The sequence below is a fragment of the Phyllobates terribilis genome, unplaced genomic scaffold (genome assembly GCF_046119375.1).
Source record: "Phyllobates terribilis strain yellow unplaced genomic scaffold, ASM4611937v1 Scaffold_11__3_contigs__length_659146591, whole genome shotgun sequence".
Lineage (NCBI taxonomy): Eukaryota > Metazoa > Chordata > Amphibia > Anura > Dendrobatidae > Phyllobates > Phyllobates terribilis.
Window position 1 is genome coordinate 397,628,455 of NW_027362771.1, and position 288,358 is coordinate 397,916,812.

The 288,358-nt window shown below is 46.2% G+C and overlaps 1 protein-coding gene across 2 annotated transcripts; it reads right to left on the minus strand.

The window, feature by feature from the left end:
* Positions 1–47,496: 47,496 nt before the first annotated feature.
* TNFAIP8L3 (TNF alpha induced protein 8 like 3) lies at positions 47,497–210,401 on the minus strand. 2 transcript variants are annotated; one of them, XM_073653047.1, is made up of 3 exons: positions 210,340–210,401; positions 209,495–209,746; positions 47,497–58,783 (listed from the first exon to the last, which is right to left on the minus strand). In XM_073653047.1, exons 2-3 carry the CDS (start codon positions 209,538–209,540, stop codon positions 58,221–58,223), a joined length of 609 nt encoding a protein of 202 aa, XP_073509148.1. In that variant the 5' UTR covers positions 209,541–209,746; positions 210,340–210,401; the 3' UTR covers positions 47,497–58,220. The 2 variants fall into 2 exon arrangements, with proteins under 2 accessions (XP_073509148.1, XP_073509147.1); XM_073653046.1 differs by lacking the exon at positions 47,497–58,783 and adding an exon at positions 170,325–174,970.
* Positions 210,402–288,358: the final 77,957 nt, after the last annotated feature.

Here is a 288,358-nt window from a genome sequence, read left to right on the forward strand (position 1 = left end):
GGTATACGCTTCCTCGTTTCGGCTGTTTTATCTACTTCTCCTTATCCTCAGCCTCCACCACCATTATACCACAGGGGGCCAGCATTGCAAGTTCCTCCATCCTTATTTTTGGCAGCTTTTGCTTGCAAGGCATAAGCAAATACTATGGGACACCCACTCCCCAATAATGGGACTTATGTTTGTAATATGCTGTACTGCATGGCTCTTGTAAGGGGCATTGCAAGTTACTCCGTCCTAATTTTTGGCAGCTTTTGCTTGGAAAGCATAAGCAAATACCATGGGACACCCACTCCCCAATAATGGGACTTATGTTTGTAATATGCTGTGCTGCATGGCTCTTGTAAGGGGCATTGCAAGTTGCTCCGTCCTAATTTTTGGCAGCTTTTGCTTGGAAAGCATAAGCAAATACTATGGGAGACCCACTCCCCAATAATGGGACTTATGTTTGTAATATGCTGTACTGCATGGCTCTTGTAAGGGGCATTGCAAGTTGCTCCGTCCTAATTTTTGGCAGCTTTTGCTTGCAAGGCATAAGCAAATACTATGGGACACCCACTCCCCAATAATGGGACTTATGTTTGTAATATGCTGTACTGCATGTGACGCGCCCCCTGGGCCATGTGTACACGTGTGTGGAATACCCGGTGCCGGGTCTCTGGGGTCTGTAGTCTCCGTGGCGGTGACCCGGTCCCGTGGCTCAGGCTGGTCAAACCAGTGGCAGTCTTTCTTAGGTTTTGAGGTTAATTGTCCGACTGCGCCACCCGTGGATTGCAGTCAGGGAGTACCACCGCTGCAAGGCAGACCGCTGAGGCTGGTGTTGTGTGCGCAGCAGAGAATGGGATAACTCCCCACGGGAGGAGTATAGCCTCAGGGCAGTGAGTGTGGATGATGGGGGTGATGGTGCACAAGCGCAGCAGGAACGACTCAGAGTCTTTGCAGTGCAGTTCAGGGTCTTTACTGATGAATATAAGGTAGACCCTCTCGGGAGTACTGGCTAGCATAAGAGGCCTGGTCAGTCTGTGAGCAAGCAGGAGTTCCCCTGGCCAGGTGGAGTTGTAGGCCTCCCCGTCTGTCTGCACTCTTCCTGGCTACCTTGCTGTAAGCGGGTAGAAGTAGCCCACGTCCCTGAGTGTACCGTGTAGTGCTCACCCGTATGGCTGGTGACTTGGGGCCTTCTGTTAGCCTCCGCTCCACGACGGCGGTGCTGGTCCCTTGCTTGTGACTGAGCCTCCGGGCTTCTGTGGCCAGAGGACCTGAAATCCCCTGCCGGCTGGTTTCTGCTGCTGGATATATAAGTCCTCACAGCCTCGGACTCCTGTGTCCGGTTCCTATTGTCTTCTGCCAGGGCGAGCTCTGCTCAGCTTCCAGCCCCTGGTCTTTAGCTCCTAGCTCCTACAGAGCTCCTTGCTGTTACTTTCCCTTGCTCTCACTCTGACTCTGACTGTTCTCTGTTCTCTGACTCACTCAACCCCGCCCAAGATCCAGTTTATAAGGGCAGAATTCTCCCCTCCCAGGACTGGGGCAGGAGGATGTTGCATGTTTAAGGGATCCTGACCAGGAAACCTCCCACTTGCTCTCCGACGTAATATCTCTATTACTGTGGTGACCAGACCCCTGGGGTGCCACACATGGCTCTTGTAAGGGGCATTGCAGTTCCTCATAATTTTTGGAAAGCCTTCCATTCACTGCTTAGGCCAACAGTGCACAGGAGACCAAGTTGCTATAAATGGAAAAAAAGGTTTAGTTAACGCCCTCTGACCTCCATGTCATTTCCAAGGGGCATTGGAGTGCCTCGAAATTTTTGGTAGGCATTGCACTCACTGTATGCCCTATAACTGTGTAGCCGAACCGCTCCTTTTGTTACAGAAACATATCCTACAAGACATATCTGGTTGACTGGCCTGATATTGATGTGAATGGTCCCTGTTCCTCCTGCTCTTTCTCCTTTGCCACTACCTCATCCATCATTTATCACCTGAAGCTTTGTTTTAACGGGAGTCATAGAACTTGGATAGTAGCAGGAAAACATCCAGCAATCATCGGAGGAGGTAGGATATGCGCCAAAACGCTGACCACCTCAGGCCTAGCCGCTACTACATACATGCGCTTGCATTACAACAAAACAAAGCAGATGCTAACTTCTATCATCCTCATCATGCTCCTCACCTTGGCACTCTCAACTCCCCTGATGGAGAAGCCAGGGCCCACCGGAGGTGTCTGATAGTCCGGTGGGCTCGGCCAATGCTGCCCTAAAGCAGGCCAGGCTAAGAAAAGTGTGGGAAAGGTTACCGGGACAAATAGGGGTGGCTGGGGACCGAGTATGGACACCCGGCCACCCCCTGGAGGCTGGGGAGCAAGCGGGGACACCCGGCCACCAGGCGGCTGGGGACTGAGTATGGATACCAGGCCGCCGACACAGCAATGGCGTGGTGGCCAGATTCCGCCTCCACATGCCTAAAAGGCCCAATTTAAAGTGCAAGCAAGCAAGCAGTATGGTATTGCAGCCTGGGGGTGGGTGGGTGGCAGGCTGCATACTTGCGCTTGCATTGCAAGGAATGGGAGAGGTACAATTGAACACTGCCCTGGGACAAGGACTTGAATGGGGATAGTTGCAAGTCTGCAACGACAGGTGCAAGGTGGGAGGCATCTTCGCATGTACCATGAACAGGTGTTTGGCATGCACACACTACAGCGGAATAGGCTCTCCTTCCCACTAAATACACTGGGGAGGGCACATGTAATGTTTTGGTATACGCGCTTAATCTTACGTATAAGGCACACCAGGACAAATAGGGGCGGCTGGGGACTGAGTATGGATACCTCGCTGCTGAAGCAGCCATGAGGTAGTGGCCAGCTTCTGCCTCCTCCAAACTAAAAGGCCCCATTTCAAGTGCAAGCTAGCAGCATGGAATTGCAGTCTGGGGTAGGTGGGTGGCAGGCTGCACACTTACACTTGCATTAAAAGAAAACATAGCAGATGCTAACTTCTGTCATCATAATCATGCTCCTCACCTTGGCACTCTCAACTCCACCGATGGAGAAGTCAGGCCCACCGGAGGAGTCTGGTTCTCTGGTGGGCTCGTCCAATGCTGCCTAAAGCAGGCCGGGCTAAGAAAAGTGTGTGGGGGGATGTTCCAAGGAGAAATAGGGGCGGCTGGGGACCGTTTATGGACACCCGGCTGCCCCCAGGCGGCTGGGGACCGTGTGTGGACACCCGGCCGCGGGGCGGCTGGGGACCGAGTATGGACACCCGGCCGCCGGGCAGCTGGGGACTGAGTATGGATTCCAGGCTGCCAACACAGCCATGACGTGGTGGCCAGATTCCGCCTCCACATGCCTAAAAGGCCCAATTTCAAGTTCAAGCAAGCAAGCAGTATGGTATTGCAGCCTGGGGGTGGGTGGGTGGCAGGCTGCATACTTGCGCTTGACCTCCACCGGAGTCCACCAGGCCTCTTGTGTGGCACTCCGAGGCTTACTGGCATCCCCCACACACTCACACAGGGGTCTAGGCTTCACCTCCACCGGAGTCCACCAGGCCACTCCAGGCCTCACACGAGCGGTGTTCCCACCACACACAGGGAACAGCCTCGTGCCTCTCACATGGTGCCCACACAGGAGCTCCCAACACACAGGAACGCCTACACACCGGAACACACCCACACAGGAACACACAGGGTTTATATATACTGCAGCACACACACACACCCACAGATAGGACCTTAACTGTGTGCATAAGGACCTGTGTGATGTCACGGTCATGTGACCAGTCAGTTAAAGGGGAAGGTACATGGTCATTCAAACTACACTGAACCATTAAAGGGATGTCTGCTACATCACATATTCCCGCCCTCTGTTCAAACTTGTGGGGTTGAACACATAATATACACAAACAGTCTATATCCCACAGTTCACACTGAGACCATGCACTTGACCCTTGCGTTGTCCAGCCCCTGGAACATTAGTCATTGACATTAGCCCACTCCTTAGGGACCTACCTTCTGTCAATGTCATTGACTCCGTCAAGTTACATTTCCGTTTCATAAACTTGTCAGATTTCCCCCGCTCCCAGCAGTCAGTCGTAACCTTGTCAGGTCTCCCCCGCTCCCAGCGGTCAGTCGAAACCCTGTCAGGTCTCCCCCGCTCCCAGCGATCAATACAACAGTGTGAATCCACATGGTTCCGTCCTCTATTGGGTCGATTGTATGGGCCACTCAACCCTGAGTCACTGGAGGTCTCACTACCTCCAAACCCACTCCCAGGACATCTTGAAAGGTCCCTAACCTCAGCTGTTCTGATATTTAGGGAGCCCTTTCTCTGTCTGGTCTCACACTTTCTAGACGGCTGCCATCTTCTGCTGCTCAGATGATGCTGTCTATCCACTTGTAGTCTAGCGAGATTCAACTTTTCCACCTCTCGCAGGTAGGTCACTCGGTACTCCACCAGCATGCTCATATCTGCAAGACTTTCTTCCGTTCCTACAGCGTAGAACGACACCATGTCGTCTTCATCCGGCATCCAGTCCCGACGATCACGTGGACTGCTTACTTTTACCACACCAGACTTTTTCACCATCATCTGCATGGCTCGGCCATTTCTCCCAATGAGCTCTCTCACCAGAACACGAGGCACCCGGATGACCTCTTCTCGCCGACTGTGAGCCTTTCTCATCAGCTCCAGTTGTCTAGCGGCTTGCTCCGTCTTCAACCGGAGAAGCCGCTTCGTGCGAATACATCGCCATTGTATGTCACTTAGGATAGCCACCCTCTTCACTGTGACTTCGGTTGTGGACAGGACCACCAGCTGTTTAGCTTCTGAGGTCGAGTACACCTTACAGGCTCCCACGGCCTTCTTAAACTCCTCATGCACGAACTCACGGGTGCATTCTTCCCTCAAGTCCTCGGGTACATCTACGAGGCACTTGTACCGAGACATTTCGGTCTCACCAGTGGTTCCCAGACGATCAACCAGCTCAGGTTTCAGGGACAACTGACTTCCAGTTTCTTCACCCTGGATGCTTCCCCTGAGCTGACTCACAGCTACAACTTCACAACTTTTCGTCTTGATCACCTCCACTTCACCTTTATCTTCCAACACCATACTCTTAGCTCTCCTCAGGTCCACCTTCTCATGGTCTAAGGGAGTAAATGCAACTTGTTTGCCTTTTCCCTTCTCCAAGGAGACCTCGTTCACCACGTGACACTTTGCTAGGCGACCTTTGAGCTCTAAAACTTCTCCTTCCAGCTCAGTTACTCGCCTCTCAGCAGTCCATCTCTGAAGCTCTTCCTGCTTCAACTGCTCTTCCAGCAGCAGAGCTCTCTCAGACCTCTCCATCTCCAATGCGCCCACTCGGCTCTCAATAGCCAGTCTCTCACGCTTCTTTTGTGTCCACTGGGCTTGTAGCAACTCCTTGAGCTGCTTGATCTCGGCTCCGACATCCACCGAACCCTCCGAGCCCACATCACTCGAGGAGGTATCTGCTTCATACCTCCCATCACCAGCGGTCAACTTCTGGCCCTGGTCTGTGGCTTTTCCGATGGACTCCTCCATCTTCTCTCGCTCAGCTTCCATCTTGCTGACTGTTTCCTTAAGGTACGTCTCCGCCTTCTGGAGAGTATCACAGGACATCTGTAGCTCCTTCACCTCAGCTTCCAGATCTAGGGTCTTTCCCCAGAGATCATCATTCTCCTCACGGATGTCTTGCAGAGTGGTCTCAACCACTTGGCGCTCTTGCTCTGCATCCGCCTTATCCTCCTCTAGTTTTTCCTTCACCTTGAGGAGATCCTCATAATCTCTCTTACTCTGTTGCAGTTCCTCACTGAACTTTCCATACCTCTTTTCTGCCTCATGGTCATGAGCAGACACTTCAACTTTTATTGCCTCTTTCAGGGTGGATAGCTCCTGGTCTCGCTGGTACAGAGAGTCCTCCAGCCGCTCCTTCTCCTGCATTAGAGGCTTTACTTGGTCCTGGAACTGCTACAGCTCCCTCATGAGTTCATCATACTCCTTTTTAGATTTACACAGCTCCTGGTTGAACTGTTCGCGCAGTCGTTCTAGTTCCTGATCACGTCCAGAAACTCCATCCTGCCACGTCTCCTTCTCAAGTTTCAACTGCAAAACCTCTTCCTTGATTTTGCGGCGGTCCTCCTTAATTGCATGAAACATCTCCTTCCACTGGACAACTTCCTCGTTGCTTTCCTTCAGATCTCGCTGTAAGTTCTTCACAACCTGGTATACCCTTTGCCGTTCAGACTCCAGGCTCCGCTGGTCTGAGGACACGTTCACCAGGTACGTCACCTCCTCTTCTGCCTCTGAAGGAGGATCCACACTTGAAACAATGGCACACACCATTACATTTTCTTTACTTTCACTTTCAGCAAAGAGTACAGGAGCAACCTTTTTGTGGCCCCTGCGCCGTCTACGATGAGAGGTGGACTCTCTCCCCTCGTCTAGCCCCTCCTGACTGACCTCTCCTTCTACTTCTGTAGTGTCACCGTCAGCTATGGGGTCTGTGTCACTCCCCATGATGTTGTGGACTACCAGGTCACCACCCCCTTTGACTTCACCCCCTTCCACTGGAGCTACCCCGTTATCAACGGTCACCTTGTCATTTTTAGGAGGTACCCACCCACAACCATCAACAATTTCCAGTTTTTTACACTCCACACTCTTGTGAAAATCCGCCCCCTTTTTAGACTCCGCCCCCTTTTAAACAACCACACCTGTAAGGGAATTTTTACAAAAAACATCAGCGACAGTCTTAGGACTCTGTTCACAAGATCTCTTACCACCTCCCCGGGCACTCTGGGACAACACGGGCGCCCCCGGAGAATTCATAGAATGGTCCACTGCCGCCATTCTATACGGTGCTCACAGCTCCTGCGGTTCCCGCACCATGTCCTGTAAGAGTTTCTAAAATACCTGCTCCGGTCCCAACCGGCCCTTCAAACGCTCAATAGCTCCAGACACCTCTGCTGCTTTGCTCACAGCCATCACGGTACACTGTTCACACTTGAACTTCACCGCTCTCCCCGAAAAAATTTTTGTGGCCCCGCCGAGCCACCGCAAAACAGGATTTGAGTGCGACGTCAATCTTCGCAACCCCGCCGAGTTGCAGCAAGATGCTTTGAACTTCGTGAGCCCCGCCGAGCCACAGCAAACCAGGTTTGAGTTCGACGACAACCTTCGCAACCCCGCCGAGTTGCAGCAAGATGCTTTGACTTTCGTGAGCCCCGCCGAGCCACAGCAAACCAGGTTTGAGTGCGACGACGACCTTCACAACCCCGCCGAGTTGCAGCCAGATGCTCCACCACACTCGTCGACCTGTACAGTTGCTCCCAGCAACCAGACTGCAATTGCCCGTAGCAACCAGACTGCAATTGCTCCCAGCAACCAGACTGCAGAGTGCCCCTAGCAACCAGACTGCAGTTGCCCCTAGCAACCAGACTGCAGCTGCCCGCATTCTCCACCACATGTAAGGCAGCGCTACTTATTATCCTGGAGGATACTCGCTTCGCTGCGTCAATCAATGCACACCAGCCATATTTTCCGGTATTTCTCAACTCAGCAGTTTATTAACTCCATAAACTGCTGATCACTCAGTCCATCTTAGTGGCTCACCGACACACTGATAAAGTCCACGAGCCGAAGTGGCAGACCGGCCCACTTGGCTCTAATTACAGCCTTCCGCAAGGTAATACTAAACAATGTCCATGTAAATGTCCATAACACAAAAGTATTACCTTTTGCCGGCTTCAGCTGTAATCGTCCATTTCATACGCCACCACTGTGACTTCACGGCTTACCACACGTGGTCTCCAGCCGTTACTCCCGTCCAAGGCTTACTGGCATATTGCACATTTCATATCCAGGCTTCACCCTCCAGGACGCTTGTGTGGCACTGCGAGGCTTACTGGCATCCCCCACACTTTCACACAGGGATCCAGGCTTCACCTCCATCGGAGTCCACCAGGCCTCTTGTGTGGCACTCCGAGGCTTACTGGCATCCCTCACACACTCACACAGGGGTCCAGGTTTCACCTCCACCGGAGTCCACCAGGCCACTCCAGGCCTCACACGAGCGGCGTTCCCACCACACACAGGGAACAGCCTCGTGCCTCTCACACGGTGCCCACACAGGAGCTTCCAACACACAGGAACCCCTACACACCGGAACACACCCACACAGGAACACACAGGGTTTATATATACTGCAGCACACACACACACAGATAGGACCTTAACTGTGAGCATAAGGACCTGTCTGATGTCACGGTCATGTGACTAGTCAGTTAAAGGGGAAGGTACATGGTCATTCAAGCTACACTGAACCATTAAAGGGATGTCTGCTATATCACAGCCCTTAAAAGTGGCTTAATACCTCTGACCACATTGTTGACAGCAGTGACCTGGGGGTCAGAAATGCTTCCTGGGGCGATCCCCATGCTGTCTCCATGTAATTTGAGCACTGTCACTATCGTTTTGGGCACTTGTTAGGCTTTTAAAAGACTGCCGGGGGTGCCACCGCAAAAATGCTCGAGTCTCCCATAGACTAACATTGGGCTCGTTGCTGGTGTCGAGCAACCGAGTATCACGGTGAGCTCGGCCCGAGCTTCGAGCACCCGAGCATTTTAGTGCTCGCTCAACACTAGTCCTTACCAATGCATTGAACAGGGATAGACATCTTGACAGAATAGATCTTTCATAGCCTAAACCCAAGAAGGAGGATACCCCCATTCGACTAGTCACCAACTACAGCAATCAGTGGAGGGATCTTCAGGCTATACTTCATAAGAATTAGTCCATCTTGCTGTCTGAACCAAAATTAAAGCATATAACATCTGCAAGACCATTACTTACAGCAACAAGAGCAAGAAATCTTAAAGACAATCTGGTTAGGAGCCACTTTGTGGAACCTACAATTAAATTGAACAGTGGAACTCCATTAAAAGGATCACATGCCTGTGGAAATTGCTCTGTTTGTCCATTTATGCCCTCAAACTATACTTTTGTGAATCCAACCGACCAACGGGAATATACAGTACAGACCAAAAGTTTGGACACACCTTCTCATTTAAAGATTTTTCTGTATTTTCATGACTATGAAAATTGTACATTCACACTGAAGGCATCAAAACTATGAATTAAAACATGTGGAATTATATGCTTAACAAAAAAGTGTGAAACAACTGAAAATATGTCTCATATTCTAGGTTCTTCAAAGTAGCCACCTTTTGCTTTGATGACTGCTTTGCACACTCTTGGCATTCTCTTGATGAGCTTCAAAAGGTAGTCACCGGAAATGGTCTTCCAACAATCTTGAAGGAGTTCCCAAAGATGCTTAGCACTTGTTGGCCCTTTTGCCTTCACTCTGCGGTCCAGCTCACCCCAAACCATCTCGATTAGGTTCAGGTCTGGTGACTGTGGAGGCCAGGTCATCTGGCGTAGCAACCCCATCACTCTTCTTCTTGGTCAAATAGCCCTTACACAGCCTGGAGGTGTGTTTGGGGTCATTGTCCTGTTGAAAAATAAATGATGGTCCAACTAAACGCAAACCGGATGGAATAGCATGCCGCTGCAAGATGCTGTGGTAGCCATGCTGGTTCAGTATGCCTTCAATTTTGAATAAATCACCAACAGTGTCACCAGCAAAGCACCCCCACACCATCACACCTCCTCCTCCATGCTTCACGGTGGGAACCAGGCATGTAGAGTCCATCCGTTCACCTTTTCTGCGTCGCACAAAGACATGGTGGTTGGAACCAAAAATCTCAAATTTGGACTCATCAGACCAAAGCACAGATTTCCACTGGTCTAATGTCCATTCCTTGTGTTCTTTAGCCCAAACAAGTCTCTTCTGCTTGTTGCCTGTCATAAGCAGTGGTTTCCTGGCAGCTATTTTACCATGAAGGCCTGCTGCACAAAGTCTCCTCTTAACAGTTGTTGAAGAGATGTGTTTGCTGCTAGAACTCTGTGTGGCATTGACCTGGTTTCTAATCTGAGCTGATGTTAACCTGTGATTTCTGAGGCTGGTGACTCTTGGTCTTACTTTCCTGCGGCAGTCCTCATGTGAGCCAGTTTCTTTGTAGCGCTTGATGGTTTTTGTAACTGCACTTGGGGACACTTTCAAAGTTTTCCCAATTTTTCGGACTGACTGACCTTCATTTCTTAAAGTAATGATGGCCACTTGTTTTTCTTTACTTAGCTGCTTTTTTCTTGCCGTAATACAAATTCTAACAGTCTATTCAGTAGGACTATCAGCTGTGTATCCACCAGACTTCTGCACAACACAACTGATGGTCCCAACCCCATTTATAAGGCAAGAAATCCCACTTATTAAACCTGAGAGGGCACACTTGTGAAGTGAAAACCATTTCTGGTGACTACCTCTTGAAGCTCATCAAGAGAATGCCAAGAGTGTGCAAAGCAGTCATCAAAACAAAAGGTGGCTACTTTGATGAACCTAGAATATAAGACATATTTTCAGTTGTTTCACACTTTTTTGTTAAGTATATAATTCCACATGTGTTAATTCATAGTTTTGATGCCTTCAGTCTGAATGTACAATTTTCATAGTCATGAAAATACAGAAAAATATTTAAATGAGAAGGTGTGTCCAAACTTTTGGTCTGTACTGTCTATATATATATATATATATATATATATATTGTGACAGAGTCACTGGTATGATTTATGAGGGGAGGTATGTGTCACACAAGTTGCTAACCTGTGTGATCTGAAACCCATAAACTTTCTGCTAGTATGTTATATGCTGGAGGGTTAACTCGCTTAAAGGGTGTGGTTTTATGGGAATGACATAGAGGTGGGAGGGACGTCATTTATGCTGTTATGCAAAGAAAACCCGGGTTCCTGAGTCTACTTCCGGAAGTGGCCGAGCGAGTCGTCCTACCACAATATATCAATATATGTAAAATATAAATAGATATTTTCTTTGCAGGCTTTATTAACAGCATAAAGCTCTGCACTCCAGCAAAATAAAAACAACCATACTTGGCAAAACAACAAAACAAAAGATAAACTGTAACACAGTCCATATATGTGTCTCTATGTCATTCCCCTAAAACCACACCCTTTAAGTGAGTTAACTCTCCAGCTTATAACATGCTGGCAGAAAGTTTATTGGTTTCAGATCACACAGGCTAGCAACCTGTGTGACACATACCTCCCCTCATAAATCATACCAGTGACTCTGTCACAATATATATATAAATATATATATATATATATATATATATATATATATATATATATATATATATATATATACAGTCATGGCCAAAAGTATTGAGAATGAAACAAATAGTAATTTTTCCAAAGTTTACTGCTTCATTTTTTGTAATGGCAATTTGCATATACTCCTGAATGTCAAAGAGTGATCAGCTTAACAGCAATTACTTTACATGCAAAGTCAATATTTGCCCAGAAAATGAACTTTAACCCCCAAAACACATTTCATCATCATTGCAGTCCTGCCTTAAAAGGAGCAGCTAACATCGTTTTAGTGATTGATCCATTAACACAGGTGTGGGTGTTGATGAGGACAGGGCGGGCGATCAATCAGTCATGATTAAGTAAGAATGACATCACTGGACACTTTAAAAGGAGGCTGGTTCTTGGTATCATTGTTTCTCTTCAGTTAACCATGGTTATCTCTAAAGAAACACGTGCAGCCATCATTGCACTGCACAAAAATGGCCTAACAGGGAAGAGTATCGCAGCTACAAAGATTGCACCTCAGTCAACAATCTATCGCATCATCAAGAACTTCAAGGAGAGAGCTTCCATTGTTGTCAAAAAGGCTCCAGGGCACCCAAGAAAGACCAGCAAGCGCCAGGACCGTATCTTAAAACTGTTTCAGCTGCGGGATCGGACTACCAGCAGTGCCGAGCTTGCTCAGGAATGGCAGCAGGCTGGCGTGAGTGCTTCTGCACGCACTGTGAGGCGGAGACTCTTTGAGCAAGGGCTGGTTTCAAGGAGGGCAGCAAAGAAGCCACTTCTCTCCAGAAAAAACATCAGGGACCGACTGATATTCTGCAAAAGGTACAGGGAGTGGACTGCTGAGGACTGGGGCAAAGTCATTTTCTCTGATGAATTCCCTTTTCGATTGTTTGGGACATCTGGAAAACAGCTTATTCGGAGAAGAAGAGGTGAGCGCTACCACCAGTCTTGTCTCATGCCAACTGTAAAGCATCCTGAAACCATTCATGTGTGGGGTTGCTTCTCAGCCAAGGGAATCGGCTCACTCACAGTCTTGCCTAAAAACACAGCCATGAATAAAGAATGGTACCAGAATGTCCTCCAAGAGCAACTTCTCCCAACTGTCCAAGAGCAGTTTGGCGCCCAACAATGCCTTTTCCAGCATGATGGAGCACCTTGCCATAAAGCAAAGGTGATAACTAAATGGCTCATGGAACAAAACATAGAGATTTTGGGTCCATGGCCTGGAAACTCCCCAGATCTTAATCCCATTGAGAACTTGTGGTCAATCATCAAGAGACGGGTGGACAAACAAAAACCAACAAATTCTGGCAAAATGCAAGCATTGATTATGCAAGAATGGACTGCTATCAGTCAGGATTTGGTCCAAAAGTTGATTGAGAGCATGCCAGGGAGAATTACAGAGGTCTTGAAGAAGAAGGGGCAACATTGCAAATATTGACTTGCTGCATTAACTCAATCTAACTGTCAATATAACCTATTGGTACTCATAATATGATTGCAATTATATTTCTGTATGTGATATAAACATCAGACAAACACTAATAAAAACCAGAGGCCAGCAGATCATGTGAAAATATAATTTTGGTGTCATTCTCAAAACTTTTGGCCATGACTGTATATACAGTGCCTACAAGTAGTATTCAACCCCCTGCAGATTTAGCTGGTTGACACATGCGGAATTAACTTGGCATTGTGACATTTGTACTGTAGATCAGCCTGGAAGTGGGAAATGCACTGCAGCAAATATTGTTTTTTTTTTTTGTTTTTTTAAAACGTTAAAAGTTAATTCAGAGTGTCATTTATTATTCAACCCCTCAAACCACAAGAATTCTGTTTGGTCCCCCTAAAGTATTAAGAAGTAGTTCAGGCACCAAGAATAATGAGCTTCACATGTGTGGATTAAAGATCTCTTTTGCCAGCCTTTTCTGACTATTTAAGACCCTCCCCAAACTTGTGAACAGCACTCAGACATGGTCAACATGGGAAGACAAAGGAGCATTCCAAGGCCATCAGAGACAAGATCGTGGAGGGTCACAAGGCTGGCAAGGGGTACAAAACCCTTTCCAAGGAGTTGGGCCTACCTGTCTCCACTGTTGGGAGCATCATCCGTAAGTGGAAGGCTTATGGAACTACTGTTAGCCTTCCACGGCCTGGACAGCCTTTGAAAGTGTCCTCCCGTGCCGAGGCCAGGCTTGTCCGAAGAGTCAAGGCTAACCCAAGGACAACAAGGAAGGAGCTCCAGGAAGATCTCATGGCAGTGGGGACATTGGTTTCAGTCAATACCATAACTAACGTACTCCACCGCAATGGTCTCCGTTCCAGACGAGCCCGTAAGGTACCTTTTCAAAGCGTCATGTCAAGGCTCGTCTACAGTTTGCTCATGATCACTTGGAGGACTCTGAGACAGACTGGTTCAAGGTTCTATGGTCTGATGAGTGCCAACCACACACGTGACGTTTGGAGACTGGATGGCACTGCATACGACCCCAAGAATACCATCCCTACAGTCAAGCATGGTGGTGGCAGCATCATGCTGTGGGGCTGTTTCTCAGCCAAGGGGCCTGGCCATCTGGTCCGCATCCATGGGAAGATGGATAGCACGGCCTACCTGGAGATTTTGGCCAAGAACCTCCGCTCCTCCATCAAGGATCTTAAGATGGGTCGTAATTTCATCTTCCAACAAGACAACGACCCAAAGCACACAGCCAAGAAAACCAAGGCCTGGTTCACGAGGGAAAAAGTCAAGGTGTTGGAGTGGCCTAGTCAGTCTCCTGACCTTAACCTAATTGAAAACTTGTGGAAGGAGCTCAAGAATAAAGTCCACATGAGACACCCAAAGAACCTAGATAACTTGGAGAAGATCTGCATGGAGGAGTGGGCCAAGATAACTCCACAGACCTGTGCCGGCCTGATCAGGTCTTATAAAAGACGATTATTAGCTGTAATTGCAAACAAGGGTTATTCTACAAAATATTAAACATAGGGGTTGTATAATAATTGACCCACACTTTTATGTTTAAAATGTAATAAAATTCAACTGAGCAACATAACTATTTGGTTTGTAAGATTTATGCTTCTGTTCATAAATCCTACTCTCGTTTGCAGTTTGAAGGCTCTAACTTATTTGCATCTTATCAAACCAGCTAAATCTGCAGGGGGTTGAATACTACTTGTAGGCACTGTATATATATATATATATATATATATATATATATATATATATATATATATATATACTGCTCAAAAAAATAAAAGGAACACTTAAACAACAGAATATAATTCCAAGTAAATCAAACTTTTGTGAAATCAAACTGTACATTTAGGAAGCAACACTGATTGACAATTAATTTCACATGCTGTTGTGTAAATGGAATAGACAATAGATGGAAATTATTGGCAATTATCAAGACACCCTCAATAAAGGAGTGGTTCTGCAGGTGGTGACCACAGACCACATCTCAGTACCAATGCTTTCTGGCTGATGTTTTGGCCACTTTTGAATGTTGGTTGTGCTTTCACACTCGTGGTGGCATGAGACAAACTCTAAAACCCACAGAAGTTGCTCAGGTAGTGCAGCTCATCCAGGATGGCACATCAATGCGAGCTGTGGCAAGAAGGTTTGCTGTGTCTGTCAGCGTAGTGTCCAGAGGCTGGAGGTGCTACCAGGAGACAGGCCAGTACACCAGGAGACGTGGAGGGGGCCGTAGGAGGGCAACAACCCAGCAGCAGGGCCCTTACCTCCGCCTTTGTGCAAGGAGGAACAAGAGGAGCACTGCCAGAGCCCTGCAAAATGACCTCCAGCAGGCCACAAAAGTGCATGTGTCTGCACAAACGGTTAGAAACCGACCCCATGAGGGTGGTATGAGGGCCTGACGTCCACAGATGAGGGTTATGCTCACAGCACAACATCGTGCAGGATGCTTGGCATTTGCCACAGAACATCAGGATTGGCAAAGTCGCCACTGGCGCCCTGTGCTCTTCACAGATGGAAGCAGGTTCACACTGAGCACATGTGACAGACGTGACAGAGTCTGGAGACGCCGTGGAGAGCGATCTGCTGCCTGCAACATCCTTCAGCATGACCGGTTTGGCAGTGGGTCAGTAATGGTGTGGGGTGGCATTTCTTTGGAGGGTCGCACAGCCCTCCATGTGCTCGCCAGATGTAGCCTGACTGCCATTAGGTACCGAGATGAGATCCTCAGACCCCTTGTGAGACCACATGCTGATGCGGTTGGCCCTGGGTTCCTCCTAACGCAGGACAATGCCAGACTTCATGTGGCTGGAGCGTGTCAGCAGTTCCTGCAAGATGAAGGCATTGAAGCTATGGACAGGCCCGCCCGTTCCCCAGACCTGAGTCCGATTGAGCACATCTGGGACATCCTGTCTCGCTCCATCCACCAACGTCACGTTACACCACAGACTGTCCAGGAGTTGGCGGATACTTTAGTCCAGGTCTAGGAGGAGATCCCACAGGAGACCATCCGCAACCTCATCAGGAGCATGCCCAGGCATTGTAGGGAGGTCATACAGGCATGTGGAGGCCACACACAATACTGAGCCTCATTTTGACTTGTTTTAAGGACATTACATCAAAGTTGGATCAGCCTGTAGTGTGTTTTTCCACTTTAATTTTGGGGGTGACTCCAAATCCAGGCCTCCATTGGTTAATAAATTTGATTTCCATTGATGATTTTTGTGTGATTTTGTTGTCAGCACATTCAACTTTGTACAGAACAAAGTATTCAATGAGAATATTTCATTCATTCAGATCTAGGATGTGTTATTTGAGTGTTCCCTTTATTTTTTTGAGCAGTGTATATCTGTTCTGGTTGTGGGTTGGTGCTTGACTGTGCAACACTGTATATATATTGTGTTTCGCATGTATGTTTGTCAGATTAAATCTATGGCATTTATCCTCCAATTTTGTGGTCCTTCTATATAATTCATGGTGGTATGCATTACGTGCCCTCCTTTCACCTTCTAGGTTATTCCTGCATTTACTCTGCCTTTATTAATTAAACATAGGGATGGATCCTTTGTTTCCACACTTGTTGGTGGAGTGTCTAGCAAGTGCGACGGCTATGAGGGTTCTTACCTGATTCTCAGCATACTGGTGCTATAATCCCAATGGTTGAGGCTCAGGTCATGTGACTCGCTTGGTGATGTCACGCCGGCTGCACGTGTGATCTGCCTATTGTCTTCTCTTCCGGCTGTGCGTTTCAGCGTGACACGCACGCCCATAACATAACCACATCTATACACTTTATCTTCGGCTGTCCGGTCCAGTTGGGACTCGCACACTGACTTTATAGTGTAACCATGGAACCCCCTGGGTGATGGTATGTCTGGTGTTGCGGTCTATTAGGACACACATGTTATTGAGACATTAATAGAGGTATGGAACCCCACAATAGAGGATTGGGATTGGTCTTTTAGATATTCATTAAGTTCTTTTTTAATCCTTATTCCTGGTCTGGTGCTGTTTTTCCACATTTCTGGTAGCTGATTAATCGACAGGTGTGATATGTGTGTTTGTATAAAAAATCTCTTTTGACTGATATCTTTTCAGGATTTCCTTCCCATTGATTTTATATCTGGATGTTACTGATATTATCTCACTCAATATTCTATTGCGAAGGAATTTATATTTCTCTCTAGGGATTCAACGTATTATTACCATTCGTTTTGTTATATACTTACATATATATATTTATATACAGTACAGACCAAAAGTTTGGACACACCTTCTCATTTAAAGATTTTTCTGTATTTTCCTGACTATGAAAATTGTACATTCACACTGCAGGCATCAAAACTATGAATTAACACATGTGGAATTATATACTTAACAAAAAAGTGTGAAACAACTGAAAATATGTCTTATATTCTAGGTTCTTCAAAGTAGCCACCTTTTGCTTTGATGGCTGCTTTGCACACTCCTGGCATTCTCTTGATGAGCTTCAAGAGGTAGTCACCGGAAATGGTTTTCACTTCACTGGTGTGCCTTGTCAGGTTTAATAAGTGGGATTTCTTGCCTTATAAATGGGGTTGGGACCATCAGTTGTGTTGTGCAGAAGTCAGGTGGATACACAGCTGATAGTCCTACTGAATAGACTGTTAGAATTTGTATTATGGCAAGAAAAAAGCAGCTAAGTAAAGAAAAACGAGTGGCCATCATTACTTTAAGAACACAAGGAATGGACATTAGACCAGTGGAAATCTGTGCTTTGGTCTGATGAGTCCAAATTTGAGATCTTTGGTTCCAAACACTTTGCCTTTGTGCGACGCAGAAAAGGTGAACGGATGGACTTTACATGCATGGTTCCCACCGTGAAGCATGGGTGGAGGAGGTGTGATGGTGTGGGGGTGCTTTGCTGGTGACACTGTTGGGGATTTATTCAAAATTGAAGGCATACTGAACCAGCATGGCTACCACAGCATCTTGCAGCGGCCTGCTATTCCATCCAGTTTGCGTTTAGTTGGACCATCATTTATTTTTCAACAGGACAATGACCCCAAACACACCTCCAGGCAGTGTAAGGGCTATTTGACCAAGAAGGAGAGTGATGGGGTGCTACGCCAGATGACCTGGCCTCCACAGTCACCAGACCTGAACCCAATTGAGATGGTTTGGGGTGAGCTGGACCGCAGAGTGAAGGCAAAAGGGCCAACAAGTGCTAAGCATCTCTGGGAACTCCTTCAAGATTGTTGGAAGACCATTTCCGGTGACTACCACTTGAAGCTCATCAAGAGAATGCCAAGAGTGTGCAAAGCAGTCATATATATATACAGTACAGACCAAAAGTTTGGACACACCTTCTCATTTAAAGATTTTTCTGTATTTTCATGACTATAAAATTGTACATTCACACTGAAGGCATCAAAACTATGAATTAACACATGTGGAATTATATACTTAACAAAAAAGCTGTGAAACAACTGAAAATATGTCTTATATTCTAGGTTCTTCAAAGTAGCCACCTTTTGCTTTGATGACTGCTTTGCACACTCTTGGCATTCTCTTGATGAGCTTCAAGAGGTAGTCACCGGAAATGGTCTTCCAACAATCTTGAAGGAGTTCCCAGAGATGCTTAGCACTTGTTGGCCCTTTTGCCTTCACTCTGCGGTCCAGCTCACCCCAAATCATCTCGATTGGGTTCAGGTCTGGTGACTGTGGAGGCCAGGACATCTGGCGTAGCACCCCATCACTCTCCTTCTTGGCCAAATAGCCCTTACACAGCCTGGAGGTGTGTTTGGGGTCATTGCCCTGTTGAAAAATAAATGATGGTCCAACTAAACGCAAACCGGATGGAATAGCATGCCGCTGCAAGATGCTGTGGTAGCCATGCTGGTTCAGTATGCCTTCAATTTTGAATAAATCCCCAACAATGTCACCAGCAAAGCACCCCCACACCATCACACCTCCTCCTCCATGCTTCACGGTGGGAACCAGGCATGTAGAGTCCATCCGTTCACCTTTTCTGCGTCGCACAAAGACACGGGGGTTTGAACCAAAGATCTCAAATTTGGACTCATCAGACCAAAGCACAGATTTCCACTGGTCTAATGTCCATTCCTTGTGTTCTTTAGCCCAAACACGTCTCTTCTGCTTGTTGCCTGTCCTTAGCAGTGGTTTCCTAGCAGCTAGTTTACGATGAAAGCCTGCTGCTCAAAGTCTCCTCTTAACAGTTGTTGTAGAGATGGGTCTGCTGCTAGAACTCTGTGTGGCATTGACCTGGTCTCTAATCTGAGCTGCTGCTAACCTGCGATTTCTGAGGCTGGTGACTCGGATAAACTTATCCTCAGAAGCAGAGGTGACTCTTGGTCTTCCTTTCCTTGGACGGTCCTCATGTGAGCCAGTTTCTTTGTAGCGCTTGATGGTTTTTGCAACTGCACTTGGGGACACTTTCAAAGTTTGCCCAATTTTTCGGAATGACTGACCTTCATTTCTTAAAGTAATGATGGCCACTCGTTTTTCTTTACTTAGCTGCTTTTTTCTTGCCATAATACAAATTCTAACAGTCTATTCAGTAGGACTATCAGCTGTGTATCCACCAGACTTCTGCACAACACAACTGATGGTCCCAACCCCATTTATAAGGCAAGAAATTCCACTTATTAAACCTGACAGGGCACACCTGTGAAGTGAAAACCATTTCCGGTGACTACCTCTTGAAGCTCATCAAGAAAATGCCAAGAGTGTGCAAAGCAGTCATCAAAGTAAAAGGTGGCTACTTTGAAGAACCTAGAATATAAGACATATTTTCAGTTGTTTCACACTTTTTTGTTAAGTATATAATTCCACATGTGTTAATTTATAGTTTTGATGCCTTCAGTGTGAATGTACAATTTTCAAAGTCATGAAAATACAGAAAAATCTTTAAATGAGAAGGTGTGTCCAAACTTTTGGTCTGTACTGTATATATATATATGCCTTATTATAAGGGGATTATATCTAATGCATTTTCTTGTTCTTAAAGGGTTTTTCTCATGAATGAAAGTTGATTTTAATCAATAGATCTTGGAATAATAATAACTTCCACCAGGGGCGGACACAGACTGTAGTGGGCCCCTGTGCAAGAAATTTTGGGGGGCCCCCCCTGCCCTTCATAAGGCAACAAAGTTATGTAAACATAACCCCCCATGTGCAGCTCTCATCCCACCCATGTGCAGCTCTCACCCCCCGTGCATCTCTTATCCCCCCCATGTGCATCTCTCATCCCCCCCATGTGCATCTCTCATCCCCCCCATGTGCATCTCTCATCCCCCTCCGTGCATCTCTCATCCCCCCCATGTGCATCTCTCATCCCCCCCATGTGCATCTCTCATCCCCCCCATGTGCATCTCTCATCCCCCCCATGTGCATCTCTCATCCCCCCCCATGTGCATCTCTCATCCCCCCCCCATGTGCATCTCTCACCCCCCCCCATGTGCATCTCTCATCCCCCCCCATGTGCATCTCTGATTCCCCCCACTCCTAGTTAATTAATTGTATTTAAAAAAAATAAAACTTGTTATACTTACCCCCATGCAATCCCTGCAGAATCCTGGCGCTCGTCCACGTCGCTGCCACCAGGTTCTCCTGACGTTCGGCCATGTGACGGCGCCACATACATAGCCATCAGCTTTTGTTTTGGCCAAAAGATTTTTAAAGCCGCCACCACGATAAGGTAGACTCTTCTGGGCGGGCCCTACTCTAACCTATTAAAATTTTCTTAAAATATCCAATACTCTTTTTAGATATATTTTTATTTAGTTTTCTTTAAGGGAATGTGTCATATACATTTTTTTTTTAAATGACCAATAATACCACATACAGGGAATACCGCCACACCATGACCAGACCACATATTACCACAACATAGTGACCGAATAATACCACACAGAAGGGAGAAAAACTGCCACACCATGACCAGACCACATATTACCACTACATTACTAATATTACCACCACATTACTAATATTACCATAAGTGTCATTATACACGGGAGCTCTATACATGGTATGTATAACGTAAGTGTCCAGGTAATCTAGTGATCACCAGTGAAATTATACACAGGAGCTCTGTATATAGTGTCAGTGTACAGGTAATACAGTGACATTATACACAGGAGCTCTGTATATAGTGTACAGGTAATACAGTGATCATCAGTGACATTATACACAGGAGCTCTGTATATAGTGTCAGTGTACAGGTAATACAGGGATCACCAGTGACATTATACACAGGAGCTCTGTATATAGTGTCAGTGTACAGGTAATACAGTGATCACCAGTGAAATTATACACAGGAGCTCTGTATATAGTGTCAGTGTACAGGTAATACAGTGATCACCAGTGACATTATACACAGGAGCTCTGTATATAGTGTCAGTGTACAGGTAATACAGTGATCACCAGTGACATTATACACAGTGTACATGTAATAGACTGACTCACCGGTGACGTCTCTAGGTGAAGTCCTTCATCTTCGCTTTTCTCCTTCATCCAGCACAGACCGCCATCACTCGTCTCTGCATAAAATAACACAGTTATCTAGAGCACATTCCCCAACTTCTACATTACGCAGCTGAATACAGACGTGCATCCACCATCAATATATGGTTAGTTATTAGGCAACCTACCATTCCAAATATAAATTGTAATCCACCACTGTGCCCCCATTAACTGTAAATAGGCACTTAATATATAATTTAATTAGAACCTCTACTCTTTCCGCCAATTTGTTACCAGTCACACTCCTGCATCCGCAACGCCCCCTACTCTATACTTCCTGCTCCCCGCATTCAATATTTACATGCACCCCCTGCCCCAATTCATTATATCATGTCCGTGCTCTCCCCACCCCATCATCATTTATCATTTACTCTCCCCCACCCCACATTCGTTATGTGCCCCTCTCTCATCCCCCTCCCCCACATGTGCCCCTCTCTCATCCCCCTCCCCCACATGTGCCCCTCTCTCATCCCCCTCCCCCACATGTGCCCCTCTCTCATCCCCCTCCCCCACATGTGCCCCTCTCTCATCCCCCTCCCCCACATGTGCCCCTCTCTCATCCCCCTCCCCCACATGTGCCCCTCTCTCATCCCCCTCCCCCACATGTGCCCCTCTCTCATCCCCCTCCCCCACATGTGCCCCTCTCTCATCCCCCTCCACCACATGTGCATCTCCCATCTCATCCCCCTCCACCACATGTGCATCTCCCATCTCCCCCCCCCACACACATGTGCATCTCCCATCTCCCCCCCACCACACACATGTGCATCTCCCATCTCCCCCCCACCACACACATGTGCATCTCCCATCTCCCCCCCACACACACATGTGCATCTCCCATCTCCCCCCCCCCCACACACACACATGTGCATCTCCCATCTCCCCCCCCACACACACACATGTGCATCTCCCATCTCCCCCCCACACACACACACACATGTGCATCTCCCATCTCCCCCCCCCCACACACACACACACACATGTGCATCTCCCATCTCCCCCCCCACACACATGTAGCACCCTGAGGATTCGGCTGCTACAGGAGTATTGCACCTCAACCCAGAGGTGTGATATTCCACTCCCGGGTAAGGAAGGAGTGTGGAACTGAGCTCAGATAGACTGCATGCACTACATACATCCCATTCCAGAGGAGCAGGCCGACGGCACTCCCACTTAGAAATGTGCAGGTGCGACCGAGCCTGTTCCTGGCTGGAGTGGGAGGGGGGAGGAACATCCCATGTAGTGTAGGGGCAGATAGGGGGAGCAGTCTGGGTAGTGGTAGGAGCTCATTGGGTGCTGGTCACCTGAGCTCACACATAGAGGGATATATAAGGTGGGCACCAACTAGGATCAGGGTCAGACGCAGAGAGGAAGTCAGATGCAGAGGACAAGCCTGCAGCAAGAGAGAGAGAAAGAAACAACAGCCCTGGAGAGAGAGTGGAGTGCAGAAAGACCCAGAGGGGGACAAAGAAGGGACCCAAGAACCCAAATAAGAACACCGGGTGAGGAGTCAGCAGAAGGGTACCGGAACCCAAGCTGGTGGGGGCAAAGACATTCCCCAGCCAGAGACCGGAGACCGTGGGCAGTGTCTGTCACGGTCACCCACTACATTCACCCTGAAGGCACACCACATGGAGGGTCAGGGAACCTGAGGCCAAAGGTTGCCCAACAGAAGGCCCGAGGGAGCTGGATTTAGGTGAATCACTGGTGGGGACGGCTGAAGGAAGGACAGAGGGAGAGCTCAGGGCCACGCTCCGGACTTGTTTGGGGGTTGGCCGGATCCAGGACCTGGTGGACGCAGCACGGCTCGGGAGGTCACTTGGAGCTAGAGTGACCAGGAACATCTGCAGTAAGTAAAGACCCTTAACTGCACAACCCGAGTCTGTCATCATTACCGGCTGCACCGCACCACCACAACCCCCATCCTCTGCGCCTGTCCCCTCTGAGGCTATACCCCTCCCGTTGGGGGTTATCCCACCAAGCTGCGCATCCACCATCAGCCTCAGCGGACCCTGCTGCAGCGGCGGCCACAGTGACCGCATCACAACGGGTGGCGTAGTCGACACAACGAACTTTAATAACATCAGTAAAGACTGCCACATAACCCTGAGCTTGACGCCCTGGGCACGGGACCGGGTCACAGCCGCTCGGAGACTACAACCCCCCCCATCTGATCCGGTGCCGGGTATTCCCCTCAAAAAGGAATATGTCCCAGGGGGCGCGTCAACTTTGGCGTAGTCGGCAGGATTACGTGCCCGCAACACCCGGGTACTGCGTGCCTGAAGAAAAGTGCAAGTTTACCTTAGAAAGAAGACTCCTGCCGGTTCCGGAGGGTCCACGCCATCGGACTCCATCACCAGTCGTTTCCCGCCGATTGTCCGCCATTTCCAGCTTGTTCCCGCCATCTGCAGAGTTTCCCGCCACTGGGCGACGCTTCCCGCCAAAACCGCAGATTTCCCGCCTTGGAAGAGCAGCGGACGCCATTATGGGCGTGCCAAAGGAGGGCGAGAGGCCACCTCCCATCGTGGGCCAGGACAGAAAATGGCGCCAAAAGTGGAAACCGCCCCCACCAACAGAGACTGTGATGCTGGAGGTGTCTGTCAGCGTGAAAGAACTCCCCCTGGAGCTGACAGTCACCGAGTTGCCCCGGGACCGCCCTCGAAGTGGGAGGAGACGAAAGAAAAGAGCAAAGATGGGTGTCGCTTGGAGCGGTGTAGAACGAGCGCACCCGGAGGCAAGAGGTCTAATGAGGAGTAGCGGAGAAGCTCACCCGGAGTCGAGGAGAGAAAGAGTAGACCCGGGAATGGAGCGGCAGCAGAGCAGCACCGGCCCGCTGGCCAGGAGCCTGCTGGAGGAAGAAGGAGGAGAGCAGAGCAGCACCGGCCCGCTGGCCAGGAGCCTGCCGGAAGCAGAGCAGAGCAGCACCGACCCGATGGTCAGGAGCCTGCTGGAGTCAACAACCCCGCTAGGCTTAGCGGAGATCCTGGCGCAGCTTCCCCGAGATCGGGAGTGCGCGCGGAGTGCCCTGGAGGGCCTCGCGGGAAGGATGGCCCGAGTGCAGAGGGAGATCCTGGCGGAGTGGGGCCGGGAGATGGCCCAGCAAGCTGGAACCCGTCCACTTAACCCGCTCCCTTGGAAGAAGACATCGACTGCCTCTGCGGATGACGCGGGAGGACCCAAGGCCGGAGACGGCGCAGAAGAGGGAGCGAGACGCATGGCAGCAGGTAAGGGGGATGCCTATACCCCATACCGGAAGACCGCCTACCTGCCCCAGCTCCCCGTCGCAGAGCCCGAAGGTCCCCCGGCCGCACCCGAGACCGCCATGACATCGCCACCGACTAGGCCCCGACCGGAAGCTGCCGTCGCGACCCCGATGACGTCACGCATCGTGACCCGGAGCGTGGCGCCGGAAGAGGAGCCTCCGGCCTGGTCACAGGGCCTAGCATTTCTGGGCGCCGCATCCAAAGCAGAGCCATCTACCTCCGCGGAGCCTCCGGCCTGGTCGCAAGGCCAGGTAACCCAGGGCGCCGCCGTCCTAACGGTGCCCTTCACCTTCCAGGTGCCCCAGGCCTGGCCGCAAGGCCTGGGCAACCCGGGCGCCATCACCACCGCGCCCGCGCCCGCAATACCAAGGGTGCCACACCTGGGGGAGGACCTCTTCGGCCAGCTCACATGGCCGGACGGGCGGCCCTTCATCTGGCCCGAAGGGTACCCTGAGCTAGAGCGGCAGCAAAGACTAGGGCCCTTGTGTGAGCCCCTGATCCCGGCTCCAAAGCCCGTGACTCGGGTCTCGCCTCCCCTAGAAGAGGCTCAATTTGCGTGGGACCCCAAGGGAGAAGATCTGATGGGGTTCACCGGAGAGACTCGGGCAGCTGCAGCAGCGCGTACAGAGTGTTGCCGTCAACAGCTGGCAGAGTTCAAGAGAGAGCGGGAGGAGAGGCAGGCCAAAGAGCAATGGGCCCAGACCCGCAGCGCGGAGCAAAAGAGTCGGACCAGAAGGGACCCCCGTGCAGCAGATCGTCCCCGTACCATCGGGACGGTAATAAAGTTTAATGCGCAGCATGGGTGGGGCTTCATAAGGGACCGGAACACCATGGGTGACGTCTTCGTTACCCGACGGGATGTCGAGTCCCACCTGCCAGAGGGTCACAAAGGCCGTGACCTCTACGTCGGTGATGAGGTAACGTTCACCCGGCACAAGTGTGCCAAGGGACCTTACGCCCTCCACGTGCATCGCTTGACGGAGGAGGAGTTGCGGTGCGAGGAGGAGGAGCAAGAGGACCCGGACGGGTCTGAAGAAACCACCAGCCATAAGATAAGAGCAGGAGGCAGACGCCGTTGAGTGCGGCAGAGCAGGAGACTGTATATAGTTGCCTGTCGGGGCACAGTGAATCGGAACTGAAACTGAAACTGGAACTGTTGTTGCTGCTAAAATAGTCCCCGTTGGGACCAGCGAACTGTTACCTGTAACCCTTTCCATACCAGGCTGAGGACTGTGAGCAGCCATCCCTTTCCCTTTACCTGGCCAGGGACTGAGAACGGCCAAAATTTCCCTGTACATAGTTGCGCTTGCTAAAGCGCCCCCTACCGGTTTTTATAGGAAAAACCATTTTTCCAAAAGACTGTCGCACTCTACCTGGTCACGAGTTGCACGGTGACCAGAGGAACAGAAGAGAGAAAGAGACGACGAGAATGTTGTTTACCTGAAAAAGTTTATATATATATTTATATAGTATTTCGTATAATATTTAATATGTTTTACATGTTTATAAAATGTTGTATGTTTTGGTGTTTTTTGTCTTTGCAGCCCGAGGACGTGCTGTGATTTACCAGGGGGGAATGTAGCACCCTGAGGATTCGGCTGCTACAGGAGTATTGCACCTCAACCCAGAGGTGTGATATTCCACTCCCGGGTAAGGAAGGAGTGTGGAACTGAGCTCAGATAGACTGCATGCACTACATACATCCCATTCCAGAGGAGCAGGCCGACGGCACTCCCACTTAGAAATGTGCAGGTGCGACCGAGCCTGTTCCTGGCTGGAGTGGGAGGGGGGAGGAACATCCCATGTAGTGTAGGGGCAGATAGGGGGAGCAGTCTGGGTAGTGGTAGGAGCTCATTGGGTGCTGGTCACCTGAGCTCACACATAGAGGGATATATAAGGTGGGCACCAACTAGGATCAGGGTCAGACGCAGAGAGGAAGTCAGATGCAGAGGACAAGCCTGCAGCAAGAGAGAGAGAAAGAAACAACAGCCCTGGAGAGAGAGTGGAGTGCAGAAAGACCCAGAGGGGGACAAAGAAGGGACCCAAGAACCCAAATAAGAACACCGGGTGAGGAGTCAGCAGAAGGGTACCGGAACCCAAGCTGGTGGGGGCAAAGACATTCCCCAGCCAGAGACCGGAGACCGTGGGCAGTGTCTGTCACGGTCACCCACTACATTCACCCTGAAGGCACACCACATGGAGGGTCAGGGAACCTGAGGCCAAAGGTTGCCCAACAGAAGGCCCGAGGGAGCTGGATTTAGGTGAATCACTGGTGGGGACGGCTGAAGGAAGGACAGAGGGAGAGCTCAGGGCCACGCTCCGGACTTGTTTGGGGGTTGGCCGGATCCAGGACCTGGTGGACGCAGCACGGCTCGGGAGGTCACTTGGAGCTAGAGTGACCAGGAACATCTGCAGTAAGTAAAGACCCTTAACTGCACAACCCGAGTCTGTCATCATTACCGGCTGCACCGCACCACCACAACCCCCATCCTCTGCGCCTGTCCCCTCTGAGGCTATACCCCTCCCGTTGGGGGTTATCCCACCAAGCTGCGCATCCACCATCAGCCTCAGCGGACCCTGCTGCAGCGGCGGCCACAGTGACCGCATCACAACGGGTGGCGTAGTCGACACAACGAACTTTAATAACATCAGTAAAGACTGCCACATAACCCTGAGCTTGACGCCCTGGGCACGGGACCGGGTCACAGCCGCTCGGAGACTACAACCCCCCCCATCTGATCCGGTGCCGGGTATTCCCCTCAAAAAGGAATATGTCCCAGGGGGCGCGTCACACACATACACACACACATGTGCTTCTCCCATCTCTCCACTCCTAGTTAATTGTATTTTAAAAAAAATAAAACTTGTTATACTTACCCCCATGCGATCCCTGCAGAATCCTGGCGCTCGTCCAAATCGCTGACAGCAGGTTCTCCTGACTTCCGGCCATGTGACGGCACCGTCACATGACCGGAAGTCAGGGGAATCATCAAGGCGCTGCTGCAACAGCGCAGCTCAGCGCTGAAATGTCCCGGACCCGGCGCATAGCATGGGGCCCCGGAGAGAGACGCACAAGAGGGGGGCCCCTACCGGCCGGGCCCCATACTGGAGTCAGGGCAGTCATGCCCTGATGGCGGCCCTGCTGGAGGCTGGAGGGGCCCCCTCTCCCTCGGGGCCCCCGTTCAATGAACCGGCTGCACGGGCGGTAGTTCCGCCCCTGACTTCCACAATTGGATGTGTTTAAATAAAATGTCCCTGTGCTGAGATAATCTTATAAATGTGCCCCTGCTGTGTACTGTGTAATGGCTGTGTCTGTCTGTGCAGGAACATGGTCTGATCATACCACATCTCCTGGACAGGGGTGGAAACAAAAGAGTATACAGACATTACAGCACAGGATCACAGCTGATTCTTTGTTAGGTAAAACATTTCCCTGCCTGTTTTTAAACAATGTTTTACTTCAAAGAATCATCTGTGATCCCCTGCTGTAATATCTCTATACTCTTTTGCTTCCTCCCCTGCCCAGGAGCTGTGGTATGATCAAACCATGTTCCTGCACAGCCAGACACAGCCATTGCACAGTACACAGCAGGGGCACATTTATAACATTATCTCAGCACAGGAACATTTTATTTAAACACATTCAATTGTAGAACTTATTATTATTCGAAGATCTATTGATTAAAATATACTTTTGTTCATGGGAAAACCCTTTAAGTATGTTTTAACAATTCATGTTTGTCTGTGGTATCAATAAAGTTTATTTTTTTAACAAAGAATTGTTTTTGATTGGTACTTACCTGGTTATTTAGAATGCCTGGTGCCTATTTCCACACCCCCTCCTTCCTTCTTTTTTTCCAATTTATTTCTCTGGGTGTTCTGGCACAGTGCTCTATTATAAATGTGTGGTGCCAGGTTCTCTTTTCTTTAATATAAGCCTAAACGGCAACATTTCCACGGCAAGCAGCCTGGAAATGTGCCCGTTTATCGTTTGGGACTGTGGGTGGGTGGCTGGGAAGTTTCTTTTTCATTCCAAGGCTTGGGGTAGGAACAGCTCAACGCTGTGCTGGGACAAGTTTTTGGAAATGCTTGATGATGGTGCCTCAGAATGTGCAAGGACAGGTGCAGGGTGGAAGTGTCATGGACAGGGGATTAGGAAGCACCTAGCACAGGAGAAAAGGCCGTGGTCACCCGCTGGCACCAATCGTGGACCCAGGTGTTTGGCCCACCGAGTCGGGTGCTTAAATCACATGTGCCTGAGCATGCTGGTGGTAGTTAGGCTCTTCGTGGTCAGGCCCCTGCTGATCTTGGCATGGCACAAGTTGCAAATGACTATTTTTTTTTTGTCTCAGAACTCTCTTTAAAAAAGTCCCAGACTGGGGAACACCTAACTTTGATGGAGAAATTCATTAGCGTCAGTGCTCTGTGGAATAGTTGCCTTCCTTCTCCCTCAGGTCACCTCACTGCCTCTTCCTGACAGTTTCAGTTCTGCTGATCCCTCCTCCTCAGTGCTACTGGCCTTGTTCTGCATGCCAGCTTTCCAGGTTGGATCGGTGACTTCATCATCCACCACCTCGTCTTCCACTGCTGCACCTTGGGCCTCCTGACTTGGTGACTTAGGAACAATCTGACTTATCGGCAACTATGTCTCATCATCATCTACCTCCTCAGACAAAATTTGCTGTTCCCCACTATTTTCTTCTTGTGACCGTGGCTGCTCTAAGTTTTGTGCATCATTAAACAGCATTTCCTCTTGTCCCTCTTGGAACATGCAGGGGGAGAGGCCACAATCAAGAAATTATGTTGTAAAGAGCTCCTCGAAGTGTCCTAATGTGGGATCACTGATCTCCTGGGACACAACATGATGGGAGGAAGGAGGATCACGGCGAGGATTAAGGGACCCAGACTCTTTGCTGGTGAGACTGGAACGTGTGGAAGACTGGGTGGTGCTGGCAAGCATTCTGGAGCATTATCTGCTATCCAACCGACTACCTCTTCGCACTGGTGTGGCTTCAGAAGTGGTGTCCCGTGCCCCCCTGCAAAGTGGGACAGGAAGCTATGTGTTGTGAATGGGAGTGTTTTTTGTGCTCCAGCAACAGTCGTAGTCACACTTGCCATATGTCCTCGGCATTTGCTTACACCATCCTCAGCACTTCCACTTCCTCATCTCTTACAGCACTACTTACATATTTTCTAATTGCTAGGTCTCTGGAAACAAAGTTTATTTCTAATAATAAAAAAATTGGTTACCTGCAGCAGGCAAAGTGTTTTTATTGGAGTTTAATACCACCCTAATGTAACACAAAGCACAATAAACTCAATGGATCACAAACTCAATCCAGAAAAAAAATGTGAACTTTTTTTGGAGTTTTATATACCACCTGTAATGCAGGGGCTTGCTTGACATTACGGTAATGGTCCAGGATGTGTTTTGCCTGACCATGTACCTCCCCCTCAGGTGACTGGTCACATGACTGTGACATCAGCACAGGTCCTGTGTGTGTGTATATTACAGGATATATAAACCCTGGTAGTCTTTAGATGGGGTGTGTGTAAGGCGTGAGGCCTGTTCCTGTGAGGGACACCACTAGAGTGTGAGGCCTAGTGAGGCCTATTGAAGCCTGAAAGGCGGAGGCTGGATCCTTAGCTGTGTAAGCGATCCCAGTAGCCTTGGAAGGCAAGAGGCTTGAAAGACAAGAGCCTGAAAGGCAGAGGCTGGATGTTGGCTGTGTAAGCATACCAGTAGCCTTGGATGGTACGTGGGCTGGAGAGCCCCATCTGGGAAGCCATAAAGCCACAGTGGTTGCAGAATAAACCTGAAGCAGCTAAAACCCGCCAAAGGTAAAAACACTGCATTATATGGACATTTATGTTGTTGCCTAGCTGAGGGCTGTAACTGGAGCAAAGTGGACGTGACTGTCGCTGGAAAGGCTCCCGAATGTTATGTGTGTAATATGCCGGTGAGCCACTAAGATGGACTGTGTGATAAGCAGTTATGAAGTGCAATAAACTGCTGAAGTGGGAAAACTTAAAAACGTGGCTGGTGTGCTTTAATTGACCCGGTGCAGCGAGTATCCCCCAGTATGATGACTAGCGCTGCCTTACACACCGTAATGTAACACTAACCATGTTAAACTCTGTGGATGACTATATAGTCAATCCCCCCACTCTCCCCCAAAAAAAGAATGTGGTCTCATGCAGCAGCTATATATTTAGCAACAGATTGCAAAGCCCTAAGCCCTACCTAGAGGCTATTTTCAGCCACTCTTCCTGCTCCTGCAGCTGTCCCTAGGCTAAATGCAGAATGTATCTAATACAAACAACAAAGCACAGGATTAGCCCTTAGTAGGACTGTTATCATGATGGTTCAGCATCAGCACCAGAATCACCACTAGAGAACTCTAATTCGTGAAACTGTGCACACACAGGCCTGGACAACTACTCTCTCCCTCCAATTACAACTGTCCCTGAGCTGTGCAATGGCGTTAATGTACTGAGTGTGGCGGCGCCGGTCCTTTTATAACCTCTGATGAGGTAATGCGGCCAGCCAGGCACTGTAATGCCACTACCAAGATGGCTACGGCATTACAGTGACTGGCAGGCAATCCCCGCATGTTTATTGGCTGTGTAGCAGGCACCAAACATGTGGGGCAGGAATTCGAGCTTCAAATCCGAGCACCAGCCAATTCTCATCTAGCACCGAGCACCCAGACACTCGACTGATATCTTAGTATCACCGAGCACATTTGTTCATCCCTAATTATTATGATCGGACTTTGATTAGTGTTGGGTCCAATCATATGTGGAGGAAAAAAAGTTTCTCCACCTTCTCTTTTCTGACAGTTCGTGCGTTTTTTTTACGGACCCATTAACTCTCAGATCAAAATCAGAAATGTCTTGAAAAAAACATGGATAGCACTCATATGTGAAAATCGGACATCTGAATGAGGCCTAATTCTGATTTTATATAGCCACAAAGTGCTAACTACACTAATAAACTGGGCAGGTATTTTACATGCAACTTGCAAATGCGATGGACCACAAGTCCCAGTTCTATTTTTTGTATTGTTATGTAAGTCCCAACATCATTGTATGTTATAATAAACCATAATATATAATCACAATAGGATGCTTGGTGTGGAAACCTTTACAGCTTGAAAACCCAGCACTGTCGTAAAAAATGTCTAATGTACACTATATGGACAAAAGTATTAGGCCACACGTCTTAATAGTTTATAAAATCCAGCCCCGTACCATGCAGTTTGTCTTTATAGACATTTGTGAATGTTTGGGTTGTTTTGAAAAGCTCACTGAATTCAAGCTTAGTCCTCTAATAGTATGCCATCATTGTAGCAAGACAGTTCATTACATTTCTTTCCTCCTAAATATTCCACAATCATCTGTAAGAGGTATTATTGAAAAGTGAAAGCGTTTAGGAGCCACAGCAATTCATGGCAGACTTTGTAAAGTTACAAAGCGGTGTCACTGAGTGCTGAAACGCATGGTGCATATGTGACACCCCAGGGGTCTGGTTGTCACAGTGATAGAGATATTACGTCTGAGAGCAGGTGGGAGGTCCTTTGGTCAGGGATCCTGTGCATGCCACACCTCCTGCCCAGTCTTGGGAGGGGAAGGACTTCCCCTATATAAACCTGGGGCTGAGGCAGAGTAGAGAGTTCTGAGAGGAGAAGACAGGGAGCAGAGCTGCTCTATGGGCTCTGCTCCACAGGCAGGCCCTGTCCAGGGGCCTGAGCCTGGAGTCCAGGAAGAGTAGAGACAAGAGCAGCATAGGAAGCAGCAGAGTCACAAGGAGTCAGGGGCTGGCAGCTAAAGAGCTCGCCCTGACTAAGAAGATTCTTTACCGGACCCGGAGTCCGAGGCTGTGGGGACTAACTTCTACCCAGCAGCAGAATCCGTCAGGCAGGGGATTTCAGGTCCCCTGGCCCAGAAGCCCGAAGGCCCGGTCACACGCGTGGGACCAGCACCGCCATCGTGGAGCGGAAGCCATTAGAAGGCCCCGAGTCACCGGCCATACGGGTGAGCACCACACGGTACACTCAGGGACGTGGGCTACTTACATCAGCTTCTAGCAAGGTAGCCAGAAGAGTACAGTCAGCTTGGGAGGCCTACAACTACGCCTGGCCAGGGGAGATCCCATCTGCTCAAGGACTGACCAGGCCCCGTTCGCTAGCAAGTACTCCGGGAGGGTCTATCGTTGTTACCAGTAAAGACCCTGAACGCTACCATACCGTCTCTGAGTGGTTCCTGCTACCCCCATCATCCACGTCGGCTGCCCTGAGGCCATACCCCTCCCGTTGGGGGTTATACTATCACGCTGCACCATCCTTCCACCGGCCTCAGCGGTCTGCCCTGCAGCAGCAGCCCCCTGGCTGCATTCAACGGGTGGCGTAGTCATCAACCATTTTCTACCGCTAACAGACTGCCGTCCAGTTTGACTCCCTGGGCACGGACCGGGTCACCGCCACGAGACTACAACCCTAAACAGATCCGGCTCCGGGTAAGCTCCCGCGTGCGCAACGCAGCGCGACACAGGCCCAGGGGCGCGTCAACTTTGGCGTAGTCGGCAGGATCACGTGCCCGCAACCACCGGGTACTGCGTGCCTGAAAAGCAAAGACTGTTCAAACTTACCAGCGGTGAAGATTCCCGCCATCCGGCGCCATCTTCAGCCTTCTTCCCGCCATCGGTGAAGTTTCCCGCCATCCGGCGCCATCTTCAGCCTTCTTCCCGCCATCCGTGGAGTTTTCCCGCCATTGGACGCCATCTTGAGGACGCCGCGCGGGAAGAAGAGGGGCGTGGACTCCGAAAGCGCGCGAGAACGGAAGCCCCGCCTCACGTCCGGACGTTGCGTAAGGTCCTGGAAGGAGCCCAGCAGACGCCGACGTCACAGGAGCGCGACGCCAGGTCCTCTACCCCGACGATTGACTGCGGAGCCGCGGCCTACGGAAGAGGATCTCCGGAAGGTAGGCCACGGTCCACTAGGGGGGAGGAGGACACCAGGAACGGACAGCAAGATGGCGGACCGGCAGCAGACTAAGCTGCCCAGCATCGGCAGTGCCCCAGTCGTCGCCGGCCCCGACCAGCGCCGGGAGAAGACGCGTGACGCAGGAGCGGTCGCGGGAGCAGGTAAGAGGAGTCTCCCTGTCCCGGACGCTGCCAGCGTCAGCCTGCTCCCGGGCCCCCTGGTGGAGCCGCCGATTCCGGGCGCTGCAGACACCGACCTGCTCCAGCCCCCGCAACAAGCCCTGCGGCCAAGCCCTCCAGCCCTGGGCACTACCACCACCAGCCCGCGCCCAGGCCCAAAGTTGCACCCTCTGACCCCGGGCGTCATCAACGGCGACCGTCTCCACGCCTGGTCGCAAGGCCTGAACTCCCCAGGTGCAAAAGGACTGTACGCCCTCCACGTTAACCAAGGAGGAGCTGCAGTACTACCAATACGAGGAAATCCAAGAGGACCCGGACGGGTCTGAAGCCTACACACAAGAAGGAGCAGGAGGATGCCGTTACTGAAGTACGGTAAAGTGGAACTGTACATAGTTACCCATAGGGGTACTTGTGTTGCTAATTAAAATATGGTCCCCGTTGGGACAAGTGTGAACTGTTCCCGTGTGTCCCCTATCCTTAACCAGGCTGAGGACTGTGAGCAGCCATCCCATCTCCCCACAGGCTGAGGACTGTGAGCAGCCAATCCTTATCCCCACTGGCCGAGGACTGAGAGCGGCCATATCTTGTAAATATTATGTGTTTCCAGTTATTTATAGGAGTCCTTGGTGGATTTACCGGGAATCCTTTGTACAGTTAGTGGAGCGTAACCCAGGATGGACTAAAAGACTGTTAAGGACTCGGGGTAGGACAGACCCCTACCTGGTTACGTCTCCCTGTTTTGGTGAAATGGACACCTTGCTCTTCAAAGACTGCACCCGGTTGCGGACATCCGTGACCATCTTATTGTGTTTCCTTATTGTATTTTATTGTTCTTTGATATACCTTGTTATATTTTTCTAAAAAGTGTTTAGTCCCGGAGTACTAAATTTCACTAGGGGGGAGTGTGACACCCCAGGGGTCTGGTTGTCACAGTGATAGAGATATTACGTCTGAGAGCAGGTGGGAGGTCCTTTGGTCAGGGATCCTGTGCATGCCACACCTCCTGCCCAGTCTTGGGAGGGGAAGGACTTCCCCTATATAAACCTGGGGCTGAGGCAGAGTAGAGAGTTCTGAGAGGAGAAGACAGGGAGCAGAGCTGCTCTATGGGCTCTGCTCCACAGGCAGGCCCTGTCCAGGGGCCTGAGCCTGGAGTCCAGGAAGAGTAGAGACAAGAGCAGCATAGGAAGCAGCAGAGTCACAAGGAGTCAGGGGCTGGCAGCTAAAGAGCTCGCCCTGACTAAGAAGATTCTTTACCGGACCCGGAGTCCGAGGCTGTGGGGACTAACTTCTACCCAGCAGCAGAATCCGTCAGGCAGGGGATTTCAGGTCCCCTGGCCCAGAAGCCCGAAGGCCCGGTCACACGCGTGGGACCAGCACCGCCATCGTGGAGCGGAAGCCATTAGAAGGCCCCGAGTCACCGGCCATACGGGTGAGCACCACACGGTACACTCAGGGACGTGGGCTACTTACATCAGCTTCTAGCAAGGTAGCCAGAAGAGTACAGTCAGCTTGGGAGGCCTACAACTACGCCTGGCCAGGGGAGATCCCATCTGCTCAAGGACTGACCAGGCCCCGTTCGCTAGCAAGTACTCCGGGAGGGTCTATCGTTGTTACCAGTAAAGACCCTGAACGCTACCATACCGTCTCTGAGTGGTTCCTGCTACCCCCATCATCCACGTCGGCTGCCCTGAGGCCATACCCCTCCCGTTGGGGGTTATACTATCACGCTGCACCATCCTTCCACCGGCCTCAGCGGTCTGCCCTGCAGCAGCAGCCCCCTGGCTGCATTCAACGGGTGGCGTAGTCATCAACCATTTTCTACCGCTAACAGACTGCCGTCCAGTTTGACTCCCTGGGCACGGACCGGGTCACCGCCACGAGACTACAACCCTAAACAGATCCGGCTCCGGGTAAGCTCCCGCGTGCGCAACGCAGCGCGACACAGGCCCAGGGGCGCGTCACATATTGTCACCAACACTCTGCTGACTCCATAAGTATAGAGTCCAAAACTCTTTTGTCATTAACATCAGTACAAATCTGTGCACCAAGCGTTTCATGCATGGGTTTCCATATACTAGCAGCTGCATGCAAGCCTTACACCATCAAATACAATGCAAAGTGTTGGATGAAGTGGTGTGAAGCTATCAGCCAAGGGACTCTGGAGCAATGAAAACAGGTTCAGTGGAGTGGCGAGTCATGCTTCTCTATTTGGCAATCTCAAGGATGAGCCTGGATTTAGGGAAGCCCAGAGAACATTATCTACCTGCCTGCATTGAGCCAACTATAAAGTTTCGTGGAGGAGGAATAATGGTGTAAGGTTATTTTTCAGAGGTTGGTCTACGCCCCTTGATTGATCACACAGAGCCCTCACCACAACCCCATTAAACACCTTCAGCATAAACTAGAACGGAAATTGTGAGCCAGGCCCTGTCATCCAACATCAGTGTCTTCTGGATGAATGGGTAAAATTCCCATAGAGCATTTGTGAGATCGCTGAAAAATCTTATATAAAGTATTCCCAGAACAGCGGGAGGTGTTGTAGCTGCAAAGGTAGGCCCAACTCCATAGTAATGCCTACAAATTTCAAATGAGATGTCATAAATGTAGGTGTCATATTGGAGGCATCCTAATGCTTTTATGCATACAGTGTACTTTGTGCTTCAGGTCTTCACCATCTTCAAAAACTCTTCATGAATATCCTGCTCTAGTCTTGGGACCGGTCACTGGTTTTACCCATCATGAGATGTTTCTTGTGTGGCTCCTTGGTAATGAGACACCTTTTTTATAGGCCATTAGTTAAACCAGCTGATATTATTTTTCACTAATTGGCAGATTTCAGCTGGCACCCGCTGTAGAAGACACCAACACATTTGCAGTATTGGACGAGCGGGTATAGCAATTTCTCACGCTAGTTCTTCCCCTCCAAAATTGGCATAGCTGCTTCAAACAGGTGTGAAGCACCAGAAGTCTAACAATATTACATAACTCCATGTTGCTGACTCGCCCAGGGGGAATATAGGGGACTCGGTACCCAGGCCTTTACCTTCTTTGTAGGATGTTACGGCAGTCTGCTCCCGGGCCCGTCCTCTGGGTCACTCTTTAAAAGGGGTTTTAGTGTTTTTGTTAACAGTTTGTCTCGTGACGCCACCTGTGGTTTCTGGTAATAGTTACCAGCGCTGCTGCAGACCTCCGGGGGTGATGGGATGGCAGCTGGGATGTTTCTTCTCCCCACAGGCGGAGCGGGCCCCCGGGGCAGAGTTGATAGATACGATGCAGGTGAGAGATAGCCCGGTCGGGTCAGGGGGAATGACGGACACGCACACAGGGGATTCGCTTCAGTACCTTTACTGGTGTAACGGCAGGTATGGTCCAGGGTACTTGCTAGGAAGGGTGCACTTCAGGACTCTCCCCAGTGAGCGGGTATAAGGCCTCCTGATCCATTTCTTCCCCTGTCTAAGCTTCTGGCCCGCCTGGAACTTGGCCTAGATTCTATCTTGTGTTGCTTTCTCACCTGACCGCTTGGTAGTAGGACTTTCCTTGGCAACCACTATCCCTGGACACCGGGTCCTTCGTGGTTCCTAGTCCTGTTACTGATGGTAGCTTCAGGATAACCAGGGGTCTGGAAGCCTCCTGGTATGCTGGTTGTCCCTACTGGGTGTAGAGAACCCTGTAGGCGCGGACCCGGTGTCCAGATTGTGTCTTGGGGTGAGCCTGTGATGCTCCTCTGCCCCCTCAACTCCTCTCTCCTCTCCTCTTGCCTCGGCCACACTCGGGGCACTCAACACACACAGCAGCTCACGTGCTGCTCTCAGACTGCTCTCTGACTAAAGACTCACTGCCTAACTCCACCCTCCATATATATATATCCCTAACAGGGCTCCCTCTGGTGGTCTGAGGTGGAAGGGTGGAGGTGTCTGTTTGTAGTGAGGGCCTACTGTGGAGAAGTCTGTCCATGCACCCTTTTGGGTCCTGTGGTACCTGTGGTAGCAGGGTGCCACATTCAGTACTCCTGGACTGAAGCATTTTAAACAGGTAACAAAAAGTAACAATAGTAATAACAATAACAATAACAATGTTACAGTAAGTCCCGTCACCAGGTGTCCATTTCACGGATGAAGGTGTAACAAGAGTAGCATGAGGGACCCGCCTGAAAACCCTCAACGTAGGCCCTGGGCGTGGCTACAGGGCATAAGTGATCCAGGTGTTGGACCACGTCTTCGGCCACGCCAAACGGGTTTTTGTTCTGTGGTCTTTTTATGAAACAAATAAGGGGGCACTTTGATAAGTGCAACTATTTACAACGGAAAGTTTTTTGGGTATTCACCGTCCATAACCTACAGTCTTTATACCCTTACGGGTAACTAAATGAACACATTATAACAGTAGGCAATACCCAACTGGGTAACTATTTACAATATAGGCATTTTGTATTTATTCCCTATACCTGGCAGGGATTTGGCCTTGTGTGCTGCGTGTGGACCTTCGTAGGGTGATACTGGTGTCTGTGCATGCACTCTCTGTTAACCTAACAGTTCTACGTGCGGGTAGATTATAAAACTGCCTTAATCTCTCTATGGGACTGGCAAGTACGCTGTTTACTGGGAACTCTTCCTGTTCCTGAGCAGGTTCTGCTAGGGTGCTCACAGGTTCTTCTTGTGGTGGAGGCTCTTCTGGTGGTTGACAGAAGTGTTTCACTGGTATGATAACTTGTCCATCGAGTTGAGGCCAGTCCACGGGGAAGTCTCCTAGGACGGTCTGAACTACATCTTCCTTGGGTTTTTCCGGTATTACAAGAGGTGTTTCTTTCTCCTGTGTCTTCAGTAGACCTGGGCACAATTGTAAGTGGTTCCGTGAGACTGTTGCGGTTGTTTTACCTCCATCCTTGCTGATAAGGCAAGTTTTGGTGTTGTCGAATTTGGAATTTAACACTGTGTAGGGCTCTGTTTCCCACTGGTCATCGAGCTTGTGACCTCTTCTTTTCCGCTTTAGCACTATCTCTCCGGGTGCCAAGGGTTTTGCTGGTGCGTTCTTGTTATACTGATCTTCTTGTCTTTCCCTCACCTTGTTTAGACTGTCTTCGACACAGGCCTGTACTTTCCTGTACTGCTCTTGCCGACTTGTGTCCCAATCTTCAGTGGATGTATCTGCAGCAGGTTCTACCACTCCGAGCTCCATGTCCATGGACAATTTTCCAGGTCTCATGAGGTACGCTGGGGTACAATTAGTAGAACTCACAGGTATGTGGTTATACAGGTCCACTACGTCAGGTAGTTTTTCTGGCCACTGGTTCCTCTCTTCCAAAGGTAGGGTTTTTAGCAGATCTATAACGATGTTATTCATTTTCTTGCACATACCGTTGGTTTGCGGATGATATGGCGTAGTCCGGAGCTTCTTGCATCCATACAGGTGACAGAATTCCTTGAATAGCTCAGCTTCAAAAGCAGGGCCTTGATCTGTTAGCACCTTGTCCGGATATCTATGGGGTCTGCAGAAGTAGGCTTGAAACGTTCTTGCTGCAGTTCCTGCTGTCAGATCCTTGACGGGGGCTACCACCAGGAACTGGGAATAGTGATCCACCATGGTCAGGGCATAGGAATAGCCTGATCTGCTGGGCGACAGTTTGACGTGATCCAGAGCGACAATCTCCAGGGGTTGGGTTGTCTTGATGGACTGCAAAGGTGCTTTCTGGCTGCCGTAGTCTTTCCTTCTGATGCTACAGGGCCCACAATTCCGGCACCACCTTTCTATGGAACTCCGCATTCCAACCCAATAGAATCGGTCCTTCAGCAGGGTTTCCAGCTTCTTCCAGCCAAAGTGACCTGCTTGGTCGTGGTAGGCCTCTAACACCATCTGGATATCCGTCCTGGGTGCAACAATCTGCCACACCATTTCATGGGTTCTGGGGTTGACATACCTTCTGCACAGCTTTTCTCTGTAGATGAACAGCCGGCTTCTCTCATTCCACAGGTATTTGGCTTGTGGAGGAGCATCCTTCTCCAGGTGAGAACCTTCTTGGGTTATCAGTCCTTTGATGAGGCTGACAACCGGGTCACTGTCCTGGGTCTCCTTCCAACTGTGATGAGGTAAAGGATTTAGCATCTTACGATGATGTCTTCTGGAGGCGTGTTGCTCGTGGACCATTCCGCTTCTGTCGAAAGCAGGTAATTCAATTTCTTCTAGGTCATCCACTTCATCCTCGGTGTCCGACTGGTGGGGCATTCTTGACAGGGCATCAGCATTGGTGTTCTTGTGACCTGCCCGGTACTTGATTGTGAACTGGTAATTCGACAATCTGGCCACCCAACGCTGTTCCATGGCTTCCAACCTGGCTGTCTCCAGGTGTGTCAAGGGGTTATTGTCGGTAAAGGCTGTGAATTTAGTTGAGGCTAGGTAATGCTTGAATCTTTCAGTGATAGCCCAGACCAAGGCCAGGAACTCCAGCTTGAAGGAACTGTAATTCTCCGGGTTCCTCTCAGTAGGGCGAAGCTTCCTACTGGCATAGGCAATTACCTTTTCTCTTCCGTTTTGCTTCTGGGACAACACAGCTCTCAGTCCCTCGTTGCTGGCATTGGTGTACAACAGGAAAGGTTGGCTGTAGTCGGGGTAAGCCAGGATTTCCTCACCAGTTAGGACTTCCTTCATTAATGCAAAGGACTTAGTCTGCTCCTTGCCCCACTGGAATGGGGGATTTTTACCTCTTTTGGACTCTCCTACCAGGAGGTCTTGTAAAGGTGCTGCCTTTTTGGTATAGTCCTTAATGAACCTCCTGTAGTACCTGACCAGTCCCAGAAATTGAAGTACTTCTTTGATGTTCCTTGGTTCAGGCCACTTCTGGATGGCAGTGACCTTTTCCGGGTCTGGTGCTACTCCCTCTGAGCTGACCACGTGTCCCATGTACTGAACCTTCTGTTTGAGCAGGTGGCATTTGGAATGTTTTAGTCTCATCCCATACTGGGACAATGCCTCAAATACCTCCATCAGGTGCTTTAGATGGTCTTCATTCATCCTCGAGTACACGATAATGTCATCCAGGTATAGCAGCACTGTCTCAAAGTTCCGGTGTCCCAAGCAACACTCTATCAACCTCTGGAACATTCCGGGTGCGTTGCAGAGTCCAAATGGCATGCTGTTGAATTCGCATAATCCCATCGGGGTGGTGAAGGCTGTCTTCTCCTGGTCTTCTTCAGCAACAGAGACTTGCCAGTACCCGCTAGTGAGATCCAATGTAGAGAAATAATTGGCAGATTTTAGTGCAGCCAGGGATTCGTCTATACGGAGCAAAGGGTATGCATCTTTATGTGTTATCCGATTAATTTGTCTGTAATCTACACACATCCTCATGCTACCGTCCTTCTTTCTGACCAGGACCAGGGGGGCTGCCCAGGGGCTACAGCTATCCCTTACTACCCCTGCCTTTTTCATGTCATGCAACATTTCTTTGGCTTTTTGGTAATGTGCTGGTGGTATGGGTCTGTAACGCTCCTTAATGGGTGTGTGGCGCCCCTGAGGGTTCGACCGCCACAGGGATGCTGCACTTCTCTAATGGAGTGTAGTGTTCCTCCTCTGAGGTAAGAACAGTGCGATGGTCAGGACCCTTCCTTCACATCCAACACCACACTTCTCCCACCAGAGGGGGCTAAAATTCACTAGGTGCTGCCCTCCTGGTTACCGCGAGACTGGGGAACCAAGAGCTAGGGGAACCATTTAGTGGGTGAGGGTGGAGGACTCACATTTTAGTGACACTTTAAATTTCATATTTAATAATAAAGCCATTTTGTTTTGGTTCTCGGTTTTTTGTATTGTGATCTCCCTCCCTGAGCGTGGATCCTGTGTGGGCCTGCAGAGGATGGAGACACAGCCCTCGTACCTTAGCCTTGGGTCGAGGGGCAGGTTGCAGACAATGAATGTCTCAACCCGGTCAAGGACCATGACCAAGAAGGCCCGGAGCTCAGGAGTGTAGCTCCACAGCAAATGGATCCCAGGGAGGATACAGACGGAGCGGTGTAACCACCTGTCCTCGCCACCTGATATACTCAGAGGGAGTCCGGCTGCAAAAGGGGTACCGGCCCCCGACACCCGACCTTGCTACTCTACGTCCTGGTCGGGAAAGCCCGGTAGGCCTTGAGGATCCCACCGGGTAACGGAAGGAGCGGAGCTGCCACCCGTACCTTTTTTCTGAGTGGAGTTCAGAGGGAGACCCGGCCTATCTACACACACACAGACAGGAAAGTACCCAGTCTGCAGTCTAGGAACACTCTGGTGCGGGGTCCTGATTGAACGCTGGACTTACTCGGACATTGTCGGACCCTCGTCTCTGGTGACCGCAGAACTCCGCGTGGAGCAGGGAGAAGCCTTGCAGCTGTACTCTACAATGTGAGTAAAAACCCTGGAAGTTAACCCCTATGGCCTCCGGACTCTTTATTCTGCATTACACCGCACTACACAGCACCAGACCTCCTAGACTACTACCCCCGTCATCCTGTCCTTCTGCCCCGAGGCCCTGCTCTGCCTGTGGGGAGTAGTAACAACTTGGGCTGCCATAACACCATGCCTCGGCAGACTGCAGCAGCGCTGGTGGTCCTCACCAGGTGCCACAGGTGGCGTAGTCGAGATCAGCCACTCAACCCGCATAAGCCCGCACCATCTCTTTTTTTAGTGTGACGACCCTGGGCACGGAGCGGGTCTGGGCCACGGCTGCACCCCACCTCTACATCAAAGGACCCGACTCCGAGTCCCCCATCTCCCAGGGTAGGGCTTTCGAGGCGTCACAGGTGGAAGGTTACCGGTGGGTATGTGGTGTTGTACCCCTTTAAACCTTCCAAAATCAAGTGGGTGTTTACTAAACACCTGCTCAAATTCCTGAGCCACTCTGTAAACACCGTGTTTCTGATGGACAGGAGTGGCGTCAGTCCCAACATGGAGCTGTTGACACCATTTCTCCAGCTGAGCTTCGGAGTCATTGTCCTCCACTGTATCCGGTAGGGTCAAGGATTCCACTGTGTGTATGGCATCATTATTCACAGTATACAGTCTGGCAACAGTGGCGTATCGTGGCAATTTAACTTCCTCCTCCCCACAATTTAGGAGGCGTACGGGTACCCGTCCATTGCGTACATCAACTACCCCTCTAGCAGTTAGGAGTGTAGGTCTGTGCTCTGAGTTGATGGGCTCTACTATCACCTGGTAGTTCTGTCCCTTGAGACCTATTGCTACCCTACACCAAATCAGCATTTCACTCATTGGGGGAATCACAATGGGTATCGGGTCTGTCACCCGTACATTACCAATCTCACCACCTTCCTCTGCCCTGGTTTGGCAGTGTCAGCAATCTGTTGGAGTAAAAACAACACTTCTCCCAAACAGTTACCAACAACATTTGTACCAAGTATCATATATGGATTTGTATCACCAGGGTTAGATTCTATGACAATCAGTCCTTGGTCCTTTAGTTCCACTCTCCCCACCTTCACTGTCACGTCTTTAGCCCCTACCAGGTTAAGAGCAAGGCCATTGGAGGCATACACAGAGAGATTTGGGGCTGGCGGGTGGAGTTCATCTATGGACCAGTACCTTTTGTAGAGGACATCAGGTATGATGGACAGGAAAGGCCTTCCTCCTACAAACCGGTCGTACCAGCTTGATGGGCCTGGCTGATCTACTCCTGGGTGTCGGCCCTTGGCCCCAGGGTTTGCCCGTTTAAGGGCCTTCAGCCCCTGGAAACATCAGATACTGCTATCCAGCGTTACCAGGGTGGGGCCACCCCAATGGCCACAACACTCACTGCCCCTTCATTAGCGGCTGAGACAAAAGTGCAAACAGCGCCCCCTAGCAAGCTGGACAGCGGATGAATTGTTCTGTCAGCATTTTGTTCTCATCAAGTATGCTGGCCGGACTAACCTGTTTCAGGGCCCACAGTGCCTCTTGTAAACGCCAGGCATAATCCCGGATACTGTCCTCAGGTTTCTGGGCACAGTGGTAGAACCTCATCCAAAGATCTGTCTCAGTGCAGTTTTCAAAGACAGTTTGCAGTCTCTTAAATATAATGGATACTGATTCCTGGTCTGCGGCACCAGTCAATTGTCCCAGCACAACAGTGGCTCTCTGTTTACCAGTCATTGAGTACATGTCCAGTACACCGCATATTTTTCTTTTGAATCCAGACAAGGTGTCTGGTTTGCCGTCATACTGGGGAAGCCATTTCGCTCCAGGGACATACGGCAGGGCCATGGGATATCACTGGAGTCACGACCCCTGCTGGTGGGGCGGCCGCTCTGGCCTGAGCAGCGCCGGGCGCGAGTTGAGCATCGGGAACGTTAACTGGTGCTCCGGCGTTTTGCTGGTCGTCGGCCATGGTTGCGCCCCCCTAGTAAACCGTAGCCTACCTCTCTTTCTTTTTCGAGTAGGCCGCAGCTTCGCAGACGACGGTCTCCTTCCAGGACCTGATGCTTCCTGGTGCTGCGTAAGAGCGCGAGGTGGGGCTTGACCTTCGCGTGCTACCAACGGTCACGCCTCTCTGGTTCTCACGGTTACGCCCCTCTTCTTCCCGCGCAGCGACGTGGTAATGGCGGCGATGTTAACCACAATTAAAACACAGTTCAAATACGGCACACAGTACCCGGTGGCAACGGGCACAAAATCCTGTTCGTGACGCCAGGAAGAGTGTGACTCGCCAGGGGGAATATAGGGGACTCGGTACCCGGGCCTTTACCTTCTTTGTAGGATGTCGCGGCAGTCGGCACCCGGGCCCGTTCTCTGGGTCACTCTTTAAAAGGGGTTTTAGTGTTTTTGTAAACAGTTTGTCTCGTGACGCCACCTGTGGTTTCTGGTAATAGTTACCAGCGCTGCTGCAGACCTCCGGGGGTGATGGGATGGCAGCTGGGATGTTTCTGCTCCCCATAGGCGGAGCGGGCCCCTGGGGAAGAGTTGATAGATGCGATGCAGGTGAGAGATGGCCCGGTCGGGTCAGGGGGAATGACGGACATGCACAAAGGGGATTCGCTTCAGTACCTTTACTGGTGTAACGGCAGGTATGGTCCAGGGTACTTGCTAGGAAGGGTGCACTTCAGGACTCTCCCCAGTGAGCGGGTATAAGGCCTCCTGATCCGTTTCTTCCCCTGTCTAAGCTTCTGGCACGCTTGGAACTTGGCCTAGCTTCTATGTTGTGTTGCTCTCTCACCTGACCGCTTGGTAGTAGGACTTTTCCTTGGCAACCACTATCCCTGGACGCTGGAGCCTTCGTGGTTCCTAGTCCTGTTACTGATGGTAGCTTCAGGATGACCAGGGGTCTGGAAGCCTCCTGGTATGCCGGTTGTCCCTACTGGGTGTAGAGAACCCTGTAGGCGCGGACCCGGTGTCCGGATTGTGTCTTGGGGTGAGCCTGTGATGCTCCTCTGCCCCCTCAACTCCTCTCACCTCTCCTGTTGCCTCGGCCACACTCGGGGCCCTCAACACACACAGCAGCTCACGTGCTGCTCTCAGACTGCTCTCTGACTAAAAACTCACTGTCTAACCCACCCTCCATATATATATATCCCTAACAGGGCTCCCTCTGGTGGTCTAAGGTGGAAGGGTGGAGGTGTCTGTTTGTAGTGAGGGCCTCCTGTGGAGAAGTCCGTCCATGCACCCTTTTGTGTCCTGTGGTACCTGTGGTAGCAGGGTGCCACATTGCAACTTTTCAAAGAGTTTTAAACCAGTTTTCTGGCTTAAAAACTTGGATGAATTCCTCCCTAAGTGTATAAGAGCCTCCTCTGTAAATGAACCAGTCCTGCCGTATAATGAAGATATGGGAGCATAATTAATTTTTACTTCCATTGCCTTATAAAGTGTAGAATTATTAAAAACAAGTGCTCATTTTTTAAAATTTATATTTTATTTACACAGTGATCACATATTAGAATAATCAATGCAACATGCTTCCAAGTGAATAATGCACACAAGAGCGCATTATTTAATGGTTCTTCATGTGTCCTTTGTTTAATGTAACAATTTTTTTAATGCTGAAATCATTAAAACAGGTGTCCACTTTTATTTTTTAACCCATCAGAGTCTTAAAAAAAAGTCAAAGAAGCAAAACTCATCTCCCCGATCTCACTGCTGCTCCCATTCTGACAGTGTGGTCTCTTCCTTATCTCTGCTTACTATGATGCGCTCCCAATTTAGGGGCATGAGACCACTTCAACCAGTCATCATTTGAGGCATTTAACCACTGTGACACTTGTTTGGTAGAACAGTCATTTAATGTGTGGTAAGAGGGAGCGGGAAACCATTGGAACAGGAGCGATAGAACCATATATCGCTAATTTTCTTATGCCGTTGGTGAAGTGGATAACTCCTTAAGTATGATGAGCAAATAATATATAATGCCATCTGAAGAGGGCATAAATGACCTCTTATTCCTTGGATTAAAACGTTATCAATTTCATAAAAAAATTTAAATGACCTCACAGAAAAAATGTTGATAAGGGCCTCATAGCTAATTAAGATGTATCTTCAAGATCAGTGATTCCAGCTAAGCAATCTGGAAAGGAAAGAGTTAAAACAACACACAAATGAAGTGATAGAGCCCAAATAGAGATATACATGTCAGAGGAGTGTGATATTTCTTAAATCTATCATTTCCAAAGCACAAAGCTTAGATGGAACAATGTTGATGATGGATAGCTCCCAACTTAGACATTTACATCATAAATGTCTGATGGATGCTGGTCCTACCTCTGGAACCCACATTTTTGCCTAGAAGAAGGTCCCTGACTCCATACTGACAGTACCTGTGAATATGGAGGTGACCACAAATGGGTGGGGTTAGGGACCCCCATTCTAGAGGGGGTAACAAGCCAAGTGCGATTCAGGTAGGACAACTGGTTCTAGGGATCAAATAGCCAAACTCAACATCTAGCATCGGCCTTGATTAAATCAGCCATCAAGTTCGGAGAAAGAGGTGGGCTCAGCACCGGAGCCCCATCAAAGGCAAAGACACGGCCAATGATGTAAATATACGTCATCCGTCGTGAAAGGTTTAAAATCAGACGTTGAAAAGTTGGGGTAATCTATACACATTAGATGGTTGGCTGGGTTTGGTTGACATACAGCTCTCGCAAAAATTAAGAGACCACTGCAAAATTTTTATTTTCTCTAATTTTTCTCTTTTATAGGTATATTTTTGATTAAAATGTACTTTGTTGTTTTACTCTATAAATTACTGACATGTCTCCGAAATTCAAAGCTAAAAATGTTGTATTTATTTGCAACAAATGAGAAATCGTCAAAATACTAAAAAAGAAACAGTGCTTTCAGACCTCAAATAATGCAAAGAAAACAAGTTCTTATTCATTTAGAAATAACAAAACTCATGTTTTAACTCAGGAACAGTTCAGAAATCAATATTTGGTGGAATAAACTTGATTTTTAATCACAGCTTTCATGTGTCTCATCATGCTTTCCACCAGTCTTTCACACTGCTTTTGGGTGACCTTACGGCACTCCTGGCACAAAAAAGCAGTTCTTCTGTGTTTGATGGCTTGTGACTATCCATCTTCCTCTTGATTACATTCCAGAGGTTTTCAATGGGGTTCAAGTGTGGAGATTGGGCTGACCATGACAAGATTTATGTGCTGCTCCTTCATCCACACATTGATTGACCTAGCTGTATGGCATGGGGCATTGTCCTGCTGGAAAAAAAAGTCCTCAGAGATGGGGAACATTGCCTGAGCAGAAGGAAGCAAGTGTTTTTCAAGGATAACCTTGTATGCGGCTTGATTCATATGTCCTTCGCAAAGATTAACCTGCCCAATTGCAGCCTTGCTGAAGCATCCCCAGATCATTACCGATCCTCAATCAAATTTCACAGTGGGTACAAGACACTGTGGCTTGTATGCATCTCCAGGTCTCCGTCTAACCATTAGACGACCAGGTGTTGGGCAAAGCTGAAAATTAGACTCATCAGAGAAGATTACCTTACTCCAGTCCTCTATGGTCCAATCCTTATGGTCTTTGGCAAATTTCAGCCTGGCTCTCCTTTGCTTCTCACTAATGAAAGGCTTTTTTCTAGCTTTACATGACTTGAGGCCTGCCTTTAGGAGCCTGTTATGAATTGTTCTTGCCGTGCACTTCACCACAGCTGCCATTTGCCATTCCTTTTGTAGGTCACTTGATGTTATCCTTCGGTTGCTGAGTAACATTCGAATAAGATGATGGTCATCCCGGTCAGTGGAGAGTCGCTTTCGCCCTCTGCCGGTCTGTAGCTTTGTTGTCCCCAATGTCTGCTGCTTGACCTTGTTGTAATGGACTGCCGTCTTTGAAATTTTAAGGATGAAGGCAACATGACGCTAACTGTATCCCTCTGCTAGTAAAGCCAGAATTGAGCCTTTCTTTTCCTCACTCAAGACTTTTCTTTTCAACTCCTTTGGCATGGCTAAAAGTTATTTTTTCATTCAAATTACTTTTGGGCTATTCCTAGCACTTGTTTTGCCATCCAGCTTGTCCTATTGCAAGAGGATTGTGAAGGCCACAGCAGTGTTTTTTATACTTTCCCTCGTTACAAAAGATTTGGTTCAGGTGATCACCTAATTAGAAGCACATTAAGTAGAATGAGATGTACTTTGGCTGGAATTCAACTGACACTGGAATGCAATGTCTGTCAGACATGTAGAGATGGTGATTTTTAGAAAACTGTGCAGTGGTCTCTTAATTTTTGCCAGAGCTGTATATGTGTATGGCCACCTTAAAGGGACTCTTTCAGCACAGTATGACTGCTGAAACCAAGTACAGACGCTCGTTGCATCATGGGGGTGCCAAACATTTAACTGCTTGTTTTACCCCTATCTCCATCCCCACCCTCATCCTTGATTGACAGCTCTGGCTTCATAGATCCAGAGAAGGGTGGAGATATATACACCTTCCCACCTGCTTGGTTTCCATATAAGTGATTGGCCACACCGTGGAGCACCAAGCACCTGTACTTGGTTTGAACAGTCATTCATTGCTGTGAGGACTGGGGTTTGGGGAACAATGGACTAATCTAACTGAATCTAAATGAATAAGTTCCCATTTAAATGGCAAGGAGAATCGCTAAAATACTTGGGGGTCCTTATCCCATCAGATCCCGATAAACTATTTGAGCTTAACTACCAAACTTTATTACAAAGAACGTGCAGAGACCTAATAACATATAGGAAGTTAAAGCTATCCTGGTTTGGAAGAATTAATGCCATCAAAATGAACATTCTACCACACTTCTTATACATTTTTCAAACAGTCCTGATTTCTCCTCCTCGTAGCTTCTTTCGTAAGTTACAAGCGGCCCTAATTAGATTCATATGGGGTAAATTAAAGCCTCGTATTAGCACTCAGATTCTCTCCTGACCTAAATCTTTAGGCGGCGCCGGTCTCTCTCATTATAAAATGTATTTCCAAGCTACCTCCTTGGTGAGGATCCTAGACTCACATTTTCATTTTAGCAATAAACAATGGGTATTCATAGAGCTAGAGGACTCAGATATACCCTTGAGAGATTTACTGTGGTGTTCAGGAGACTTGACAGCCCTGGTCAGGTGTAACTTTACTAAAGACACACTTAGAACATGGCTCGCCTTGAGGAGAAATTTGTTTCCTGAAAGATTAATTAGTCCACTTACATCACTTTTCTTCAATCTATCCTTTCTACCTGGATTCATGAGCAGATCTTTTCTCGGTCAGGGGGCAGTGGAGGACATGGATTATTTCAGATACTAGAGAATGATAAGTTGCCCTCTTTTGTTTATTTGCAGGATCGGTCACCAAACAAGAAACTCCATTGGTTTAAATATTTGCAATTGCAATCTTTTTTAGTAGCGCACAAATTTCAGATTTCACCCTTTATGAAAAATTGTACCTACAGGAAGTTGGACCTGAATGCACTATATCAGTGATTTATGGGGGTTTGAGCAAAGAGGGAGGAGAGGGCAAATTAAAATTTCAACAGGTGTGGGAAAGGTATCTGGGGGCGGAAGTGTCTCTTGTAGATTGGGAAAGAAGTTTGGGAGTGTTCCAAGATTAAACCATTTTGGGAAAAAGTGTTTGATAACTATCAACAAATTACAGGAAATAGAGTAGAGAGATCCCCTCAAATAGCTCTTCTATTAATATTACCTTCTCCAATAGGAACTCAAAAAAAAGATATTCTTAGGTTCTGTCTAACTGTTGCAACGATGGTGATTCTGCACTTTTGGAAGCTAATTGATCCCCCCAATATAATTGACTGGTATAAAGAAATGCTTAAAATATGTAGAACGGAGGAACTATCAGCAGACTACAATGGCACAAATGACAAATTCAGAAAAATTTGGAGTGGATGGATTTTATTTCAAGACTCATCTGACTTCCAAAGTTTGTTCTGTTAATCTATATAGGGACATAGGACAATGTGTAACGATACACATAAGGTTTTAGGGACCCCTTTTCCCATAACCCCTCCCTACTACCCCTCTTTTCTTTCCATTCTCTTATTTTGGTTTTTCTTTTTTTATCTTCTCTCTCTTCTTTTTGCTCCTATTAAGTTTAGAAGCCTTCGATTGAAGCCCTCACTACTTAAGCGTTCATTCTATTTTTAGAAGGCCTCATGGTTATTTCATATATTTCATTGAAGCTGTTGATTAACTCATATATATTAATATCAAATGTCAAAACAAGATGCGATGTTGTTTGTTTGTAAAATGCTTTAATAAAATCAGATTACCCATAAACAGGAATTCCTCTGTAATAGTGGCTCTAAGCTCTGACTGACCTGCCCCATCCATACATTTGCCTGGAAACCATTATGGTCTCCTTGCAATGCATACAGAATGCTGTTTATCTCAGGTTCATCTTCTCTTTGAACATGGTGACCTGTCCCATACATACATTAGTTGGGAAGCCATTATGGCCTCCTTGCAACGAAAACAGGATGTTGTTCATCTCAGGTCCAACTTCTCTTTGAAGATGTTTTTCAGCTGAAGGGGGAAAATGTGCAGAACTGATTAGAGAAGCAGGCCATTTGCTAATCACTATGGGCAGCACGGTGGCTCAGTGGTTTGCACTGTTGCTTTACACCACCGGGGTCCTGGGTTCAAATCCCATAAAGGATATCTGCAAGGAGTTTGTATGTTCTCCCTGTGTTTGCGTAGGTTTCCTCCATGTTCTCTGGTTTCCTCCCATACTCTAAAGACATACGGATAGGAAATTTAGATTGTGAGCCCCAATGGGGACAGTGATGATGATGTCTGTAAAGCGCTATGAAATATGATGGCGCTATATAAGCAAAGCATAATAAATAATATAAATCACCTGATTACCATTCTGCCTTCAATTTAAGAATGATACTTGTGTTGAAGGAATAAATCATTGTGTCATAAAATATTATATATCTGTATTAGTATTTTTAAAGACACGTAAAGTGGATTCTATAAACTTGAGTTAATAATGGTAAAATTACAGAGCACATGTGGTCTAATTTTGTAATATATGGTAGATAGTTCAATATGCTGTCTTAAAATCACACATATTCTTATACATTTCCAACGTGTTATATTAGGCTTTGCTTTGTTACGAAGCTGAAGTAACTTCTTGGGGCTACGTCGTCAAAGCTCTGCTGAGGGTTGTTATGTTACTTTGAACAATAGATCACTGAGGCCTACCCATTACATAGACCTGACATTAGTGGTGGTGTAGAACTGGAGCTGAATTTTGAAAGTACGCCTATTTCAAGCATTTTTATTGGATTAGGTTTTCCCGATGAGGCCTACTATGGGTGAGGCCTTGAAATCCCTGGAACTGTGACTAGAGGAGGATGGAGTAGCTTACAGTAAACTTACATGTACACAGAGATCCTAGATTGTACAGTATATCATTGCGTTCACAGTGCCTCTTTGAAGTCTATGTCCACCTTTGAATGCTGCCTCACTCCACTTAGACCACCTTCATCAGCAAGTTCAGAAGAAAATATAGAGATAATACACATGAGGATGTCACAGTAACGTGATAAATGACTCAAAGTTTACTGTGCACATGATGCCTGTAATGTCACATACAGGCATAACACCCATAATTGTGCCATAGCACTGTAATGACAGGTTGCACCAGGTGAAATCAAAGCATAGATGAAAACCATAATGATGGCACAAAATATTAAGCATGCCAAGATGTTAGACCATTTGTATATTATTGCATTTTGGTCCTCCTGACTGTTCCCATCCACTAGTAAAGCTAGGCAAACCTTAATTCTAATAAGGAGTTTTGTATAATTTTTTAGCTCTGCAATGTTTGAGGAATGTAGTTTTATCATGCAGATGCAAATGCAAATGTGAAAAGCCTTGTGCCGGATCCTCGGACCTCTTCATGTTAAGCCAGGACTTCCGGCTCTGATGAGGCCCGGGACAGTTCTGCGCATGCACACGCAAGTTCATCATGATGTTGTGACCTTACATTTACTTGCGCAGAACCCCTTCTTAACCTCATCAGAATTGGAAGTCCCGGCCTACCCTGGGGAGTCCTAGGAATTCAGTGTTCGTGGTAGTGATAGAAAAAAAAAGATGCTGCGAGGACCAGATGGGCGACAGTGAGAGGTGGAGGGGGATACAGAGGTTAAGCGGTGAGGTGAGAATTTTTCTTTATTCTTTATATATTACATTTATTATATTCTAGGGTCTGAGGAAATCCCAGACCATAATAAAGAACATTAAATTCATGGAAAATAACTTCTCTGCAAATCGAATTTTCCTAAAAGAACAGGCGAATTTGAACTTTGCCTGGTCTACTCATTAGCATATATGACATCTGCAGATAAAACTTAATTCTGCAAACATTGCAGAGCTAATACATTACATAAAACACCTTGTTGGAACAAAGAAATCTGCATCTATACCCCAATTGTAGCATTGGGGACAGTTCTTGATGTACATGTTAAACAGAAGCTCTGACTGACAGGTAAAGATGATATCTGTCAACCATAAACTAAAATGGGATCAATTTAACAAATACCTTGTTCTTTCTTGACATATCCATAGAAGTCAAGATGTCAATGAAGTCTACGGATATGTATCATCCATATTAAAAAATAAATGTACATTTAATGTAGTCTTGAATGCTATTCCATCAGAAATATCACTAACTGAATTGAAGCTCTTTGTGGAGATGCCAAGATGTTCCCCCTTTAGCTACTGGATCCCATAACAGATAGTGTGCCTCTTACCCTAAGACAAATAATGCAATACATTTATAAAGTTATTATATTGTATTATCTAAATTATGTATAGATTAATTCTATACATAACTTGTAAAATGTTGCACAAAAGGTGAACTCTTCAGTCTACTTATGTGCCTTTTACAGTTCAAGATGTCTCTGTGAACTATAACAGACACACCTAACTTTGAAAGTCATCCGACACTGGGGAATTCTAGATAATTAAAATCGGCAAAAGCATGGGCACCAGTGTCTACAATGGGTAACAGTGTAAAGACCTTTTAAGTATAATACTATTAATTAATTGTATTAAAAAAATCCTGAATGTCCAAAAGGTAAAAAGGCACAAAAAAGGTATTCCACAAAAATCTGTCATTGGCTATATCATCAGCAAATATACAAGATAGCAGCTCCATAACAAGGGAAATTACATTTTCACTCTCTAATTTTACAGCATAACAAATGGTTGGTATCTGGAAACCATCAGCATGTTGTCATTCAGAGATTTGTAGCTGTAATTATGTTATTCCATGTAGTCAAAGAAAATCATTGAAGTGAAGTATTAATAAATACATAAATAACAACATTGGTAATTATATGGTAATCAGACTATCATTGTTCATCAGTATCAGGTATATGAATGAGCCTTGTGGTTTGGATATTCTCACAAACCATAATAAACATACAAAAATCTATAATATGATGTTTTGATGATTTAGTTTTCAGATACTAATACACTTTTATTTACACTGTATAGAGTAAGAATAAGCTAAAAGAACGCAAAATTAACAAATTGCCGGATTTTTATCTGCCGAACTCCCATCCAGTGTTAATTAATAGCAGAGCTTCACTTTAAGGCGTTCTTGACCCAATTAGATCCACAAGACATTCAGAGTTGTAAACCTTTATGTACTTAAAGTATTAAATCGAGAGAAGAGTGACAATAAGATCAATAGCCTTTTTATTGATGGTTTCCAGGTAGCAATGGGAGGTAAAGTAACAATGTTCCAAATCTGCTCAATTGCACATCCCTTATAACCGTGGCTCAGACAAAGTGGAGCTTCTTGTTAAAGGGAAACAGAATACAAAATCCTATAGGTAAAATACAATTCCAATGACTGTGGTTTTAAATAAATAAAAATTGGAACAGGGATCAAAGTGCACTCCCTACATCTTAATAAGAGAAGAAAACAGTTCTTCTGCTTGGACAAAAATATGAAAGCTGCAGAGATCAGCAGCCACTGATTGTCTGCAGGGGTTTCTGACATTGTTTATGGCAAGAGACTGGCGGGAAACTCAAGGTTGTGAATGGAGCAGCATCTTCCATCCAGAAGGTAAGCATATTTTTTTTTTACTTTACGTATCATCTGGGGGCCAGTGATAAGGGGCTGTACAGAAGTGGACAAGATTTTTAAGCTACAACTACATATAAAACTAAAAAAACACTTCTAATTGAGAAATCATTCCACTTATTTTTTTAGCTTTAACCATTTTCAAGATCTGTTTACGGTAAATGAAAAGGGACATTTTTCTTTACATCCTTCTAGATAGTCCTCTATAAGATATATAGACTACAGACTGGTATACTTCATTGCAGGAAACTATTAAAGGGGTTTTCCCACAAACAGTTAATTGTAATAAACATTTTAATCAATAGATCTTTGAATAAATTGAATGTGTTTAAACAAAATGTCCCTGTGCTGAGATAATCTTATAAATGTGCCCCTGCTGTGTACTGTGTAATGGCTGTGTCTGACCCTGCAGGAACATGGTCTGATCATACCACATCTCCTGGGCAGGAGAGGAAGTAAAAGTATACAGACATTACAGCATGGGACCGCTGCTGATTTTTTCTTTATGGTAAAGCATTGATTAAAAACAGGTAGTGAAATGTTTTGCAGCTAAAAAAGAATCAGCTGTGATCCTGTGCTGTCCTGCCTGTATACTCTCTTTTGCTTCCTCCCCTGCCAAAGAGCTGTGGTATGATCAGACCATGTTCCTGTGAAAAAGCTAACGTGAAACACGCGTTGGGGCTGTCCCCTGGGATTCTGCACTTGCACCTTACTATGGGTGAGTTTCATCTATTGTGACTGATGTATGCACATTTTTTGTTAACTAACACTAATAGGAGAGTTAGAGAATTAGTGAACTATGATCTCAGCACAAGCACTTTATTGTTCTTTCCTTTACTAATACGCACAATCATATGAGTGATGTGTTAAAAAAAAATTGTAAATGAAGGTTCTTCCCCCCTCTATGTATTATCCCAATTTTTGGTCTGTGCATTATTACCAATGACTCTTTTTGCCCATTTCTTTTGTTCCCAGGGTGACTTTGCATCCTCTTTTTGTTCACCTTGTTTTTGACTAGTCTTTATTTTATTATTTATATAAAAAAAATTCATTACACACATATTGTTCATTGATGAATTCAGCACTTCATTTTTCTATATTGTCATGTTACTGCACGTTGAGACACAACCATTACACAGTACATAGCAGGGACACATTTATAAGATTATCTCAGCACAGGAACATTTTTTTTGCACATGCAATTGTGGAATTTATATTATTCCAAGATCTATTAATTAAAATGTACTTTGTTTGTGGGAAAACCCCTTTAGGGCAGTGGAGAGAGATTTGTTGGGAATATTTAAAGGAGTTGTCCACCCTTTTTTTTAAATTTAAAAATAGGTCTAAGGGTTTGCAGTAGCGGTCAGGTTCTTTCACTGCTGGAAGAAACAGAGAGTATACTGGAGGAGACCCTGGCAGCGGTTCAGAGGAACACTAGATCGGTAGGTGAGTATATATTTATTACATTTTTAGACCCTGCTGGTGCCATTTTTCAATTAATTTAAAAAAGCACATCTGTCACAAGACTATGCTGTTCTATGTAAGTGCTGAATAGTATGGGGAAAGAATATTTGTGTTGTTGAGGATTTGAGAATGCATTGGATACGGGATAGTAATAAATCTGATGAATTCATGAAGGGAATGCTCCCCTTGCCACTAAAACCAATAATCTATGGCTGCCTGCAATGGACAGTATCTGCCCAACAATCACTATGAGCAGGGTGTGGGGGAATATTCTTTTCATGAATGCTCTGGACTCACAACTATGTGTCCGGTGTATTCTCATCACTCCCATTATCCTAACATGACATTATTTTTGGCTAATACTAGAGCGAACCTGACCCCATACTAGGTTACCCTTACATAGGACAATATAGACTTATGACAAATCTTTTTTATGTGAAACTTTTACCATACTCTGTGTTCTTTCTTCGACTGGCAAAGCATTAATGTAACTCACAGAGGATTCCTTAGACTGGCTACAGTTGTAGGCTACTGACAGCTATGTTGGCTAGTATTTGTTTCTTTTTTTTAGCTTCTGTCAGTAACAAGATTCAATTCACTCACAGTAAACAAATTGTGAAATTGGTAAAAACAAAAAATGTTTTACTCTTTAAAAGGTGGTCTTTGATTTTCTGTAACTAAAGTTAAATAGGTTGTCCGATCTTCTGAGAAAGTCGGTAGTCACTATATGATCCCAGACGTCTGAATCTTGATAGTGTGCATTGCGCATGCTGTCAAGATTCATCTGTATTGTTTGTGGTGAGAGCAGGTGGTCAAGTGACTCCGTATTGGATACAATTGGTCACATGCCGACTAGACGTGCTCGGCTTCTCTCAATTCACTTGTATTGTGACAAGCCAGGCACGTCTAGTAGGGAAGTGACCGGAAGTATGCAAGTCGCATACTTGAGGTCACATGACAACCCACTATCTCTGGCAATACCGGGAAATCCTGACAGTGTGCGGTGCGCACAGATTCAGAAGTCGTATTTTATGTGTATGACAACAAGGAAAGTCAAATAAATAAATATGGTACCAAGTGGAAGATCAGTGGTACATTTTGCACTTCCATAGGTAATTCAGTATTTGTCGTGCTCTCGTGTACATTAAACCTACCCTTAGTATTCTTCCTCTTAAATGGCAGACTCCTCTTATAATTCCTATACATCTGTGTAATCAGAATAAATTTCATGTGTTATACAAACAGGTTCCATCTGCAATTCACAAGGCCATATAATTCTTTTTAAACACGTTAAAAGGAATAATCAACTATTAATGCACGATAGATAAATACTGTATTCAAAATATATATTGGCACTGGGAATATTATATGTACATCATCTTATGAAAAAGGACAACACGTCATTTCACTTCTTTTTGTATTATTTTGAATTGGAAATGGAACATATTATAACATGTGACTGGTCAATTACCCCAGGACCTTTATGGTGACTTCAGGCTATAGATTTTTGTTTGAAACATCACATCTACTGTTAATACAGCCAAATAGCTCTTTTCAATATGTCCCTAGAGCAATCGCCTGTGATACCAATGGCAACTTGAGTGCAGCCTCTATTTTTCTGTCAGTTTATTGACTTAGATCAGCTCTGTAGCACTTTGTGATTTCAGCAATGGAGTTTCTTCTAGCTCCTTACAGTTTGATCATTGATAATATGTCACTAATGGCAATCTGGGAATAGGCAGCATTGGTGGTTTATCACTATACCTTTGAGACCTTGGCCCTCTTACGCGAAACTTATAATTGATCTTAATAGGGGGTCTAAAAAAAAAGAAAGATTTCAATTTTGGCTCCTTTCAATACTGGAGGCCTTGTGTGAACGCTGGTTGAATACCTTGTGACTCTGCCTAATGGCCATAATGATGGGCTTATTTGGTTACTAAAAAAGTATGACTAGTTCTCTGGGGTCTAGTTTGTCTAGCTAGTCCTCTGAAGCAATACCTGCCAAAGGAATTATTTCACACTTTGCCATTCATGACATAAGCTGAAGTCCGGCTTCACAAAAAAGTGTTAAGTATCTCTGATCTTTAGGACTCGTAGATATTTTCATTTTGAGTTAAGGCCATTTATGCTGTTGACATAGTCCCGAATGTATAGTTACATATAAACTAGTCTGTTTTCTATTACCCAATGGTCAACCAATATATAAGAGCATATAGGCAACAAATGAGGAGGGCATAGTATGAAGCACAAGTGGATCTCTGAGAAAACAAAGGCCTGGTAACCCCTGACACATATTAAAGAAAAATTGAAAGTTCACATTCTAGCTCATCTTCTTCCATCTTTCAGAGTTCATGTAAGGATACACAGTTTGATGGTTGTGGATGAAGGCCTCATTGAGTGTATGCGGTACACAACGTGTCCCAAGACCAAAATAAATATTCCTGACACAGCCATCTGTGCTCTAATCTGGCCATTGGCAATTTGCATTTCAGAAAAAGCCATTTCTCAGCACATTATCAGAACCATAGAAGAAACAAAACAGAAGAAGGTTTTAAATAACTCTTTCATCAAGCAATTTATTGACGCCTTCACAAATCCTTTTGAGGTACGGCCTGCAGCTTCCGTCAAGGCTATATAGGGCAGTAAGGAATTCAACATCTGAAAAATGATTGAAGACCCTGTTGATACGACCGTGAGATTTAGGCGTCAAGTGGCGCTGTACCAATTCATGAAGTAGGGCTTGGCATTCATGTAGAAGTCCAGAAAGAACACTTTTATCAAACGTGTATTCCACTTCGTAGAAGCTGACTGCTGTCATAGCAGTCTGGTTAAGCTTTTTCCTGAATTTCTCCACAATCTCTAGTTCTTGAGGGCTGAACTGGTTATTCCTATATAGAATGCCAACTTTTACTGCAACCTTGATAAGGTCCTTCAGGATTTTGTGAGCCTCTTTCTTATTCCTCACGTGCTCCTTAGTTGCTTTGAAAAGCTCATCAAAGATTTCACTGCTTATGTCGTCGATAAGCATATTTGCCATAGTCTTTGTAGCCATCTTGCTCAGAATTTTCTTCTGCGCTTGTACAGCAAAGCTCTTGGAGCTGAAATTTTCCGGACCTGTGTATGGAAAAGAAGACATTGTCATTTATTGTATTTTGTGTTGAATGTGCTTAATACACAGACAATAATTCATCCGGTATTGGGACAAGGAGACTGTTAAGTCACAGGGGACATCATTTACCATTTGCAGAGAAATGTCAGCAAATGGATTTTTTTTATACCAAGTATGAAAGTGTATCCTCAGCTAAAATTACACAATCACAAACCTAAGACGAAACATTTATAAAATGTACTTATTATGATGTATACTGACTTCCAAATTTTACAAAAGCTTACAGATTTTAACAGTTCTTGGCAAGGATAGACAGGATCAAGTGAGGGCTCCCTCAATGAGTGGGACTGCAGAGCACATTTACTTAAAAGGGAATCTATCACGTTGTACATGTAGTCCGAACTGTGGACAACTTAGACGCGGAGCAGAATAATATATCTGTTTGTTGGAAAAGATTTAGTATAAATTGTATTTTATTAATTGAAATCCCTGGTGTTTGTCTGCATGAGTCCAATGGGCAGTCCTACTAATGATTGACAGCTATCTACACATGCATAGTCATACTGGGAAGACTGAATAGGACCGCCCATTGGACTTATAGGTATACCAACACGAGGGATTTCAATGAATAAAATGCAAGGTTTACTAAAAATCTTTTCCTATAAAAATGTACTGGGTACATTTTTTCACTCTAATGGAAGGTTTTGCTGACATTATATGTGGTATACTTAGCATGGGTGGGTGTTAACGCTATACAGTAAGTTAAGAATTCTATAACTGGACACACAAGCTCCTATTTCTGCAACATCTTGGGCCATGATATTGACACGGACAGACGCAAACTTCCGTCCAGGAAAAGATGGGTGAACAAACTTCAACTAAGCTAATGAACGATTACTTTGTAACTAATTCACATATTCTGTATTTTGCTACAATAATTCTTTTGGTGGACAATCCAGTAAACCACTTTTTAGTAATAATTATTGTGACATTTTCTTTGAAGTATCGCTTCTGGTAAGAAGTCCTGAATAAATATACATGGAAAATGTATATTTAACAAAGGCAGTGAAGGGGTTAATGGTAACATCCCTTTTGTTATGGGGCATTTAAGGGATTAGCAGCAGTGAAGAGGTTCTTAACATTTTTGTGGTCTATAGTGGTGAAAGGATCCATGGTAACATCCCTGGTGGGCTATGGCATGGTAAATGGTTAATATCATGCAGTATATGTGTAATCTATTATAGACATATGGCATGAAGGGAAGGCATGGGAGAAACAGCATACTTGTTTACAAATACTTGTAGTCATAGTAGACCTCTTGCCCCCTTCCAGCTCCTGTACAGATGGAAAGTCTACATAGGCCATGTCCCACTCATGGCTCTGGCTCCTCTACCGTTGATATTTGCCAGTGTGTTCTACCTGACTTAACAGAACTATCTATTAGGTGCAGTGATAAAGCATCATTATCTGAAAACTAACATGGAAGTCGACAGGGACCTTATACACTATTACAGGCAAAGTTTTGGGATACACGTCTTAATCACTGAATTCAGGTTTTATATTCAATCCCATTGCAATAAATGCATTAAATCCAGCCGCCCACTGGATCTTAGTTTAGTAACCACCAGCAGACTGTTCCCAGCCCAACTACATTGTGCCAACTGTAAAATCTTGTATAAAGTCTTCCCAGAAGAGTGGAAGATGTTGTAGCTGCATAGTGGGGGAACAACTCTATATGAATGCCTATAGCCTTAAAATGGAATGTCATGCAGGTGTAATGTGTAGATGTCCCAATACTTTTGTCCATATAGCATTTCTAGAAGATAAACACAGGAATTACCATAAAAGTACATCACACAGAAGAGGAATAAACAAGGCCATCAAGTGGGATGGGGCATGATCTAAATATTTACAGTCATGGGCGAAAATGTTGGCACTAGTGATGAGCAAGCACTAAAATGCTCAGGTACTCGTTGCTCAGGTCGAGCATAGTGATGAGCGAGCACTAAAATGCTCGGGTCGAGCACATTGGAATACTCGGGTGCTCGACCCGAGCAACGAGCCCAATGTAAGTCTATGGGAAACTCGAGCATTTTTCAGGCGGCTCCCCCCCGGCGGTCTGCAGAGGGCCTAAAAATAGCCCAGATCGAAGGGAACAGTGCTCAAATGACATGGGGACAGCATGGGGAAGACCCCTGGAAGCATTTCTGACTCCCAGGTTACTTCTGTCAACAATGTTGTCAGAGGTATTACGCCACTTTTACAGACTCACAATAAAACATACCAAAATGAAATCAAAATTGATTTTCCTGGGAAATATGTTAAGGAACATCCTTTCCATGACATGTACAATGTATATAAAGCAAAATAAATAACCAAAAACAAAAATACTCCTCCACACCTTGGGCTATGTTCACACGTAGCGTTTTTGATGCGTTTTTGCACTTTTGCATTGCTTTCAACCAAGAAAAATGCATTCACCAGGAAATTTCATTTTAACATTTTACAACCTTATCTGGCCATGTGGTGTGTGACACATCATCAGATACATGCATACAGTGCTGAAAAGTCATGGGAACAGCATGGGGAAGACCTCTGGAAGCATCTTTGACTCCCAGGTCACGGCCTAAAAGTGTGCCCATCATAAGTGATCCTTGGCGCATGCAAAGAAGCCTCCCGCCATGAACCTCTCATTGCAGGCTTGCAACAATCACCGTCCACGTCCTTGTGCCACTGCAGCGTTCAGCTGTCCCTACCCCATTCCTTGGAATGCAAGCGCAAGTATGCAGGCAGCCAACCACCCACCCACCCACAGGCTGCAATACTATACTGCCAAATTTTTGACAGCTGCTTGCACTTGAAATGTAGCCTTTTAGGCTCGTGGAGGCGGAAGCTTTTCATAACCTCATGCCGGCGGCAGCAGGGTGTCCATACTCGGTCCCCAGCCGCCACTATATTTCCCAGTATCGCCTCCGCCTTCCACAAGCACTGGTCCCACAACATTACCCGTGCCCTCCCCAGTGCACTTACTGGGAAGGACCGCCTAACCACAAACACGTGGACAGGTGAATGTGGCCAGGGACGGTACGGAGCCAGTCCACAACTTTTTTTGCTGACAGTTGTATTTAGCTCGGAAGTCCTGTAATGCAGCTTGTTGCAGAAGCAATGGCAGCCCGTCCAACATCAACTCGCCCTTGTCGGTGGTGCTTTGACACACACACACACATCTTTCTTTGCGCATTTAATTTCTTGAATACAGAGTTGAACAATGGCCTGATCTGTAATGCGGTTTGAGAAATAACATGCATAAGCATGGCCGATCCACATTAAAAAAGCAGCCATAGAGTATCCGGGAATCTTTCCCCACACTTTTCTTAGCCAGGGCTGCTTTTCAGCAGGGTTGGACGGGCCCACCAGAGAACCGGAGACGCATCCGGCGGGCCCTGGCTTCTCCTTCAGCAGAGTTCATAGTGCCGAGGTGAGGCCATGATGATGATAGAGGCCACCATCTGCTTAGTTTTCTGTTACTTGGAATGCAAGTGCAAGTATGCAGCCAGCCACCCACCCACCCACCCACAGGCCGCAACACTAAACTGCCAAATTTATGGGCAGCTTTTTGCACTTGAAATATGGCCTTTTAAGCTCGTGGAGGCGGAAGCTTTTCACAACTTCATGCCGGCGGCGGCCGGGTGTCCATACTCGGTCCCCAGCCGCCACTATATTTCCCGGTATCGCCTCCGCCTTCCACAAGCACGGGTCCCACAACATTACCCGTGCCCTCCCCAGTGCACTTACTGGGAAGGACCATCTAACCACAAACACGTGGACAGGTGAATGTGGCCAGGGACGGTACGGAGCCAGTCCACAACTTTTTTTTGCTGACAGTTGTATTTAGCTTGGTGAAAGGACTAGCATAGAGGGAAACCCTATCTACCCTGTCATTTCTCACAGGAAGTCCTGTAAAGCTGCTTTCACTTGAAATGTGGCCTTTTAGGCTCGTGGAGGCGGAAGCTTTTCACAACCACATGCCTCGTGTCCATACTCTGTCCCCAGCAGTCACGATTTCTCCCGGTGTTGTTCAGGGAGCTGCGTTTGTAGAAGACAGACATTACTGCTCGTACTTTTCTGTGGGAATTTGCTTGCCTCCTAACAGCCTGGAACATTTCTAGCAAACTATGGTACGATGCCATGGTATTAGCACTGCCCCCAGTACCAGTAGCGAAGCCATCCCCAATTTCCTTCTCAGGAATTTTATTTGGTAGACTGAGTGGCTGCCCAAATACATTTTCTCACAAAGGAGCTGAAGATAGAGTGGCAGTAGGTGCACGTTTCTCCAGCCTGTTAGATATTAGAGGGTGAATGGCAGCACATTGGATCAGTGGTTAGCACTGAAGCCTTGCAGTGCTGGGATCCTGGGTTCAAATCCCAGCAAAGACAACATCTGCAAGGATTTTGTATGTTCTCCCTGTGTTTGCATGTGTTTCCTCCTCAGTAAAAAAAGCAGCCATAGAGAGTCCGGGAAAATTTCCACACACTTTTCTTAGCCAGGACTGCTTCTTGGCAGGGTTGGACGGTCCCACCAGAGAATCCTCTGGTGTTCCTTGGCTTCTACCTCAGGAGAGTTCATGATAGTGCTAACTTTGCAGCTGCTATGGGGCTCGGGGGAGAAAGGTTAGCCCTCAGAATCAAATCCTCTGGTGGGCCCAATGTTTTTCAATCTGAAACAGCTTCTCAGTGGGAGTTGTATTTCACCACAGCCATATTCTTTAGCTCGGTGAAAGGACTGGCATAGAGGGAAACCGTAACTACCCCGGCTGTCATTTCTCCGTCACCAGATTCCGCCCATTGTCACACATGACCATGCCTGGCTGTATGTTCAGCAGTGAGAGCCACAGATCAGGCTGCTGTGTTACAGCTTTCAACAACTCTGCAGCGCTGGGCGGTTTGTCAATTAAGCATGTTATCTTCAGCACAGCCTGCTGCCGCTTGGCCAAGGCAGTGCTGCAGTGCTGTCAGCTTGTGACTGATGTGGTCATTCCGGAGATGGAGGAGGAGGTGCATGAGCTGAACAATGTGATTACATTGTTGTTAAATTGGTGACGCTGTTTTTTTATACTAAAGAAACATCCTATTGTTTAGCTTTTTTTATGTTATTTTTTATGACAAATGCATTCACCGGGAAATGTCATTTTAACATTTTACAACCTTATCTGGCAATGTGGTGTGTGACACATCATCAGACACATCCTGTTATATTTATGATAGAGGGACTCTTAAAGTCATAAAGCCTATTTTTATAGGGACATCAGACGGCCCTTACTATTCTTAAAAGGCCAGCAGTCGGCCCTAGCTATTGTTAGAGAGTCATCAGCCGGCTATGCTTTGTTGTTCCCATTATTAACAAGTGGGTCTCCTATACTGTTATTGCGTATCCAGTGACTGCAAGGGCTGCCAAACATTTAGACGCTACCCAATACCCCTTTGAAGAGACAGAGGAGGGTCTCAGTAAAAAAAAAAGTACCCATTATAAAAGGAGCGGGTCGCCTATAGTGGTAATGCCCATGCTGTGACTGCAAGGGCTGCCAAAAATTTGGGAAAAACCCCACTAATAATTTAAAGACACATAGAGCAGGGCCACAACAACAAGGTATGACATGTTCCCATTAGAAAGGAGAGAGTCTGCTATACAGTTATAAGGTATGCAGTGAGTCCAACGGCTGACCAATTTTAGGAAAAATCCCACTAAGAATTTAAAGACACAGAGCAGGGCCACAGTAACGACAAATTCCCATTAGAAAGGAGAGCGTCTCCCATAGTGTTGGCCTATGCAGTGAATGCAAGGGCTGCCAAAAATTTGGAGGCACTTCAATGCCCCTTGGAAGAGACGTGGAGGAGGGCCTCATAAAAAATGTTCCCATTAGAAAGGAGCGGGCCTCCTATACTTGTAATGCCCATGCACTAAGTGTATGGGCTGACAAACATTTACCCCTGGGGGGTATACATGAACATGCTGTATAAAAAATTTTTTTTTTACAGGCATCATAAACACCCTTTACAAAAATTAGGTGGGTGTTGCATCACAGACCACGGTCATCCTGGTGATATGGTGGTGGAGGATGAGGAGAAGGAGGAGGACAAGAGCAAATAGCCAAAATCAGGAAGCATATACCCATGTGTGGGTGTGAAAAGGTGCATGGGAATACACCTCCCAAGAAAAGAAACTGGATTGGAGTTTGTTACGCTGCTATCATTCGGTGGTGTTGAGAAGTCTGGCCCAATCCAGCCCTTGTCCATTTTTATAAGAGTCAGCCTGCCAGCATTTTCAGTTTACAGGCGGATGCGCTTATCAGTTATAATTCCACCAGCAGCACAAAAAACCCCCTCTGATAAAACGCTGGCGGCAGGGTAGGCCAGGACCTCCAAGGCATAGAGAGCCTTGTTCATTCCACGTATCCAGCTTGGATACCCAATAATTATAAGGCACAGCGGAATCACAGAGGACGTTGGTACGGTCGGCAAGGTACTCCCTCAGCATCTTCCCAAACTTTGCACTCCTTGTGAGAGTACCCCGCGCCTCAGGGCCTGTGCGATGGGATGGTCTGAGAAAACTCTCCCAAAACTTTGGCAGTGTTCCCCTGCCTCTGCTGGATTGAAGTTGTGTCTCTCTCGCCTGTACTCCTTGGTTGTCCAACGAAGTGTGCCCTCTGCCGCCAGCGTTTTCAGATGGGAATATTTTTAATAGTTCCACAACAAGGGCCTTCTGGTACAGCCCCATTTTTGTAGACCTCAGGAGTAAGAGATATAAAGTTCTCCTTGTAGTGTGAGTCTAGAAGTGTCACCAACCAGTAATGACTGTCACCCAAAATTTTGAGAACGCGAGGGTCATGTGAAAGGCAGCGTAACAAACTCGGCCATGCGTGTCAGACTACTAACATCCAAGATTTCCGTGTCCTCACCAAGAGGATGACTGACCATGCTCTCCTTCTCCTCTTCTCTGTCCTCTGGCCATCCACGCTGAACAGACGGTATGACAGCGGTGCAGGAAGTACTGTCTATAGTGCATGAAACTAGCTCCTGTCCTTCCTCCGCCTCCTCCTCTTCCTCATTGTCACCCAACCCACGATGGGATGAGATGAGGCTTGGCTGTGAGTAATCACCCTGTATGGTTCCTTGCTCCATCTCATTGTGCTCTGCCTGCAATGCACCCTCTTTGATTGTGAGCAGAGAGTGTTTCATAAGACAGAGAAGTGGGATGGTGACGCTAATTATGGCGTCATTGCCGCTCACCATCTTAGTGGAGTCCTCAAAGTTTTGGAGGATGGTACATATGTCTGACATCCATGTCCACTCCTGAGGTCTTGTGTGGAGTCTGAACTGAATACTGATGGCCTTATTGATGCTGGTACTCAACAACAGCCCTCTTCTGCTCACAAATCCTTCCCAACATCTGCAGTGTAGAGTTCCAACGCGTGGGGGACATCACACACCAGTCTGTGAGCCGGAAGCTGCAAACGCTGCTAAAATACTGCAAGGGCTTCGGAAGCTGTAGCTGACCTTCTAAAATGGGCACACAGGCGGTGTACTTTAACAAGCAGATCTGGCAGCTCCGGGTAGGATTTGAGAAACCGCTGAACCACGAGGTTAAGCACATGGGCCAGGCATGGTACGTGTGTGAGCTCGTATCGCCTCAGAGCCGCCACCAGGTTCCGGCCATTGTCACACACGACCATGCCTGGCTGTAGGTTCAGTGGTGTGAGCCACAGATCTGCCTGCTCTTTCAGAGCTGTCCACAACTCTTCAGCATTGTGCGGTTTTTCACCTAAGCATAATAGCTTCAGGACAGCCTGTTGCCCCTTGGCCGAGGCAGTGCTGCAGTGCTTCCAGCTTGTGAGTGATGTGGTCATTTCGGAGATGGAGGCTGAAGAGGCTGAGGAGGATGAGGTGCAGGAGCTGTAGACCATGGGGGCAACCCTGATTGACCTAGGGCCTGCAATTCTTGGTGTCGGGAGGACATGTTCCGTCCCAAGGTCCGACTGGGTCCCGGCTTCCACTATGTTAACCCAGTGTGCCCTCAGCGAGATGTACCGTCCCTGCCCACAAGCACTTGTCCACATGTCCGTGGTTAGGTGGACTTTACCGGTAACTGCGTTGTTGAGAGCATGGCTAATGTTTTGGGACACGTGCTTGTGTAATGCGGGGACGGCACACCGGGAGAAATAGTGGCGGCTGGGGACCGAATACCGAGGGACGGCCGTCGCCATCAGGTTGCGGAATGCTTCAGTCTCCACGAGCCTAAAAGGCAACATTTCGAGTGCAAGCAGTCGTGAAATGTGAGAATTTAGTAGTGTGGCCTGTGGGGCATTGGCTGCATATTTGCGCTCGTGTTCCAAGGACTGGGGTATGGACAACTGAACGCTGCGCTGGGACAAGGACATGGACGTGCTTCCTGATGCTGCTACTTGAGAGTGTGCAACGAAAGGTGCAGGGCAGGAGGCATCTTCGCATGCACCATGGACAGGGGATTGGCTTGCATGCAGAACAGCGGAAGAAGCAATGGTGCCGTCTTCCTGGACCCTGGGGTTCGGCCCACAAAGTCGGGTGCTTTGCTGCCATGTGCCTGATCATGCTGATGGTGGTCAGGCTGGTCGTTTTGCCACCCCTGCTGATGCTGGCTTGGCAGGTATTGCAAATGGCCTGTTTGGGGTTATTGGCAGAGTCTTTAAAAAACAACCAGACTCGGGAAGACCTAACAGTTGTACTGGCAACTTCCTTCGTGTTGGCGTTACGTGGAACGGTTGCCTGCCTTCTGTCTGCGGCCACCACACTGCTTCTTCCTGCCTGTTGGGGAGCTTTGCCTTCCTCCCCCTGTGTGCTGCTGTCCTCGCTCTGCATGTCCTCCTGCCAGGTTGGGTCAGTTACTATATCATCCACCACCTAGTCTTCCTCTTCCGCACCCTGGTCCTCCTCCGGACTTTCTTGTGATTGTGTCTCATCATCGTCCACCTCTTGTGACACTTTCCCACCATCGCCTTCATGTGACCATGGCTGCTCAAATATTTGGGCATCGCTACACGCGATCTCCTCTTGCCCCGCTTCAGGTGGACCGGGCGAGAGGCCCGAATCTATAAATGGAAAAGTGAACAGCTCTTCAGAGTGTCCAAGTGTGGGATCAGTTGTCTCTGGGTACTCGGCATGGTGGGAGGAAGGAGGATCAGGGTGAGGAATATGCGGTCCAGACTCACTGCTACTGAGACTTACAGTGTGGAAGACAGGGTGGTGGTGGCGGCTAAGTGACTGGAAGCATTATCTGCTATCCAACCAACAACCTTTAGACACTGCTCTGGGTTCAATAGTGGTGTGCTGCGGTCCCCTAGAAATTGGGACAGGAAGGTCAGGCGAGAAGATATGGGTGTTTGTTGTGGCACAATTTCAGCTTGTCCTCAGCCTCTGCATGCACCATTACCATCACGTCCAGTTCCGTGTCCCTTGCCACGTGCCTTGCCCATTTTAAATGGAGGACAGTATCTTCCATGCTCACTACAAATGACTGAGTTTGGAGCGAATTTATATGTGATCCGTGTGACGGAGAAAGCAGAGTTTTAAATACTTGGCCTGTAGGTAAGTAGTTTGATCAGCAAACTGCTGTGAATTGCTTCACTGACACACAGAATTTTTTTTTTAATGGAGGCCAGGAATGGTAGTAGTTTTTGACAACGTATATGTGATCCGCGTGACGGAGAAAAAACAGTTTTAAATAGATGGATTTTTAGCGCTGTAATATGGAAAGGACCTGGCTGTATTCTGCAGTGCCAACAAGCAAATGGTGCAGAAAAACAGTGTTCTCTGGATTGCTTTTTAAGCAAATAATGAGGATTAAGATGCAAAAAAAATTATTCATGGCCCCTGAGGCCTGGGCCTATTTCCAGAAATATCTAACAGCAGCAACCGACAGAACTGGACTGGAGTGCTATGTGCACTGCTGTCTGCTATATACACTGCCTGCCTGATATCTCTGCAGATGGATTAGTCCTCAGAAGGACTGTTTGTTAAGATGGATATGTGTAATGTACGTTTTTTCTCCCTACACTACCTAATACACAAGCAAATCTCTCCCTGACACAGCAGCATCTCTCCCTACACTGTCTGATCCGAAGTGACTGTGACGAGCATGGCTGCGCCAGGTCTGATATACACCTGATGACGCTGTGCGGCCAGCCAATCACTGTAATGCCCACAACCAACATGGCTACGGCATTACAGTGAATGGCAGGCAATCCCTGCATGTTCATTGGCTCTCTAAAGAGCGCCAAACAAGCAGGGAGGGGACCAGAGTTCCCGCCCGAGCAACCTGGAAATACTCGCCGAGCACCATGATGCTCGGGCAAGTACAGAGTAGTGGCGAGCACGTTAGCTCATCACTAGTTGGCACTAGTGATGAGCGAGTATGTTTTGTTTACCCTTTCACCGAGTATACTCGGCCGAGCACCGAGTATTGATAGCGTGCTCGGGCTTTAAGTTTTCGTCGCTCCGTGAACATGATTTGCAACTGTTTGACAGCTTTAATACATGTGAGGAATGCCTGTTTTTCCAGCATTCCTCACATGTATTAAATCTGTCAAACAGTTGCAAATCATGTTCACAGAGCGACGAAAACTTAAAGCCCGAGCACGCTATAAATACTCGGTGCTCAGCCGAGTATACTCGGCGAAAGGGTTAACAAAACATACTCGCTCATCACTAGTTGGCACCCTTGAAATTGTTCCAGAAAATGACGTATTTCTCCCAGAAAATTAGGAAATGTTTTGAATGTTCTAAGTAGAGCTTTATGTCAAGTCACAAATTCCTGGCCTTAGGCTTCATCACAGTATTTGTGCTATTACAAGTACATTTGTCTGCCAGTATAAATAATAAATGATCACTCTGAATGGCCGGTGTAACGTATTTATCTCTATGTACACTGCTCAAAAAAATAAAGGGAACACTTAAACAACAGAATATATCTCCAAGTAAATCAAACTTCTGTGAAATCAAACTGTCCACTTAGGAAGCAACACTGACAATCAATTTCACATGCTGTTGTGCAAATGGAAGAGACAATAGATGGAAATTATTGGCAATTATCAAGACACACTCAATAAAGGAGTAGTTCTGCAGGTGGGGACCACAGACCACATCTCAGTACCAATGCATTCTGGATGATGTTTTGGTCACTTTTGAATGTTGGTTGTGCTTTCACACTCGTGGTAGCATGAGACGGACTCTACAACCCACAGAAGTTGCTCAGGTAGTGCAGCTCATCCAGGATGGCACATCAATGCGAGCTGTGACAAGAAGGTTTGCCGTGTCTGTCAGTGTAGTGTCCAGAGCCTAGAGCGCTACCAGGAGACGTGGAGGGGGCTGTAGGAGGGCAACAACCCAGCAGCAGGACCGCTATCTCCACCTTTGTGCAACGAGGAACAGGAGGAGCACTGCCAGAGCCCTGCAAAATGACCTCCAGCAGGCCACAAATGTGCATGTGTCTGCACAAACAGTTAGAAACCGACTCCATGAGAGTGGTATGAGGGCCCGACGTCCACACATGGGGGTTGTGCTCACAGCCCCACACCATGCAGGATGCTTTGCATTTGCCACAGAACACCAGGATTGGCAAAATTGCCACTGGCGCCCTGTGCTCTTCACAGATGAAAGCAGGTTCACACTAAGCACATGTGACAGACGTGACAGAGTCTGGAGATGCCGTGGAGAGTGATCTGCTGCCTGCAACATCCTTCAGCATGACCGGTTTGGCAGTTGGGCAGTAATGGTGTGGGGTGGCATTTCTTTGGAGGGCCGCACAACCCTCCATGTGCTCGCCAGAGGTAGCCTGACTGCCATTAGGTACTGAGATGAGATTCTCAGACCCCTTGTGAGACCATATGCTGGTGCCGTTGGCCCTGGGTTCCTCCTAATGCAGGACAATGCCAGACCTCATGTGGTTGGAGTGTGTCAGCAGTTCCTGCAAGATGAAGGCATTGAAGCTATGGACTGGCCCGCCCGTTCCCCAGACCAGAATCCGATTGAGCACATCTGGGACATCATGTCTCGCTCCATCCACCACGTCACGTTGCACCACAGACTGTCCAGGAGTTGGCGGATGCTTTAGTCCAGGTCTGAGAGGAGATCCCACAGGAGACCATCTGCAACCTCATCAGGAGCATGCCCAGGCGTTGTAGGGAGGTCATACAGACACGTGGAGGCCACACACAATACGGAGCCTCATTTTGACTTGTTTTAAAGGACATTACATCAAAGTTGGATCAACCCGTAGTGTGTTTTTCCACTTTAATTTTGGGGGTGACTCCAAATCCAGGCCTCCATTGGTTCATAAATTTGATTTCCATTGATGATTTTTGTGTGATTTTGTTGTCAGCACATTCAACTTTGTACAGAACAAAGTATTCGATGAGAATATTTAATTCATTCAGATCTAGGATGTGCTATTTGAGTGTTCCCTTTATTTTTTTGAGCAGTGTATGTACGTATGGATTATGCTGTAGAAGACCTAGGTTGCATCTTGTGAGTACAGAGATAACACAGTCAGTTCATTAACAATTCTTGACCTGTGCAAATATAGTTTGAACACTTGTGGCGCACTAACATTGCAATCTTACCTACCACTGCTGTTGATTGAAAGTACCTTCGAGCATGTCCTCTGTAAGTGAAGTCGCCGGAGAGCTTCTTATAATTTTCATTAAATGCTATGATATTCTTTAGTCTCAGTCTCATACAGAGACGTTACCTTGAGCAATATAATCTACAGCAGAATTTTAACACCATCTATCATTACTTTCTAACCTATTATTATAGGGTGCTATTCAGTTAAGTTCAAGGTTCAATATTTTTCTATTTAGGAAATACTTTGTACTGAAGCCTCTTTAGGTACAATTATACAGGTCATGATTTTTAGAGGTAGTATATATGACAATGTAATGAAAACCACCACATTAACTCTTTACAGAGTAAGTATGACCCATGTGAAAGCCCCAGTGTGAATATTGCAAGATTGTTATTTTTTTTAAATACAGATTGTAAATTGGAAAAAGGGCAAAAATACTATATTTTTTTTAAAAAAATTACATTTAACACAAAAACTAAATTTAAACAATGGGTCATTTTCTGAGGATATTTTTTCTTTATTTTTGTTGAATATGTGCAACGTGGCGCGGGGCGGCAGCCATGGATGAGGTATTTGTCTTACGCCCCGGCACATTACATGGAGGTGGAGGTCCTGGCTGGGTGTGTGGACTTGTGCTGTGAGGGTGCTACGCCCGTGCAGACCGCATGTAACCGATGACACTGGTTTGCCAGTACCTAATACTTTATAGTTCAATAAAGGAGACCACCGTTTAAAATTAAACTTTACTGAACGGGAACTTGGTAGGGAATACTGTATATACAGGAGATAGTGGGTACACGACCTTATGAACGTTTCCTTCACAACTCAGAGAGTTTTCCACACAGTGTCAATTCTTTCCCCTTTGCTGTCTTTACTTGGCCTCTGAATTCACTGTTCCTCACGATTTCACCACAACCCAGCTCAACACTACAGTTCTGTGTAGCAAGAGACCCTTACTCGACCAGCGGTTTTGTGTCTTCATTCCCCTTGGGGAACTATGGTGCCGGTATGGCCGATACTTATCTTCTCTAATGCTGATGTGTCACCCTGGCCTGGATGCCACAAGTGTAATTAAAGCTGTGTCTGAGAGCAAGGGGGAGGTTCTCTAGTCAGGGGAACATTAGCATGCAATGCCTCCTGTCTCAGGCCAGTAGGGGGAGCAGACTGCCCCTATAAAAGCTGGTGCTGGGGGCAGGGTTAGGGAGAACTTGATGGCCTGTCTCAGCACTGAGACTTGTTCCAGAGCAGAGCAGGGACAGACAGTTGCACTGCACCTAAGAGGAAGTGTGGCAGGAGGAGAGCCACAAGCCAGAGACAAGAGGCGAATAGAGCCTTGGCAGATAAGAGACTGACTTTACCAGACTTTGGTGTCTGAGGCTGGGAGGATTCCACATCCCCCAGCAGATAACCAGTTCGCAGGGGACTGTATATTCCTTGGCCTAAGAAGCCTGGAGGCTCTGCCACAACAGAAGGGACCAGCAAAGCCGTACAAGGCTGGGAGCAGAAAGGAACCCACGTCGCAGGCCATACAGGCGAGAATACACGGAAAGCTCGGAAACGTGGGCTGTTACCCTATAATAAGGAGACAGCCAGAAGGAGCACAGAAAGCACGGTAGGCCTACACCCTCACCCTGACCAGGGCCAATTTCCCCGTTGCTCTCAGACATCCAGGTCCCCTCCGAGCTGGGACTGTTTATGGGTCAGTTTACCTGTTTCAGTAAAGACCCTGGACTGCAACCTATTGTCTGTGTGCTCCTTCGCGCCTCCAGCACTACCGGTACTGGGACTCTCACCACCATCACTCCCACCATCCATTATACTGCCCTGGGGCCGCAGTCTTCCCGTGGGGAGTCACAATACCCTAGTTGCACACCTCATCAGCCCCAGCGGTCTGCATGCAGCGGCGGTTCCTAATAACCGCAATCCACGGGTGGCGTAGTCGGACATTATCAATAGAGCATAGCAGACTACCATTGGTCTGACCACCCTGAGCCACGGAACCGGGTTGCCACTACTACCCCCATCGTTCCCTATTGCCCGGATCTGAGTGCCCCACGGCCCAGGGGGCGAGTCACTGACGCTCTGGAATTCCCGCGCAGTACACTCTATTCGTCTCATGTACCCAGTTCTGTCTAGGCCCGTTACCTCTTGGAGTTATAAAATCTGGACCTTACTGCTAGGCGTCCTCGCCCAGGATCCGTCACTGGAAAATCACTCTGTCTCAGTCAGTTCTGCTCTGGATCTCACTACCTCTACCTTTGTCTCCTCTCACTTAGGCACACCCAAGAATGTGGCACTGCTCACATTGGACCTTAGGTCCTTTCTCTATGCTCTCTAGGCCCTTTCTCTATCACTACCAGGAAACTCACTTTCCTTTCAACTTTTCCCCTCCCATGCTGGGCTTGTCCCAACCATTAACTCTTGCTTTCCCTACCCGTGAAACATCTCACATCATTAACTCTCTTAACGCATAGCACAATTCACAGTATACATAATATATATATACATACATACACACACGTACACAAATATGTTTACTGTATAGATTAAAAAAACCATAGGGTATGACATACAGGAAACAATTTCAATATGAGAAAATGTAGCCACATCTCATCAAATCCATCACAAACTCTCAAATGTCATTCTTACACCAAAATCCACCAGCAAGGAGATAGGAAAGCTGGGTAGATAGTGATGTGTGAGAAAAGCTAGGTGGAAAGTGATGTGTATGGTAAAAGCTCCATAAACATCACCATCCACTCAGCTTTTCCCATATACATCAGTTTCTACCTAGCTGTTCTCAGAGAGTGCATTATACTATATGAAGGACTATGGCGTGTGCATTATAATGTATGGAGGACTATGGGGGGGTGAATTATACTGTATAAAGGACTATGGGGGTCAATTGTACTGTATGGAGGTTGATGGTGGTGCATTATACTATATAAAGAACTATGAGGGGTGCATTATTCTATATGAAGGATCATGGGGGGTGCATTATACCAAATGAAGGACTATGGGGGTGAATTATAATATATGGAGAACTATGGAGGACTATGAGCGTGTATTTACTACATGGAGGACTATGGAGGGTGCATTATACTATAGGGATGACGATGGGCTGTACATTATAATATATGGAGGACTATGTGGAGTGCATTATACTTCTGCTATGGGGCCGTATGACCTCTGTGTATGCCCCTGGTGAGTATAATAGTTTATTTTTTTTCTATGCATTAAAGAATTGAGGCAGAACGGGTGACATATACCAGGGTGGGGATATATGGACATATACGAGTGTGGAGGATATTGGGGCTGATCAGACTCTAGTTATGCCACTGAATACTTTGCAGGACCACGCTTCACTGCAAGTCTTTTTTTTTTTTTGGGGGGGGGGGGGTCTCTACCAGCTTTGCACATCTAGAGGCTGAAATTTTTTCCCATTTTTCTTTGCAAACTAGCTGTAGCTCAGTGAGATTGGATGGAGAGCATCTGTGAACAGCAATTTTCAAGTCTTGTCACGGATTCTCAATTGGCATTAGGTCTGGACTGTGACTGGGTCATTCAAACGCATCAAATTGTAGTTTTAGCAGTATATTTAGGGTCGTTGTCCTGCTGGAAGGTGAACCTATGCCCCAGTCTTAATTCTTTTGCTGCCTCTAACAGGTTTTCCTCCAGGATTGCCCCGTACTTAGCTCCTTCTATCCTCCCATCAATTCTAACCAGCCTCCCTGTCCCTGCTGAAGAAAAGCATCTCCACAGAATGATGCTGCTGCCACCATGTTTGATGGTGTGGATGGTGTGCATTGTTAGTTTTCCACCACCCATAGAGTGTTGCATTTAGCACAAAATTTTTTACTTTGGTTTCATCTGACCACCTTCTTCCACTTATAAACTGTGTCCCCTACATGGCTTTTTGTAAACTGCAAATGGGACTTAAGGTTTGCTTTCAAAAATGGCTTTCTTCTTGCCATTCTTCCATAAAGGCCAGATTTGTGGAGTATATAATGAATAGTTGTCCTGTAGACAGATTCTCCCACCTGAGCTTGTGGGTCTTTGCAGCTCCTTCAGAGTGATCATGGGCCTCTGGGCTACTTCTCTAATTAGTTGTCTTCATGCTTGAGATGTCAGTTTAGGTGGATGGCCATGTTTTGTTATGTACGCAGTTGTGCTGTACTGCCTCCATGGATTAAACAGTGCTCCATGAGATGGTCAGAGCTTGGGGGTTGTTTTTTTTTTTTTTTTTAAATAACCTAACCCTGCATTACTCTTCTCCACAGATTCATACTTTTCTAATTATTTAAAAAATTATATAGAATTTCCTTTACACATCACAAATACGTGATGCTTTGTGTTGGTATATCACATAAAATCCCAGTAAAATACATTTAAAGGTAACCTGTCACCAGGTTTTCCCCATATAAGGCAAGGTCAGTACCTGTAAGCCCTAATACATAAACAACATTCTGATATACTGTATATATACCCCCAATCCGGCTTGCAAGACAAGAAAATTACCTTTTAATATAATCTCCTACGGGACAGTCGGGTCTGATGGGCGTCTATGGTCTTGGTCCGGCGGCTCCTCTCTTCTTGTGATCGCCGTCCTCCTTCCTGGCTTCATGTGGATGAGGCGTCCTGTGTCATCCACACAGTGTCCAGCATCTCGCTCCTGCGCAGGCGTACTTCTCTCTGTACTGTCGAGTACAGAGTAAAGTACAGTACTGCAATGCGCACACGTGCCGGCGCTCTTTGATCTTTTCCTGCGCATGCGCACTGCAGTACTTTGCTCTGCCCTCAACAGGGCAGAGAAGCACACCTACGCAAGAGCGTGATGCTGGAAACTGCGGATGACGTAGGAAGAGTCATCCACACAAAGCGGGGCAGGAGGACATAGATTGCAAAAATAGAGGAGACGCCGGATCAAGACCAGAAATGCCCATCTGGATAAAGCCAGAGCAGACAGCCAGAAACGGAGTTGTACCATATTTATGCCATGCAACAATCTGAGACATTTTGGACAGTATACACTTTTTTTTTTACCTTTCACCATCTTTGCTGATATACAATATTTAGTGTAATAAAAGTGTACACATATGTAATAAATCAGATGCAGATCAGATTTAGCTTCCATTTTCATCATCATTTGCAGATCATTTACATGTCTATCCTTTGATTTCCATCATTCCCTGGCTTTTCCTTCTTGCTGTTGCAATTTCAATGTTGAGGAGTATATATACCAGTAAACAACAAGCTTTGAAACTTGATTTTGTTACATTTTGCCTCAAGGGAAATATGGTAATGGACACATTTTTGGTAATTTTCAACTACAGCTGAATCGACTACGATCTGTTCTCCACTGGGACGGTATGGGACACTCATTAGAGAAACAGATGTCTCTAGTTAATTTGCTGTCAGAAGAATAAAATGTAAGATTAATTTAGGTCCTAACTGACATGAAAGTCCACACATCTTGGCATGTAATAAATAACCCCGATTGCACAGTACTAAGCCTTGAGACACGTTAACTGCTATTTTATCCTCCGCTTGTAGCAGCCAAATAAGTCGGCTGACCAAACTCTGTCCTGATAACTTTGTAATTACAGTCAATTTCCAGAGAGTTACATCTCTCGCTGTCGAGAGCTCTCCATCATTGTACAACACGTGTTCCAGAAAAGGGCTCCACTGGCAAACATGTAATTATTTCTATTTTCAAAACAGACTCTTCGAATATGTTACATTCATTCCCAGGAAGTCATCAGGCTTGTGCAGCTGTCTTATTGAGCTGGAGCTTTTATCTGGGTAACAACAGGAAAACTTGTCTGTGATTTGCAGTGATTGCTTCTCCTTTTTGACAATAAAAGAGATTATTGAGGAGGACTGGCACTTCTGACCATTGAGTATGTACTTGTATTAAAGGAGAACTGATAGCATTTCATTGCAGACAACATATCTAGGCAATCTACATATTAAATCTGGTTTTGATCGTAATGATCCCATGTATCGACCAAGACAGTCAGTCAATCATTCTATTAAATCCGATTCCCTTTACATATTGGAGGCAGAGAGCTCACCAATGCTAAAATGTTTACACTGATATGTAATGGAAAAGTCAAACCTGTCCAAGAAGCATAATTCTCTCATGGACACATTTTTTTTCTTCTAGAGGGGCAGAATATTAAATGCTTGGTCCATTAGCTCCAAACAATTTAGAATTGTAAAAAAATATATTTCATAGCCATTTAGACTATTATAAGAGCAAAAAGAACAGGTCATACATATAATTCGATCAGAAACTCATGAAGTATGGATCCATATTATGACAACCCCCCCAAAAAAAATCTTTGGGCATATACTGTACCTCTGATTCTGATTTTGGCCCAGAAATGGGAACTATATCAAAAAAGCTTCCAGCAGCAGTTTTGTAGGTGAGTAAGGGCTGGATAAATCACAAGAGCCAGTAGATGAAAGCTGAAACTAATAAAATGTCCTTGTGTCTAATATTTTATAACAAGGGGATTATCAGCTAAAAATACACTGCTCAAAAAAATAAAGGGAACACTCAAATAACACTTCCTAGATCTGAATGAACGAAATATTCTCATTGAAAACTTTGTTCTGTACAAAGTTGAATGTGCTGACAACAAAATCACACACAAATCATCAATGGAAATCAAATTTATTAACCAATGGAGGCCTGGATTTGGAGTCACCCCCAAAATTAAAAAGTGGAAAAACACACTACAAGCTGATCCAACTTTGAGGTAATGTCCTTAAAAAAAAGTCAAAATGAGGCTCAGTATTATGTGTGGCCTCCACGTGCCTGTATGACCTCCCTACAACACCTGGGCATGCTCCTGATGAGGTTGCGGATGGTCTCCTGTGGGATCTCCTCCCAGACCTGAACTAAAGCATCCAACAACTCCTGGACAGTCTGTGGTGCAACGTGACGTTGGTGGATGGAGCGAGACATAATGTCCCAGATGTGCTCAATCGGATTCAGGTCTGGGGAAAGGGCGGGCCAGGCCATAGCTTCAATGCCTTCATCTTGCAGGAACTGCTGACACACTCCAGCCACATGAGGTCTGGCATTGTCCTGAATTAGGAGGAACCCAGGGCCAACCGCACCAGCATATGGTCTCACAAGCGGTCTGAGGATCTCATCTCAGTACCTAATGGCAGTCAGGCTACTTCTGGCGAGCACATGGAGGGCTATGCGGCTCTCCAAAAAAATGGCACCCCACACCATTACTGACCCACTGCCAAATCGGTCATGCTGAAGGATGTTGCAGGCAGCAGATCGCTCTCCACAGTGTCTCCAGACTCTGTCACGTCTGTCACAAGTGCTCAGTGTGAACCTGCTTTCATCTGTGAAGAGCACAGGGCGCCAGTGGCGACTTTGCCAATCCTGGTGTTCTGTGGCAAATGCCAAGCTTCCTGCACGGTGTTGGGCTGTGAGCACAACCCCCATGTGTGGACGTCGGGCCCTCATATCACCCTCATGGAGTCGGTTTCTAACCGTTTGTGCAGACACATGCACATTTGTGGCCTGCTGGAGGTCATTTTGCAGGGCTCTGGCAGTGTTCCTCCTGTTCCTCCTTGCACAAAGGCGGAGGTAGCGGTCCTGCTGCTGGGTTGTTACCCTCCTACGGCCCCATCCACGTCTCCTGGTGTACTGACCGGGCTCTTGGTAGCACCTCCAGCCTCTGGACACTACACTGACAGACACAGCAAACCTTCTTGCCACAGCTCGCATTGATGTGCCATCCTGGATGAGCTGCACTACCTGAGCAACTTCTGTGGGTTGTAGAGTTCGTCTCATGCTACCACGAGTGTGAAAGCACAACCAACATTCAAAAGTGGCCAAAACATCAGCCAGAAAGCATTGGTACTGAGATGTGGTCTGTGGTCTCCACCTGCAGAACCACTCCTTTATTGAAGGTATCTTGATAATTGCCAATCATTTCCATCTATTGTCTATTCCATTTGCACAACAGCATGTGAAATTGATTGTCAATCAGTGTTGCTTCCTAAGTGGACAGTTAGATTTCACAGAAGTTTGATTTACTTGGAGTTATATTCTGTTGTTTAAGTGTTCCCTTTATTTTTTTGAGCAGTGTAGTTCTACTTGGATGAGAATATAAGCAATCCTGCTAATCAGGACAATCATCATCTTGTTTTGTAATTAAAGGGAATGTGTAATCAGAAAATTACCTCCTACTGTTTAAATCAGTTTTATGTTAAATTTATTTTTAAAAAATGTTGGCAGTGGATTTTTTCCGACATCACAATCACAATTTAGGGATAGGGCATAAATCTATTTAGTTCATCAATATGCTCTCTTTTAAATGTAATCAGAAAATAACCTATTTTTACTTTTTTCATGTGTTAAATGTTTTTAAAAAATGCCTTTTTGTTTTGTTACATATGAAAATGTCAGTTAAAACCTCCCCCCTCTCCCTCCCTAGAAATCTTTCAATTTTCATACTTGCCTCTAAGGCTTTCAAGACTCATACTTCCTATTCTTTCAGGAAGTCTATGTGTACATTAGCAGCAATAGACTGATTCTAACATGGCCTGCCAAAAGGTTAGTGGCGGCCCCCAGAGAACCGGAAGATGCCAGCTCCCTTCTTACTATATTCACATGTATTCGCAGCTTTCATGTACCGACAGTGGTTCTGGCACTGCATTCATGCCCAACGGTGGTTCTGATCTTGTAGAAATCCATAACGTGCTTTATGGCTATTGTACAGTATCTTAAAACTTAATTTCAAAACTAAGTTTTGAGGACTTTATGTGGAGGATTTGGCGAGTTTCTGCTCAGTTTCGGCTCCAAAATCTCAGTTTGAATTAGCGTGCGTTCTCACTGATTTTGTTTAGCAGGAACTGAGTAAAAACTCTGCAAATCCTCAAAACTTGTTTCTGGTGATGTATTAATGTACTGATGGTGGTTCTGGTGATGTATTCATGCAAGTACCCCTTTTTATTTTTTGTGACTCTTGGGATTGGTTCAGTATGGTAATTGGTCCAAAAAATGTTGCGCTCCCCTGCTCTAGCCCTATCTTTTGTATTGAAGCACCTTATGAGCATGGGCTAAGTTCATTGTGAAGGGACTGTGAACCGTGATATCCTATGTTAACCTTGTATAGAGGTGACAAAAAGTCGTCGGTAAAAAACAAGAAGAATGAATCTAAAATAAAGACATTTTAGACAGAAAACGGACATCTAAATGTTATTTACATAAGAACGTGTTCTTTCCAGGTTACTAAAAATTACTAACCTGGAAAACAATGTATGTTTCCCAACCTCTGGCCAGATATGGTTATGCGATGTACTATGAGATATGTTTATGTCAGTCAAAAGGTTACATAATAAAATATTTAAGACAAAACAGAATTAAACTATTCCCAGGGCAAAAGATATCCAGTGCACTTACAAATGACTGCTGTCACCTATCATGTAGCTTATATTGATCTCAGTGGAAACACATCACCTCCGGCTACTCAATGTCCTTCTGGTTTCTACACTTAACTAATGGGCTCTCCAGATTGATATTAGTTTGTCCGCTACGTCACATGTTGTTTTTATTAGTTTTAAATATTTAAAAAGGTAGTACAGCTCCAGTGACGAAGGACACACAATGGGGGTCCGGATACAAATTAAGAGGGGTATTATTGGAAAATAACTAAATGTCTTTATGGTGATAGCACAATAGGACAGATTTTCCAATCCTTCCTAATATTAAAGGGAGTCTGTCAGGAGGTTTTGCTGCCTCATCTGATTGCAGCATAATGTTGGAAAAGACCCTAATTTCAGTGATGTGTCACTTAGTTTACTGGGTGCAGCAGTTCTGACACAAGTTTTTAGATGTAGCATGTAGCAGAGCTCAGAAAGCTTCCCCCACTCACACCAGGCTCTCTGTGTACAATGTAAATTGACAGTGAGCTGCTAGTCAGTGCTGGGGGCAGAGTTGAACCAGTATGCATGTGAGCTGTAGTCCTGTAGTGTATCGCCTGCTGATAAAATACTCATTGTATTGAAACAACAGCACACAACCTAATAAGTGACACATTGCTGAAATCAGTGTTTTAACCCTACCTCACGCTGTCCTCAGATTACCTAGAAAGAAACTTGCTGATAGATTCCATTTAAAGAAGTAAAAGATAAAGCGCTCCTTGTGCAGGTCAAACGGGGTTAAACAGGTCACAGTGGATGATGGTGCTCACCGGGATGAGTTGTGCGGCTCCAGGCACAACTCTGGGAATAGCAGAAATGACTCCCCAAAGGCCGCTGCTCCGCCGGCAGAATCCAATCCGTGGACCCAGATGAATGAGAACAAAGGAATAGAAAAACTGGGGCTCTAGATAGTGCTGCCAAGGATATGAAAATAGATATAGTTACCACACAAAAATACTTCTTTATTCCATGCATTTCAGAGCTGCTCTAGCTCCTTCCTCAGGCTTACCTTATATAGCATAATAAAGTAGGATTTTTGCATGGTACCTACATCTATTTTCAAATCCTTGGCAATGCTATCTAGAGCCCCAAGATTCCATTTAAAGGGAATCTGTTACAAGGTTTTTAATATCCTGAGAGCCGCATGATGTAGGGACAAAGACTTTACTGGTTGCTGCAGTGTTGATTAAAAACGGTTTTATCTACTGCAAATATAAAAGTTCTGATTGCTGAACTCTGCATACCACACCTACCACTGGTAGCTTTCTGCCCACTGTGCAGCCCAGTAAATGACAATTCACTGGAATCAGGTTCTCTGTCTCTACATCATGCTATCAGATTAGAAAGCAAAAACCTGGTGACCGATTACCTTTAACCCCTTCATGACATGGTGATTTTCCATTTTTTTCGTTTTCATTTTTTCCTCCCCTACTTCCAAGAGCCATAACGTTTTTATTTTTCAGTCAATATAGCTGTACAAGAGCTTGTTTTTTGTGGGACGAGTTGTAACTTTAAAAAAGACACCATTCATTCTACTACATAGTGTACTAGAAAATGGAAAAAAAATTCCAAGCGTGTTGAAGTTGAAGAAAGAGGCAATTCCACAATTGTTTTTTGCATTTTTTTTTATTTACCATATTAGCTATATGGTAAAACTGACCTGCCAGTATGATTCTCTAGGTCAGTACGAGTATGCAGATATTAAACATGTATAGTTTTTTTTTTTTTGTTTTTTTTTTATTTAAAAAGGAATATTCCCATCTCCAAGATCCTATCCCAATATGTAGTAGGTGCAATAATAATATTAGCAAATACCTCCAATTAGATATGTTGCATAGTTTTTTTGATTCGCTATGTCTCTTTCCTCATGTGCAGGCATTTAGGTATCCATAGTTACGTCCACTGATAGTGACAGTTAGCTAGCTGCTAGTGGTCGTAACCATGGATACCTAAGGTCCTTCAATGGCTGCTCATGAGGCTACTACTACTACTACTACTACTACTCTTCAAGTAGTAGGGGAAAAAAAAAATCAGGAAATTTGTATAAAAAAAAAAAAAAAAAAAAAAAGTAGCTTTTGTTGCCATTTTCTGAGACCGGTAACATTTTCATTTTTCATGATATGGGACTGTATGAGGGCTTATTATTTGTGCCCTGAGCTGACGTTTTTTTACTGATACTATCTTGGGGTAGATATGATGTTTTGATTCCCTCTTATTATATTGTAATGCTAAAAACATAATTTTGGCATTTTGATTTGCTTTCTCATTACGCCGTTTACTGTTCGCATTAATTTACTTTATATTTTGATAGATCTGACTTTTATGAACGCAGTGATACCAGATGTGTATTTTTTTTAACAGTCGGCAATGAACCGCAGAATGTGTCTCTAGCCTCGAAGCTGATGTGGGAGGAGCGCAGCGTCTGCATTCAGGCGGCTGTGTGACGTTAACAGCGGTTCGCGAAACCGGAAGAGGGAGGAGTTTCATGCGTTCCACAGATTCAGGAAGTAGTGTAGCGTGCGGTTCATATACCGGACGCGGTGCAGAAACAACTACATTCATAGGGGGATGTCTATAGGTATCCCATATGACACTATCAATTAAGTATACACTCAGAGGTATTTATACGGACCCTGCTCTGCATTCCACTCTCTGCAGATTAGGACAGATAGTGGAGGGACCCATGTTGATCTTATGCACCTAGCACTTTAGCTCCCCGGATACAACATAGTCCCTTGATGATTCTGCTTGGATGAAACGCGTAGGGACATGAAAAATAAGGGAAAGTGCAGGGTCTCTATACAGGGCTAGCTGTGGACTGCCCTTGTAAGGACAGGAGTTGTGGGGTCAGTAATATTGTGAGCTGACAGGGAATAATAGGGTCAGCCGTCCCCACTTTGTGTTCAAAAGGTAACTCTGGACATTAACCTCCTCCCTTGTTATCAAGAAAGAATGGGTGAGATAATTCCATTTTTTTTCTCTTATATAATTGAACTGTGATAAAAAAGTTGTGGTCTGCACTCAGACTATACTATGTATAATCACTTTTTTATGTCACTTTTATCTTCATGGACTCGTAGTTACTAGGTAAATGTGTGGACCTTGAGTACATGTTTCAGTGACTATTTTGGTTACACAGACCGAAAAAAATCTATATCATAAGGGGATCGGTTTGACACAGGGTTTTCTCCACTGATCCCTTTTATTCTATGGTCCTTCTGTTCTAGAATCTATCCTATTAAGTTTTTTGGTCTCCTTATTGCAGAGGTGATCAATAAACCATATTTTTTATATACACAGGGGTGGTCTCTGGGCTATATTTCTGTTAATTGTCAGGTTGGCCCAGCGACTCGCTCCATTTTACATTGACTGGCACATTTTATACATGGTATTAAAAGTTACGTTTTAAATTTCACAATTTCGTTATCTAATTGTTTTATTTTTAACTAGCTGTACCCAGACATGCGTTGCTGTGGCTCAGTCTGGTTACATGGAAAAGAAAGAAAAGAGAAAGCACACATTTCTAAAATATTTAATTTCACAATGCTTGTGGGCATACAATATTTTTTGTTGTTCCATTGTCTGTGTAGTGTAAATGAAAATAAATCAAAATCTATGAACATTCAATTTAACAATGCAATCGGAAACACTGTAATGGAATCGCGGTCTCGTCATTCCCCTTCCCTCCAACCCCCACAGGGGACACGAAAGAAACAGAGCACAGGCAGCGGCTGGCACGAATGAAGGAGAGGGAGGAGGGTTTATGAATGAGATGTCACTAAGTGGGGGAGAATTCCAGGCGGACGGGGAGAGTCAGCCTGGGACTGAGCTCGTAACACCCCCCTTGCTGGTGCTTTTAGGTCCAACAGCTGGTATATAAATACATAGTAGGTATATAAAAACCATGCGTGTATTCGAATGCAATGTTGTATCAAAATTTCAAAGCAATCGGTGGAGATTTAAGATTTTGTACAAACGAACATTTACATTTTTATTTCTATATAGATGCGGCAAAAGAGGGGTGATTGTTTTTTTTAAACATGAAAAAAAAAAATCAAAACACTTTTTTTCACTTTTTACTGTCTCCGATAGGAGCGTGGAATGAAGAACCCCCCTGCCGGCACTTGTTAAGCGCTGGTGTCAGAGATTGACAGAAGGATTTAACAGGTTAACAGCCACGGGCAGAGCTCCACTCCACCAGCAGCTGTAGGGGGCACATGATGGCTGATTAAAATCAGCCATCATGTGGGGGGAAAGATGCGGGGGCGGATTGCAAGCCTGCATCAAAAGCAGGGACACGACATATGACGTATATATACAGTATATCATATGTCATGAAAGGGTTAAATTGGAGTAAACCTAGACCATGCAGTATGAAGATGCAAAATAATCATTACAATGGTGCACGCTATGTGGTGAAGTTAATGCATCTTGCTAAACATTTTAGATATTTTTTCCAACATCAATTTGTTGAATTACTTATTTTGGATCAAAATATTGGCAATAATGGTGTATTTATAAAATACTTTGTGAGAGCACAAAGCATGACTGAAAAAAACAACTTTAAACAATTAAATGTTGTTGAGCAGGAATAAGCTGCACCAAATTCATTAATCTTCATGTAAGGAGATGGACATATTACCCCACATCCCCCCTTGAAGAAACAAGTGTTATGTTGCATAATGTAAACTGATGTGCGATAATGAGGTTGATAATGTGAATTCTTGACATTAGGGATAGCAAGAGTTAAAGTTTGGGACTAGCCCAGAGTGTGAGGGGTGTGCTGAAGAGAAAAAGACAGTTTCCTGTTGAAACATCAGATAGGTCTCTTCTGTATGCATTCTAGGCTCTAAGGTCTGGTGTGAGCAGTGCTGCATTTCTTGGGTTTCCCTAGAAGAACCAAAATCTCAATTTGCAGACACTGTTTAGGGGTACTGCCCCTCATCAGTGCAAAGTGTGAGATCTGGTTTGGCAAGGTGAGAGGCATCTGACCGGAATCCAAGGGGTAACATTTCTCCTTACGGAGAATGACATGTCAAGTCTGACATGTCAATGTGAGGAGACTTATGCCACAATGTTCGTCTGGGAAATATCAAATTGTCTCTTCAGGGAAGAAGAGAGCCTTAACTCTAGTGCCACCTATATGAAGTAGCAATCCTAAAAGTCAATATCGACTCTTTAATGAGCCTTATTACATGACTTAGGAGTGAGGACACTGGGAGAGAGATAGCATGATCCGGAGCAGAAACGAGGAAGATTGACCGTGAGACAAAGTGATTTATTGGAGTTCTGGGAGCGGGCGCCTAGCAGTAAGGCCCAGAGTTTATAACGCCTAGAGGTAATGGGCCCAGACATGACGAAGTACGCAAGGTGAAGAGAGTGCCCCAGCGGGAGTTCCAGAGGGTCAGGGATACAGAGGATAAGTACCAGCTATTCTGGCACCATAATTCCCTAGACGGGAAAGACGACGCGGAACCGCGGGTTGAGTAAAGGACTTTTGCTAGCTGAACTATAGTGTTGAGCTGGGTTGTGGTGAAGTAGTGAGGAATAGTGAAGACAGAAGACCAGTAAAAAAAAGAAAGAAACTGAATTTGGGGGAGAAAGGTTGAACTTGATGGATCTAGGTCTTTATTCAACCTACGTTACTATGTTAAAATGATACTCATACCGAAGGAAACATTTGAGAAGATATGTACCCGATATCTACTGTATATAACCCTCCCCAAGTTGATGTTCAGTAAAAAGTTTATTTTGAACTGAAGACCTCCTTCATTGAAGTGTCAAATATCTGGTCCTGATCAACCAGCAACATCAGTTACATGCGGCCTACACCAGCAACATCAGTTACATGTGGCCTGTATGGGCGTAGTGCCCTCACAGCACAAGTCTACACAATCCAGCCAGGACCCTTACCTTCATGTAACATGTCAAGGTGCAAGAGATGAGTACCTCCCCACGATTACAATGTTACAGGCACACGACACTAAATGAATTTGGCACATCTTATCAGTGCTATGTGCCTTGCCAGAAATGTTATTCCAGAGACTCCAGCAATAATTTCTGGAATAAGAAACATTGCCACTTTCAATAAATTTGGCACTCCCTGTCTGTCATGACACCACCCATTTGGGCAGAGCTGCCCTGGAATTTTGTTTTGCAACGTTTCAAAGTGTTTTGCACCAGAAACATTTTGATGATTCAAAGCAAATTGTGTCTTATAGTCACTTTTAGGTCACTTTCACATGGCATTCTGAACAGTATTTAAAGAGGTTGTCCATTATGCACATCCTTTAGTTCAGTGTTTCCCGAACTCCAGTCCTCATGGCCCCTCAACAGATCAGGATCCTAGTATTGCACAGGTGATACAATTATCAAGCAGCAGAAATTACCACAACTTCTCTCACCTTCTTCTATGGGTTACTAAGGAAATCCTGAAAACATGATTTGTTGGAGACCATAAAGACAGGAGTTGAATGAGGATTAATAAAAAAAAAGTAAATATTCATTTAATATAAATATTTTATTCTGCAATAAAAAACTCATAGGAGTACCAACACAATTATAAGTACCAACACAATTATAATGACTCCTTTAATAACGATAACTTATGATTTTTTTGCTGTTTACAGTGGAGAATAATTAATGTCAGTACATTTTATGTTGCCCAAATGTTTCTATTTATGCTTTTAAAAATCTAAAACATTTTTGAAAAAAGTTTGAAAAAAAATATAGTATAGTGCACCTCACCTCCCATTTTTTAAGCCATCCAAGATAGAGTAACAGCCAAGTAGTGATATTATCAAAATGGTAAGGTCTATAAATGTCCTTATCCTTAACTATTTCATGACATCCGCCATGTAAGCATGGAGACATTGGATGCACATGTACGGCGCTGGCATAGGTTGCTTCCACACTGCGTCTTGTCACACGTTCCTTGGTCTCGTCGGGGCTTATGCCCGATCCCCTCGCAAAACGGGATTAGGGTGTATGCGCCGACTGGGCCATAGACTATAATGGTGCTGACAGAGCAAAAGAGTGCTTTGTCGTGCATCATTTTCGGGCGTGTACACCTACTGGAGATGGACACCCAAACTCAGTCTACTACTGAATCCAGTATTGCGGTGGTTCGGACGCAAGCCCAGATGGGACCAAGGAAAATGCTGTGTGAAAGGAGCTTTGTAGGTATATAGGAGGCTACCTAATTTGTGTCAGGACTCCTGCGGCCAGTCAGTGTATTGCTGTCCATATACAAATGTGAGAAGCTAGAAGTATCTAGAATCATCTACAGTGCTGTGCAAATTAATTGGGACAAAGCCAAAAACAAACATTTTTGAATATTTAATAATAAAATGTTATAATGCACTGTTACATACTAATTTTAGTAAGAAATATGTCCTCGTTTAGCAGACATGAGATTTTCAATGCGTTTTGGCATTGATTCTACCAAGTTTTTGCATAAATTCTTCAATTCTTCATCATGGAACCACACTTGTATGGCACTGTTTATCATGCGTTCTTTGGTTGTACAGTCCATTTTGCCAAGACGTCTCTTCACAATGCTCCACAAATTTTCTATAGGATTTAAGTCTGGTGAATTGCCAGGCCAGTCCAGCACTTTTACTTTATTTTCTTCCAGGAATTTCTTCACACACTTGGAATTGTGGCATGGAGAAAAAGTACACTAAACCACTCCTCACAGAAACAAGCTCTCAACTGAAGCTGAGGGGGCAGCTAGTTGTTATTTTCTGACTAAAACCAGTCAAACCACATTTTGTTACTCAAGGTTGTACACTCACACCTGTTCAAAAAAGTTAAAACTGGTTTGAATCACTGATTGGTAACCAGCTTATGATTTTACTTAAAAAATGCTTTGTCCCAATTAATTTGCACAGCACTGTATATGGATGCAAACACAAAGAATACCAAGGTTAGCATAACCTTTAATTCAGCCCTTAGGGTGCGGAACAAAATTAAAAAAACACATCTACACTTATCTCCCCTACTCGCACTGTGTTCCCCGATGACCCCCTAACAATGTTATGCGATCACTGCCACTTTCATAGTTTGGTCTGAGTGAGAGAACATGGTTTGTGTCAGGTAACCGGCAAGGGACTGAGGGACACAGCACTGCGATTACAGTAACAGCACTGGTTCGGAAGGTAAAAATAGAGATTTTTATTTTATGTGGCACCCTAGGGTTATTAATAAAGGGTTGTCCAGGAGAAAACACCTTTAGCATCAATATTTGAAAGCCAAATCAGGAGAAAGTCCAAAACTCCTTTTACATATTCTGTTACTGTGATTGGACCCTGATGCACCTTTCTTTGTGGGCAATGTAGACTGAGCAGTGGGATTTTTGTCTTTTTGATATCAATTTTAAGAACTTAATACAGGTCACGTTTTATTGGTCTATGGTTCTGTGTTAGATTTGTAATATATTCCTGTAATATGGCATCTAGAGGAGCATGCCAGGGTTTTTTCATTCCATATCCAAAATAAAAACCCTTTATATTTTTATCAAGCCTAATACATATATAGTATAGCCCCATATAGTTACCTACACAAAAACACCTTACTAACCTAATGATTAAAACACCACTCCAGCATTTTTTTTTATTGCAGCGCTGGAGTGGTGACACTAATGAAATTTTCCAGCCACCATCTTCTTCTGTTATCAGCGCCGCTCCGGTCGATCAGTTTAAGACTTGCCGGATCGCTCTAGTGTTTGGTGGGCGAGTGGGAAGTCACAACCCAATGTAAGTCTATGAGCGTCAGAATGAGACGAGAACGAGGGTCTCAGACTTACACTGAGAGATTGTGACAGTTACCTTTAACTTTTGGTTAGTCAGAAGTTGTGGTCACAAGATGATGGCAGTGGACCGTAGCAGTGTTGTAAGAGCGAAAGACAGCGGCTGGTAAGTATAATACTAGGGTCAGGGAACTTAGTCTAGCACCACTCCAGCACTGAAATAAAAAAAATAAAAAAAAGATAGAGTGGTGCTTTAAATGGCAGAAAACATTCAATGCCTGAAGATAAGTATAACAGATAATAAATCCTTCCTGGCACCAATGTGCCAGACTATGCCAATACTACACTTTTGGAGAAAATATAAAGAAAAGTGTGATATATTTTATATGACCATAATTAGTTATAAATGTAAGAATAGGACATTGTATTAACACATGTGACAGCTATTTCAGGAGGTGATAATCTGGACGTATATGAGGAGGGCACGTTTCTATCTGGTATCTTCTAATTATATCTTGGTAACTGTTTGAACACGTAAAGCAGATTTCAGTCCTCTAATACCACACAAAGCTTTATGTTAAAACTCACATTAAATGAATCTAGACCACACGCAGGGAAATGATCAGAGAAGGTCACTCCATGATCATCATGAAGGTGCCAGTATTAATAGGTAATATATGACATGGTCAGGATGCATTGGTTTTATACATATGTACCGCAACTATTCTACAGATAGGTTTTATATATTATTTCTGTGGCTCTAGAAGGCAGCTGAGTGAGCGCCATCACTTTTGTAAATCCTCTATAATCGCACAAGAAGGAATCCTTCAAGCCTAAGCTGTAATCTCTGATTCCTTATTCATGTCTCTAAGAATGACTGCACAAGTTCTCTCCTCCTTTCAATATGTAATAGCATTTCTTAACTACCAGGAGTCAGTGCAGTAATGGCGATCGCTATCACACTGGAGCTGCTGCAAAAAACAATGAATATGTTATACAGAAAACCATGTACATGAATACCCAAAGGTGGATTCCCATCTTACATTTTCTCCATATATTTTCTCCATAACTCTGGCATCTTCCCCTATTTCAGGAATGGAGTCCACAGAACCCCTTTATGGTTAATGGCGTGGCCCCTTCATCCAGGCAGAGAAAGATGACCCTGCCCTTGTGCATCTTTCTCTATTCTATTATATGGGATTTGTAGAAATCTGATAGAGAAATAGCCAAACTCCCAGAGAAATGAATGGAGAAAGTGTGGGCCGTGTTTTTATGCCTTCCTCATCCGGATGATTGCAGACGCCAGATGACCTCTGTTCTCAGTATAGATGCAGGTACCAAATATGCGACCCACACATATCAGACATTTGTGATGTAGCCTGTAGATATATAGGATGTGAGTGAAATGATTCAATGTTAAATGAATGTGTCAAATATTTTGGAATTCACTGGACCTGGCAGATTTGAACAATTTGCAATATGATTTAGCAAATTGCCTAAAATGGCAGATGCAATTTTGCAAATTGCATAAAACTCCATTAGGCAGAGAAGGCTCACATGATCTTGGGTGCAGCCAGGGAGGCTTCCCCATAATGCGTTGCAGCTATCGCATCACATGTTATAGCACAGTCAATTACAGACTGTATGAAAGCTGAGGCAGGAAATGCAACAGCCATTTTGTGATTAATATGGATAGTGAGAGGACATCACCGCTTAGCTATAGAGATAGTGTGTGACAGGAGAGCAGTGAGGAACGTTTACCCATCTGTTTACCCATTTCCATATATATTAAAGTCACTTTGACATTACTAAGGCTGTGTCTATGTTAAAGATGTTGAAATGAGTTGGATACAGTCCTAGGAGACCTCAGAGAGTCATACATATCTTTTTGGGGCCATTGAAGTACTGTACTGTATACAATTTTGGGTTCCAGTGTATACGAAGGACATAGCTGAACTAGACCGGTAGCAGAGAAGAGTGACCAAGGTTATTAAGGGAATGGGTGGACTGCAATATGAAGACAGGTTATCAGACTTGGGGTTATTCAGTTTGGCTTAGGGGTGATCTTATGTACACATATATGAGGGGACAGTACAGAGAACTTTCTAATGATCTTTTTACACACAGGCCTGCAACGGTGACAAGGGGGCATCTTCTACATTTAGAGAAAAGCAGGTTTTTCCATGATCACAGGCACTCAGACGATGATTCTTTACTGTACAAGCAGTGAGACTATGGAACTTTTTAATACATGTTGTAATGGTTGTGTTATGATAGTGTAGCAACTCACTCAGGAAAATAGGAAACACACTGAATACTACAAATGACCCTGCTGGTTCCTGTACAGACTAGAGATCCTGACCCCGCAGTCCCTCGTGGTTCCTGCATGAGATGAGATAGCCCTAACCACAGACTAGATAAAGGCATCTTGGACCTATACTGCCTGAAAGGCCGTCCAGCACTTCACATTCCTCCTAAAGAATCATAGGACAGAGCAGAGTGCAAATTACCTACAGAAGGGAAGTGTGCTGAAATAGAAAGATCCTAGAGTGAGTAAAGCAAAGCACGAAAAACAAAATAAAGAATTAAGTAGGTACTATTAGAGAATATGCCACCTACTTCCTAAAAAGAAACAGAAGATAGGTGCAGGGTACAGACAAAAAAACAGTAGAGAGATAAACCTTAGCTGTTTTTTCACTAACTGGTTTGAAGTACAGCAGTATGGCTGGACATCCAAATGAGACTATCACCAGCAGGAAATACCAGCAGGGGGAAAGTATATAAAGTCACACTCGAAAGGTGATCAGGCAGAAAAATTAGTAAATGAAAACACCTGTTACCCTAAAAAGACTAAAGGAAGGGTAACAGAAACTAAACATCTGGAGAAAAAGGTGCATCTGCTGTGGCTCGGCGGACAGAGAAGCCAAGCACAGGCTCAAGGGTTCAAACCTAGACGCATGACAGGTTGATTGACTAGAAAAGTACAAGGAGGGCCTGGATGCCTTTCTTGTAAAAGATAATATTACAGTTTCTGGGTACTAGATTCTGTGATGGGACATTGATCCAAGCAAATAGTCTGCTTTGCTTTAAATAGGGTGAAGGACTTATTCCCTTAATATGGGGATATTAATATTGGCCTTATGGGTTTTTTGCCTTCCTCAGGATTAACATACAGTATTAGGATATAGGTTGAACTTGATTGTCTGATGTCTACTTTCAATCTTAAAACTATAAGACTATAAATCTATTTTACCCAAATTGAATTTTTTCAGGAAATATTTGGTGAAGCTTGCAAATTTGAATTTCAAAAGATTCTGTCATCTTTAGTAGATATGCCATAAATGTCTGACATAGGAATACTGGTTTAAACTGTACAAACAGATATTTGTTAGGCTGCGTGCCCACTATGCGTTTTTCAAGCATTTTTGCCGCGGAATTTCCGCAGCGGATCATCGTTGCGGAAAAATACGCAGCATGTCCATTAATTTTGCGGACACGCAGTGTAATTGCCGCCATTGACTTGCATTGAATCGCTTAATATCCCCATGACTACATGTGCACATGCGGATATTAAGCGATTCAGTGTGCGGATGGTACCCGGGTCTGGAGAAGAGGAGACTCTCCTCCAGACTCTGGTACTATAGTACCTGTTAAAAAAAGAATTTAAAATACGATGTGTTCGGTCTCTTGTACGGCTCACGATGGTCTAAAAGGACCTTTCATGACATCATTTAGTCATGCGACAGGTCACGCGACCGCCGACGTCAGCGGTCGCATGACCTGACACATGACTAAAAGATGTCATGAAAGGTCCTTTTAGACCATCACGAGAGACCGGATGCATCGTACAGGAGACCGGGGGTCATTGGAAGGTAAGTGTAATGTTTATTTTTTATTTACCATTTTTATTCTTTTTTTTAACTATTAACTTGGTCACACTATATAAATCCATGCCGGTTGCATGGACTTATATAGTGTGACCAAGTTGTCAAGCACTTTTCCAAGTGATGCTAAAATCGCTTGGAAAAGCGCTTGATAACCCGCATGCAGAAATGCATGCAAAAACGCTTGACAAACGCTTCTACATGGCAGGGAAAACACATGTAAAATCCGCATACGTTTTTCCTGCCAGGGAGATGCGAAAAAAATATGCAGCATTTCTGCATCGTGGGCACATAGCCTTACTCCTGAAAATGTGTAATCTTTTCAGGACTGAACATTTTAGACTGGTGATGGCTAGTTTCCTCTCAATAATCCCGTCGCTGCACTGGGGTCATCATGGTGGAAACATATTTTAGCTGGCATTACAGTAAATGAATAATGGTCATAAAGGCATTCCAGAGACATCAGTGCAGAGATAGGAAGATGGACTGCAGCTTTGTCCTCTGTGGTAAGCAAACGTCACTGATAATAACTGTCACAGGCACCATGTATGCTCCTAGATGTCACTTACGGAAAGATATTTCTATATGTGTCACCCTGGCCTGGATGCCACAAGTGTAATTAAAGCTGTGTCTGAGAGCAAGGGGGAGGTTCTCTAGTCAGGGGAACATTAGCATGCAATGCCTCCTGTCTCAGGCCAGTAGGGGGAGCTGGCTGCCCCTATAAAAGCTGGTACTGGGGGCAGGGTTAGGGAGAACAGGACGACCTGTCTCAGCACTGAGACTTGTCCCAGAGCAGAGCAGGGACAGATAGTTGTATTGCACCTAAGAGGGAGTGTGGCAGGAGGAGAGCCACAAGCCAGAGACAAGAGGCGAAGCAAGCCTGTCTTGGCAGAGAAAGGACTTCATTTACCAGACTTTGGTGTCTGAGGCTGGAAGGATTCCCCATTCTCCAGCAGATAACCAGTTCGCAGGGGACTGTATATTCCTTGGCCTAAGAAGCCTGAAGGCCCTGCCACAACAGAAGGGACCAGTAAAGCCATACAAGGCTGGGAGCAGAAAGGAACCCACGTCGCAGGCCATACAGGCGAGAATACACGGAAAGCTCGGAAACGTGGGCTGTTAGCCAGAAGGAGCACAGAAAGCACGGTAGGCCTACACCCTCACCCTGACCAGGGCCAATTTCCCCGTTCCTCTCAGACATCCAGGTCCCCTCCTAGTTGGGACTGTTTGTGGGTCAGTTTACCTGTTTCAGTAGAGACCCTGGACTGCAACCTATTGTCTGTGTGCTCCTTCGCGCCTCCAGCACTACCGGTACTGGGACTCTCACCACCATCACTCCCACCATCCACTACACTGCCCTGGGGCTGCACTCTTCCCGAGGGGAGTCACACCATCTCAGCTGCACACCTCATCAGCCCCAGCGGTCTGCCTTGCAGCGGCGGTACCTAATGACCGCAAATCCACGGGTGGCGTAGTCGGACATTATCAATAGCACATAACGCACTACCACTGGCCTGACCACCCTGAGCCACAGAACCGGGTTGCCACTACTACTCCCACCGTTTCCCTAATTGCCCGGATCCGAGTGCCCCATGGCCCAGGGGGCGAGTCAGCTTTGGCGTAGTCGGCAGGATTGCAACCAACCCGCCACAAACTGGTATTGCGTGCCTAGAAAAGACTTTGCACTTACCTGAAAAGAGATTTCCCGCCATCCGGAGCAGTTTCCCGCCATTTCCAGCCGTCTCCCGCAATTTTCAGCTGTTTTCCCGCCATCCGAAGTAGTTTTCCCGCAGTCGGACGCCATCTTCAGGACGCCGCGAGGGAAGAAGAGGGGCGTGGACGTCAACACCGCGCGAGATCCGAAGCTCCGCCCGACGCACCGACGCTGCGCAAGGTCCTGGAAGGGAGAGAGAGCGACGCTGACGTCATCAGGACGCGACGCCAGGTCCTCGTCCATAGCAGCAGCAGCGGAGCCGCGGCCTACAGAAGAGGATCGTCGGAAGGTAGGCCACGCTTAACTAGGGGGGAGGAAGATGTCGGACACAGAGGCACCCAGTACCACCAACGCAGCTGCAGCAGCGGTGATGCCCTTTTCCCTGCCCTACATCCCTGGAGCGGCCTGGCTGCCCAAGTACTCAGGGGAGCCCCATGCCCTAACTGACTTTAAGGAAAAGCTGTACAGTTTGTTCCAAGTTTACTCCCTGACAGAGGGACAGAAGGTCAGCATACTAACAGGGCAGTTAACTGGCGCAGCCCAAAGGGAGGTAAAGTCATGGCCCACTGAGGAGAAAAGGACTGTGAAGGGTATTCTGGCCCGGCTGCGGGGTACCTTTGACACACGTACCTCCGCTGAAATTAAAATGAGGTTCTATGGATGTAAGCAGCGGGCACAGGACAGCATCAGAGACTATGCCCTAAATTTGCAGGAAGCCCTAAGGGCCATCCAACAAACTGACCCTGGCAGCGTGCAGGAAACGGATAAGTTACTAACAGAACAATTCATAGAAGGACTGCTGTCTAGCGCCCACAGGGCCCAACTGCGCCTCATGTTCTTTCAGAACCCTGATCTGACCTTTGCCCAATTTAAGGACAGGGCCATAAGGGTGCTCCGTGAACCTGCAACCAGTGGCGCTATAAACCCCCGGCGCTCTGCTCTCACATACCACCAGGAGGCAGCGCCCTCCTCTATGGACTCCGTGGAGGCTGACGCACAGGCCCTGAACCAAGCCCCGTCGAAAGACCTGCACCACCAAGTCCAGGAGCTGACCAGGAGCGTCGCGGCGTTGACCAGGACCGTCCAGGCGTTACAAGTGGACCCGTCAAGACCCATCGAGCTGGCTTCAAGTCCGGAGGATGTCCCGTGGCGTCAACAGAGGAGGATCCCGTCGTTCCGAGGGAGGCCCACAGACCGCTACGCAGAGGATGGACAGCCCATTTGCCGTCGATGCAACCAGCCCGGACACATTTCCAGGTACTGTAATTTAAACGGGTCCAACCTGGGGCAGAGGGCCAACCCCCAGGCATAAGATCACCAGGCCCTTATAATTGGCGTGATAAGTACGTTGGGGGGGCGCCCGGTTTTACCCGTGGTGCTGGACGGTATCCCCATGAGCGCCTTGCTGGATACTGGGTCACAAGTAACCACTATCCCTTATGTACTTTTTAAGCAGTATTGGACTGATGCTGATATCACACGGTATCCAGACAGTAACTTGAGCATCATCACCAGTAATGGCTTACCCGTGCCGCAGATGGGGTTCAAGGAGATGACCATTAAGATTGGTAAAGTTGAACTGCCGGCACAGGGAGTAATTATTGTGGACATTGACCGTCGTGAAAGTCACCATAAAATAACTGTGGGTACTAATGTAATTGAAAATTGTCTTTCAGAGGTAATTGTAATTCTACAACAGGTGGCGGTGAATGCTAGTTCCAGCCAACAGAGAGTCCTCAACAAGGAGATAAAAGCCCTGATGAGACGGCAGCAGGTAGAACTGTCTGGTGGTGAGATCGGTAGCGTAAGACTGAGTGACCCATTCCCCATTTCCATGCCTCCCAAAAGTGAAATGATGATCTGGTGTCGGACTGCAATCGGGTTGAGAGGTAGAGACTACCAAGCCATGGTAGAACCCGTGTACTCAGACAGCAGGCCCACCATTTTGACAGCCCGGGGGGTGGTTGATGTCCGTCATGGGAGGGTGCCCGTTCGCATTCTCAACATTGGGGAGAGAGAGGTACACTTACCCAGGTACGCTACACTCGCCAAACTGTTTGTCGTCGAACACAAAGCTATCAGGGCCGTGGAACCCTTGCCTCCATCTCCACAGGCGCAGGGTAATGGCTCCCAGAAACAAAAGGAGGACTGGTGCCAGAAACTCCACGTGGGCGCTGACTCCACTCCCCTGCACCAAAAACAAGGAGTCTACCGGGTGGTACAGGAGTATGAGATAGTCTTTAGTAAGCACCCGCTAGACTTCGGCAGAGTAAAAGGGATAGAACACCACATCCCCACAGGGAGCCACCCACCGATAAAAGAAAGACACCGACCTGTACCCCCTGCACAGTATCAGAACGCAAAGGGCATGCTAAGAGAAATGAAGGAAGCTGGGGTCATTAGAGACAGCTGTAGCCCCTGGGCAGCCCCCTTGGTTCTGGTGAAAAAGAAAGACGGCACCATGAGAATGTGCGTCGACTATAGACAAATCAACCGTATCACCCACAAAGACGCATATCCGCTGCCTAGAATAGAGGAGTCTTTAGCCGCACTAAAATCAGCTAACTTCTTTTCTACTTTGGACCTTACTAGCGGGTACTGGCAGGTTCCTGTGGCAGAGGCTGACAAGGAGAAGACCGCCTTCACCACCCCGATGGGACTGAGTGAGTTCAACTGTATGCCCTTCGGGCTCTGCAACGCACCAGGGACCTTCCAGAGGCTGATGGAATGCTGTCTAGGGCACCGAAACTTCGAGACGGTCCTCCTTTACCTGGACGACGTGATCGTCTATTCGAAGACCTACGAGGACCATCTCAAACACCTGGCTGAGGTGTTCGAAGCCCTGGCAGGCTATGGCCTGAAGGTGAAACCATCGAAGTGTCACCTGCTGAAACCAAAGGTCCAGTACCTAGGGCACGTGGTAAGCGCGGAAGGAGTAGCCCCCGACCCTGACAAGGTCACGGCAATCAAGAGCTGGCTAAGCCCCTCGAACATCAAAGAGGTGAGACAGTTTCTCGGGTTGGTAGGCTACTACCGAAGGTTCATCCCCGGGTTCACTAAGATGGCTGCTCCTATGCAGGACCTCCTGATCGGACAGTCTAAGTCCAGGAGTCAAAAGCCACCCTTCAAGTGGGATAAACCGGAAGAGGAGTCCTTCCGCCAGCTAAAGATGGCCCTCACAGGGGACGAGATCCTGGCCTACCCTGATTACGGCCAGCCTTTCATTCTCCACACAGACGCCAGTAATGTGAGACTGGGAGCCGTACTGTCCCAAAACCAACAGGGCAGAGAACGGGTGATCGCATACGCCAGTCGGAAGCTGAGGCCCACCGAGAGGAACCCGGAAAATTACAGCTCCTTCAAGCTAGAATTCTTGGCGGTGGTGTGGGCCGTGACAGAACGCTTCAAGCATTACCTGGCCTCCGCAAAGTTCACCGTGTACACGGACAACAACCCGTTGACACACCTGGACAATGCAAGACTGGATGCCCTGGAACAGCGGTGGATGGCCCGTCTCTCCAACTATGACTTCGTGATCAAGTACCGGGCAGGCAAAACTAATGCCAACGTGGACGCCCTATCAAGAATGCCTCACTTACCTGAAGGTGACGAAGACCCAGAAGAGCTTGAGGAGGTAGAACTCCCCGCGTTTCACCGGTATGGAGCCGCTCAATACTCTCACCGCGTGAAGGAGGAGGATCTAACAACTGTGATGATCAATCCCCTACCTCACCACAGCTGGGCCGAGACCCAAGATAGTGACCCTGCAATCCGCCTGGTGAAAGATCTGCTGACCCGGGAAGATGCCCGCTTAGATCCAGATGCCCCAGAGGAAGCCAAGCAGCTATGGAAAGAGAAGAGCAAGCTGTTCCTCTACGAAGGCAAGTTGTGCAGAAGGATTGTCAACCACCGGACGCACGAGCTGACCTGGCAAGTCGTGGTTCCAAGGCGGGATGCAGCTATGGTCCTGGGAGCTTACCATGACAGAGCGGGACACTTCGGTTGGAAGAAACTGGAGTTCCTGCTAAGAGGAAGGTTCTTTTGGGTCGGCATGAGAGGAGCTGTAGAAAAATGGTGCAGAGACTGTGGCCCTTGTCACCTAAGGAGGAAGGACCGCGCCAGCCAGAAGACACCCTTGAGGCCCATTGTCACCACGCAGCCTCTTGAGCTGGTAGCTCTGGACCATGTCAAATTGGCTCCCAGCCGGTCAGGATACATCTATGCCCTGACAATCGTGGACCACCATTACCGTTTTCTAGGGGTGGTCCCGGTAAAGGACTGGACAGCCCAAACAGCGGCCAGAGCCTTCCAGCAATATTTCTGCCGTCCACACGGGTATCCGGAACAGGTCCTGACAGACCAGGGTCCAGCGTTCGAGGCTGAAATCTTCCAGGAGTTCTGCAACCTCTATGGCTGTAAGAAGATTCGTACAACGCCTTACCACCCCCAAACTAACGGGATGTGTGAGAAGATGAACAATATAGTCATTGATCTCCTGAAGACGTTGCCCCTGGAGGAACGCAGCCTGTGGCCAGAAAAACTGCCGGACCTGATAGACCTATACAACAATATCCCGGTGAATGCTACAAACTGCACCCCGGCTTACCTGATGCGAGCTAGACCAGGTAAGCTGCCCGTTGACCTGGAGATGGGAGTCCTAATACCTGAGGACACCTCCCCGGATGCGGACTGGGATACGGAAAGGCAACTGCAGTACAAGAAGGTACAGGAGAGTGTGGAGAAGAGCCTGGCCCAGGTGAGAGAGAGGCAAGAAAAACTCTTCAATCAACACGCCCCTGCTGGTCCCCTAGAACCTGGTGAGCAAGTCCTAAAGCGAAAAAGAAGGCTACATAAGTTGGACGACCAGTGGGAAAGGGAACCCTACACCATACTGCAGTCTGACCACGACAACCCAAAGGTGTGCGTAATCACCAAGGACGGAGGAGAAACCACTAGCGTCGTCTCCAGGGACCACCTCAAAAGGTGCCCCGAGCAGCTCCGTAGTGCAGAAGAGGATCAGAGTGACCTTGAACCCGCAGAGGACAAGGAAGAAATGATCAGCACCGTTCTCGGAGAGTTCCCTCAGTCCTGGACTCGCATAAATGATGCCATAGTGGTACCCGTCCTGCATTTCCTGCAACCGGCACAGCAACAACCAACACCAGAGCCGGAAGGTGAAGAGGAGCAAGCGGTTCCAGAAGCAGAAGAGCCTGTACCAGCAGCCCAGGAGAGTCAACCCTCTGCTGACAGTGAGCCTGCCATGCCTGCGGTAAGCCAAAGGACCCGCAGACAGCTGCCTGCCCTACCTGTACACCCAGCTGGTAGCTGCACCCCTAAGGCTAGTGGGGTAAGCCAGGTCGGTCCACCACCAGACAGTGGGCTACGTAGATCAACCAGGAGCACAAAGGGGCAGATACCCGCTCGCTGGAAAATATAGAGCGCGCTAAGGTTGTAAATAACCCTGTTGCCAAATGTTGAATTGTTTGCAAAGTTACATGCATGTTTGGTAATTCTGTGTTTCAGTTTCTTGCAGCTACCGTAAGGACTCAAAGGTTATGGACTTTGTATAACCGGGACCTTGTATGGACTGCGTTCGGAGCCTAACCAAGGAATGAACTAAGACTGTAAAGGACTTGGGGTAGGACAGACCCCCACCTGGTTAAGGCTCCCCGTTGTGCTGGTGATATGGACACCCGGTCACAGACCACACTGTGACCTTAAGAACTCAAGCTGTGCGTCGTCTGTCTGTTAATGTTTTATGGTATGCATAATGTCTTTGTTTATTGTTTAGTCCCGGAGTACTAAATTTCACTAGGAGGGAATGTGTCACCCTGGCCTGGATGCCACAAGTGTAATTAAAGCTGTGTCTGAGAGCAAGGGGGAGGTTCTCTAGTCAGGGGAACATTAGCATGCAATGCCTCCTGTCTCAGGCCAGTAGGGGGAGCTGGCTGCCCCTATAAAAGCTGGTACTGGGGGCAGGGTTAGGGAGAACTTGATGGCCTGTCTCAGCACTGAGACTTGTCCCAGAGCAGAGCAGGGACAGACAGTTGCACTGCACCTAAGAGGAAGTGTGGCAGGAGGAGAGCCACAAGCCAGAGACAAGAGGCGAAGCAAGCCTGTCTTGGCAGAGAAAGGACTTCATTTACCAGACTTTGGTGTCTGAGGCTGGAAGGATTCCCCATTCTCCAGCAGATAACCAGTTCGCAGGGGACTGTATATTCCTTGGCCTAAGAAGCCTGAAGGCCCTGCCACAACAGAAGGGACCAGTAAAGCCGTACAAGGCTGGGAGCAGAAAGGAACCCACGTCGCAGGCCATACAGGCGAGAATACACGGAAAGCTCGGAAACGTGGGCTGTTACCCTATAACGAGGAGATAGCCAGAAGGAGCACAGAAAGCACGGTAGGCCTACACCCTCACCCTGACCAGGGCCAATTTCCCCGTTGCTCTCAGACATCCAGGTCCCCTCCTAGCTGGGACTGTTTGTGGGTCAGTTTACCTGTTTCAGTAAAGACCCTGGACTGCAACCTATTGTCTGTGTGCTCCTTCGCGCCTCCAGCACTACCGGTACTGGGACTCTCACCACCATCACTCCCACCATCCACTACACTGCCCTGGGGCTGCACTCTTCCCGTGGGGAGTCACACCATCTCAGCTGCACACCTCATCAGCCCCAGCGGTCTGCCTTGCAGCGGCGGTACCTAATGACCGCAAATCCACGGGTGGCGTAGTCGGACATTATCAATAGCACATAACGGACAACCACTGGCCTGACCACCCTGAGCCACGGAACCGGGTTGCCACTAGTACTCCCACCGTTTCCCTAATTGCCCGGATCCGAGCGCCCCACGGCCCAGGGGGAGAGTCATATACAGTTAGCACTCTGTTACATTTTAATTGCCAGCTTGAATTTGGATAGAAACATATGCTGTGTCCACTGGCTGTTAATCTGCATACTGCAAGACAGACTGCACAGGGAATACAAAAAGTTAGAGATACTGTTGAAAGAAAAATCACATTAATTATCTAATCGAGTTGCACACTTTAACATTTAAAAAAATAAGTTCCAATAATCTGTTACATTAAAACCTAAGACCATACTTGGCCACAGTTAGAAAGGAAATGATCGGCCAGTCTAGTCTGCTTTATCTATCAGAATCTATATTCTCATCATCATTCTAAAACCATGTCGGGGGCAAAATACAGATAATAGAGATGTGGATGACATCCTAAACCACTGCACAGTGCTCTTCCTCAGTCTACAGGGACCTATGATTCGACAACCGTTAGTTAACCATTAGATGGTGCACAGGACCTTAGTGGGGTGCCTAGGTTTTTAACACAGATATAGTGTTCAGATATCTAATTATGACCATGTAGCATATATTCTATGTGTTGCTAAACATCTCATTAATATGGAAGCTCCACTATTATGTGAAAGCGTTAACAAGACATTTTGTACAATAATTGTAATGATTTAACACAAATCGTTACACTTCACAGCAATCATCTTCCCGAACTGCTAGTTCTTTACAATATGTGGAGTACCGCTTATACAATTGTAAAACTGGTTACATAACTCCTTCCATTTAATAAAGATGAAAATAAGTACAGTGTTAGTACTCTTGAAAACTTGGAAAAAAATAAAAATTATAATATGCATGATTTGGCTTCTCAGATCCTAAAATATCCTCATTCCAATATTAATGTTACTCCTTTATCAAGCCTTGCAGTTGACACTGTGTACATTGTACTATACACAGTATCTATTCGGCAGGGGCGTACATAGAAATCATGGCCCCCCATAGCAGAATTGGGCCCCACCCAACAAAAAAAAAATATTTGGTGGGGTCACAGAAGAGCATATTTCACGCCTCTGCAGGTTTTACAAAGTAATTTTTCTACTATTGAAGCCCTAGATTCCCCTTGCATTACACCCATAAAATATGATGCCAACAAAATTGCCCTTTAAACTCTATATGATACCCACATGTTGAATTCCTCCACACAGTAGAAAGGCCCTACTGTACCCCACCTCAAACCCCCCTGGCAAAGTATACTGACCCCAGTACAGTATGATCCACTGATTCCCACACAGCCCTCCATGCAGTACTGTAAAATGGGCCTACATACAGTATAATGGCCCCACACCTCACCACGCTGTATAACTGCCTATACTAGCCCTCCAAAGAGTATAATGGCCCCCTACACAGCCCTCAACACAGTATGATTGAACACATACAAAGCTTCACGTGTCTAATTGCTTGCATACAGTATAATGGCCCCCACATAGCCATCCATAAAGTATAAAGGCTCCCAAATAGCAGTCCAAATATTATAATGGCCCCCACATAACCCTCTAAATATCATAATAGCTCCCACATAGCCCTCCATATAGTATAATGGGCCCCACATAGCCATCCATAAAGTATAAAGGCTCCCAAATAACAGTCCAAATATTATAATGGCCCCCACATAACCCTCTAAATATCATAATAGCTCCCACATAGCCCTCCATATACTATAATGGGCCCTATAGTTCTCCATGTAGTATACTGCACCCCATAGTCCTCCATACAGTATAATGCGCTCCCCCTAGTCCTCAATATCGTATAATGCGCTCCCCATAGTCCTTCATATAGTATCATGCACTCCACATAGTGCTCCTTACAGTATAATGCACTCCCCATAGTCCTCTATATAGTATAATAATGCACTCCCCACAGTCCTGCATATCGTATAATGTACCCCATAGTCCTCCATACAGCATAGTTCACTCCCCATAGGCCTCCATACAGTATAATGCACTCCCCATAGTCTTCCATATAGTATAATGCACTTTCCATAGTCCATACAGCAAAATACACTCGCCATGGTCATCTATACAGAATTATGGCCACCACAATTTACTCATTGATTTAAAAAAAACAAAAAAACAAAAAAACAACTCATCTCTCCTCATTCCCCCACTGCTCTGGTGTCTGCAGCGAGCGTTCTGAAGCGCCTGCACATCTCAGCACAGCGGGTGCCATGTAGTGACGTCATCAGGCCCGCTGCGCTGAAACATCAGACGCAGAGGGGGAATGATGGAAGAGGGAGTGTCAGCTGACTCTCCCTCATCCCCCATTGCTTTCAACTTTATTGGCATCCAGGATGCCGATACAGTTGAACTTGCGATGGCGGGTGGAAGGGTAGGCCCGTTGCCGGTGATGGCACCAGGCTCCCGGGCCTCATAACACCTGGTGCCATTGGCGGTATACCACTGCTATTAAGGTACGTGCATATATTAAGTATCTGTAGCAACAATTTCTGCATTATCTCAACATCTCTTGGAAGGAAAAAAGCTGTGTGAAATAGGCACGTTTTTGCCACATTTTTTACATGTGTTTTTGTTACGTTCGTATGCGTGAAATCTGCAGCAAAAACGCTAAAAGAATTGACATGCTGAAGATTTAATCTGTTGCAAATCTGCAAGGAAAAAAAAATAAGCACTCTGTGCATGATACTTCAGGAATCTCATTTATTTTGCTGGCATTAGGAAATCGTTCAGGTTTTGTGATAGATCTGCGCAGAAAAATAAAATGAGACAAAAATACGACTAAATTGCAACATGTGCAAAGACCCTAGCTATGTTCAAATGTTGCGTTTTTGCGGCTTTCTTATCCTCAGACAAAACATGCCCTCGTTGCAGTAACATAGTAACGTAGGTTGAATAAAGACCTAGATCCATCAAGTTCAACCTCTCTCACCCAATTGTACTCCCTACACTAACTTACTGGGACTGGGCCTTACCAATGTTTTACCATTTTTATTATTACTGCACTATTACAAATACAAATGAACCAGTTTATAAAATTTTTTAATTCGTTTTATTTTTGTATTACTGTTATGATTCTAATAATGGTATTCGGAAAATCCCTGTACCTAAATCTGTTGATCCAGAAGGCAAAGACCTCCTACTCTCTATGCTCCACTCAAATCGGCATAAAGGACACTGCTCTCTCCTGGTTCTCTTACTACCTATCTGACCGCTCTTTCCGTGTATTGTTCCCTGGGTCCACTTCTTCCCCACTTACTCTCTCACTATTGGGGTTCCTCAGGGTTCAGTCCTTGGCCATCTTCTCTTCTCTCTACACAGTCCCAATTGGATAGACCATGAGCAAATTTGGCTTTCAGAGCCATCTTTATGCTGATGACACACAACTATACACCTCATCCCCTGACCTTACCCCACTGTACTACAGAACACTAGTGACTGTCTGGAAGTGACGCGCCCCTGGGCCTGTGTCGCGCTGCGTTGCGCACGCGGGAGCTTACCCGGAGCCGGATCTGTTTAGGGTTGTAGTCTCGTGGCGGTGACCCGGTCCGTGCCCAGGGAGTCAAACTGGACGGCAGTCTGTTAGCGGTAGAAAATGGTTGATGACTACGCCACCCGTTGAATGCAGCCAGGGGGCTGCTGCTGCAGGGCAGACCGCTGAGGCCGGTGGAAGGATGGTGCAGCGTGATAGTATAACCCCCAACGGGAGGGGTATGGCCTCAGGGCAGCCGACGTGGATGATGGGGGTAGCAGGAACCACTCAGAGACGGTATGGTAGCGTTCAGGGTCTTTACTGGTAACAACGATAGACCCTCCCGGAGTACTTGCTAGCGAACGGGGCCTGGTCAGTCCTTGAGCAGATGGGATCTCCCCTGGCCAGGCGTAGTTGTAGGCCTCCCAAGCTGACTGTACTCTTCTGGCTACCTTGCTAGAAGCTGATGTAAGTAGCCCACGTCCCTGAGTGTACCGTGTGGTGCTCACCCGTATGGCCGGTGACTCGGGGCCTTCTAATGGCTTCCGCTCCACGATGGCAGTGCTGGTCCCACGCGTGTGACCGGGCCTTCGGGCTTCTGGGCCAGGGGACCTGAAATCCCCTGCCTGACGGATTCTGCTGCTGGGTAGAAGTTAGTCCCCACAGCCTCGGACTCCGGGTCCGGTAAAGAATCTTCTTAGTCAGGGCGAGCTCTTTAGCTGCCAGCCCCTGACTCCTTGTGACTCTGCTGCTTCCTATGCTGCTCTTGTCTCTACTCTTCCTGGACTCACTAACCCTGCCTCAGCCCCGGGTTTATACAGGGGAAGTTCTTCCCCTCCCAAGGCTGGGCAGGAGGTGTGGCATGCACAGGATCCCTGACCAAAGGACCTCCCACCTGCTCTCAGACGTAATATCTCTATCACTGTGACAACCAGACCCCTGGGGTGTCACACTCCCCCCTAGTGAAATTTAGTACTCCGGGACTAAACACTTTTTAGAAAAATATAACAAGGTATATCAAAGAACAATAAAATACAATAAGGAAACACAATAAGATGGTCACGGATGTCCGCAACCGGGTGCAGTCTTTGAAGAAAAGCAAAGGTGTCCATTTCACCAACACAGGGAGACGTAACCAGGTAGGGGTCTGTCCTACCCCGAGTCCTTAACAGTCTCTAGTCCATCCTGGGTTACGCTCCAACTATATACAAAGGATTCCCGGTAAATCCACCGAAGACTCCTAAAAACAACTAGAAACACAAAATTACACACAAGCAACAATAAACAGGTAAACATTGTAAAACAACTTAAACATTTAGATCCTCCAACGTGCGGGTAACTGGCCTCTAGTGGCCCTAGTGGACCTACGGAGCTGACTGTCTGGCCCTGAACTACAGGGTGTAGGAGCTGTCAAGGGTAAACTGGGCAGCTGTCTACCGGCTCTTTGTCTCACTAGGGGTACGGCAGGCTCACTATAAGCAGAGGGTGGATTCTCCTGTTCCGCTTGGGTGGAGTCTTCTGCCTCCTGGACCGGCTGCTCTTCCAGCTCTACCCGTTGCTCCGTAGGTTCTTGGGATGATGGTTGGAGGAAGGTGAGTACGGGTACCACAACTGCACCATTGACTTGAGTCCAAGACCGAGGGAAGTCCCCGAGCACGGTACTAACCATATCTTCCCTTTCTTCCACGGGTCGATGGTCTTCCTGTTCCTCCTCAGGGTTCCTCAGTTGTTCGGGGCACTTCTTCAGGTGGTCCCGGGATACAATGGCTGTGGTTTCCCCTCCGTCTTTACTGATGGTACAGACCTTCGGGTTCTCGTGGCTTGAGGGCAGTACGGTGTACGGGTCCTTCTCCCACTGGTCGTCCAACTTGTGGAGCCGTCTCTTCCTCTTCAAGACCTGCTCTCCGGGTACCAGGGGAACAGCGGGAGCATACTGGTTGTAAGTCTTCTCTTGTCTTTCCCTAGCCTGACAGAGACTTCGCTCCACGCTCTCCTGTACTTTCCGGTACTGCTGCTGCCTCTCTGTGTCCCAGTCCGTTTCTGGTGAAGTGTCCTCGGGCGTCAGGACTCCCATTTCCAGGTCAACAGGTAACTTACCAGGTCTTGCCCTCATTAGGTAAGCCGGGGTACAGTTGGTGGAACCTACCGGGATGTGGTTGTATAGGTCCACCAGATCGGGCAACTTCTCAGGCCACAGACTGCGTTCTTCCAGGGGCAACGTTTTTAGAAGATCCATTACCACCTGGTTCATTTTCTCACAAAGTCCATTAGTTTGCGGATGGTAGGGTGTCGTCCTTATCTTCCGGCAGCCATACAGATTGCAGAATTCCTGGAAGACCTCCGCTTCAAAGGCAGGTCCCTGGTCCGTCAGCACTTGGTCCGGGTACCCGTGTGGACGGCAAAAGTGCTGCTGGAAGGCTCTAGCTGCTGTTCGAGCCGTTAAGTCCTTGACGGGGACGACAACCAGAAACCGGGAGTAATGATCCACGATGGTTAACGCGTAGACGTAGCCACTTCTGCTGGGGGTCAGTTTTACATGATCCAAGGCTACCAGTTCCAACGGTTGCCGGGTGACGATGGACTGCAGGGGAGTCTTCTGGCTGGCCCGGTCCTTCCTTCTCAGATTGCACGGGCCACAGTCTCTGCACCACTTCTCGATGGTTCCCCTCATGCCTACCCAGTGGAACCGCTCGCGCAGCAGGAACTCCAGCTTTTTCCACCCGAAGTGTCCAGCTCCGTCGTGGTATGCCTCCATCACCATGGCTGCGTCTCTTCGTGGCACCACTACTTGCCAGAGTAGTTCATGCGTCCTGGAGTTAACCATTCTGCGGCACAACTTCCCCTTGTAAAGGAACAGTCGACTCTTCTCTGCCCATAGTTGTTTGGCTTCCTCTGGAGCGTCTGATTCCAGGCTAGCCTCCGGGCGAGTCAGCATCTCCTTCACCAGTCGGACGGCAGGGTCGCTGTCTTGCGTTTCCGCCCAGTTGTAGTGAGGTAAGGGGTTCAACGTAGCAGCCTGCTTACTCCTTACCCGGTGGGAATACTGGATAGTCCCATGACGGTGGAACGCAGGGAGTTCAACTTCTTCCAGTCCCTCCGGATCTTCTCCTCCGTCCGGCAGGTTGGGCATCCTGGACAGGGCGTCCGCGTTGGTATTGGAGCGCCCTGCCCGGTATTTAATTGTGAACTCGTAGTTGGACAGACGGGCCATCCACCTCTGCTCCAGGGCACCGAGTCTTGCCGTGTCCAGGTGTGTCAGCGGGTTGTTATCCGTGTATACGGTGAACCGGGAAGAAGCGAGGTAATGCCTAAAGCGTTCGGTGACTGCCCATACCACGGCCAGGAACTCTAGCTTAAATGAGCTGTAATTTTCGGGGTTCCTTTCGGTGGGTCGCAGTTTTCGGCTGGCATAGGAGATTACTCGTTCTCTCCCCTGCTGAATCTGGGACAGTACGGCTCCTAGCCCGATGTTACTGGCGTCGGTGTAGAGGATGAAGGGCTGGCTATAGTCCGGGTACGCCAAGATTTCATCCCCCGTGAGGGCCATCTTCAGCTGGCGGAAGGACTCTTCTTCTAGCTTTTCCCATTTGAAGGGCGGCTTCTGGTTCTTGGCCTTCCGGGACTGGCCTATCAGGAGGTCCTGCATAGGTGCTGCCTTTTTGGTGAAACCGGGAATAAACCTTCGGTAGTAGCCTACCAACCCTAGGAACTGCCGCACTTCTTTTACGCTGGAGGGGCTTGGCCATCCCTTAATTGCGGTGATCTTATCGGGGTCGGGAGCCACTCCGTCAGCGCTCACCACGTGTCCCAGGTATTGCACCTTTGGTTTCAGGAGGTGACACTTGGAGGGTTTCACCTTTAGGCCGTAACTCGCCAGAGCTTCGAACACCTCCGCCAGGTGTTTCAGGTGGTCCTCATAAGTTTTGGAGTATACGATGACATCGTCCAGGTACAACAGGACCGTCTCGAAGTTTCTGTGGCCCAGACAGCACTCCATTAATCGTTGGAAGGTTCCTGGGGCGTTGCAGAGTCCGAACGGCATGCAGGTGAACTCGCTAAGTCCCATCGGGGTGGTGAATGCGGTCTTCTCCCGGTCCGCCTCTGCTACAGGAACCTGCCAGTACCCGCTAGTGAGATCCAAGGTAGAGAAGAAGTTAGCAGATCTTAAAGCAGCCAATGACTCCTCTATCCTTGGTAAGGGGTACGCATCCTTGTGTGTGATACGGTTGATTTTCCGGTAATCTACACACATCCTCATGGTGTTGTCTTTCTTTTTGACTAAAACTAGTGGGGCTGCCCAGGGGCTACAGCTGTCCCGGATTACCCCAGCCTCCTTCATGTCTCTAAGCATCCCCTTGGCGTGTTGGTAATGTGCAGGGGGTACGGGTCGATACCTCTCTTTTATGGGAGGATGATCTCCCGTGGGGATGCGGTGTTCTACCCCCTTGACTCGCCCGAAGTCTAACGGGTGTTTACTAAACACTCTCTCATACTCTTGAACCACCCGATAGACTCCTTGTTTCTGGTGTGAGGGAGTGGAGTCAGTACCCAGATGTAGTTGCTGACACCAGTCCTCCATGTCTTTCTTAGAGCCGTTACCTTCCTCCGGGTGAGATGGAGGCAAGGGTTCCACAGATTGTATAGAATTTTGATTAGTGGTATATAATTTGGCTAGCGTGGCATACCGGGGCAGGTACACTTCCCTCTCCCCGATATTTATTATGCGAACGGGCACCCTCCCATGGCGTACATTGACCACCCCCCGTGCTGTCAAAATGGTGGGCCTACTGTCTGAGTAAACTGGTTCTACCATTGCCTGGTAATCTCTACCTCTCAGACCAATAGCTGCCCGGCACCAAATCATCATTTCACTTTTTGGGGGCATGGCAATAGGAAAAGGGTCACACATTCTTACGCTACCAATCTCACCGCCGGAGAGTTCCACTTGTTGCCGTTGCATCAGTGCCCGGATCTCTTTCTGGAGCACCCGCTGCTCGCCGGAGCTGGCATTCTTGGCAACCTGCTGTAAAAGGAAAATCACCTCTGCAAGACAATTTTCAATTACATTAGTTCCTAGAGTTATTTTTGGGTGACTCTCATGTTTGTCAATATCTACAATGATCAGTCCCTGTGCGGCCAGTTCGACTCTACCAATTTTGATGGTCACCTCTTTAAATCCGATCTGTGGCACGGGCTGACCATTGCTGGCGATGATACTCAAGTCGTCGTCAGGGTAGCGGGTAATATCCGAGTCATTCCAGTACTGCTTGAAGAGCACGTACGGGATGTTGGTGACCTGTGACCCGGTGTCCAGTAGGGCACTCATGGGAATGCCATCCAGTACCACAGGCAAGACTGGACGTCCTCCCACATATCTGTCGCGCCAGTTCGATGGGCCTGGTGATCTTTTTCCTGGGGGTTGGCCCTCTACCCCAGGTTGTGCCCGTTTAAAGAACAGTACCTTTCCATATGTCCGGGTTGATTGCAGCGGCGGCAGATGGGTCGTCCGTCCTCGCTGTATCGGTCACTGGGTCTTCCTCTGGCCGGTGGGGTCCTCCTTGGTCGACGCCACGGGATGTCCTCCGGTCCGGATGCCAGCTGGATCTTCCCTGGAGTGGAAACCTGTAAAGACTGCACAGTTCGGGTTAGCGCAGCAACGCTTTTAGCTAGCTCTTGGACCTGATGGTGTAGGTCTGGAGCCGGGTCATTGTCCAAAGCCTGCGCATCAGCTCCCACAGGCCCTGCTGACAAGGGCGCCGCCTCCTGGTAGTAAGTGGTAGTGGGGCGTCTGTGGGTCACAACGCCACCTGGTGCCGGTTCTCGGAGCACCCGGATGGCTCTGTCCTTGAACTGTGCAAATTCTAGATGAGGGTCCTGTAAGGCCATTGCCCGCAACTGGGTGCGGTGGGCATTGCAATATAAACCCTCTATAAATTGTTCGGTCAACAGCCTGTCCTCGTTTCCCACTCCATTAGGGTCGGTCTGCTTAATGGCCCTCAGGGCCTCTTGTAGGTTGAGTGCATAGTCCCTTATACTCTCATGCGCTCGCTGCTTGCACCCGTAGAATCTAAGTTTAATCTCGGCTGAGGTGCGGGTATCAAAGGTGTCCTTCAGCCGGGTTAGTATCCCTGCGACAGTCTTCCTCCCAGGTGGCCAGGATTTTACTTCCCTTTTGGCTGCCCCAGTTAGTTGGGCCACCAGGATGCTCACTTTTTGCTCTTCTGTGAGGGGGTACACCTGGAAGAGGCTATCCAGCTTTTCTCTAAAGTCATGCAGGGTATGTGACTCCCCTGAGTACTGGGGTAGCCAAGCTGCTCCCGGGATATAGGGCATGGTGAAGGGCATAACTGCAACAGCGGTAGCGCTGGCGGGGGTTGAGGCAGTGGAGCTCTCCTCCGTATCCGACATCTTCCTCCCCCCTAGTGGACCGTGGCCTACCTTGCGATGATCCTGTTCCGTAGGCCGCGGCTCCGCAGTGGATCGTCAGGGTTGAGGACCTTCCGTCGCGCTCCTGTGACGTCGGCGTCTGCTGGGCTCCTTCCAGGACCTTACGCAACGTCCGGACGTGAGGCGGGGCTTCAGTTCTCGCGCGCTTTCGGAGTCCACGCCCCTCTTCTTCCCGCGCGGCGTCCTCAAGATGGCGTCCAATGGCGGGAAAACTCCACGGATGGCGGGAAGAAGGCTGAAGATGGCGCCGGATGGCGGGAAACTTCACCGATGGCGGGAAGAAGGCTGAAGATGGCGCCGGATGGCGGGAATCTTCACCACTGGTAAGTTTGAACAGTCTTTGCTTTTCAGGCACGCAGTACCCGGTGGTTGCGGGCACGTGATCCTGCCGACTACGCCAAAGTTGACGCGCCCCTGGGCCTGTGTCGCGCTGCGTTGCGCACGCGGGAGCTTACCCGGAGCCGGATCTGTTTAGGGTTGTAGTCTCGTGGCGGTGACCCGGTCCGTGCCCAGGGAGTCAAACTGGACGGCAGTCTGTTAGCGGTAGAAAATGGTTGATGACTACGCCACCCGTTGAATGCAGCCAGGGGGCTGCTGCTGCAGGGCAGACCGCTGAGGCCGGTGGAAGGATGGTGCAGCGTGATAGTATAACCCCCAACGGGAGGGGTATGGCCTCAGGGCAGCCGACGTGGATGATGGGGGTAGCAGGAACCACTCAGAGACGGTATGGTAGCGTTCAGGGTCTTTACTGGTAACAACGATAGACCCTCCCGGAGTACTTGCTAGCGAACGGGGCCTGGTCAGTCCTTGAGCAGATGGGATCTCCCCTGGCCAGGCGTAGTTGTAGGCCTCCCAAGCTGACTGTACTCTTCTGGCTACCTTGCTAGAAGCTGATGTAAGTAGCCCACGTCCCTGAGTGTACCGTGTGGTGCTCACCCGTATGGCCGGTGACTCGGGGCCTTCTAATGGCTTCCGCTCCACGATGGCAGTGCTGGTCCCACGCGTGTGACCGGGCCTTCGGGCTTCTGGGCCAGGGGACCTGAAATCCCCTGCCTGACGGATTCTGCTGCTGGGTAGAAGTTAGTCCCCACAGCCTCGGACTCCGGGTCCGGTAAAGAATCTTCTTAGTCAGGGCGAGCTCTTTAGCTGCCAGCCCCTGACTCCTTGTGACTCTGCTGCTTCCTATGCTGCTCTTGTCTCTACTCTTCCTGGACTCACTAACCCTGCCTCAGCCCCGGGTTTATACAGGGGAAGTTCTTCCCCTCCCAAGGCTGGGCAGGAGGTGTGGCATGCACAGGATCCCTGACCAAAGGACCTCCCACCTGCTCTCAGACGTAATATCTCTATCACTGTGACAACCAGACCCCTGGGGTGTCACAGAAGCAGTTTCCAACATCATGCCCGCTGTCTATCTGAAACTCAACCTTTCCAAAATTGAACTTCTTCTGTTCCAACCATCTACTCACCTCCCTAAATCTGCATCTCTCTCTCCGTGTGTGGCACCACAATAACGCCGAGCCAGCAGGCGTGCTATCTGGGCGTTGTGTTAGACACCAATCTTTCCTTCACCTCCCATATACAATCTCTTGCCTGCTCTCGTCCCTTGCACCTGAAGAACATCTCTAGAATCCGCCCCTTTCTCACCTTGGAAACAAAAACCCTCACTGTTGCCCTGATCCACTCCCGCCTTGACTACTGTAACTATTAAATTTACCCCCCCCACTCGACTTTCCCCTCTCCAGTCCATCCTTAATGCTGCAGACAGGGTTATCGTTACTCAGACGCTTCTGCTCTATGCCAGTCATTGCACTGGCTGCCCATGAATTATGGGATCCAATTTAAATTGCTTGTTCTCACCCACAAAGTTCCCCTACATCTCTTCCCTCATTTCTGGTTATCGGCCTACCCGTTCTCTATGCTCCGCAAGCGACTTTCGACTTGCATCCGAACTAATCCGTACCTCCCACTCCTGGCTCCAAGACTTCTCCTGAGCTGCACCTATTCTTTGGAGTGCTCTACCCCAAGAAATTAGGACAAACCAAAACTAACAGCTTTAGGTGCTCCCTAAAAACACACATGTTTAGGGCGGCCTATCACGTTCCCTAATCAAAGTCCTTTTTATATTTTTATAGCTGATTCATTATTTCTCCAAACATAAGTCTCCACCAAACTCCACTGAACCCAAAAGCACTACAGATACTGGCTGGTGATGAGCTCATGCAGCCTTCATCTATCCCTCATCCCCTCAAGATGGCTGGACCATCATTGTAACTAGGTCCCTGTACTTTGTGTCACCCCCACCTCATTGTAGATTGTAAGCTCTTACGAGCAGGGTCGTCATTATTTTTGCTTTAATTATTGTATTATCTTTAGCTATGTTACTTATGACTGTTGTATATGAACCTCTGAATTGTAAAGCGCTGCGGAATATGTTGGCGCTATATAAATAAAGATTATTAATATAAAAACCCCAGGACACATTCAACCAATTTGTATCACGGGGAAAAATTCCTTCTTGACCCCGAGAAAAGGCGATCAGTCCTAGAACCCTGGATCAAATGTACCACTATAAGTGTAACACTTTGTCTAATTTAACTGTAGCCCACAATGTTATGTGTATAGAGGAAATCGTTCAGCCCTTTTTTGGAAACTGCTATAGTGTCTGCCATCACTACCTCTTGTGGTGGGAATTCCACAGCCCGACTGCTCTGACTGTAAGTAAATGACAGCAAATAAGATGCTTCAAAAAGCAAGTTTTGCCGCATTTTTTGCTGCGTTTTCGGCACTGCACATTTGCATCTTGTGCATACTGATAAACTTTAGTGCTTAAAAAAACATGATTCAACTTACTCAGGATTTCACCAAAAATGCAGCAAAATCTGATACCTGTGTTTTTGCACTTACTCATTGCTCTCTATGGGTGAAAAACGCTGAAAAAAATGCAGAAAAAAAAGCTGAAAAGTAGTGATATGCAGCAGTTTGCCAAATCAGTCAGAAAAAAAACCAAACAAAACAATGTATGTACATGATTTCTGAAATCTCAGACTTTGCTGGTACTGTAAAATGCAACTTAAAATTTGCATGCAAAAAACACAAGGTGTGAACACAGCCTTACCTCTAGATTTAAAATGATAAATTACCACAGAATATTTATTCAACTCCCGAGCCAGATGGGAACTCTACACAATTCTATTCAATACGTGAAACTCAAACCACCAGATTGATACCAGTTTGCAGCGGTCCGTGCACCGAGGACAGATGAGTTTGCCTGTGTCATTTTGGACTCTTGTAGTCCCATGCTGTAAGCTTTTGTGTAGTTTATCCAACTAAGAAACACTATTTAGATACGCCGCGGCACACTGTATATAAATGTAGCACAGCAGCTGTCATATTGGCGGTGGCGACATCTGTATGACTGATCGGTATAATACAGATGAGTGGAATTATCCACCCAATTTGAGTTTTGCTGCTTTTTCTGTCACTAGAAAACGCTGTGGAAACTTTCAATGAATCGATGACAATAACTGGGGAGTCATTTTGCCCGGTGGCCCTCATGTGAGTCCGTTCGCTCATCTATTGCTCTGAACTTCACGTCTGTTTATTCATCAGTCAATGAGTAAACTGAGGATTTTAGAAGAACACTATTGAGGGGACGGCGGTACAGAAATTGCTTTAACTAGAAGAGGTGCTCCAGGAAGCAAACAGAACTAACGGCAATGTGATAATTGAGCTGTTAAATATACCCGTTCTTGCTAGCGTCTGTGGGGTTAACCTTCGCAGCACAACTCATTGTGTCTGTGGGGAAATGTCTGCATGAATTAATGTGATTTCTGCATGTCCACCAATCTAGGACTAGGAACACCGCCAAGAGGGCACGTGGGTGTTGTGCTTGCTTCCACACGACTGTCTGAGGTCCAGTTTTCAATCTGTCATCTGCATTCGCTGACATTTAATACAGTTTTCCTAGCATCCGTTACATAGTTAAGAATAAGTAACGGAGCTTGAAAATAAAATATAAGCTAACAAAGTAATATTATTATAGTAGGGGTCAGTCGATGTCACCCCATCACTGATCTAGATTACATAGCCAGATATTTACCTACTAACTAAGCAGAAACAAAGCTTTAAAAAGCATTAAAAAGATAGCGCTGTCAATTCTGATGTGTATCGTGTGTGACAACAACAGCAGCTCCACACGTGACATACAGACAGACTTCAGCTGCCCAAAAATATAGGTCAGCTGTAACTGGAAGGCCATGAATAACAAATGCTGTAACTTTAGTGAAGCCTATCCAACTTATGTTTCCAGGTACTTCTGTCTGTGCCTTTATGGGCTCCAGCCTCCCATGTGTAGTGAATCATTTTTATCTAATACAGACCATAAACAAATATTCCTAACTGATCGATGCTTTTACCATAATACACTTTTCTATTGTCCCTTTAATTCGGCATACATAAGGGAGTTTTCTTTTCTTTTTTACTTCTTGAGCCATCTCATCTAAAACAATTCACAAGTTAATAAGCCAATGAGTAGATTTATAAGTCATTTTTTTCCCTTTGATTTAGCAGAAATCTGCCCCTGTAAAGTTATTACTGTAGAATCTGCAGCCTTTTCATAAAGCTTGGCATGTCTGAGCACCATATATATTAGTATTATTAATCTTACCAATATTTACAATAGTGTGCCCTGTTGTAATCAGAACTCCCATAGAACTGATCGCAGAGAGGGCTGTCACCTATCCATTCCCAGTGGTCACAGCACCAGGAAAGATGGGACCATATGCCATAATGTCTAAGAACAGATAAGTAAATAGGAGCAAACCCGAACTTAAAAGTTCGGGGTTCATACCGGACAGCTAGTGTCCTGTGCAAAACGCCGGACACGAACTTCTCCTCGAAGTCTGTTGCAATGCAAGAGAGAGATTTTTTCTAGCTCCAAAGTTCGGGTCCCCATTGTTTTCAATGGGGTTTGGATTTTGGTTCAAGTTTGGGTTAAGTTCTGGTACCCGAACAGAACTTTGGATTAAAGTCCGGGTCGGGTACCAGAACCCAAACATCGACAGGTTCGCTCATCCCTATAGATTACCCATTTAAGTGCAGATAGAGGGATTTGCTCTAAACCCCTCCCCACTGGGTCATACCATCCATAGCAGGCATACTATGCACTCGCTATGGACCTTCTCATCACTTGTTGCCACAGTTGCAGTGGTATCCTCATCCTGAGTAGGCGGATATCGCTCAATAGAATTGTGGATCAGGTAGCCTCCACCTGTGAATCCAAATCTCAGAACAGTGTAAGCGCAATGTCACTACATCGCGCCTGCATTATGGAGTCTGATTCCTCTCACTGTACAGACCAAAGCAGGGCACCAGGGGGAACGAGAGTAGGCAAGTAAGGTAAATTTTGTTTTAAATGTCAATGTTTGTGAGGAAGTGGGCTGTGGATGTCATCATACTGTGCATAGAGTGCTGTGACAGCCATCATACTGTGTATAGGAAGCGGTGAGAGCCATCATACTGGATGGGCTACTGCGAGGGACATCATATTCAGTGCGGTCTATGGAGGCATCATACCGAGTGAGGACCATCAAACTGCATGGGGGGGGGGGGGGGATCATGATACAGTGTATGGATGGAACATCATACTGTGGGGAGGCACTTTATGGACATCATGCTGTGGAGGTATTATATTGTGGTGGGTGCACTGTGGGGGTTTTATACAATGCTGGATGCACTATGGAATTGTCATACTCTGTGTGTTTGTGTGTATGGAGGTACTGACTGAAATTGTGTGGGGGCAATTCACTGGTGGTTATATCATACACTCTATGTGGATGGGTGCATTTTTGAGAACACTCTATAATGGCCATAAAATGGGTATCATGGCTGAGAACACTAAGGGGCTTTAATAGGAGTGAGTATCATTTAATTACTGTGTCTGTGACACAATACATGTCCTTCTCCCTGTTTATAAAAGTTGGGAAGACCTTGCCTAATACTCTGAATATTTTATTTTTGATGGAGAGGAGGTAGTGAAGGGCCCAATTAGAACTCTTGCAATGAAGCAGTGATTTCTATGTAAGCCCCTTCCTCAACAAAAAATGATCCTCCTCATTTTTGGCCATTCTTGAATTCAACCCAGAAATTATACGTAACAGGACCTAGGAGCATTAAGATTTCAGGGTGTAAAAGAAATGCACATCTCTAGACAAATAATGAGTTTTTCTTACCAGGAGTTACATTGAACTCCATTTAAAGAGAGACCCTGAGATGCGTTATAGATATAGAGTTCCTTGAGAACGGTCTAAGATATCTTATCAGAGAAATCAGCTTTTTTTTTCCAGTGATGAGCTTTTCCTCTCCGATATCCTGCCTCCTGAACTCATTAGTCACTTTGAACCCCCTCCCCCCAAAAAACACACTGAAGGATTACCAAGTAGGATCACAGCACTCACATGCGAAATAATTAGCCATTTATTGTCGTCTCAACATACAAGTCAGACGTTTCAGCTCCTCCTGGGTTTTTAAAAAAAAAAAAAAAGCCCAGGAGGGGCTGAAACGTCTGATGACTTGTATGTTGAGACGACAATAAATGGCTAAGTGTTTCATATGTGAGTGCCGGGATCCTACTTGGTTTGATCTGCATTTCCTCCACGTGCACCACAAGAACCATATGCAGTGCCGACCAGCCTGCCTTTTCACTGTGGGATTAGAGCTGCCTATTGAAGTCTATAGAATGGGGAAGTGAGAGGAGGAGTGAGAAACACAGAAACCGACAGAGAAAGATCCTGCTGCAGCTAATAGTGTTTTACTTTAAAGTAGCTCTCCCAACTAAGTTTGTATTGCCTAATTTCTAAATATACTGTATGCAACAGGCATGTATTTATATAGTGTGACCAAGTTAATAGTTAAAAAAATAAAAAAACAGCAACATTATACTCTCCTTCTAATGGCCCCCGGTCTCCTTCTCCGGTACGTCCGGTGTGTTGGGCGACTCACGATCGTGTAAAAGGACCTTCCATGAAGTCATTTAGTCATGTGACAGGTCACGCGACTGCCGACATCAGCAGTTGTGTGACCTGTCACATGACTAAGTGACGTCACGGAAGGTCCTTTTACACCATCGTGAGTCGCCGGGGAGCCAGGACGCACCAGAGAGAAGACCACAGGCCATCAGAAGGTGAGTATAATGTTTATTTTTTATTTTAAATTCTTTTTTTATTTTTTTACAGGTACTATGGTACCCGGGTCTGGAGGAGAGTCTCCTCTTCTCAAGACCCGGGTACCATCCGCACATTGAATTGCAGAGTATCCGCAAGTGCACATGTAGTCATGCCGATATTATGCGATTCAATGCAAGTCAATGGCGGCGAAAACGCCGCGATTACGCAAAATTAATCGTAGTGCTACAGATTTTTCCGCAATGATAATCCGCAGCGGAAATTTCCGCAGCATGAGCATAGCGCATGCGGATCATTGGGGAACATTGCAGATCTTCTACCAAGCGTTTAAGTGGCGGAAATGCCGCTGCAGAAACGCTTAAAAATGCATCTTGGGCACATAGGCTTATATTGTTGAAGCAGCTAAGGCTATGTTTTTTTCAGATATGCTTCGTTCTTGCATTAACAAAGTGTATAGTTTTTGCTTTATATGCGGAGAAGTCACTTTTAGATCACAAAGGCAAAACTTGACTACCATGATAAGGAAAGCTTACAACCTGTATTTGGGCTGCAGAATAGGAGATCAGGACAAGAGTTGGGCTCCACACACATGCTGCAATAGTTGTGCATCACATCTTACCCTGTGGTTGCATGAGAAGAAGCAATCTAGGCCTTTTGCAGTCACAATGATCAGGAGAGAGACAACCAATCACATTACCAATTGCTATTTCTGCATGGTGCCCTTCATTAGGAAATGAGTTTCAAGAAAGAAGTGGACTTTATAGTATCGAAACATTCTATCTGCATTACGCCCAGTACCACATATAGAAGCACTGCCAGTTCTAAAAGCACCAGAAACCTTTTCAGTCAAGTGAGGAAAAAAAGGGCGCTTGGTTTCAAGAATCATCTTCCTCTCATGACCCAGACTTTGTCAGCAACCTCAACTGAACCACACCTTATATTTGGATCTGCCCAAGAGTAAGGGTGAGCTCTTAAGAGATTCCACTGCTGTAGCCTGGAAACTAGAGGGTGATGTTCGGATTTCTTTGTTCTGCAACCGTGATAAAGTTCTTGTTCAATATTTCTTCATGGAGGGCGATCTTGTGGTATGCAAAAACAAACAGTTTAATGGAAGCTCTGAAGGCAAGTCATAATCCAGTTGTATTGAGGCTCTTCATCAATTCATCCAAAACAAGCCTAAAAGCAGTCTTGCTGCATAATAGGAATGCACTATCATCATTTCCAGTTGGTTATGCAGTCCACATGAAAGAAACCTATGACAAAATGAAACAGCTATTGAGATGCCTGAACTATGACCAACATTTGTGGCCCCTCTGTGGTGACTTAAAGGTGGTTGCTGTCTTACTTGGTCTCCAGGGTGGATACACACAGTACTGCTTCTTTCTGTGTGAGCGAGATAGTTGTGCAAGAGAATATGCCTACAATAAGAGACTGGACTCTCCGACATTCACTTTAGCCATGGAGTAAAAATGTCCTGCATCCAGCACTTGTTGATCCACATAAGATTTTGCTACCACCATTGCATATCAAGTTGGGCCTTAAGAAGAGCTTTGTAAAAGCAATGGATAAAAAAAAAAAGCATGCAAGTCTCATTGATACATTTCCAAAGTTGACCGAATCAAAGATAAAACGAAGAGCCTTTAATGGACCTCAGATTCGTAAGCTTCTTCAAGATAAGGAGTTTCTCCATTTGTTGCTGGGCAAGAAAAAGGATGCATGGGTAGCATTTGCATTAGTGGTAACTAATATTTGGGAAACTCAAGAGCAGATAACTATGAAGAGTTGGTGGAAAATCTCCTCAAACCATAAGGATATTGGCTGTAACAAGTCCTTAAAGATTAACTTCTTACATTTGCATCTAGACACTCTTCCACCAAACTACAGCGCAGTGAACGATGAGCACGGTGAGAGATGTCACCAAGATATAGCAGCTAGGGAGAAAAGATATCAAGGAAAATGGAATCGATCAATGCTTGCAGATTACTGTTGGCAAATTGTAAGATGATCCGATACAGGAGTACAAGACACAAGCAAAAAAGTGGTCACTGAATGAGGACTAAATTCTGTAGTGCAGTTTCTGTAACTGTTTATAATTCGAAATAGATAAAATTCTAAGAAATAAAACATGTCTAAACACCAAGTTTTCTCAAAATATATATCAGAAAATTGGCATAACATATTCTGCATCTTTATATATTTGCAAAAATAATAATGTTTCAAAGTACTGAAACTGTTATGCATTAATTATATGTATCATTAAAAGGAAAACTCTTTGATATCATAGAAACAAGAACAAAGTAAAAAATTTCATTGTCACATTTGAATTCAGGAGGTCAAAATCTTTAAGAAATGGCTCATTTCATAACTGAACCTAACAACTTTTGAAAGTATGTAGAACAGTGTTATCTATGTAATCAAGTTACACACTAACATTTAAAATAATAAATTCCAATAATCTCTATTATGCTGAAACCTAATACCATACTTAGCCACAGTTAGAAAGGAAATGATCGGTCCATCTAATCTATTAGACAAATAGATGCTACTTTAACCTAGTGCTAGCTTTACAGTGACATTACTCAAAACTGCTCTACTATGTCCTCCATGCTGCTTCTGATCATATGTTACAAGGACAGCAGCACCAGAATCACGTGTATACAGTATACTGAAGACAACAAAGCAGCTAGTCTCCATCACTAGCTCAGAGACAACTGTAATTTAAAAGTAAAGCCTGCAGAATGTGAAACTGGTGAAAAATGCAAGTTACAAGCCATATACTTGCCAGAAATAGTTTTATAACTAATGTATACTCATGGCAACTTTTTCTGAAAATTCACCTGAAATTCCAGGTTTGTTTTAAAGCAGGCTGCTAAATTCAACTCTCAAGAATGGTCATAGACATGTACAGTATGAATGGTGGTAATACTGACCTGAAGGCTGTGATGACTTAGATATATTTGCTTCAGTGTACAATGTGTGCAATTCTATACATTTCTCCATCAAAAGAAGCCAAATAGTATAGTAAATATATTGTAAATGATTTTCCAACTGGGAATATAAACACTTAAATAAATCAAACCTATTAATCCAATATGTCTCTTTAAACTCCTGGTTTATGACAAGCACAACATTTTCTCATGGGAATCAGAGTAATGCATCTCTAGTCTCTACCACAAACTGTAAAAAATGATGGTCAGAAAGTAAATGAGCTTTGGAAGAAACCCTTGTGACTTGTAGAAAAAACTCATGACTGACAAACAGATAAAATGTGAGCTACTATCCCTGTGTTTAGAAGAAGGCTAAAGAGAATTCTGTAACTTTTCCCTTCAAATATATTGGAATAATATCACTGTTAACTGCACCTAATAAAGTAAAAAAGGCTCTTATTGAGAATGAAGAACAATTTTAATATCTGACAAGCACTTTGCAATTTACCCATCAAACTTTTAATTTCTTCTTGCAGTTTATTTTTACCGTTCACAATTTTTCTCGGTCAGAGTTCTAATTCCTGATATCTACTGTACCACAACTGACTCCAATGTGTTGATATAAGCGGCAGTGTAGATTATATCAATATATTGGAGTGGTGGATATAAAACTATTATCTCGATCAGGGATAGTCTATACAGCCTAACGCAAGGCTGGACAACATGGAAGTACTAGAGGCACATGCAGAACAAGTAACACCAAGTGGTTGACGCTTCTGACTGGATAATGCTTAGCCAGTGAGATGAGCGAGTTGATTCTATGAATATAATTAGTGTCAAATTTTAGGAAAATTAAAAAAAAATTGCAATTTGATAGGTGCAAATTAATAAATATGCATGCAATTATTTTGGTAGATGTGCACTTTCAACATGTCAATGATCCAAAACACGTATCAAAGGCCACTATTGCATTTCTGAAGACCAGGGTGAAAGTGATTCAGTGGCCAAGTATGTCTCCTGTTCACAACCCAATATAACATCTATGGGGAATTCTGAAGAGACAACACGGGCATCACTCTCCGTCCAGCATCCAGGCTCTATAAGAGATCGGTCTTTTAGAAGAAGATATAACAATATGTCGACTACTTATTAATTCCATGCCTAGAAGATTTGGCGCTGTCCTTAGGTCGCACAATATACAGTTATATGAAAAAGTTTGGGCACCCCTATTAATTTTAAGCTTAATGTTTTATAAAAATTGGTGTTTTTGCAATAGCTATTTCAGTTTGATATATGTAATAACTGTTGGACACCGTAATGTTTCTGCCTTGAAATGAGGTTTATTGTGCTAACAGAAAATGTGCAATCGGCATTGAAACAAAATTTGACAGGTGCATAAGTATGGGCACCCTTATCATTTTCTTGTTTTAAATACTCCTACCTACTTTTTACTGACTTACTAAAGCACTTTTTTTGGTTTTGTAACCTCATTGAGCTTTGAACTTCATAGCCAGGTGTATGCAATCATGAGAAAAGCTACTTAAAGTGGCCACTTGCAAGTTGTTCTCCTGTTTGAATCTCCTCTGAAGAGTGGCATCATGGGCTCCTCAAAACAACTGTCAAATGATCTGAAAACAAAGATTATTCAACATAGTTGTTCAGGGGAAGGATACAAAAAGCTGTCTCAGCGATTTAACCTGTCCGTTTCCACTGTGAGGAACATAGTAAGGAAATGGAAGAACACAGGGACAGTTCTTGTTAAGGCCAGAAGTGGCAGGCCAAGAAAAACATCAGAAAGGCAGAGAAGAAGAATGGTGAGATCAGTCAAGGACAATCCTCAGACCACCTCCAGAGAGCTGCAGCATCAACTTGCTGCAGATGGTGTCACTGTGCATCGGTCAACTATACAACGCACTTTGCACAAGGAGAAGCTGTATGGGAGAGTGATGCGAAAGAAGCAGTTTCTGCAAGCACGCCACAAACAGAGTCGGCTGAGGTATGCAAAAGCACATTTGGAGAAGCCAATTTCTTTTTGGAAGAAGGTCCTGTGGACTGATGAAACCAAGATTGAGTTGTTTGGTCATACAAAATGGCGTTATGCATGGCGGCATAAAAACACAGCATTCCAAGAAAAACACTTGCTACCCACAGTAAAATTTGGTGGAGGTTCCATCATGCTTTGGGGCTGTGTGGCCAATGTCGGCACCGGGAATCTTGTTAAAGTTGAGGGATGCATGGATTCCACTCAGTATCAGCAGATTCTTGACAATAATGTTCAAGAATCAGTGACAAAGTTGAAGTTACGCAGGGGATGGATCTTTCAGCAAGACAATGATCCAAAACACCGCTCCAAATCTACTCAGGCATTCATGCAGAGGAACAATTACAATGTTCTGGAATGGCCATCCCAGTCCCCAGACCTGAATATCATTGAACATCTGTGGGATCATTTGAAGAGGGCAGTTCATGCTCGGCGACCATCAAACTTAACTGAACTGGAATTGTTTTGTAAAGAGGAATGGTCAAAAATACCTTCATCCAGGATCCAGGAACTCATTAAAAGCTACAGGAAGTGACTAGAGGCTGTTATTTTTGCAAAAGGAGGATCTACTAAATATTAATGTCACTTTTCTGGTGAGGTGCCCATACTTATGCACCTGTCAAATTTTGTTTGAATGCAGATTGCACATTTTCTGTTAGTACAATAAACCTCATTTCAAGGCAGAAACATTACTGTGTCCAACAGTTATTACATATATCAAACTGAAATAGCTGTTGCAAAAACACCAATTTTTATAAAACATTAAGCTTAAGATTAATAGGGGTGCCCAAACTTTTTCATATAACTGTACAAGATATAGTAGTTTTTGATGTGGGATGTACTCATTTTTGCATCAAACAATTTAAGTTAAACTGAAGATTTAGCAATGAAAGTTTTATTAACCTTACTTTCTTGTCCTGGATTAAAAAAACATTCTATGAAACTCCGTCTTGTCAAAATTTTGGAAATTGTTCTTGTGTTCAGTGATGTACTGTGATATTATATATCTAGGACATCTACTATCAGTAGTGTTATTGAGATGGTAATAACAAGCATCTGTCTGATTAGTGAGGAAGCCATACATGTTAGTGCCTCACAGAGGACACATTGATGACGAGAGGCATGATGTTGTTCGGTTGATCTTGGTTCTGGAAAAATGATTTGTAGAGAAGGAAAACCCAGCCCAACAACTGTGACTGATTCTATAGACAAATTGAAGGAACAGATTGCTACAGATTCCCCATCAGCTCCATCTCACAACCATTCTGCAAGTACGCTGACAGAAGTAAAGAGGGGTGGGGTAGTTGTTAAACATCCCCCCACACTTTTCCAACAATCAGCACGAGTGTGGGCCCACAATGACAACCCCTCAGAACGTGTAAGTGAGGTTTTAGACAGCAATCATTCACTTCCATTACACTATGCCCGAGTTCACAGCAATTGGATAATGCCAAAAATTTCTGCGATTTGGTAGATTTGATAGGCAATCGCAGTGATCATAGAAACGTGGGTGACGGAGCTTAATGCATGTCATGTAAAAATGACGTGCAGTCAGGAACAGAGGGTTAAAGCGTTTAGGACCACATCTATGATATGCTTTTAATCAAAACAGTGATTTTGCTCCAATATATTTGAAGAGTTAAGTCAGGATTTGAAAATAGGGAGTTCTTTACAGTATCTTTGGGTGAAGGTATTGCACCCAACCTCTTGTACCAGTATCAAGCTACTTATGTGCAGGATTCAGTAACTGACACAAAAGGAGCCATTCACAGAGCATATAATGGTCTCCAGGTTGTGACATTGGGCAAAATGTACACCTGTGTTCTGATCATGTAAGCTCTTTAGTTTATGGTATTGGCATTTTAGGATCTACTGTCAGATTACACAATATATTTTATTTATTTATTTTACTCACTTATATAGCGCCAGAAATGTTGCTCTAGTCACTTACTGGAGTGAAATTTCTGATGAGGTGCGTAGAAGCGCAAGCCAGTGATCAGATGTGCCTAATTCATTAAGTAGTGTGCACCTCTTAATGAATTAGGTGCATCTTATGCCTGTACGTCCGTCATTAAGACTGGCGTGCACAACACTTGTCTTCATGAATAAGGTCCATAGCGTTTAAACTTGTGTGTAGCTGGTTTACTGGAGCAGTGGATAAGGGGAAAAAAGGAACTTATACAATATCTTCCCTTCAGCCACTCAATTCCAGTCATCGGGGTGGTGCAGGGGCAGTTACAGTCACTGTGTATTGGTGCACTGTAATCACCCATCTACACCTTGATTGACAGCCTACTCTGCAGTGTGTGTGCGCAACGCAGGCTGTCAAAGTGCCCGGGAGTGATTACGGCTGACTGTAACCGACAGTGACGGTAACAGACGGTGACTAACCAACACCTGAACCGCCCCGATGACTAGAGTAAGTGGCTGCAGGGAGAATAAAACGTAATTGTCTGTAGACACACTTGCAGTAAGGCGGCTGCGCAGGATTTAAGTGTTATTTACCCGCATTTTAACCCTATATCTGCAGGTAAATAGCATTTCTCGAGGTGACAGGTTCCCTTTAAATGCTGGAACAAGGAATGGGAACTTATGACTCCAAGCCCTTCTGTTCTCCCTCATAAGCCAGTTTAGGTCTGTTGCCTACGAGAGGGTGGATCTAATGGGCGGATGGTGAAATTACTCAATCACATTCCTCCTGGGCATAAATGATGAATGAATGAATACACTGACACCAGGTTGTTACCATTCTCCAAGTGCTGATAGTTTGTGTGGAGGGACACATCTTATTGCCAAGAGGAGTGGTAGCAACCGTAGTTATCAAATGATTCCATTTTTTCACACATTTTTTAGTATGAATATTACTGTCATGTGATTTTGACAATATGATCTTATTAGATGAAGCCAACGTTCTTTGTCGTACTGCAGTATGCAGTTACTGTATTTATATGTTTTGCCTGCTGAACATGAGCAGCTAAACACTGGGAATATTCTCCTGTCATCTGCAATGCAGGTTCTTCTACAGCAGCGATCCTCAGGAACAGCAGCACACAGCAAGCTACTGTACTCTGAAATATTCACCCCTTCCCTGGTTCACTGCAGTCTAGAAGCTGAAAAAATGAAGCCACCTGGCCTGATTTTACTTTCATAAGTATAGAAAATACAAGATTATGTGTTCTGCTGCCAACAATTACGCAGAATCAGTGACATTATAAAATCGAATTATGAACAGCTTGGATTTGAGAAATGTGTTTCATATAAAAGGATGCTTTATAGCTTCATCATCCTCAGTTTGCCAAGACATCAAATCGCAATGATATTTCAGCTTTTCAATACCAGTTTTCACAAAATATTAGGAAATTACATTTCCACCTATTTTATTTAAACAGTATCCTGTCATCTGAGACACCTCTTAATACTAAGAATTTCTTTAAAATATATTTAGAGCTGCCATAGAAATATTCTAAAGCACTAATCTAGTGGATGTGATGGCGCTGAATGAAAAGACCACCACACTTCTGTGAAGGGTTAATGGACATACCGAAAAATGTAGCCCTCTTGGCTGATTGGCATAGAAGAATCACTGACCCTCTTACCAAGTAAAATCGTGTTGGCGCCAACATAGTCATGCCAATAATAATAGATTATTTCCTCCTATTAAATAAATGTAACACAACATTTATATTTGCATCTAATCCAAAGCTGACAATTTCTCATTTCAATGACAAGTTTAAGGAGTTCTGGAACTAATTTATTTTTATTTTTTTTATTATGTGCCTAAGAACTAACAGGTAGGTAGCTACTAACAGAGGCAACCATCTGCCTGTTCTACCCGGCCACGGCTCGGAGTGGTTACGGACCGATCCTACCGCACATGTCAGACCGACCAGATCTTCTTCCAGGCTGCTCTGTCGAGGTGTCTGACAACTGGCTTCCTGAAGTTATTCAGTGGTGAACTGATAGTCAATCAGTTTGACATTGGCAGTCATGCCCTGTCAACAAAGCAGAGCGGGAGAGAATCCGCTCCTGTTGACGTGACGTCAGCAGAAGCCGTAGAGTCGCTGGCAGGAACGGTCTATGACTGCTCTGAGCCGGCAGAGATTGTCAATGGGCAGAATAGGCAGGTAGTTAGCAGCTACTTACCTGTTAGTTCTTAGGCCCATAGTAAAAAAAATAAAATTAGTCCCAGATAACCCCTTTCAGTCCGTTTCCATACATCAGATATTCACGATCCAAGCACAGACTGAAATATCTGAACCAGCTGCAGGTCTCCTGACCCAAACTCAGTCTCATATACGAGACTAGAAGAGACATTGCTGTCCATACTTGGACCATGAAAGTAGAACATGTAAAACCGGCATACATTAGACCTACTATAGAATATTCTACTAAACAACACTTTGGTATTAGGCCAAGTACAGACGAATGTATGAAAAATCGTCCAACTATCATGCAGAAAACTTGGACGATTTTCATCCATGTCATCTATGTGACATTTGTTTTTATACATAAAACGTTTTAAAATGTACATGATCAAATACAGTTTCCTAGGTTAATAAATGTCAATGTAAAAATCGGATGCCATACAGATGTCCTGTGTGGGATCGGATTTTTTAATGCACCCAATATACTTGAGTGGGCTAGTCTTAGCCGAGACTTGGAAGAAAATTACCCGAGTGTCTGTAAGAAATAAATCATAGCATGCACTGTGTGAAAAAACGGTCATCTGAACAACCCTATTAATTTACATTGGTCAATATGCTGTCAGATTTTTACTCGGACAGGACATGTCCATATTATACGTTTGTCTGAATGAGCCCTTCGGCTGAGTTTCATACATCAGTCAGTTGTGTCTGGTCAGTTTTTTTCTTGAGCCGAAACACAATTAATACAAAGTTGTGCACCAGTTCTGTTGTTCATAGTTCGATTAGAAAACACTGAATACATTTTTTTTTTTATTCAGATCAAGAGCCAATTGATTTTATGGCTGAAAATAATCCCATAGAAACTGATGAAGGAACTCACCCCATAGATTTCTATCAGGGCCGGCTCCAGGTTTTCATGGGCCCTGGGCGAAAGAGTCTCAGTGGCCCCTTTAAAGTATAATGGGCCCCATATAATGCTCCATCCAGTAAAATAGGTCCCATATATTGCTCCATCCAGTATATAATAGCCCCATATATTGCCCCATCCAGTATATAATGGCACCATATATGGCCCCATCCAGTATATAATGGCCCCATCCAGTATATAATGGCCCCATCCAGTATATAATTGCCCCATCCAGTATATAATGGCCATATATATTGCTCCATCCATTATATAATGGCCCCATATATTGCCCCATCCAGTATATAATGGCCCCCATATAATGCTCTATCCAGTATATAATGGCCCCATATAATGCGCCATACAAAAATAATCAAATACTCACCTCTCCTCATTCTCCGCTGGCTCCGGTCTCAGTGTCTTCTGGCTCTCTGCACTGCTCAGCACAGATGGCGCGCTGTAGTGACATCATCGCACACTCTGCCTTGAGATGCCACAGAGAGTCAGAATACGCTGAAGAGAGTAGACCGGAGCAGCGGGAAACAGTGAGGTGATTATTTGAGGGGGACGGCCTGGTGCCAGCGCTTGTACAGGACTCCCCCGACTCTAGGGCCCCATAGCGTGCTGGTGTCCCTGATGGCGAGTGGACTCCCCGTTCTTCCAGAGCCCCAACACTTGCCCGGGTGCGCCGGGTGATGACGCCGGCCCTGGCTTCAATACATGTTTTCTGTATCATGACAGAGGGAAAAAACAGCCTGATGAATGAAAAGGTCTTCGAAACTCAATATAGTTCTACACACAGAAAATCCAGCATGATTCAAAGAAAATCTCTGTATATTAGCCATTGGACCATCAAGTTAACTGCTATTTATATTGATATTTCCACTTGTATAGAAACCAGTTTGTGTTTGAACCCATAGGCAATACACATAAGAGGTTATATAAATGCTACTCTACACTGTAAATTCAGAGGTGGGCTCAATAATAAGTGGTCTATTCTGAAGTTGGATCACACGAAACAATAATTTCGATGGTTAGTGGCTGACGTATATGCGATAGCACCTGGGATGAAAGCATCAGATGGCATTACACAGAGTTAAGACAGGTCTGTGCAGAATATTAAGACTGTGTAACAACATTTAGGTTAGGTTCACCTCTGCATTGGGGCCTTACTTAAGCTCTGCTGCAGATTCCATCATTTTTATGATGGACTTAAGGGCATAATGACAGAAACCTGACTGAGAACTATAAGTCAATGGGATCTGTCTGGACTTAATGGTGTTTGCAATGTTACATGAATTTCATTATTCTGTTCCTTCTAGGAAACAAAACCCAGTACCCTGATGTCTACCCAGCCTGTGCTATAGAGTGATGTGTTTCAGTTATATCTGAAGGGCACGAGAGCCATCACACGTGACGATCTGTCACTCTTCATTGCTACAACCACCGGGAAGCCAAATAAAAGAATTACGGTAAATTGTCACGGTCCAGGATTAGAATTTGAAGGGAACCTGTTACTAGATTCATACTGCCCAAACCACGGGCAACATAAATCAGAGGCTGGCTGCACCATTGTCTTTCTCTGAAACAATGCAGAATTTCAGTGAAATTTTTTTTTGAGAAGCTTTTTTCCGCCCCGCTCTAAGTGATTAACAGTTCTCTGCTGTGTGTACATAGGAAGACACCCGTCAGTCACCTACAGTTGGGCGGGGAGAAGCCAGCCAGGGACATGCCAGACTAGCCAGGTCCATCTCCACGGTCCCTGGCAGGCTTCTCAAACAATTTTTCTCTGAAATGCTGCAGTGTTTCAAAGAAAGATATATTTCTGGCAACAATCGCACAGCCAGGCTCTGATTCACACTGCCCGTGGTTTAGGTCGCATTAATCCAGTGACAGGTTCCCTTCAAAACCAAAAAGAACCACTGGTTCCAACTAATATTTAATCTGCTCTGGCACGCACCTATAGAATCCTATTTGCCCTGTATATCATTTCAGTTAGGTCAAGTTTACTTGCGCATATTTCATGCTCCATGTATGGACCCCAATGGCCACATGTCTCCCAACCTGACTTTACAGCCTCAGAGACACATGAGGCTATAAGTTTATTTCGAGAGACCTGCTGCCAGAACGGACACGGTGGTCCATATACACACCATGACATACGCTCAGGTGAACCCTAGCCTAAGTAATAATTAGTACAAGACATCTTCATTGCACAGCTGCCGTTTGTATGAGATGTGCTCAGTCTCCTAGTTTTTTTCTACTTGCCAGAATGCTCAGACTATGTGCACACGATTTTCTGAGGTTTTCAAAAACCTTGAACTTTTCAAGTAGAAACCTCTTCAGGATTCTCCATTTTTTGGCTGTGTGAATGCTGAGTTTTTGGAAACGCTCCAAGTTTCTGGTCCAAAAACTCAGCAAAAAGACTGAGTGTACATACCCTTACATACGCTTTCTTTTTTTACCCCAGGAGTTTTTCAAAACCTTTTCAGGTAAAAAGCAGCTAAAAAAAAACCCTCATATAATCAGGAAAGTCATAAGTTACTTACCAGTAACGGGATTTTTCGTAGACCATGACAGCACCACGAGAGAGGGGATCCACCCACCAAGGACAGGAAACCTACAGGCTTAAAAGGGGCAGCCCTCTCTCTCGCCTCAGTTTGTATTAAAGAGCATTGAGAGGACCACCAGGTTAGTAGACACAGAAAACATGATAAACCAACATTTTTATATATCACCAACTAAGAGTGAAAATCAACAACAAGGAGTGCTACCACAAACGTGAAGGGAGGGAATATAAGGGTGCTGTCATGGTCTCCAAAAAATCCCGTTACCGGTAAGTAAGTTATGACTATCGGTCGACCATGACAGCAGAATTGCAGAGATTAAGAAGTTTAGAGAGGGACTACAGCTTGGAGCACCCTTCTCTTGAAAGTGAGATCAGATGAAACACCTGAATCCAGTCTATAGTGCATATAGAAAGTAGACGGAGAAGACCATGTAGCAGCCTTACATATGTCTTCTCTGCCCAGAAGGTCGCCACTGCCCAGGTGCAGTGAGCCTTTAACCCTTGTGGCATTTCCTCACTGCTGGATGTATAAGCTAGGGAAATGGCCTCCCTAATCCATCTAGCTATGGTGGACTTTGTGACTTTAAAGCTTTTCCTAACACCTTGGTAGGATATAAATAACGAACTGTCTCTCCTAAAGTTTCTGGTGACCAAGAAGTACCTAATTACACATCTCCTTACGTCTAGCGTATGAAACTCTTCTTCCTTCTGGTTACCCGGATTAGGGCAGAAGGAGGGTAGGACTACTTCTTGGAGTCTGTGAAACCGGGTAGCTACTTTAGGAAGATAAGCGGGATCAGGTTTAAAAATAATTTTATCATCCAGGATCTGAAGGGCAAGGCTGAAGACAGAGCCTGAATATCACTAACCCTCCTAGTAGATGTTAAGGCCATCAGAAGCGCTGTTTTAAGGGAGAGGGACTTAAGAGTAGTGTTGAGCCACCCCCGTAGTGTTCGAGTTCGGTTCGGTTCGTCGAACACCCGTGTGTTCGCCGAACTGTTCGTCGAACTGTTCGTCGAACACCGTTAAAACCAATGGCAGGCAAACAAAAACACATAGAAACACATAGAAAACACCTTCAAAGGTGTCCAAAAGCTGACAAACTGCTCAGAAGACATAACTAACACATGGAAAAGTGACAAGTACATATAGTCATGCGAAAATAAAAGAGGTGGAGGAGTAAAAGGAGGGGGAGACACAGATATAGGCATGTCATGCCCTTCTAAAATCCAAAAAGTGAGAAGCCGACACGGCCAGTCCGCTCCTGCCCGTGCCACCTCCAAGTCGCCGGGTTTGTGCCAGAGCCGCGGTGAACCCTGACGGCCAGCCCCCCTCTCCCAATACTGGTGCCTGTCCGCTGGTGGGTCGAGCGAGCCCCCCTGTGGTGGAGGCAGCTCTAAGCTTTTTAATTTAAAATTGTCTCTCTAATTTGAATGAATACACTTTAAATCCATTTACAAGGATCTATTGGAGGGCAAGTCTCATGCCAGCAGCCGCGGTAATTCCAGCTCCAGTAGCGTCCACTAAAGCTGCTGCAGTTAAAAAGCTTTTATAAGGATCGAGCTCGGCTGTCCACCGCAAGGCATCCTACTGCCAGTCCCAGCCCCTATGCCTTGGGGTGCCTCCTGATGCTCTTCACTAAGTATCCCATGGTCCCGAAGCATTTCCTTTGAAAAAATTAAGTGTCTAAACTACAGGTGGTGCAGCTTGCTTAACAGCCGGGATAATCCGCTCACTAGCAGACACTGCTACTAGGCACAAAGTATTTCCTGGGCTAGATGCAGTTAAAAATTTGTAATTAGATACTCTCGTTGGATGCTGAGAAAGCATTCCATAGAGTCTCCTGGCACGCCATATATGATTCTCTTAAAAAGCTTGGGGTAGGGGTCTAGGGGACCCTTTTATAGCCAAAATCACGGCCCTGTATCGCAATACGTCACCTAGGCTGAAGATAAATGGAACTGTAGCACCCCGAGGGCTCGGTTGCTACAGACGTATTGCACCTCACCCAGAGGTGTGATATCTCACTCTCAGGTAAGGATGGAGTGTGGATCAGGACCTGACACCTGCATGCATTACACCACATTGCCGTGGGGCAGGGCGACCAATATGCCCCTGAGATGGGCACGACAGTCCCTGTCCCTGGCTGGAGTGGGGGGAGGGAACACTGAGGAAGGGGAACCCTGTAGTGCAGGAGCAGGGAGGAAGCAGTTCCTGGGTGCATTGAGAAGGGAGTATAAAAGGTGGGCACCATCTTAGTTCAGTGCAGAGAAGTCTGAGCAGAAGTGGCAGGGAGCAGGGGCTCTGCATGAGCTCTGCTCCGGAGGCGGGCCTAGTAACAGAGGCCCAGGCCTGGAAGAGGGAGAAGGAAGGAAGAGGAGCGGAGAAGGCTCCAGGAACGAGGAATGAAGGGATCCCAGGGGTGCGGACGGGCGAGTCGCCACCGCACGCCCGAATCCACCTGCGTGGAGGGGTCAGGCCAAAGGGGGAGACCAGTCCCCGAACTAGTGGAGGCAGGAAACGACCCTCAGCTAGAAACCGGAGGCTCTGACATTTTATGTGGCGCAGCCCCTCGCTACACCCGCTAGGAAGGCACCACATAGGGTCAGGGAAACTGGCGCCAAGTTTACCAAGAGGAGGCCCGAGGCAGCCGGACAGAAGGGTTGGTAAGAAAGGCCAGACAAAGGACACACAAAGGGGGTCCTGTTTAGTGCTCCAAAGTTATCTGGGAGTTGTCTGAGCCCCTCACCTGGTGAGCACAGTACGACGTGGGCAGCCGTTACCTGCAGACGTGGTCTGGATAATAAGAACTGTGAGTAAAGGCCCTGAACTGCATCACTGACTCCGTGTCGTTACTGCTGCTGCCCTGCACCATCACCCCCATCCTCCGCATACACTGCCCTGAGGCTATACTCCTCCCGTGGGGAGTTATGCTACGCTCTGCTGCACCCACAACACCAGCCTCAGTGGTCTGCCCTGTAGCGGCGGTTCACTCTGACCGCAATCCACGGGTGGCGTAGTCGGACATTTAAACATGAAAACAACATAAATAGTTCCGCCACTGGTTTGACCGCCCTGAGCCACGGAACCGGGTCGCTGCCACGAAGACTACAACCACCAGCATCCACCAAAAAGGGTCCGGCTCCGGGTGTCCCAAGGCCCAGGGGGTGCGTCAGAACATTTTCATCACCTTTCACAATCACCAATGGGACAAGGCAGTGATGTCCTCTGTCCCCTCTCTTATACATCCTAGTGACGGAGCACCTGCTCTCATCAATTCGCCATAACCCCAATATTAGGTGGATTGAGGTGGGAGGCACCGAGTACAAGTGCTCTCTATTTGCTGATGATGTCCTAGTATATATCACTCAATCACATATATCCATCCATGCTGTTATGGCTGAAATAGATCACTTTGTTACATGGTAAAATTTTAAAATCAATGCAGCGAAGTCTGAGGCCCTTGATGTCTCCCTCCCCAAATCCATATAGGATTCCATCCAGTCCAACTTTCCCTTTGCCTGGCCCTCACAGGGTATCAAATACTTAGGAATTCCTATTCATAGAGACCTCTCCCATCTATGTTATCTTAATTTTGGGCCCTTTATTGAACTCCTCCATACAGACCACGGTTGGCAAGTTAGAACTGTAAGATTCACTACGTGAACCACTGGTGTTTTGTGGAAAAGCACATGTACACTGCGTTCCAAATTATTATGCAAAAAGTGTTTAGGAGTGATAAGGGAAGAATTTGTTTGTTTGTCAGTTAAACTCATTGATGGTGATGTGTGTCAGGGCTCTTTATATCACTGTAAGCAATTGCAGACACCTGTGCTAATTAGTTTGGCAGGTGTGTCCAATGAAAGGCAAGACTACTTAAGAAGGCTCTCACATTATTAAGCAGCCTACATTTTCTGCCAAAATGGGAAAGAAAAAGGATGTGTCGGCTGCTGAGAAGCAACAAATTGTGGAGTGTTTAGGTCAAGGCATGACTACAATCAACATTGTGCGATGATCAGGATGAAGTGTCTTGGCAATCAAGAAGTATGTAGCTGATTCACAGTACACACGTGTGCGTGCTGATAAGGGCAAATTGAGGACTCTTTCCTACAGGCAATTACGTCAGGTTGAAAGAGCAGCGGCAAAAAAGCCTCGTCATAGCAGCAGACAAGTTTTTGAAGCTGCTTGTGCCTCCAACGTCCCCCGAACAACAAGATGCAGGGTCCTTCAGAGGTTTGCAGCTGTGCATGCGCCATCCTGTCGACCTCCTCTATCCACTTCACACAAGCAGAAACGGCTCCAGTGGGCCAAACATTACATGAAGACTGATTTCAAAACTGTTTTGTTCACGGATGAGTGCCGTGCAGCGCTCGATGGTCCAGATGGATGGAGTGGAGGATGGCTGGTTGATGGACACCCCACGCAAACACGGCTACAGCGCCAACAAGGAGGAGGTGGAGTAATGTTTTGGGCTGGAATCATGGGGAGAGAGATTGTCGGCCCCTTTAGGATCCCTGAAGGCGCTAAAGATGAACTCTATAATGTATGTGGATTTTCTCAAACAGCACTTCCTGCCATGGTTCAAGAAGAAGAACCGTGTATTTCACAGCAAGATCATTTTTCTGCATGATAATGCACCATCTCATGCTGCACATAAAACATCTGCATCTCTGGCTGATATGGGCATAAAAGGGGACAAACTTATGGTGTGACCCCCATGCTCCCCTGACCTCTACCCCATTCAGAACCTTTGGAGCATCATTAAAAGGAGTGTCTATGATGGCGGGAGGCAGTTCACATCTAAGCAACAGCTCTGGGAGGGTATTCTGTCCTCATGCAAAACAATTGAAGCAGAAACCATCCAAAACCTGACAAATTCAATGGACGAGAGAGTTCAGAAGCTCCTTTCGAACAAGGGGTCCTATGTGAAAATGTAACATCACCTAGAATAAAGTTTTGAGTTGAAAACTGTTTGATTTCAGTTTCTAACAACCTGCTAATGCTTATAATTTCAAAAATGACCATTTTTTTGGTCTTTATTAAAATGAAAAGGTTGATCGAAAAGTTTGGGGGATCTAAGAGTGTGGCAACCCAGTAGTCATGATTACTTCGAATTCTGACAATATGAGGGTCATGCTGCAGGTAGTGCAGCAAGAAGGCACTTATGTGCCTTGCGCATCTCGGAGCCCCAAAATTATTTTCCGGGCTAGATGCAGCTAAAAATTATTTTTAATTTTAAATCTGGTGAAGCTTTAGTATAGATGGCCTAATAGGATCAGTGCTGCACACTGCTACAAAGCCCAAATTATTTTCCAGTCAAGATACAGATAAACATGATTAGTAATTTGAAAGCTTAAAACGGTTGGTAGGGTGATTTTAACCAATCATCAAGCTTTTACTCTCCCCAGGATGACACAGGGGTAGAAAAGTAGTTTCGGATCCATGATTTGTTCATCTTTATGAACGTGAGTCTGTCTACATTATCAGTGGAGAGCCGCGTGCGCTTATCTGTCAGCACACCACCAGCAGCGCTGAACACACGTTCAGACAGAACGCTGGCTGCGGGGCATGACAAGATCTCCAAGGCGTAAGTGGCTAGCTCCGGCCATTTATCCAGATTGGAAGCCCAAAAAGAGCAAGGGTCCAGTGACACAGTCGTGGCTTCAATGTTTACTTGGAGATACTCCTGTACCATCGTCTCTAGGCGTTGACTATGTGTCAGACTTCTTGTCTCCTGTGGCCTTGCAAAGGATGGGCTAAAAAAGTGGTGAAATGATTCCGCAAAATTGATGTTACCAGCAGATACTGTGGTTCTGTTACGGTTTGAGTGCTGAACACTTGACGGTCCCACGGTTGGCAAGTTGGAACTGTGAGATTCACTACGTGCACCACTGGTATTTTGTGGAAAAGCACATGTAAGATTCTGCAGCAGTCTCTGCTGATACTCCTGCATGCGTGCATCCCTTTCTATGGCAGGAATAATTTCTGCAAATTTACTTTTGTACCGGGGATCTAACAGTGTGGCAACCCAGTAGTCAGGATTATTTCTAATTCTCACAATTCGAGGATCATGTTGCAGGTAGTGCAGCAAGAAGGCACTCATGTGTGTTGCGCATCCAGGAGCACCAAGTCCCTGTTGTGTTGGTGGCGAGGTAACAATCATGCTTCCTTCCTCTGTCCTCTCCCCCCAACCTCGCACAACAGAAATGTGATCAAGGTCTCCCTCATCTGATGAGTCTTCCATCAGTTCGTCCTCCACTTCTTCCTGGGCTCCTGCACCTTCCTCACTAGTTTGGCTGCTACCATGCGCCCTGGTAAAACCATCTCCCCCACCCTCACATGCCTGCCGCCTTGGTGCTGCCGACCGTCTGGACCTTGCAGATGTTAGCCCTTCCGCATACAACTCCTCCTCCTCCTCTACTTCCTCCACCTCCTCTTGTGCCACCACCTGACTCCGAATTCTGTTTAACATGTGCTCCAGCATGTAAATCACCGGAATAGTCATGCTGATAATGGCATCGTCAGCACTAAACATCTTCGTCGCCATTTCAAAACTGTGCAGAAGGGTGCATAGGTCCCTGATCTGAGACCACTCCTCCAGCGTGATTTGCCCCACCTCTGAATCTCGTTGGCCCAGGCTATACGTCAGAACGTATTGCACCAGGGCTTGTCGGTGCTGCCACAGTCGCTGCAACATGTGCAGAGTTGAATTCCACCGGGTAGGCACATCGCATTTTATCCGGTGAAGTGGCAGGCCCAACGACTTCTGTGGAGATGTAAGTCGATGAGCTGCGGGATGCGAACGGCGGAAGTGAGCACACAGCGACCGTGCCCTCTGCAGAAGGCCATCTAGTCTGGGATAGTGGGCTAAAAATTGCTGGACAACCAGGTTCAACACATGAGCCATACAAGGCACGTGTGTGACATTGCCCCGGCGAAGGGCCGCACCCAGGTTTGCAGCATTGTCGCACACGGCCTTCCCTGGTTTCAGGTCCAGTGGAGACAACCATTCATGAAATTGGTTCTCCAGAGCTGACCACAACTCCTCAGCTGTGTGACTCACATTTCCCAGACATTTCAATGTAAAAACCGCCTGATGACGTTGAGCCCTACTGCCAGCATAGTAAGGAGGTGTGCAGGATCCCTTCTGCGCAGTTAGAAAGCTTGTGGCATGACCAGACAGGCTTTGGGTGCAGGTGGAAGACCGAGAGGAGGTTGAGGAGGCAGAAGCAGTGGAGGAACTTTGACATAAAGAGGATTGACGCACAACTCGTGGGGAGGGCAAGACTTGGACAGCAGCCCCTTGTCCTGCTGTCACCATAGTTACCCAGTGCCCAGTCAGCGACATGTAACGCCCCTGTCCATGCCTACTCGTCCAAGTGTCTGTGGTGAAATGCACCCTGTCACACACAGAGTTTCTCAAAGAAGCGGTGATGTTGTGTGCGACATGCTGGTGGAGCGCAGGCACACCTTTCTTTGAGAAGTAGTGCCGACTGGGCATCTGGTACTGGGGCACTGCGACGGACATAAGGTCTCGAAAATCCTCTGTGTCCACCAGGCGGAAAGGCAGCATTTCTGTAGCCAAGAGCTTGCAGATGGTGAAATTCAACCTCTTAGCTTTCTCATGGCTAGGAGGAAATGGTCTTTTACTTGTCCACATCTGAGGGACCGAGGGCTGGCTATTGTGCTTAGACGGGGTTGATAAGGGTGTCCCCGGCAAACTGCCGGTCTGTGAGGAAGATGCAGGCGGACATGTTAGGTTGCCTTGATCCAAAGGTGGTGCTATCGATGTCGGACAGCGCTCAACACCAGCTGGTGTTACCACCTCCAAAGAAAATGATGACCTGCCAATCACGCTGGCTGTTGCGGGTAAAGAGGTGGCAGGTCTGCGCCCCAAAACAGGTGTGACTGCTGTCCCCCCAGTCACAGAGGATGAAGAGGCCGCGGATGCACAAGATATGGCAGACGGTGATTGGCCCGGCCGGCTAGGCCGCATTGTAGCACACTGAGCTTCCCACTGCAACTTATGCTTCATGTCCATGTGCCGGTTCATGCATGAAGTACTCAAACTATGTATTTTTTGGCCTCTACTTAGCTTTTGCTGACAAATGTTACAGATAACACGAGTTGGGTCATCTTTATCGATCTGAAAAAAATGCTCAGGCTATGCAAGGCTTAGCACCCATGCGACCTGAAGAGCCACCACGACTTGTGGTGAGAGGCAGAGTTGTGTTTGAGGATGCAGTTGTTGACGTGCTTCCAGTACTACGTCTCTGTCCAGGAAGGCGCAACCTGACCTCGTCGTCACTAGCATCTTACTCCACCTCCTCTGCTGACCTCATCTCTTGGCTGACTGTGGGTTGACAGTAAGTGGGATCTCCGACCTCATCATCATCACCCTGTGCGTTATCACACCCGTCGTCCTCAGAGCCAACCTGTTCCTGCCCTGACAAAAAACTAAAGTTGTCGCTCCAATCAGGTATTTGAGTCTTATCATAGTCTTCCTCATTGTCTCCACCAACAGGAGTTACAGTTTGGGAATTAGGGTCTACATTATGGTCAGAACCTTCTGCGTCTGGTCCTGGATCCGACTCAAAGATTCTGGGCATCAGTGCAGATCATTTCCTCGTCTGGATTCACAGAAGCGCTGGAGTCGACCTCTGATTCCCAGGCTATAGTATGAGTAAACAGCTCTGCAGACTCAACCATCTGTTCTACCTCATACTCAGACGGGCAGCTGGAGATTTGGGAGCTGTGAGGAAGCAAGTGCGATTTGGGTGACACCTTTGAGGACTGGAGTATTTGTGATGTTGAAGTTGATGTGGAGGAGAGCCCACTTAAAGGAGCACTTGATATCCGTTGAAGCACCTGCTGTTTTTGTGCCTCATCTGGAATTTGTAGCGATTGGCGTGGCCGTAAGAAAGGGATCTTATCACATTGTCCGCTAAAAGAAGTAGACATTTTAGTTTGGCTGGAAGATGGTCTTTCTTCTGCAGATGTTACTGTTGCTTTAACACCTACCCCACGGACACAACCTTTTTTCCCCTTCCCAACACGCCTATTCCCCTTTCCACCAGCAGCAGGCCTTTTTCCACTCATTTTGGTGGTTAACTAATTCACAACTCTGGAGTTGTTTGCACAAAAAAACAATGGATGGTAACCGAGCAGAGCTGAGTGGCCAAACTGTGGTATTAGGCTAAAACTATTGGCTGGGTTAGATGCAGAAAAAAATTATTTTGAATTTGCAACCTGATGGAGGTCAGTATAGATGGACTAATAGACCAAGTCCCACACACTGCTAGAAGGCCAAATATTTTTTCAGAGCTAGATGCAGAAAAAAATTATTTTTAATTTGCAACCTGATGGAGGTCAGTATAGATGGACTAATAGACCAAGTCCCACACAGTGCTAGAAGCCCAAATATTTTTTCAGAGCTAGATGCAGAAAAAAATTATATTCAGTTTGCAACCTGATGGAGGTCAGTATAGATGGACTAATAGAATGATGCTATGCCCAAAAGATTTTACTTCACTAGGTGCAGTAAAAAAATTGGTATTCTATACACAGGTGTTATATCTTGCAACACAGATAGGCTACTCCACTGACTAACACACTCTGCAATAGGCCAAAAAGGATTAGCTTTGCTAGATTCAGCCAAATGCTGTGAAAAAAACTTGCACAGCACTGGCACAGACCTGCCTGGCAAAAACTGATAGGAACTGATGTAACCTAGTCCTGAAAAGGACTCCAATTACAATTAGTCTTTACTCCCACAACCTATCTATTTAAGAGCACAGACCTCCCTGATAAAAGTCGTAGGAAATGCTGTAACCTAGTCCTTAAAAGGACTGCAATCACAACTATTCCCTACTCCCAAGCTATCTGTATATTTGTGCGAAAATTGGCTTGAAATTAACAAGGTATAGCGCACACAGCAACAGCGGTGCCGTCTAACACGCAGCTGCAGCAGTGAGAAAATGGTGGCGACGGGGAAAATGGCTTGGTCTTATAGGGCAAGGACATGTGACATACACTGCCAATGACACATGCCCTTGCTTGTGTGAAAAAAAGCACTTCGCTCCGTGTGTGCGCTGCTGATAGGCTGACAGACTGCACTGCCCCACTGTAAATGCGGGAAAGAGAAAAAAAAATGGAGATCTTCATTGCTCCTGCAGAGATCCATCCCCTGCCCCTCCCCCCACCCCGCTGTACACTCAAACTGCGTATTAACATTAATTTTCATCATTACTGAGAAAAAATCCAGTTATGATTTTGGTGCACGAACAGTTATCGAACATAACCTCGAACAGCCGAATTTTTCTCAAATTGTTCGTGTTCGCCGAACGGCTCGAACACCGCCCAAAACAGCTCGAATTTGAGATTGGCGAACAGTTCGAGTAGAACAACGCTCATCTCTACTTAAGAGTAGCTAACTATTGGTTCAAAGGGTGAACTAGTTAAGGCTTTTAGAACCAAATTTAGATCCCAGGGTACCAATTTACTTTTGACAATGGACCTAGACCTAAAGGTGGCTTTAATGAAATGAGAAATCCAGTAATTACTCGCCAGATCACAGCTATATAAGGCGCCCAAGGCAGACACCTGAACTTTTATGGTGCTAGTGGCTAGCCCTAGCTCAAGACCTTTATGCAGAAATTCTAGAATTTTACTTATTGGAGCCCCCTCATCGACTCTGGAAACGGAAAAAGAAAAACTTCTTCCAGGTCCTCGCATAAACTCTGGTTATAATAGGTTTATGGCTACACATTAAGGTAGCTACTAGGCCTTGGGAGAACCCCTTTTTTCTTAATAGCTCCCCTTCAAGTTCCATACAATCAAGTGGAGGCCAGACACTTGAGGATGGACTATCGGACCCTGGAAGAGGAGATCCGGAACTTCTGGTAGGACCCAAGTATCTGACACAGACATGCTCCTCAGGCACGAGAACCAGGGCCTCCTGGGCCAGAAGGGTGTGACCAGCAGAACTGTTTCCCTGTTGTCCCTGATAACCATGGGAAGAAGGGTCAATGGGGGAAAGGCATAGGCTAGGCTGAACCCCCAGGGTATTTGGAGAGCATCCACTGCCAGGTGTTTTTCGATTTAACCTCGTGGCAAACAAGTCCACAACTGGAGGCCCCCGCTTTTGGACTATTTGGAAGAAAATGTCATGATTTAGTTCCCATTTTCCCTGCAGCTTAAGTACTCTGCCCTTGAAATTCATTTTCCCTTTATATGGAGGGCTGTTAGGGAACGAAGATGACATTCCAAGATCTGAAAGATGATCCGCCACTCTGAGATCTTGATAGTGTACCCCCCTGGTGGTTCACGTAAGCTACTGCGATTTTATTATCAGAAAGAATCTTTACGTCACGTTTTTGAAGAAAGGTTAGAAAATAATTGACTGCCTTGTCTATCGCTAGTAACTCTTTAACGTTAGAGGAGAGACTTTTTTCCATACTAGACCATGACCCCTGGGTTACCATATCTCCTAGATGGGCCCCCCCCACCAACTGGAACTGGCATCGGTAGTAATTGTTCTTGTGGCTCTAAAAATCTAGGGGACCCCTCTGGATAGGTTCTCTTCATCAACCCAGCACTGTAAGGATTCAACTGACCGGGAGGACAAGGAAAACCTCCCCTCCAAGTGTCTCTTCAACAAAACTTTATTATGCAGTACATCCCATTGTAAAACCGCAGAGTGGTATTGTGCCCACAGAACCCCAGGGAAGCAAGATGTCAGGGTACCTAACAGGGACATCGCAACTCTAAGGGACATGACTGGGTTTGACACTGCCCTTCTCACTTGATCCCTGATCTTTAGTTTTTTGGCTTCACAGAGGTAACATGTCTGAGAATTTGAATCCAGCATAACTCCCAAGAATTGCTGAACCTTTGTGGCAGTTAGCCTAGATTTATTCATGTTGAGCACCCAGCCCAGATTCTTTAAGATGGAGATGACTATTTTTAGATGCTTATTACATTAGAGGGCAGAATTACCATCAGGAAATCATCCAGATAAGGGATAATTAATATGGCATGTTCTCTGACATGAGCCATTACTTCTGCCACAATTTTGGTAAATACCAGGGCTGGGGGAGGGGGGGGGGGCTATGGCTAAACTGAACGGAAGGGCCCTATATTGAAAATGCTTAAATTACCCCATCTATAACCACGGCCACACTAAGATATTTCTGATAATCTGAATGGATAGGTACATGGTAATGGCATCTTTCAAATCCAAAACTACCATGTAACAATCTGGAGACAGCAATTTTATTGTTGACTTGATTGATTCCATTTTGAAGGTGGGCATTATCAGGAATTTATTCAGTGCTTTTAAGTTTATAATACACCTGAAAGAACCGTCCGATTTAGAGACCAGAAAGAGAGGGGAGTAAAGTCCCAACCCTCTTTCGGACACCAGGACTGCTTTATGAACAAGGTCCAGGACTTCTCTCTGAAGCGTGAACTGTTCCAACATAGAGGAACGAACCGGGGTCAAGATAAACCTTCCACGAGGAACTGCCTGGAACAGGAATCTCAGACCCAAACTTATCAGATTAAGGATCCAGTTACTCGCTGAAATCTTTGTCCAGGCAGGTAAGAAGCCCATTAGCCTGCCCCCTACCTGGGCTACGAGTCATTGACTCGATTTCCGGAGCTCCCGAGTAGAAGAAGACATATTGAACAAAAGACCTCTACCTTTTGGTTTACGGTCTTCCCATTTATCTTGGTCCCTCTGTGGCCTCTTATGTACAAATCTCCTCCTGGGAAAAGACCGCTTATAGGCAGGCATGGACAGGCTAGGGAAACCTTTCTTCCTGTCGCTTGCTTTGTCCAGGATTTCATCCAGGACTGGATAGAAGAGATGGCCCCCTTCGCAAGGTATACCGCAGAGTCTAGTTCTAGCCTGGTTATCACCCGGCCAACACTTGAGCCACAGGGCCCTGCGGGCTGCATTAAAACATGGCGGCTGATCTAGCAGCTAACTTAACTGAGTCCACGGAAGCATCTGCTAGAAAAGCTGCTGCCCCCTGCATGAGTGGGATACTAGACAAGATCTCCTTCCTGGATGTATTGTTTTCTAAATGTGACTCCAGCTGATTTAGCCATATCAAAGACCTAGCTGTACAAGTTGCGGCAATTGCCAGTTTTAAAGCCCCAGCAGTGGTTTCCCAGGTGCCTTTGAGAAACACATCTGATTTTCTGTCCAGAGGGTGTTTAAGGGCACCCATATCATCAAAGGGGAGAGATGACTTTTTAGAAGATTTAGTTATAGCTGGTTCTAGTTTAGGAGCCTTCTCCCAGGAGGAAGAGGCCGAGTCCTCAAAGGGGTACTTCCTTTTAAAGAATGGGGGCAGAGAACCCTTTTTTCCCAGCCTTTGCCACTCTTTATGGATTAGATGCTGAAGTTTATCATTAAACGGAAAACATTTCCTCTTCCTCTGTCCCAGTCCTCTGAATATGATGTCTTGGACTGACTTCTCTGGCCTCGGGTCCGTAATGCCCATGGTTGAGAGGACTGCTTTAACCAATCCGTCAACCTCATTTAACGGAATGCAGTGCTGGCCTGAACCACTATCCGAGGAAGAAGATGAATTGTCAGAGTCCATCTCATCAGCTGACGATAGGGGATAATCTGGGATTGGGGAGTCCTCATAGTTAGCTTCCTTCCTCTTAGATTTTTTAGAGAGGACTTTGCTCACTTCTGATTTAACTGGGGATTTTAAGCCTGAGGCGAAACTAGGGGTCTCATCTGCCAAAGTTTGATTTATGCAGGACTGGCACAGTGTTTTTGAATATATAAGTCTGCCAATATGGCCTCGCATAATGCACACTGCTGGCTTTGGAGGTACACTTCGTCCCCTAAACAGATAAGGGACACCTTATTACCCAAGTGGACTTTCTTGAAGATCACTTACCCAGAGCTCAAACAGCCGGAACCGGTTTAGCTGGAGGACCTCTCTCAGCCGGGGGAGGGGGGGGGGGGGAAATCATCCGTAGGGGCTGCAGATTCGCCCGTCCTGTTACAGTCACGATGGCTGGACCGGGTTCGCCCACCCAAAGTCCGAGAATTTTGAGATTTTTCAACAATTTCGGTTCTCAAGTCCTCAGACAGTTCTCTTCTCTTTCTGTTCTCCATGCTTAGTGTGGCACACACAGACACACAATGCAAAGGTTGAGTCAAATTCTCCCTTTATATCTGATTTCAGGTGTGCTTTTCATATTGCCCACACCTGTGTTACTTGCCATAGGTGAGTTTGAACAAGCATTGCATGCTTGAAACAAAGTTGTTTACCCAAAATTTTGGAAAGGTGTCAACAATTTTTGTCCGGCCCATTTGTAGAGTTTAGTGTGATATTATGTCCAATTTGCCTTTGCTCAGTTTTTTTTTGTGTTGTTCAAATATACACATGTTTATTTCCATTTTAATAATCGAGACTGAGGAAGCTGGGAAGTCTGGAGTGAGGATGTCTGTACGCTTATATAGGAGTGTCTACGTCCCCTTTATTTTAGTTTTTTTTTTTTTTTGAGCGCCCTCTGCTGGTCGGAGGGGCAACTGCAGCACTCACCCGGCGTTTGTATGAATGTGGCCAGAAACTTCCTGTTCTGGTCACATGATCGCCTGGGCGTTATCATGCCCTGCCCCCGGCCATAGCAAAAGACCGGAAGTATGCGGCGCCACTGCATTCTGCGGCGCTGAGTACAGGGGTGCCGCTCCTGATATCGACGCTTTCCCTCCAGGCTGTTCAGCCTGGACAAGGCCGCAGTCCCAGTGTTCTCCTGCTGCGTGGGGCGGCCCTACCCCGGAACGGGGCGCTGCTCCCTCCAGTGTCCTGTGCGCAGGTCTAGGGCTGCTCACCCCAGACAGCGGCGCAGACCCGCAATGCTGTGCCCACCTCAAGTTGGGGCTGCAAACCCCAGATAGGGGCATAGCCTCCGTCGCCCCTATCACATCCGGCTGGAGCTGCCGACTCCAGACAGGGGCGAAGCTCGACAGCACGCTTCTCTGACGTCTTCAACAGGTAAGCCTGTCACAGGTTCCCTCCATCAAGGACTGGAAACCAAACTGAGACTAGAGAGGGCCGCCCCTTTTAAGCCTGTAGGTTTGTTGTCCTTGGTGGGCGGATCCCCTCTCTTGTGGTGCTGTCATGGTCGACCGATAAAGTGAATTTGCCATAGGAATGAATTGTAAGAGTTTTTGAAGTATATTATGAAAAGAATGACCAACCAGAAACCATTCAGCTATGCAGCCTCATTATCTGAGATTTATTTCATGTTTCTAATATACATAACTATTACAAAGGCTTCATGGGATACAATTTTGAGAGCACAGCGAAAATGAAATCCGATGTGCCATATATTTCAGCTTGGTGCGCCAGTACATAAAACAATGCATATTGGTACTAATAGTAACTGATCTGTCAGACAAAGCGTGTCTTAGGTATAATCTTTCATTGCCATATCTTGATTTATAAAAGATATTTATGCCCTTGCTTTGATAGAGAAAGTGTCCATCACAGGGAGAACGTCACACAATATATCTTCATGACAATACAGATTTGTTAATTGTTTTTCTTTTTTTGGGTTTGGAAAAATTGTGCTATTAACATGGAGATTCTGCCAAAGAAAATAATTTCCTGGGAACGTGTCCTCCTACTGCTGTTTTCCATCTGTTATCATTATGACTATCATTTAATAATCTATTATTGTACACATGTAAAAGGCTACCACGAGGGGGATGGATAGACTGACTCATTTTAAGTAGATATTCTTATTTAAGTTGCTTTTTAGAGGCTTATAAAATAAATTTTTCATTAAGACGTGGTCTCAATGTGTTATTTCTTTTCAGCTGATGATATAAGAAATGATTGTATTTCACACTTCAACTTTTATGTATTAATTTTCTGTAAACTGTCAGAACAAGCGACTTAAACTTTTAAATATCAATTGCTTGTATGTAAAATATACAAATCCCCTGAAGGCTGATTTAGTAAATAAACTGCTACTGTTTCATTACTCACAGAAAATCAGCTCAAATTTAGCCTGTCTTATCAAAGAATAAATAATAAAAGTATGAAATAAGTAAAACATTTGTAAAGATATACTTTGGGCAATTCCATTTTGCTAAACAGTTTTTCTGGGCTTCAGCTAAGTTTCTCTAGTCACTATGTAACTACACATTGGTGAATCCACACAGCGTGAATTTTGCACACTGTTAGGATTCCCCTCTAATTGCCAGATCGAGTAGATGACATGTGACCGCCAGTATGTAATTTGTATATTTGCAGTCACATGACAACTACATTCTCATTTGTTTCTCTCAATGTTTTATTTAGAAAAGAGGATGAGTAACTAGTCGACACATAACCACCGTATACACATCGCATACATGGAGACTGCTTGATCAGGCAACGGAGGGGAGAATCCTGACAGTGTGCATGCTACACACTGTCAGATTTCACCAATTAGTAGTCACAGAATGACTGCAGAAACTTAGACGCCCAGAAAACTGATTAGTTATGGTTGGCTTATATTCACTAAAACTTATTTCATATTTATTTTGTTTGTAGATATTTTATGTTATTTTTGGTACATGATTATAGGGGTGGCCATCTTGCCTGACATTATGTTAACATTTAGAAATATACTTTACAACAGCAACCAGAATACTTGGAAACAATATGAATCTATTAATAGACTTTAACGGGAGTGTTTTTTTGGCATGCTCTGATCTGCAAGAAAATTATTGCAATTATACAAGTTTTGTTATACACATGTTTATTTCCTTTGTGTGCATTGGAACAACAGAAAAACAAAGAAAAAAAGGCATATTGGACATAAAAACTTCACACTAAACCCCCAAAATAGCCCAGACAAAATTGTTGGCGCCCTCAACTTAATAGTTGGTTGCACACCCTTTGGAATAACTGCAATCAATCGCTTCCTATAACCATCAACAAGCTTCTTACATCTCTCAACTGGAATTTTCGACCACTCTTTTGCAAACAGCTCCAGGTCTCTCATATCTGAAGGGTGCCTTTTCCCAACAGCAATTTTAAGATCTTCACTGGTATTCAATGGGATTTAGATCCAGATCAATTGCTGGCCATTTCAGGACTCTCCAGTGCTTTGTTTCCATCCATTTCTGGGTGCTTCTTGATGTATGTTTGGGGTCATTGTCCTGCTGGAAGACCGATGACCTAAGACGCACACCCAGCGTTCAGAAACTGACACTACATTGTGACCCAAAATCCTTTGGTAATCTTCAGATTTCATGATTCCTTGCTCACAGTCAAGGCACTTCGTGACAGAGGCAACAAAACAACCCCAAAACATCTTTGAACCTCCACCATATTTGACTGTAGGTACTGCAGTCTTGCTTTTTTATGTCTGTCAGCTGTGGGGTCCTCCTGGGTCTCTTGCCATAGCGTTTCATTTCATTCAAATGTCAACAGATATCAGTGTCAGCGCGAACTGAGTCTACAGGACAACTTGAATTTCTTTGGAACTTGACTGGGGCAACTTATCCACCATCCAGACTATCCTGCATTTCAACCTTTCATCAGTTTTTCTCTGCCGCCCACATACCTACAGTGACATTGGTTGTAAACGTCTTTATTATATTGCACACCACGGACAAAGGAACATCAAGATCTCTGGAGATGGACTTGTAACCTTGAGATTGTTGAGATTTTTCAACAATTTCGGTTCTCAAGTCCTCAGACAGTTCTCTCCTCTTTCTGTTCTCCATGCTTAGTGTGGCACACACAGACACACAATGCAAAGGTTGAGTCAAATTCTCCCTTTATATCTGATTTCAGGTGTGATTTTCATATTGCCCACACCTGTTACTAGCCACAGGTGAGTTTGAACAAGCATTGCATGCTTGAAACAAAGTTGTTTACCCACAATTTTGGAAAGGTTAACTAAATACCCTTTATTATTTATTATTATTTTTGCACTGTGCGATTTATATATTAACTTTTAATTATTTGGGTATTTTTCTTGTCTTTGGTTTTTCTCTGTTTAATGGCCTTGTGTGAACATGCATTTACATTTTGCATGCACATCAATTTATGTTCCAGTTCACACCTTCAGGTTTTTTCTTTGCAGTTAGTATGCTTTAGTGCATATAAAAGGGTGTGGCCGCCCTTCGTCTGGGCTGGGACGCTGATCCTGCCTCGGTTTTATGCTTGCACCAGGGATCCAGTCTCTCTGCCCTTGTCCATATGTATGTCACTTGACAAATGGTAAGGTTTTTAATATTAGAGTTAGGACTGTCCCACAAGGGATGCCGTGAAGTGGCGGGACAGCTTTTACATTATTTTGATCAAAATTATGTTAACTAAATACCCTTTATTTATTATTATTTTTGCACTGTGCGATTTATATATTTACTTTTAATTATTTGGGTATTTTTCTTGTCTTTAATTTTGGAAAGGTGTCAACAATTTTTGTCCGGCCCATTTGTAGAGTTTAGTGTGATATGTCCAATTTGCCTTTTCTCAGTTTTGTGTTGTTCAAATATACACATGTTTATTTCCAATGTGTGTAACAAAACGTGTAATTGCAAATATTTTCTTGGAGAAATAATTTATCGTAACTTCAAGGGTGCTATCACTTTCGGCCATGACACACACACACATTATTTACTTGATTTTAATATGTAATTTTCTGATTACATGTTTCCCTCAAACTGTAGTTCGTTAGAACACTTTATTGTTTTTTTCTTGCAATGTCAAATTTATGTTCAAGGAAAGCAATCTAAAGCACTCAGATTACTTATGCATTTTGGATCTTTGTAGAATCTCAAAACTATGGTTTCCTAGAGACAATTAAACTGAAATTGTTCTGCTTATATAGGAACTCTGGGAAAAATTCTCACTTCAAGTTAGGCTAGTTTATGAAAGCTTTAAAGTGAGCTTCACTTTCAAAGCTGCGAACAGCAAGTCTTTCTGCACATAATACCAAGAGAATAATGAAAAAAAAACATCCCATGGACATAGCTCTACCCAACTGAAAAGACTATCTTTCCAACATTGGGAAAATGACTTCAAAGACTAAAAATGGCAACTAAATCTCTATCTTAAAGGGAACCTATCATCAGTTATGATGCTCAAACCTTGGGAGGCAAGAAATCGCAACAAACTGTATACCGATATGCTTTTTGTGAGCAACATACGTTACCGGTCAAAAGTTTGGCAACAATTGTTCATTCAATGGCTTACTATGTTCTTCTTAAAATGTGCACATTTCAGATTCAGACTAAAGGCAGCAAAACCACAAAAGAACACACATGAAAACAATGAGTAAGGCTAAGTGCCCACGATGCAGAAATGCTGCATATTTTTTCCCACTTCTCCCTTGCAGGAAAAACGTATGCGGATTTTACATGCGTTTTTCCCGCCAGGTAGAAGCGTTTGTCAAGCGTTTTTGCATGCATTTCTGCATGCGGGTTATCAAGCGCTTTTCCAAGCGCTTTTAGCATCACTTGGAAAAGTGCTTGACAACTTGTTCACACTATATAAATCCATGCAACTGGCATGGATTTATATAGTGTGACCAAGTAATAGTTAAAAAAAAAAAAAAAAAAAATAAAGATTATACTTACCTGTCGATGTCCCCCAATATTTTCTCCGATGCGTCCGGTCTGTTGTATGGGTCGCAGTGGTGTGAAAGGACCTGCGATTACGTCATTGAGTCATGTGACAGGTCACGAGACGGCTGACGTCAGCGGTCGCGTGACCTGTCACATGACTTAATGACGTCATGGCAGGTCCTCACACCACCGCGAGCCGTGCAAGAGGCCGGACGCATCGCTGAGGATACCGGGGGCCATCGGAAGGTAAGTATAATCTTTATTTTTTATTTTAAATTCTTTTTTTTAACAGGTTCTATGGTACCCGAGTCTGGAGGAGAGTCTCCTCTTCTTGAAACTCGGGTACCATCTGCACATAGAAACGCATATTATCCGTATGTGCAAATGTGCTGACACGGATAGTATGCGTTTCAATGCAAGTCAATGGCGGCAATTATGATGCGTGTCCGCAAAATTAATGGACATGCTGCGTATTTTTCCTCAATGATAATCCGCAGCGGAAATTTCCGCAGCATGTGCACAGCACATTTTCGCTGCGGAAATTCCGTGGCAAAAACGCTTGAAAAATGCATAGTGGGCACACAGCCTAAAGAAACTCAAGTGAAAGACCAGAATATGTGTTAAACCTTGGATTCCTCAAAGTTCCACCCCTTCACTTTGATCAGTTTTACACACCCTTGGCATTCTCTCAAGTAGATTCATCAATAAATAATTCATCAGCAAATATATAAAGAAAAAGAAAGAAAAACATTGTAACATAGTGGTCTTATCTTATTGAGAACCCCTTAAACAAAATTAAAACTGCCATGGGTGTGGATCTCGGAACACCTAGCAAGGAGTTGGACATTGCTTATGTATATGTTATATACTTTACAGGGTGAATTGCAGGGGATTCATAGGGTACCAAATTCAGGATGAATGGGCACACATGTAATAAGTAATGGGGCTACAGTATTAATAGCTGATGGATCTGGCTGATAAAGGGGGGCAGGGCAAATGTAATGGAAAATGCACCTTTTCTGTATTATGTACAGAGATGATACGCCCAGTCTGTCGTTCTCATACATGGGAGATTAATTTTTTTTTTTAAATTATAGATGGGCATGAAATATGTAGCTTTTCCAGTGTGGGTATTTTTGCCATGTGAGCATTTTTCTTGGGGTAACTTTTGTAGAACTTCCTGTTCAATTTAATTACCATAAAATATGCTACAAGTCACAATCAACCCTTTAACAAGTCGTGCAATATGACTTAGGTTAAGCGTTACCCCTTAGACCTCATTACCATAAAACAAACTCTTTGTAAAGACTGGACTTGGGGAAACACGAGAGAGGATATTTCCATCATGTAACAAAGATAAATAGCCAGATGACTAGACTTCACACAAATATAATTAGCTTCCACAATGACCTTAAAAGACAGTCTGAGTTGAATTCAATCAAATTATACTTGCAAAGTATTTTGCTGGGATTCTTTATTTCTCGTAAAAGAAAAATTTTGAGTAAATTGTCAAACATTTCTTAATTTAAAAAACTAAAAAAAACACTAAAAACTAAAAACTGGAAACTTCTACATTTGATGAAACCATAGCAGACAGCAGGAGTCAAATCCCTGTTCTAGCAGCCATGAAACCTTTTAAGAATTATTATGTTTTTGCACCAATATTGACAGGGTCTTATAGGATAGTCTTTGATATATTGTGCAATATTAAAATGTAATGCTCACATTTTACATTAGAGGTAAGTGATTTTTTTAAAACTAAACTTGCACAGCTTTGTTGGCGAGGTTCTGATATTGCAGATTTTCTGCACCCATTAAGTAAAATTGTTTTTTTTTTTTTACTCAAAAACAAAAAAAAATCACCAAAAGCTCATAGTGGGAACGTGGCGTAAGTGTCAAAGATATATACAGGGTGATTCACTCTACTTTACCCAGAAAAATTACTGCAACTTATAAAAGATGGTTGACCATACTGAAATTTGGCCTGTACTTACTTGGGTTCTTGAGAAGTGAAAGTGCAATTATCCGCAGCGTCAAGAAACCTCCTCACGCAGGGTGATCTTACCAACTTGTCGCCTTGCTGGTCGTCTCCACTACGAGATATACCGTATTTTTTGGACTATAAGATGCACAGGACCATAAGGCGCATCCCAAATTTTGGGGTGGAAAATAGAAAAAATTTTTTTTTTCCTAAGATGAGGGTCTGTCTTATAGTTTGAATAGGTATGGTATCTTACCTGGGGGGCGGTGGAGCGAGGGTCATAGGAGGCAGGGTCCTTCAGGAAGCCGGCGGAAGTGGAGGAATGTTGCGGAGCCTGGATGTAAGAAGGCGGTGCTCCAACAGCGGGGAGTTGCAGTGGTGGTGGAGCAGGATCGCAGGGCCCTCCGTTCCCTCCCTCAGGAACCTGGCGGCTGCAGCATAAGAGGAGAGATGCTGCGGGGCCAGTGCCTGTGCCTGGCTGGAGCCGGCATCAGGCTGTGAGTGTCATGCACTGCTTTCCGGTGGCCGTGGAAAGCAGCGCATCTTCTCGAAGCTGTGATCTACAGGAAAATGGCTGCCCGAGCTCACGGTCTGCTCATGCACCGCCTCAGGCAGCCATTTTGCTGGCGTGCGCCACCAGAAATCCGTGCACGCCGCTCTGCCTCACCGCTGACAGCTAGGCACCGGCCCACAGCATCTCACCCTTTCTTCTGCTGCCACTGCATTCCTGAAGGAAGGACGGAACGGAGGGCCCTGCAATCCCGCTCCACCACCACCGCAACTATCCGGTAAGCTCATGTTCGGACCATAAGACACACACCCCTACTTTCCTCCCAAATTTGGGGGAAAAAAGTGCTTCTTATGGTCTGAAAAATATGCTACTTGCTGCATGCCTTTCTGCAAATTGGTAGTTTGTGTGGTGCTTGCATTTCTCTCCTGCCCAATTCCTTCATTTATTAACAATGTACAGATACAGTTTACAGGAGAATGTTTTCATTGTGAAAAGTTATTGGAAAACTGAAGTGCCAAAGTGAATTTCCAAAGAAATTTGGAGGTCGAAATCCGCCGTCCAAACAGTGTATTGAAGCCTTCTTTGATGATAGAGTAATCGTCGTCTGATTTAACACCTCCAAAATTTATTTGGGGCCATTTGAAAGGTCGGGTGTACAGTAACAAGTCACGAACATTACAGGAACAGATAAAGTGATAAATTCAGGCTATAACATCAGATGCGGAATACATTCAATATGGAATGGCGCGTGCAGTCGGGAATAGATGCGAACGGTGGACATTTTCAACACCTGATTTAAAACATCAGTTTCTCATGAACCAAGGTATGTACAGTCCAAATTTCAGAATGATAGCTAGGCTCCTTTAGAGGTTACAGCAATTTTTCCAGGTAATTAGCGAGTGAATCACCCTTTATAATTCTGTGATCTCCCAGTAATGTGTTGAACCCTTTTGAGCTCTTTATTGCAAATAAAAAATATTAGGATTGAGAGGTATTAAACTTTCCTCCTTGTTTGTAATACATTAAGAATGAATAAGATATGTTATAAAAGGTGCTGTACTGAAGCATATCACATTCATACAGACTCTACAGTTCCTGCACCTCCCCATCTTGTTAATCTTCATATTAGGGTGCAATCAGACAGCCCTATAAATTAAACCGAGATTGGAAGGCAGTGCATGGACTAACCAGCGACTCTCCTGACCCGAGTGTTATAGCTCCATAGAATTACGAGATGCTGTCACACTTGGGTCAGGAGAGGCGCCGACCAGTCCACGAACTGCATTCCGATCTTGGTCCCATTTCTATTGCCATATGATTGCAGTCACTCACTACCACTCCCATTTTCAATGTTTTTTCAGCACTGCTGTAGTACACTACACTTTTGTTCCCTATATCTAATAGTGAACTGTGCTCTCTGAACGCCTATCCCTAGGCTGTAAAATTCTAAAATGGCCACTATTTTCCAAGTCCTCAGCTTTTATAGTGTCAATGATAGTCCACCATGATTGCATGGTCTACACCAGGGGTGGGGAACAGTTTTTCTGCCGAGGGCCATTTGGATATTTATATTGTTTGGGAGCCATACAAATTATTGCTAACTCCGCCCACAAAGTACGTCCTGACACGTTCATTAATCAACTCACCAGTTATTGACATAAACCAAACCCAAAAAGTTCCATAAAGCCTCACATTTTCACTGTACTCACTTGGGCAAAGTGCACATGTTGAGTATTTGGTGGGTTTTTCCCCTAAATATTAGTCAGTCAAAACCAGGAGTGGGTGAAAAATGCAGAAGTGGTGACTTGTTTCCATTATACTTTTCCTCTGATTCTTCCACTCCTAGTTTTGGCTTACAAATACTGAGGTAAAAAAACACACCCAATACGTGTGTGCACTTGGCCCAAGAATGGATGTGGTGTACATGGAGTAGGCACTGATTTACACTGATGAGCAAAAGACGTAGTTACTTACCGGTAACGGGATTTCTCGGAACCCATGACGGCACCACGGAGAGAGGGGATCCGCCCTTCAAGGACAGGAAACCTACAGATAAAAAGGGCAGCACCTCTCTCCCGCATCAGTTGGTTTACAGAGCACCGAGAGGACCGCCAGGTTAGTAACACAAATTTAAAAAAAAAAAATAAATAAATAAAAAAAAAAATATATTATATTATATTATATTATATTATATTATATTATATATATATAACTTTTTTTTTTTTTTTTAAAAGGAGCTTGCCAGACACACCCTGTGACTAAACAAAGGCAACATACAAATGTGCGCACCCATGTGTGAAGGGAGGGAATATACGGGTGCCGTCATGGGTTCCGAGAAATCCAGTTACCGGTAAGTAACTACATCTTTCTCTTTCCCCATGACGGCACCACGGAGAGATTGCAGAGAAGAGAAGATTAGGGAGGGACCACCGCTTCCAGAACCCTTCTGCCAAAGGTAAGGTCTGAAGACGAGGTTAGATCTAGCCGGTAGTGTTTAAAGAATGTGGAAGGAGAAGACCAGGTCACCGCTCTACATATCTGTTCGATAGAAGCCCCAGCCTTCTCCGCCCAGGAGGCTGCCACTGCCCTAGTTGAGTGAGCCTTTAGGCCCGCCGGCGCAGTTTCCCCACTTGAGGAGTAAGCCAGGGAGATGGCGTCCCTTATCCATCTTGCCAGGGTGCTCTTGGAAGCCTTCCGTCCCTTCAGAGATCCCTGGAAGCACACAAAGAGAACTATCCTTCCTACACTCTCGTGTGGCCTCTAAGTATTGTATAATGCACCTCCTGACGTCTAAGGTGTGAAGGGCCTCTTCCCCCTTGTTTTTTGGGTCTGGACAAAAGGAAGGGAGGGAGATCTCTGTGACCTGTGGAAGAGGAAACCCACCTTAGGAAGGTACGCTGGGTCAGTCCTAAGTGACACCCTATCTTCTAGGATTTGCGTGAAAGGAGGCCCAGCTGATAAGGCTTGTATATCACTAATCAAACGTGCCAATGTGAGGGCCACTAGAAGGGAAGCCTTAAGGGACAGGATTTTAAGAGACACGTCCGCTAGAGGTTCAAAGGGACACCTGGTTAGAGCCGAAAGCACGAGATTTAAGTCCCAAGGAGGAACCTTCGGGGGGGGGGGGGGGGCCTGGACCTATGGGATGCCCTGATGAACCTGGAGACCCATCTATTCCCCCCCAGGTCACAGTTATATAGAGCTCCCAGTGCCGCCACCTGAACCTTCAGAGTGCTTGTGGCCAACCCCTGCTCCAACCCCTTTTGAAGAAACTCCAAAATAGCAGTAATAGGGGCCTCCCCCACTACTTCCGACCCCGTGAAAGAAAGAAACCTTCTCCAGGTTTTACCGTAGAGTTTGGTAGTTACGGGTTTCCTACTCTGCAGTAGTGTTGAGCCACCCCCGTAGTGTTCGGGTTCGGTTCGGTTCGTCGAACACCGGGATGTTCGAGGAACTGTTCGTCGAACTGTTCGTCGAACACCTTAGAACACCGTCGAACACCGTTAAAACCAATGGCAGGCAAACAAAAACACATAGAAAACACCTGCAAAGGTGTCCAAAAGCTGACAAACTGCTCAGAAGACACTCTTTAAAAAAGCAGGCCGGCAAATTCAGCAGCGGCATACACCGGTACCCGACAATTTAGACAAGAAGGAATAGAGCATCACACATAGATTAGATAGATAGAAACATGTCAGTCACACATATAAGAAGCACAGTGACAGTGTTGGTTACTGCACTTGTCATTTAGTGTAAAGGATTTATTAAAAAAAATATTAGTGTTTTCATGCACCGTCTCTTTAAAAAAGCCGGCCGGCAATTCAGCATCTGTACCCGATAATTTAGAACAGAAAGAATAGAGCTTCACACATAGATTAGATAGATAGAAACAGGTCAGTCACATATATATGAAGTACAGTGATAGTGTTGGTTACTGTACTTGTCATTTAGTATTAAAATAAAGGATTTATTATTAAAAAAAATTGGCGTGGGGTTCCCCTTAATTTTAGGCTCTAGCGGAGGTTAAGCAGACGGCTGGGGCAGATGTTTGAAGCCTGGGAAGGGGGTAATACCCACGGAGCTTCCCTGGCTACTAATATCAGCCCCCAGCTGAATACATAGCCTTTACTAGCTATTAAAATGGGGGACCCCCCCAAAAAAATGACGTGGGGTCCCCCCTAATTTAATAGCTAGCAAAGGCTAGGCAGACAGCTGGGGGCTGATATTAATAGCCCAGGAAGGGAGCCATGAATATTGGCCCCCTCCCAGGCTAGAAACACCAGCCGTCAGCCGCCCCAGAAATGGCGCATTCATAGGATGCGCCAATTCTGGCACTTAGCCTCGCTCTTCCACGCTGCCCTGGTGCGGTGGCAGGGGGTAATAGGGTTGGGGTTGATGTCAGCTTATAATGCCAGCTGACATCAAGCCCAGGTTAGTAATGGAGAGGCGTCTATAAGACACCCCCATTACTAACCCCATAGTCAAAGTTAAAAAAAACACAAACACCCAGAATAAAGTCCTTTAATTGAAATAAACACACAATCCTTTATTGTTCTAAATTAAACCATACTTACCATCACGCCCATTCCAGCTGAAGCCAACGATCTCCTGAAATAAAAGAAAAATAATAAAGCAACATCATCCTTACCTTTCCATGGTTCCCATGACAGCTTCAGCTCTGCTACATCGAGATGACAGGCTGGACCGCAGCAGAACGCTGCCATCCAGCCTGTCATCCCGCAGACACTGAGAAGCGCAGGCTTGCTTGCGCTCCACAGTGTCTCTCTGTGAGGGCATCCAGATGAGCCGAGTTAATGTCCAATGAACTCGGCTCACCTCATGCACGTCACTGACAGCGTGGGAAAATTCTCCTGCACTCAGCGCTTCAGCGTGGGAGAATTCTCACACTGAAGCGCTGAGTGCAGGAGAATTCTCCCACGCTGTCAGTGACATGCAGGAGGTGAGCTGAGTTCATTGGACATGAGCTCACCTTATGCATGTCACTGACAGCGTGGGAAAATTCTCCTGCACTCAGTGCTTCAGCGGGAGAATTCTCACGCTGAAGCGCTGAGTGCAGGAGAATTCTCCCACGCTGTCAGTGACGTGCAGGAGGTGAGCTGAGTTCATTGGACATGAGCTCACCTTATGCACGTCACTGACAGCGTGGGAGAATTCTCCTGCACTCACCGCTTCAGCTTGAGAATTTTCCCACGCTGTCAGTGACGTGCATGAGGTGAGCCGAGTTCATTGGACATGAACTCGGCTCATCTGGATGTCGTCACAGAGAGACGCTGAGCAGCGCAAGCAAGCCTGCGCTTCTCAGGTGTCTGCGGGATGAGAGGCTGGATGGCAGCGTTCTGCTGCGGTCCAGCCTGTCATCTCGATGTAGCAGAGCTGAAGCTGTCCTGGGAACCATGGAAAGGTAAGGATGAGGTTGCTTTATTATTTTTCTTTTATTGCAGGAGATCGTTGGCTTCAGCTGGAATGGGCGTGACGGTAAGTATGGTTTAATTTAGAACAATAAAGGATTGTGTCTTTATTTCAATTAAAGGACTTTATTCTGGGTGTTTGTGTTTTTTTTAACTTTGACTATGGGGTTAGTAATGGGGGTGTCTTATAGACGCCTCTCCATTACTAACCTGGGCTTGATGTCAGCTGGCATTATAAGCCGACATCAACCCCAACCCTATTACCCCCTGCCACCACACCAGGGCAGCGTGGAAGAGCGAGGCTAAGTGCCAGAATTGGCGCATCCTATGAATGCGCCATTTCTGGGGCGGCTGACGGCTGGTGTTTCTAGCCTGGGAGGGGGCCAATATTCATGGCTCCCTTCCTGGGCTATTAATATCAGCCCCCAGCTGTCTGCCTAGCCTTTGCTAGCTATTAAATTAGGGGGGACCCCACGTCGTTTTTTTTGGGGGGTCCCCCATTTTAATAGCTAGTAAAGGCTATGTATTCAGCTGGGGGCTGATATTAGTAGCCTGGGAAGCTCCGTGGGTATTACCCCCTTCCCAGGCTTCAAACATCTGCCCCAGCCGTCTGCTTAACCTCCGCTAGAGCCTAAAATTAAGGGGAACCCCACGCCAATTTTTTAAATAAATCCTTTATTTTAATACTAAATGACAAGTACAGTAACCAACACTATCACTGTACTTCATATATATGTGACTGACATGTTTCTATCTATCTAATCTATGTGTGAAGCTCTATTCTGTCTGTTATAAATTGTCGGGTACCGCTGCTGAATTGCCGGCCGGCTTTTTTAAAGAGACGGTGCATGAAAACACTATTATTTTTTTTGATAAATCCTTTACGCTAAATGACAAGTACAGTAAGCAGCACTTTCACTGTACTTCGTATATATGTGGCTGACATGTTTATATCTATCTAATCTATGTGTGAAGCTCTATTCTTTCGGTTCTAAATTGTCGGGTACCGGTGTATGCCGCTGCTGAATTGCCGGCTTTTCAGGTTTCACTGTTGGCACTGTTCCCATCGATTTGGGCAATCACTGTAATGCCACAACCACCATGGCTGTGGCATTACAGTGAGTGGCAGACAATCCCTGCATGATTGGTGCTCTAAATAGCGCCAGACATGCAGGACACGCTTTTGGTGCACGAACAGTTATCGAACATAACCTCGAACAGCCGAATTTTTTGCAAATCGTTCGGGTTCGTCGAACAACTCGAACACCGCCCAAAACAGCTCGAATTTGAGATTGGCGAACAGTTCTAGTCGAACACCGCTCATCTCTACTCTGCAGTAAGGTGGAGATTAAATTGGGGGAGAACCCTCTATCCCTCAAGAGCGCCCTCTCAAACTCCAAGCTGTCAGGTGCAAGTTTGCTACCTGTGGATGAAGGACTGGTCCCTGGGACAGTAGATCCGGAACTTCCGGAAGGACCCAGGGGTCGGAGGCGGACATTATCCTTAGCCAGGAAAACCAAGGCCTCCTTGGCCAGAAGGGGGCGATCAAGATCACGTTTGCCTCGTCTTCCCTGATCTTCATCAGAACTGCCGGAATGAGAGCAATCGGAGGAAAGGCATTCGCTAGCTGGTGGTTCCATATGATCGAGAAGGCATCTTGCGCCGCTGGGTTCCCCCTGGGGTCGATCGAGCAGAACGTGTCCACTTTCTTGTTTTTCCAGTTGGCGAATAGGTCTATGGAGGGGGGCCCCCAAACCCTCGTGATTTTGTCGAACACTCGCTGGTTCAGCTCCCACTCGCCCTGTCTCAGCTGGGTCCAGCTCAGGAAGTCCGCAGTGACGTTCTCTGTCCCTTTTATGTGGAGTGCCGATAGAGATTCTAAATTGTTCTCTGCTACCCGGAGGATGGAACTTGACACTCTTAGAAGAGAATGAGAGCGGGTACCACCCTGGTGATTTAAGTATGCCACCACTACCCTGTTGTCCGAAAACACTCTCACGTGGTGGCCTCTTAGCGTGTCTAGAAATTCTAAGAGGCCATACTTCACCGCCAGGAGTTCCTTCATGTTGGAGGATACCTCTTCTAAATCCTTCGACCAGACCCCCTGAGCCACTTGGTCATTTAGATGAGCCCCCCACCCCCTGGGGCTTGCATCCGTCGTTACCATCAGAGATACTGGTATAGTCCATGGGACGCCTCTGCCTAGATTGTCCCCCTCTGTCCACCATGTCAGGGAAAGCAAAGTTTTTGATGATAATGTCAGCCGACCTTCTAAGTGCCCTCTTAGTGACCTTTCTGCCCCCAAGATCTCCCACTGTAAGCCCCTGGTGTGTAACTGAGCCCAGCGGACCCCCAGGATGCAGGCCGTCATGGACCCTAGGAGGGACATTGCTCCCCTCAGAGTCATATCGGGATGGTTCTTCATGTAGGACACTTGGGCTATCATGCTTTGGATTTTCTCCGCCGGGAGACGGCATTCCTGACTCCTTGAATCTAACAGGATACCCAAGTACTCTTGTTCTTGAACTGGTTCCAGCCTGGATTTTTTTAGATTTAACAGCCAGCCCAAACTCGTCAAGGAACCCATGACTTTTGCTAGATGGTCCTTGCAATGGCTGAACGAGTTGCCTATAATAAGTAGATCGTCTAAGTACGGGACTATTAGAATGTTCCTCTCCCTCAGATGGGCCATAACCTCTGCCACCACCTTTGTGAAGATTCTTGGGGCTATTGCTAACCCGGAGGGGAGAGCCGTATATTGGTAGTGCCTTATTGTGCCCCTTATCGGTATTGCTACCCTCAGGAATTTTTGGAAGTCTCTGTGTATGGGGACATGATAATATGAGTCCTTCAGATCCAGGACAGCCATAAAACAGCCCGGGAACAACAATTTCACAGATGTTTTTATTGATTCCATCTTGAATGAATGAACTTTCAGAACTCTGTTCAATTTCTTTAGATTTACAATAGTCCTGAATGTTCCATCCGGTTTCTTCCTGAGGAATAGAGGGGAGTAGAACCCAATGCCTACCTCCTGAGCTGGGACTTCCTGAAGGACTGCCTTGTCCACTAGGCCTAGAACCTCTTGTTCTAGATCCAACTGCTCTACCTCTGAAGACCTCAGGGGGGTTACTACAAAATTTGGACGGGGAGTGGAGAGGAATTGGAATCTTAGCCCCGATTTTACCAGGTCTAAAATCCAGCGCTCGTTTGATATTTTTTCCCAGGCCGGGATGAAATGGAGAAGCCTCCCCCCCACCTGGGGCTGACTTTCATTGGGCGGGTTTCCTACTGTCACCAGGGGGCCTGTTAAACATGAACCCCTTGGCCTTTCTCTGCCGCTTGTCCTCCCACCTGTCCTGGTCTTTGGGGGGGGGGGGGGGGGGTCTCCTTCGCATGAATTTTCTACTCCGAAAAGATCTCCTAAAAAGTACCAGAGAGGACCGGGAAGCGTTTTTTGTTATCCCCGGCCTTGTCTAGGATATCATCAAGAGTGGACCCGAATAAGAATTCCCCGTCACACGGGATGGAGCACAGCCTAGACTTCGTTTGTAGGTCGCCTGGCAGGCATTTGAGCCAGAGGGCCCGCCTAGCTACGTTTGAAAAACTCCCAGCCCTAGCAGCCAGCCTGACAGTCGGCCGAGGCATCAGCCAGAAAAGCCGCTGCGCCCTTCATCACTGGGATGGAGTCTATTATATCATCCCTTGAGGCTTTATCCTTCAACTGTGCTTCTAGTTGGTCTAGCCAGACCATCAAAGATCTGGCCGTGCATGTGGCTGCTACCGCGGGTTTTAACCCCCCCCCCCCCCTGCCGCCTCCCAAGCTCCTTTCAAAAAGGAGTCAGCTTTCTTATCCATAGGGTCTTTCAGCACCCCCATGTCTTCAAATGGCAGGGAAAACTTCCTAGAGGTCTTGGCTATCGCAACATCAATTTTAGGCGCCTTCCCCCAGAAGGAGCACACAGGGTCCTCATAGGGGTATTTTCTTTTGGGTGCCAACAACCCTTTCCTCTCTGGTTTTATCCATTCCCTCTTAGAGAATGTACTTGATCATTAAGAGGGAAGGATCTCTTTCTTCTGTCCTAGGCCACTAAACATTATGTCATGGATAGATTTTTTAGGGTGAGGATCCACGAACCCCATAGTAGCCCTAACTGCCTTAATCAAGGTATCGGTTCCATCTATAGGGAAACAACTATGACCCCCGTCCCCTGAAGACGATGAATCGGAGACTACTCCCTCCTCATCTGAACCACTGGACTCCTGCACCGGGGATAGGTGTCTAGTTCTTCCTTGTTTCTTCCCCCCCCTTCTGCAGGGACTTAAAGGTGTCCTCCACCTGAGATTTAATCAGGGATCTGAGTTCGGTGGCAAACTTAGGGGTCTCCTCACAAATAGTTTGCTCAATGCATGAGTTGCACAGTCTCTTTTGCCAAGCAGTGGGCAGATCCGCCACGCAAAGCACGCAGACCCTGTGCTTGGATTTGCTCGTACTCTTCCTTCCCTGAGAAGAAAGGAGAGAGGGTCTCAAGTTACAAGTGAGCTTTCATGAAGATCACTTACCGACCCGTAGTAAGAGGGAATACCGAATTTGAAGAGGAACCCGATCCAGTAGCTGGGTCCTTCCTCGAGGCTGATGCCGCATTGGAGTCCTTGCCACGTAGTGAAGACCTGCCAGAACGCCCGCTTCCTCCATCCCCTTGCTGTGAAGGCCCGCTGGAGGATCCTTTAATACGCTTCCTCTGAGGCGATGGTGAGTGGGGATGCAGGGACTGTACCTCCTGGGGCTCCTGCTCGCTCATAGCTGTAGAGTGCCAGAGAATGACAGGAAGCACTCCCCTGTGTTTCCCTGGCCATTTAAACTCAATAGGGGTCCACCTCCCCCCTCTGGCCTAGTACCTGTGTTACAGGTGTGTCTCCCCCCTCCCCCCGTTAGGCCACCGCTGTGTACCAATAGGGAGGGAAGGGGGGCGCTCCCCCCGTGCGGTCAGTTTCCCGCGCCGCTCCCAGAGGGACCCGCGGCCGCGTCACTTCCGGCGCGCGCGCCCCGCATCGCCCTCGTCAGAGGGGAGCACCGGCGCACGCGCCCCACGTCACTTCCGGTGTGCCGCACCTTTGCGTCAGAGGGGAGCGCTGGCGTGGGGGTCAGCGGGCCTCTAGGGTGGCAGGGAGACGCGGCACAGCAAGGAACTGGATCGCTGCGGTCTCCGGTGGCGTCGAGGCCCAGGTAAATGGCGGGGCTTCCGGGGCTCGGGTTAGTGAGTAGGCCTGAAGCCCCGGGGCCCGGGTTGGAGACTTGCCTGGGCTTCGTGAAGCGCGCGCGCCAGACGATTGCTGAGAGAAGTCGGAGCATTTGGGCTCGCGCGCGCTTCACGAAGCCCAGGCAAGTCTCCGACCCAGGCCCCAGGGCTTCAGGCCTACTCACTAACCCGAGCCCCGGAAGCCCCGCCATTTACCTGGGCCCCGACGCCACCGGAGACCGCAGTGATCCAGTTCCTTGCTGTGCCGCGTCTCCCTGCCACCCTAGAGGCCCGCTGACCCCAGCGGTGGCGCTACAGGACACTGCACCAGCCGAGGCAGGGAACCCCCGCTGCCGAAACTGGTCTGGCCGGGCCTGGTAAGTCTCATATCCTATCTGCATTCCATTCCAGGAACTTTCATCCGTAGGTCCCTGTCAAGGACAGGAAACCAACTGATGTGGGAGAGAGGTGCCGCCCTTTTTATCTGTAGGTTTCCTGTCCTTGAAGGGCGGATCCTCGCTCTCCGTGGTGCCGTCATGGGGAAAGAGAAAGGATAACAATGTTTTGAACTTTTGATTTTCAGGCTCCATATCTCACCATCTAGGTTCTGATGGGTGCAAATGAGTCTGGAAGAAACAAGGGAAAATGGGTCTAACAGATCAAGAAGTTGAAGGAGCTGTCAAATTTGGTGGAAGAAGCCTGATGAAATGAGGTTGTTTCACAGCCAAAGGCGTTGGATTCTTGACCATGATTGATGGTGGTCTGAATGCGGAGATATGAGAGTATCATACAAGATGAGTCACTTCATACACTCGAGTATTATGGGTATGAAAAGGATGACAGTGTTCCAGCAGGACATCAACTCAAAGCATACATCAATATTGGCGAAGAAATGGTTCAATGACAATGAAGTAGAGGTGTTGTATTGGCCCCCAAAGTCTCCAGACCTCAACCCAACTGAACACTTGAGGGTAGAGTTGAAGAAAAAGTTGTATACATACCCAAGTGAGTCGACCAGTATGCACCAACATTTGGAACGTGTAGAAGAGACCTGGGATCAGATTTGGGTTAACGCACGCTTGAATCTGATTGAGAGCAAGCCCAGAAGGATTCAGGCAGCGTTGAAAGCCACAGGTGGATTAAATAAATGGACTAAATAAAACTTAAAATTTAGATTTTTAGGAGTAGAACAGTAACAACGCAATGACATGACAAGAATCAGCATAACTAATCAAATGCTAAATAGTTGCAAGTCAAATTTATGTAGGAGATAGCCAAGATGATTGTCTATAAAAATGATGGTAGTCTCACATTCTAAGCAGTAGAGGATGGTGAGATATCGAGCCTGTAGGCAAATGTTCAAAACATTGTTACTCTTTTGGTCACCAGTGTATTAAGTCTTAAATGGAAGCCATCATAAGAAACTGACCTATTGTTTAATTCAGGTTTGGGTTATGTTTTATGGCTTGTAAGAGTTTACATTTCATTCTGAAGACATTTGGCCTTTCTACCACATTCTAATCTCTTGGTCACAGACCGAGGTAACAGGGCCATTGCTGTTTATTTTACAGTCATACACACATTATTAATGAATTAAGGAGAGTTAAAGCCTGCAGGGAAGCACGGTTTTTCACAAAGACCTTTGACATGGATCTAAAGACATTGTTCTGTCTCTGCTCACAGTGGGAACTACGATGCAAATTTAGCAACAGTTATAAGATGCAACATCCCGTGTTACGATGTAACACGGGACATAACCTCTTCAGATGTATAGTTCTTGCTAATGCACTGAGCACACTTGAATATACACTGTAAACGTACATTGCAGATTGTGGGAGAAGATTTTTAATGGGTCTCGAGATATGCTCAGGCTCAGAAAGCAGCAAAGCTGTAAGTCACATCTATGAATATCTCAAAGTGGCTAAAGTCATTGTATAGTGGTCTGATGAAACTCTACATGGACCCCAACATATCTGTAATCGGGAAGCCACCAGCCACAAATTGTTGGCCAATACTGATTAACAATTTTGCCAATCCTTATATCAGAGGAAGGACCTTTTTTTATTTAAAACATGATGCCCAACTTGATCATTTTTAATAAGTCTTAAAAAAAATATGGGATTTTAATGAAATCATCTTTTTATATAATGTCTGGCCATATTATATAATATATATATATATATATATATATATATATATATATATATATATATATATATATATATATATATATATATATATATATATATATATACACACATACATACATACACACACACACACACACACACACACTCGGTATGCTAAAAAGGACTTGTTCACTCAACTATTAAAGTGGGAATTTACTGTTGCAAACCAACTTGTTAAAGAACAAAGCTTAACTGTCCATGTTGAGTGTCATGGATGCAATGTACCACTAAACTCAACATTCTTTCTTGAAAGTTTCATCCTTCTGATAAACTGTAGAAAGACCATCAAAGCAAACATCTCAACTTAACATTCTTGTTATTTTTCTACAAACTACACATGTTGATGACCAGAAACAGGCTTACAGAACTTTGAACCCAATTTTACTTGTACAAACAAGATAAGACATTACAGAGTAACACAATTCAACAACTACCAAGAGGAGTAAGGACCTTTATGTGGTGTATGGTCCCAGCAATCAATATAATAGGGACATTCACATAACGCTGTATGAACCAATCACCAGCCTGTATTTATACAAGTACAGCTACAGAGTGCTACTGAGTTCATGGAGGTTGTGAGAACAGATGATAGATGGGTACTGATTCTTAGGAAATTTTAGGAGGGAGGAACAGGTAATAGTTAAATTAGTGAGGTGATCAGACAATATAAAGAAATGTGTTTTTAGAGCACGCTTAAAACAGAGGCTACTGGGAATTAACCAAATTGACTGAGGTAATGCATTCAAGAGAACTGGTGCAGCATGTGAGAAGTTTAGAAGACCAGAGTGGGAAGTTTGTGTTATAGAGGATGTCAGCCTTAAGTCTATTGTATTCGATAGCAGATTGGCAACCAGTGCAATGACTGGCAGTCGAGGCAACAGTGTAGCTGTTGGACAGAAATATGACCTTGGCTGCTGCATTTAGGGTACATTGGAGAAGAGATAGTTTAGTAACAGGCAACTGGTTAGTAGAGAGTTGTAGTAGTCCAAACTAGAATAAATCAGAGCAACAGTGAGAATTTTTTGCAGTTTTAAAAGGTAAGAAAAGGTCACATTTTTGAGATGTTCTTGAGCTGCAGGTGACATGAGCAAGTATTCGGATATAAGGAGAGAAAGAAAGATCAGAGTCAAATATAACCCATAGACAATGAGCGTACAATGTGGGAGTTATGGTAAAACCATTCATGAAAATGGTAATGTTGGATTTAAGTAGGTTAGTAGAGGGAGCAGCTTGTTGGGCAAGAAGCAGCAAGAAACAGGACTTCTTCGACTAAATCAAGTTAATTTTCGGTCTTTCAATAAGTGCAAGAGGGAAGAGGATTCATGTCATCAGGGGATTTGGAGAAAATTTTCTATTGGATATAGTGAATTTTTTCTTTGAAATGAATAGATTGACAGCGCTGAGGTTGATGGGGGCTTCCACGTTAAGACTGAGGGAGTCAAAAGTGTTAAAGAGTCATGTTGAATTGTGGGACAGTAAGATGATGAGGGTGGTGAAGTTGTCTTATTTAATCCCATCACGACATTTGATGCAATTTTACATCATGGTCAGGGGCTCCCTCTCTTCAGATTCACACTCCCCCGATGTCATTGAGAGGCCCCTATGGTTGCTAAGGCAACCCTGAAAACGTCATCTTGTCCCGCAAAAAACAAGCCACCATACAGCTCTGTCAGTGGAGAAATAAAGTTATAGCGCTTAGAATTGCAAAAAATTCTTTCTATAAAATAATTTTTATTGTGTAAAAGCGCCAAAACATAAATGTGGTATCGCTGTGATTATGCTGACAGGAAGAATAAAGCTGCCTTATCACTTTTACCACACAGCACAGTGAACAACAACAGCAAAAAAATCCTTAATTGCTGGCTTTTGTTCATTCTGTCTCTTAAAAATCAGAATAGAAAGCAATCAATGTTATGTGCCCAATCATACCAATAAAAATGTCAGCTCGTCCTGCAAAAAAGAAGCCTTCACATGATTCTGTCAGCAGAAATATAGAAAAATTATAGCTCTCAAAATAAAGCGATGCAAAACTTGTTTTTTGCAAAAACAAAACAAAAAAAAACCAAAACCTCTCTTTTAGTGCGCACTAGCAGCCAAACATAAGAAAACAGATATAAATCTGGTATCACTTTAATTGCACCAACCTGAAGAATAAATTCGTTTAATCACTTATACCACACGAACGGCGTCAAAAAGAAATAAAACCAGTTCTTGACTTGCTGTTGATTTGTTCATTCTGCCTCCCAAAGATCGCAGTAAGGCTCAGCTCACATTTATCCTGCGCTCTGCACGGAGCAATTACACTTGGGTTTCTGTGTAAATCTCTGGAATACGTGATTCAGACAGAACCCCGGGGGAAGATTCCCTATAATGATGAGGCAAATGGAGGCAGTGTGGAAGAGTGCATAAAAGTGTTTTGTGCACTTCTGAAAATAAGGACACTGCTGAACAGAAGCCAGACGGAGTACACATTAACTCTGCTGCCTCATTATAGTGAATGGATCCCTCAGGGGTTTCATCTGAATCAAGTCATTCCGAAATTCAGATGAAAACCACAATGCAAGTGCTCAGCGTTGAGCACAGGATAAACGTGATCCAAAAATGTTACCAATAAAAGCTTCTACTCAATCCACAAAAAAGCAAGTGTCCACTCAGGTTTGTCATCTGTCAATGGAAATATAAGTGGCTTCCACATTACTGGTAGCACAAAGGCTGTGGAAAAGTTCTATGGCTCCTCGCCACCAAAAGAAATTCAGCAAATTCTGCGCTCCGAAATTCTAATGCCCCCTGCCATTCTGACCTCCAGTGTGTGCCGCCTAACTTATGGGTGCTTGTCTCCAGAAGCACGAGCTGGGCACGACAACGTACTGGGCACTAGAATGGCAGATTTGCAATTTTCATCTAGCAACATCCACTGCTGCTTGTTTCTGAAAAACACCCACGGAGTGAAAATCACCACTACAGCTGTAGATAAATTTCTAGAGGGGTGTAAATTTTCAAAATAGGGTCACTTGATGGGTGATTCTGCTCTTATGGCACTAAGTGGCTCTGTATATGGAGTTCGCAAACTATTCTACAGTAATTTGTTCTCCAAGAGTCAAATATCGCCCTGTCCCTCCCGAGTCTTGCAGTGTGGCTAAGCAGTACTGTACAGCCACATATGGGGTATTTCCACATTCAGCAGAAATTGTGTGACAAATTTTGGTGCCATTTTTACCCATTTCCCCATGTGAAAACGTAAAATTTGGGACTAAAACTAAATTTGTGGTAAAATTTTTTTTATTTTTTCTTCATCGCCCAATCATAAAATTTTGTAGTACACACGTGGTGTCAATATGATAAGATATAAAGTTGACATGTGGGAAATGCTATTTATTAACTATTTTGTGTGATATAACTCTGGTTTAAGGGCATGAAAATTAAAAGTTTGAAAATTGCAAAATGTTCTAAATTTTCATCAAAATTCCAATATTTTAACAAATAAACACAAAAATAGCGACCTAAATTTACCACTAACAAAGTACAACATGTCCAGAAAAAATATGTTCAGAATCACTGGGATAAGTTGAAGTGTTCCAGAGTTATTACCACATAAAGTGACACTGGTCAGAATTGTAAATTTTGGCCTGGTCAGGAAGGTGAAAACTGGCTGTGGGGTGAAGGGATTAACACGATGAAGGGCAGTTACAAATGTTTTGAGCATAAGCTTATAATGAATGAAGCTGTGTCTGTTTATTCAGACATTAATTAGTCGATATGCTGACATTGTCTGTTTTTCTTTATGGGTCTTCACTATATGGGTGAGAGATGTGTGGTGTTGTTATGCAGACGAAAGGAACTCCAGAAGGCCACACAGAGATGCTGGATGGTAGGTTTAAACAGCCATACTTTTATTCTCCTCCTTCCGTTCCCTTCTCTCCATTACATCATCGTTACTAGGCAGAAACTGAAACAAGGATAAAAGCCAACTAATCACAGATGTAGTAACAACACCACATCTCTCCTCTTCTCACAAAACAAAACAATAGAACTGGATAACGGTTCAAAAATTCACATTAGTACAAAGGGTTTTGTTTTTTTTTTTCTTTTTTTTTCTTTTTACTGCAGAACATAGTCCAAGAGGTGGGCTGGCGGTCTTCGATTTGCCCTCGCTGGATAGCGGTGAGACATCTCAGTCCCAGATGAACTTTCCGAATCCTCTGAGGTATCCTCCCTTGGAACTGCTGAGCTCTGGGGACCCGGCAGGACGTCATCGCCATCTGCCTCGTCTGTTTCTGGGATATAGTCACAAAGTTTTTTAAAATGTGACACGTTCCTTGTGACCTGGCGACCGTGATCTTGAGCAGTGACCATGGTGCCTTTGACTTGTGTGACCTGAAAGGGTTCAGGATAGTATCGTGATGCAAACTTGTCACTAGGTCTTAGTCTTTTTACAAGGACCCAATCTCCCACCAAAACTTCCGGCGGCTTGCAACGATGACTGCTCTTATCTGCATACCTCTTCATCTTCTGTTTGGATATGGCATCCTTAGTAGCAATTGGTGTTTGAACAGGACTCAGCGGAACGCTCGGGAGTTTGACACGCATAGGCCTGTTGAACAGCGCAGTGGCGGGTGGTACCCCGGTAGTAGAATGGGGTGTAGCTCTGTACTGTCTAAGAAATCTGTGTAGCTCTTGCTGTAAATCCTTGTGCTCCATGGTAGCGATCCTCAAAGTTTTGTTGATTGATTGCATGAACCGTTCCACTTCACCATTGGCCTGAGGCCAGTAAGGAGTTATTTTCCTGTGAGTGAAACCCAGATAGGTTGCGAATGATCGAAAGTCTGTGCTATTAAAAGGTGGTCCATTGTCGGCATTCACTGTTTCCGGTATGCCATATGCCGAGAAGATCTTGTCCAATTTTGGTATAACAGCCCTGGCAGAGGTTGTCGAAACATGTTCAATGACTGGGAACCTCGAATAGTCATCCATGACAACCAGCAGATAGGAGTGATCCGGTAAAACACAAAAGTCAACACTAACAGCAGTCCACGGGCCCTCTGGCAGGGGTGTCATTTGTAAGGGTGCGCGTCTATGGTTAATTGTAGTTGCTTGGCAAGGTATGCAAGTTTCAATAAGTGCCTCTACTTTTTTGTCTAGTCCTGGAAACCAGACTTTCTCTCTCAGTAATTGCTTTGTTTTCACCACCCCTTGATGAGCCTCGTGGGCCAGATCCAGTACTCTGCTTTGAAGCTTCTGGGGTATCACCAGCCGATTGTTACGCAACAGTAGATTTGAATCCGGCACGGAGAGAGCATGTCGTGCATTAAAGAAAGCTGTCAAGTAGGTTGTTTGATCTGGTGTTTGGAGGCGGGCTTCAGCAAGAAAATTGCTCCAATTTTTAGATCGAACAGTCTCTATAACTAACTGAAGTTGGTGATCGGAATCCACCGTTTGTTGTATTTCCTCCATAGTCATGGCTTTTGGCACAGAATGTGCAACAATAAAGTTGATATGTTCCTCTGCAAGGATAGTTGCTGGGATGTCGTCCTTGGTAGTTTGTGGTGTTGGGTGTCTCGAGAAGTAGTCTGCCGGATTACCAGCTCCTGCCTCGTATCTCAACCGAAACTGGTAGTTCTGTAGGCGGAGCAACCAGCGTTCAAGTTGTGGGGGAGGCTTTGAAGAATGTTTGTTGAAAAGCGGAATGAGCGGTTTGTGGTCACTTATCACTGTGAATTTATGTCCCATAAGGTACAGATGAAAATGAAGGCATCCCCATACAACCGCAAGAGCTTCCCTTTCAGTTTGTGAATAGCGTTGTTCTGTCTCTGTTAAGGCTTTGCTTGCATAGGAAATGGTAGAGACGTTGCCTGCTTTGGACACTTGTGTGAGAATTGCACCCAGGCCCACCGGACTTGCGTCCACGATCAGCTCGGTGGACTTTAGAGGGTCAAAATAGGCCATGACGGTGTCGCCAGTTAGACTGGACTTCATGGAGTCGAATGCTGCTTGGTGTTCAGTAGTCCATGTCCAAGGAGTGTCTTTTTTCGTGAGTAGTCGCAGGGGTTCGGAGACCGTGGCCAGATCAGGTATAAATCGTCCACAGTACGTGACTAGTCCTAGAAAACTGCGAACCTCTGACACATTGAGGTTGGCTTGCTGACTTTATGGCAGAAATTTTCTGAGGATCTACTGAAACTCCTTGCTCAGAAAAGATATATCCAAAGAAGCTTAATGACTTTTGGTTAAACTCACATTTTGACGGATTGACAGTTAGATTGCAGGCTTGCAGTCTCTGAAACACTTGCTCTAAGTGACTGTCATGCTCCTCTTGGGTTGTACCATATATAAGAATGTCATCACTGACGTTTAGGACTCCTGCTATTCCAGAAAGAACCTGACTGATAACGTTCTGAAATATTTCTGCCGCAGATGAGATACCAAAGTTCAACCTCTTGAATCGTCGTAAACCCACGTGGGTACTAAAAGTTGTAATGTATCTGGAATCTGGATGCAACTCAAGTTGATGATAACCTGATTTTAAATCAATTTTAGAGAATACTTTTGCACCATTCAGGTCTGCGAGAATGTCATCAATAGTGGGCGTGATGTGCCTTTCTCTTTGAATAGCCAGATTGGCATGCCGCATATCCACACATAGCCGGATTTTACCAGGCTGCTTTGGTTTTGGTGCAACAACAATGGGCGATACCCAAGGGGTCGGGCCTTCAACTCGTTCAACAACATCAGACGCTTCCAGATCTTGCAGTTCTTGCTCCACAAGTTTGCGGACATGAAATGGGATGCGCCTGTGAGGTTGAACAGACGGCTGTATTGACTGGTCAATATGCAATTTTATCTGAATGTCTTTTAGCTTACCGAGAGCTTTAAAGAGATTGGGGTACCTCTGCATGATGTGTTGGGCCGAAGGACCCGTGACGCTATTGAACAGGTTGACCAGACCCAGAGATATAGCAGTACTGCAGCTGAGAAGCGTGTCTGCGGAGCACTCTACTACATATACAGTGTCGGTGATGGACTTCCCGTCAGCTGCAAGTTCTGACTGAAATTCGCCGCACAGGGGTAGTGCCGATGCTGAACCATAAGGAAAAATCTTTAGGCTAGTGCTTTGTAGAGCAGGTCTGTTCGGGAGTCGGCTATAGACTGCACGGCTGATGACGTTTACTGACGCCCCCGTGTCTACTAGGGCTTCCACCGGACTGCCATTTATCAGGATAAGTCGCCTTGGACTGGTAAGTGCGTGCAGTGTTTGAGATCCCTCTGCAGTTACTGAGAATAGATAAGTACTGTGAGGCTCGTCAGTAAGCTGCAGCGTTTGGACTTTTTGTGACCTGGGTTGTACTGTGGGATGAGGGGATTGTGGTTTGGATCTACACACTTTTGCAAAATGGTTTTGTTTTCCACAATTATGGCAGGTCCCCCCTTTTGCTGGGCAGATATTCTGGTAAGGATACGACCCTCCGCAGTTGTAGCAAGTTGCCCCCTGCGTATGAGGCACAGGCGGTCTCTGTGTTAGCTTTGCTATACAAGATGGTGCTTCCGCCTCGCACTCAAATGTTCTCTATGAGTTTAGCTTGTTTTTCGGCGGTATCATTTACACGTGCTGTTTCAAGCAGTTTTGCTAAAGTCATGGTGGGATCTCTGAGTGCTTGTCTCCGTAATTTAGAGGAGATGCAGCCTTGTAAAATCTGCATTTGGATCTCTTTGTCGACATCTGCAAATTCACAGTAAGCTGCAAGGTGCCGTAGTCGGACATGATATTCATCAATATTTTCTGTTGCTGACTGCTTTAATTGTCTAAACTTGAAGATTTCAAATGCCGCATTTCTGTGTGGGGAGAAGTATTTGCTTAATGCTGCCTTGCTGAGCTCATAGTCTTTGTCTTCTCCAGTATTAGGCAGAGTAGTGAAGATATCATAGACTTGTTCCCCTGCATAATGTAATAGCATGGCTTTCTTCCTGGTATCATCTGATATGTTCATGGCTTGTAGGAATATATCAAAACGCTTCAGCCATTTCTCCCAACATGCTGCTAGGTTAGCTGGGGACTGATGTACATCAAAAGCAGGGAAGGCAGGTAAACAGGCCATTGTTGTAGAGCTGAAATACCTTTAGCTGATAATGAACGCTTCCTCGTCGCCAGTTGTGGTGTTGTTATGCAGACGAAAGGAACTCCAGAAGGCCACACAGAGATGCTGGATGGTAGGTTTAAACAGCCATACTTTTATTCTCCTCCTTCCGTTCCCTTCTCTCCATTACATCATCGTTACTAGGCAGAAACTGAAACAAGGATAAAAGCCAACTAATCACAGATGTAGTAACAACACCACAAGATGATCATTAGGATGGGCTGTTGCATTATATTTTGTTCGGTGACAAGTGTGCTGCGCTGAATCACTCCAGCACACAAAGCCAGGCCTTATTCACACTGTACATCTATATATACACACAGTACTGTATGTAGTATTTGATCAGTATCTAGTATTTCAATCAGTATTCTGCATCAGTATTCCCAATGTCTTGATGCAATCAAAATAAAGGCGGAGAAGACCCTGGTGGACCCATTCTAGGCTTGCACAAGACCCATCTTTCTACAGGGCAACCATTCATCAAGTTGCCATGGCTTGAGATTGAGCTGAAGCCCGTTAATAAATATTTTTAAGCCAAAATCAGCAGTGGATCCCACAAAGAAAAAAGTATAATAGAAGACAGTTCTTTTGGGTTCTTGAGCCACTGATTTTAGCTTACAAATACTGATTATTTATTAACCAAAATTACTGATGTCTGAATAAGAGCTAATATTGGTATTAGTCACCCATAGCTCCGTTAAGGCATCAATTTAATGGATAAATTACAAAACACGGTATAAAAAGCTTATGACAAATACATCTAAATGGATGGCGGTAACACATGCCACACATTGGCTTCCATCACCCATGAGCTTGTCGGCTAAAAAACATATACCGCACCATATAGCTTTTATTACTGGACTTCAAGGGATCGATTAGCACTGTTCAATACTATTACGACCTACTCTTTTTTTGTGGTCTACTGGTGAGACGGCGACCAATTAGACACACTTCTAATCTCCTTTACACAATCAACCCCTTTTGACACATTTGGCATTTGTATTGGGAGCTTTCTTTGACATCTGTTAAGTAAGCAGTCTTCCCCATGGTTGTGGAGCCTACTGAAACAGACTAAGGGACCTTTTTAAATGCTTAGGAAGCCTTTACAGGTGTTTGTTAATTATTTTAATTTAATGAGATAATGACTTGTGCTCATTGGCTGCTTGTAAGCCATAATCATCAACATTAACAGAAATAAACAATTGAAATAGATCACGCTGTGTAATGACTCTATATGAGTTTCACTTTTTGTATTGAAGAACTGAAATAAATTAACTTTTTGATATTCTAATTTAGTGAGATGCACCTGTAGTCTGAGAAGTATGGCAATAGTATTAGAGGCCATTCATATGCGTCGTCTCTAAATAAAACAGTCACTGTACATGGAAACATGCAATCCACCAATAAAACAGACCATATAACACAGGGGTGGGCAATTAATTTTCCCAAGGGGCCACATGAGAAACTGGCACTGCTTTTGAGGGCCGAACCAGTCGGCTGAACTTAAAGGGGTGGTCTGAAACCAAAGGTGAATTTCATACTAAACATTTATCTAAATAATGTAATTTTCTAATCTCCTTTTTTTATATACTTCAATTGAAAATTCCCTAATATACCCTCTCCAGTCTGACTTCCAGTCTTTTTTTTTTTAACCTCCAATGGCATTTTGTTTGGAATACTCACACAGGACGTCATAAGGTGGTAGAAGCTGTGGTCACTTCCGCAGCTTCTGCCCCCTCCATGAAATGAAGTGGCATCAATTATGTCTGTTTCAGAGGTTGGGCTAGTCCCTGCTCTACTGATAATGCATCGGTTATAAATTATGACCTATGGACAGTATGAGCTCCCGGCACTATATTCCTTTGAATGAACAGTGACAGTGCACTCCCTTGCTGGCTCTAAAGAGAAGTGATGAGCCAGCAAGAGAGTGCGCTGTCAGTGGAAATTGTAAGGACACCACGCAGCAAGCAGGGACTAACCCAGACTCCGAAACAGAGGTCACTGATGGTGCTTCGTTTAAATGTGAGGAAAGCAGCGTCAGTGATCGCATCCTTTTCCCCTTGATGACGTCCCATGTGAGTATCCCAAAATGCACTGGAATTCTCAACGAAACATCATTGGATGAGAAAAAACAAACAAGAAGTTAGAGTAGAGAGGAAACGGTAGGGAATTTTTAATTGAACTGTACTAGATAAGTGATTGGATTGAATTAAATAGACATTTAGTATGAAATTTACCTTCTGTTTTAGGCCGCCCCTTTAATTCTGCTCAATATTAATTTTATCGCTTTATAAAAAGAAGGTGATTATATGATTACGTTTACACGAGCGATGTCATGATTGTCATCCAGAAAGGCAGACTATTTTTATCATCTGTATTGTGATCCATTTTTATATATCAGAAGTGAATAAAATGTACAAAAACAAATACAGTTTCGTATGATTGTAATCGAAATGTATCTGTAAAAATCAGATGCCATACAGATGATTAATATGCGATTCAATTTTTTTTTTGCAAACTCTGACTTCAATAAGTGAGTGTTATCCGATACACAGAAGAAACTGGTGTGTGCTGTGATCTTTTTCACACGGATATTTGGTCTGTGTTAGGCCACGGCCCCACTATCAGTATTCAGTCAGTATTTTTCCTCAGGAGTGGGTGATAAATGCAGAACTGGTGACCTGTTTCTATTATATCTTCTATTATTCTCTGATTGTTCCTCACCTGGTTTTGGCTCCCACTCCTGAGAAAAAAATTCTGCCAAATACTGATAGTGGGGCCATGGACTTAAACTGTAATCTGAATAGCTCAATTGCAAAGCATTGCTACTAGTCCTGTCCGTGTGAAGTCAGGTTTATTTTATTTTTTTCACGAAAAGCACTAGGACCGAAAATACAGTTGTGTGAACACACCCTGATAATACTTGCTACAATAAAGTTTATCATAGCAAGCATTGGCAATTGATCAATCAATACATAAATTGGGAGCATGTGGAAAAAAAAAAGTTGTTTGCCCACCCCTGTTCCACATGCATAGATCCACATCACATGTGGGGCAGGAGGTAACAGGCAGGTGGGGGGGGGGATCTTTATTAAAGTCTATGGCTGTGATAAGTCACAGATCACAGCAGGGAGCATTGTGAGGAGCTTAACACTTACCTCACCTGCACAGGACATAGAACACAGCGCAATAACTCAAAAGCTCAGTGTAAAGGGTGAGGTAAGGGTTAACCCTCACTCAAAGGTGGAGAGGCAGCAGAGTATGTGGGGTGCAGTTTGGGGAGCACATAGAATATCCCAGGTGAGGAGGGGCACTTCACTGTTGGAGTCATTCACTAGGAATACAAATGTTCTCTCCGATCAGTCTGAGCTGCCAGGGGAAGACTCAGTAAGCTGCAGATAATTAGCTGCTCTCACTGAGTGTAAACTGCGGTCTGAGAAAGGAGGCAGTGCTGTGTTGTGAACTGATCAGCACAGTAGACACAATGTCAGCTCCTAGCTGTTATTTTATACCATGGGGCTCAACTTAGATGTCACTTGCCCACTATGTGCAGCAGATGGGTGTAGTAGTCCAAGTTTCCCTCTTCTTGAACACTCCTGACCTGAAGACATTACAGTAGCTCTGCAAGCAAGGAACTGAGCATCCCCACATCCACCAATGAGAAGATGGCATCCACAGGGGGGCGGAGCTACAATCAGAATGCTGAGTCTGAGTAAGATAATAGCTCAGGCTTTCTCCTGCGTCTGGCTGACTGTGTCAGCGGGCCACACAGAAGCGGTCAAAGGGCCGGATGTGGCCCGTGGGCCACAGTTTGCCCAGGTCTGATATAACATGAGTACCCCATATCATGTAGCCACATAATAATGTATGTATTCAGCAAGATTACATAAGGAAAGATCAATGAACCCACCACACCCAACATATGCTATAGTAATCTGTTAAAACAAGTTATGACTGCTGTAGTCAATCACTGTCCACAGCAGTGATCTCAGTGGTTTTGATACATCAGTGTTATAGTCAGTGATTGGCTACAGGGCTAACATGTAATGCCATATGACTGTTGGAGCTAGATAAGCAGACTGGCAAGGGACTAATGACATGACTCTTCAACATGGTAGTGATAAGGTGTGCGATTTTTGGGGGGCTGGAAAACCCCTGTAATAAAGTAAATCGTACTGTAAAAAAACAGAAAATTTAAATATTGCATTTTATTAAAAAAAAAACAGAAGGTACACTTAAAAGCTCACATTTTTTGTTAGATATCCTAAAACTATTCATAAAATCAAGAACTTTCTAAGAAAGTCTGAATGGATTACTGTAACTTTATAAACAGATAAGAATTAAATGGAGTTCAGGAGCCAATCTTGTATATTCTTATGCAATGTTAATAGATCCCTTCCTAGACTAAACATGGTTTGTTTGGATACAGTCAAAGAATTCATATAGGAGAATGAAAGTTGTGAATTCCCCTGTTCTAAAAGATGCCTATAACTATACATCAGATGTTACACACTGCTCAAAAAATAAAGGGAACACTTAAACAGAATGTAACGCCAAGTAAATCAAACTTCTGTGAAATCAAACTGTCCACTTAGGAAGCAACACTGATTGACAATCAATTTCACATGCTGTTGTGCAAATGGAATAGACAATAGATGGAAATTATTGGCAATTATCAAGATACCTTCAATAAAGGAGTGGTTCTGCAGGTGGGGACCACAGACCACATCTCAGTACCAATGCTTTCTGGCTGATGTTTTGGTCGCTTTTGAATGTTGGTTGTGCTTTCACACTCGTGGTAGCATGAGACGGACTCTACAACCCACAGAAGTTGCTCAGGTAGTGCAGTTTATCCAGGATGGCACATCAATGCAAGCTGTGGCAAGAAGGTTTGCCGTGTGTCAGCGTAGTGTCCAGAGGCTGGAGGCACTACCAGAAGACAGGCCAGTACACCAAGAGACGTGGAGGGGGCATAGGAGGGCAACAACCCAGCAGCAGGACTGCTACCTCCACCTTTGTGCAAGGAGAAACAGGAGGAGCACTGCCAGAGCCCTGCAAAATGACCTCCAGCAGGCCACAAATGTGCATATGTCTGCACAAACGGTTAGAAACAGACTTCATGAGGGTGGTATGAGGGCCCGACGTACACAGATGAGGGTTGTGGTCACAGCCCAACACCGTGCAGGACACTTGGCATTTGCCACAGAACACCAGGATTGGCAAATTCGCCACTAGCGCCCTGTGTTCTTCATAGATGAAACCAGGCTCCCACTGAGCACATGTGACAGACGTGGCTCTGGAGACGCCGTGGAGAGTGATCTGCTGCCTGCAACATCCTTCAGTATGACCGGTTTGGCAGTGGGTCAGTAATGGTGTGGGGTGGCATTTCTTTGTGCTCGCCAGAGGTAGCCCGACTGTCATTAGGTACAGAGATGAGATCCTCAGACCCCTTGTGAGACCATATGCTGGTGCGGTTAGCCCTGGGTTCCTCCTAATGCAGGACAATGCCAGACCTCATGTGGCTGGAGTGTGTCAGCAGTTCTTGCAAGATGAAGGCATTGAAGCTATGGACTGGCCTGCTCGTTCACCAGACCTGAATCCGATTGAGCACATCTGGGACATCATGTCTCGCTCCATCCACCAACGTCATGTTGCACCACAGACTGTCCAGGAGTTGGCGGATGCTTTAGTCCAGGTCTGGGAGGAGATCCCACAGGAGACCATCTGCAACCTCATCAGGAGCATGCTCAGGTGTTGTAGGGAGGTCATATAGGCACGTGGAGGCAACACACACACAATACTGAGCCTCATTTTGACTTGTTTTAAGGACATTACATCAAAGTTGGATCAGCTTGTCGTGTGTTTTTCCACTTTAATTTTGGGGGCGACTCCAAATCCAGGCCTCTATTGGTTAATAAATTTGATTTCCATTGATTATTTTTGTGTGATTTTGTTGTCAGCACATTCAACTTTGTACAGAACAAAGTATTCAATGAGAATATTTCATTCATTCAGATCTAGGATGTGTTATTTGAGTGTTCCCTTTATTTTTTTGAGCAGTGTATATATACGTGGTCATAGCATTTGCTAAAAATCCATGTAAAACAAGCTGCAGAGGTCATTCGTGGTTTTAAAAATGAATAAAAAATAAAATCACAAGAAGTATTTTGCTTTTACTGCTACTTTGTGACATTGTGGAGAAATACTTTCAATCAATTAACCTAATTTTACTTTGTGGTTGCAATCCAGTATGTACTGTGTAATCCTTGTCTTCGTCTTAAGATTCACTAAACAACATTATACACAAGGTCCGCCACTTCTTTAATGCTTGTTCTCTGTGGCAAATTCAGAATTAACATCTGTAACGTGTAACGGGTTTCCACTGAATTCCCACCTGGAATTCATTACACAAGGGGACTGCCCTGAAAGTCAAAGCAAATGACACAAATATCATTGGAACACTGTATGGAAAAATATAGTGAACCCTTAAAACACAGAGGAAATGTAACTTCTGGGCGAACTTTCAGTTGGTGTACTTTTTCTGGCCAATATACTCTAAAATGTACAATATTACTTTACATGTGCCATGATGAACATTGTATTACCTCTAGCAGTAATAAAAACGGATGGGGCACTGCCAGCGAGCCACACTCGCATTTCTCGGAGTTATACATAATGTAATACAATGCACACAAATGTCATGTTGGGAGGATGAAACTAAAAAGGACAAATCTGTATGCAAAGATAAAAGTTTTAAAAACAAAACTCATCTCTGCTGCAGGTTTTTCCATTAATTAGTATTTATGTTGTACAATCTGAAAGTATTCTTCAGTTTTTCAACTCCATAGAGAATAACTAATGCCAGCATCAATTGCTGCAAGTGAGAATCCCAGTATGTTAACATAATAAGCATTGGGGGGCTCATTCAGACCTCGGTGATTTTTCTCAGATGAAAAAATGATGATTTTAGAAGCTTGAGAACCCTCCATCAGTTCAAACGGTCTGAAAAATGGACAACACATGGATGGCATCAAACAGACTTTCACTGAAGAGTTAGAGACTGATCAAAATTGGACTTCTCTCCATAATTTTTTTGCGGACCACTTAGTCCGCAAAAACACGTGGACATGAAAAACACAGATAGAACTTATATGAGAAAAACCGACATCTGGATAAGCCCTAAAGAGCAAGATACTGATCAGGATCAATATCCTCATCCAGAAGTCGATTTGATCACGTATGTGTTCTATGCATTTTTTCACAGAGAGCACATAGTCTATAATAGTATGAGGTAATTCACCTGTTTTGTTTGCGGACCCTGTACAGGCGTAAAAAAAGTCCAATTTTGATCTGAGTCACGGATCAAAATAACCCATACAAGTCAATGGGGCATTAAAAAAAAAAGTCAGCACACGGTTGGCATCCATGCGGTATCCTAATGAATATGAGAAGCTTCACTTTTTCTCAAAGAAAATCACTGATAAAAACTGAAACACTGAACAACTGATGAAAATCAGCCCAGTTTTTTTTTTTTCCCGTACAAGAAAAATCACTGGCACCTAAGTGAGGCCTAAGCAATAGAAATGATTTTCTGTCTAAGAAGATTCTGTGCAGTGATTTTGGCTAAATCACAACTGTTCTTTTCCACCATTTTAGGATGACTCCTTTGACCTGGCAGGATGATTCACACACACACACACACACACAGTTAATTTCAGAAATATTTGGACAGTGACCGAGTTTGCGCCCCGTATGCAACCATTTTGGATTTACAATGAAACAACTAAGATGCAATTGAAGTTTAGACTTTCAGGTTTAATTAAAGGGGTTGAATGAAAATATCCTGTGAAATATTTGGAATTGTTCTACAGGTCTATCTCACAAAATTAGAATCTCATTAAAAAGTTAATTTCAGTACTTCAATACAAAAAAATGAAACTCATTATATAGAGTCACTACAAACAGAGTGATCTATTTCAAGTGTGCATCTCTGTTAATGTTGATTATGGATTGCAGTCAATGAAAACACAAGTCATTGTCTCAGTAAATTAAAACAATTAACAAAAAACACCTGCAAAGACTTCCTAGGCGTTTAAAAAGGTCCCTTAGTCTGTTTCAGTAGGCTCCACAATCATGGGGAAGACTGCTGACTTGACAGAGGTCCAGAAGGCAGTCATTAATACACTCCACAAGGTCCCAGAGTTCAAATTTTCATTTGGAAATCAAGGTCCCAGAGTCTGAAGGAAGAGTGGAGAGGCACACAATCCAAGCTGCTTGAGGTCTAGTGTGAAGCTTCCACAATCAGTGATGGTTTGGGGAGCCATGTCATCCGCTGGGTAGGTCCACTGTGTTTTATCAAGACCAAAGTCAGCGCAACTGTCTACCAGGAAATTTTAGAGCACTTCATGCTTCTCTCTGCCGACAAGCTTTTTGGAGATGGAAATTTCATTCTCCAGCAGGACTTGGCACCTGTCCACACTGCCAAAAGTACCAATACCTGGTTTACAAACAATATCACTGTGCTTGATTGGCCAGCAAACTCGCCTGACCTTAACCCCATAGAGGATTGTCAAGAGGAAGATGAGACACCAGACCCAACAATGCAGACGAGCTGAAGGCTGCTATCAAAGCAACCTGGGCTTCCATAGCACCTCAGCAGTTCCACAGCCTGATCGCCCCCATGCCACGCCGCATTGATGCAAAAGGAGCCCCGACCAAGTATTGAGCGCATTTACTGAACATACATTTCAGTAGGCCAACATTTTGGATTTTAAAAACATTTTTCAAGCTGGTGTTATAAAGTATTCTAATTTACTGAGATAATGACTTGTGTTTTCATTGACTGTAAGCCATAATCATCAACATTAACAGAAATAAACACTTGAAATAGATCACTGTTTGTAATGACTCTATATAATATAGGAGTTTCACGTTTTGTATTGAAGAACTGAAATAAATTAACTTTTTGATGATATTCTAATTTAGTGAGATGCACCTGTACATTTTGCCATTTACATTTAGAAGAGTGATTTACACTTTTATATTTTTGGTTCTTTTTATATATTTTTAATTAGTCCCTTAAATTGAAATTAACCTGTAATCGCTTGATCACCTATATAATGCACTAGTACTATTGCCATGTATAATGAAATTTATGATCTCTGAAGCCCAGCTACACACTGGACGTCATACGAGTTCTAACCTGGCAGACGGCCTTCAGCACGCCCAAGGCTACCACAGCAAACAATTCACACCTCATGATCACATTGCATAGGGGGGGGGGGGGGCGATGGCACGGGGGTGTTGATGGCTATTGGCTTATAAATGCCAAATGATGCATTTAAGAGGTTGCAATCAGAGCTATTAGACAAAATTATTTTAGATTATAATATACATTTAATTTATAGAAAAATTACTTTAAGCTAAAAAAAAAGCCAAATGATTGTATATTTTCTATTTATTTTCTCACAGATGTCAAGGCAGATATATTAGATTCTTAAAAATATTCATTTTTTTCCTGGAACTCTCTACCATGTGAGGTGTGAAGCTCTTCATTTGGTTACATGTATATATTTTATTGAACTGTCACAATAGGTGAGGGTCTTTGTATATTACCTACCAGACAATTGTGGCATTTCCAGTGAATTCTCTACAAACCTCTTTAAATAGGAGCTGCCATTGGTCAATAGTGCCCCATTTGTGTTCTTAGATTATTCCCGCTGCTCTGAGTATTTTTATTTTTTTTATTTATTTTTTTTTTTTTAAACCCGTTGTTTGGTTCCAGAGATAAGACCCTTTATTTAGTGCTACTTTTTATTGTCTTACAAGGGGGCGTGGCTCACAAGGTAATATTGCAGAGCAGCTTAAAGACACCCCCAGATAATCTGTGAGCTACGCCTACTTGGCAAATACCATAAAATGTAGCACTAAATTTATGATCAGTAGAGGTCTTGTGTAGTGCTCTGCGCCCTTAACTGTGAATAGGGCATTTTAATGCACATAGGGATATGCATTCCTAACAATATAGCATTACTTTATACCATGGGAGCTCCTCTTCAAAGATTTCAGTTTAAACAATGTCTTTATGAAAACATATGCATGAATGCTGGTTCAGCAACATGACACTTCACACTTCTACGCCCATGCTCTGATCTTGGTGTGCCTATACTGGCGCACTCATTCGTTTAGTTCCTACGTCCATGACATCACATACAGGCATTATTCAGATCATGGGGTATGGATCTGTGCCTAGACAATGAGACACTTAAAAACAATTTAGCAAAAGGCAAACTTGTTGCTTGTAATACGCTTGGCAAGGGCACTAATAGTGGAGTGAAGTTCTCCATTTCCCTATATCATTTCAAAATTTAGGCTTGTAGACATCAGACTAACTTTTTGGAGTGTAATGAGAAGATTGGGAGAACTAGAAAGTATCTAAGCTGACATCAGTTTATTCATAACAAAAAAGTTTTCACCCTGCCAAATGTTACAAACGGTCACATTACTGACTGCAAAGGAGCAGAATTTTCCTTCATTAAAGCCAGGCAAGTGATGACTTGAATACGGCTATATATACAATGTGTTGGAAGTATATAACCATATCTAAATATAGACAATAGTTCTGTTTATTAACAAGGTGCATAAATTCATCTTCACATCATAAAGAAAATCCAACTTGCAGGTTTTGGGAATTGTCAAAATTCATTGTATAAGAAGCAGATTTTAATAACTTGTTATCATAACCTAGATGCTACAGACAGTCAAGTCAGCAGCCTGTTTACTTACTGGCTGAGGAAGTACGGACTGTTTGTGCATTCTAGCCGCGTTCACCTGAGACCATTATTTAGTATAAGAAAAATTACTACACATATTGAAAACACTATGAAGCAAGTTTAAAGTTAAGGTACCAAGCAAAATATTAAAATTTATGATGACAACTTTCATTTTCAGAAAGACTAGGTAAACGAGAAGCTAGTCAATAACCTGGAAGCCTAGTGTGGCCCATGGGGTACCTACCTACAGGTGCATCTCACAAAATTAGAAAAAAAAAGTTAATTTCAGTTCTTCAATATTAAAAGTGAAACTCATTATATAGAGTCATTACAAACAGAGCGATCTATTTCAAGTGTTTATTTCTGTTAATGATGATTATGGCTTTCAGCCAATGAAAACACAAGAGTCATTATCTCAGTAAATTAGAATACTTTACAACAGCTTGAAAAATGTTTTTTAAAATCTGAAGTGTTGGCCTACTGAAATGTATGTTCAGCAAATGCACTCAATACTTGGTTGGGGCTCCCTTTGCATCATTACTGCATCAATGCGGCATGGCATGGCGGCGATCAGCCTGTGGCACTGCTGAGGTGTTATGGAAGCCCAGGTTGCTTTGATAGCAGTCTTCAGCTCGTCTGCATTGTTGGGTCTGGTGTCTCATCTTCCTCTTGACAATACCCCATAGATTCTCTATGGGGTTAAGGTCTGGCCAGCAAACTCGCCTATCAAGCACAGTGATACTGTTGTTTTTAAACCAGGTATTGGTACTTTTGGCAGTGTGGACAGGTGCCAAGTCCTGCTGTAGTATGAAATTTCCATCTCCAAAAAGCTTGTTGGCAGAGGGAAGCATGAAGTGCTCTAAAATTTCCTGGTAGACGGCTGCGCTGACTTTGGTCTTGATAAAACACAGTGGACCTACACCAGCAGATGACATGGCTCCCCAAACCATCACTGATTGTGGAAACTTCACACTAGACCTCAAGCAGCTTGGATTGTGTGCCTCTCCACTCTTCCTCCAGACTCTGGGATCATGATTTCCAAATGAAAATTGGAACTCTGGGACCTTGTGGAGTGTGTCAATGACTGCCTTCTGGACATCTGTCAAGTCAGCAGTCTTCTCCATGATTGTGGAGTCTACTGAAACAGACTAAGAGACCTTTTTAAATGCTTAGGAAGCCTTTTCAGTTTGTTAATTATTTTAATTTACTGAGATAATGACTTTTGTGCTTTCATTGGCTGTAAGCCATAATCATGAACATTAACAGAAATAAACACTTGAAATAGATCACTTTGTTTGTAATGACTCTATATAATATATGAGTTTCACTTTTTGTATTGAAGAACTGAAATTAATTAACTTTTTGGTGATATTCTAATTTTGTGAGATGCACCTGTATGTACATTGCTTATTATGTTTCGGTCTTTGGTTTTTACAAACACCATGCAGTAAATAAACAGAAATAGAGCATGAAAATATAGGGTACTTAGTTAACATAATTTTGACCAAAATAATGCAAAAGTAAATCCCACCACGTCATGGTGACATTCTATTCATGCAGTTCCTCCATGACTGCGTGTCCACTAACCGGGTCCCAGTCCTTCTCAGCCCTTATCCACATGCATGTTACTAGACCAACGGTAAGGTTTTAAATATTAGTATTAGAGTTAGGACTGTCCAAAATATGGTCACCGTGATGTTGTGGGATGGCTTTTGCATTCTTTTGATTCTAAATTACGCTAACTACGTACCCTATATTATTTTCATGCACTATTGCTGTTTATTTACTGCAGGGTATTTGCTTATTATGCTTCTAACTTTGTTTTTTTTTCTGTTTAGTGGCCAGTGTGAACTTGTGCTTACATGCTGCATTCACACCAATTTATATCCCAGTTCATTTCTTTTGTTTTTTTTTATATACACACATCGTCCCCTTGTGATCATCACTGGCCAATCTGTCAGTAGCGGGTGGGGAATGTCTAAGACTACCGTCTCATACTTGCATAGAACAGTCTGAAAAGCTGGTGGCACTCCTAGGTAAAAGAGGGGCCTAGGAAATAGTGGACCTGCGGTACGGCAAGTCAAAAGAAGACCACCAGTTACATTTACTATCCATTTCACCACCAATGTTACGTTTTTATGAAGACTGAAAGATTGTTGTAATTATACAATAGTTGCTTTGCTGCCAAAACTTAAGATATTGGTTTCTACAAAAACTGCAAAACAATACAATGTAGCATCCAAGGAATTAAAGTTGTAAGAATATTCTCTATTGCCTATATATAAAAGCAAAAATCTTCTAGACAGGAGCAGAACGAGAAAGACTTAAATCATAAGGTAAAAGAAAACTTAACATAAATAGGGTTTCACACTGTTTTTATGCAAAAATTATCAATTTTTAAAGTCAAAAACACTATGACCATATATTACCCATAGTTAAGAGGGGTTATCTGGGAATACGTTTTTTAGTTTATAGTAAAGAAATAAATTAACAGGCAGGTAGTTGCTAACTGTTTAACAATTACCTGTCTGTTCTATCCGGCGCTAGCTCAGAGCTATCACTGTTGGCGATTCAACTGCTCCATGTCAACAGAGTAGCTCTTCCTCTTCGGGGTTGCTTTGTCGATGGGGAGTGACTGCTGATATCATGCTGATTAACAGCTGACTTCCCGAAGTTATACAGCGTGTAGCCAGCTGTCAATAAGCATGACATCAGTCACAACCCGTCAGAGCAGAGTGGAAGAGAAGCTACTGCCCTGTCAATGTGACGTTAGCATAAGCCACAGAATCACTGGCAGGAGCAGTCACTGACCATTAAGAACAGGCAGAGATCAGTGCTGGGAAGAACTAGCAGGTAGTTAGCAACTATCTGCCTGTTAGTTCTTAGGCCCATAGTAAAAAAAAATATACAGTAGTGTTCAAAATAATAGCAGTTCAATATGACTAACCAGATTAATCACTGTTTTTGGTATAAATTATATTACCACATATCTAACAATTTACCAGTTGGTGCAGTAGATTCTAAGAAAACCCAACAGGCTCAGCCTTCATGATCTGCATATTATGGAGTCTGTGTATTTGAATAATTAATTGAAACGAGGTGTGTTGAAAAGAATAGTGTGGAGATAAATTAGTGACGTCAATCATTCTGTGAAGAAGCAGGTGTGAATCAGGTGGCCCTTATTTAAGGGTGAAGCCAGCACTTGTTGTACATGCATTTGTAATTGAAAGCCTGAGAAATATGGGTTGTTCGAGACATTGTTCAGAAGAACAGCGTACTTTTATTAAAAAGTTGATTGGAGAGGGTAAAACTTATAAAGAAGTGCAGACAATGTTAGGCTGTTCAGCTAAAATGATCTCCAATGCTTTAAAATGGAAAGCAAAACCAGAGAGCCGTGGAAGAAAACTGAAAACTGAAGACTACCATTCGAATGGATCGAAGGATAGCCAGAATAGCAAAGGCTCAGCCAATGATCAGCTTCAGGAGGATTAAACACAGTCTCAAGTTTCTTGTGAGTACTGTGACAGTTAGAAGATGCCTGTGTGAAGCTAATCTCTTAGCAAGAAGTCACCGCAAAGTCATACTGTTAAAAGAAAAACACATGTACTGAAGCAGATACAATTTGCCAAAAAGCACATCAACTGGCCAAAAAAGAAATGGAGAAACATTTTGCGGACTGATGAAAGTAAAATTGTTTGTTTTGGGTCCAAGGGCTGCAGACAGGTCATCAGACGACCCCCAAACTCTGCATTCAAGCCACAGTACACTCTGAAGAGAGTGAAGCATTGTGGTGGAAGCATCATGATATAGGCATGTTTTTCTTTCTATGGTGCCGGGCCTATTTACCGCATACCAGGGATCATGGACCAGTTTGCATATATTAAAATACTTGCAGAGGATATGTTGCCTTATGCTGAAGAGGATATGCCCTTGAAATGGGTGTTTCAACAACACAACTACCCTAAAACACACTAGTAAACAAGCAAAATCTTGGTTCCAGTCCAACAAAACTGAGGTTATGGAGTGGCCAGCCCAATCCCTGGACCTTAATCTGATGGAACACTTGTTGGGGTGACATAAAAAATGCAGTTTGAGGCAAAGCCAACAAATGACAAAATTGCGGGATATAGTCAAAGCATCCTAGGCTGGAATAACAGTTCACAGGTGCCAGAGGTTGGTTGACTATGCAACATAGATGTGAAGTAGTTCTAAAAAACTGGGTATATATTAGGTTAGTGATTCACAGGAATGCTAAATCCTCAAAAAAAAAAAAAAAAAAAAAGTACATTTGGAAGTTTGTACAGACAAATGCAGACACTATTTTTCAGAACAACACAATGTTCATTTTTTATTTTCTGTAAAGTAGTTAAAAATTATATACATTTCTCTTCATGTTTTGAATTAGAAAACGGTGTGCAATTTTGGAAATAAAAACTAGTATAAAGATTTTGTGCTTAACTCATGTTTTTGAATACACTGCTATTATTTTAAACACTACTGTATAGTCCAGGATAACCCTTTTAAATATCAAATTCACCCCAAACTGCGCTTTGGTTTCACTGGCATTTTCTCCTTAAATGTGGAATACTTTAGTTATAGCTATAAAAAAGTAAATAAAAGAAGTCTAATATGCAATAATTCTAGGTCACAGAGCAAATTTGAAAGATGGCGTGCTTGCTATTATTAAAGCTTAAAGGGGTTGTCTGGTCCAAATCTATAAGTCTGCAGTCACTGTGTAACTGCAAACTTATGAATCCCCCCAGTGCATGCACTGTGTGCTGCTGGGATACGCCAGCTTCAGAGCCGGGACTGGACATACTCCCGGCAGGAGCCCGTCCAGTGGGCACAGCACGCTACATACATTTGTATTGAGGCAGCGCCCTGTCTAGTGGCGCTGCCGTCCAGTAGGTGTGGCCAACTAAAGGGCGTGGTCTTACTCCATACAATGCTCTGGCCAAGAGTATGTATAAAGCATACATACCTTCCGGTCCTGGCTCAGAAACCGGCACAGTGCGTGCCCTGTGTGATAGCAAAACTTATCGATTTGGACCGGATAACACCTTTATAAAATTTCCAAGCAGGTCCAAAAATATGCAAAGAATACACGAAGGCTTCCAAAATAATAACCTACTTAATTCATATTCAACTACATTTATGAAAAACAGAAATACCTTATAGTACATGCCATCAAACATGGGAGCCTACAGAGATATGTACATATCACTGAGGGGTGAGGACAAACATACATGTTGCCAAAAGTATTGGCACCCCTGCAATTCTGTCAGATAATACTCAGTTTCTTCCTGAAAAGGATTGCAATCACAAATTCTTTGGTATTATTATTTTCATTTAATTTGCTTGCAAGAAAAAAAACACAAAAGAGAATGAAGCAAAAATCAAATCATTGATCATTTCACACAAAACTCCAGAAATGGGCCGGACAAAAGTATTGGCACCCTCAGCCTAATACTTGGTTGCACAACCTTTAGCCAAAATAACTGCGAACAACCGCTTCCGGTAACCATCAATGAGTTTCTTACAATGCTCTGCTGGAATTGTAGACCATTCTTCTTTGGCAAACTGCTCCAGGTCCCTGATATTTGAAGGCTGCCTTCTCCAAACTGCCATTTTGAGATCTCTCCACAGGTGTTCTATGGGATTCAGGACTGGACTCATTGCTGGCCACCTTAGAAGTCTCCAGTGCTTTCTCTCAAACCATTTTATAGTGCTTTTGGAAGGGTGTTTGGGGTCATTGTCCTGCTGGAAGACCCATGACCTCTGAGGGAGACCCAGCTTTCTCACACTGGGCCCTACATTATGCTGCAAAATTTGTTGGTAGTCTTCAGACTTCATAATGCCATGCACACGGTCAAGCAGTCCAGTGCCAGAGGCAGCAAAGCAACCCCAAAACATCAGGGAACCTCCGCCATGTTTGACTGTAGGGACCGTGTTCTTTTCTTTGAATGCCTCTTTTCTTTTCCTGTACACTCTATGTTGATGCTTTTTCCCAAAAAGCTCTACTTTTGTCTCATCTGACCAGAGAACATTCTTCCAAAACGTTTTAGGCTCTCCGGTAAGTTTTGGCAAACTCCAGCCTGGCTTTTTTATGTCTCGGGGTAAGAAGTGGGGTCTTCCTGGGTATCCTACCATACAGTCCCTTTTCATTCAGACGCTGACGGATAGTACGGGTTGACACTGTTGTACCCTCGGACTGCAGGGCAGCTTGAACTTGTTTGGATGTTAGTCGAGGTTCTTTATCCACCATCCACACAGTCTTGTGTTGAAATCTCTCGTCTATTTTTCTTTTCCGTCCACATCTAGGGAGGTTAGCCACTGTGCCATGGGCTTTAAACTTCTTGATGACACTGCGCACGGAAGACACAGGAACATTCAGGTCTTTGGAGATGGACTTGTAGCCTTGAGATTGCTCATGCTTCCTCATAATTTGGTTTCTCAAGTCCTTAGACAGTTCTTTGGTCTTCTTTCTTTTCTCCATGCTCAATGTGGTACACACAAGGACACAGGACAGAGGTTGAGTCAACTTTAATCCATGTTAACTGGCTGCAAGTGTGATTTAGTTATTGCCAACACCTGTTAGTTGCTACAGGCAAGTTACAGGTGCTGTTAATTACACGAATTAGAGAAGCATCACATGATTTTTCAAACAGTGCCAATACTTTTGTCCACCCCCTTTTTTAGGTTTGGTGTGGAATTATATCTAATTTGGCTTTAGGACAATTTTTTTTGTGTTTTTTCATTGAAGACAAATTAAATGAAGATAATAATACCAAAGAATTTGTGATTGCAATCATTTTCAGGAAGAAAGTGAGTATTATCTGACAGAATTGCAGGGGTGCCAATAAATACATACAAAGTTTGGACACACCTTCTCATTTAAAGATTTTTGTGCAATTTTCATAGTCATGAAAATACAGATTCACACTGAAGGCATCAAAACTATGAATTAACACATGTGGAATTATATACTTAACAAAAAAGTGTGAAACAACTGAAAATATGTCTTATATTCTAGGTTCTTCAAAGTAGCCACCTTTTGCTTTGATGACTGCTTTGCACACTCTTGGCATTCTCTTGATGAGCTTCAAGAGGTAGTCACCGGAAATGGTCTTCCAACAATCTTGAAGGAGTTCCCAGAGATGCTTAGCACTTGTTGGCCCTTTTGCCTTCACTCTGCGGTCAAGCTCACCCCAAACCATCTCGATTGGGTTCAGGTCTGGTGACTGTGGAGGCCTGGTCATCTGGTGTAGCACCCCATCACTCTCCTGCTTGGCCAAATAGCCCTTACACAGCCTGGAGGTGTGTTTGGGGTCATTGTCCTGTTGAAAAATAAATGATAGTCCAACTAAACGCAAACCGGATGGAATAGCATGCCGCTGCAAGATGCTGTGGTAGCCATGCTGGTTCAGTATGCCTTCAATTTTGAATAAATCCCCAAACAGTGTCACCAGCAAAGCACCCCCACACCATCACACCTCCTCCTCCATGCTTCACAGTGGGAATCAGGCATGTAGAGTCCATCCGTTCACCTTTTCTGCGTCGCACAAAGACACGGTGGTTGGAACCAAAGATCTCAAATTTGGACTCAGACCAAAGCTCAGATTTCCACTGGTCTAATGTCCATTCCTTGTGTTCTTTAGCCCAAACAAGTCTCTTCCGCTTGTTGCCTGTCCTTAGCAGTGGTTTCCTAGCAGCTATTTTACCATGAAGGCCTGCTGCACAAAGTCTCCTCTTAACAGTTGTTGAAGAGATGTGTCTGCTGCTAGAACTCTGTGTGGCATTGACCTGGTCTCTAATCTGAGCTGCTGTTAACCTGCGATTTCTGAGGCTGGTGACTCGGATAAACTTATCCTCAAAAGCAGAGGTGACTCTTGGTCTTCCTTTCCTGGGGCGGTCCTCATGTGAGCCAGTTTCTTTGTAGCGCTTGATGGTTTTTGCAACTGCACATGCAGACACTTTCAAAGTTTGCCCAATTTTTCGGACTGACCTTCATTTCTTAAAGTAATGATGGCCATAGCTCCTATATATGATAGAGCAGGTAGGAGAGCGGCCATAGGTCCCATATATAAGGGAGCAGGTAGGAGAGCGGCCATAGCTCCTATATATGAGAGAGCAGGTAGGAGAGCGGCCATAAGGGCTATTTGACCAAGAAGGAGAGTGATAGGGTGCTGCGCCAGATGAAATGACCTCCACAGTCACCAGACCTGAACCCAATCGAGATGGTTTGGGGTGAGCTGGACCGCAGAGTGAAGGCAAAAGGGCCAACCAGTGCTAAGCATCTCTGGGAACTCCTTCAAGATTGTTGGAAGACCATTTCCGGTGACTACCTCTTGAAGCTCATCAAGAGAATGCCAAGAGTGTGCAAAGCAGTCATCAAAGCAAAAGGTGGCTACTTTGAAGAACCTAGAATATAAGACATATTTTCAGTTGTTTCACACTTTTTTGTTAAGTATAATTCCACATGTGTTAATTCATAGTCATGAAAATACAGAAAAATCTTTAAATGAGAAGGTGTGTCCAAAAATATATATATATATATATATATATATATACACACACACACACACACACACACACACACACACACACACACCTGTCAAGCTGCTCATCTGTGTAAATTGACTGTGGTTATTCTACAAAGCTCATCCTTGCCGATTGCAGAAGAAACCAAGCTGTTAACAGTGATCGAGAAATATCAAATGCATACATAAATGACGGCATATGCAGTGCGTGCGTGATTCCTTAAAGTACATAATCAAAATGTTGATCCTTCAGTCTGTCAGTGGAGAGCATGCACACCCTGTATATCTTGTCAGCGGACGCTGCAGATTACATTGTGAGATACAAGACCTGAATAAAGTTAGAGACACATTAATGATGCTGAAAATGACAGATTTGTCACAGTAACAAACTTGTGACATTCTCAGATAATTGTGCTCCTCTCTCTACTGGATTTCTTAGTATAGCCGTAGCCAATAAAGCTCTAATTATGCTAGCTGTATAATAACATGTTATGTGTGACACGCTGTTATGTAGTCCAGGCCTTTTCCGGTTAAAAAAAAAAAAAAAAAATATGAATGTTTATTGTGCATCCACTAATATATCATTAAGGCAAGCTGCTCCCCACTCCTGATTAGCGCTAACGACTGTGATAAGAAAGGAACGCTCATCAGTAAATAGATGGGAAACTTCCCATCCTGCAGTCAGGGTGCTGAAAAACAGTATTTTCCCCATAACAAAAATAAAAACCATACACCAGAAAATAGACTGCAAGTTCTTAAACTGTGCCCTCATTTCAAGTGGTCACAAAAACCAGAGAACTGTTTCAAAATTTTGTAGAACAGTTGGGCGGCATCTTATACATAGCTAATATGGTTGACAAAAAAGATATGTCCATCAAGGTCAGCTGTAGGATGGGAGATGATATAAGGGGAAAAGACATGGCTGGGTTAATGTAACTTTCACTATAGCTGCTAGGGGAGATGTCATCCAGCTTACCCTCATTAGGAGTGGCACAATTGTAGCATTATACAATACTAGCTATTGAGCCCGTTCTACTCCTGGATGGCGAGCATTTTTTATTGGTATATGGTCCCCCATGCTGGTATTTGTGCTCCCAATCCTGTTCCCCCATCCTGTTATGTGCTGAGCTCATCCCTATCCTGGTATGCATGGCACCCCTCATCCCCCAATTCTGGTACACATGGCACCCCTCATCCCTTTCACGCTGCACACATACAAAAAAATAAACACTTATACTCACCTTTCTTCCCTGTGCTCCAGCGCTGCTGTGTTCTGTTCTGCCGGAGGCCGGGGGAGGAGTGCGGCGCCGGAGCATCGCGCTGACTGGCGCCATTATAACTAAAGACACACTGTAAGTGTGTCTTCAGTAAAATGGCGCTGGATAGCGCTATGCGCTGATTCCGACGCCTTCACTCTGCCCCTGGTCTCTGGCCAGAAGAGAGGCGCCGCGGCAACGCTCCTCCCGGTCAGGTAAGTATGCAAGTATGGCACCGGAGATCGCGGTACGTGTTCAGTGTCTACGCATACCGCGATCTCCGGCGCCATACACTCCTCTTACCTGTAACGGCTCCATGTGTTCTGTCTGGAGTCAGAGGCGTGTCGCGCATGCGCATTCTATAGAGGCTTCAGACAGAGGGACTCTTGGCCGATTATATTATAGATATGTTCATTGCTCCTATATGGTTGCATATTTGCTATTCGGAACCCTAGAAAAGCTGCTTAACAACCTTGTGAGAGTTAGGCAGCTTGAAGCAATGTGATGGCTGTGATGTTAGGTGGTCCGGATGACGCTACTCATAACTGATTTTTCAGATTTCAGTCAGTCTGGAGAGCAGGTGACTCTTTGCAGTGATAAGTTTTGTAACGATCTTGCAGCAGTAAGTCGTACTGAACACAGATGTATATTACACTGCAGGTCTCCTCACAGTGTGAAATCCATCACTGCTCACGTTACATTTATAGAACTCAAACAGTGGGAGATCTGTAGTATACATCACATAAGAGACTGAGACTACCATATACACATCACATAGGAGAAGCAGAGAGTTGTACAAATCACATATGAGACACAGACTTCCAAATACATCACATAGGATACACTGGGGCTAGAGTATATACATCAAAGAAGATATTGGGGATGCAGCATAGACATCACCTAAAACATGAGGCTGCGGCATAGACATCACAGGAGACATGAGGCTGGAGCATAGATGTCACAGGAGATATGGGGACTGCTTCATAGGTGTCATGCAAAATTTTACATATTTACTTGTATTAGAGTATATGCTAATTTTTTTTCTCTTGGGTTTTGTCTGTAATGGCCACAGTGTGAACATCCTCTTACACTTTCCACATATACCAGATTATAGTCCAGCTCATTTATTTAGTTTTGCTGTACTTTATTGTACTTTGTACAAACAGGGGGCGTTGTCCAACTTTCTGAGCTAAGTATTTAATTTTTATAGCTTCCCATGGATGAGTGTCCCTGTTCGGAGCCTGTCCTGCTCTGCCCTTATTCACATTGACTTCGCTTGACACATGGTAAGGTTTTAATACTAGAGACAGGTCAGGACCGTCCTGATGAGTATAAAAAGGAGTGGAATAGGTGTCGCAACTCCTTCTGAAGATTTGATGTGTAACATGTCTTTGAATGTAATGTACTTTTTCTGTTTAAATGTAATTTTGACTTGCTTAGTGCTCTACAGTAGTTTGTTAGCCTAAGAAGGGTCAGCTGAGGTGGGGGAAAAGTTACTTGGGTACTTCAGGAAGCTAGTTCCTGGTTGCGGAGTTAGAAATGGATAGATCTCGGAGAGAAGAACTGCTGTTAGTTGGCCACAAGTGAGAAGTGTGCAGCGACTGGGAATCAAAAAGTCAAGTTCAAAATAGTGCTATAGAAGACGTTTACCATACAACTGCCGGAGTGCAGAGACAAGAAAAGAAGTCAAAGCGACACACATTGACCCAAGTGACTTTTGCTCTAAGAAAGAATCTTCACATTCAGTGAGAACCTGGTGTAGCATAAATAGAGCTGAAGGAGGCGTGATTCCTGTAGGTGGCTAGCAACGAGTGGGCTACTGACATGTCAAATCAGTTCTGGAGGACTAAGTAGAATCTTACTGTGACCAGGAAGGAGCATGGGTTGCTGCACCATAGTGGAGGATATTGATAGTGGGAGAGAAGACAGACTGTCAATTTGATACTGTATTGAAGATCTTGTTATGCCGTTTACCATGAAACCAAGATATATATGCCTGTTACCAAAAGTTGAGAACCATATTGAAGAATTCAAGTACAGATGTTTTTCATTTTTAAAACGGTTGTTGGCCTCCCTTATTCGTCGCATGAATTTAAGGTCCCCATTCCATCATAGCATTTGTGGCCCAAAAAGGAGTAAGCAACAAGTCAGCACAAAGCACACACACCCACACAAGGGTACTATAGGAGGGTGTATAGGGACATGGAAGTAACTGCCGGCCAGTCCCATCCCTTACATGTACACCTTGTCGTGGTTGGATGAATGCTTTTTTGATCAAAATAGTATTAACCAAGTAACTGATGTTATTTATGTATGTACTATTACCATTTACTTTAAGTAGGGTATACAGTCATTGCCGAAAGTGTTGGCACCATTGAAATTGTTCCAGAAAATGAAGTATTTCTCCCAGAAAATGATTGCAATTACATATGTTTTGTTACGCACATATTTATTTCCTTTTTATGTACTGGAACAATACAAAACAGAAAAAAAAAAAAAAAAAAAAAAAAAAAAAGGCAAATTGGACATAAAACCTGAAAAAAAAAAATTGGTCGGACAAAATTCTTGGCACCTTCAACTTAATATTTAGTTGCACACCTTTTGGAAAAAAATAACTGCAATCAAATCGCTTCCTCTAACCGTCAACAAGCTTCTTACACCTCTCAACTGGAGATTTGGACCACTTTTATTTTGAAAACTGCTCCAGGTCGCTCATATTTGAAGTATGTCTTCTTACCACAGCAACTTTAAGATCTTTTCACAGGTGTTCAATGTGATTTAGATCCGGACTCATTACTGGCCACTTTAGAACTTTCCAGCGCTTTGTTTCCATCCATTTCTGGGTGCTTCTTGAAGTATGTTTGGGGGTCATTGTCCTGCTGAAAGATCAATGACCTAAGACGCAAACCCAGCTTTCTGACACTGGGCACTACAGTACATTGCAACCCAAAATCCTTTGGTAATCTACAGATTTCATGATGTCTTGCACACAGTCAAGGCACCCAATGCCAGAGGCAGCAAAACAACCCTAAAACATCTTTGAGCCTCCACCATATTTGACTGTAGGTACCGTGTTCATTTCTTTGTAGGTCTCATTCAGTTTTTTGGTAAACAGCAGAATAATGTGCTTTTCCAAAAAGCTCTGTCTAGGTCTCATTTGTCCACAAGAAGCTTTCCCAGAAGGATTTTGGCTTATTCACGTACATTTTGGCAAATTGCATTCTAGGTTTTTTTTATTTTTGTGTCAGCAGTGGGGTCCTCCTGGGTCTCCTGCCATAGCGTTTCATTTCATTCAAATGTCAACGAATAGTTTGCGCTATGCACTCTAAAGCTGTCCTGCAGGCATCAATTTTTTTTTAATTTGACTGGGGCTGCTTTTCCACCATTCGGACTAACCTGTGTGGTAACCTTTCATCAATTTTTCTCTGCTGTCCACATCCAGGGAGATTAGCTACAGTGCCATGGGTTCTAAAGTTCTTGACTATGTTGCGCACTGTGGACAAAGGAACATCAAGATCTCTGGAGATGGACTTGTAACCTTGAGACTTGATATTTTTCAACAATTTTGATTCTCAAGTCCTGAGACAATGCTTTTCTCTTTCTGTTCACCATGCATAGTGTGGCACATACAGACACGATGCAAAGATTGAGTTAACTTCTCTCCTTTATATCTGGTTTTAGGTGTGGTTTTCATATTGCCCACACCTGTTACTTGCCACGGGTGAGTTTGAACGCGCATCACATGTTTGAAACAAAGTTGTTTACCTACAATTTTGTAAAGGTGCCAACAATTCTGTCTAGCTCATTTTTGGGGGTTTTATGAAATTATGTTCAATTTGACTTTTTTCTGTTTTTTTTGTGTTGTTCAAATACACACATGTAATTGCAGTAATGTTCTAGAGAAATACTTCATTTTCTGGAACAATTTCAAGGGTGTCAACATTTTCGGCTATTTTTTTTTTTTCTTGGGTTTCGTCTGTGAAAGGGACACAGTGTAAACATACACTTACACTTTGGTTTTGCTAAATTTAAAGGGTAGGTGGTGACTGCCTCTTTATTTGACTCCGCACTCCTCCCATCAGCCTAAGGTGGTTTTTAACTAGTGCTGGTGACGCGCCCCCTAGGCCTGTGTTGTGCAGGGAATACCCGGAGCTGGATCACTGGGGGTTGTAGTCTCCGTGGCGCTGACCCGGTCCGTGCCCAGGGTGGTCAATTCAGTGGCAGTCTTAGTGTAATAAAAAGTGTCCGACTACGCCACCCGTGGATTGCGGTCAGTGGGGACCGCCGTGGCGCTGCAGACTGCTGAGGCTGATGCTGTATGCGCAGCCAAGTATGGGATAACTCCCCACGGGAGAAGTATTGCCTCAGGGCAGCTAATGTGGATGATGAGAGTGATGGTGTGAGCATCCCAGTACTGATGGTGCTGGTGCGGCGATGAAACAGACGTGTGGTTGCAGTTTCCAATGCTTTACTCACAGTTCTTTACTGGTCCTAGTCACCTCGGTACCGGCGGTGACTGCCCAAGCCATGCTGCGTCCACCAGGCAAGGGGCTCGACCAACTCCCAGGCAATTCCAGAGCGTGGCACAGGGCTCCCTTCTCTTCCTTTCTCTGGCCGTCCCCACCAGTGACCCACCTTTGTCCAGCTTCCTTGGGCCTTCTCTTGGCGAAACCTATCTCCGGTTTCCCTGACCCTATGTGGTACGCCTTCCTGGTGGATGTAGTGAGGGGGTCGCACCAAGTTGTGGTCACAACCTCCGGTCTTTGGCTGAGGAATTTATTGTCTCCACCAATTTGGGTTCCGGTACCCTGTTCTGCCAACCCGTCACCCGCAATCTCCTGGGCCTATGGGGTTCCTTCTGTCCTTGTGTCTCTGGGCCTTTCTCCGTGTTCCTGTTCCTTTCTGTTCCTTCCTTCTGGCTCCGGCCTTCACCCTATGCCTGCCTCGTGGAGCGGGGCCCAGACTGAGCCACAGCTCCCTGTCAGCCCTCTCTGGCTGAACTCCTTCTCTCACTGAACACTGTTCTAAGATGGTGCCCACCTTATATACCTCCCTCTATGTGTGAGCCCAGGTGACTAGCAACCAATGGGCTCCTACCTATGCCCAGAGACCCACCCCTATCTGCTCCTACACCACTGGGCTTTCCTTCCCCTCCCCACTCCAGACAGGGACACATGCAGTCGTGCCTGCACTCCTGTCTCGTGGGAGCACCGTTGAACCGTCCCTCGGAAATGGGGTGTGTGGTGCATGCAGCTACTGAGTCCTGGTCCACACTCCATCCTTACCTGGGAGTGGAATATCACACCTCTGGTTTGAGGTGCAATACCCCTGTAGCAGCCGAGCCCTCGGGGTGCTACATTGGATCCTACGTGCCCTTTAAATTTGTAGGCTTTTAGCCCGGGAGAGGCATGTTTTATAATTAGGTTTAGGGTCCCATCCAAGAAAGGTCACCTTGCCGTGGTTGATGGGCACACATGAATCAACCAATTTAGGCACCAAGTACCTTCATTTTTAAAAGCATGATACAGTACCAGCTAGGTATATGAGATGGCAGTTAGAGATGAGCACCTCAGTCTGCGCGGCCCTGGCCTGGCATCCATTTCTGTCCTCAGTGACAACTGGTGTTCACTTCTGCATCCGGCAACCTCATTCTGGTATCCTTGCCCCCAGGGCTGTTTACTAGGTCCAGAGACATCATGACATCACATGAAGCTTAGTAGCTAGGCCTCATATGATGCCACAATATGTGCCATGACACTTTTTGTTTTAGGAAATTGTGGAACTAAATAAATGCCAGCGTCTCCCAGCATGCTGGACCATAGATGCTGGGTGTAGTAGTGAAAACCAATTGCCACAGAGGACCAGACTGAATGCCGGACCAGGGCAGCGCAATTCAAAGTACTCATCTGTAGTGTCAACCCATCTCATCTAATGTTGAGGACGATGTCTGAATGGTAAATCCACAGTATTGCAATTCATCACCAATTTTACCTTTTGAAATGCAAAGATGATTTGCAACAAAATCTACATGCAAGAAGTTTGCTGCAGTTACGCAGTGAAAAAACAAACAAAACAAAACCAAATTTATGCTTGAGCATACCCGTACATTGCAAAGGGAGAAATTAGCAAAGAATTCCACACAAAGAATTTACATGCTGTGGATTTACCATGCGCATATTTTCCTCAACATGTAGAGGAGATTGGTTGACACTAGAGATGAGCAATTCAATTTGTGCTGCCATGTTCTGCATGCAGTCTGGTCCTCTGTGGCACCTGGTCTTCACTACTGCACATAAAATCCACACAGCATCTTTCTGCAGTTTGTAGCTTAGCTCCTACTAATTAGACAGCATGTAAATCTACAGCAAACGCACTACATGTGTATTACTCATTGTCTGTCACCCAGCATTCTCAGATAACATGTGAGCCTGTGTGGCTAAAATCAATATATATATCAAGTGTGAAGCACAGAAGTAGATGCGGTGATGAAAATCAGTTTTATTAAATATCAATTAAAAAGCATGTATGCATAAAACACTAAAGACACAGATATATAGGATGTTGGCTTACCCATCATTTTATCTATACACATACAGTATATACACACTGCTCAAAAAAAATAAAGGAAACACTCAAATAACACATCCTAGATCTAAAGGAATGAAATATTCTCATTGAATACTTTGTTCTGTACAAAGTTGAATGTGCTGACAACAAAATCATCAATGGAAATCAAATTTATTAACCAATGGAGGCCTGGATTTGGAGTCACCCCCAAAATTAAAGTGGAAAAACACACTACAAGATGATCCAACTTTGAGGTAATGTCCTTAAAACAAGTCAAAATGAGGCTCAGTATTGTGTGTGGCCTCCACGTGCCTGTATGACCTCCCTACAACGCCTGGGCATGCTCCTGATGAGGTTGCAGATGGTCTCCTGTGGGATCTCCTCCCAGACCTGGACTAAAGCATCCGCCAACTCCTGGACAGTCTGTGGTGCAACATGACGTTGGTGGATGGAGCGAGATATGATGTCCCAGATGTGCTCAATCAGATTCAGGTATGGGGAACGGGCGGGCCAGTCCATAGCTTCAATGCCTTCATCTTCTATGAACTGCTGACACTCCAGCCACATGAGGTCTGGCATTGTCCTGCATTAGGAGGAACCCAGGGCCAACCGCACCAGCATATGGTCTCACAATGGGTCTGAGGATCTCATCTCGGTATCTAATGGCAGTCAGGCTACCTCTGGCGAGCACATGGAGGGCTGTGCAGCCCTCCAAAGAAATTCCACCCCACACCATTACTGACCCACTGCCAAACCGGTCATGCTGAAGGATGTTGCAGGCAGCAGATTGCTCTCCACGGCGTCTCCAGAGTCACGTCTGTCACATGTGCTCAGTGTGAACCTGGTTTCATCTGTGAAGAACACAGGGCGCCAGTGGCGACTTTGCCAATCCTGGTGTTCCATGGCAAATGCCAAGCGTCCTGCACGGCGTTGGGCTGTGAGCACAACCCCCATCTGTGGACGTCAGGCCCTCATACCACCCTCATGGAGTCGGTTTATAACTGTTTGTGCAGACACAAGCACATTTGTGGCCTGCTGGAAATCATTTTGCAGGGCTCTGGCTGAGCTCCTCCTGTTCCTCCTTGCACAAAGGCGGAGGTAGCGGTCCTGCTGCTGGGTTGTTGCCCTCCTACGGCCCCCTCCACGTCTCCTGGTGTACTGGCCTGTCTCCTGGTAGCGCCTCCAGCCTCTGTACACTATGCTGACAGACACAGCAAACCTTCTTGCCACAGCTCACATTGATGTGCCATCCTGGATGAGCTGCACTACCTGAGCAACTTCTGTGGGTTGTAGAGTCCATCTCATGCTACCACGAGTGTGAAAGCACAACCAACATTCAAAAGTGACCAAAACATCAGCCAGATGTGGTACTGAGATGTGGTCTGTGGTCCCCACCTGCAGTACCACTCCTTTATTGAGTGTGTCTTGATAATTGCTATCTATTGTCTATTCTATTTGCACAACAGCATGTAAAATTGATTGTCAGTGTTGCTTCCTAAGTGGAGTTTGATTTCACAGAAGTTTGATTTACTTGGAGTTATATTCTGTTGTTTAAGTGTTCTTTATTTTTTTGAGCAATGAATATCTATTCATATATAGATAGACTAAATCAATAGGTTAATAAATAGCAAAAATAATAAATCCCCAAGATACACGAGATGGATTTCATAACCAAGTGCTTAGGAAATAGTAAGCCCTTAAAGCAAGTATAAAACAGTAGGAAAATAAAAATAAATGCTTAAGTCAGCAAATTGTAAAGGCTCATCCAAACACACAGCAGTACTGCCTATGTAATGAGCTAGATTTGCTGTTCAGGAGCCTAAATAAATATCAAACCTACCCAGTAATAAAGCAATATCGTACTATGCTCCTATGTTACTGCACAGCTAGACAAATATGCTACTTAGGAAATAAGGAGTCTAGGAAAGCTGGTAGAAAACTATTACAACATGGCATGACAAGGCATAGGCAAGGTAGGCCCCCCACCAAAGACATTGCTTCTTGCCTCCCTGAGGGGGGGTGGGGGAGGGGGTGCAGTTTAAAAAAAAAAATAAATAAAAAATAACAGTGTTATGCTTGCAGCTGCCAGACACCTTCCTTCGTAGGCATTCAGCACACTGATAATGGTACTGGTGTTGTATTTATTTGCTAATGATGGTTTTGGTGCTGTATTCATATACAATTGATATCATTGATGTTCCACTTATGTATGATGATACTTTTGGTTTCATATCCGTGTACCGATGATGGTTCTGGTGATACATCACCAGACCATCATGACTACATGAATAAATCACCAGAGCCATCAGTAGTACATGAATACATCACCAGAACCACTATCAGAACAGGAATACTGCATCAGAACCACCCACTATCAGTAGATTAATACTGCTCCAGAACCACCATCAGTACATGAGTAAGGCACCAGAACCATCAGTCTTGTTTCAAGCTGTATTTGTCGCATTACAGATGCAACCACCATCATACGTATCCCTTTATCTTTAATGGGATCTATTTAGTTTCCATTAGGGTATCTGCCAAATGCTCGACACCTTAATTGAAAAGAAATGGCTCCCATTATAGTTAAGCTATATTAGTATTCGTCATTATCCTTAGGTTTGACATTTAAAATGTCAAGGGATGTCAGAGATGAATATTGCCATTTGTCCCTGGTATTGTGTTAATGGGCCGCAAACAATGAGAACTTCCTATATATAACTGTGAAATTGCACTCCTTATTAAGCCTCAACCCTAAAGTACAGCACTCTTACTTTTGCTAGTATTTTTTTGGCGAAAAAGGTAACAATTCTAGTGGATGTCGTCAGAGCTTGTTACCTGAGACATAGGTGGGCGGGTGGGGGGGGGGTTTAATGGGTCCTATTATATTACTGTCTGACCCATTCCTTTACTTGGGGCCAGGGGAGGGGGTACTCCATTGGCTTTATCTGCCTATGGTGCTGATATACCTTGTCCCAGCCTTTCCCTATTGTTTCACCTCTGCATTAATCATTTCTGTTGTTTGGGTCCATCATCAAGGTGCCCAGTCGACCCTACTGCCTATAATAGGGATTTTAGGGAGTTTTCTCATTTTACCACATGTTGCTTTTTTTTTCCCCCAGTACTTTTGATGAAATCTGTGATTCATGGTCCAACGCTCATGTGAACAAAGCCAAATAATTTAAGAACTTGAAAAGTGAGAACGACTCCAAATTTTACAAGAAACTTTAAGCCTGTTCCCTACTATAAGTTTCCAGTTTTAGATCTGGCACCAACTAAACTTCACATCTAGTACAGAAGAAACAATGTTGTCACGTGAGAGACACAAAGCAGGTAAGGATACGATGACTGAAGAGCACTAAACATGCTCATATTTGGTGAAGAAATCGATCGCCATGGATTTACTGCAATCGATCACTTTAACTGCCACCCCTCAATGAAACCTGAGTGTACCTAGTAGATAGTACAAGGCCATATATTATTGCACAAGAACCTTTTCATTCTCCCTTCTCATATCCATGGGACTTTCTTGGCTGAAATAACAAAAGCAACTGGAAAACGCTTTAAATCAAATAAATGGTGAAAAGGACACAGAAACATATGGTGTTATGCTCGTTTAAACACAATTTATTTGATTTATTGCGCTGCTTTAGACGCTGCTGTTCCGTTTCTATAAATGGGACAATACTGCGTAATGCGGTGCACGGGCCACTTAAAGGGGATCTGTCCCAGAGTAACCTGCCGCTGTCTATAAATACGACCACAATTCAGTTCTGTCAATAGCGATGATGGAAACATTGCTGCCTGTTTGCAGAAGTGGCAATAGAAACTGCAGATAATTAAAGGGGAGAACCAGTCATAGAAATGATGAGGTCTGATCTCGCACCGCACAGATTTCTAAAAACGGCTATACGCAACGATTTCCAAACTAAAGAGCTTTTCCACTAATATAAAATTCTGGCTCATTATATAAAATTGGTCAGCTAAATATTGGAAAATATGGCAATAGAAAGTTATATGATTTAATTATTGGTGCCCCATGTCGCTTATGAAAGCAGTTTGTGGGTTATGTGCCCTTGTAGCCCAGGCATTTGGTGGTTGTGTATACGCAGATGATTTCTCCCTGTATCTCTGCTCGATCCAGATATGTTCTTCATAGGCGGAGTGTAGAGCCTGTCCGTCATGCACAGTACTCTGGAACTTGTAGGGAAATTTGGTGCCAGGAGCGTCCACAGTTTGGAGATACAGAACGGAAGTTGCCACTTTGTAAGAAATAAAGTAGTAGTTTTTATGTGGTGTTAATATGTTTACAGTAACATAGAAGCCAGTTTTAATAGTAAGTAGCCCCTTTATCTATACGCATACACATTAGACTTCTGAACCACTCAATATCCGCGAGCTTGGCCAACGGTCTAATGTTTAAGGGCCCCCGACTTTCCTAGTGCCCAAATGTTCATTCTTATAACCCCTTCATTCAGTGGCTCCTCCCGGGAGAAATAACCATAGCTGCACGATATAGGTGGGCTCACAACAACAACAACCACATTCAGTCACAGAAAAAATTCCTCTGTGGATTCTAGGCATTTACCTTCCCATGTATTTTCACTGTGGATTTCATTCCACTCGGCACGAAAATCCAAAATGAAATGTGTATGTAACACATGGGAATTCTTGTGTGGATTTTTAGGAATCTGTGTTCACATAAACTACCGATGTGGCACCAACAGTTGGCATAACCACACCCCTCAAGGAGTATTTGGCATCTCGGCTGCCTACTTGGTAAACACCAAGTCACCATTATAGAGCTTTCAGCTATCTTTTACAGGTTCCTCCTGCAATCTTGTGCCAATGTATATACAAAAGAGGCCTATTAAAAAAAGAAAAAGAAAATCCAAACAAAACCCTTACTTTTGTATCACTTTAAAGTGGTTTAACACGAATTATGCTTACAGCTTCAAGGAAGGATCATCGAAATATACTACAGAAGTGATTTGTAACTCTTATATAATGTAGTATTTCCTGGATTTAGTTTTGGGGAGATCAGATAATTCCAGATCTATTTTCTTGTCATGATTTGTTAGATTCTTGCTCATGCCTTGAGCACACAATTTATTTATTTATTTTTTTTTTTATTTTACTCACTTACATAGCGCCATTAATTCCACAGCACTTCACCAGACATCACTGTCCCCATTGTGGCTCACAATCTAAATTCACAAGTCAGTATCTCTGGTACAAGTGGTGACAGTTTCACGTACCGGAGACTGACACACGCACATCTCAGTGTGTCTTCACGGACCATGTGTCCATATGCTCCACACAGAGACAAGTCCATTTTTTTGGGGGGGGGGGGGGACACATGGTCCTCAAAAGTGCCTCATGCTGAACACACAGATGACATCTGTGTGTCATTACTGTGACACGGACCAGCGCCTGGGAATCAGCGTTACAGTTAGCCCTGTTCCCAATCAGCGGTGCTGAACCCTGCCCTCCGCAGGGACAATGATGAGGGTAGTGGCAGTCTGCTCCCACAGTGTCCCCACCTGTAAAAATAAGAAAATAAAATCCATGTACTCACCTCTCCTAGGTGTCCCCCGCTGTAATCCATGCGACCGCTGCTGCCGAGGAGCCGGGGAGAATGACCCGCTCCAGAGCTGCGCTTAGTGAGTGACAGGACACCGCTCCCGAGTGGCTCATTCTCCCCGGTTCCTCGGCAGCAGCGGTCACATGGATTACAGCGAGGGACACGTAGGAGAGGAGAGTTCATTGATTTTATTATTTTATTCTTATTTTTACAGGCGGGGACACTGCAAGATCAGACTACCACTACCCTAATCATGGTCACTGCTGGTGCTGATGGCAGCGCCGGCAGGGAACAATGATGAGGGCAGTGTTCAGCACCCGGCGCTTGGGAACAGTGCTAACTGCAGTGCTGATTCCCAGGCGCCGTTCGGGTGATCCTGATGCGGCACACAGATATCTCCGGTACCGTTTTTTCCGGTACCGGAGATATGTGGACGTGTGAAAATCGGCCTTTGTATGTTTTTGGAGTGTGCCACATCCATTATTACAATGTAGATTTGGCTGAACTGAATGTTTATTAAGGAATCAAATCTGAACCGTAAGAAATGGTAACTACTGAGATCAACGTATTGGATACAATCATCAGAAAGACTCAGAGTTCCAGAACACAATATACTGTTTGACGTTGTTGTCCCAATATTGATCAAAGCTTAATTAGTATGCAGTAATAAACTACAAAAATTGTCACAGAGATGGAATACTAGATTATACCATCACTGCCATTATTAATGGGCCATAGGTGAATGGTCCTACACGACACCGAAATATACTGAACTGTTTCTAGAAAAGCTTGTTAAGTGTTACTAAATCCACAAAGTGCAACTGAGCAGATCACAAGGGGATCAGAATAGTTATCCGTTTAAGAAAACCACCGATTTATTTTTTTCATAAATAAAGTGTAGACATGAAAATAAGAAACTTTGTAATATATCTTACAAAACAATCCACTGTTTTCTACTCCTGGACTGCTCATTCAGTCTCAATTCAGGGGTAAAATCTGTCTTGAGCAAATACAGATTTTCCCATGACTGAGATAAGAGATGACAGTTGGTGCTCATAAACTTCTATGGAAAAACTGTAACTGTCGTTTCAGGAGATCTTGTAGCAGAATGTCTGTGTAGACATTCATAGAATTTTAAGATCACCATTTGTCATCTCTTATCTCAGCAATGTGAAAGTCTATCTTCACTGATTATAGATATTACCCATGGATTGAGAGCGAAAGATCAATTCAGGAGAAGAAAAAAAAAAAAGCAAACTTCTCTGATAACATTTTATAATTGATTATTTTTATGTGTACTATAAACTTATGAAATAAAAACGACTGATACTCTTTAAACTCTGCAACACCATTCTACGTGCAATCTCATAACATTCATAGTTACATACAATGCACTGACGGCAGTGTAATCCGACACAAGTTATGCAGGATTGTATCCGCCTGTACATCTATAACCTCTGTTTAGAATGGACAAGTGACATAATTCCGCATAAAGTATTGTGTACAATGTACGAGTGATAGAATTCTGCATCTTTATGTAAAGTGAACAGGTGATATAATCCCTCATTTCAATCTATATAGTACAGGGAATATAACTGTCTACTGTATGTATCTAGTGGACATGTGATATAATCCCAACCTTTTTATATATAGTGTATAGGTGATCTAATCCCACATCTCTAGAGTGTTTCTACAGTCTATATAATCCCGCACGTCTATACATATTGGACATGTGCATGTACATAACAGGTCCCATAACCTTTCAATCCCACTAGCGGACCATCATTCTACTTCCTGCTTTTAACCCTTTCCAGGGCAGCCACTGCCACGAAGTGGATTTACCATCTAATTACCAGCAGAATTTATGCTCCTGACGAACTCAGTTAGGTTGATTGATCTGTAAATGGGACGATGGCTGACAGTCAATAGCGCTGCATACAAGTTTGTTGTTCTCATTACCTGGTGACAGCTCCCCTTCGCTCAGGTCCCCAGAGTCTGTGTCCATGTTGGGGTGACGGGATTTGGAATCCGCGGCGCACTCCTAGTCAATGAGTACTTGTGTTCCAGTGGAAAAAAAAAAAATAAAAATCTTTTATTGTTCAAACAATAGTCCAGGCGTCAAGTGTACATTAATAATGAACTGAACTGGGAGTAGTTACACCATCATACATAGGACGTTTTGGTCTAACATGGCCTTTTTCGAATCATTGTCTAAAATAAAAAAAAAGGATTATACAGTTAGTAAGTGAGATAATTATAATCAAAGTCTGAAGAAATAAGTTATTACATGACATACAGATAAAATCCATTAAAATCAATGGTCAGCTCTCTATTATACTCTGAAGTACTCAATATTATAATAGTAAGCTAGAAACAATAGACAAATTATCAACTTTTATAAAGGAAACATATCATGTAGAAGTTAATAATGTGACATACTGACACCTATTCAGATGCTATAGTCCCCAGAGTATTATAATCATTTTATGTAACTAGTAATATTGATAATATTAAGAATAGTTGATGCGGGGAGAATCACAACAACCATTATTAGTAAGGCAGCATGCATCATACACAATATACATTTTAGGGACCAGAATGATATAGGTAAATGATGGGAAAGCTGCAGCCATCACGGGTACTAACGATGTTATATGAATAAACTGTTTAGTGGAGATAACACTCATGAATATGAAGATGTAGATCCAACATTGCCAGAGATGGCAGCAAGAGACATTAGAAAGGTAGGAATGCACTAGTCAGCAAGTGCAGAGACATCAGAGGAAAAGAGAGAAGCCATGTACCTGTAACAGCAGCAGAGTCTGCCTGGAGCACGGCGAGTACTGAGAGTCCTGGATACAACTGCAGGCTTATATAGGATGAGTGCAGTGACGTCACAATGGAGGGGCACGCCCCTCCGGGAGGAGTGTCATAGGCATAGCTCTGGTAGAGAACTGAGATGCATCTCAGAGCTCAAAGTAGCAGTGTAGTAATGCCACATCTGGGGGGAGGCTGTCAGGGAAGTTCTGCCTGTGTGTAGGACTGTCACATAGCATTATAGTGTAGAAGATTGTGTAATCTGGTTGTGCAGATGAAGGGTAAAATGAAACGGATAACATGACTACATACTGTGGATACAATTAATAAATGGGGCTGCTCGGTGGCTCAGTGATTAATAATAATAATCATTTTTATTTCTATAGCGCAAACATATTCCGCAGCATTTTACAATTCAAAGGGAACTTGTAAAGACAAGACTAACACATAATTCAACAGACACCAAGAGGAGTGAGGGCCCTGCTCGCAAGCTTACAATCTATAAGGAAATAAGGGGAACTCTAAGGAGATGGACATGCCGCCCATGTTCCTCCTTGAAGACACGTGTATTGTTGCAAAAGAATTTTGATGTGTAATGTGACATGTGTTATTAGTAGTGATGAGCGAGCACTAAAATGCTCGGGTACTCGATGCTCGGGTCGAGTACATTAGAATACTCGGGTGCTCGACCCAAGCAATGAGCCCAATGTAAGTCTATGGGAAACTCGAGCATTTTTCAGGCGGCTCCCCCCGGTGGTCTGCAGAGGGCCTAAAAATTGCCCAAATCAATGGGAACAGTGCTCAAATGACATGGGGACAGCATGGGGAAGACCCCTGGAAGCATTTCTGAGTCCCAGGTCACTTCTGTCAACAACGTTGTCAGAGGTATTATGCCACTTTTACGGACTCACAATAAAACATACCAAAACGAAACCAAAATGGATTTTCCTGGGAAATATGTTAAGGAACATCCTTTCCAGGGTAATGACTTGTATATAAAGCAAAATAAATAGCCAAAAACAAAAATGCTCCTCCACACCTTGAGCTATGTTCACACGTAGCGTTTTTGATGCGTTTTTTCACTTTTGCATTGCTTTCAACCGTGACAAATGCATTTACCAGGAAATGTCATTTTAACATTTTACAACCTTATCTGGCCATGTGGTGCATGAGATATCATCAGACACATCGTGTTTCATGTATGAAGGAGGCACTCTGAAAGTCACAAAGCCTATTTTTATAAGGCCATCAGGCGGCCTTTAATATTTTTAAAGGGCCAGCAGTTGGCCCTCACTATTCTTAGAGAGCCATCAGCCAGTTATGTTTTATTGTTCCCATTACTAAAGAGTGGGTCTCCTATACTGTTATTGCGTATGCAGTGAGTGGCAGGGCTGCCCAATATTGGGACGCACCCCAATACCACTTTGAAAATTTGGATGCACCCCAATACCCCTTTGAAGAGACATAGAGGAGGGCCTCCTGAAAACAATGTTCCAATTATTAGGAAGTGGGTCTCCCATTGTGTTTGCCTATGCAGTGAATGCAAGGGTGACCAAAAATTTGGAGGCACTCCAATGCTCCTTGGAAGAGATGTAGAGGGCCTCATGAAAAAATGTTCCCATTATCAGGAAGTGGGTCTCCCATAGTGTTGATCTATGCAGTGAATGCAAGGGTTGCCAAAAATTTGGAGGCACTTCAATGCCCCTTGGAAGAGACATGGAGGTCAGAGGGCCGCCTCAAAACAATGTTCCCATTATTAGGAAGTGGGTCTCCCATAGTGCTGGCCTATGCAGTGAATGCAAGGGTTGCCAAAAATTTGGAGGCACTTCAATGCCCTTTGGAAGAGACGTGGAGGTCAGAGGGCCTCTTCAAAACAATGTTCCCATTATTAGGAAGTGGGTCTCCCATTGTGTTTGCCCATGCAGTGAATGCAAGGGCTGCCAAAAATTTGGAGGCACTTTGGAAGAGACGTGGAGGAGGGCCTCATAAAAAAATGTTCCCATTAAAAAGGAGCGGGCCTCCTATACTTGTAATGCCAATGCACTAAGTGTATGGGCTGACAAACATTTACCCCTGGGGGGTATACATGAACATACTGTATAAAAATTTTTTTTTACGGGCATCATAAAGACCCTTTAAAAAAATTATGTGGGTGTTGCATCAAGGACCACGGTCACCCTGGTGATATGGTGGTGGAGGATGAGGAGAAGGAGGAGGACAAGAGCAAATAGCCAAAATCAGGAAGCGTATACCCATGTCTGGGTGTGAAAAGGTGCATGGGAATACACCTCCCAAGAAAAGATACTGGATTTAAGTTTATGTAACTCTGCTACCATTCGGTGGTCTTTAGAAGTCTGGCCCAATCCAGCCATTGTTCATTTTTATAAGAGTCAGCCTGTCAGCATTTTCAGTTGACAGGCAGATGCGCTTATTAGTTATAATAACACCAGCGGCACTAAAAACCAGCTCTGATAAAACGCTGGCAGCAGGGCAGGCCAGGACCTCCAAGGTATAGAGAGCCAGTTCATTCCACGTATCCATCTTGGATACCCAATAATTATAAGGCACAGAGGAATCATGGAGAACGTTGGTACGGTCGGCAAGGTACTCCCTCAGCATCTGCCCAAACTTTGCACTCCTTGTGAGAGTACCTCACACCTGAGGGCTTGTGCGATGGGAGGGGCAGAGAAAATTCTCCCAGAACTTTGACAGGGTTCCTCTGCCTCTTTGAAGTTGTGTCTCTCTCGCCTGTACTACTTGGTTGTCCAACGAAGTGTGCCCCCTGCCGCCAGCGTTTTCAGATGGGAATTTTTTTAATAGTTCCGCAACAAGGGCCTTCTGGTACAGCCCCATTTTTGTAGAACTGTCTGCCTCAGGAGTAAGAGATATAAAGTTCTCTTTGTAGCGTGGGTCTAGAAGTGTCACCAACCAGTAACGACTATCACCCAAAATTTTGAGAAAGCGAGGGTCATGGGAAAGGCAGCGTAACATAAACTCAGCCATGCGTGCCAGACTACTAACAGGAAAGACTTCCGTGTACTCACCAAGAGGATGACTGACCATGCTCTCCTCCTCCTCCTCTCTGTCCTCTGGCCATCCATGCTGAACAGACGGTATAACAGCTGTGCAGGTAGTACCGTCTATAGCGCATGAAACTAGCTCCTGTCCTTCCTCCGCCTCCTCCTCTTCCTCATTGTCACCCAATCCACGTTGGGATGAGATGAGGCTGGGCTGTGTGTAATCACCCTGTATGGTTCCTTGAACCATCTCATCGTGCTCCACCTGCAATGCATGCTCTTTGATTGTGAGCAGAGAGCATTTCAGAAGACAGAGAAGCGGGATGGTGATGCTAATTATGATGTCATCGCAGCTCACCATCTTGGTGGAGTCCTCAAAGTTTTGGAGGATGGTACATACGTCTGACATCAATGTCCACTTCTGAGGTCTTATGTGTGGAGTCTGAACTGAATACTGATGGCCTTGTTGATGCTGGTACTCAACAACTGCCCTCTTCTGCTCACAAATCCTTCCCAACATCTGCAGTGTAGAGTTCCAACGTGTGCGGACATCACACACCAGTCTGTGAGCCAGAAGCTGCAAATGCTGCTGAAACACGGCAAGGGCGGCGGAAGCTGTAGCTGACTTTCTAAAATGGGCACACAGGCGACGTACTTTAACAAGCAGATTCGGCAGCTCCGGGTAGGATTTGAGAAACCGCTGAACCACGAGGTTAAGCACATGGGCCAGGCATGGTACGTGCCTCGCCTCAGAGCCGCCAGCAGGTTCCGGCCATTGTCACACACGACCATGCCTGGCTGTAGGTTCAGAGGTGTGAGCCACAGATCTGCTTGCTCTTTCAGAGCTGTCCACAACTCTTCAGCATTGTGCGGTTTGTCACCTAAGCATATTAGCTTCAGCACAGCCTGTTGCCGCTTGGCCGAGGCAGTGTTGCAGTGCTTCCAGCTTGCAACTGATGTGGTCATTTCAGAGATGGAGGCTGAAGAGGAGGAGGAGGCTGAGGAGGATGAGGTGCAGGAGCTGTAGACTGTGGGGGCTACCCTGATTGATCTAGGGCCCGCAATCCTTGGCGTCGGGAGGACATGTTCCATCCCAAGGTCCAACTGGGTCACGGCTTCCACTATGTTAGCCCAGTGTGCCATCAGCGAGATGTACCGTCCCTGCCAACAAGCACTTGTCCACGTGTCCGTGGTTACGTTGACTTTCCCAATAACTGCGTTGTTGAGGGCATGGCTAATGTTTTGGGACACGTACTTGTGTAATGCGGGGACGGCATACCTGGAGAAATAGTGGCGGCTGGGGACTGAGTACCGAGGGATGGCCGCCACCATCAGTTTGCAGAATGCTTCCGTCTCCACGAGCCTAAAAGTCAACATTTTGAGTGCAAGCAGTCGTGAAATTTGAGAATTTAGTAGTGTGGCCTATGGAGCGTTGGCTGCGTATTTGCACTTGCGTTCCAAGGACTGGGGTATGGACAACTAAACGCTGCGCTAGGACAAGGACGTGAACGTGCTTCCTGATGCTGCTACTTGAGAGTGTGCAACGACAGGTGCAGGGCAGGAGGCATCTTCGCATGCACCATAGACAGGGGATTGGCTTGCATGCACAACAGCGGAAGAAGCAATGGTGCCACCCGCAGACACTGTTCCTGGACCCTGGGGTTCGGCCCACAAAGTCGGGTGCTTTACTGCCTTGTGCTTGATAATGCTGGTGGTGGTCAAGCTCGTCATTTTGCCACCCCTGCTGATGCTGGCCTGGCAGGTGGTGCAAATGGCCTTTTTGGGGTTATCGGCAGAGTCTTTAAAAAACAACCAGACTCAGGAAGACCTAACAGTTATACTAGCAACTTCCTTTGTATTGGTGTTACGGGGTACCGTTGCCTGCCATCCGTCTGCGGCCACCACACTGCTTCTTCATGCCTGTTGGGGTGCTCTGCCTCCCTCACCCTGTGTGCTGCTGTCCTCTCTCTGCATGTCCTCCTGCCAGGTTGGGTCAGTTACTATATCATCCACCACCTCGTCTTCCACTTCTGCACCCTGGTCCTCCTCCTGACTTTCTGGCAATTGAGTCTTATCATCGTCCACCACTTGTGACACTTTCCCACAGTCGCCTTCGTGAGACCGTGGCTACTCAAATATTTGGGCATCGCTACATGTGATCTCCTCTTGCCCCGCTTCAAGTGGACCGGGCGAGAGGCCCGAATCTATAAATGGAAAAGTGAACAGCTCTTCAGAGTGTCCAAATGTGGGAACAGCTGTCTCCGGGCACTCGGCATGGTGGGAGGAAGGAGGATCAGGGTGAGGAATATGCGGTCCAGACTCACGGCTACTGAGACTTGACCGTGTGGAAGACAGGGTGGTGGTGGTGGTGGTGGCGGCTAAGTGACTGGAAGCATTATCCGCTATCCAACCAACAACCTTTTGACACTGCTCTGGGTTCAATAGAGGTGTGCTGCGGTCCCCTAGGAATTGGGACAGGAAGATTGGGCGAGAAGATGTGGGTGTTTGTTGTGGCACAATTTCAGCTTGCCCACGGCCTTGTCCTCGGCATCTGCATGCACCATTACCATCACGTCCAGTTCCCCGTCCCTTGCCACGTGCCTTGCCCATTTTAAATGGAGAACAATATCTTCCATGCTCACTACAAATGACTGAATTTGGAGTGAACTTATATGTGATCCGTGTGACGGAGGAACCACAGTTTTAAATACCTGGCCTGTAGGTAACTATTTTGAACAGCAAACTGGTCTCAATTGCTTCACTGACACAGTGAAAAAAAATTTGAATGGAGGCAAAAATGGCAGTATTTTCTGAAAACGTATTTGTGATCCGTGTGACGGAGAAAACACACTTTTAAATACCTGGCCTGTAGGTAACTAGTTTGAACAGCAAACTGGTGTCAATTGCTTCACTGTCACACTGAAACAAATTTTTAATGGAGGTCAGAAATGGCAGTATTTTCTGAAAATGTATATGTGATCCGTGTGACGAAGAAAACAACAGTTTTAAATAGCTGGATTTTTAGTGCTGTAATATGGAAAGGACCTGGCTGTTTTCTGCAGTGCCAACAAGCAAATGGCGCAGAAAAACGGTGTTCCCTGGATTGCTTTTTAAGCAAATAATGAGGATTAAGATCCAAAAAAAAGTATTCCTGGCCCCTGAGATCTGTGCCTTTGTATAGAAATATCTAATAGCAGCAGAAGGCAGAATTGGAATGGAGCCTCTTGTGCTATATGCACTGCAGTCTGCTATATACACTGCCTGCCTATACACACTGCCTGCCTGATATCTATGCAGATGGATTAGTCCTCAGAAGTACTATTTGTTAAGATGGATATGTGTAATGTACGGTTTTTCTCCCTACACTACCTAATACACAAGCAAATCTCTCCCTAGCTCAGCAGCACCTTTCCCTACTCTGCCTGATTCCAGAGTGACTGTGACGAGCACGGCAGCGCCAGGTCTGATATAGACCTGATGACGCTGTGCGGCCAGCCAATCACTGTAATGCCACAACCACCATGGCTGCGGCATTACAATGAGTGGCAGGCAATCCCTGCATGTGGATTGGCGCTCTAAAGAGCGCCAAACATGCAGGGAGGGCACCCAGCATCCACCCGAGCATCTCGCAAGTACTTGGCGAGCTCCGAGCATCTCGAGTACTGAGATGCTCGGGCGAGTACCGAGTACTTGCGAGTATGCTCGCTCATCACTAGTTATTAGTGATAGGTTGTGTTTTGCTCGCCAATAGGGAGAGTTAGTGTTAATGTTTGGGACTAGCCCAGAGTGACAGTTTCCTGTCAGGACATCAGATAGGGCCCAGCGTGCCACAGAAGCAGACTTAAGGTCTGCCCAGTCAGCAGAGCCACCTGATGTGGGTGTCCCTAATGTGGGTGGAGACCAGGTCAGAGGATAGCAGGATTCTGAGTAGGAAGAAAGAGAGATAGTGACCGAAGGACAGAGTGATCAACTGGAGACGGGTCCTGGGACAGGATGCTTAACAGTACGTCCCCGAGTTTATAACTTAGAGAGGTAACGGGCCAGGATGCTCCAGAAAACGTGAGACGAGAAAAGTGCCCCCCGCGGGAGTTCCAAGGTGTCAGAAGCCGAGAAGCAAAGTACCAATGTCACGCAGTGCTTTGGGACTATGGGAACTAACCAGGTCCCTAGGACTAGGGGCGCCTTAGTCTATCCCTGTCCCCCGGATTACTCCTGAAGGTGAAGATGCCAGGTTCATGAGCCTTGCTATGCTCCTCTAACAACCCTTATCTTTCCCCTCCCCCGCCCAGGGAGTGGGAAGCCATAGTGTATAGGATAACACTAACCAGGCAAACAAAAGAAGATGGACAGTGATAAATGAAAATAACTATCATACAAAATACACTCACCAAACAACAGAGTGGAACACAGGGGAGTTAAAGGAAGGAGAAACCAAATAGGAGAGGATGAGGATGTACACACTAACAAAACTCCAGGCAACAATCTCCTGAACAAATCTCCAAATACCAACTCCAACCACGAGCTACACCAACAACTCCAAACCAGGTAGTAAGAACTAACACTGGCAATTCCTAAATGCAAGATTCAAGCATATATAGGAGAGGGGAGTAGCCAACACTGAACATCTGAGACAATCCAAGTAGGAAAGCTCCAACTGAACAGATTAACCCTTGCATTGCCAGCAAGGAAAAAACCTGCACTGTTTAATACAGGGATGTCAAACTCAAAACACAGAGGACCAAAATGAAAAACTTGGACAAAGTCGCGGGCCAACCAGTATCCAGGATAATGGGCCCCACACTGTCCTCCATACAGAATAATGGGCCCCACATAGTCATCAAAAGAGTATAATGACTCCATATAGCTTTCCATACAGTATAATGGGCCCAACATAGTCCTCCATACAGTATAATGGACCCCACAAAGTCCTCCATACAGAATAATGGGCTCATTCTGCACAATCCACAAGCAGGAACTTCACAGTTACACGTGGCGATACATTACTTCCATTACATTTTACATCAACCCTGCATACCATTATGGGAACCTCCATATTTCCGAGGACCTAATGGTTCAAGGTGTGTCGTTATGGCCCCTCACAGCTAGTCTCAATGCCTAGTTGATTTGTGAGGACTTCACTGGATAAAGTATGTCAACAGGACTCCTTACTACTATTCCCCAAGCGCATTTGATGAGGGCAACATGCTCTTTGCTGCGCCACTGTGTGAAGCCCAGCTGTGCTTGGTATCACAAATCCTAGAAGGGTGTATTGAAGGATTCCTCCACAAGAGGCCCCCATAACCATTCACACATCTCCACCTTCCACCTCAGACCACCAGAGGGAGCCCGTTAGGGCTATAAAAGGGAAGGAGGAGCCAGGCAGCTCAGTTCCTCTGAAGAGTTCAGCAAGTACAAACCTGAATGCAGAGTCAAGCTCAGAGAGTCTAAGTGAGAGTCTAAGTGAGAGTCTAAGTTGGAGTACAGTCTGGTTTAGCAGTGAGTCCAGTGCAGTCTGAGAAGAGTTACCTCAGAGGACAAAAGCCTGTTCCAGCTCCTGCAATTGCTATCCTGCAGTGGAGCTTATCCAGATCAAGACTCCGTGTAGCTCAGAGAGGTGAGCTTGAGGTGTGCCGGCGCCATAAGATCGGTGAAGCGCGGCAAGCTGCCGTTAGTGTGAGTAGCCTATTGAGGGCCCGAGTAGGCCGTAGGCGAGTAGAGAGAGTTAGTTCATAGGGGGCAGAGGAGCTTAACTAGCTCACCCCGAAGAAGCAGTTACCGGACACCGGGTACGAAGCTTACCGGGATCTCCATGATCCAGTAAGATAAAACGGAATCCCTGGAGAACTACAAGTCCCAGGATCGCTAAAGTGCTGATACGTACCAGAGCCAGGAGACACATAGGCCCCGTAAGTCGGGAGCGTGTAATCCAACAGAAGGCCCTACCACAAGGTCAGCCAGCGCAGGACAGAGACAAAGTTAGGCCTAGCTCCAGGCAGGTCAGAAACTTACTACGCAGAGTCAAGAAGCAGGAGGCCCAAAACCCGCTCATTGGGGAGGATCCGGACATACACCCTTCACCCTACAGTGCTCCGGGGAGTGCCTGAATTTCCATCAGTAAAAGGTACTGAAGTCACTATTGTGTCCGTCCCTGTTCTTGCTCTGGCCCGGCTGAGTCTCTCCGTCCTGCATACCCCGTCCGTACCCTGCCCTGAGGCCTAGCTCCACCTGTGGGAAGCCATACCATCTAGCTGCCTTATCACCGGCCTCAGTGGACTGCGCAGCGCTGGTGAATATCATCAGAAACCATAGGTGACGTCACGAACTTTTATATCTATAAACGCCTTTTTAAAGAGAGACCCCAGAGTACGGGCCCGGGAGCCGACCACCGCGACCTCCTTAAGGCTAAAGGCCCGGGTAACCGAGTCATCCCCCATCCCCTGGGCTAGTCTTCTCTTGTGGCGTCACGAACAGGATTGCGTGCCCGCTGCAACGACGGCGTGTTTTGCCCGTTGCCACCGGGTACTGTGCGCCTTTATTCTGAACTGTGTACGTAAAGTTGTGGTGAAGGTTGCCGCCATTGTTGGGCCGCTGAGCGAGAAGAAGGGCGTAACCGCGGGAAAATAAGGGACGTACCTGCAAAAGAGCGCGAAGTCCCGGATACGCCCCACGCCTCGACGTCAAATCAGGAAGCGCCAGGTCCTGTACGGAGCGTCGCTGAACACTCTGACGTAGGACGCAAGCGACGCAAGGTCCTGAAGATAACCGTCACCTGCGGAGCTGCGGCCTACCGGAAGAAAAACCAGAAGGTAGGCCACGGTTAACTAGGGGGGCGCTAATGTGTCCGACGAGCAGCGGAACACCGACCTGCCGGTCAACGTCCCTGAAGTTCAACCCGCGCCCGATGATGAGCAGGCCGAAGCCGCCGCTCCACCAGCAGCGCCTGTAACACCCGTAATCCCTATGACTTTACCGTACATCCCTGGAGCAAAGTGGCTCCCCCAGTACAACGGCAAACCAGATACCCTGTCTGGATTCAAGCGGAAGATATGTGGTATCTTAGACATGTACTCTATGACCGGCAAACAAAGAGCTGTCGTTGTATTAGGACAACTGATCGGTGCTGCGGAACGGGAGGTGGAAACATGGTCAGCCGCAGACCAGGAGTCAGTGTCCACAATATTCCAAAAACTACAGACTGTATTTGAGGACCTTACTGAGGCCGATCGCCGGATGAGGTTCTACAGCTGCTCCCAACAACCAGAGGACAATGTTCGGGACTACGCCTGACGTCTCCAAGGGGCCCTGCGGGCTCTGAACCAGGTTAGTCCAACCAGCGTTGAGAATGAGAACAAAATGCTGAAGGAACAGTTTGTCCGGGGACTGAGGTCTCCAGAGGAGAGCAGGACTGTGCGTTGGTGGTCCCTGGATCATCCGGGTGCCACCTTTGACAATCTTAAGGACATGGCTATAAAAGGACTGCAGCCCCTGGAAACAAATGCCATCCAACGTTACCAGGGTGGGGCTACTCCAGTGCCTGCTACACCCACCTTATCCCCAGTGGCTGCTGAAGTTAAAGTCCCAGCAACGTCCCCTAAAGAACTGGACAGTCTGCGCTCTGAGGTGCGTCAGTTGAGCAAAACTCTGACCACCATGCTGAATGCTTTGCAGCTGCGGACGGAGCCCGAGGAAGGAGGGAAGATCCTGCTAGCCGATAGCCCTGAGGATGTCCCCTGGATGCGCAGGAGGAGGAGGCCAACACCGCCCTCGCCGAGGACCAGTGACCAGCGTTGTCCACCGAGGGACCCGACCTGCTACCAAGGCCGCAAGATCGGACACCTCGCCCAGAAGTGTCCTTTAAACGAGAAAACCCTGGGTCCGAGGGCCGACACCCAGGAGTAGACTCACCAGGCCCATCAGACTGGTACAACAGGTTCGTCGGAGGAAGACCTTTCCTGTCCATTGTACTGGACGGGATCCCGATGCATGCCCTGCTGGACACAGGATCTCAGGTAACAATCATGCCTGAAGTCCTCTACAAGAGGTTCTGGTCCATGGACGATCTACGTCCGCCAGCTCCAAATTTGTCTGTATATGCTTCAACCTACTCGGGGTTAAGAACGTGACCGTAAAGGTGGGGAGAGTGGAGCTGAAGGACCAGGGACTAATTGTAGTGGAGACTAATCCTGATGACAGCAACCCGTATATGGTTTTAGGCACTAACATTGTTGGTAACTGTTTGGGAGAGGTTGTGTTCTTGCTCCAACAGATCGCCGACACTGCCAGACCGAGACAGAGAAGGGCACTGCAAAGGGAGATCCGAGTCCTGATGTATCAGCAGCAAGTAAGGCTAACAGACAGTGAAATCGGTAACGTGAGGGTAACAGACCCAATACCCATTGTCGTTCCCCCAATGAGTGAAATGCTCATCTGGTGTAGAGCTGCCATAGGTCTTAGAGGACAGAGCTATCAGGCGGTAGTAGAACCCCTTTGCTCCGAACATAGACCCACGCTCTTAATCGCCAGGGGAGTGGTGGATGTACGTAATGGGAGGGTGCCTGTCCGTCTTCTTAACCTAGGGGAAGATGAGGTCAAATTGCCACGTTATGCCACTGTTGCCAAATTACATGCTGTCAATAATAACTGCATCCATGGGGCGGAGTCCTTAACCTCACCAGATGAAGTAGAGGATAATGACCCTGCAACCCAGGTGGAGGATTGGTGTCAACAGCTCCATGTTGGGACGGACACCACTCCTGCCCATCAAAAACAGGGTGTACACGGGGTGGTTCAGGAATGCTCGCAGGTGTTCAGTAAACATCCACTTGACTTCGGGAGGGTTAAGGGGGTTCAACATCATATCCCCACAGGCAATCATTCCCCAATCAAAGAACGTTATAAGCCTATACCCCCAGCTCACTACCAGAAGGCAAAAGAAATGCTGCATGACATGAGGAAGGCGGGAGTGATAAGGGATAGTTGTAGTCCCTGGGCGGCTCCCCTAGTGCTGGTTAGGAAAAAGGATGGGAGCATGAGAATGTGTGTAGATTACCGTCAAGTAAATCGCATTACACATAAAGATGCATACCCTTTACCACGCATAGAGGAGTCCCTAGCTGCCTTGAAGTCTGCAAATTACGTTTCCACCCTTGACCTCACTAGTGGGTACTGGCAAGTAGCTGTGGCTGAGGAGGATCGAGAGAAGACGGCCTTCACCACCCCGATGGGACTCTGCGAGTTCAACAGCATGCCGTTTGGACTCTGCAATGCCCCCGGAACGTTCCAGAGATTGATGGAGTGCTGCCTGGGACACCGCAACTTCGAGACTGTGTTACTTTACCTGGATGACGTAATTGTGTACTCCAGAACGTACGAGGACCACTTGAAACACCTGGCAGAGGTATTTGAGTCACTGTCCCTGTACGGGATGAAGTTGAAGCCCTCAAAGTGCCACCTGCTCAAGAAGAAGGTACAGTACCTGGGACACATTGTCAGTCCGGAAGGCGTAGCACCAGACCCGGAGAAAGTCACAGCCATCCAGAAGTGGCCGGAGCCGAAGAACCTCAAGGAGGTGGGTCAGTTCTTGGGACTAGTATGATACTACCGGAGGTTCGTAAAGGACTACACAAAGAAAGCAGCTCCTCTGCAAGACCTCCTGGTAGTGCAGTCCCCCAAAGGCAAAAACCCTCCATTCCACTGGGGTAAGGAGCAAGCAGAGTCATTTCAGGAGATGAAGGAGATCCTGACAGGTGATGAGATCCTAGCCTACCCTGACTACAGCCAACCGTTCCTGCTGTATATGGATGCCAGCAATGAAGGCCTGGGCGCTGTCTTAAATCAGAAGCAGAATGGGCAAGAGAAAGTCATCGCATACGCAAGCAGGAAGCTCCGTCCGACTGAGAGGAACCCAGAGAACTATAGCAGCTTCAAGTTGGAGTTCCTGGCCTTAGTCTGGGCCATCACTAAAAGATTCAAGCACTATCTGGCTTCCAGCAAGTTCACTGCCTTTACTGATAACAACCCCTTGACCCATCTTGAAACAGCTAAGTTGGGGGCTCTGGAACAACGATGGATGGCTCGGCTGTCAAACTACCAATTTACAATCAAATACCGGGCGGGCCGCAAGAACGCCAACGCCGATGCCCTGTCTAGGATGCCTTACCAGTCAGACACAGAAGAAGAAGTGGATGACCTGGAAGAGATAGAGCTACCTGCCTTTCACCGGAATGGGATGATCCATGAGCAGAGAGCATCGAGGAAGCAGCGTGGAAAGACGTTAAACCCCCTTCCTCACCACAGCTGGAAAGAGACCCAGGACAGCGACCCGGTTGTCAGCCGCATTAAACAGCTGATAACCCAAGAAGGTGCCTCCCTGGAGAAAGATGCGTCTCTGCAAGCAAAGCAGCAGTGGAACGAGAGAAGCCAGCTGTTTATTTACCGTGAGAAGCTGTGCTGGAGGTACGTCAATCCAAAAACTCATGAGATGGTATGGCAGATAGTAGTCCCTAAGACAGACATCCAGATGGTATTGGAAGCTTACCATGATCAGGCGGGGCACTTTGGCTGGAAAAAGCTAGAGACCCTGCTGAAGTGTCGATTCTTCTGGGTAGGAATGCACAGCTCCATTGAAAGGTGGTGCCGGGACTGTGGACCTTGCGGCCTAAGAAGGAAAGACTTCAGCAGCCAGAAGGCACCCCTGCAGCCCATCAAGATGACTCGGCCCCTGGAGATCGTGGCCCTGGACCATGTCAATCTCTCCTCCAGCAGGTCAGGGTACTCCTATGCTCTGACCATGGTAGATTACTACTCACGTTTTCTGGTGGTCGCCCCCGTCAAAGACCTGACGGCAGAGACAGCAGCAAAAACGTTCCAAGCGTATTTCTGCAGACCCCATGGCTACCCTGAGCAGGTGCTGACCGACCAGGGCCCGGCCTTTGAGGCTGAGTTGTTCAAGGAGTTCTGCCATCTCTACCGGTATAACAAGATAAGAACTACACCTTACCACCCACAAACAAACGGTCTCTGCGAAAAGATGAACAACATCATCGACCTGCTAAAGACCATGCCACTTGAGGAGAGAAATCAGTGGCCAGACCTACTACCAGACCTAGTGGATCTGTACAATCATATACCAGTCAGTTCCACCAATTGCACTCCGGCATATCTCATGCGGGCAAGGCCAGGAAAGCTGCCCATGGATCTGGAGCTTGGTGTTGTTGAACCTGAAGCTGATATGACCACTGAAAACTGGGACAAGACCAGACAAGAGCAGTACAGAAGGGTACAAGCTTGTGTCAAGGACAGTCTTACTCGGGTGAGAGAAAAACAGGAAATGCACTACAACAAAAACGCACCAGCAGAACCTTTCACACCAGGTGAAACAGTACTAAAAAGGAAAAGACGTAACCACAAACTTGATGACCAGTGGGAAAAAGAACCCTACACTGTGTTACCGTCAAGATTTGACAACAAAAAGACTTGTATAATCAGTCGAGATGGAGGAAAAACATCTACAACAGTGTCCAGGGACCACTTAAAGTTGTGTCCAGACTTACTGAAACCCCAAGAAAAAGTGTCTCTCACAATCCAGGAAGAACCTAAAGAAGCGGTGATACACACTGACCTTGGAGACTTCCCAGCTGATTGGTCTCAGATAGGAGGTGCAGTAATCATTCCAGTACTCCAATTCTATGAACAGCCAGAAAACCCTCCACAGCAAGTTGTACCTGTAAGTGCTGCAGAAGAGCCAGCTCAAGAAGTATCCCCGGATGAAGGGTCCCCGGCAGGAGCAGAGCAAGAAGGCCCAGCCAATGGTAGACTTGCCAGTCCAAGAGAGAGGTTAAGGCAGTTTTACAACATGGTTACATGTAGAACTGGTAGAGTAACTGAGAATACAGACACTGACACTCCACCAAGCACAGCACTACGCAGGTCAATACGTAGCACAAGAGGTAAACCTCCTGTTAGGCACACTCAGTAGATAGTTAAAAATCTCTGAAAATATATATAGTTACCCCTGGGGTATTGTAAATTAAATTGTAATGTACTGCATAACTGTTTATTTTCATGCATGCTTATCCATTTGTGCTTTTTCCTTTTAATTCTTTATTACCTACATAATGAACTTTGTGGCTGAGGACTGTGTGCAGCCCAAAAACTGCTTTTGTATATAATTGCGCTCTCTGGAGTGCCCCTTTTAGGTGACCTCAGAAGAAAAACCTGTCTGGAGTGGCTCTTTTGGAGGTCCAACTCGGGATCTTCATGCCCGGCAGCCACCCCAGGGCCAACGTAGAGGGTGTAGGACAGGTCCCTCAAAAACCACAAAGTACTCTACTTTGTGAGATGGACATCCTTTTTGGGAACCTCACCACAAGAGACTTGGATTCTGAGGACACTCTGTATTTGTTTTGTTATGCACCGTTTAAGATTCGAGCCTCCCATAAAGGGAAGATTATTCTAGTATTGCTTATGTTCCTATTGTTACTGTTTTATAAAATGCACTTCATCCCGGGAGTGCTGAGTTTAACTAGGGGGGAATGTGAAGCCCAGCTGTGCTTGGTATCACAAATCCTAGAAGGGTGTATTGAAGGATTCCTCCACAAGAGGCCCCCATAACCATTCACACATCTCCACCTTCCACCTCAGACCACAAGAGGGAGCCCGTTAGGGGTATAAAAGGGAAGGTGGAGCCAGGCAGCTCAGTTCCTCTGAAGAGTACAAACCTGAATGCAGAGTCGAGCTCAGAGAGTCTAAGTGAGAGTCTAAGTGAGAGTTTAAGTTGGAGTACAGTCTGGTTTAGCAGTGAGTCCAGTGCAGTCTGAGAAGAGTTACCTCAGAGGACAAAAGCCTGTTCCTGCTCCTGCAATTGCTATCCTGCAGTGGAGCTTATCCAGATCAAGACTCCGTGTAGCTCAGAGAGGTGAGCTTGAGGTGTGCCGGCGCCATAAGATCGGTGAAGCGCGGCAAGCTGCCGTTAGTGTGAGTAGCCTATTGAGGGCCCGAGTAGGCCGAAGGCGAGTAGAGAGAGTTAGTTCATAGGGGGCAAAGGAGCTTAACTAGCTCACCCCGAAGAAGCAGTTACCGGACACCGGGTCCGAAGCTTACCGGGATCTCCATGACCCAGTAAGATAAACCGGAATCCCTGGAGAACTACAAGTCCCAGGATCGCTAAAGTGCTGATACGTACCAGAGCCAGGAGACACATAGGCCCCGTAAGTCGGGAGCGAGTAATCCAACAGAAGGCCCTACCACAAGGTCAGCCAGCGCAGTAAAAGATACTGAAGTCACTATTGTGTCTGTCTCTGTTCTTGCTCTGGCCCGGCTGAGTCTCTCCGTCCTGCATACCCCGTCCGTACCCTGCCCTGAGGTCTAGCTCCACCTGTGGGGAGCCATACCATCTAGCTGCCTTATCACCGGCCTCAGTGGACTGCGCAGCGCTGGTGAATATCATCAGAAACCATAGGTGGCGTCACGAACTTTTATAAACTTGATATCTATAAACGCCTTTTTAAAGAGAGACCCCAGAGTACGGGCCCGGGAGCCGACCACCGCGACCTCCTTAAGGCTAAAGGCCCGGGTAACCGAGTCATCCCCCATCCCCTGGGCTAGTCAACTGCATCTTTAGTTTCCCATAGGAGAACTCGTGTCCCTGCCTGGCCATCATCTCCTTCATGGCACTCAGACCTGACTACCCTATAGCTTCTAATCTAGTATAGATACCATCTGCTTTAGATTCACCTGCCTGAGATAAGGAATCCTTTCTTCAGCTTAGTCCTTGTTTTAGGCCTCCTGGCCTGAGATAAGGAAGCATATAAGAAAAAAACGCTGCACAGTGGTATTAGTAGGTGCTCGAGTAGGGGCCGAACCCGTACTGTATAGAGGAATAACCTCGGCACTCAAAGCAGGATTAGGTGAACAATAAATTTTATTGCAGTCCCAAAATAAATCAAACGTTTTGGTCAAATTGACCTTCATCAGCAAAACAGAATGACTGTATAGGGGTTCTAGGCAGGGTGCCAGGACAAAGTGTCACATAAAGACTCTTGGAAGCTGCGTGCAGGGAGCCTGGTAGCGAACGCGGTGTCCACCGCTTGTTCCTCGACGTTTGATTTATTTTGGGACTGCAACAAAATTTATTGTTCACCTAATCCTGCTTTGAGTGCCGAGGTTATTCCTGAGATAAGGAAGCAGTCCTCCTCTTAAGGCCCCGTCACACATAACGAGATTGCTAGCGAGATCGCTGATGAGTCACGTTTTGGTGACGCAATAGCGATCTCGCTACCGATCTCGTTATGTCTGACAGGTAGCAACGATCAGGCCCCTGCTGTGAGATCGCTGATCGTTACAAAGCTTCCTGGACCATTCCTGGGTCGTTGCGCTCCCGCTGGGCAGTGTGCATCGCTGTATTTGACACCTTGTCAACAACCTCGCTAGCGATTCAGAACTGAGACACGTAGAGGTGCATAAATTGGACTTTTCTGCGTTCATCGTCCCCGATTGGTGGTCGCTACTGCGTCCTTGTTTTTTCGGATCCCACCAGCGTTCTCCGGCTGTGACTCCACTTTGAACAAATCAGACATCTTTAGCGAAGTAGGTATTGTTTGGGGTCTCAAATGAGTTTCCATTTTTAGTTCATTTATAGGACATCTACCAATTATCTGCTATCATTGCTCTTCAGGGAGGGAGGGCTTGGCTTCTATCTGTATATATATGCTTTTGCATGGGCAGATATTTTAGGGGTCTCGTGCACACACACCCACACAGCACGTTTTCTGACACGCTGTCGTGGCCAACCGCTTAAGAGTTTTTCATACGCCAATTAACATGAAGCTTAAATCAATAGACTCTGTTCTTTTGGCCTGTTGCACGCTTCAAAACTTTCTTCGTCCACGTGATGCAATTACGTACTGTCCGCCTGGCTTTGTGGACTCTGTGGACCGAGCCAATGGGGAAGTGGAGCTCGGTGAATAGCGTGCAAACGATCCTGCAATTGCAGGCCTTCAACCAGTGGGACATGGCAGAAACACCCACGATGCGAAGACCTGCCGCGACAACTGCTGCCAGTATTTTAACGGTCCTGGTGCCCCGTCACACATAACGAGATCGCTAACGAGATCGCTATTGAAGCCAAGCCCTCCCTCCCTGAAGAGCAATGATAGCAGATAATTGGTAGATGTCCTATAAATGAATTAAAAATGGAAACTCATTTGAGACCCCAAACAATACCTACTTCGCTAAAGATGTCTGATTTGTTCAAAGTGGAGTCACAGCCGGAGAACGCTGGTGGGATCTGAAAAAACAAGGACGCAGTAGCGACCACCAATCGGGGACGATGAACGCAGAAAAGTCCAATTTATGCACCTCTACGTGTCTCAGTTCTGAATCGCTAGCGAGGTCGTTGACAAGGTGTCAAATACAGCGATGCACACTGCCCAGCGGGAGCGCAACGACCCAGGAATGGTCCAGGAAGCTTTGTAACGATCAGCGATCTCACAGCAGGGGCCTGATCGTTGCTACCTGTCAGACATAACGAGATCGCTAGCGAGATCGCTATTGCGTCACCAAAACGTGACTCATCAGCGATCTCGCTAGCGATCTCGTTATGTGTGACGGGGCCTTACGTCTTTGCTAGGCCTCCTTGCCTGAGAACCAGAATCTGTCTGCCACTTAGTCCTTGTTTTCTTCAGAACATGCTAATCGAAATGGCCTCCCTTCTTGGCACACCAACACCCATTTAAATGCAGGTCTGCGAGCAACAAGACCATAGGTCTATTCACTTCTCAATACTTTCCCTATCTAATAACAGCAAATTGCATTACCTTGTGCCCACTTAGCTCCTCCCATTCTGGGCTGGTCCCATTAGTCAATTCTGTCTGCAGCTAACTAACTGTTGCTGGGTACAAAATAGTACCTACATGTACCTAAGCTGAAAGACCATTGCATGTAAACAAGTTCATATTTGGCATTCATCTATCTTAGGCATTTTAAGTGGTCATGCTCCCTACTGGTAAGTCAGACTAATATCCCCGTTACCCATTAGATAGTAGTTGAAGTCCCTATACAGATTAGAATAACATCAGTCGAACAAGCTAATAACGACAGGTTTGGCCAACAGTCTATTGTGTATGAGGGCCTCTGACAGATGATTCTTGGTCGACAGAAGTATTTAGCTTGTCTGATTTAGAACTGCAGATCCTTCTGTTCTCAAGAGACAAGCTACCAAGAGCACAAGAGCACTACTGTTCATGGGAGAGTTGGGTGAGATAACTGATGACTGAAGAATCAGCCAAACCATCGTTCAGCCGACAGCTATCTAAAGTGTATGGCTTTAGTCCAGCTGACATATATGGCCTCATTCAGACAGCTGTGTTTTCAGTCTTCGTGTTGTCTATGTGTGCAATGGACAGCACGCAGACCCTACAATATTCAGTTGTGAAGTCTGACAAATTAAGGATTACTACATCTACATTAATTCAGCATTAGACACACCCACTGTACAGGACAGAACTTCCATTAGTACATTAATACAGCACCAGAACCACCATCAATACATGAATACAACACTAGAACCACCATCAGTACATAAATACAACAGCTGAATCATCATCAGTTTATAAATACACGCCAGAACCACCATTAGTACATGAATACAGCACCAGAAACACCACCAGTTCATGAAGACAGCACTAGGTTCCCCATCGATAGGTGAAAACAGTACCAGAACTATCATCAGTATCAGAATCATCAATACATGTCTGCATCATCAAAACCATCATGAGTATAGGAATACAGCACCAGAACCATCATCAGTACATGAATACATCCCTGGAACCACCATTAGTACATGAATAGATCACCAGAACCACTAAAAGTACTTGAACACATCACCAGAACTGCTATCAGTACATGAATACTGCACCAAAACCACCCACTATCAGTAGATGAATACTGCCCCAGAATCACCACTAGTAAATGAATACATTACCAGAACTGCCATTAGTACATGAATACTGCCCCAGAACCATCATCAATACATCACCAGAATTATCATCAATACAGAAATACAGCACCAGAATCATCATTAGTACATGAATACAGCACCAAGCTTAGTACAGCAATCAACAGCAATGTCAGGTCAGTCCCTGGCACATACAGTTGTATCACATGAATCTGCAACTTCCAATATTTATTACTAACCATCATCAGACTGCGGACCATATTGGACCCACAGAACTGATTAAATGTTTAATAATGCTACTTCTTGTGCCCAAACAGCAACTTATCTTTTGGGAGATATTTTATAGGTTTTAGGCTCTTTAACTCTGAGCAGATTGATGTGGGTCACAGTGAGCAGCTCAGAAGACAGGAGCACATAGAAAGTCCATGACTTTCTACTGCATCCGTACTCTGCTGTGTGTGCTCTCCTGTCTTCTCCCGAGCAACACAATTCTAAGAGGTCTGTTGAGTGATCGGTGGGGTGTCAGGACTGAGACCTCACCGATCTGCTTAGAATTAAAAGGCCTAAAATATTAAAAAAAATTCCCAAAAGTTTAATTACTATTTAACGTGCATTTACACTGGCTGTCAATCACCTGATGCACTACCAAAATGTTTGTCAGGTGAAATGATTTTTAAACCCGCTTAAGTGTCAATGTTCTTGGCAGCAGATTATCCTTGGTAAATATGTGCTGTTGTGAACAATGCTATTCTGTGCGCAAACAACAATCATGTTAACGATCTTTCGGTATATGTGAGAGGCTAATAAATTACTGCTGGTCAGTTTTATACACAAAGCTGATCGGCGGTCATTTAAAGGCCACAATTAGCCAGTGTAAATGCACCCTTAGATTCAGGTACCTTTTAGGTGATATCATCTCTGATTATCCCTTTTTTCATCTGTTCCTGATGGTTTTCTGTAGTACATCTCGAAACAGTGTCCTTAAAAATAACAGTGTAATTATAATGCCCTTTGAAAAATAAATCTGCCCGAGCTGTGCTCTAAAATATTCCCCTAAATAAATGAGTAAATAAGACCCCCAAAATGTACCACTTATGATACAAGGCCTCCACACGATCCTCTTCTATAAAATATTGCCTCCACACATCCCCCTTTATGTACTATGAATGCCACACCGATCTTGTAAACTACAACAGCTACACTGCACACCTTTTAGAACTATAATTACCACATTGTCCTCCCTTATGAACTATAATTGCCACATCATCCTATCTTATGAAGTACAACTGCCAGGATGCCCCGTAATAGACTATAAGCTTAAGAATCATACCCACCACACCAGCCTCCATCATGAGCTAAGGCCTCCACACTATTCGATCCCATGCTGTCCTTATAGCCAAACTGTCCCACCACACTGCCCCCTCTCCATACTGTGCCTCCTCTTCACACTGCCCCCTCAAACTAGCACCTTTCTATATTGGGACCCTCATTTTACACAGTCCCCCAAATGGTGCCTTTTTAAACTATCCCCCATTTCCTTCATACTATGCCCTCACATTATCTCTCTCTCTGTAGATTGAACACCCACCCCTCTCCCCACCCATATAGTATTTCCTTGTATCTTCAGGTCCATAAAGCGCTAATCTTCTACCGGCTCCTGCGTCTTTGCACCACAATGTGAATAGAATTTAATGCAGGGAATCCCCTCTTCTACAAAGATGCTGGTTTTAATATTTGCACCACAAGAAAATCTATAGCGGCATATGACCGCCAGATAAGAAGAGATTCTGACAATGAGATAATAAAAAACAATTTTATTTCAAACATAAGATAAAAGTATAATAAAAGAATGTTATCATATAAGGTCGCACACAGGAACATGAACATCAATGAAGTCAAAGTAAATAACCCAAACTGGACACGGTAATCAAATATTAGTAAAATAGAAAATACTCAACCAAATACTGTGCAAGAGCTACAGGGGGAGTATTTTAAATGTTTATCTGAAATGTACAATAAGCTCTCAAATATAGTAATTAGTGTTGAGCGAGCACTAAAATGCTTGGGTGCTCGAAGCTCGGGCCGAGCTCGCCATGATACTCGGGTGCTCGGCCCGAGCAACGAGCCCAATGTTAGTCTATGGAAGACTCGAGCATTTTTGCGGTGGCACCCCCGGCAGTCTTTTAAAAACCTAACAAGTGCCCAAAACGATAGTGACAGTGCTCAAATGACATGGGGACAGCATGGGGATCGCCCCAGGAAGCATTTCTGACCCCCAGGTCACTGCTGTCAACAACGTGGTCAGAGGTATTAAGCCACTTTTACAGGCTCACAATAAAACGTTCAAAAACGAAACTGAAACTTTTTTCCTGTGAAATATGTTAAGGATAGTGTTGAGCGATACCTTCCGATATCAGGAAATATCGTATCGGATTGGATCGGACCGATACCCAAAAAGTATCGGATATCGCCGATTCCGATACCGGAAACCAATGCAAGTCAATGGGACACAAATATCGGAATGAAAATAAACCCTTTCTTTCCTTGTAGGTTAATTCTACATGAAGTAAAACAACTAAGAATAATGTAGAATGTATTACGCGAAAAGCCGGCAATTCATCAGCGGCATACACTGGTACCCGACAATTTACAACAGAAAGAATAGAGCTTCACACATAGATTAGATAGATAGAAACGTGTCAGTCACATATATATGAAGTACAGTGACAGTGTTGCTTACTGTACTTGTCATTTAGTGTAAAGTATTTATTTAAAAAAATAATTGTGTTTTCATGCACTGTCTCTTTAAAAAAGCCGGCCGGCAATTCAGCTGCGGTACCCGACAATTTACAACAGACAGAATAGAGCTTCACACATAGATTAGATAGATAGAAACATGTCAGTCACATATATATGAAGTACAGTGACAGTGTTGCTTACTGTACTTGTCATTTAGTGTAAAGGATTTATTTAAAAATATAATAGTGTTTTCATGCACCGTCTCTTTAAAAAAGCCGGCCGGCCGGCAATTCAGCATCTGTACCCGACTATTTAGAATAGAAGGAATAGAGAATCATACATAGATTAGATAGATAGAAACATGTCAGTCACATATATATGAAGTACAGTGACAGTGTTGATTACTGTACTTGTCATTTAAATTTAATTTTTTTTTAATTATTTCATGAAATAATTTTTTAAAAAAAGGGCTTCCCTATATTGTTGTGTCCGGCCAGGTACAAATAGGCAGCTGGTGGTTGGGCGCAGCCCGTTCCTGCCTGCTTTACCTGGCTGGACACAAATATAGGGCGAAGCCCCACATCAATTTTTTTTAAATTATTTCATGAATTTCCTGAAATAATTAAAAAAAAATTGATGTGGGGCTTCGCACTATATTTGTGTCCAGCCAGGTACAGCAGGCAGGAACGGGCTGCGCCCAACCACCAGCTGCCTATTTGTACCTGGCCGGACACAACAATATAGGGAAGCCCTTTTTTTCTTTATTATTTCATGAATTTCATGAAATAATTAAAAAAAAAATACGTGGGGCTTCTCCCTATTTATGTGTCCAGCCAGGTACAACTAGGCAGCTGGGGGATGGAATCTGCAGCGCAGGGAGGCCCAAGCTTTCTGCCCCCCCCCGTTGCAAATTGCAGTCCGCAGCCACCCCGGAAAATGGCGCGTTCATAGAAGCTGGATGCTGTACCTGGCTGGCATACAAAAATATGGCAAAGCCCACGTCAAAATTTTTTGGAAAAATTTATTAAAAAATAAATAATAATTTAGGGACTGCATCTTTATTAACTCCTCAAATGTCATTTAGTGTTAAAATAAAGGATTTATTTAAAAAAAAATTGGCATGGGATCCCCCAGAATTTTAGGCTCTAGCGGAGGTTAAGCAGACGGCTGGGGCAGATGTTTGAATCCTGGGAAGTGGGTAATACCCACGGAGCTTCCCAGACTACTAATATCAGCCCCCAGCTGTCTGCCTAGCCTTTACTAGCTATTAAAATGGGGGACCCCCCAAAAAAAATGACGTGGGGTACCCCCTATTTAATAGCTAGCAAAGGCTAGGCAGACAGCTGGGGGCTGATATTAATAGCCCAGGAAGGGTGCCATGAATATTGGCCCCCTCCCAGGCTAGAAACACCAGCCGTCAGCCGCCCCAGAAATGGCGCATCCATAGGATGCGCCAACTCTGGCACTTAGCCTCGCTCTTCCACGCTGCCCTTGTGCGGTGGCAGGGGGTAATAGGGTTGGGGTTCATGTCAGCGCCAGCTGCCATGAAGCCCAGGTTAGTAATGATGGGCGTCTATAAGACACCCCCATTACTAACCTACAAAGTGTTAAAAAGAAAAAACACACTACACCCAGAAAAAAATAATTTATTTGAAATAAAACACACAATTTTATTTAATTCTTAGTTTACTAAAAAAAAATAGTTACCTTTCCACGTTCCTGCGCTGATCTCCCATGCACAGCTGTCACATCTGGAGATGGTGACAGCTGTGCATGGCTGCTGTAAGCTCACACTGCCGGGAACACGTCCGCTCCCGGCAGCGGGAGCCACTGACTGAGGTCACCGGAGTGCATTCAGGCAGCGCAGCTCCGGAGACCTCCTTTACGGCACTGCTGTACCGTGGGAATTTCTCATGATACAGCAGGGCCGTAAAGGAGCTAACCGGAGCAGCGCTGCCTGAACTCCGGCGAACCCGCTTATGCAATGACAGGGCTGCTTTACGGCCCCATCATTCTAGCGGTGGCAGCGGTTCAGAGCGGTCACATTCTATGTGGCTGCTCTAAACTGGAGATCATCGTGGGACACTCGTAGACTACTACGGAGGGGTAAGGATAAGGTTGTGGTTTATTATTTTATATTTTATTACAGGAGATCGATGGCTTCGGGGAATTAGGTGTCTAGGTGAGTATAGGTGTAGTTTTTTATTTTTTTACTTTATTTTAGGTGGCGATCGGCGGGGACAGGTAATGTATGAACTAATTTATTGTGGGCAACCACTGGCCACCAATGACATGTATTTAAAATTTATTGGGGACACAGTAGGGCAATTTAAATAGCAGGATCAGGCTGATGGGAACTACTGCTCCCATCGAGCTGATCCTGCTGGCACGAGTGGACGGGGGACAGACATAGGCCGATGGGAGTAGTAGTGTCACATCGGCCTATGTCTGTTTGCACGCACACACCCGCAGACATCGCACAGACACCGCACACACTCGCAGACATCGCACAGACACCGCACACACCCGCAGACATCGCACAGACACCACACACACTCGCAGACATCGCACAGACACCGCACACACTCGCAGACATCGCACAGACACCGCAGACATCGCACAGACACCGCGCACACCCGCACACATCGCACAGACACCGCACACACCTGCAGACATCGCACACACCCTCACACATCGCACAGACACCCCGCACACACTCGCAGACACACGCACAGACACCCCGCACACACTCGCAGACACACGCACAGACACCCCGCACACACTCGCAGACACACGCACAGACACCCACACACACCAATCATGACGGGCTGATCGTCTGGGAGGTGACGCTGTGCGGCCAGCCAATCACTATAATGCCCACAAACAACATGGCTGCGGCATTACTGTGACTGGCTGGCAATCCCTGCATGTTCATTGGCTCTGTAAAGAGCGCCAAACATGCAGGGCGGAGACCCGAGCTCCCGCCCGAGTAACCCGGAAATGCTCGGTGCTCGCCGAACATCCCGAGTAGCGTGATGCTCGGGCGAGTACCGAGCAGTGTCGAGCATGTTCGCTCAACACTAGTAATAAGGCTAATGTAAATGGTCCATGTAGGGGTCAGAAATAGTAAGTTGAGAGAAAGGAATCAAAGTACCTAGTTGTAAACATAAGTCCTGGAGCGCTAGAGACCTGCTGTGTCCTCCCCACACTCGACGTACGCCGTTTCACTGGTCCCTTCTTCCAGTGTCGTGTCATGACACGCTCTCAGCCTTCACAACACCAATGCGCCTGTTTGAATTACCGTATTTTTCGGACTATAAGACGCACTTTTTTCCTCCAAAATTTTGGAGGAAAATAGGGGGTGTGTCTTATAGTCCGAATATTGGGGGTGTGTATATATATGTGGGGTGTGGGTGGAGCGGTAGCAGTGGAGGAGCGGGACACAGGAGGCAGCAGCCACCCGCTGCAGCCTACACTGTCCCCGCTGCTAAAGAAAATTAATATTCACTGCTCCCCACGCCCAGGGGGCATGGGGAGCACTGAACATTCATGCTCCTTAATAGCAGCACACAGTGTAGCCGCAGCACGGGGAGCAGTGACTTCATGCTTCTTCATAGCCAGCACACAGCGTAGCCACGCTGCGGCTCCTGCTGCTGCCAGAATCGCCTGTGCTCGCTGTTAAAGGGCATGAATATTCAACCTCTCGCCACGCCCATGGGCATGGGGAGGGGGTGAATATTCATGCCCTTTAATAAGCGGGCACACGCGATAGCCCGGCAGCAGCAGGAGCCGCAGCGCATGAAGTCACTGCTCCCCATGCACACAGTCCCGGCGTGGGGAGCAGTGACTTCCGGCAGCTGATCTCTCCTTATGAGCCACGCATGGCAGTGACGACGCCATGCGTGGCTCACATGGAGAGATCAGTGTGGGCAGACAGGTCGCAGCGCTGGAGGAGAGAAGAAAGGTGAGTAGGAGTGTTTATTTTTTTTATGTGCAGCATGATGGGGATTAGGGGGACCATGCATACTAGGATAAGAATGAGGGGGCCATACATACCAGGATAAGGATGAGGGGGCCATACATACCAGGGTAAGGATGAGGGGGCCATACATACCAGGGTAAGGATGAGGGGGGCATACATACCAGGGTAAGGATGAGGGGGGCATACATAACAAGATAAAGATGAGGGGGCCATACATAACAAGATAAAGATGAGGGAGCCATACATACTAGAATAACGCTGAGGGAGGAATACATAACAGGATAAAGATGAGGGGGCCATACATACCAGGATAGCGCTGAGGGGGGCATATGTGGCACCCCAGGGGTCCGGTTGCCACAGTGGCATTGCCTCCCTGACAAGAGGTGATGCCATGCCTGGAAGCAAGCAGGGGTCCCCTAATCAGGTTTTTACTAAGCATGCAACACTTTCCTGGCTCTAGACCAGCAAGGGGAGTTCCTCCCCTTGGCAACTGGGATCTGGAGGCGGGGTTAGTTAGACTTAGTGTGAGGAGTTGAAGTCAGAACGTCGAAGAGAGAGGAGCTGGGGACTGGAGCTGCGTGGAAGCTCACCCCAGGAGGAACCAACACAGAAGAACCGGACACCGGAGTCCGAGGCTGTGGGGCACTGAAGGCCCAGCCGCAGAAACCGGAGGGTAGGAGACTGCAGGTCTCCTGGCCCCATCAGACGCCCGGAGGCTCAGCAGCACAGAGGGTCCAGCACCGCCATGTGGGAGCGACGCACCTGCAAGGCCCGAGCTGCCTGCCATACGGGTGAGCACAGAAACGTTGCACTCAGGGACGAGGGCCACCGCACAGCTACAAGCAGCAGGGCCAAAGAGTTTAGTGGAAAGGGAAGGCCTCCCACTTCACCTGGCAAGGAGGATTCTTTACTTGCTTCCAGGCTGCCCGGACTTCCACTTCTAGCCAGTACCCTAGTCCCGGCTTGTCTAATCACCACCAGTAAAGATAAGAGGAAACTGCCATTAAGTTGTGGACTGATTATTGCTGCGCCATCAACCCCTGCACTACAATGCCCAGCATAACCCATAACATCTACACTGCCCTGGAGCTAAGCTCTACCTGTGGAGAGCCACACCATCCCTGCTGCAGTAACATCAGCTCCAGAGGACCTGCTCCGCAGCGGCGGCTCCCTTAGCCGCATACCACAGGTGGCGTCACAAACTTTATACAATCACTATAAATCCCCTATCAATAACCCCTTTTTATTGACCACCCTGGGTCACGGACCGGGTCACCGCCACTGTGACATCCCCCAGCATATACCGGCCCGGCACCGGGTACCCCACGGCCCAGGGGGCGCGTCAACTTGGCGTCATGAACAGGATTCACGAAGCCCGGTATAACCGGGTCCTGTGTGCCATAGACTTTATTGAACTGTGTTATTGTGGCACTCCTGAGGTTTCAGTCGCCACAGAGGTACTGCACCTCACCCAGAGGTGTGGTGTCTCCTTCTCTCAGGTAAGGAGGGAGTGCTGCCCGGAACCCCAACACCCGCATTCAACACTACACTACTCCAGGCCGGCTGGAAGGGCAAGATGCATTGTGTTCCTGCTGAGCCCTGTCCCTGGCTGAAGTGGGGGGAACCAAAGAGAGGGGGAACCAGTAGTGGGTGTGGGTGGAGGATGTAGAGTAGGGGAGCATAATTATAGGAGGTATATAAAGGGAAGCCATCTTAGGGTGGCAGAAGAGCAGAACAGGAGAGTCAGTCAGTCAGTGAGTAGTAAGGAGAGGAGGGAAGCAGAGTCTCTTCAGGAGCTCTGCTCCATGTGTGGGGCCTAGTAATAGAGGCCCAGGAGGGGAGCAAAGGAGAAAGGCTCCATTTTATAGAAGGGATGCCAAGGGGTACGGTGAGTGCAGGACGGCACTCGTACGCCCCGAATCTGCCAGATGTCAGAGGGATCAGGCCGCAAGAAGGTACCAGTCCCTGGCCCAGCCGTGTTACTCCAGGTCTCGGCTGGAAAAACCAGAGGCTTCTGCACTTCCATGGTGCAGTCGCCACAGTCTCACCCTAGTCACCGTGAGGGCCAAGTAGGTCCAAGAACTCCAGGTTGCCCAGAGGGACTTCAGAGCACCCGATCGGGACTGTGTGTGGGAAGCGCAGGGCAGGAGGGAGAAGACTCAGCGCGAGAAGTCGGTCTAGTAAGAAACATAAAGAAAGTGGGGTTCCGTCAAGCGCTCCTGATCAATTTGAGAAAGTGCTGGACCCCTTATCTGGTAGACACAGTGTGACGCGGGAGGCTGACACCCGTACAGTGTGCCTGAGAACCTTGAACAAGGACTGTGACTAAAACCTCGGATGACTGCACTGCACTACCTGTCAGTTATTTCCGCTGCGCCATCTCTCCTGCACTACAAGCCCCAGCATCACCACCATTTGCACCTACATTGCCCCGGGGGCCAGCTCCGCCTGTGGGGAGCAAGAACATCCCAGCTGCCATCCCATCACCCCCGGAGGTCTGCAGCAGCGCCGGTAACCATTACCGGAAACCACAGGTGGCGTCACGAGACAAACTGTATACTAAAACCCCTTTTTAACCACTTCGCACCAGAGCCTGTTTTTGCCTTCGTGACCGGGCCAATTTTTTCAATTCTGACCACTGTCACTTTATGAGGTAATTACTCTGGAACGCTTCAACGGATTCCCCTGATTCTGAGACTGTTTTTTCGTGATATATTGTACTTCATGATAGTGGTAAAATTTCTTCGATATCACTTGCGTTTATTTGTGAAAAAATTGGAAATTTGGCGAAAATGTTGAAAATTTTGCAATTTTCAAACTTTGAATTTTCATGCCCTTAAATCAGAGAGATATGTCACGCAAAATAGTTAATAAATAACATTTCCCACATGTCTACTTCACATCAGCACAATTTCGGAAACAAAATTTTTTTTGGTTAGGAAGCTATAAGGGTTAAAAGTTGACCAGCGATTTCTCATTTTTACAACAAAATTTTACAAAAACATTTTTTTAGGGACCACATCTTATTTGAAGTGACTTTGAGGGGCCTTTATGACAGAAAATACCCAAAAATGATACCATTCTAAAAACTTCACCCCTCAAGGTGCTCAAAACCACATTCAAGAAGTTTATTAACCCTTCAGGTGCTTCACAGGAATTTTTGGAATGTGGAAGAAAACAATGAACATTTAACTTTTTTTCACAAAACTGCTACTTTAACCTCAAATTTTTAATTTTCACAAGGGCAGCCAGAAAAAATGGACCCCAAAATGTGTTGTGCAATTTCTCCTGAGCACGCTGATACCCCATATGTGGTGCAAAGCCACTGTTTGGGCGCACGGCATGGCTTGGAAGGTAAGGAGCGCCATTTGACTTTTGAAATGGAAATTTGACTGGAATCGATAGCGGACGCCATGTTGCATTTGGAGAGCCCCTGAGGTGCCTAAACAGTGGAAACCCCCAACAAGTGACCCCATTTTGGAAACTAGACCCCTCAAGTAACTTATCTAGATGTGTGGTGAGCACCTTGAACCCCAAGGGGCTTCACAGAATTTTATAATGTTGAAGTGTGAAAATAAAAAAACACATTTTTAACACAAAACTGCTACTTTAGCCTCAAATTTTTAATTTTCACAAGGGCAGCCAGAAAAAATGGACCCCAAAATGTGTTGTGCAATTTCTCCTGAGCACGCTGATACCCCATATGTGGTGCAAAACCACTGTTTGGGCGCACGGCATGGCTCGGAAGGTAAGGAGTGCCATTTGACTTTTGGAATGGAAATTTGGCTGGAATCGATAGCGGACGCCATGTTGCATTTGGAGAGCCCCTGAGGTGCCTAAACAGAGGAAACCCCCAACAAGTGACCCGATTTTGGAAATGACACCCCTCTGGGAATTCATCTATGGGTTTAGTGACCATTTTAACTCAATGGATGATTTCCAGAAACAAGCACGCAATGGAAGGTTTAGATTCTGGAGAACCCCCCCTGGAAATTAAGTGAGCTCTACTCGAATGTGTCATTCACTAAATGAACCAAATGTTTGAATGACAAATTGGGATACATTTTTACAGTTTAAAAACGTGGTTCTGTGTGGAAGATTTTAAAGCAGTCAGTGACGCATAAGGCTGGCAATGATGGGCATTGTGGGCAATAGTAGCGGGTATCACGCCTCATTCCTCTCTTAGTACATACACGACATCTTTTCTGGGGGTTCCTTCTTGTTTCCGTTACTGGAATAAGTGCAATAAAATGTCGCTCAGTGAGTCTTTTCACATCCTCAGATTCTAATGGATGAGCGGGGCTAACACTTTGAAAGACAAGATTTTCAATTACCTTTTCTTGATAATCAAGAAAAGGATCTGAATTTCCTGCTTTTTTGTACAACACAAAAGAATTGTATGTGGCCACCTGAAACAAATAACTTTTTATACCAGGTATAGGACTTTCTTGATACCTGGTATGGCTGTAGAACCTGGTCTGCAAGGTCCACACCCCCCATGTGTTTGTTGTAGTCAATGACTGACACAGGTTTTTGCTTCGGAGTGGTGGATCCTAGTTCTACAATGGCCCTTGTGGCATCTGTGTGGCTCGAGCTGAGGACAAAAATATCCCTCTTATCCCTATATTTCAGGGCAAGCAGCTCTCCGTTGCGTACAGCCCCTGACTGCCCCTTTTGGAACTTTCGGTTGACCAATGGCTGTGGAAACCCCTGACGGTTTTTACGAATGGTCCCACAACCCCCGATGTTGTGTTCAACCAGACTTTTAAATAGGGATATGCTGGTGTAATAATTGTCCACATATAGATTGTAGCCTTTTTGAAAAAATGGACTTATCAGCTCCCAAACAATTTTCCCAGATGTCCCCAGATAAGTAGGGCATCCTGGTGGGTTTAGTTGGCTATCTTTCCCCTCGTATATGTATCCGGTTGAACTTTCGCACATTTTATAGATCTTTATTCCAAACCTTGCCCTTTTAGATGGGATAAATTGCTTGAGGTGCAGTCTTCCTTTGAATTTTACAAGGGACTCATCTATAGAAATATTTTGTGTTGGGGTGTAGAGCCTTAAGAATTTTTCTGACAAATTTTCAATGATGGGTCTAATTTTATATAACCTGTCATGTTCTGGGGCATTTCTGGGCAGGCATTGACTATTGTCGTTAAAATGCCAAAACCGCATGAGCATTTCATAACGGGTCCTAGGCAGAACGACTGAAAACATAGGGGTGGCTTGAACAGGGTGGTTGGACCAGTAGGATCGAATGCTCGGTTTTTTAACAAGCCCCATGGCAAATGTAAGTCCTAAAATTTTTTTATTTCCGGGACATTAGTTGGTGTCCATAAATTTGCTCTAGCATAGTAAGATCGGGGATTCTGGCTTATGAATTGGGATGCATATAAATTTGTTTGCACGACAATATGCTCTAGCAAGCTGTCTGTAAAAAACAAATTAAAAAAATTAATTGGTCCAAAATCTTCCACCTCCACATTTATACCAGGAATGGCGTTGAAATCAGGGCTGAATGGAGCAGCCGAATCCGAAGCCTCCCATCTGGGAAATGCTAGATCATGTGGCAAAACCCCTTGTTCACTGGCGTGCGCCAATTCACTAGTAGCAGGGACAGCACTTGTACTGGGCAGTGTTCCCTGATTTGGAGACGTTTCTCCAGTAGCGCTATTTGCCCCTATTGCTGTACTGGTCCTTGGGCTTGAGGATGGACCAGAATCACTGCTCATTTCTGAGCTCTCAGTGTCACCGCTACTAAAGCCCTCAAAATTCATATCTCCATCTGAGATTGCACTGTCATCACTATCAGAACACAGCAGGGCATACACCTCTTCTGCAGTATAAGTCTGACGGGCCATTTTATTTTTATATTTTTTGACTGGACTGAACGGACCGGACTGAACGGACGGGACCGGACTGGACTGACCGGACTCACTGACTGACCGGACTCACTAACTGACAGGACTGACTGATCTGACAGGACTGACTGACAGGACTGATTGATCTGACAGGGCTGACTGATCTGACAGGACTGACTGACAGGACAGACTGATCTGACAGGACTGACTGACAGGACTGACTGATCTGACAGGACTGAATGATCTGACAGGACTGACTGATCTGACAGGACTGACTGACTGACAGGACTGACTGATCTGACAGGACTGACTGACTGACAGGACTGACTGATCTGACAGGACTGACTGACTGACAGGACTGACTGATCTGACAGGACTGACTGACTGACAGGACTGACTGACAGACAGGACTGACTGATCTGACAGGACTGACTGATCTGACAGGACTGACTAATCTGACAGACTCACTAACCCTAACCTTACTTTCTTTTTGATTTTTTTTTTTCACTTTCCCAGTGGCAAGGCTGACACAGCTCTTGTCACAGTGTTTCTCCTCTGCTCTCTCACTGAGATCGGAGGAGAAACAGTGTATTTATCAGCCAGATCGCCTGGGAAAGTTTGTTGCTAAAACAAACTTCCCTGGTGATCTCTCTGATTGGCTGGTGTGACGCTGACATCATCGAAACCTGAGCCAATCAGGTTTCGATGATGTCAGAGGTCACAGCACCGGGATCCCCGCCACTGCTGAGGTATGTGGGGGGTCCCGATCGCCGACCACCGGCTGTCACTATCTTTTAAATGCCGCGATCGCTATGGATCGCGGCATCTAGAAGATAGGAACAGGTTAACATCATGGGGACCTGATCCAATCAGGTCCCCATGATGCCACATGTCAGAGCTATCGCTCTGAACCGGTACCGCAGCGCTAGCAGGACCCTGGGGGTCCTGAGCGATGCGGGACCACCCACCGTTTTTAAACGTCGGTGCTGCACAGAGCCCAGCAAGCGCCGACGTTTATGTACAGTGGGCGGTCAGGAACCGGTTAAAGAAAGACCCAGAGTACAGGCCTGGGAGCCGACTGCCGTGACCTCCTAAACAAGGTAAAAGGCCCGGGTACCGAGTCCCCTATATGCCCCCGGGTGATATTATCACGCGGTTTGCCGCCCGCCGAGGGGGAAGAAAGAAGCACCGATCCGGAACCGCCGGGTAAGAGATCCTTCCGCCTACAGAGCAGCATACTGGTACATCAGGAGGCGCCCAGGACCTGGATGAGGTTCACTAGGAGGGAGGAAGATGCCCAACATGGAGGAGGGTTCAGCCGCAGGCGCGGCCACTGCCACTGTAATGCCGTTATCAATGCCATACATACCGGGGGCGGCGTGGTTGCCCCAGTTCCTAGGTCATGTGGTAAGTGCAGAAGGTGTAGCGCCAGACCCTGAAAAAGTCACCGTGATCAAGGACTGGCCAAGACCCTCCACTATTAAGGAAGTGCGGCAGTTCCTCGGCCTGGTAGGCTACTACAGAAGATTTATCAAGGGTTTCACCAAGATAGCAGCACCCATGCAGGACCTCCTAGTAGGCCAGTCCAAGAAGGCCAAGAACCCAAAACCTCCGTTCAAATGGGGTAAACCAGAAGACAAATCCTTCACCCGACTGAAAATGGCTCTCACCGGAGATGAAGTCCTGGCCTACCCCGACTATGGCCAACCCTTTATACTTCATACAGATGCCAGCAATGTGGGATTAGGAGTGGTGCTGTCCCAGGTACAGAAAGGCAGAGAGAGAGTGATTGCCTGTGCCAGCAGGAAGCTCCATCCTACGGAAAGGAACCCTGACAACTACAGTTCCTTCAAGTTGGAGTTTCTCGCCATAGTCTGGGCTGTAACCGAGCGCTTCAAGCACTATCTCACCTCCTCCAAATTTACAGTCTTCACGGACAATAACCCGCTGACGCACCTGGAGACTGCGAAGCTTGGTGCCCTAAAACAACGATGGATGGCCCGACTGTCTAACTACAAGTTTACCATCAAGTATCGGGCGGGGCATAAAAATGCAAATGCTGATGCGTTGTCCAGGATGCCCAACTTGCCAGATGGGGGAGAAGACCCGGAAGAGCTGGATGAGATAGAGATATCCGCTTTCCATCGTCATGGGGTAACCCAGTGCTACCACTGTGTGAGGGACAAGCGCTCCGCCAACAGAGAGGCCACGTTCAACCCATTGCCCTCACCATGGATGGGCAGAAATGCAGGATAGCGACCCGGCTGTCCGCCTAGTCAAGGAGTTGCTGATGCAAGCTGACTAGCACCCTGATCCAAATGCTCCACATGAGACCCAACAGTTGTGGAAGGAGAAGGGTAAACTGTACATCTACGAAGGAAAGCTGTGTCGAAGAAGCATCAACTCCCGGACACATGAACTGGTCTGGCAGGTGGTAGTCCCGAGGCGGGATGCGTCAATGGTCTTAGAAGCGTACCACGATGGAGCAGGACACTTCGGGTGGAAGAAGTTGGAAGTCCTGCTACGTGAGCGATTCTACTGGGCTGGCATGAGGAAAGCAATCGAGAGATGGTGTCGAGAATGTGGTCCATGGAACCTGAGACGAAAAGACCGTGACAGCCAGAGGGCTCCCCTGTAGCCCATCATCACCAAACAGCCACTAGAACTGTTAGCCTTGGACCACGTGAAGCTAGCCCCAAGCAGGTCAGGCTATGTCTACGCTCTAACCATAGTAGACCACTACTCCCGGTTCCTGGTAGTAGTGCCAGTGAAAGACCAGATGGCTCAGACGGCAGCCAAAGCGTTCCAACAGCACTTTTGTCGCCCGTACCCTGAACAGGTGCTTACTGACCAAGGTCCAGCCTTTGAAGCAGAGGTGTTCCAGAAATTCTGTAACTTGTACTGCTGCAAGAAAATAAGGACGATGCCGTATCATCCCCAGACCAACGGGTTGTGTGAGAAGATTAACCAGGTGGTAATAGACCTGTTGAAGACTATGTCGCTTGAAGAGCGTAGCCTGTGGCCAGAGAAGTTACCAGATTTGGTGGACCTATATAACCACATCCCGGTGAACTCCAACTGTACACCCACTTACCCGATGAGAGCAAGACCTGGTAAGCTACCCATTGACTTGGACATGGGAGTCCTAACACCAGAGACGACTTCACCAGATGCAAATTGGGATACCGTGCGGCAGCAACAATACCGCAAAGTGCAAGAGTGTGTTGAAAGAAGTTTGTCCCAGGCAAGACAGAAGCAAGAGAAAACGTACAATCAGCGCGCACCTGCCGTTCCCTTATCACCTGGAGAACAGGTACTTAAGAGAAAGAGACGACTCCACAAATTAGATGACCAGTGGGAGGTAGAGCCATACACCGTCCTACCTTCAAGTTACGATAACACCAAAGTGTGCCTCATCAGCAAAGATGGAGAGGAAACTTCAGCGGCAGTCTCAAGAGACCACTTGAAGATCTGTCCTGAACAGTTGAAATACACTGAAAAAGATCAAGACAACTCTCAGCCCACAGAAGGAGTGGAGGCAGTGGTCCAAACAGTACTCTGAGAATTTCCCTGGTCTCGGACGCAGGTGAACAGTGCAATTGTAGTACCGGTCCTTACCTTTCTCCAAGCGGCCTCACCGGAAGCTGCAGAAGTCCCAGAACAACTGGAAGACCAGTCAGCCCCAGAGACAGATGCTTCATCATCAGCAGACCAGGAGAATCGACCCTCTGCTAGCAGTGAACCTGTCGTACCCATGGTGAGCCAAAGAATTCGTAGGAAATTACCCAGCCTACCGGTGTTACCTCAGACTAGCTGTAGTGTAGTTCACACTGAACCCACCGCACCAGGGGAGGGCAGTGACAACTAACGTACTACGTAGATCGACCAGGAGTACAAAAGGTCAGCTCCCTGCTCGCTGGATGAACTAAAGTATAAGAGAATTAAAGCGTATGTTGTTTATAGTTGTACCCGTTAAATAGTCTTGGAAAAGTATATTTGTTGAATTTATGGATAATTGGACCACAGGACTAGGTGTGGTCAGGACAATATTGGAAATAGTTACTAATCAGCCTAGAAAATAAGCCGCAGGCGTGGCTGAAGACCAGGTCCACCGAAAGAGTGCCCTGAAGCCACGCCCAGGGACGATTCACAAAGTGGGTTGATGCGGTTCCCACCAGCCAAATTACAGTTACCAGGATTGTGGCGTAAAGACTAAGCGCCGCAGTGACTGCTGTACGTTTTGCTTGGGTTTTTGTAATTTTTGACTTTGTAACCTGTTTGTAATGTAAATTGTTATTTGTTAATTTTTAAAGGTATCCTCAGTCTGGGAGTACTGAAGTTAACTAGGGGGGAATGTGGCACCCTAGGAGTCCGGTTGTCATAGTGGCATTGCCTCCCTGACAAGAGGTGATGCCATGCCTGGAAGCAAGCAGGGGTCCCCTAATCAGGTTTTACTAAGCATGCAACACTTTCCTGGCTCCAGACCAGCAAGGAGAGTTCCTCCCCTTGGCAACTGGGATCTGGAGGCGGGGTTAGTTAGATTTATTGTGAGGAGTTGAAGTCAGGACGTCGAAGAGAGAGGAGCTGGGGACTGGAGCTGCGCGGCAGCTCACCCCAGAAGGAACCAACACAGAAGAACCAGACACCGGAGTCCGAGGCTGTGGGGCACTGAAGGCCCAGCCGCAGAAACCGGAGGGTAGGAGACTGCAGGTCTCCTGGCCCCATCAGACGCCCGGAGGCTCAGCAGCACAGAGGGCCCAGCACCGCCATGTGGGAGCGACGCACCTGCAAGGCCCGAGCTGCCTGCCATACGGGTGAGCACAGAAACGTTGCACTCAGGGACGAGGGCCACCGCACAGCTACAAGCAGCAGGGCCAAAGAGTTTAGTGGAAAGGGAAGGCCTCCCACTTCACCTGGCAAGGAGGATTCTTTACTTGCTTCCAGGCTGCCCGGACTTCCACTTCTAGCCAGTACCCTAGTCCCGGCTTGTCTAATCACCACCAGTAAAGATAAGAGGAAACTGCCATTAAGTTGTGGACTGATTATTGCTGCACCATCAACCCCTGCACTACAATGCCCAGCATAACCCATAACATCTACACTGCCCTGGAGCTAAGCTCTACCTGTGGAGAGCCACACCATCCCTGCTGCAGTAACATCAGCTCCAGAGGACCTGCTCCGCAGCGGCGGCTCCCTTAGCCGCATACCACAGGTGGCGTCACAAACTTTATACAATCACTATAAATCCCCTATCAATAGCCCCTTTTTATTGACCGCCCTGGGTCACGGACCGGGTTACCGCCACTGTGACATCCCCCAGCATCTACCGGCCCGGCACCGGGTATCCCACGGCCCAGGGGGCGCGTCACATACATAACAGGATAAAGATGAGGGGGTCATACATACTAGGATTAGGATGAGGGGGCATACATAACAGAATAAAGATGAGGGGGGCATACATACCAGGATAAGGATGAGGGGTGCCATGCATACCAGGATAGGGATTAGGGGTGCCATGCATACCAGGATAGGGATTAGGGTTGCCATGCAAATAGGATAGGGATTAGGGGTGTCATGCATACCAGGATAGGGATTAGGGGTGCCATGCATACCAAGACGGGGATTAGGGTGCCATGCATACCAGGACAGGGATGAGGGGTGTCATGCATACCAGGACAGGGATGAGGGGTGCCATGCATACCAGGATGGGGATTGCTTTGCCATGCATACCAGGATGGGGATTGCTGTGCCATGCATACCAGGATGGGGATTGCTGTGCCATGCATACGAGGATGGGGATTGCTGTGCCATGCATACCAGGATAGGGATCAGGGGTGCCATGCATACCAGTATAGGGATTAGGGGAGCCATGCATACCAGGACAAGGATGAGGGGTGCCATGCATACCAGGACAGGGATGAGGGGTGCCATGCATGCCAGGATAGGGATAAGGGATGCCATGCATACCAGGATAAGGATGAGGGGTGCCATGCATACCAGGATGGAGGGATGCCAGGCATACCAGGATGGGGATGGGGACCACGTATAAAAGGAAGGGGGGGCATATATACCAGGTTGGCGGATATTGTCAGAATTGGGGGGACATTACCCCTATACCAGTGTCAGCATAAGACCTCCTCCCCCTTAAAAGTGCATCATGAACACATTTTTTGCTTAAATTTTTTATTTTATTTTTCTCCTCTAAAACCTAGGTGCGTCTTATGGTCCGGTGCGTCTTATAGTCAGAAAAATACGGTAATTGTATGCCATTTGGGCTGTGCAATGTCCCAGGGACTTTCCAAAGGCTAATAGAATACTGCCTAGGTCACAAGAACTTTGAGACAGTACTGATTTATCAGTATTATGTTATTGTGTTTTCCAGAACCTACAAAAAACATTTCGAGCATCTGTCAGATGTCTTCAAGACACTTATCAAATATGGCCTGAAAGTCAAGCCCTCCAAGTGCCATCTATTGAAACCCAGAGTGCAGTATCTAGGCCATATTGTGAGTGCTCAAGGAGTGGTTATAAATCCTGAAAAGATAGCTGTTTGTCTAGAAGTGTCCTGTCCCGACTACTATCTGAGAGGTCAGAAGTTTCTTTGGATTTGAGGTATACTACAGGAAGTAAATGTTTTCAACTGCCTCTGTGGCCTCCCTGTTTTCTGGACTATTTGGAGTGCACCAAATTTCACCACACTACCAGGAAGCAGAGGTTAATTAAGTGCACCCCGTCATCACAAACTTTCTTTTTCTTTTCTTCTTGTCATTGCCATGGCAGAGTGATAACTTTTGCACAACACATGGTAGGTGACATAAGCATCACCAAATAGGAAGAAATTTTCTTTCAGGATGACTTGCTGTAGATAAAATACAATGATCAATGAGGATTAAATCAGATTTGTTGGTAAAAGTCATGCCATTACTGAAATCCCCTCTTCATGTTCTTGAAACTTTTGGCGTCTATTGTAAGGATAATGTAGTCCTCAGATAAATGCTTCAAAATATGGAAACTGCTCGGAAAATAAGAGGTCAAATAGGACAGATCTTGAATTTTGAATGTCTGATGTTAATAGTGATGATTCTAAGACCTCTACTACCCTAAAAGTTGGGGCATGGTGTTAGGCATATACATTTAATGTTAAAGTGAGGTCTGGAGTCTAAGTCGCCAGTATGGGCACCACTCTCCCTATAACACTGCTGAGCTCTGTCACCTCTGGCTCAGGGTGGACCTTGTGGATCAACATCTCCAATATAAAAGGAGACAGGAGCAGCACATGTGTTCTTTCCTGCAGAAAGAACAGAAGAGCAATAATAAGGTGACCATTGCAGCAGAGAAAAGTTTATATTTGGCAAGATTTGCTATAATATTATAATGTGTTGAAAGGTTTTGAACAGGATAGCATTCTCAGTAAGTTATCAAAGCACAAAAACACTCACATTCGAGTAAGCCATGATTAATAATATCTTTTAATTCAATTTCAGCAAAATGCCATGGATGCACACAACATAAATAGAGTCCCTGTGACAGTCATGAAGCCTAGGGCATGGGAAACTGAGATTAGGTTGGCCACATCCATTTTTTTTTCGTTTGTATAAATCTGTGCAAGTCTGCATATCATGAGCACTTAAACATTAGCAACCAAAGGAGAGACCGACTTATGAGTCCTACTGCCACATGGTTCCTACAAAAAGTAAGAAGGTATGAGTTCTCCCTATAGGGGGCATATGATTTCTGTCACAGCCATTTTTTCTACGTTTACACCTGGTAAATAGCAATTGGTTAGGACTAGTGTTGAGCGAGTATGTTCTGTCCGAGTATGCTCGGGCCGAGCTCCGAGTATTTATAGCTGCTCGGTGATATTGTTGAATCGCTCCGTGTGCATGATTTGCAACTGTTTGACAGTTTTATTACATGTGAGGAATGTGTAAGAAATAGACATTCCTCACATGTAATAAAACTGTCAAATAGTTGCAAATCATGCACACGGGAGCGATTCAACCATATCACCGAGCAGCTATAAATACTCGGAGCTCGGCCTGAGCATACTCGGCGAAAGGGTTAATAGAACATACTCGCTCAACACTAGTTAGGACATTTGTCATAGCTGTTGTAAATGTTTTAAATACTGAGGAACACTACAACTAGTTCTATGGAAAGGTGCTTCAGACTTATTATTTTATAGGAAATAAGTATTTTCTAGAACAATCATGTCAAGATTGCTGAAAGGTCCTTGATAAAGAGGACCTATCACGTTATCCTGACTCAATGAATAGGCTGTATACATAAGGCTCATGAGACAGTAATGAGCCAGTATTTACACCAGGAAACTTGTCAGACAGTGTCAACTAAGCTGAAGAGGCATGTATGAAGATGTGTGGCTGGTGTGGTTTATTTTCAGACTGAAATACTTGTATATATACTGTAAGATGGCCGCCGGACATGTCCTTGAGGGGAGATATGTATCGCTGAGGTTGGTAGCTTCAGTGATGTAAAACCGGGAAAGCATGCTACAGCAAACATAGTGCTGAGAGGGTTAATAGGGCGTATCAGGGCCGGTTTTGACGATCAGTCATAAGAGACGGGAGGGATTGGCTGCTCACATATCCCCACCCCAGTGTGTGTGTAAAATGGAGACCGAGTGTCTGTGGCTGGAGGTGTGGAGTCCTCCAGCGTGTCTGTGCTACAGGACACTGACTGTGAGCGGGCGAACCCACAGTATTTTATGGACTAGTTATTTTCCTGTTTTGTTGCATTGTGCCGGACAAGGCTGTCTTTTGTTTACCTTGCAAGTGCGGTTTATGAGGCCTGAATAAACCTGCTTTGGACATTTTTAAGAAACTGACTCCTGTGTCTACCTCAAAAGCAGCTGAGTGAGTACCAAACCCTACAATTGGTGCTAGGAGCACGGTCATGAATCCCAAGGGGCAGTGTGACTGCTACAAGAGGGACTGTATGTCCTGGGTGAAGTCTGCCACAAGCCAGCAAGTGACGCCTGACAAAATGGAGGACCTGCTGAAACATTTGGTGCAGGCGAAGCAAGCACAGTACCAGCAATTATTGCAGCAGCAATAAATGGCACAACAAGAGACCACTAAGCTGCTGATGCAGCAGATCCAGCTCCAGAAACAGCAGCAACAGGATCAGCCTCATTGACAGCAACATCAGATCGAGTTACTTGCAGAGGCGGTCCGTGGCATGGCGACGGCTCCGACAAGTCCAGATGATGTCTCACACGTCAGGAAGACGGTAAGGAGAGCGTTACAAAATATGACCCCGGGTGATGACGTTGAGGCGTCCCTGACTGTATTTGAAAGGGTGGCGGAATGGGAGAAATTGCCTCCGGAGCAGTGGGCGGAGGTGCTGGCACCATATTTAACAGGGAAGCAGCAGAAGGCCTATTATAACCTGGCCTTGCAGGATGCAAAGGAGTATGCCAAATTGAAAACGGAGATTTTGGCGCGCTTGGGAGTGACTTTGACTGTCAAGTCGCAACGGATGCACCACTGGGCCTATTGCAATGACAAACCTCCCTGGTCCCAAATGTTTGACTTCCTACACCTGGTCCAAAAGTGGTTGCAACCTGAATCTTCCTCCCCAGCACAAATGGTTGAGAAAGTTGTTATGGACAGGTTCATACATTCCCTGCCAAGGTCGGTGCAAGCCTGGGTGGCCCAGGGAGATCTCCGTAATGCTGATGACCTGGTGAGGTTGGTGGAAAGATACCAGGTGGTAGAGAGTTCCTTGGGGAAGCCAGGGGTCATAGCGTCTCCATACTGGGGTTCCCAAAAGGAGGCGGACACCCAAAAGAGGGCAACTAGAGCCACATCTGGGGGGCGTCCTAGAGCCCAGGAGGGGTCTGAGTTGCTGCCAAAGGTCCCGCCCAATTGCATAGTATGTTGGAGATGTCACACCCCAGGTCACATAGCCACCCGTTGCCCCATGACCAACGAGCCAATGGACTGCAGCACAGGATGGCACTGCTCGTACTTTGCATATCCTGCCTGAAGTGCTGACCCTCAACCAGGCGAGGGACCGCAGCCATGCCTCTTCTCAGTGAATGGAGTGCAAGTGACTGCTCTGTTAGACTCAGGAAGTTTGGTAACCCTAGTATGAGCGAAAATTCCTCATTGGCCGGTTCCGGGGAAAAAGGTTGGCGTCTGTTGTAACCATGGGGACGCTAAGGACTACCCTGTGGCCCGAGTGGTTATAGACACAAACTGTGGCGCCAAGTGCCATGAGGTGGGCGTAGTCAAAGACCTGTTGCACCCTGTTATAATAGGCCTGGACTTTGCCTTGTTTTGCGACTTGTGGGAGAAAGGGAGGATGCCAGGTTGTCCGGACAACAACCAGGTCGCTCCTGAAGAAACCTCATCGCAGGCCGTTGCCGATGGGTTTCCTTTTTGTGTACTTGTTGGGGATGAGAATGAGGCAGCATCCTCAGAGGCCAACATCCCTGAGCTGGAGGATTCCAGGGGAAACTTTGGAACCGCCTAGCTCAGAGACTAGACTCTAAAAGGGGCGTCTGGTACTGTCACTGTCCTGAATGGTGTTGCTCAAGAGCCGGGGGTTGACACCCGATACCTGCACTTTGCTGTTTCTATATTGCGTCACCAAGCTCAGAGGGGAGGTAATTGTGCAGTTACTAGTGCCAGGGCCGTACAGACGCAGGGTGTTAGATATGGCCCATACACATGTGTTGGGTGGTCATCTGGGGTAGAGAAAACCCAGGAAAGGATCCTTCAGAGGTTCTATTGGTCCGGTTATCACCGAGAAATTGTACTTTTTTGTAGGTCATGTCCCACCTGCCAACTGACCTCCCCGGTGGCCCACTTCCAGAGCCCCTTAGTGCTGTTGCCAAACATTGAGGTGCAATTTGATCACATAGCCATGGATCTAGTGGGACCCCTGGTCAAATCCGCCAGAGGACATCAGTATATTCTGATGGTACTGGGCTATGCTACACAGTATCCAAAGGCCGTGCCACTACGTAACTCCTCTAACAAATGTATAGCCCGGGAGTTGGTCCACATCTTCTCTAGAACGGAGTTACCTAAGAAGATCCTAACGGCCTAAGGGACTCCATTTATGTCAAGTGTGATGAGGGAGTTGTGCAAAACCCTGCAAATCACACAACTCAGGACCACAGTCCACCATCCTCAGACAGATGGCTTAGTGGAGAGGTTTAATAAAACCTTGAAGGCCATGTTAAAGAAGTTCGTAGAGAACGATGGCCGGGACTGGGACTGTCTACTGCCGTACCTTCTGTTCACCATTAGAGAAGTCCCCCAGCTTCTACTGGATTCTCCCCGTTTGAACTGTTATATGGCCAACACCCCGGCTGACTCCTGGACATAGCAAAGGAGACCTGGGAGGCGGAGTCTACACCCTACAGGAGTGTAATCGGACATGTGGCCCAGATGCAAGAGAGGGTTGCAGAGGTATTGCCCATTGTGAAAGAACACCTCCTCAAAGCACAAGAGTCACAGTCGACGGTGTGCACTAGATCAGCGAGGGTGAGACACTTCAACTCTGGAGATCAGCTACTAGTGCTGGTACCTACGGTGGAGAGCAAATTCCTGGCCAAGTGGCAGGGCCCCTATGAAGTGGTTGAAAAGGTTGCCGACGTCAACTATAGGGTCCACCAATCAGGAAGAAGGAAGCCCTACCAGGTGTACCACGTCAACCTCATTAAGCCATGGTGAGACAGGTAGCCTGTGAACGCTCCGTGTTTGGTGGTGAAGACTGGAACCGACATGGAGGAAGTCAAGGTGACAGGGTCGCTGTCACGTGCCCAGAAGCAACAATGCCGAGAGTTTCTGCAGCGGAACAGGGACCTATTCTCAGATCTACTGGGCTGTACTCAGGTCATACAGCATGAGGTGCTTATGGAGCCTCATGTCCGAGTGAATATGAAGCCATATTGGATTCCTGAAGCCCATCGAGAGCTAATCTCGAAGGAGGTGAAGTGCATGCTGAATCTGGGGGTCTTTGAAGAGTCCAAGAATGATTGGTGCAGTCCCATAATCTTAGTGCTGAAACCAGATGGTGAATGGCGGCTCTGCAATGACTATAAGAAACTGAATGAGGTCTCTAAGTTTGATTCGTACCCAATGCCCAGAGTAGATGAACTAATTGAAAGGCTAAGACCGGCCAGGTACATTACCACCCTTGACCTCACAAAAGGGTATTGGCAGATTCCTATATCCCAAGAGACCAAGGAGAAGACGGACTTTTCAACGTCAGATGGGTGTTTCCAATGCACCAGGATGCCATTTGGGTTTCAAGGAGCACCAGCTACCTTCCAGAGAGCCATGGACTGGATCCTAGCTCCCCACAGGAAGTATGCAGCAGCCTACCTGGATGATATCGTGATCTACAGACAGGATTGGGGTAGCCGTCTGAGCAAAGTCCAGGCAATATTTGATGCTCTACGGAAGGTGGGGTTTTCCATCAACCCGAAGAAATGTGCCATTGGCATGGAGCAGGCCAGATATTTGGGCTATGTTATAGGTAGAGGCGTGATAAAGCCCCAAGTAAATAAAATTGACACGATCCGGGGTTGGCCACAACTTCTCACAAAAAAGCAGGACAGAGCGTTCCTGAGCATCGTGGGATACTACTGCCGGTTCATCCCTAACTTCGCCATGACAGACGCCCCTTTGACAGACCTCCTTAAGGGTACCAAATTGGCTATGGCTAAGTGGTCTCCAGAAACTGAGACGGCCTTCCTGGAACTCAAGCAAGCACTGTGTAAACAGGAACACACCGGTGGCTCCGGATTTCTCGAAGGAGTTTGTGGTCCAGACGGACGCATCAGATGTCGGGCTGGGTGCTGTCCTTTCACAAGAGATGAATGGCAAAGAGCACCACATAATGTATTTAAGCCGGAAGCTAACGTCTTGTGAGAGAAATTACTTTATAGTGGAGAAGGAATGTTTGACCATCAAGTGGGCGCTGGACACCCTAAGATACTACCACTAAGGCAGGAAGTTCAGGCTGTTGTCAGACTATGCCCCACTAAGGTGGATGAGCGAGAAGAAGGGGAACAGGTTGTTCTTAGCTCTTCAGGAGTTCAGCTTCCAGGTAGAGCATAGACCTGAGAAACTTCATGGCAATGCTGATGCATTGTCAAGGGTCCACTGTATGTTGGCGGAAGGTGTCAAGCCCCCCGGCTTTGGGAAGAGGGGGAGAGTGTGTAAGATGGCCGCTGGACATGTCCTTGAGGGGAGATATGTATCGCTGAGATTGGTAGCTTCAGTGATGTAAAACTGGGAAAGCATGCTCCAGCACACATAGTGCTGAAAGGGTTAATAGGGCATATCAGGGCCAGTTTTTAAGAGTCATAAGAGATGGGAGGGATTGGCTGCTCACATATCCCCACCCCAGGGCGTGTGTATAAAATGGAGACCGAGAGTCTCGTTCAGTGTCAGTGGCTGGAGGTGTGGAGACCTCCAGCGTGTCTGTGCTACAGGACACTGACTGTGAGCGGGCGAACCTGCAGTATTGTATGGACAAGTTATTTTCCTGTTTTGTTACTTTGTGCCGGACAAGGCTGTCTTTTGTTTACCTTGCAAATGCGGTTTATTAGGCCTGAATAAACCCGCCTTGGACATTTTAAGAAACCGACTCCTGTGCCTACCTCAAAAGCAGCTGAGTGAGTACCAAACCCTACAATGCATATACAAGTAGATGAACTGATAACTCTTTGCCAGAGTTCAACAGAAGATGGCTGAAGATAATGAGAACTGGACTAGAATGTGGCTAGAGATTGGAAGAAGAGAGTAGGTGACTACATCAGAGCCTGACTATAGGGACAAACTTAGAAATGCTACCATATTGCAATAGCAACAACGGCAATAAATCCTAAGTTGTGGGACATAAGATACCTCCTAGGAAATTTCATGAAGTAAAATAAACCCAAATTTGAACCTTTTTCAAATAAAATATGTAAGTAGGTAAATGAAAACATTTTCTCTGCAATATTACAATAAATTCCGTGGCCCTTAAAGAGGAGATGAGTTGGCCAGGTTCTCCAATGTCATGCTATTTGACAGCTGTGTGAGACTTTCTGCTTTTGAGACTAAATATGAGAGGGCAAAATGGAATATGTATGCTGTAAACAAAAAAGAAGAATGGAAGCAGCAGAGGTAAACTCTACAGATTTCTCCTTTTTTGGTTTGACTCATGCTGTCTCTGTATCATATGTAGTAATAGACTCAGATTAACCCTTCACAAGCAGCTATGTACTCTTTATAGCAAATTAATCCTTTAAAAACAGCCATATCCTCCTACTGCTTGTTCACCCTTTAGAAACAGCTTTGTCCTTTTCCTTTAGCTTCCTTCTTATAGCTATGCTGCACAATATTCATACAATTGTATTGATCAATAACAACTTTCTGCATGAAGTTCAGGCTTCTGAAGGAAGTGTGGATAATTTTCCTCTGATTTACATTTAACTGAGTTGCTGTCCATTAGGATGCATTGGTAAAATAATTTACCTTGTTTGTAAATCCGAAACATGAAAATTGATCTGTGTACCCTAAATCCTGTGACCGGAGCACAAGGCTACTTTTACCATTCTGACGCTGTACAGAATCAGTGTCCCCCAGTCATCACAATTTGTATCTCCTACAGAATAGAATCTCAGACGATTTTGAGCCCACTTTTCTTAAAGTGAAATTAAAACCTGGGCTCCCTGTAATATTGAATAAAGTCATCTGATTTGTTAATGATATGTATTTGAGGAAAGTCAGATATATTCATTGGCCTTCCTGTAGTTTTCTCTGAAATGACAGGTCTTTTTTTGAATACCCACGTAAAGATGGACACTGAGATACCTTAACTTCTCTCTAAATCTAAAGTAGAATTGTATTCTAGGTGAACACATGGCCTCATGTGATCAAGTAATATCTTAATGTTAGAGAGAGAGATGGATAAATAGATATACAAGACAACAATGCAATGGAGCAGCACAAGAACACTATTTAAAATTGTGGGTGCAACGCTTTGTGGACATATATCCAGCTTGTCCAATATAATAAGATAATAAAGAAGAAGCAGCACTCCACAGAGAAAAGTGGACTCTCTCTCTCTGGTATGTGTATATACAGTATATACAGTTGTGCTCAAAAGTTTACATACGCCGGCAGAATTTTTCCTTTCTTGGCCTTGTTTTAGAGAATATGAATGATGGCAAAAAAACTTTTTCTCCACTCATGATTATTGGTTGGGTGAAGCTATTTATTGTCAAACTACTGTGTTTTCTCTTTTTAAATCTTAATGACAACCAAAAACATCCAAATGACCCCGATCAAAAGTTCATATACCCTGGTGATTTTGGCCTGATAACATGCACAGAATTTGACACAAATGGGTTTGAATGGCTACTAAAGGTAACATCCTCATCTGTGACCTGTTTGCTTGTAATCAGTGTGTATAAAAGCTGAGTGAGTTTCAGGGATCCAGACGACTCTTGCATCTTTCATCCAGCCGCTGATGTTTCTGGATTGTGAGTCATGGGGAAAGCAAAAGAATTGTCAACAGATCTACAGGAAAAGGTGGTTGAACTGTATAACACAGGAAAGGGATACAAAAAAATATCCAAGAAATTGATAATGTCAGCAGTGTTCAAATTGTGATTAACAAATGGAAAATCAGGGGCTCTGTTAAAACCAAACAACAGTCAGGTAGACCAACAAGAATTTCGGCTACAACTGCTAGGAAAATTGTTCGGGATGCAAAGAAAAACCCACAAATAACATCAGCTGAAATTCAGGACTCTCTGAAAACTAGCGCTGTGGCTGTTTCAAGATGCACAATAAGGAGGCACTTGAAGAAAAATGGGCTGCATGGTCGAGTCGCCAGAAGAAAGCCATTGCTGTGCAAATGCCACAAAGTATCTCGCCTACAATGAGCCAAACAGCACAAAGACAAGCCGCAAAACTTCTGGGACAAGGTAATTTGGAGTGATGAGACCAAAATTTAACTTTTTGGCCACAACCATAAACGTTACAATTGGAGAGAGGTCAACAAGGCCTATGATGAAAGGAACACCATTCCTACAGTAAGGAACGGAGGTGGATCACTGATGTTTTTGGGATGTGTGAGCTACAAAGGCACAGGAAGCTTGGTAAGGATTGAAGGAAAGATGAATGCAACACGTTATCAGCAAATACTGGAGGCACATTTGCTCTCATCAGCCCGGAAGCTGCGCATAGGACGTACTTGGATGTTCCAACATGTCAACGATCCAAAACACAAGGCCAAGTCGACCTGTCATTGACTGCAGCAGAACAAAGTGAAGGTTCGGCAGTGGCCATCTCAGTCTCCTGACCTCAATATCATTGAGCCACTCTGGGGAAATCTCAATCGTGCAGTGCATGCTAGACAGCCCAGGAATTTACAGGAACTGGAGGCTTTTTGCCAAGAAGAATGGGCAGCTTTACCATCTGAAAAATTAAAGAACCTCATCCATAACTGTCACAAAAGACTTCAAGCTGTCATTGATGTTAGAGGGGGCAATACACGGTATTAAGAACTGGGGTATTTGAACTTTTGATTAGGGTCAATTGGATGTTTTTGGTTGTCATTAAGATTTACAAAGAGAAAGCACAGTAGTTTTACAATAAACGGCTTCACCCAACCAATAACCATGAGTGGAGGAAGTTTTTTTTATTATCATTCATATTCTTTGAAACAAGGCCAAGAAAGGAAAAATTCTGCCAGGGTATGTAAACTTTTGAGCACAACTGTATATATATATATATATATATATATATATATATATATATATATATATATATATATAATATGTCCACTACTTGGACAACCCCTTCTCAGTCCGTCAGGCAAATCAGTGCTGGCTTCACTCTCCCCGCCTTCAGACAAATCACATACATCTGGAGGAAATGAGAGAGCTGCGGCTTTCACTTCCTCCAGATGTATGTGATTTATCCAAAGGCGGGAAGAGTGAAACCATTCGCTGATTGGCCTCAGGTATCGCGTAACATAGCAATGTTACACAATCCCTGAGAGAATAACGCTGGCACTAGAAGTGAGTATAAGTGTTATTATTTTACAAGGGGGAGACATAGGGATTGAGAAGGGGTTGTCTGAGTAGTAAAAAAAAACACCTTTAAATATATCCTTAGTGCTTACAGGAGACTTCTGCCCTTTTCACTCTATATTGATAGGCAAGCACATGTTATGATTTGTTATATTAAGAAATACAGCTTAAACGTTTGTACCATAGCTCCCCTGTAGGTAAATCACAATATAACATAATGTGTTGCTGATTATTAGTTTTGTTTGTCCAAAATTCTCCCAGTTGTTCAGTAACCAATTGATTGAATAGCTGATCCTATAAAGATGTACCACCTATAAAGACATATTATCCATGAGGACTGAAGATCAGTCCATACAGACACATGTTCCTCCAAAAGTTATGAACAACATTTAAAAAAATATGATTGCTCATTTCAATAACCAATCTGTTGCACATTGCTAATAAGCCAAAAGTAATAGGATTAACAATCCTACCTGTCTCCCCAAATTTAGGCAAATATGTGTTTGATGTTGGGAAAACTTGGTCATAAAAGAATGATATTCAATTTTTGTAGAATTGTTCATTATTAACAAATTTTGTGCAACGTTACCTGTCAAATAAATATTACAGCTTACTGATGATCATCTTCTATGTAACAGTATATTAAATATTAAATGGTCAGTGATGTTTCAATAAACTTAGGCTCATCTGATGGCCAATATAATGACCAACAAAGTTTTACACTACCGCATCTGCCGTATCCAAAATGTTGTTTTCATCGTGAAACATTCCAGTACAAGTGGTAGCCACTAGAAGTTTCCATTGCTTCTAAGTTGCTGTCAACTGCCTGTTGTCAAGTGTAATCCATCTTTAGCAGCAGAGATGCCAGGAGATATTGCAGGAAGAGGGGTGAGGTTTTGGCTCTGTAATCCTCCATTCCTATCTATCAAATTACATATAGACTTAAAGGGGTTATCCGGTCCAAATTAATAAGTCTGCAGTCATTCTGTGTGGCTACAAACTTAAAGAAGTTGTCCACTACTTTATATGAACCCCCCAATGTATCCCCCCGGGGCCCAGAAGTGTTTTTGTAAATACCTTGCGGCACCTTTTCTGCCTCTGAGCGGCGCTATCGTCAAGTGAGGCGTGACATCAGTGACGCGCTCCCCGTGGAGGACGCTTGGCTGTGGGGGGGGTTACTTCGTGCGTCACACCCAGCATTCACCGAGTGTTTTCCCAGTGAATGAGGAGAGGGAGAGTGCATGGTAAATGCCGGGTGTGACGCGCGAGGTAACCCCGTCCACAACCCAGCAGTCACTGGTGGAAGGCGGAAGAGGGACCCTTGGCTGCAGCCTGGACTTGTCGTGATGTCAGCGGATGTCAGAGCCGGCTGCAGCCGGGGGTCACGTGATGCCTGTGATCGGCCAGTGATAGCGCTGCTCTCAGGCAGAAAAGGCACAACAAGGTATTTAGAGAAACACTTATGGGCACTGGGGGAATACATTGGGGGATCATATAAAGTAGTGGACAACCCCTTTAAGAATCCCCAGAGAATCCCCGGGATTTGCCGGTTTCAGACCTGGGCCCGGAGGGTATGTATGAGTTATACATACTCCCGGCCAGTTTACTGAAGAGGCCAGCCAGTGGGTATGGCTGACAAGAGGGCACTGCCTTGCTCCATATAAAGTGTATGGAGCGAGGCCGCACTCACTGGCCGGGAGTATACATAACTCATACATACCCTCCTATCCTGGGTCTGAAACCGGCGAATCCCTACAGGGCAAGCGTGGAGGGGGGATTCATAAGTCTGCAGTCACACAGAGTGACTGCAGACTTATCAATTTGGACCGGATAACCTCTTTAACAAAGAGGCAGGCTTTCTGTTTGTGGCAGGCGAGCATTTGGACAATAGTTAGAGCAACCCAAGTGAAGAAAAGGAAGTTCCGATGCTTATAGTGCTAGCAGAATGTTATTGAAAAGGAACTGCCCACGTGCGTTAGAAGCTACACAGCATGAGACTTTGGACACTTCATAGACATATTACACTATTTCCAGAAAAAAAACTGTTCTAACTTGTTGTGGGTGATGACCGCAGCAATTGCATGCTTTTTCTTTTGGTTTGGGTGACATGACAGGTAAGCTTTATTTAAACATAAAGAACAATGTAGTGAAAATATGCATTGTACACATACTCAGAACAGACTGACGTTTCCCTACACATGCAGTTCAGGTTGTATAAGTAGCAGATGTATCATAACTAGTTATTTAGCTCTATTGCAAAATACAATTGTACTGATGATGCCAACAGCACCGAGACCGTATCAATGTGGAGAGCTGAATGCCTTTTTATTTTCACTGTGTTGTGAATCGATAGAGACAGTGCAAAACAAAGGCTAACAGAAAAGCATGCAGCTCAATGCACTCATTTTGAACAATACATCGCACATATAACTAGAATACCATTGACTTATGGTTTATGCTGGTTCCCCAAGATACTAGACCTTGCAGAATACATGAAACAAAATACTCTGCTATTATAATAAATCAAAGTTCAAGCAAAGGTGACATATAACACATTTGGCTCTAGTCAAAGGAAATATCAAAGAACGAATGCAAGCGGAAAAAGTCAATAGAGTTTATCTGGAAACTACTGTAATGGAGATGAATATTCTATTCTTCACAGATCCTCCAAAATGCAGATCACATTTATTCTCTGCTAATACGGAATTGTGTAAATCAATCCTACCATTCCTACTAAAAGACAATACGCACTACCAACCTTTATAACACATTTATTGTGAAGGCAGACTAAAATAGAAAAGTGATGATTCTCAAAACAGCAACTTTTGTTCTAAGATGGTTTTCATACAAAGGTCCTATGTCATTCATACTTTAGGCCTCTTTAGTGCCTCTAACATATTACTGTTAGTTATAGAGGACTCCTTTAAGCTAGCACAAGGGGTTAACTACTGTAGGTGGGTCCATGGTATCCTTGGCTTCCTTCTTATTGGCTATGGGTACAGACATATATAATACTGTGTGGGGTTATTTACTCAACATTAGAGTTGTTGCGAATCAATTTGCAGGATGCGGTCCATCAGTCAGTAATCTATGGCCACAGATGCTTTATGGCATCTTCGTTTGATTAGCAGGGTAATCTAAAGGAGAACCGCCGATGCCATCAGGTAAGAAGTGGTTCTCAGGGCACCCGTCCAATGGCCACAAATCACTGATGTGGCCAATAGACCGTATTCTGTGCACTGATTCGCACCACCTTTACTCAGGATTTTTTCCAGGCTTGTATCTGAGCTGCTGATGCTGCTGCTGAGAATCATCCCCCTTTGATCATTGCCTCCTCTTCCACTCCGGTCCAGAGCTTCCTGCAATGCTGTTGTACCAGCGGCATTTTTACCAATATGGCCCCACCCTCCTCTCTTCCTGCCCTTACTACTTAACTTGGACAGCATATCAGGGCAGGTTTTCCCCCATAGCCCTGAATGCTTGTTCAGACAGTGATGCCCCAGCATTGCTGTGTTTTTGTAAGAAGGAAGACTTGCCTAGGGACAGGTGTGGAGCTCAGGCGCCGGAACTGCCAGGATCTTGCCCAGTGTTGCCAGGGGACGGGATTAAGAGTGCACGGGGGACAGAGGAGAGGGACAGAAGAGAGGAAGTCAGGTGTCTGGGCTCACGCGAAAGAGACAGTTGGTTGTGGAGAGCAGACCGGCAGTTGGGGAGAAACAGTCTGTCCTGCCGACAACGAGAGAGAGACGTGCTGCCCTGTCCTCGGTGAAATAGAGACGTGCTGACCTGTCTGCGGTGACGGACGAACGGGTGACACAGCTTGCCGCAAAACAAGGGGCATCCGGTCTGTACCGGGCCTACAGAAAGTGATCGTTCAGTTACCTGCATCACCACAGTTTTCCAGACATCTGACGGTGACCTACGGGAGAGGACGCACCCGGGATTAGTGATCCTAACTAGTGTTGAGCCACCCCCGTAGTGTTCGAGTTCGGTTCGGTTCGTCGAACACCCGTGTGTTCGCCGAACTGTTCGTCGAACTGTTCGTCGAACACCTTCGAACACCGTTAAAACCAATGGCAGGCAAACAAAAACACATAGAAACACATAGAAAATACCTTCAAAGGTGTCTAAAAGCTGACAAACTGCTCAGAAGACACAACTAACACATGGAAAAGTGACAAGTACATATAGTCATGCGAAAAGAAAAGAGGTGTAGGAGTAAAAGGAGGGGGAGACACAGATATAGGCATGTCATGCCCTTCTAAAATCCAAAAAGTGAGAAGCCGAGACGGCCAGTCCGCTCCTGCCCGTGCCACCTCCGTGTCGCCGGGTTTGTGCCAGAGCCGCGGTGAACCCTGACGGCCAGCCCCCCTCTCCCAATACTGGTGCCTGTCCGCTGGTGGGTCGAGAGAGCCCCCCTGTGGTGGAGGCAGCTCTAAGCTTTTTAATTTAAATTGTCCCTCTAATTTGAATGAATACACTTTAAATCCATTTACAAGGATCTATTGGAGGGCAAGTCTCATGCCAGCAGCCGCGTAATTCCAGCTCCAGTAGCGTCCACTAAAGCTGCTGCAGTTAAAAAGCTTTTATAAGGATCGAGCTCGGCTGTCCACCGCAAGGCATCCTAGTGCCAGTCCCAGCCCCTATGCCTTGGGGTGCCTCCTGATGCTCTTCACTAAGTATCCCGTGGTCCCGAAGCATTTCCTTTGAAAAAATTAAGTGTCCAAACTACAGGTGGTGTAGCTTGCTTAACAGCCGGGATAATCCGCTGACTAGCAGACACTGCTACTAGGCACAAAGTATTTCCTGGGCTAGATGCAGTTAAAAATTTGTAAGTAGATACTCTCGTTGGATGCTGAGAAAGCATTCCATAGAGTCTCCTGGCACGCCATATATGATTCTCTTAAAAAGCTTGGGGTAGGGGTCTAGGGGACCCTTTTATAGCCAAAATCACGGCCCTGTATCACAATACGTCACCTAGGCTGAAGATAAATGGAACTGTAGCACCGAGGGCTCGGTTGCTACAGACGTATTGCACCTCACCCAGAGGTGTGATATCTCACTCTCAGATAAGGATGGAGTGTGAATCAGGACCCGACACCTGCATGCATTACACCACATTGCCGTGGGGCAGGGCGACCAATATGCCCCTGAGATGGGCACGACAGTCCCTGTCCCTGGCTGGAGTGGGGGGAGGGAACACTGAGGAAGGGGAACCCTGCAGTGCAGGAGCAGGGAGGAAGCAGTTCCTGGGTGCATTGAGAAGGGAGTATAAAAGGTGGGCACCATCTTAGTTCAGTGCAGAGAAGTCTGAGCAGAAGTGGCAGGGAGCAGGGGCTCTGCATGAGCTCTGCTCCGGAGGCGGGCCTAGTAACAGAGGCCCAGGCCTGCAAGAGGGAGAAGGAAGGAAGAGGAGCGGAGAAGGCTCCAGGAACGAGGAATGAAGGGATCCCAGGGGTGCGGACGGGCGAGTCGCCACCGCACGCCCGAATCCACCTGCGTGGAGGGGTCAGGCCAAAGGGGGAGACCGGTCCCCGAACTAGTGGAGGCAGGAAACGACCCTCAGCTAGAAACCGGAGGCTCTGACATTTTATGTGGCGCAGCCCCTTGCTCCACCCGCTAGGAAGGCACCACATAGGGTCAGGGAAACTGGCGCCAAGTTTACCAAGAGGAGGCCCGAGGCAGCCGGACAGAAGTGTTGGTAAGAAAGGCCAGACAAAGGACACACAAAGGGGGTCCTGTGAAGCGCTCCAAAGTTATCTGGGAGTTGTCTGAGCCCCTCACCTGGTGAGCACAGTACGACGTGGGCAGCCGTTACCTGCAGATGTGGTCTGGATAATAAGAACTGTGAGTAAAGGCCCTGAACTGCATCACTGACTCCGTGTCGTTACTGCTGCTGCCCTGCACCATCACCCCCATCCTCCGCATACACTGCCCTGAGGCTATACTCCTCCCGTGGGGAGTTATGCTACGCTCTGCTGCACCCACAACACCAGCCTTAGCGGTCTGCCCTGTAGCGGCGGTTCACTCTGACCGCAATCCACGGGTGGCGTAGTCGGACATTTAAACATCAAAACCACATAAATAGTTCCGCCACTGGTTTGACCGCCCTGAGCCACGGAACCGGATCGCCGCCACGAAGACTACAACCACCAGCATCCACCAAAAAGGGTCCGGATCCGGGTGTCCCAAGGCCCAGGGGGTGCGTCAGAACATTTTCATCACCTTTCACAATCACCAATGGGACAAGGCAGGGATGTCCTCTGTCCCCTCTCTTATACATCCTAGTGACGGAGCACCTGCTCTCATCAAGTCGCCATAACCCCAATATTAGGTGGATTGAGGTGGGAGGCACCGAGTACAAGTGCTCTCTATTTGCTGATGATGTCCTAGTATATATCACTCAATCACATATATCCATCCCTGCTGTTATGGCTGAAATAGATCACTTTGTTACATGGTAAAATTTTAAAATCAATGCAGCGAAGTCTGAGGCCCTCGATGTCTCCCTCCCTAAATCCATATAGGATTCCATCCAGTCCAACTTTCCCTTTGCCTGGCCCTCACAGGGTATCAAATACTTAGGAATTCCTATTCATAGAGACCTCTCCCATCTATGTTATCTTAATTTTGGGCCCTTTATTGAACAATTCCATACAGACCACGGTTGGCAAGTTAGAACTGTAAGATTCACTACGTGAACCACTGGTGTTTTGTGGAAAAGCACATGTACACCGCGTTCCAAATTATTATGCAAAAAGTGTTTAGGAGTGATAAGGGAAGAATTTGTTTGTTTGTCAGTTAAACTCATTGATGGTGATGTGTGTCAGGGCTCTTTATATCACTGTAAGCAATTGCAGACACCTGTGCTAATTAGTTTGGCAGGTGTGTCCAATGAAAGGCAAGACTACTTAAGAAGGCTCTCTCACATTATTAAGCAGCCTACATTTTCTGCCAAAATGGGAAAGAAAAAGGATGTGTCGGCTGCTGAGAAGCAACAAATTGTGGAGTGTTTAGGTCAAGGCATGACTACAATCAACATTGTGCGATGATCAGGATGAAGTGTCTTGGCAATCAAGAAGTATGTAGCTGATTCACAGTACACACGTGTGCGTGCTGATAAGGGCAAATTGAGGACTCTTTCCTACAGGCAATTACGTCAGGTTGAAAGAGCAGCGGCAAAAAAGCCTTGTCATAGCAGCAGACAAGTTTTTGAAGCTGCTTGTGCCTCCAACGTCCCCCGAACAACAAGATGCAGGGTCCTTCAGAGGTTTGCAGCTGTGCATACGCCATCCTGTCGACCTCCTCTATCCACTTCACACAAGCAGAAACGGCTCCAGTGGGCCAAACATTACATGAAGACTGATTTCAAAACTGTTTTGTTCACGGATGAGTGCCGTGCAGCGCTCGATGGTCCAGATGAATGGAGTGGAGGATGGCTGGTTGATGGACACCCCACGCAAACACGGCTACAGCGCCAACAAGGAGGAGGTGGAGTAATGTTTTGGGCTGGAATCATGGGGAGAGAGATTGTCGGCCCCTTTAGGATCCCTGAAGGCGCTAAAGATGAACTCCATAATGTATGTGGATTTTCTCAAACAGCACTTCCTGCCATGGTTCAAGAAGAAGAACCGTGTATTTCACAGCAAGATCATTTTTCTGCATGATAATGCACCATCTCATGCTGCACATAAAACATCTGCATCTCTGGCTGATATGGGCATAAAAGGGGACAAACTTATGGTGTGACCCCCATGCTCCCCTGACCTCTACCCCATTCAGAACCTTTGGAGCATCATTAAAAGGAGTGTCTATGATGGCGGGAGGCAGTTCACATCTAAGCAACAGCTCTGGGAGGGTATTCTGTCCTCATGCAAAACAATTGAAGCAGAAACCATCCAAAACCTGACAAATTCAATGGACGAGAGAGTTCAGAAGCTCCTTTCGAACAAGGGGTCCTATGTGAAAATGTAACATCACCTAGAATAAAGTTTTGAGTTGAAAACTGTTTGATTTCAGTTTCTAACAACCTGCTAATGCTTATAATTTCAAAAATGACCATTTTTTTGGTCTTTATTAAAATGAAAAGGTTGATCGAAAAGTTTGGGGGATCTAAGAGTGTGGCAACCCAGTAGTTATGATTACTTAGAATTCTGACAATATGAGGGTCATGCTGCAGGTAGTGCAGCAAGAAGGCACTTATGTGTCTTGCGCATCTCGGAGCCCCAAAATTATTTTCCGGGCTAGATGCAGCTAAAAATTATTTTTAATTTTAAATCTGGTGAAGCTTATTATAGATGGCCTAATAGGATCAGTGCTGCACACTGCTACAAAGCCCAAATTATTTTCCAGTCAAGATACAGATAAACATGATTAGTAATTTGAAAGCTTAAAACGGTTGGTAGGGTGATTTTAACCAATCATCAAGCTTTTACTCTCCCCAGGATGACACAGGGGTAGAAAAGTCGTTTCGGATCCATGATTTGTTCATCTTTATGAACGTGAGTCTGTCTACATTATCAGTGGAGAGCCGCGTGCGCTTATCTGTCAGCACACCACCAGCAGCGCTGAACACACGTTCAGACAGAACGCTGGCTGCGGGGCATGACAAGATCTCCAAGGCGTAAGTGGCTAGCTCCGGCCATTTATCCAGATTGGAAGCCCAAAAAGAGCAAGGGTCCAGTGACACAGTCGTGGCTTCAATGTTTACTTGGAGATACTCCTGTACCATCGTCTCTAGGCGTTGACTATGTGTCAGACTTCTTGTCTCCTGTGGCCTTGCAAAGGATGGGCTAAAAAAGTGGTGAAATGATTCCGCAAAATTGATGTTACCAGCAGATACTGTGGTTCTGTTACGGTTTGAGTGCTGAACACTTGACGGTCCCACGGTTGGCAAGTTGGAACTGTGAGATTCACTACGTGCACCACTGGTATTTTGTGGAAAAGCACATGTAAGATTCTGCAACAGTCTCTGCTGATACTCCTGCATGCGTGCATCCCTTTCTATGGCAGGAATAATTTCTGCAAATTTACTTTTGTACCGGGGATCTAACAGTGTGGCAACCCAGTAGTCAGGATTATTTCTAATTCTCACAATTCGAGGGTCATGTTGCAGGTAGTGCAGCAAGAAGGCACTCATGTGTGTTGCGCATCCAGGAGCACCAAGTCCCTGTTGTGTTGGTGGCGAGGTAACAATCATGCTTCCTTCCTCTGTCCTCTCCCCCCAACCTCGCACAACATAAATGTGATCAAGGTCTCCCTCATCTGATGAGTCTTCCATCAGTTCGTCCTCCACTTCTTCCTGGGCTCCTGCACCTTCCTCACTAGTTTGGCTGCTACCATGTGACGCGCCCCTGGGCCTGTGTCGCGCTGCGGTGCGCACGCGGGAGCTTACCCGGAGCCGGATCCGTGGACGGTTGTAGTCTCGTGGCGGTGACCCGGTCCGTGCCCAGGGAGTCAAACTGGACAGCAGTCTACTAGTAGTAAATAGTTGATGACTACGCCACCCGTTGAGTGCAGCCAGGGAGCTGCTGCTGCGGGGCAGACCGCTGAGGCCGATGGTAGGATTATGCAGCGTGATAGTATAACCCCCAACGGGAGGGGTATGGTCTCAGGGCAGCCGACGTGGATGATGGGGGTAGCAGGAACCACTCAGAGACGGTACGGTGTAGTTCAGGGTCTTTACTGGTAACAACAATAGACCCTCCCGGAGTACTTGCTAGCGAACGGGGCCTGGTCAGTCCTTGAACAGATGGGATCTCCCCTGGCCAGGCGTAGTTGTAGGCCTCCCAAACTGACTGTACTCTTCTGGCTACCTTGCTAGAAGCTGATGTAAGTAGCCCACGTCCCTGAGTGTACCGTGTGGTGCTCACCCGTATGGCCGGTGACTCGGGGCCTTCTAATGGCTTCCGCTCCACGATGGCGGTGCTGGTCCCACGCGTGTGACCGTGCCTTCGGGCTTCTGGGCCAGAGGACCTGAAATCCCCTGCCTGACGGATTCTGCTGCTGGGTAGGAGTTAGTCCCCACAGCCTCGGACTCCGGGTCCGGAAAGAAGTCTTCTTAGTCAGGGCGAGCTCTGCAGCTGCCAGCCCCTGACTCCTTGTAACTCTGCTGTTTCCTATGCTGCTTCTTGTCTCTACTCCATTTGTCTGACTCACCCTGCCTCAGCCCCGGGTTTATACAGGGGAAGTTCTTCCCCTCCCAAGACTGGGCAGGAGGTGTGGCATGCACAGGATCCCTGACCAAAGGACCTCCCACCTGCTCTCAGACATAACATTACATTACTGTGGAAAACCAGACCCCTGGGGTGCCACATTCCCCCCTAGTGAAATTTAGTACTCCGGGACTAAACACATTTAGAAAAACATAACAAGGCAAAAACATTAATAATACAATAAGAAAACATATAAAGATGGTTACGGCGTGTCCGCAACCGGGTGCAGTCTCTGAAGAGAGCAAGGTGTCCATTTCACCAACACAGGGAGACGTAACCAGGTAGGGGTCTGTCCTACCCCGAGTCCTTAACAGTCTCTAGTCCATCCTGGGTTACGCTCCAACTATGTACAAGGATTCCCGGTAAATCCACCAAGGATTCCTAAAAATAACTAGAAACACAAAATTATACACAAGCAACAAGACACAGAAAAACATAAATAAAACAATTTATACACTTTAAATTCTCCAGCGTGCGGGTAACTGGCCTCTAGTGGCCCGAGTGGACCTACGGAGCTGACTGTCTGGCCCTGAACTACAGGGTGTAGGAGCTGTCAAGGGTAAACTGGGCAGCTGTCTACCGGCTCTTTGTCTCACTAGGGGTACGGCAGGCTCACTATAAGCAGAGGGTTGATTCTCCTGTTCTGCTTGTGTGGAGTCTTCTGCCTCCTGGACCGGCTGTTCTTCCAGCTCTACCCGTTGCTCCGTAGGTTCTTGGGATGATGGTTGGAGGAAGGTGAGTACGGGTACCACAACTGCACCATTGACTTGAGTCCAAGACTGAGGGAAGTCCCCGAGCACGGTACTAACCATATCTTCCCTTTCTTCCACGGGTCGATGGTCTTCTTGTTCCTCTTCAGGGTTCCTCAGTTGTTCGGGACACTTCTTCAGGTGGTCCCGGGATACAATGGCTGTGGTTTCCCCTCCGTCTTTACTGATGGTACAGACCTTCGGGTTCTCGTGGCTTGAGGGCAGTACGGTGTACGGGTCCTTCTCCCACTGGTCGTCCAACTTGTGGAGCCGTCTCTTCCTCTTCAAGACCTGCTCTCCGGGTACCAGGGGAACAGCGGGAGCATACTGGTTGTAAGTTTTCTCTTGGCTTTCCCTAGCCTGACAGAGACTTCGCTCCACGCTCTCCTGTACTCTCCGGTACTGCTGCTGCCTCTCTGTGTCCCAGTCTGTTTCTGGTGAAGCGTCCTCGGGGGTCAGGACTCCCATTTCCAGGTCAACAGGTAACTTACCAGGTCTTGCCCTCATTAGGTAAGCCGGGGTACAGTTGGTGGAACCTACCGGGATGTGGTTGTATAGGTCCACCAGATCGGGCAACTTTTCAGGCCACAGACTGCGTTCTTCCAGGGGCAACGTTTTTAGAAGATCCATTACCACCTGGTTCATTTTTTCACAAAGTCCATTAGTCTGCGGATGGTAGGGTGTCGTCCTTATCTTCCGGCAGCCATACAGATTGCAGAATTCCTGAAAGACCTCCGCTTCAAAGGCAGGTCCCTTGTCCGTCAGCACTTGGTCCGGGTACCCGTGTGGACGGCAGAAGTGCTGCTGGAAGGCTCTAGCTGCTGTTTGAGCCGTTAAGTCCTTGACGGGGACGACAACCAAGAACCGGGAGTAATGATCCACGATGGTTAACGCGTAGACGTAGCCACTTCTGCTTGGGGTCAGTTTTACATGATCCAAGGCTACCAGTTCCAACGGTTGCCGGGTGACGATGGACTGCAAGGGAGTCTTCTGGCTGGCTCGGTCCTTCCTTCTCAGGTTGCACGGGCCACAATCTCTGCACCACTTCTCGATGGTTCCCCTCATGCCTACCCAGTGGAACCGCTCGCGCAGCAGGAACTCCAGCTTTTTCCACCCAAAGTGTCCAGCTCCGTCGTGGTATGCCTCCATCACCATGGCTGCGTCTCTTCGTGGCACCACTACTTGCCAGAGTAACTCATGCGTCCGGGAGTTAACCATTCTGCGGCACAACTTCCCTTTGTAAAGGAACAGTCGACTCTTCTCTGCCCATAGTTGTTTGGCTTCCTCCGGAGCGTCTGGTTCAAGGCGAGCCTCCGGCCGAGTCAGCATCTCTTTCACCAGTCGGACGGCAGGGTCGCTGTCTTGCGTTTCCGCCCAGTTGTAGTGGGGTAAGGGGTTCAACGTAGCAGCCTGCTTACTCCTTACCCGGTGGGAATACTGAATAGTCCCATGACGGTGGAACGCAGGGAGTTCAACTTCTTCCAGTCCCTCCGGATCTTCTCCTCCGTCCGGCAGGTTGGGCATCCTGGACAGGGCGTCCGCGTTGGTATTGGAGCGTCCTGCCCGGTATTTAATTGTGAACTCGTAGTTGGACAGACGGGCCATCCACCTCTGCTCCAGGGCACCGAGTCTTGCCGTGTCCAGGTGTGTCAGCGGGTTGTTATCCGTGTACACGGTGAACCGGGAAGAAGCGAGGTAATGCTTAAAGCGCTCAGTGATTGCCCATACTACGGCCAGGAACTCTAACTTAAATGAGCTGTAATTCTCGGGGTTCCTTTCGGTGGGTCGCAGTTTTCGGCTGGCGTAGGCGATTACTCGTTCCTTCCCCTGCTGGATCTGGGACAGTACGGCTCCTAGCCCGATGTTACTGGCGTCGGTGTAGAGGATAAAGGGCTGGCTATAATCCGGGTACGCCAGGATTTCGTCCCCCGTGAGGGCCATCTTCAGCTGGCGGAAGGACTCTTCTTCCAGCTCTTCCCATTTGAAGGGCGGCTTCTGGTTCTTGGCCTTCCGGGACTGGCCTATCAGGAGGTCCTGCATAGGTGCTGCCTTTTTGGTGAAACCGGGAATAAACCTTCGGTAGTAGCCTACCAACCCGAGGAACTGCCGCACTTCTTTTACGCTGGAGGGGCTTGGCCATTCCTTAATTGCGGTGATTTTATCAGGGTCGGGAGCCACTCCGTCAGCGCTCACTACGTGTCCCAGGTACTGCACCTTTGGTTTCAGGAGGTGACACTTGGAGGGTTTCACCTTTAGGCCGTAACTCGCCAGAGCCTCGAACACTTCCGCCAGGTGTTTCAGGTGGTCCTCATACGTCTTGGAATATACGATGACATCGTCCAGGTACAACAGGACCGTCTCGAAGTTTCTGTGGCCCAGACAACACTCCATTAGGCGTTGGAAGGTTCCTGGTGCGTTGCAGAGTCCGAACGGCATGCAGGTGAACTCGCTAAGTCCCATCGGGGTGGTGAATGCGGTCTTCTCCCGGTCCGCCTCTGCTACAGGAACCTGCCAGTACCCGCTAGTGAGATCCAAGGTAGAGAAGAAGTTAGCAGATCTTAAAGCAGCCAATGACTCCTCTATCCTTGGTAAGGGGTACGCATCCTTGTGTGTGATACGGTTGATTTTCCGGTAATCTACACACATCCTCATGGTGTTGTCTTTCTTTTTGACTAAAACTAATGGGGCTGCCCAGGGGCTACAACTATCCCGGATTACCCCAGCCTCCTTCATGTCTCTAAGCATCCCCTTGGCGTGTTGGTAATGTGCAGGGGGTACGGGTCGATACCTCTCTTTTATGGGAGGATGATCTCCCGTGGGGATGCGATGTTCTAGCCCCTTGACTCGCCCGAAGTCTAACGGGTGTTTACTAAACACTCTCTCATACTCTTGAACCACCCGATAGACTCCTTGTTTCTGATGTGAGGGAGTGGAGTCAGTACCCAGATGTAGTTGCTGACACCAGTCCTCCATGTCTTTCTTAGAGCCGTTACCTTCCTCCGGGTGAGATGGAGGCAAGGGTTCCACAGATTGTATAGAATTTTGATTAGTGATATATAATTTGGCTAGCGTGGCATACCGGGGCAGGTACACTTCCCTCTCCCCGATATTTATTATGCGAACGGGCACCCTCCCATGGCGTACATTGACAACCCCCCGTGCTGTCAAAATGGTGGGCCTACTGTCTGAGTAAACTGGTTCTACCATTGCCTGGTAATCTCTACCTCTCAGACCAATAGCTGCCCGGCACCAAATCATCATTTCACTTTTTGGGGGCATGGCAATAGGAAAAGGGTCACACATTCTTACGCTACCAATCTCACCGCCGGAGAGTTCCACTTGTTGCCGTTGCATCAGTGCCCGGATCTCTTTCTGGAGCACCCGCTGCTCGCCGGAGCTGGCATTCTTGGCAACCTGCTGTAAAAGGAAAATCACCTCTGCAAGACAATTTTCAATTACATTAGTTCCTAGAGTTATTTTTGGGTGACTCTCATGTTTATCAATATCTACAATGATCAGTCCCTGTGCGGCCAGTTCGACTCTACCAATTTTGATGGTCACCTCTTTAAATCCGATCTGTGGCACGGGCTGACCATTGCTGGCGATGATACTCAAGTCGTCGTCGGGGTAGCGGGTAATATCCGAGTCATTCCAGTACTGCTTGAAGAGCACGTACGGGATGGTGGTGACCTGTGACCCGGTGTCCAGTAGGGCACTCATGGGAATGCCATCCAGTACCACAGGCAAGACTGGACGTCCTCCCACATATCTGTCGCGCCAGTTCGATGGGCCTGGTGATCTTTTTCCTGGGGGTTGGCCCTCTACCCCAGGTTGTGCCCGTTTAAAGAACAGTACCTTGCCATATGTCCGGGTTGATTGCAGCGGCGGCAGATGGGTCGTCCGTCCTCACTGTATCGGTCACTGGGTCTTCCTCTGGCCGGTGGGGTCCTCCTTGGTCGACGCCACGGGATGTCCTCCGGTCCGGATGCCAGCTGGATCTTCCCTGGGGTGGAAACCTGTAAAGACTGCACAGTTCGGGTTAGCGCAGCAACGCTCTTAGCCAGCTCTTGGACCTGATGGTGTAGGTCTGGAGCCGGGTCATTGTCCAAAGCCTGCGCATCAGCTCCCACAGGCCCTGCTGACAAGGGCGCCGCCTCCTGGTAGTAAGTGGTAGTGGGGCGTCTGTGGGTCACAACGCCACCTGGTGCCGGTTCTCGGAGCACCCGGATGGCTCTGTCCTTGAACTGTGCAAAGTCCAGATGGGGATCCTGTAAGGCCATTGCCCGCAACTGGGTTCGGTGGGCATTGCAATATAAACCCTCTATAAATTGTTCAGTCAACAGCCTGTCCTCGTTTCCCACCCCATCAGGGTCGGTCTGCTTTATGGCCCTCAGGGCCTCTTGTAGGTTTAGTGCATAGTCCCTTATACTCTCATGCGCTCGCTGCTTGCACCCGTAGAATCTAAGCTTAATCTCGGCTGAGGTGCGGGTATCAAAGGTGTCCTTCAGCCGGGTTAGTATCCCTGCGACAGTCTTCCTCCCAGGTGGCCAGGATTTTACTTCCCTTTTGGCTGCCCCTGTTAGTTGGGCCACCAGGATGCTCACTTTTTGCTCTTCTGTGAGGGGGTACACCTGGAAGAGGCTATCCAGCTTTTCTCTAAAGTCATGCAGGGTATGTGACTCCCCTGAGTACTGGGGTAGCCAAGCTGCTCCCGGGATATAGGGCATGGTGAAGGGCATAACTGCAGCAGCGGTAGCGCTGGCGGGGGTTGAGGCAGTGAAGCTCTCCTCCGTATCCGACATCTTCCTCCCCCCTAGTGGACCGTGGCCTACCTTGCGATGATCCTCTTCCGTAGGCCGCGGCTCCGCAGTGGATCGTCAGGGTTGAGGACCTTCCGTCGCGCTCCTGTGACGTCGGCGTCTGCTGGGCTCCTTCCAGGACCTTACGCAACGTCCGGACGTGAGGCGGGGCTTCAGTTCTCGCGCGCTTTCGGAGTCCACGCCCCTCTTCTTCCCGCGCGGCGTCCTCAAGATGGCGTCCAATGGCGGGAAAACTCCACGGATGGCGGGAAGAAGGTCGAAGATGGCGCCGGATGGCGGGAAACCTCCACGGATAGCGGGAATCTTCACCACTGGTAAGTTTGAACAGTCTTTGCTTTTCAGGCACGCAGTACCCGGTGGTTGCGGGCACGAAATCCTGCCGACTACGCCAAAGTTGACGCGCCCCTGGGCCTGTGTCGCGCTGCGGTGCGCACGTGGGAGCTTACCCGGAGCCGGATCCGTGGACGGTTGTAGTCTCGTAGCGGTGACCCGGTCCGTGCCCAGGGAGTCAAACTGGACGGCAGTCTACTAGTAGTAAATAGTTGATGACTACGCCACCCGTTGAGTGCAGCCAAGGAGCTGCTGCTGCGGGGCAGACCGCTGAGGCCGATGGTAGGATTATGCAGCGTGATAGTATAACCCCCAACGGGAGGGGTATGGTCTCAGGGCAGCCGACGTGGATGATGGGGGTAGCAGGAACCACTCAGAGACGGTACGGTGTAGTTCAGGGTCTTTACTGGTAACAACGATAGACCCTCCCCGAGTACTTGCTAGCGAACGGGGCCTGGTCAGTCCTTGAACAGATGGGATCTCCCCTGGCCAGGCGTAGTTGTAGGCCTCCCAAACTGACTGTACTCTTCTGGCTACCTTGCTAGAAGCTGATGTAAGTAGCCCACGTCCCTGAGTGTACCGTGTGGTGCTCACCCGTATGGCCGGTGACTCGGGGCCTTCTAATGGCTTCCGCTCCACGATGGAGGTGCTGGTCCCACGCGTGTGACCGTGCCTTCGGGCTTCTGGGCCAGAGGACCTGAAATCCCCTGCCTGACGGATTCTGGCGCTTCCCCACAGCCTCGGACTCCGGGTCCGGAAAGAAGTCTTCTTAGTCAGGGCGAGCTCTGCAGCTGCCAGCCCCTGACTCCTTGTAACTCTGCTGTTTCCTATGCTGCTTCTTGTCTCTACTCCACTTGTCTGACTCACCCTGCCTCAGCCCCGGGTTTATACAGGGGAAGTTCTTCCCCTCCCAAGACTGGGCAGGAGGTGTGGCATGCACAGGATCCCTGACCAAAGGACCTCCCACCTGCTCTCAGACATAACATTACATTACTGTGGAAAACCAGACCCCTGGGGTGCCACACATGCGCCCTGGTAAAACCATCTCCCCCACCCTCACATGCCTGCCGCCTTGGTGCTGCCGACCGTCTGGACCTTGCAGATGTTAGCCCTTCCGCATACAACTCCTCCTCCTCTACTTCCTCCACTTCCTCTTGTGCCACCACCTGACTCCGAATTCTGTTTAACATGTGCTCCAGCATGTAAATCACCGGAATAGTCATGCTGATAATGGCATCGTCAGCACTAAACATCTTCGTCGCCATTTCAAAACTGTGCAGAAGGGTGCATAGGTCCCTGATCTGAGACCACTCCTCCAGCGTGATTTGCCCCACCTCTGAACCTCGTTGGCCCAGGCTATACGTCAGAACGTATTGCACCAGGGCTTGTCGGTGCTGCCACAGTCGCTGCAACATGTGCAGAGTTGAATTCCACCGGGTAGGCACATCGCATTTTAGCCGGTGAAGTGGCAGGCCCAACGAATTCTGTAGAGATGTAAGTCGCTGAGCTGCGGGATGCGAACGGCGGAAGTGAGCACACAGCGACCGTGCCCTCTGCAGAAGGCCATCTAGTCTGGGATAGTGGGCTAAAAATTGCTGGACAACCAGGTTCAACACGTGAGCCATACAAGGCACGTGTGTGACATTGCCCCGGCGAAGGGCCGCACCCAGGTTTGCAGCATTGTCGCACACGGCCTTCCCTGGTTTCAGGTCCAGTGGAGACAACCATTCATGAAATTGGTTCTCCAGAGCTGACCACAACTCCTCAGCTGTGTGACTCACATTTCCCAGACATTTCAATGTAAAAACCGCCTGATGACGTTGAGCCCTACTGCCAGCATAGTAAGGAGGTGTGCAGGATCCCTTCTGCGCAGTTAGAAAGCTTGTGGCATGACTAGACAGGCTTTGGGTGCAGGTGGAAGACCGAGAGGAGGTTGAGGAGGCAGAAGCAGTGGAGGAAAAATGACATAAAGAGGATTGACGCACAACTCGTGGGGACGGCAAGACTTGGACAGCAGCCCCTTGTCCTGCTGTCACCATAGTTACCCAGTGCCCAGTCAGCGACATGTAACGCCCCTGTCCATGCCTACTCGTCCAAGTGTCTGTGGTGAAATGCACCCTGTCACACACAGAGTTTCTCAAAGAAGCGGTGATGTTGTGTGCGACATGCTGGTGGAGCGCAGGCACACCTTTCTTTGAGAAGTAGTGCCGACTGGGCATCTGGTACTGGGGCACTGCGACGGACATAAGGTCTCGAAAATCCTCTGTGTCCACCAGGCGGAAAGGCAGCATTTCTGTAGCCAAGAGCTTGCAGATGGTGAAATTCAACATCTTAGCTTTCTCATGGCTAGGAGGAAATGGTCTTTTACTTGTCCACATCTGAGGGACCGAGGGCTGGCTATTGTGCTTAGACGGGGTTGATAAGGGTGTCCCCGGCAAACTGCCGGTCTGTGAGGAAGATGCAGGCGGACATGTTAGGTTGCCTTGATCCAAAGGTGGTGCTATCGATGTCGGACAGCGCTCAAGACCAGCTGGTGTTACCACCTCCAAAGAAAATGATGACCTGCCAATCACGCTGGCTGTTGCGGGTAAAGAGGTGGCAGGTCTGCGCCCCAAAACAGGTGTGACTGCTGTCCCCCCAGTCACAGAGGATGAAGAGGCCGCGGATGCACAAGATATGGCAGACGGTGGTTGGCCCGGCCGGCTAGACCGCATTGTAGCACACTGAGCTTCCCACTGCAACTTATGCTTCATGTCCATGTGCCGGTTCATGCATGAAGTACTCAAACTATGTATTTTTTGGCCTCTACTTAGCTTTTGCTGACAAATGTTACAGATAACACGAGTTGGGTCATCTTTATCGATCTGAAAAAATGCCCAGGCTATGCAAGGCTTAGCACCCATGCGACCTGAAGAGCCACCACGACTTGTGGTGAGAGGCAGAGTTGTGTTTGAGGATGCAGTTGTTGACGTGCTTCCAGTACTACGTCTCTGTCCAGGAAGGCGCAACCTGACCTCGTCGTCACTAGCATCTTCCTCCACCTCCTCTGCTGACCTCATCTCTTGGCTGACTGTGGGTTGACAGTAAGTGGGATCTCCGACCTCATCATCATCACCCTGTGCGTTATCACACCCGTCGTCCTCAGAGCCAACCTGTTCCTGCCCTGACAAAAAACTAAAGTTGTCGCTCCAATCAGGTATTTGAGTCTTATCATCGTCTTCCTCATTGTCTCCACCAACAGGAGTTACAGTTTGGGAATGAGGGTCTACATTATGGTCAGAACCTTCTGCGTCTGGTCCTGGATCCGACTCATAAAGATTCTGGGCATCAGTGCAGATCATTTCCTCGTCTGGATTCACAGAAGCGCTGGAGTCGACCTCTGATTCCCAGGCTATAGTATGAGTAAACAGCTCTGCAGACTCAACCATCTGTTCTACCTCATACTCAGACGGGCAGCTGGAGATTTGGGAGCTGTGAGGAAGCAAGTGCGATTTGGGTGACACCTTTGAGGACTGGAGTATTTGTGATGTTGAAGTTGATGTGGAGGAGAGCCCACTTAAAGGAGCACTTGATATCCGTTGAAGCACCTGCTGTTTTTGTGCCTCATCTGGAATTTGTAGCGATTGGCATGGCCGTAAGAAAGGGATCTTATCACATTGTCCGCTAAAAGAAGTAGACATTTCAGTTTGGCTGGAAGATGGTCTTTCTTCTGCACCTACCCCACGGACACAACCTTTTTTCCCCTTCCCAACACGCCTATTCCCCTTTCCACCAGCAGCAGGCCTTTTTCCACTCATTTTGGTGGTTAACTAATTCACAACTCTGGAGTTGTTTGCACAAAAAAACAATGGATGGTAACCGAGCAGAGCTGAGTGGCCAAACTGTGGTATTAGGCCAAAACTATTGGCTGGGTTAGATGCAGAAAAAAATTATTTTTAATTTGCAACCTGATGGAGGTCAGTATAGATGGACTAATAGACCAAGTCCCACACACCGCTAGAAGCCCAAATATTTTTTCAGAGCTAGATGCAGAAAAAAATTATTTTTAGTTTGCAACCTGATGGAGGTCAGTATAGATGGACTAATAGACCAAGTCCCACACACCGCTAGAAGCCCAAATATTTTTTCAGAGCTAGATGCAGAAAAAAATTATATTCAATTTGCAACCTGCTGGACGTCAGTATAGAAGGACTAATAGAACAAGTCCCACACACTGCTAGAAGCCCAAATATTTTTTCAGAGCTAAATGAAGAAAAAAATTATTTTTAATTTGCAACCTGATGGAGGTCAGTATAGATGGACTAATAGACCAAGTCCCACACACTGCTAGAAGCCCAAATATTTTTTCAGAGCTAGATGCAGAAAAAAATTATTTTTAATTTGCAACCTGATGGAGGTCAGTATAGATGGACTAATAGACCAAGTCCCACACACCGCTAGAAGCCCAAATATTTTTTCAGAACTAGATGCAGAAATTTTTTTTATTCAATTTGCAACCTGATGGAGGTCAGTATAGATGGACTAATAGACCAAGTCCCACACACTGCTAGAAGCCCAAATATTTTTTCAGAGCTAGATGCAGAAAAAAATTATTTTTAATTTGCAACCTGATGGAGGTCAGTATAGATGGACTAATAGACCAAGTCCCACACACTGCTAGAAGCCCAAATATTTTTTCAGAGCTAGATGCAGAAAAAAATTATTTTTAATTTGCAACCTGATGGAGGTCAGTATAGATGGACTAATAGAACAAGTCCCACACGCTGCTAGAAGCCCAAATATTTTTTCAGAGATAAATGAAGAAAAAAATTATTTTTAATTTGCAACCTGATGGAGGTCAGTATAGATGGACTAATAGACCAAGTCCCACACACTGCTAGAAGCCCAAATATTTTTTCAGAGCTAGATGCAGAAAAAAATTATTTTTAATTTGCAACCTGATGGAGGTCAGTATAGATGGACTAATAGACCAAGTCCCACACACCGCTAGAAGCCCAAATATTTTTTCAGAGCTAGATGCAGAAAAAAATTATATTCAATTTGCAACCTGCTGGAGGTCAGTATAGAAGGACTAATAGAACAAGTCCCACACACTGCTAGAAGCCCAAATATTTTTTCAGAGCTAAATGAAGAAAAAAATTATTTTTAATTTGCAACCTGATGGAGGTCAGTATAGATGGACTAATAGACCAAGTCCCACACACTGCTAGAAGCCCAAATATTTTTTCAGAGCTAGATGCAGAAAAAAATTATATTCAGTTTGCAACCTGATGGAGGTCAGTATAGATGGACTAATAGAATGATGCTATGCCCAAAAGATTTTACTTCACTAGGTGCAGTAAAAAAATTGGTATTCTATACACAGGTGGTATATCTTGCAACACAGATAGGCTACTCCACTGACTAACACACTCTGCAATAGGCCAAAAAGGATTAGCTTTGCTAGATTCAGCCAAATGCTGTGAAAAAAACTTGCACAGCACTGGCACAGACCTGCCTGGCAAAAACTGATAGGAACTGATGTAACCTAGTCCTGAAAAGGACTCCAATTACAATTAGTCTTTACTCCCACAATCTATCTATTTAAGAGCACAGACCTGCCTGATAAAAGTCGTAGGAAATGCTGTAACCTAGTCCTTAAAAGGACTGCAATCACAACTATTCCCTACTCCCAAGCTATCTGTATATTTGTGCGAAAATTGGCTTGAAATTAACAAGGTATAGCGCACACAGCAACAGCGGTGCCGTCTAACACGCAGCTGCAGCAGTGAGAAAATGGTGGCGACGGGGAAAATGGCTTGGTCTTATAGGGCAAGGACATGTGACATACACTGCCAATCACACATGCCCTTGCTTGTGTGAAAAAAAGCACTTCGCTCCGTGTGTGCGCTGCTGATAGGCTGACAGATTGCACCTCCCCACTGCAAATGCGGGAAAGAGAAAAAAAAATGGAGATCTTCATTGTTCCTGCAGAGATCCATCCCCTGCCCCTCCCCCCGCCCCGCTGTACACTCAAACTGCGTATTAACATTAATTTTCATCATTACTGAGAAAAAATCCAGTTATGATTTTGGTGCACGAACAGTTATCGAACATAACCTCGAACAGCCGAATTTTTCTCAAATTGTTCGTGTTCGCCGACCGGCTCGAACACCGCCCAAAACAGCTCGAATTTGAGATTGGCGAACAGTTCGAGTAGAACAACGCTCATCTCTAATCCTAACGCAGTTTGTTGTACGCCGGAGGAGGTTGCTACGGCTCTTAAAGGAGTCGTGACCACTGTCGTGTGGTCAAAAGGACTGGGGGCCCAGTGGGTGAGACCCGAGACCTCCCACTGCCGCCAGAAGATGGACACCCTCCGGAGTGAGTGTCTGAAGACGGACGTAGTTATCGCTAAAGGACAGATAAGTGCAAGCCTCCAGTAATCTACCTTCTCTTATTCAGCCTGAACTTTTGGGACTGCGCCTTATTGTTCATCCTTTCAGTGTTATAGTTAAACCACAATCGTTTATTGTCCGATTTTACTGTTTTATTGTTGTGTTACTTAAATTTACACTCCCTGCGTGGAGAAACAAAATCTTGAATTAAACCTCTGCCATACTCTCTGCGTGCTGTGTGCGGCATCCGAGCCTTTTAACATTTTAGAGCTCTTTTCCCTCAGCAGTCATCAGCCCAAAGCCAGGATAGTAGTGATTGAGAGGGTATATGCTATGATGCAGAGTCTGTACCTCAGCTTGCTACTTTCCCAACTGAAACCATTACCTCCTTTCTCAAGTGGGGTACTTCATGCTGCAAAAAGGCTGCTGATTATTACAGTACCAGTTATTCTCCTCCTACCAGTGCCAAAAATGCAAGACGCGTCGCACTCGGGATCTCTCCTTTTCATGAGGTCCACTAACATTATCCAGTGTGAGTAGTGGTTTCAGTTCCATCTGCTCCAATTCTACAACATGCTGAAGAGACAAGAACCAACAATTGCAGGGCATTGGTCAAGGCAAGAACTCCAAAGATTCTTTTGACACCTGTACAGCTCCCTTGGAGTTACCCATAATGCTATCAGGTCTCTAATGACTGCTCCTGCATTGTGTCCTCCTGCATTCCCATCTGGTGGTGAATTGGATTGCCTTTGGGCTTTTCGAAGTTCGTTTGGTCAGAATTTTATTTAGGCAATGCAGGCTTGTGTAAAGAAGTTAAATTCTGCTTCTGAACACTGCCTTTCCCTAAGTTAAAGGTATCTTTAGATGTTATTCCTAAAAAAGACTTGAGCAAATTTTGTTCGATTCACACCCTTTCCCATGCCAACAGTTCCACTGTTCATGATTCATGAAGCGATCTTTCAGCTGCAGTATATGACGCGCCCCCTGGGCCATATTCTTTAGGGGAATACCCGGAGCCGGATCAGATGGGGGTTGTAGTCTCCGAGTGGCTGTGACCCGGTCCGTGCCCAGGGTGTCAAGCTCAGAGTATGTGGCAGTCCTACAGATGTTACAAAGTTCGTTATGTCGACTACGCCACCCGTTGGATTGCGGTCACTACGGCCGCCGCTGCAGCAGGGTCCGCTGAGGCTGATGGTGTTGGTGCAGCTTTAGATAGTATAACCCCCAACGGGAGGGGTATGGCCTCAGGGGGTCAGGTGCAGAGGATGGGGGTTGTGGTGGTGCAGCGTAGATGATAATTAAAGACAGAGTCGGGTTGTGCAGTTCAGGGTGTTTACTTACTGCAGATATTCCGGTCACTCCGGCCTTGAGTGACCACCCGAGCCGTGCTGCGTCCACCAGGTCCTGGATTCAGCCAACCCCCAAGCAAGTCCGGAGCGTGTCCCTGAGCCCTCCTTCTTGTCCTTTCTTCTGGCCGTCCCCACCAGGGATCCACCTAGGTCCAGCTCCCTCGGGCCTTCTGTTGGGAGACCCTTGGCCTTGGGTTCCCTGACCCTACACGTGGTTTGCCTTCAGGGTGGATGTGGTGGGTGGCCGTGGCAGATCCTGCCCACGGCCTCCGGTCTCTGGCTGAGGTGTGCTTTAGCCCCCACCAGTTTGGGATCCGGTACCCTATTGCCAACTCTTCACCCTAGGTTCGTATATGGGTTCTCAGAGTTCCTTTTTGTTTCCCCCTCTGGGTCTTTCTTGCTCCACTCTCACTCTCTCTGGGGCTTCTCTGCTCTCTGCTCTCTTCCTCTGACTTCTCTGCAAAGACTGGCTGACTGACCCTGATCTTAGATGGTGCCCACCTTATATACTCCCTCTATGTGTGAGCTCAGGTGACCAGCACCCAATGAGCTCCTATCTTTACCCAGGCTGCTCCCCCTATCTGCCCCTACACTACTGGGATGTACCACCCCCCTCCCACTCCAGCCAGGAACAGACTCGGTCGTACCTGCACATTTCTAAGTGGGAGTACCGTTGGTCTGCTCCTCGGAAATGGGATGTGTGTAGTGCATGCAGCTTTCTGAGCTCAGTTCCACACTCCATCCTTACCCGGGAGTGGAATATCACACCTCTGGGTTGAGGTGCAATACCCCTGTAGCAGCCGAATCCTCAGGGTGCTACATTCCCCCCTGGTAAATCACAGCACGTCCTCGGGCTGTAAGATATAAAAAACACCATCCAAAACATACAATTTTTTTCATAAACATATAAAACATATAAAACAACATATATTAGCAGCAATAAACTTTTCATATTAACATTCTCGTTTCTGGTTCCTCCTCCGGACACTGTGCAACGTGTGCCCGGGAAAAGTGCAACAGTTTCTCTAGAAAAATGGTCTTCCTATAAAACCGGTAGGGGGCGCGTTAGGAAGCGCAACTATATACAAGGGGATATGGCCGCTCTCAGTCCTCGGCCAGGTATTAGGAAGGATTGACCGTTCTCAGTCCTCGGTCAGTGGGAATAGGGACACACGGGTTAACAGTTCAATTCTCTGGTCCCAACGGGGACTATATTAGCAGCAACGGTTCACTGTGCCCCGACGGGCAACTATATACAGTCTCTATACTACTGTACTCAACGACGGCGTCCTCCTGCTCCTTCTTTTTGGTTGGTTTCAGTTTCAGACCCGTTCGGGCACGTATGCTGGGCAAATAGATTTTCACCCAGGTGCGGCACTCTTGGTTTTATGGGCGCGGTGGTGGTGGCGCCCGGGTTGCCCAGGCCTTGCGGCCAGGCCTGGGGCACCTGGAAAGTGAAGGGCACCGTAAGGACGGCGGCGCCCTGGGCTACTTGGCCCTGCGACCAGGCCGGTGGCTCCGCGGAGGTAGGGGGCGCTGTTGGTATTGCGGCGCCCGGGGGTACTAGGCCTTGCGACCAGGCCGATGGTACTTCCTGCTTGGTCACGCTCGGGGTCGAGGCGTATGACGTCACAGGGGTCGCGGCTGCGGCTTCCGGTTGAGGCCTAGTCTGTGGCAGTGACGTTGCGGTTACGGGCACGGCAGGGGGTATTTCGGGCTCTGCGACGGGGAGCTGGGGCAGGTGCGCGGTTTCCCGGTTTGGGGTAGAGACGTCCCCTTTACCTGCCTCCATTCGTTCGGCTCCCTTCTCGGCGCCGTCTCCGGCCTTCAGTCCTCCTGCGCCATCCTCAGAGGCGGTCTGTCTCCTCGTCTCGGGTGGCGTGCTCCGCTGACGGGTCTCGGTCTGCTGGGCCATCTCACGGCTCCACTCCGCCAACGTCTCTCGCTGCACCCGGGCCATCCTCCTTGCGAGGCCCTCCAGAGCGGTCTGCGCACACTCCCGGTCTCGGGGGAGCTGTGCTAGGACCTCCACTAGGCCTAGTGGGGTCGTTGCTTCTAGCAGGCTCCTGACCAACGGGTCGGTGCTGCTCTGCTCTCCTTCTGCTGTTCCCGGCAGGCTCCTGGCCAGCGGGCCGGTGCTGCTCTGCTCTTCTCCCATCTCCGGGTAAGCTCTTTCTGGACTCAGCTCTAGGCTTCTTGTCTCCGGGTGCGCTCTCTCCAGACTGCTCCAGGCGACACCCATCTTTGCTCTCTTCTTCTCAGTCCTCCCACTTCGAGGGCGGTCCCGGGGCCACTTGGTGATTGTCAGCTCCAGGGGCAGTTCTTTCACGCTGACAGACACCTCTAGCATCACAGTCTCTGTTGGTGGGGGCGGTTTCCACTTTTGGCGCCATTTTCGGTCCTGGCCCACGATGGGAGGTGGCCTCTTGCCACCCTCTGGCACGCCCATAATGGCGTCCGCTCTTCCAAGGCGGGAAACCTTTGGAAATGGCGGGAATCGTCTCCCAGTGGCGGGAAACTCTGCAGATGGCGGGAAAAAGCTGTTAATGGCGGACAACCGGCGGGAATCGATCTGTGATGGAGACCGATGGCGGGGACCCTCCGGAACCGGCAGGAGACTTCTTTTTGAGGTAAACTTGTTCTTTTCTTCAGGCACGCAGTACCCGGTTGTTGTGGGCACGTAATCCTGCCGACTACGCCAAAGTTGACGCGCCCCCTGGGCCATATTCTTTAGGGGAATACCCGGAGCCGGATCAGATGGGGGTTGTAGTCTCCGAGTGGCTGTGACCCGGTCCGTGCCCAGGGTGTCAAGCTCAGAGTATGTGGCAGTCCTACAGATGTTACAAAGTTCGTTATGTCGACTACGCCACCCGTTGGATTGCGGTCACTACGGCCGCCGCTGCAGCAGGGTCCGCTGAGGCTGATGGTGTTGGTGCAGCTTTAGATAGTATAACCCCCAACGGGAGGGGTATGGCCTCAGGGGGTCAGGTGCAGAGGATGGGGGTTGTGGTGGTGCAGCGTAGATGATAATTAAAGACAGAGTCGGGTTGTGCAGTTCAGGGTGTTTACTTACTGCAGATATTCCGGTCACTCCGGCCTTGAGTGACCACCCGAGCCGTGCTGCGTCCACCAGGTCCTGGATTCAGCCAACCCCCAAGCAAGTCCGGAGCGTGTCCCTGAGCCCTCCTTCTTGTCCTTTCTTCTGGCCGTCCCCACCAGGGATCCACCTAGGTCCAGCTCCCTCGGGCCTTCTGTTGGGAGACCCTTGGCCTTGGGTTCCCTGACCCTACACATGGTTTGCCTTCAGGGTGGATGTGGTGGGTGGCCGTGGCAGATCCTGCCCACGGCCTCCGGTCTCTGGCTGAGGTGTGCTTTAGCCCCCACCAGTTTGGGATCCGGTACCCTATTGCCAACTCTTCACCCTAGGTTCGTATATGGGTTCTCAGAGTTCCTTTTTGTTTCCCCCTCTGGGTCTTTCTTGCTCCACTCTCACTCTCTCTGGGGCTTCTCTGCTCTCTGCTCTCTTCCTCTGACTTCTCTGCAAAGACTGGCTGACTGACCCTGATCTTAGATGGTGCCCACCTTATATACTCCCTCTATGTGTGAGCTCAGGTGACCAGCACCCAATGAGCTCCTATCTTTACCCAGGCTGCTCCCCCTATCTGCCCCTACACTACTGGGATGTACCACCCCCCTCCCACTCCAGCCAGGAACAGACTCGGTCGTACCTGCACATTTCTAAGTGGGAGTACCGTTGGTCTGCTCCTCGGAAATGGGATGTGTGTAGTGCATGCAGCTTTCTGAGCTCAGTTCCACACTCCATCCTTACCCGGGAGTGGAATATCACACCTCTGGGTTGAGGTGCAATACCCCTGTAGCAGCCGAATCCTCAGGGTGCTACATATACATGTCCTTTGGTAAAGCCGATCCTTTGGTAAGGCAAGCACGCCAAAGTGCTTGGCTCACCAAATCAGACTTTGAGTTGGCTTTTCAGCTCATGTTCATCCACACCATTTATTTTTGCCCCCTTGGTTGGCAACTGGATGGCAGTTTTTATTATGATATGTGCTTGCTAATGGGCTGTTCTTTTCCTTGACATTATTTTGAAGTTTTCTGTACCATTTTGGAATGAGTAGTGAAGGTAAATACTGGTTCCAACACTCTGCTTCATTACTTGGTTGATTTATTTTTTGTAGAGTACTCTAAATTCCAAAATAGTAATTATCTTTTAGAGTAATTTTTGATACCTGTGTGTCCATTTTGTAAAACCTTTGTTTTGCATAGTGTTATCATTCATGGGTATTAAAAATGATCTGCAGTAGTGATGAGATTCAGATTTCATGCTGACAAGGTCTATGTTTCTTGTCTGCACAATATCGGTACAAAGTCACCAGTGGGCAAGTGAAATCCTTCTTTAGCCTCTTTAATTTTACACCCTGGGTTGTGCCTATGAGAAAAATTGTTACCTAGTCATTGTTTCCAAATGCAACTGGGTCAAAAACTTTTGGTGCAATTTTGGGATCTTCCTGGAAGATCAGTA

Bases quoted from the DNA above. Each gene is read 5' to 3' on its own strand.
- TNFAIP8L3 (XM_073653046.1), bottom strand. From the start codon at position 172,663: ATGAAGTCCAGTCTAACTGGCGACACCGTCATGGCCTATTTTGACCCT.